Source organism: Mustela nivalis, assembly GCF_964662115.1.
Source record: "Mustela nivalis genome assembly, chromosome: 13".
In the NCBI taxonomy this organism is placed as follows: domain Eukaryota; kingdom Metazoa; phylum Chordata; class Mammalia; order Carnivora; family Mustelidae; genus Mustela; species Mustela nivalis.
Genome location: NC_139032.1, coordinates 64,304,735 through 64,593,092, shown reverse-complemented (window position 1 = coordinate 64,593,092; position 288,358 = coordinate 64,304,735). Strand labels below are relative to the sequence as shown.

At 40.1% G+C, this 288,358-nt stretch overlaps 3 protein-coding genes and 1 long non-coding RNA gene across 5 annotated transcripts; 2 read left to right on the top strand and 2 right to left on the bottom strand.

Annotated features, from left to right (window-relative positions):
• Positions 1-6,565: 6,565 nt before the first annotated feature.
• On the bottom strand, positions 6,566-9,508 carry LOC309846866. Its single transcript, XR_014302169.1, has 3 exons — positions 9,424-9,508; positions 8,735-8,902; positions 6,566-6,731 (listed from the first exon to the last, which is right to left on the bottom strand). It is a non-coding gene; the product is annotated as an uncharacterized lncRNA (long non-coding RNA).
• An 87,957-nt stretch (positions 9,509-97,465) lies between these two features.
• Positions 97,466-254,499, top strand: GRIN3A (glutamate ionotropic receptor NMDA type subunit 3A). The gene is made up of 10 exons (XM_082696808.1): positions 97,466-100,288; positions 145,292-145,896; positions 161,440-162,487; positions 203,638-203,783; positions 207,673-207,788; positions 216,005-216,156; positions 244,166-244,330; positions 245,752-245,828; positions 250,482-250,810; positions 252,696-254,499. The coding sequence occupies exons 1-10, from the start codon at positions 99,590-99,592 to the stop codon at positions 252,764-252,766; spliced, it is 3,408 nt and encodes a 1,135-aa protein (XP_082552934.1). The 5' UTR covers positions 97,466-99,589; the 3' UTR covers positions 252,767-254,499.
• PPP3R2 (protein phosphatase 3 regulatory subunit B, beta) lies at positions 230,086-231,007 on the top strand. Its single transcript, XM_082696809.1, has one exon. It carries the CDS (start codon positions 230,101-230,103, stop codon positions 230,857-230,859), a length of 759 nt encoding a protein of 252 aa, XP_082552935.1. The 5' UTR covers positions 230,086-230,100; the 3' UTR covers positions 230,860-231,007.
• Positions 254,500-260,393: 5,894 nt separating the features above from the next.
• On the bottom strand, positions 260,394-287,162 carry RNF20 (ring finger protein 20). 2 transcript variants are annotated; one of them, XM_082696806.1, is made up of 20 exons: positions 286,783-287,162; positions 285,537-285,691; positions 280,530-280,697; positions 280,262-280,409; positions 279,926-280,108; positions 275,478-275,596; positions 273,622-273,768; positions 273,370-273,447; positions 273,060-273,179; positions 271,555-271,734; positions 270,653-270,788; positions 270,201-270,322; positions 269,712-270,082; positions 268,396-268,513; positions 267,637-267,786; positions 264,043-264,255; positions 262,809-262,934; positions 262,511-262,651; positions 261,742-261,843; positions 260,394-261,499 (listed from the first exon to the last, which is right to left on the bottom strand). In XM_082696806.1, the coding sequence occupies exons 2-20, from the start codon at positions 285,663-285,665 to the stop codon at positions 261,323-261,325; spliced, it is 2,928 nt and encodes a 975-aa protein (XP_082552932.1). In that variant the 5' UTR covers positions 285,666-285,691; positions 286,783-287,162; the 3' UTR covers positions 260,394-261,322. The 2 variants fall into 2 exon arrangements, with proteins under 2 accessions (XP_082552932.1, XP_082552933.1); XM_082696807.1 differs by having other exon boundaries at positions 286,836-287,134.
• Between the last annotated feature and the right edge of the window lie 1,196 nt (positions 287,163-288,358).

Sequence of the window (288,358 nt, the reverse complement as noted above, 5' to 3'; positions counted from 1 at the left end):
TGCTCAGTAGAATTCCGCTGGGAAGCCGTCTGACCCTGGGCTTTTGTTTCTTGAGACATTTTTGATGACTACTTCAATTTCCTTACTGGCTGTGGGTCTTTCAGGTTTTCTATTTCTTCCTGGTTCAATTTTGGTAGTTCATATATCTCTAGGAATGCATCCATTTCTTCCAGATTGTCAAATTTGCTGGCATATAGTTGCTCATAATGTGTGCTTATAATTGTTTGTATTTCTTTGGTGTTGGTTGTGATCCCTCCTCTTTCATTCATGATTTTATTTTTGGGGGTCCTTTCTCCTTTCTTTTTGATAAATCTGGCCAGGAGTTTATCAATCTTATTAATTCTTTCAAAGAACCATCTCCTAGTTTTGGTGATCTGTTCTAGTGTTCTTTTGGTTTCTACTTCATTGATTTCTGCTCTGATCTTTATGATTTCTCTTCTCCTGCTAGGTGTAGGCTTTCTTTGCTGTTCTTTCTACAGCTCCTTTAGGTGTAGGGTTAGGTTGTGTACTTGAGACCATTCTTGTTTCTTGAGAAAGGCTTGTATCGCTATATATTTTACGCTCAGGACTGCCTTTACTGTGTCCCACAGATTTTTGAACAGTTGTGTTTTCATTATCATTTGTTTCCATGAATTTTTTCAATTCTTCTTTAATTTCCTGGTTGACCCATTCATTCTTTAGTAGGATGCTCTTTCGCCTCCATGTATTTGGGTTCTTTCCAAATTTCCTCCTGTGATTGAGTTCTAGCTTCAGAGCATTGTGGTCTGAAAATACGCAGGGAATGATCCCAGCCTTTTGGTACTGGTTGAGACCTGATTTGTGACCCAGGATGTGATCTATTATGTAGAATGTTCGATGTGCACTAAAGAAGAATGTGTATTCTGTTGCTTTGGGATGGAATGTTCTGAATATATCTGATGTCCATCTGGTCCAGTATGTCATGTCAAAATCCTGCTTTCAGGATTTTCTCTTTGTCACTAAGACTTGTAAGCTTTACTATAAGATTATGGGGTGTGGACCTCTTCTTATTGATTTTGAGGGGTTCTCTCCTCCTGGATTTTGTTGCTTATTCCTTTTGCCTATTAGGGAAGTTCTCTACAATGATTTACTCCAATATACCTTCTCCGCCTCTCTCTCTTCCTTCTTCTGTAACCCTAATTATTCTAATACTGTTTCATCTTATGGTATCACTTATCTCTCAATATTCTCCCTTTGTGATCCAGTAGTCGTTTGTCTCTCTTTTGCTCAGCTTCTTTATTCTCTGTCATTTGGTCTTCTCTATCACTAATTCTCTCTTCTGCCTCATTTGTCCTAGTATTAAGAGCCTTCTTTTTTGATTGCACCTCATTAATAGCTTTTTTTTCATTTCAGATTGACTAGATTTTAGTTCTTTTATTTCTCCAGACAGGGTTTCTCTAATATCCTCCATGCCTTTTTTGAGCTCAGCTAGCACCTTGTCATTTTATCCAGATAAAAATATATGAACAAGAGAATAAAATACTAAAAGGGTGGGAAGGACCCCAGAAAAAATATGCATTAACCAAATCAGAAGAGACCCCAAATTGGGGGGAGAAGGTAAGGGGTAAAAAGAAGTTCTAATTTAAAAAAATTTTTAATCTAAATAATTAAAATTAATTAATTTAAATAATCAAAATAATTAAATTTTTAAATTATTTTGAATTAAAATAATTTAAATAATAATTACATTAAATAATTAAAATAATTTTTTGATTTAAAATTTTTTTAATTATATATATATATATATATATATATACAATAACAATAATAAGGGTAAACATGATGAGATGATGGAATATGACTGTAAAGATGATAATTTTTTAAAAATTCTAACAAAGGAGTTGATAAGGTAAGTTGGTTGGGAAAAGAAAGTGGAGAGAATTTACTCAGGCTGGAGACTAGAACCAAGCCCTGTGCTAGATTTAGGGTGTACTTTGATCTATTAGAAGTTGTATCCCAAAATTATTTAGAAGAAATAGCCCCATATGTATACAAAAAATAAAGTTAGATACAATGAAGGGTAAAATATGACTATAATAAAGGTTTAAAAAGATTTTTTTTTAAGAAAGGTATGTTAAGATAAACTAGTTTAAAAAAACGTTAAAAGAGGAAAGAGTAAAAGTTAAAAAAATAGAATAAGGAAAAAAATGAAATTAAAAAAATTAACTTTGCAAGACTGAAGAATCAAGGGGAGAAAGCCATGAATTCCATGCTTTGCTTTCCCCTCCTCTGGAATTCCATTCTTCTCCTTGATCAGTGAGCTTGGTCTTGGCTGGATGTTCTTGATGATCTTCTGGGGAAGGGGCCTATTGTAGTGATTCTCAAGTGTCTTTGCCTGAGGCAAAATTGCACCACCCTTGCCAGGGTCCAGGCTAAGTAATCTATTTGGGTTCGCTCTAGGGAGCTTTTGTTCCCTAAATGCTTTCTGTAGAGCTCTGGAGGACGGGAATGAAAATGGCAGCCTCCCAATCTACTGCCCAGAGGATCCAAGAGCTCAGGGACTCACACCTCAGTGTTACATCAGAGAAAAGTGTTCAATCACTACCAGGTCCCTGGTTCTGGCCACACTCTGAGCTATCCCAGCCTGTGACCGAGCATTTCTGTCACTAGCACACAGCTTCATTTGGAGTCTCCAAATCCAGCAGATCCTGCTGCTCTGCTCTTCTGGTGGATGAAGGTTGGTCTCCCCAGATCTGCCACTTGTGGGGTCCCTGCTCAAAGAGCAGTGGTTTGACTGTGCTGCAGATCAGTTTAAGGTAACCCCAAGCTGGGAGTTCACTCCTTGGTTCTGTCTCTGTAGTTGGCTTCCCTGCTCCAATACCTGCAAACTCTGCTATACTCAGACACCCTCGATCCTTCTGTGACCCCGTAGGACCTGAGACCATACTGTCCCCGTGAGGCCTCCACTCTTGCTTAGCCTCAGGAGTGATGTCTTTGAGTGGAGCGACTTTTAAAAGTTCTGATTTGGGGGACACCCATGTGGCTCAGTGGGTTAAAGCCTCTTCCTTTAGATCAGGTCATGATCCTAAGGTCCTGGGATTGAGCCCCACTTCCTCTCTCTCTCTCTGCCTGCCTCTCTGCCTACTTGTGATGTCTGTCAAATAAATAAATAAAATCCTTTAAAAAAATAAAATAAAAGTTCCGATTTTGTGTTCCATTGCTCTGCTGCTTGCCAGGAGCTGCCCCTCCCTCCTCGCAGTCTATCTTCCTGTCACTTCGGATTCACTTGTCCACAAGTCCTACCTTTCAGAAAGTGGTCAATTTCCTGTTTCTAGAATTGCTGCTCTTCTTCTCTTCAATCTCCTGTTGGATTTGTAGGTATTCAGAATGGTTTGATAACTATCTAACTGAACTCCTGCGACCTGGTGTCATCTCAGTCTTAAATCTGAATTTCTATCAGGGAACTAAAACTACATATAAATTACTCTGACCTATCTTTCATATATAAGTAATGAGTTATCTACTAGTTAATTTCTTTCTAATTGAATGATCTTTCAAATTATTCTCACTCTTAAAGTTAGAATTTCTAAATCTATGTTATTTCAAGTAGAATACAATATAGAATATATTATCACTTTTATCTAGGAAGGCTTGTATTAGCTAATCAAACTGAATGAAACTCTCTGCCAGATTTATACCATATTGACATATATATATATATGAAAGTCCTCATCTGTATACATATAGTGTCTTCTCAACTTGAAAAATAACTCTGGATGATAATTTTTGTACTAAATGATGAATCAATAGAGATACTTTTTAATTTCCCCATTTACCTTCTTTGGGGTATTAACTCTTTAGATGTTTGGTAGAATTCACCTATGAAGCCATCTGCTCCTAGCCTTCTGTTTGTTGGGAGTTTTTTGATTACTACGTGTTTCATTGCTGGTTATCAGTCTGTTTGAATTTTCTATTTCTTCTTTGTTTGGTTTTGGGAGATTATACGTTTCTAGAAATTTATCCCTTCCTTCCAGGTTGTCTAATTTGTTGGCAAATAATCTTTTGTAATATTCTCTTATAATTCTTCACATTTCTATGGTGTTGTTTATTATTTCTCTTTTCTCACTTATGATTTTATTTGAGTCCTCTTTTTTTCCCTCAAGGAATCTGGCTAAGGGTTTACCACTTTTGTTGATCTTTTTAGAGGGGCTTGGGTGGCTCAGTCAGTTAAGTATCCAACTCTTGATTTTGGCTCAGGTCATGAGATCAAGCCCCCACCAGGCTCCCCACTCAGCAGGAAGTCTTCTTGAGATTCTCTCTGTCTTCCTCTGGTCCTCCCCCTGCTCTCATATGCTTGCTCTTTCTCTTTCTCTCTCTCTCTATCTCTCTCTCTCTCTCTCTCTCTCTCGCCTAAATAAATAAATAAATCTTTAAAAAAGATTGTTGATCTTTTCAGTGAACCAGCTCCTGGATTCATTGATCTATTCTACTGGGGTTTTTTTTGGTTTTTGGTTTTTGGTGTTTTGTTTGTTGGTTGGTTGGTTTTTTGTTTTTTGTTTTTTTAGTTTCTATTTCATTTATTTCTGCTCTAATCTTTAAAATTTCCTTCTTTCACTGATTTGGGGTTTTGTTTTGTTTTTATTTTTCAAGCTTCTTTAGGTATAAGGTTAGGTTGTTTATTAGGGATTTTTCTTGCTTCTTGAAGTAGGTCAGTATTGCTGTAAATGTCTCTCTTAGAACTGATTTTGTTGCATCCCAAAGATTTTGGACTAGATGTGTCTTCATTTTGACTTGTCTCCATGTATTTTTTGATTTCCAATTTTATTTCTTGGTTAACCCATTAATTGTTTAATTGGATTAGTTGGATTGTTTAGTTGGATGTTATTTAACCTCCATGAATTTGTGCTCATTCTGGATTTTTTTCTCATGGTTGATTTCTAGTTTCACACTGTTGTGATCAAAAAAGATGCACGGTATGACTTCAGTTTTATTGCACTTGTTGAAACTTGTTTTGTGACCTAAGATGTGATCTATTCTGAAGAATGTTCTGTGTACACTTGGAAAGAATGAATATCTGCTGTGTTTGCATATGCACTGCTGTTGTGACTAAGCTGTGTTTGCCCTCAGTCCAGTTGTCTGCAATGGCTATCTACCTGTTGTGGGCAGAGGTTGGTCCCTGTTAGTGGGCCAGTCTGGGACCACCTTGGGCTTGAGTTGAGTCAGACCAATTGTTTCCCAGAGATGTAGTAGCACCAAAGTGCAGGGTACTTTCCCTGTGTTGTCCCTGGAGAAGCTTTCATTGGTGAGCAAGGCTTGCAGTCAGACAAGGTGACTAGACCCAGCAGTGTGTGTGGTTGCCTTCCCTTCTCCCTAGAGCAGAAATCACTCAGAGTGTTCTGGCCCCTGCCAAGATGGTTTTACTGCTATGCCTGTGGCATCACTTTGGATGTGCTCAGGCCAAGGGTCTATTAGAGGAGGTGAGTCCTCAGGAGGACATAGTGGGAAGCACTGGTCTGCTGTGGGAAGGGAGCTGCAGGCACCCAGGAAAACTCCTTTCCAGGCTGAGATGCAGGGTGCATTTCTGCAGGAGAACACAAGGGCAAGGTGTGTGGTGCCAGCAAGGTCTACATCAGTCCTCTGCTGAAGGAGACCTGCAGCTGGCAAGGAAAACTCCTACTGAAAGGGGCATTTTTAGAGAAGAATGTAGGCTCAGGCATGCAGCTATAGCAATGTTTGCACAGGCCTGTTGTAGGAGGAGACTTGACACCAAGGCCATGATGGAAAGAGCAATCGGAAGAAGTGCAAGGAGGTAAGGCACGCTCTTACCAAGTTAGCTGGTAAGTGTGGGTGCAGCACTGCTTCCCACATGTGGCCATGTGTACATTCTGGGGGTAGATCATGTCCAGCAGCTCCTTTGTTCCTGGAGAAGTCTCCCAATGACCCCTGCCCCTTGAACACATGCTCTAAGATTAGTCAACAAATCTCCCTTCCACATATCCTAAGTGTTTTTCAAACTGCCATTTTTATGCTGTATCTTCAAGGGGCTCTTTGTTCTGTGTCTTTAAGGGCCGGTTTCCTATCATTGTCTCAGCTCTCCCAGAGCCAAAAATCCTGATTTTTAAAGTTCCTGATGTTAAGCCCCACTGATTGTTGGGCTTCTCTGGTTTTGAAAGGCAAGTGTTATGGGCAATCGTCTTACCCAAGCAGGATCCCCTTGCCTAGGGTGCCTGGCTTGAGGATCTGTTCCTCTCCTTTCTCTATACTCACTGTGTCCGTCCCTTCCTTGGACTGCCCCTCAGGTCTCTTTGTCTTTCAACCCCATCTCTGCCTTTCCTACCCTCTTTAGTGTGCCTCTCTCTCTACATTTAGCTGTGGAGAGTTTGTTCTGGCAGTCCTCGGGTCATTTTCTGGTTTACTTACACTGATGTAAGTGCTGTCTAGTTATATCCTTGAAAAGAGGTGAGTTCAGGATCCTCTTACTCTGCATCTTCCCACTTGCTCACCATCTTAGGGTATTAATCCCAGAGATTATATTCAGTTTCTTAAATTAAATAAATTTGAGTCACTAACTCCAGTTTCAAAAATACGTGTCCAAAAATATGCCAAAATAATTTTAATATTTATGAAGGAGTGTTTGACAAGAGATACAATATGTTTTTTATAATATATACTATTTTAATTAAAATATCCTGTGGGCTCCAACACAATTTCCTTTCCTTTTAAGATCTGTGGGTCCCAGCCGTTGTGCAGTACCTTTTCTGGGGTACTTGGATCTGAGAAATCAACATGGAGAAGTCAAATCAGGCAATAAATTCATTTTGCAGGTCTAGGAAACCCATGGGTGACAGTTTAATGTTTACCTAAATTACTGTTATAAGGAGATATCAGAAGCTGAATGTGGTTCTTTGTGGGAAAGAAGATGGCTAAAAATAGTATGTCAGGAAAAATAACTGATCTTTTGAGTCAGGAAAGTTGAAAGAATCAGGGTGTGGCTAGGAGGTAGTTTCCACAAAAATGGCAAGTAGCAAAGGCAGTAATCTTTGGTCAGAAGAAGCAGATGTACTCTGAAGCTAATGCAGTCTCGGGACTCTTCTTTGTACAAATACCATCAAAAGCCCGGACAAGGCCCCAGCATTGTATTCACACACTCCTCTAGTTCTATAAAATTTTCCAAAGTTAGGCATTTTATTTTTTTTTAAAGATTTTATTTATTTATTCGACAGAGAGAGATGACAAGCAGGCAGAGAGGCAGGAAGAGAGAGAGGAGGAAGCAGGCTCTCCGCTGAGCAGAGAGCCCGATGCGGGGCTCGATCCCAGGACCCTGAGATCATGACCTGAGCTGAAGGCAGCGGCTTAACCCACTGAGCCACTCAGGCACCCCCAAAGTTAGGCATTTTAAAAGTAATCAGCTGAGACCCTGTTTCTCTGCTCTGACATTCCCCCCCCCCCCGCAGGCCCCCACTTCAAACTTTGCCTTTTATCAGTGATGTTAGATCAGCTGTGGCCACTTTGGCAATTTAGCTAAGGGGATATTCAGAGGTTACATTTGGCTCACATATGAAGGAGACTTGATATAGAGTTTCCCAGATAACTGCATGGCTCAGTTGGTTAAGCAACTGCCTTTTGGCTCAGGTCATGATCCTGGAGTCCCAGGATCAAGTCCTGCATCAGACTCCCTGTTTCTCCCTTTGACCCTACCCTCCCCCACCATGTTCTCTCTTTCTCAAATAAAATTTTTTTATAAAAGAGAATTTCCCAAATTTCACAGCTACTAAAAATGTATGTGACACAACCAATAATAAGTTGTGAAACTATACTATCCATAAAAACAAAAACACAAAATTCTGTACTTCTGGCCATGGCAAAGTAACAGACTACAGACTTACCCTGCCACAAAGACAACCATATCACTGGACAAACACATGACAGAACTACTTTCAGGCATCAGACTACCAATAGGATTGTAATCCTTGAGAGAGAAGGAAAGCTCTAAGGGTGAGTTCCCCCTTTTGCCCTGGCTTCCTATCAGAGAGCATTGTCCCTTCCTGAAGCAGGGAGTTGAAGCAAGCATTAAAAAATGGTCTTGTTGAGCCTTGGCAAATTGACTGAAATTTGCTGAGCAGGATATCAGAAGGGCAGGAGCTAGAAGCAGGAGATATGGCATCCCCCTGGGCTTTTGGAGGGGACTGGGCTGCACATGGGCTGAACAAAATTCTTCAAGTCCTAACAGAAAGGAGTGACTCTGGAGTCAAAAACTGAACTGAGAGGTCGCATGTTGTACAGTGCTGGGAAATGTTGAGTTCTCACCCAGGGTGGACAGACCTTGCTAAGCCTCAAGGTCATTCAGTGGAGACCCAAAAAAGTTGCACATAAGAGCCATGTTATAGGACAAAGAATTACTCAAAAAGAGCAAAGGAAGTGATAATGTCAGAGCCTAATCCATATGAATATTAAATTTAAAAGCTTCAAAGTGAAGAAGCAGTGTATCTCTGTAGGTTGGCAACTCACAGAGGCAGAGATTCCTGGGACATCTGTCATCATTTAGTATCGGGAAAGTCAGGGTTCGCCCACCAGCAGAATAGGGTTTAGGACAGGGCTCTAGCCCTGAGAACAGCCTGAGAGAGAGCATGCTAGCATTCAGGACATGAGGAATATGACATCAAAACAGAATCCCAACCATGACAATAGGACCCCAGGTAAGAGAACTTAGGTACATATCAGGATCAGACCAACAGCAAGTGGGACACTTTTGGAGAGAGAATTATTTTATACTTACTGTGTCCAAGCTGGGTTAGCTAGATTGGAAGCTAAGAGGTCCCAAACACGAGGCTCTAAATGGTGGGAGAAGATGAGGAGATCCTGTAATCGATGAAGGGAGGAAGCTTGGTGACCATAAGTCTAGGTTTGGAGAAGACAACAATGGCCATACCTGGACAGGAGAGACCTAAGTGGCACAAAGGAAGAAGAAATGCATGGTAAGCCCAGGGGGCCAGAGGCTGTGAGATCCTCTGATTAGAGAGGACAGGCTAGAACTAGAAAGGCAGCTTGCATCCAATGCAAAATTGCCTTGGGGGAACCATCCTGAGTATTCTTTCTGCTGTTTTGAATGCACAGTCTGCTTCCTAATTAGGACCATGTGTCACTCACAGACCAGGATAACAGTGACCATCAGATGCCTCTAAAATTACCAACAAGTGTGAATGTGAAAGAATAGAGTTGCATTCCCGAGATGACATTGACACTCACCAGACTGACATTGTTAATACAGATCAAAGATCTAATTAATAAAGGGAATATTTTTGCCACACAGAGCCGTCTAAAGCTGACTGCATCTGAACACTTTGGCAGTACTAGGAAATCAATCATTTAGAATCTGCTCTGGATCCTTCAGGCCTGACACAGCCTTGCCAGTGATAATTGCAAGAGACTGACTGGGCTGAACAAAAAAGGAAAGAATAAGCCAACCTCAGTGACTGGGAGTTCTGGAATGCCAGCCTCACTGGTTGTTGGTGGTGGCAGCAGAGGGTTTTCGTGTCAACTTCTGCAAAACCTGTGCAGAAATAAAAAGCAGAAAACAGACAAAACTGCTGTAAAGGAATAGGTTTCTTATGGTCAATTATAGAGGAAATGATTGTGTATGTAAAAACACAAGTAGATGACCTTTCTGAGATCATCGTCAAGATGGTTAGCTACAAAAATGCATGCAGAGGTCAATACCCTTCTAATGTTAATGCTTTTGTTTCTACCAACCTCCCTCACTCACTGCCCAGTCTAGAATTTTATACCCAGGTTTTTGTTATTACATTTTAATAACCTATATTATTAATCTGCTCTTTAAAGTTTGTTTTGAAGTTTACATTTGATTATGATTGTAATCATAATTACTTGCATTATTTGTTTAATTGATTTAACTACTCAGTGCCAGATCTCCTATAATATAACTTCACCAGTCTCAGTGACTCTTCATTATGATTCTTCCTTTTGCCGGTTCAAGAATATCTCTGAGTGACACCATCCAGGAGGGAATTTGTGTGCTACATCTCTTGATTTGTGCATATTACATGACATCTTCTTGCTACCACTGCACAAAAAAGGCAATATCGCTGCATGTGGCATCTTTAGTCATAATGTTGTCATTGTCTCCCTCACCACTTTAAATACTGCTGCTAGCATTGCCATCTAGCAGTGGAGACATCCTAGACCCACTTCAATTTTTTCAGCACCAATAATCTGCTTTTTCATACTTGGATGGGTTCGTAAGATTTTTTTTTCTTTATCCTTTGAAATTCAGATATTTCAGCAGGACGCACCTAAATTCTGGCTTCATTTCATTAATGCTGCCTGCATCTCAGTGAGACTCTTCATTCTGCAAACTCAGCACTTTCTTCAGTTTAGGAAAGTTTTTTACAGTCACAACTTTGATGACTGAGTTTTTACCATTGGCTCTGATAGCTCTTTCGTTTATCTGTTATGTTGGTTCTCCTGAAGCTTTCATGTGTTGTCTTTGCTGTCATCATCTTCATATCTTAATTCTTTCCCTCTGTATCCTGGAGCAGTTTTCTCAAATGTGCGTCTCACATCGCTGATTCCCTTTTCTGCGGTGTCAGTTTTTATCTTTATTATATCCGATGCATCTTGAGCTTCTCATATGGCCATTTTTGTATCACACTAATATTTCATTACCTTGTCTGGCTCTGGTCTTATCTCAGCCTTTTGCCTTATTTCCTCTTTGTTCTTTTTGTTTCATAGTGCTCATGCTTGGGATTATTGAAACTATGGAACAACAGCTTTAAAATGTACCTTCGTGTATTACAGTGTGTTATTGTCGTATTGGCACTGGCATCTTAAATGTTCTTTTCCTTCTATGCCACAAAATCTGTTCATAGACCTCATGTCAGTATACAGTATTTTCCTATATACTCATCTTTGAAATCAGACATAATATTTGCCCACAATGGGAGAGAGGACAGGGATTCTTCATGATCTCCTACTATCCATCTGTATCCTCTTAAAATCTCCATTGCAGGTGTTCATCTTTCCAGATCCTGCTGATCAGCACATCTCCTTGGCATTGTTCCCAGCACTTAACAATCCCTCATCGAGTGTCTTTGCTGGAAGAAGCAGGGGGTGGCTATCATTCCTGTACCTGGTTAGCCAAAGGTGTAGGTGGACACATTTTGTTTCACAATCAGTGGGGGGAGGGGAGGGAGGATCCAGAGCTAACATAGACCAATTTGCCCATGGTTGCCCTTTCTAATGAAAAACATTTTTTACACTTTTTTTGCCCCAACCAGTGTTCAATTACTAGGAATTTTAGACCCTCAATGAATGTAAAAAGAGAAGCTCACTGGAAAGATCAATATAATAATAAGGTAAACTGGCCCCAGCTATGTCTGACATTTGGTCGACTAAGATCTTATGTCTTTGTGATAAATGTATTCAGTGAGGAGGATGGAAATCTCTCTTGCTTTTCCTGTCTGCCTTCTATGGTGCCCTAGATCTCCATGATGCCAACGTAACTAGAAATCATTCCTGGGATCTGGCAGAGAATTGCTACATATTCCTAACTCTGCATGTTGTTATGAATGCCTGCATTTCTAAGGATATAGCAATATTTCATTGGAATTTATGATTATATTTCATCAAGGTTGATCTGTAAGTATTTGTTGTTAATCAAAAACTGTAAGCCACTGACAATGAGACATGCTCGGGGTTCCTGGCTGGCTTAGTTGGTTAAGCGTCCAACTCTTGCTTTCAGCTCAGGTTATGATTTCAGGGTTTGTGAGATCAGGTCCTGTGTTGGACTCCCTGTTCAGGGGAAGTCCGCTTGAGATTCTCTTTCTCTCCCTGTGCCCTTCCCCCCACCACTCATGCGCATGTGCGCTCTATAAATACATAAATAAATAAATAAATAAGGCAAGACTCCTTCCTTCCTTTGTTACGTTCTTTCTCCTTCTTGCTCCATCCTACACATGTTGGAAAGGATCTGACTGACTGATCAGGGGCACCTGGGTGGCTCAGTCAGTTAAGCGACTGCCTTTGGCTCAGCACCAAGTCATGATCCTAGGGTCCTGGGATTGAGTCCCATATCAGGTTCCTGCTCAGAGGGGAGCCTGCTTCTCTCTTTCCCTCTGCTACCCCCCCCCCCCCGGCTTGTGCTCTCTCACTCTCTCTCTGTGTCAAATAAATAAATAAAATCTTTTTTTTTAAAGAAGGAAGAATCTGACTGATCAGATTCAAAGGGAATGATCAGACCACCATTGCTAGTAGAAATAACTAGATAATAAAAGGTCTGAGGCACAGTTAAATCCCCTTTCTCTCACTGCTGAGAAAGCAAGGTTCCCTAGCGTCTGCCTTTCCTGAACCCATCCTGTCACCTTTCTCTTTCTCCTGTCCTCTCTCCAACTAGTGGGAGGGTAGTAAGATACAAAATGCTTTGGACTAGGGAGAGGTATTATAAGCAGGAAGCTGAGAAGTCAGGCTCTAGTCCAGTTTTCCACATTAGTAGATTTGGGACACAAACCCAACTGATAGTGAAGTAGCAGTTCCTTATGTCTTTATTGCTTTTTAGAACTATACAAAGAGGAGAAGCAGTGATTTGAAGCAGGATAGAGATGTTCCTTGGCTTTTGGCCTAATTTTATCAAATATATCTTACTCCATTACAAATTCACTGGAGAGGAAGCAAATAGTCATTTGTCAGTTGCTTAACCTGGCTTGTATTTGTACTAATTTAACTCATATTTGAAATATTGAAAGGAAGTTTATAATATAAAATGTGATCAAGAGGGGCACCTGGGTGGCTCAGTGGGTTAAGCCTCTGTCTTCGGCTCAGGTCATGATCTCGGGGTCCTGGGATTGAGTCCCACATCGGGCTCTCTGCTCAGTGGAGAGCCTGCTTCCCCCTCTCTCTCTGCCTGCCTCTCTGCCTACTCATGATTTCTCTCTCTGTGTGTCACACAAATAAATAAAATCTTTAAAAAAATGTGATCAAGATAACTTCTATAAGGAGCACACTATGGAAGGCAACCAAAAACAAGCAAACAAACAAAAGAAGCTTGTATTAATTAGTTTTTCATTGCTTGAGTCTTTAAAAAAACTAATTTTTTATTGACCAAGTGGTACTAAATCCTTCAAATCCCATCTCCGTCCTCTACTAGTATAGTAACAGTTTTGTCTTAGCTCTTCAAATTTATATATATTTATATAAGCTCTTCAAATATATAAGCTCTTCAAATTTTATATATATGCATTTTTTATCTTTCCTCACAAGATTTTTTGAGAATTTTTTAAATTGAAGTATAATTAATATACAATGTTACATTGGTTTCAGGTGTAGAATATAGTGATTCAACATTTTTATACATTATAACTCAGAGCTTATCATGATAAGCGTACTCTTAATCCCTTCTATCTATTTCACCAATTTCCCTCCACCCACATCCTTCCCTCTGGCAATCACCAGTTTGTTCTCTATAGGTAAGAATTTGGATTTTTGTTTCTCTCTTTTTTTCTTTATTTATTTCTTCAGTTTCTTAAATTCCACATATGAGTGAAATATGATATTTGTTTTCCTCTGACTCACTTAGTTCACTTAGCATTATATCCTCTAGATCTACCCATGTTGTCACAGATGGCAAGATCTCATTCTTTTTCATGGTTGGACAATATTCATTGTATGGATACACCACACCATCTTTTTCCATTCATCTATTGATGGATACCTGGGTAGCTTCCATATCTTGGCTACTGTAAATAACACTGAAATAAACATGAGAGTGCATATTTCTTTCAAATTACTGTTTTGTGTTCTTTGGATAAATATCCACAGTAGAAGTCCTGGATAATATGCTAATTCTATTTTTAATTTTTTTTTTCTATTTTTAATTTTTTGAGGAACTTCCATACTATTTCCCATGGTAGCAGCACCGGTTTGCATTCCCACCAACAGTGAAAAAGGGTTCCATTATTTCCACATCCTCACCAACACTTGCTATTTCTTGACTTTTTGATTCTAGCCATTCTAACAGGTGTGAGGTAATATCTCATTGTGGTTTTCATTCCCATTTCCCTGATTATTAGTGATGTTGAGCATCTTTTCTCATGTCTGTTGGCCATTTCTATGTCTTCTTTGGGAAAATATCTATTCAGGTCCTCTGCCTGGAATCTGCTAATGGGATTCTGCGGGGATTTGGGTGTTGAGTTGTATAAGTTCTTTATGTATTTTGGGTACTAACACTTTATGGATATATCATTTACAAATATCTTCTCCCATTCAGTAGGTTGCTTTTTTTTGTTTTGTTGACAGTTTCCTTCACTGTGCAGTAGCTTTTTATTTTGTTGTAGTCCCAATAGTTTATTTCTGCTTTTGTTTCCTTTGCCTGAGAAAACATACCTAGAAAATTGTTTCTACAGCCAAAGTCAAAGAAATTACTACCTATTTTTTCTTCTAGGAGTTTTATGGTTTCAGGTCTTACATTTAGGTCTTTAATCTGTTTTTATTTTTGTGTATGGTGTGAGAAAGTGGTCCAGTTTCATTCTTTTGCATGCAGCTGTCCAGTTTTCCCAACATTTTGTTGTAAAAACTCTTTTCCCCATTGTATATTCTTGCCTCCTTTGTCATAGATTCATTGGCCATATAGAAGTGGGCTTATTTCTGGGCTCTCTATTCTGTTCCATTGATTTATGTGTCTATTTTTATGCTGGTAACATACTGTGCTTATTTATTTATTTATTTATTTATTTATTTATTTGACAGACAGAGATCACAAGTAGGCAGAGAGGCAGGCAGAGAGAGAGAGAGGAAGAAGCAAGCTCCCCGCTGAGCAGAGAGCCTGATGCGGGACTTGATCCCAGGACCCTGAGATCATGACCTGAGTCGAAGGCAGAGGCTTAACCCACTGAGCCACCCAGGGGCCCCTAACATACTGTTTTAATTAGTACAGCTTTGTACTATATCTTGACATTTGGGGCTGTGATACCTCCAGCTTTGTTCTTCTTTCTCAACATTTCTTTGCATGTTTGGAATCCTTTGTGGTTATATAAATTTTATTGTTCCAGTTCTGTGAACTCAGATGATCATTTTTAATAGGTATAGCCCTTCCTACTCAAAGTTCCAATTATATCAGTTATATATATGATATACAATTACATATAAGAATAGCATAATCATAATTATATCTAATATTATATGCACAAACACACCACCAGTTATATTAAAAGATATTAACAGAGTTATATGCAGTGCTTATATATATAGTTTCAGGTGTGTCTAATACATACAAACATTAAAAATTCCTAATCAATTTCAGTTTGCTGTCATCAAATTCCTTTACTTACACTAATTCAAAAAATATTTTCTGTCTGACTCTTAGACACTTAGAGTATAAACAAGAATAATAAGACAGAAACAATTCCTAGCACATGACCATTGATTTAATTCCTTTTTCTTAATAGGCAAGCAAAGCTTCAGTTACACTTGCTTGTTTGTCTAACCTTACAATAATTTAGAATTGTTCCACATGGACAGAATTTAAAAGGACCACAAAGCTTATCTCAGCTTGATGTCAGATGGATTATCAGCTCCTATTTCTGCAACACTGGAGCCCCCTTCTTTGTTACTCAGGGGTTGTGATACGTTCATATCTGGAAAGCACAGGCCACACCTAAATTACTTTAGATGATCACTATGGCGTTCTTCTTTCCTTGCTAGTTTTTCCTGACTCCCAGAGTCCTTTCTTAGTGCCAGCTGGATTTGTCCAAGTGTCCTTCAGCTTCCCATTCTGCACTTCAATTTATCCCTTATTGTTGCCTTACTATTTCTGCCACAGTAGAATTGAGGCATGCTTTCATTTCATATAGTGGGTCTGCATTTAACTGGCTAGAATTTGTGGGTTAGCAAAGTTGTCAAGCTGTCACAATTATACTTCATCACCCTTAAGGCTCCCATCGGTTAAAATATTGTGTTAGTTATAGGTGTCGAAATGTTCAGTAAGTTTTTGTTCCTTTTGACTTTCTGCAATCATTTCCTACAGTGATTTAGGGTGAAGTTAGCCTAGGGTAGGTATTTGTAGCAATAAAGCACTGTCTTCTGGAAGACTTGCTGGTTCTTGCCTGTTTATTCCTGTTCTCACATTGAGTACTGAAATGTAATCACCCTTTATCAGAACACTTGTTCCCATTTATGATGAGCTAGTCTTTTACAGGGTATGACAGAGCCTATGTGAAAATTCCTTGTAGGCAGAGTTTTAGACAACTACAATCTTAAAAGATTTTCCAAACAGAGTTCCAAGAAAACCCGTTGTTTTTGGCTGTAATGTTTGTACTTTTGAACTTTGCAGTATTTGTACAGTCACAGTAAGTGACATATAGTGATATCTGTCTTTTCCGTGAAGGGTAGAACATGCTAGACTAATTCAAGAATCATATTTTAGGGTTTACATGTATTATATTCTATGCTTTTCCCTTATACCTGAAACCTAATCACCAGGAACTGCCAATATTCCAGACTAAGAGAAAATGAGTATGTTATTAGAGAGATCAAGGTAAAATCTGTGATCAGATAGATGTCCTGGGGGATATTCGCCAATAACGAATTGTGGATGTGTGCTCTCTTATGCCTACTTCTTTGGGATGTGTGTTGCCTTTTTGCTTCTTCAAAAAGAAGGTAGTCAAATCTAGACTGTCCAATATGTCTGTTTCACCCAACACCTAACTTTATCACCCCCTTCTCATATATTCTGTGATTAAAGACTTGACCCTATCTCAACCTTATCCTAACAGTTTTAAAAGGTAAAAAAAAAAAAAAGGTAGCTCCCAAATTTGCAGGACTATGAAACTGGATCTAGTAAAATCCTTTTAATGAATGAGAGAAATAAGATCCATATCTCAGCCAACCATCAAAGATCCATCTTCTGACCTTTTATCTGACTGCACTTTGTGAAATGGACCAGACTGACCTATGCACCCAGGCACTGTTGGATTTCAGGGACAGATAAGGAAAAGTCAAAGAGTGTAACCAACCCAAAATGTCTCTTCTGATAAATCTCCTAAACTTCTTCCTCTTTCAGTAGTAAATATGGAGTTTGTTACTTTGTTTTTTGGGGTAGGAAGAAGAAAAGTGTCATATTATTGTTTTCAATGGCCCCGTCCTGCCACATATGCTTACTAGATAGTGAAAGGTTTAACTCTGTTTCCTCTCTACACTTGTAGATACTGTACCTTAAATTTACAAAATACCAATGCAACCGATTGGAAAGTAAAAAAGAGAGATGATCATAAATTCTCTTCTCTTCACAAAGCTTTGAAAGAAGTAGTTCCGTAATGGATATATGGGGGTTTGATCTTCAGTGATTTAGACATCAGGCAGTGTGGTATAGTAGCAAGAGCTTTGTTAGAAAAATGACTCTAGAATCTGGGCTTCACACACTGTTACATTCCCATCTAATAATTTGGTGGCCTCATCGTGACATCTCTCTGAGTTCCAGATTCTCCTTTCTAAAAATGAGGAGATGTAGCTAATTGTCCTTTTGCATTCTTTGGTTTTTGTTTTAATGGAAATACTTTTGTTGACAGAGGGGAGGAGACAGAGCAACTGAACATGATCTAGAGTTTAGTCTGTACAGCCATGCCTGATTTGTAAATTTATTTTGGGGGGTTTTTCTCTTTCTTTCTCTTTTAACTTTTACTTTCTTTTTCTTTCTTTCATTCTTTCTTTCTCCCTTCCTTCCTTTCTTCCTTTCTTTCTTTCTTTTGATAAAATGGGCCATTTGGGGGATATCTGTGTGGCTCAGTCAGTTAAGCATCTGATGCTTGGTTTCAGCTCAGGTCATGATCTCAGGGTCTTGGGATCAAGCCCATCAGGCTCCCTGCTCACTAGAGAATTTGCTTGAGGATTCTCTCTTCCTCTCTCTTTGCCCCTCTGCCCAAGTATGCACGCACATTCTCTCTCTTTCTAGAATGAGTAAATCTTTTTTAAAAATGAACTATTTGGATGAATTTCCTATATGGTTTTTATGTATAAACTCAGTCCAATTGCCTGCCATGTTTACGGAAAAGCCTAATACTGAAAAATAGCGAAACAATGAAGACTCAACAGAAGTCTTATAGAACAAGGAAGAAAACAGTCTAAATATTGTTCATCTCAGTTTACCCACAAGGTGGAATGTAATTTAACAATGAATTAGCAAAATTTGGATGGCAGACAAGGATATAGAAAGCGACTGTTAGATGAAGAGACTAGTTAGCAAAAACACAAAAATGGCATAGTGGAGAATCTCCAAAGTGGAGAATGGTTTAATGGGAATGAAAGTTTGGAAATAGATAGTTTCAAGGGATCAGGCATAGAAAGAGACCATAGATATTTATATCTAATTAGTAAATAATATAAATAAATACAAATAAATAAATTTACATCATATCTTTACATGATACACGGAATGATGGCTTCCCTAAAGTCCATGTCCTAATCTCTGGAACCTGTGAATATGCTAGGTTATATGGCAAAGGGGGGTTTGCAGCTGTGATTAAATTAAGCATTTTTATATGGAGAGATTATCCTGGATTATAAAGCTGTGTCTAATGTAATCACAGGAGTCCTTATAAGAGGCAGATAGGTCACAGAGAAAATGTGCTGATGGAAGCAGAGGTTCATAGTCAGAGAAAGATTTGACAATATTATCCTACTAGCTTTGAAGATGGATGGATATTGTCATTATCTGGCCATCTCCATTGTGAGCCTTCTACAGAACTCTGTCAGATTCCCTAGTGCAACCTACCTTCCTTTCCTCTACTATAGACCCATGCTTCTAAACTGCATGGCAAGGGCTGTCCTATTGCTGAAATGTCCTCTACAGAGGAAAAAAAAAGCAATAAATTATCTCTTTACTTGACTCAGTATCAAAACTATGAACCCTAAAATTATTTTTTTCTGAAAAAAATATTACTTTTCAAAGAAAAGGAAATTTAGTCAAACATTGAATATTCACTGTACTTGCACAAATAGAAGATAAAATTACAAAGGCTCAAGTTTCCAATAAAGAGAAAAAGGATCCCTCAGCCCAATGAAGTTTGCAATATGTGGTGTAAGTTCCAAAATTAAGGCTCAATAGTATGTGCTACCTAGACATCTGGTAAAATCAAAAGGGCCAGGAATGGTCTAACTGCAAAGTCCCCTCCCAACTCTGTTCCCTGAGATAAGGTTCCCTAGCCAAACAGTTCCTCTTGTCAAGGGGACCAACACAGTTCCTGGTCACCCCTGAGTAGGGAGTTTTAGTTTCCTGCCGACCTGCAGAATGATTCAAACAGGCCAGCCACATCCTCCCAAAGGAACCAAGGAGTATCTCGCCCTCTTACTACTACAAAGCCTATTTCCCCTGTGTGGTTTGTATGGCTTTCAGTGTCCTCCTCCCCAGAACACAGGTATTTATGATTAGTAAACTACTGTCAAACTCATTTCTCCAGCGTCAAGTGCCATGTGTTTGGCTAGTCCATTACCCTAGAATAGGAACCTTTCCCTCACCAACAAAGTAAATAGAAGGCAATTAAAACATATCAAGAAAGGAGCTTCTTGAAAATGTTTACCATTCTCACGTATGTGACTTTTGTTCTGTTATTTTTTTCCCCCTCAGACTAGAGTTCTTGGGAGGATGTAGTTTCTTATGAAATCCTCACAATTGGAAGTGGCTGAGTGGTGGGCTGGATCAACACCCATAAACTCAGGGCTCCTCTCAGTTTGTTTCTCTCCAGTACACCAATATCCAGAGCTCCTGATCTCTGTTTTCTTCCCCTAAAACCTTGAAACAAAACACATAGAAAATATTATCATGGTTTTAATCAACAACCAAGTCCAAGTCAAGGATTTCTGGGAAGGTAGGGCCAGAGGATGCAGATCTCTGAGTACACCGATGAAAGAAATTTTTTCCTGGCAGGTGTTTTCCAAAGTTCCTAAGCCAGAATTAAAGTACCTTCAAATGATAACTTGAATGGGCATCTGTTCCATCTGTTTCTTTATGGGGGATAAATTAAAGGGTGGTGTGGCAGGGTGCAAGTTGTCTCCAGCAGCCAGTCTTTAGCCATCACCTTGATTATGGGATAGAAATATAGCCTCTCAGTTTACAAACTAAATTTTCCAGGTTCCCTTGCTTTTCACAGTGAGTCTTCAAGGAAGTCTTTTTAAAAAACAAAACAAAACAAAAAAATCCTACCTTTCTTCCCTCCATTTTCCTATATTTCTGCTGGCTGGAATATGGCATGATGACTGGAGCTTGAGCAGCTCTTTTGAGCCATGAGACAGAATGCCAAGTATAACAGAGCACCAAAAGAAAGAGAAGGTACATAGATTCCTGAAGACTATTAAGCCACCATATCAACCCTGAACTGCTATCATAGGAAAGAAAAATAAACTTCTCTCTTGTTTAAGCTACCTGTTATATGCAACTGAACTTAGTGCTAACTGATACAGGTGGTAGAGCTAGGACTGCTTTTCAGCCAGTTTATATGAGTATAGCCATGTTAAGTATTAAGTCAAGAAATTCTTTTATTTGGGTTACGGGGACAAACTTCACCTAAAAATGTTGCTCAGCAACAGCAGGGGCAGGAAATTGAACCTGTGAATCTTGCTAGTCCAAACACAGACAACCCCTGGTGAGTTGTTGAGTGAACAAAGCTGATAGAAGTAAGAGTGCAATGTCATGGTCTTAGGCCCACCTGCTGTTTTGGAGGAGCCCAGAACTTACAGGAGCAAGATGGCAGAGCAGATGGCAAGAACAGGAGCACCCGTGACAACATTATCATGAGTGGTTGAAATTCAGGCTCTCTGCACATACAAGTAGAATAGTCAGCTACCCTCAAAATGCTCAAAGTACAAGTACTAGGAATGTATTCACTATTCATTTAATGAAGAAGTCACTGAAATCATGTATGCCCTTTCCAAAATCAAATCTTGACTCAGACAGCAACATTTAATCAGTAAAAGCCATGGCAGATAAAAGATCATGCTGTTAACTTCTAAACAAATCCACACCTGATTTGTAAATTATTAAATTGGATGAGTGATTTATGTAAACAGTTGTATGGTTTGGTACATATACATATATATTTAACTTGAAGAATAAAAGGAATTTTAGATACATTTTCACTTATACATTAATTCATATTACCATGACAGTTGTTGCATATTTTGAATACCATCCCTGATCATTCTCAGCTAGAAGCAAGTCTTACTAAATTAGAGTTTTACACGAAGAGATACTTTTCTGCTTTTCACACTCTAGACATCCAATTCCTGATGCCATTGAAGACCTACCTAGTGATGATTTGTCTATGTGTAAAAATAGCTGAGGGATATATTACATTTGGACTTCATTTAAAAAAAAAAAATGATGAAATGACATCATTAAGTAAGAACAATAAAACACCTGCAATAAAAAAAGAGCTATAAAGATATCACAATAAACATAAACTAGAAAACACTGTGATCTAACATTAACTCACAATCCATCTCTAGTAGGAACTGGTAAAACCATCAGCTAGGTGTTGGTAATGGAAATGTGTCTCTTCTACTTTATCTTCTGTCTTGATTTCACCATAATCATTTTCCAGTTTTCTTTTTCCATGTTTTAAACTCTAACAATTTTAGAGATTGTTCAACTTGTTGTATCCAGAACTTTAATAAAAACTGCAGAGAATTCTATCTCCTCTAAGTTGCTCTTTCCTCATACTTAATTAAGATATAGAGTACCAACTGTATTTGTTAAGATTTTTCTTTCTCTCAGTTATGATATTCAGAATTGTTATCCCTAGTTACTAAAAACAGTGGTTTTCAAATACTAATCTTTTGGCCCAATGCATCAGAATCAATTTGAAACTTTGTTAAGTATTCGGATTTCCAGACCATGCTCCCATAAAATATTCTAGGTGAGCCTAAGAAATTGTACTTGAACAAGATCTCCAGCCCTAAAATCAAAATCACAGCCATATTTAAGAAACTGATATTCAGAGAAAGGCTGCCCTTGCTACTTGGTGAGACTGAAGGACTGCCCTGATTGTTTGCCGTCTCCAATCAAGTTCTTTAGGCTCTTCCCCTTACTACAACTATTGGGTCTGGAATGGGAAAGGGTTTTAAACTTCAGTCTGAATTTTGTTAAGTAGATGTACTTTCCAGATTCAAACACAGTATGAACTCAATGTGGAAAAGTCTCCCTAAGAGGCAGAAACTTGTATTGTGTATTTCTTCCTCAGAAACAACATCCCATACCTCCTGTGGTTGCAGTCACCTCGGGGCTCACGGTGTATTGCACATTTTCAGGTAACCAAGTTAGATAACTCTGGAAGAGAACAGTGAAGAATTATTAGGAAAACTGTAGAATAACCAAATGAAAACAGAAAGAATCGTGACCAAGCATTGAAGAGGGCAGCAATCAGACAAAGGAAAATGAAACATTTTGAATTCCAGTCAGATGTGAGCAGACAGGAATCTGAAGTCAGAGGAGCCAATGAGTCAGGAATTCAACAGGTCCTACAAACTGAGACTCCTAAAACAGAAGTCTGAAGTCAGCAGAGAGCAGGAAACAGTTAAGTCCATGGTTTTAGGCAAGGCTGGAGAGATCAATAGAATCTTAAAGGTCATGGCAGGTTCAGAAACCAACAGCTTCAAGAATTTGAAGTCGTGGCATTCATGAGTAGAAACACTAAAGAAGCTCTGAGCCCAAGGCAGTGAGTGGTTTTCTTTGTTCACGTTGTTCTCTACCTCCTGTTGTAGGCACATGGCCCGAGACCACAGGTGTGTAATCACTGACAGGATGATTAGAGATTGAAAGGTACACTGTGTACCTGACTGAAGTAAGGACAGAAGTGTGACAATTACTGGAAGCTCTTCAACATTAAAAGTGCCCAGCAGGCAATTCATTCCTCTGGGTTTATTAATCCCTCCCTTATACCTCACAATGTACAAAGGCAAGCTCTGGTCCCTGCCTGCTATATGTTTACAAAGTATAAAAGACCTTGGAAAATCTTGAGTCTCTCAAGCAACTTAATTCTTCATTAGCTTTCCAAAAGGCCTGTTCAGGAGGTCGGACTCAGTTCTGTTCTAGAAATTAAAATATTCTAACTAGTGAAAGATTTTTAGCATCCACGTGAATAAGAAAATGGAAGATCTTAGTGGGAAGCATGGAGTGCTCAGCCTTCACCATAATGTGGGATAAAATAATAAATAAACTGTGACCTGAATAAGTCATTTAACATCTTTAAACATCAGTGTCCTCCATTATAAAATCTAAAGGATAACATTTGCCTCGAATACTTCGTGAGATTGTGATGTAGTCAAAATAAGTTAACATATAACAAAGCATTTGAGAAGAAAAATCACTATAATATCATTATTAATTATATTTATTATATCTCTTTGGCCAGTATTTTAATTAGATATATTTACGTAAGTATGTTATTACAAGTAATCACATCTTAATAACACTCAGAGAACAAAAACATTCATAAAATGGACCCAAAAGCCCAACAGTTACATATTTTTTTAAAAAGATTACAGTAAGAAAATCCCACACCAGAGAAGGAGAAAATATAATCAGAATTTAACACTGTTTCTTATTGTCATATGTATTTCCCTCTTCCTTTTAATTACACAAAAACATCAGACAAAATTATAAGTAGTGTTAATGAGGTGCCAGTGGATATTTACAACCAAATAGTTGGTCAGTTCTGCTTTTGACAAGCAAATTCCCAAGAAATATATGGACATAGAAGCAGTAGAGCATCTCAAAGAAACATACCATCTCTGGCTAGCTTTCTTTTCTGCACTCCAACAGAGGACTCTATTGGACTACTATAATCATGAGAAGAACCTCTAGTCTTCCTACCCAAATGATTCTGAGAGACTTGGAACAAAGTAGAGTAGAAAGTCTTTGCTTATTTCTATAAGCAATTGTCAAGTGCAAGTTTCTATACTCTTACCTTCTTGCCTCCTTACCCCTCCAATGCAAGTAAAGACCAATAAGTAGCTTATGAACTAATGAAAATTAAAAGAGGAGCTAAAGAACTTATGACAGTGCCTAGAATATAGCTGGCATAGTCTTCATACCCCGACATGCTCTCAGTGCTTTCACGACAGAAATGTAGCTCACATGTGGGAAATGAAAAATTGTACTGAAAAATGACAGCCAAAAGTACTTCATTCTTAGCCCTCTAAAAACTACTTGCTGGACATTTTGCCCTGTAAAGTATCTCAGAATAGCTGTTGGTGATATAGTCAACAAATTTATGCCCAATTAATAATACTTTACATCAAATTCTTACTGTTGAAATGATAGGTGTGAGTTCTGTATCCTGATGGGACCCTGACTCATAGAAATATAGATGGTATTTAAGCCATGAGGCAAAATGACATCACCAAATAGTGAATATAGATAAAGAAGGCAAGAGTTCAAAGAAGTGAGCTTTGGAGCGCTCCAGCTAATTTAGAGTTTCAGAGCATAAGAAGAAAACAGCAAGAAAGGACAGAAAAGAATTAGCAACTAGTGAGTTAGAAGAAAAGTTACATGATATGATACTCTAGAAGACAAGTAAAAATGGTCTTTCAAGGAAGAGGGTCATCGGTTACCTTTTACGGGTAGGGGAAAATGCTGATTGGTATGTGTTTTAAAGATATCAGAAATGGTTATCTTGATGTCAGGTAAAGTTGAATTCAAGGGAGAATGCATAAATTATAAAACTAGGGTACTTTGGGGGTGCCTGGCTGGCTCAGTTGAAAGAGCACATGCTCTCAAATTTGGGGTCATATGTTTGAGCCCCAAATTGAGTGTAGAGATCAATGAAAACAATAAACTTTAAAAAAATAAGGTGTTTTCCAATTATAAGATCCACAATTTATATTGAAAGAGCAACATATGCACCAAATAACATTTATAAAGCAAAAATCACAAAAGATACAAAGATCAATAGATCAGTATTCAAAATAATGGGTTTCCATTTTTTCTCTTAGCTTATGACAGATCAAATGGACAAGTACACACTTATTAAAAACTATCAAAAGTGAAAAATGTGTGTAATTGATATAAATATAAAATTCTATAGTTTGAATATAAGTAATAGACCTTCTTTAAGTGTTAATGCAACAGTCACAAAAACTGATTATAGAGACAACCACTAAGCAAACTTTAATAAATTCCAAAATTTAGGAGAAATACAGGCAACATTCCCTGATCATAACAAAACCAAGAACAAAAATTCCTCCAGTGAGGGTGTTACACTAGTGTTTCTCATCCATATTTCTAGTATCTCTACTTTTGTCATTCTAGAACACAGTAGGATCGTGTTCCCCTACACCCCTGAATTTAGATATGGTGATGTGACTTGAATTAGACAATAAAAGGTGAGCAGGCATTTTTAAGGTGCTGTTCTCCATTCCTCTCAACCTATGCTGCAGTGACTGGCAACATTTCAGATGGTTCTGGGTAAGCATTGACTGAGCACAGTCTTCAGGTGGCCAAGCAGTAAAATATAATAAAATAATCTTCAGTTGACCCTAATGAACATGAAGTTAGTGTTAACCTATTCTATATCGACTGATACAAACACTTGACTAAAAAAATACTAATTAAAATTATAGAACATCTATAAAAAAGATAATAAAAACATTATATCAAAGCCTATAAAAATGTACTTCTTTAAAAGCTATGATTTAAGTAAACATTAAAATATATAAGAAAGGCCTTCCTTCTAGAACACTGACATTAATATGACCCACTTTTAAAACTTGCAGTCTCTCTTCCTCCCTCTTCCAAAATTCACAATTCCAGGAAAAGAAACCCAATTGGCCCAGCTTGAGTGAGTTATATAACAAAAAGTGAGGATTCAACAGCACAGCCATGGCCTCTTAGGCTTTTGATGCCCTCCATTGTGTTTTGAGGCTATTTCCAGATGGGAAAAATTATTTTATTACATTTTACTGCTTGGCCACCTGCTGCCTACAATGGCTCAACTCTGTAGATCCTGAACTTTGTTTTATTTTTGTTTTAAGATTTTATTTATATATTTGACACAAGGAGAGAGAGTACAAGCAGGGGGAGCTGCAGGCAGAGGGAGAGGGAGAAGCACTAAGCAAAGAGCCCATGTGAGGCTCAATCCCAGACCTGAGCAGAAGACAGACGTTTAACCAACTGAGCCAGCCAGGTGCCCCAGATCCTGGACTTTGTAAAAAATGACACCAAGATATGGTTTCTAGTTGGAAGATTAGTACATGATGTTCTACTATCTCTAACTGAGGAAGTACTTGGCATTAGTGATACATGTCCAGTGCACAGTACTATCACTTGAATAAGGAAGTTAATAATATACATTGAAAACTATATGTTTTCGGGGCACCTGGGTGGCTCAGTGGGTTAAAGCCTCTGCCTTCAGCTCAGGTCATGATCCCAGGGTCCTGGGATCAAGCCCCGTATCGGGCTCTCTGCTCCGAAGGGAGCCTGCTTCCTCCTCTCTCTCTGCCTGCCTCTCTGCCTACTTGTAATCTCTGCCTGTCAAATAAATAAAATCTTTAAAAAAAAAAAAAGAAAACTATATGTTTTCTATCAGAATTGTCATTAATTCTGAACCAAGAATCTAGAAATGTATAAAGTTTTATAATGATGCTGATGTGTTGTATATATACCATACAAAGAGAAATAGTGTTTATGGAGAAAAATATGAGGAGAAGTGACATATATTTCTTTGAATTAATCAGTTGAGGTATTTTGGTCCAACTTCTTTTGGCATGGTTGTTTGTATGTCCTGACTTCTAGAGCCACCACAAATGTCTGGTGCAGGTTTCCTTGTCTACTCCATCCAAACAGAGGATTTTCATCCAACTTGACTCTTGCCTTTGAGGGGACAAAAGCCAATTTAATTGAGTAAGACCCACTCTTTAAGCAGCTTCCAGAAGCAGAATTATGTACTCCATGAGGAGTCATGGACATCACTAAAGCCTCTTCAATGGCAAGAACAAGGGAAAAAAAGAACATCCAGATGGTTATCCTGGAAGTCTTTTCTCTCTTCTGGATCTACCCAGGGATGGATTCTGATCAGCTGAATGCTACTGGACTCCTTTCAAGGCATTAAATGTAATTAGCTGTTAATTGTTATCGTTAAAGGACTCTGCTGAGTGGCTATCAGGGCACCATCTGGACAGCTCATCACATTCACTGGGGAAACCCTGAAATCTCCATCCAAAAATGTCTGTGTCACTTGAAGACATTTACAATACCTGTCAAAAACCTTTGTACCCAGTGGGAAACTTGTTCACAGATGGTTGATATTAAAGACAGAAATGCTCTTTTGTGGGTCAAAATTTCACTTTATTTGCTCTTTAAAGCAGTCAGATTTGAGTGAGGATAAAGAGTAGTATGTTTTCCTACATCTTTAACAATGCCACCTATATCATCTGGGCATTTGGTTGCAAACAACAGAAAATGACACAGTCTAAAGTACAAAGAGAATTTATTGGAAAGATATTGCAAGACTGAAGGACCAGGCTTGTAAATTTGACAGGTACCAAGTGAGTTCTGGAGAGCTATGCAGAAAGTAACCAGGGAAGGTCACACAACTCCAATAGCCATTGAACTGTGTCATCACTTGCTCAAGATTTGGAGTCCTACAAGATAACACCTGTTGGCCAAACCCATGTCTTATTTTACTGGGATAAAGAGAGAAAGGGGACATACCTCCTTCACTTCATACAGTAGAAGTGGTAGCTACTGCCTTCAAGTAAATGTTCTCTTTTGCATACAAGAATGCATCCAAGAATATAACTAAGAAGCATGCCTGGAAGCCAAACATCTCCCACATGGCAAATGTTTACGTTACTTTAACCACAAATCAAATGTGGCATATATGACACCTGGAAAAAAACTCTAGTCCAGTTATATTTGGAAAATCATTCCTAACCCAATCATTAACCAAATCTAAATGCACATGTTATTAAGAAGGTATTACGGGGGATGGGGGTGCCTGGGTGGCTCAGTTGGTTAAGTGTTGCCTTTGGCTCAGGTCATGATCCCAGAGTCCTGGGATCAAGACCCATAATGGGCCGACCCCCCTACCTAGTATGCTCCCTGCTTTTCCCTCTTCCTCTGCTCCCCCTTCTTTTGCTTTCTCTCTCTGTCAAGTAAAAAAGAATTAAATCTTAAAGGAAAAAAAAGGAGATATTAGAGGGAAATCCTGGCAATTGTGGAGGAGTCAGTTCACTCCTTCCCTTTGAGATCAATATCATAAATCATCATCAATATCATCAATATCAATATCATTCTGTGCTCCAGGATTAGCGACTGGTCTCAGTAGACATTTTTATGATATATAATGTTATTTTTAAAGTTTCATTAATTTTTTTCACTTATTCAGTCCATATGCATCTTTTAAATTTTTTATGTGTCCCGGTGTATGGTGATGGTGGATGGACACGAAATAGTATTTAGTACTGTCTCTACCTCATCTAATTGGGAAAACAACATATATTTACCCAAATAACTAGTGAATAATATAATATAAAGTATATACTTTGATTAAGTCCATTAAAATTCTGAAGATCCTAATGCTTTCTTAATATTCAGTTCCCAACATGTCTTTCCAGACTTGGAAAATAGCTATGGCAGAAAAGCTAGTTTTATTTTCTACTTCCCATCTGCTACATAATAATATGCCAAAATGATACCAATTTGCTCCTTTTACCCAGATATTTAGGATCATCCCATCTAGTTCTAGCAACCGACCTGCTCCTCCCTTTTCATCCAGTTCACTCCAGCTCATCCTTCAAGAGTCACTTTTTTTTTTTTAAGAGTTTATTTATTTATTTGACAGAGAGAGATCACAGTAGGAGAGAGGAAGGGAAGAGATCACAGAGAGAGAGGAAGGGAAGCAGGCCCCCTGCTGAGCAGAGAGCCCGATGCGGGACTCGATCCCAGGACCCTGAGATCATGACCCGAGCCGAAGGCAGCGGCTCAACCCACTGAGCCACCCAGGCACCCCCCCAAGAGTCACTTCTGATGCACCTCCCACTGGAAGAATTTCCTGATACACACTCTATGGATTAAGTATCTTTAATCTGTGTCCAGGATACTTTTCATATCCTAATCCCCCAGAAAATTCATCCCCAATCCTTTTCCCCTACTTCACTTCACCCACCTCTCAAAAAGAAGGAAGAATACCAATGAGGGTAAAAGACAAAATGGAATTCTCAGGGATGTACATGTAAACCAGAATATCATGGGATGACATTTACCGTTGGGGGTGGGGGTGATGGATGACAGGATAATAAAGAGAATTTGAGGAGAGAAAATGCTGGCCCTTCGAAATTTGGCAGGGTCCAGAAGTTCTAAACAAGTTAAATAATGACCTCTCTGCAGAATCCAATGTGTCTCTCTTCTTTAGCATGCTTAGCTGATTGTCGGCTGCCCTGTGGCAAGACCTGTGTCTCAGTGTCTTTATTGCATCCCCGGGTGGAATAGATCAGAGAGGTGCGGGCTGTACGCTTCTGTGGTGAAATCAAAGTGGCACTGGGGCTACTGGAAACTTCCTACAAAGTAGATGTATCAGTCGCAGTCACACTTATATGTGATTTAATATAAAGAATTAATAAATAGGATAAAAGGAGTAAAAAGGCAAAAAAAAAAAAAGTGAGGTATTACAGAAATGGTAAATGCAAGAAGCAGCTACTGGCCTAGAGAACTAAGAACTTAGAAGCTTAGAAGGAAGGTCCTAAAGAACCGGGCATTCACCTCCAAAGGGGGCCCTGCTAGCTGGCACTGGTACCTCAGGGTTCACAAGAAGATCCCTGCAGAGCTGGGACTCGGACTTTTGGGGAGGGACACAGCTGGTGAGTGTTAGTAATCTGGAAAGATTCAGTGAGGCTGGTATAGGAAATACAAAAAAGGAAATGAAACCTGGAAGCCACCTGCTACTACTAGAACCAATGGCTGTGTTTAAATGAAGCACCACTGGGGTACCCGGGTGGCTCCGTCAGGGAAGCATCTGCCTTTGGCTCAGGTTATGATCCCAGGGTCCTGGAACAAAGCCCTGCAACAGGCTCCTTGCTCAGCGGGGATCCTGCTTCTCTACCTGCCCCTCCCCACTCTGATGTGCCCTCTCTCTTTCTCAAACAAATAAAATCTTAAAAAAAAAAAAAAAAAGCACCATTGCTAGAGTGGCCCTGATGAGATTAGGAGACCAAAAAGGAGCAGTCTCCTCTTCCATGTTCGGGCTTCTCATTCCTCTCTCGTTCCCTATCTTAATAGTGTCTACCAGGATCCAGCTGGCAGAAGGGAACTATGTAGCTTGCCCAATCCCAACTGCCAAAGCTGGGAGTTAAGCACTTCATAGTCAGTAGGAAAGGCCAGTGGGCAGGGAAGGGATCTCTATAGCTAAAGTTAGGTGTCAATTCTTCTCCTTTGTAAATTTCAGACTCTCTCGAGTTTACGTTTTCAACACTTCTGAGGCCATCCTAGACACAACCATAAACCTCACAATTATACTTTTCATCAGACCTCTGACATGAACCACCTCATCCATCCATCATTCTGATTTTTTTTGAAGTTTCTAGAAAGTAATTTCTTGCTGCTTCTTTCATCACTGTAATTACTGATCCAATTACAAACAGTTCTTAAAAATGCAAATTTCCCAGGATCAAGGAATTCTTGATCTTGTCTGCAAAGGTAGGGACCCATTTCAACTCTGAAAACTTCTGACCTTTAGATAAAGAATTACAACACTGTAGAGGGAGTAATGAATCTGATCCATGGCAGTCACGAGCTGTCGTCACATTTTGTTTTCATCACATTTATCAACTTCTGTTCTTAAAAAAAAAAAAAAAAAAAATTGTAATCTCTGCTTGCCCTTCTCTAAGCACGGTTAACCAATACAGACAAAAATGAAAGGTAAATTCTCCAGGAGCCTCATAAGACTATATTCCAGCTGAGCACAGTTTTATCAGTGAAATAAAGATAAATGGTATTTTTCATACCTAAGCACAACATTGACTTAAAATCAACACTGCATGACTCTCTTTTAAAACTCTCCTGACAGTTCAACCCTGTAGCTTGGCCTTAAGCCTGTCTTGTCTTTATGGGCTATCAGATTTGTTCAGGAATCTCCAGCAAGCGGGAGCCCTCAGTACCTGCAGCTTAGTGATCCACAATGGAGGAAACATTCTTTCCTGGCTTTGAATGTACTAAGCAATTTCTCCCCCTCTGATTTTACAGCTGGTGTCCAGTTGGTCAGGGAAGCATATCTGCAATGAAAGGAAAATAGCCCTGGGGAAGTAACACGCACTGCTTAGAGTAAAACAACCAACAAAGGAGAGGTCCTCTGTAGTTTATTCTTTCTCAATTTTTGGAAAATGTCTTTCACACATCCCCTCAAAAATTAGGCAATATAAAATCATTGTTCAATTCAAGAAATTAACTTTTACAATAACAGCCTTAGCCCTGTATTAGAAACAGTAAACCTGAGTCTTAAAATTCAAAGTTGTTTTTTTTTTTTTTTGCAATCTAGTAGGAATACATATTTTTTTTTTCATTCAACATTTTAATTTAACCATGGAGATAGGAGGGTCTATGCCCCTTTCCCCTGAATTCTTGTGCACTCTGTGATTGCTTTAATGAACTCAAAATACTGCAGAACATAGGAAATGGACAGACTTCCTCACTTTCTGTCTTCTGGAACACTCCCTCTTTTTTAAAAACACATAGCAATGTATAAGTTTAAAGTGTACAACATGCTGATTTGATACATTTCTGTATTGCAATATGATTACCACCAAAGTATTAGCTACCATCTCCATCACATCACATACATATCATTTCTTATTTGTGGTAAGAACATTTAACTGTCAGCAGGCATCCACTGTACAGGGTTCTGTCATCTTGTAGAAGATAGCATCCTTAAGACATGTTGAGGTTTTTAGTCGAGCACACTAGTAACCCCCTCTTTATTTTTGCCCCCCTCTCTGCACACACATATTTCCTGCTGTATACTCTGAAAGAGGGAAACAACGTTGACATACAAGAGTACATGGTAAAGTAGAGAATTCCAAGTTCCATGTCCTACGATTTACTCTGACCCGAGCAGCATCTCGGGAAGGAGAAGTAGTAAGCTTTGCCTCTGATTTCCCTCCCATCTTTCTTTTGCTTCTCCTTCAGCCATAATGTCTTCCTCACTCATTCCCACCTCATCTCTGTATTAGACCTCAACGAATCCAGAATAAAGACTCTGGCCACAGAGAGAGAGAATAGAGCAGGAAAAGAAGTGTCAACCCCCCAGAAATAATCCTTCATCAGCTGCAAAGCTTTGTTTTTTGTTTGTTTGTTTGTTTGTTTGTTTTGCAGTGGCAGGGGTGGGTGAAGGGTGTTGTTTGTATTCATAGCTCCTGGAGCATTTATTCAGCTGCTGCACTGAAAACCACCTATTAAAAGTACAATCCTGGGGCTCCTGGGTGGCTCGGTCATTGAGTGTCTGAGTCTTGATTTCAGCTTAGGTCATGATCTCACAGTTGTGATATTGAACCTCATGTGGGCTCTGTGCTGGACTGGGCATGGAGTCTGTTTAAGATTCTCTCTTCCCTCTTTCTCTGCCCCTCCCCTCCCACTCACATTCTCTTCTCCCCTCACTCTCTTAAAAAAAAAAAATTACAACCCTACTGATATATTCCACATTCCTCTCCTGATTTTTCTCCATGGAACTTATTGCCAGATGCTGTACCACATATTTACTTATGTGTCTTGCTTGTTTTTGTCTCCCCAGTAGAATGTAAGTTCGAAGAAAGCAGGAATATTTGTCTGTTTTATACCCTAATATAGCTCTGTCCCTTAGAATAGAGCCAGGCGTGTGTAAGATTCCCAGTGAATATTTGTTATATTATCACTGTTAAATGAGCTTGTATAGGTAACCCTCAGAACATATCATTGTTGATATTAGAAAAATGTGCTCCAAAATCCAAAGGGCCTACTTTTGAATATTAGCCTTTAAAGCAGTCTACTCAGAAATAGAGGGTTTCATTTTTTATTTATCTTTACAGCATCTAATTATTTAAAAAACTCAGCAGTGTAAAAATATTCCATAAATTAGTGTTAAATAATATAAAATGCATAATTTTCTTCTTGGATTTTTCTCAAACTTGACTTTGGTCAAACCAAACTATAAATAACTTGCTAAAGAAGAAAATTTTATCTCTTGCTAATGAAAATTTTCTATTCTTAAATGTGTTCATTTCAGTGAACACAATCTGGTGACCTTCTTCCATATCTAGTTTTTAGCACTGGGCTTTTCTCTACTGTTTCCTTTTTTAAATAATTACTTATAAGTGTTAAGAATTTCTAAGCCATTTGTACAAATAATAGGTGATCACAATAAATATTTATCACTTTAAACTAAAAAAAAACCACATTGACATAATAACTTGAATGCTTGGGTAACTGCTAGAAATAACTAAAATTAAAATAACTAAAATCTTTGTCTTGTCACTCTTCTGTGTCTTCCTCTCCAGTAAACCACAGTTTAAGGATTTTCTAACTCATATGTGTATATTACTTCACAGTTTGCAAAACTCTTTCATGGACATGGTCTTACTCGATTCCCACAGTAACAATGAATTATTGTTATCAGTTAGCCACTGCTGTATAACAAACCATCACAAAACCTCAGTGGCATAAATCTCTTATCTTTGCTCATGAGTTGGCGGCATTGGCTGCACCCTTCAGCTGAGTTCAGAGGGGCTCATTCATGCATCTGCGATTAGTTGCACAGCACCTTGATGGCTTTGACAATCTTACCTGGGTTCTGTCACATGCCCTGGGCCTTAGCTGGTCAAAGTGGGCTGTCTTGACTGCTTCACATTCCTCACCCCCTAGTTTGGGCATGTTTTCATGACAAAAGGTAGAGGAGCAAGAGAAAAAGCCAAGCCTCAAATTGCATTATTGGCCAAAGCAAATCTCATGCTTGACCCCAGAGTAATAATCAGAGGGAAAAAAAATATTGCTACAGGAATGCTACAGGAATACAGGAATGCCAGGACTAATTAAGTTCATGAATGAGATCAACCTATAGCAAGGACTATTATTTTCATTATTTTATATACAAGGAAATAAGACTTGAGGAGGTTAGACAATTGCGCAAGGGAAATCAGCCATGTGAATGAGCCAGAAGCTCAGATCGTCCGACTCCAAATGTGTTTTTTCCTCTCATGTGTCTGACCTATTCATTTATACTTAGAGAAGCTGAAACCCTACCCACCCACCCCCACCCACATTCTGGAAAGATAGAACCATTTCAAATTACTCTGATACTTCAGGTATTCCAAAAACAACAGTTAGAATGTCAGTAAGATTACTTACCCTTTTGTTTAGTGGATAAATGCAAATCCTATTAGTTCACACTAATCTCTATTGTTTTTAATTATCAAATTGTTATTAAACCTTTGATGTGCATTGTTTGTCCTTCCAACTAAATTTCCACCTTCTCCTAGACAGACTCCACGTTCTATATGTTCTATGTCTTTGTATTTCTCCTAGTGCCTGACATAGGGCTGTTGCAGATAGTAGCTGTACCATGTGATTGATAAAGTTAAAATAAAATGAGGTCAGCTTAATAGAGTTTTCTGTTGAAGAAATTAAGATTAAAAGGAGAAATCAAAATTGATCTGGGATTAAGTGAACAGCAAGAGATGATTTCCAACTGTACTTCCCTAAGAAAATAAAAAAGGAATATATTTTTTATTTTCCAAACCCTTCATTCCAGCTAATATATATGAATATTTTCCTTATATTTATTTGCTCCACTCTCACAGTTGGAAATCAGCTAAGGTGAACTGCCAAGGGCTAATTGGTGAACTAATTCTTTTATTCAGTGTAATAGCCATCACAAATGTTGGGTTCAATGAGGTAATCACTTTTCCATTACAAAAATCGAATCCAGATTTTCTTTACTACACTCAGAGATAACTGGGTTAATGTCATTCTCTATCCTCTATAGCTTTTTAATTCAATACTTTTATCAGACTTGGAAAGGGTAGCTGTTGAAAGGCATATAAGGTTCTGTACCTTATATTCTTTCCTTCCTTTCTTTCTTTATATATATATATATATATATATATATATATATATATATATATAATTTTTGTGTATGGGTAAGTCAGTTTTCGCCCTTCCCCATGTCTGAGTCACCCTCTGGAAATGGAAGAAAGAAACAAAAAAGTAATGTAATAATTTTCTGTGAAAACTCTGAACATGCCATTCTCTTTTAGCAGTGTTTGAGTTTTAGAAGAAAGGACAGATGATGCATGTTGTTTAGTTCCCATTGACAAGACTCTCTATAGAGAAAGGTAATTGAAAAACTCGGTGCTAAAATATATGGCATCGAGTTCCACATTTCAGTTAAAACTGAAATTCTTTCTTTAATGTTGAGTTTTAGATCTTCGGTTGGGAGCAACTCAAAGCCACGTCAAAGTATATTGGCACCTCAGAATCCTTGAAAAGGGGAACTTATCTTCCTCATAAATAAACCTCTCAAAAGGATCCAGTTCATAGTCAAGGCTAGTTTCACTATTAAAGCAACAATTAAGTGGCTATAAACATGAAGAATGCTTCACATCACCTATAAATAGATCTATACGTTTTGAGGCACATTGAAGTTATGCCTGAGGATAATACTATTTCCTTCTGACTTAGAATGACATTGGCTGAATTGTTACAGATATGGAAACATTGATTGATAGTGACAGGCAAACCAAACTGCTATACAAAATTTGAGATAAGGGTGGATTCAATGGTAGATTATTTTTCAACAATAGGACCACATAGACACTGGAATTTTGAGTTCAGAGTTAGACTCAATCAATGTCAGTTTCTGAGAATAAAAAAAATAACCCCTATGATGGTTGATTTTATGTGTCAACTTGACTGGGCTAAGATATGCCCAGATAGCTGATAAAACATTGTTCCTGGGTATGTCTCTGAGGGTATTTCTGGAAAGATTAGCATTTGAATCAGTAGACCCAGTAAGTAGATCTGCCCTCACCATTGTGGGCAGGCATCATCCAGTCCGCTGAGGAAAGAAATAAAACAAAAAGGCAGAGGAAAGGTGAATTCCCTTTTCTTGAACTGGGATGTCCAACTTCTCTTGCTCTTGGACATCAGAGCTCCTGGTTCTTGGCCTTTGGTTGCCAGGAATGAATTATACCACTGGCTTCCCTAGTTCTCCAGCATGCAGATGGCCAATCATGGGACCTCCCAGCTTCCTCTAATTCTGACTTTATTTTTTAAAAATGACAATCATTATCTAACAGTATTTGAAGTATAAAACATCCGTTTTAATTGGTAATTAATTGGTCATTGGTAATGTGAACAATTACCATAATAAATCTCCTCTTTAATCTTTTTTTATTTTTTATTTATTTTCAGCATAACAGTATTCATTGTTTTTGTACCACACCCAGTGCTCCATGCAATCCGTGCCCTCTCTAATACCCACCACCTGGTTCCCCCAACCTCCCACCCCCCACCACCACTTAAAACCCCTCAGATTGTTTTTCAGAGTCTATAGTCTCTCATGGTTCACCTCCCCTTCCAATTTCCCCCAACCCCCTTCTCCTAACTCCCCATGTCCACCATGCTATTTGTTATACTCTACAAATAAGTGAAACCATATGATAATTGACTGTCTCTGCTTGACTTATTTCACTCAGCATAATCTCCTCCAGTCCCATCCATGTTGCTACAAAAGTTGGGTATTCATCCTTTCTGATGGAGGCATAATACTCCATAGTGTATATGAACCACCTCTTCCTTATCCATTCATCCGCTGAAGGGCATCTTGGTTCTTGGTTCTTTATATGTATCCTATTGGTTCTGTGTCTCTGGAGAACCCTGATTAAGACTGTACTAAGTAGAATCTTTTCCTATGTGCAGATTGACAATAAACAACTCATCCCTCTCTTCAAAAACAGCATTCACATAAAACGCATCATCAGCAGTGGCTTCACTGTGGAATAACATGGGCAACAGCGTGGTCCTAAAATGTTTTCTTTCTAAGACTCTTTATAAGTTGTAATAACAACAACAATTTGTGTATGTGAAGATCAGACAAGGCCTAAAGAAAATAAGATTTCCTAATAAGAAATGTTTAATTTATAAAAGTATCTTTTTAAGGGACAGCAGTTCATAATCATCAGATATATTTCATGGTAATAATGATGAGGCTGAAGAAGATGCTAAAAAATCAGGGGATAATGATTACAACCAGCATGATTACAACAGTTAATAAGCTATTTTAAGACTGATGTTCGAAGAAATAGGTGCTGCACCCCTATATGGCACCAACAAGCCTTGGGAAAGTCATGTAAACTCTCTTTATGGTTTTCTCTCCAACACAGTGGACTATATGATCCCTTCTGCCATTGAGACTCATTGACCTTTCTCTCTCTGGACTTTGGGAACCCATACAGTTAACCTCATTCTTACCTTTTCTAATTTTCATTGTGCTTTAATTTATTCTCTATGATAATTTGCAAAAGTTATTTGATACCAGGGAATAGTAGCTCTTACTTGATTCACAATGATGGTGTGGTTGTCAAGTCTCTAGCATTTATTTTAATTTCTTGGAAGAAAGCAATAGAAAAAGGACATTTTGTACTTCAAATACTGTTATATAATGATTGTCATTTTTTTTAAAGATTTTGTTTATTTATTTGACAGACAGAGATCACAAGTAGGCAAAGAGGCAAGGCAGAGAGAGAGGAGGAAGCAGGCTCCCTGCTAAGCAAAGAGCCCGATTTGGGGCTCGATCCCAGGACCCCGAGATCATGACCTGAGCCAAAGGCAGAGGCTTTAACCCACTGTGCCACCCAGGCACCCAATGATTGTCATTTTTTATAAAGTCACAATTCTTATAAAGAAAAAGGGGAACCTTATTAATAATGAAATATTAAAATACCCTTCAAAAGATATTTTATTACTTAAGATTATGTAACAAAAGTTGTACTTTCATAAATTGTTATTGAGTGATATAGATTAGTACAAGCCTAGTAGAATGAACTTTGATAACCTGATCAAGAGGGAGGAAAATGTTCAGTATTTTATTTCAATGTTGGCTGTAGAATTCAAGTAGCTCAGTCCTAAGAAAAAAGCACCTTAGAGCTCAACCTTATATCATTATATCATATTTTTAAAATGCATTCAGGAGATAGAAAACGGGATCAAGAAGGAAATCACAAAATCAGCACTTACGCTTGTGGGTCTTAAAAGATGTTTCCCAGAATTTCAGACCCAGAAGTTTGGGTTGTTTCAACCAAACTTTCATCAAGAAGGAAATCAAAAAATCAGCACTTAAGCTTGTGGATCTTAAAAGATGTTTCCCAGAATTTCAGACCCAGAAGTTTGGGTTGTTTCAACCAAACTTTTATTTTGAATAGAAATGAAAGTCACTATTCCTGAAGCCAATTTTCAGAAGTAGGAAGAAAAGGAAGAGGCAAGAATAAATCAGTACAGGAAAAGCATGTCTATTACTGCCTAAGTCTAATGAAGTAAGATACCAATTTATCAACAGTAAAACTCATTTGATTGCGTCAAAAAAAAATAATGGCTTCCATCCTTACGTTTTTGTTCTCATCATCGTTGTTTTTGTTGATGTCCAGGGGAGAGTTTGAAAAATAATAAATCATTGCATCTGGTAGTAGGAAGGCAATGTGCTGTGAGTTGCCCAATGCTTGGAAATAAGATATCAGGTGTCCGTGCATCTAGCTCACCAGGTGCTATCTCTGGATGAAGGACTAGGCCTATAGGTACTTTTATATCTTATATCTTCTTCCCATGTGTTTTATATCTTCTTCCCATGTGTTGCTTTTTTACTTTCTCTTTTTCTGGACAATCACCAGCTAAGGCATTAAAATCAGCCATGTCTAGTTGCCATCTGGGTGTGTGACAGGAAAGTCAGTTGAGTAGAGAGGATTACTGGGAAGGCGAGGGAGATCATTCCACTTCACAGCCGTATCCTGGGGGAGCACATGCCCAGGATAAACCAGCTGATGATAAACCAACTGCAAAGAAAAAAAGGAGATACAGTCCAAATCTGAAAAGTGGGATTTAGCTGGAGAAAAGTTGGGAGAAGGGGATGTACAAGGGAGCTCGGGCAGCCTAGAAATGACCGTGGCAATTTCAGAAATTGATTTGAGATGAGTCCAGAAAATCAGTTTGCGAGAAAAGTGAAGTAGTTGTTTTTCTGCCAAGGTTTATGACTCTATTATTTTCATGCATCTATATTAAAATCCTTACATTGCCATGTTCCCTCCAGGGATTCCCCCATTGTTTCACACCTTTAGCACACACTGCCGAAAGCTGACTCTGGATTTCATCTCAAATGAAAATGTTCACAGTTTGAATTTGCAAAGAGTGATACTCATTCCCTCTAAAGCACCAACAACCTATAGAGAGGTGAGAAGCTTCATATTTTTAAATTTCTGGAATCTGTACAGCAAATATGGCATATGTACATACATATGCATATATACATGCATACATGTTTACACCATATGCATATGTATACAGATGCATATATATACAAAATATACAGACATACATCCTAGGAAATGTTAAGGAACTGACAGAATCAAGAAGTTTGTTGTATTTTCCTAGGACATTTATCCTATTTCTTTGTAGGATTAGATCCAAAGAACTCCATTTTATAGGGAACTGCAAGCTAGGAAGAAATCATGCAGAAGCTCCATTCCAGTTGGTTTTCAGGGGAAAACAATTAATTTAAACATGGAAAAGCAATATTGTCTAGGAATACTATTGCACTGAGATCAGGCGTTGCTGACTTCGTGTGATCATAGTTTCTTGGATGTAGTTGATAAGCATACTCCAAGGTGAAAGAGAGAGGAAATCACAGTTATGAAAATAGAGCTTAAATAGAGCTTGAAATGTTATAAGATGGTATTCTCTGAGTAAGTCCTCCTGGTCTGATTCACTTAGGAGTGGGAACCACTAGATTAATATAACATAAACTAGAAAACCAGCACTAATCTAATCTACTTGTAACATTAAAAACCCACTTCCTGGGGTACCTGGGTGGCTCGGTTGATTAAGCATCTGAATCTTGATTTCCATTCAGGTCACAATCTCAGGGTCATGAGATCAAGCCCTGCATCAGACTCTGTGCTCAGTCAGCACAGAGTCTGTATGAGATTCTCTTCTTCTCCCTCTGCCTCTCCCCCTGTTCTCACTCTCGCTCTCAAATAAATAAATAAATAAAAATCTTTAAAAATCCACTTCCCTTCTTTTCTTTCTTTTTTTTTTTTTTTAAACTGGCACCTTGGAAGAATTTCTTGCTACTAGACAAATAACTTAGTGATAAGCACCAAAAAAAGTCTAAATTCTTGAGAACATCCAGTTTCCCTTAATTACATCATTTTTCAATATTCTTATTAAATGTCATTAGTTCTTTAACGATTGTGTAATTTGTGCCCTGCATAAATGTACTCGGCTGCGGGATGCGATGACAAAAAAAAAAAAAAAAAAAGAATCCAGCCCTGGATCTCTTTAAGTCACGTGCCCTGGGGAAGGGCTGCCTCTGCCAGGAAGGAGAGAGGACCTTTTCCTGATTCACTTCTACTGGCATCCTTGAGCTAACATCAGATCTGCTCTAGCTTCCTACAGTGATAACTGAAACTTCCATTCTGTCTTCTCTTCTCTTTTCTCTGTTCACTTTCAAAATCCTCTTCTTAGGGAGCCAGGGTGGCTCAGTTGATTAAGCGTCTGAATGCGGCTCAAGTCATGATCCCAGGATTCTGGGATCAAGCCCCATATCAGGCTCCCTGCTCAGTAGGGACCCTGCTTCTCCCTCTCCCTCTACCATTCCCCCTGCTTTCTCTCTGCATCAAACAAATAAAATCTTTAAAAAAAAAAATCCTCTTTTCTAAGGCAAACTCTTTTGGTTGTCACCTAATTCTCTTCACCTCTGATGACCCATTTTCTCGAGGTCTGACTTTACCCAGATGTTTCTTATTTTGGTGTTGACCGTGATCACAATCTATTTAACCTCGTGATTTTTGTTCTTGCTTCTGCAACAATGCAGCTTATCAGCCATAGCTCTTGTAGCAACGGAGCACAGTGCTGCGGGCAATGTAGGCTAATGCATGCAGCAGACAGAAGATTGCTTTCTCAGGGCAGGAATCTGAGCCAAGGAGATCAGGCAGGGGTAACTACAGTTCCCACACTGATGGACATGCCCAGAAGTGCCACACTTCCTTCATGGGCCTCAGCAGCCCTGGGAGCACAACACCCACCAAGGACTTCCAGAAATTGTTGCAAGGAAACTTAAAGTCAGAATGGAAAACTCACACAGTGATGTGCAAGTCAACCTAAAACTATAGATACAACCACATTTCAGAATCTGGTTTGGTATAGAGAACATAATTTGTTTATGTAAAGTATATAGTGGACTATCTCATAAGATTAAGTTCAAAACATTTACTTAGGCAATAATTATACAGTTGTGACCTGTGTTGAAGTGAGCCTGTAGAAATATATCTAGTGTTAGAGTATGGAACACAAAGTTTAAAAAATATAATATGGAGGACTGCCTGGGTGGTTCAGTCAGTTAAACATCTGCCTTTGGCTCAGGTTATCATCCCAGGGTCCTGGGATCAAGCCCCAAATTAGGGTTCCCTGCTCAGTGAGGAGTCTACTTCTCCCTATCCCTCTGCTGCCACCTCCCCATTTATGCTTTCTCTCTCTTTCTGTCAAACAAAATCTTTAAAATATATATACATACATATGTGTGTGTGTGTGTGTGTGTATATATATATAATGTGTACTTATATATATATAAAATATGGAATATAGAAAGTAGACATGATAGCCTACAGAAATAAAGGAACTAGTTATAAAACACAGTGATTGCTTATTCAGGGTTGGAAATTTTAGACCGGTAGATTCAATAGGTATCCATCCTTTAAGGGGTAAAACTATCTTTATAGTCTTAATTTAGTCTCTCCTTAATTTAGGAGAGGCATTCCCTAAAATTAAACAAATCTATTTTCATCAAATGAGACTTCTGATTAAATGTTGTAGCCTTTGTCTATTGCCTACAGGGGAAAAAATGCTGATCTGCTAACAAGAGTAATTCAATCCTAGCTACAGTTATATTTTTCATTACAAGTGAGTAAATTGATATTCTGGTTTATACATCTCTCTCTGTCTTTATTGAAATGAAGCAATTTCCTAGGGTCTAATTGTCTCAGAGTTGTGATAAGATCAAATTTCTGGCCTTGCAAAGCTGAAGACTAGACCCTGGAAAGTGATGAGTCAACCACTGGACCATATCTCTAATTGGCTCTCCTAAGCTTAGTAGCCACAATCCCCAGTGGACATCACAACATCATGAACCTAGGAAATCAACACACCTTGCTTTCTGAATTTTATATGAATTTCATTTATTTGCTTTCTTAATACTTTCATTTAGTATATTTACTGAGAGATGTTCAGCACATTAGCAGTTAAGGGACATATGTAGTTTATACATAGTGAATAATTTAAATTTAATAACTTAATTTGAGTCATTTTTAACACATGCATAATTTAAGTTAAATTCCAGTATTTCTAAGGCTGAGGGTGATATTTAATAACATAAAATTGGAAGGAATATGAAGCCAATATCTTTTGCATCAGATGCAAACCATTTTCCAGTTCTCAACCTAGAGGCCATTGTCATTTGATCAAAAGCTAGCACAGCCCATGTGGTCCTGTTAAACCACAAGAGAAGAGACAGAAACTATTTTGGGCCAAAGGTAACTTCAGCCAGAATGTTTCAAAGTTTATATCACAGGAAAATTAAACTCCTCACTTTCTAATTAAAAGAGCTAAGGGGTTAAATAAAGAATTGATGAGAACTGCACTTAAAATTTTATAGTTGAGAAATTGCACTAAAGACTGGGAATTTTCTGCAATTTGTACAGTATTAAAGATCTAATATTCCTCCCCATTCCTGTGCCACAAATAAATGCCTATTGTAATACTGTGATTTTTAATGGAAATATATATTTGGTCTTCATCTCTGTCTCTAGCACAAAACTCCAAAACTGTTGGAATTTCCCAAGTGATTAGAGTGATAAAGATGTCTTTTGTTGTATTACTGAAGTGACTTTTGGAAAGCACCTAGGCTGGAGGCAAGCTGCCAAGGGACCCAACCAGGTGGATCAGTCATTAATGGCCAGTGATCAGTTATGCCTATGTAAGACACCTCCATAAATACCCAAAAGGACTGAGTTCAGAGAGCGTCTGGGTTGGTGAACACATGAAGATTTGGAGAGAATGGTGCTCTTCGAGAGCTGCACATATTTTCCCCATACATCTCCCCATATTTGCCCTATACATCTCTTCCACCTGGGTGTTCCTGAGCTATAGTTTTGTAATAAACTGGTGATCCAGTAAGTCAAATATTTCTCTGAGTTCTGTGAGCCTCTCTATTAAATGAATCAAACCCACGGAAGGGGTCATGGAAACCTTTGATTTATAGCCAGTGGGTCAGACATACAGTGGCTGTGTAACAATCTAGGCTTGCAGCTGGCATCTAAAGTGAATGTGGGAGGAGGAGGGGAGACTTGTGGGACTGAATCCTTAACTTGTGGGGTCTGATGCTATCTCTAGGTAGGTAGTGTCGCAATTGAGCTACATATTCTGTGGTCTGTACCTAGATTCATTTGGATCCATTGACCTATCTGATTATCCTCAGGCCAATACCATACTTTTTATATCATTATAGCTTTGAATGTCACTTAAAGAATTTCTCTGCAACTATTCTTACTGTAAGTAGTCTTCAGCCATCACTTGACTTCAATTCTGGTCCAATGCTTATTGAGAATGTCTTTTTGTTTTTTTCCAATTCCCACATAGATAGGTTTGAGTTTGCATGGGGGGTATATTAATGGACTAATTTTACATTTTAGCCCATTTTATTCAAAGAACATGACCTTTCATTCCCTGGTTTGGAGAATTAACTGATGCTTTTATAGCCTAATTTAAGGAAAGGTTTGCACATGTTCTATGGAATTTTAAAAAGAAAACATACTCTCTGTGGTACACAAAGTTTTCTAGTTGTCTATTAAATGAGAAATGCTTTTCTTTAATAATTTTCAAATAACTAGTTTGTTTAAGTTATTCCATTTTCTTCAACAAATAATTATTTGAATTCTGCAGGGGCACTGGGTAAAAAGTGAGCAGAAAGCTACATGGTTCATATCTTCAAATATGAAAGTTGGATATGTTGATGTTTATCTGAATGATTTACATATTCCAATTTGAACTTTGTTTCCACTCCTCTCCACTCATTGAATGTCATCGCTGTTAACTCTTTCTTCACATCTGCCTTCACATAGAGTGTCTCAGTTTTACCCACCCATGACTGATATGATTTCTTCATATTGTTCATCTTGCTTGTTTTGGCCAATAATCCATTTTAGTTTGTTTTGTTTTTAAGTAATGCATGAGTTTTAAATACTATATAAAAAAATTCCTTATTTCCTCAATCTCTATTTTTATCTAAACATATTTACCATTTATGACTTCCTTTTTTCTTGGCCATACATTCTTGCATCATACTGGAAACACCAATCATCTGTATCCCACAGTACAAATTTTCAGAAGTATACCTTTTGTCTGAGTCTTCAGGATGTTGTTCCCTTTGTTTTTGTTCTGCTTTATTCATTCATAGATTCATATTTTTCTCTTTAATCATCTTTACACAAGATAAGGTTGAATTTAATTCTTACCATTAGAGAAAGTTTGCATTTTGCCTTCGGGTTCAATGATCTTATTATTTACTGACAGTTGAGTTCTAGTCTCAAAATCTATAGCTGGAAAACAGACAAGCAATTTTCAACCTAATTTCCTAGAAAATATGTACTTATAATCAGGTTATCTGATTTTTTTTTTTTTTTTTTTGCTTTTATGGTATAAGAGTTCTTAGTGTTTTGGGATATTAACTTCTTATCAGATATATAATATGAAAATATTTTCTCCCATTCTGTAGGTTGCTTTTTCACTCTGTTGATGTGTCCTCTGATGCACAAAAGTTTTTAAATTTGATATAGTCTCATTTGTCTACTTTGGCTTTTTGCTACCAGTGGTGATATTTTTAATAGTATTCCCAGACACTTAGTCAACAACAAACCTTATAATTTTCAAATGGCCAGAGCTTAATTTGTTTGTTTATGAAGTATGTTATTAGAGATACAAATCCTAGAGGGTCATTGTGAAGGGCTAAGCATTCTGTATGAAGTTTCCAAATTTTCTCAATTCACAACATCCTTAGTGTCTTATGAAAAAATGTCACCCCCTGAGTCTAAAGAAACACCAAACATTACTGTTTATTAAGTAGTTTGGTTCCAATAGGCCCTAGAGCAAGTCTCCCTGGAAGATGGCATCTCATATACTGTAGCAATCACAGGAGAGACATCCCATAACATTTGTCCTATTCTATCAGTTAGAAGCAAGTCACAGATTCCACCCACACTCAAGGGGAATGGATCCCACAAGTATATGAACACCAAAAGTTGGAGGTCATGGAGGCTACCTTAAAGTCTGTCCACCACAATAGTTAATCTGAAAATAAGTATATGTTTAATCAGTATTAATATTTGATATTCGGAGATGTAAGTGTGCTAAAAAAAAACTTGAAGAAAATTTAATTATCCAAATCATGTCTACTACCTTAATGAGAATTAGTTGTTATTGCATTTATTTTTAAATGTCAATTTTGACAAAAACATAACAGCACCTCACAGGCAATTTCAGAAGACGGGAAGTATTTTTAGTCATAATTTGGTCCTACATCAACACTCAGCAGTGAGGAACGTGACTATCTTCATGGAAGCATCATTTTTTAGTTATTTAATGATATGTCATTTGTATATTACCTGTTGGAAGGTGTTAAGGTGTAAATGGGCAAATCATACCAAATAAGGAATGATCTGATACAGACTGTACAGCTTTATGAAAGGGTACTGTGGTCTGGTTTCTGAAAGTTCCCTTATTTATTTATTCAGCAAATATTTTCTGTTCCTTTACCATATGCCCTATACTGTGTTAGTTATTAAAGACACAAAGAAAATAGGTGAGTAGTTACAATAGATTGGTCTTTGTGTTAGTTCCTAAATATTTCCCTAGGAACTTGTCCCATTCTGACTTCCTGAAGGTCCAGATTTCTTATGAGTTACATTTTTATTAATTGTTTGGCAAGATCTTCATTACTCTCTAATCAGCTACATTTATTTTCTTTCCTTTTCATATTGATGAGCAATGGGCTCATTATTGCATTCATTTTAGAATCATTAATTTTACACTCTTCATTTCTTGGAATAATAGAATAGAATGACAGAAAGGAACTTCGAATGTCATTTTTTATAAAAATCCATCTGATCCTGGACTCCTGTGTACAACATCTCGGCCAACAGTATGTCCAATTCATTTCTACTTTCCATGATGGGCAACTGCCTCCCTCCAAAGGCAACCTATTCAGTGTATGTCCACCCAATGTTCATTAAACTACTGCCCAACAGTTGGGTATTATTGGAGGTGCTGGTTATACAATGTGGGAGTCAAACACTCACGGCCCTCACCCCTCAGGTGAAGACAGACAATAAGCAAGAGAGGAATTAATGAATGTGTACTGATAAGTAATAATGGGTTCAACAGGGAGGGAGCACGATGCTGTGATAGAGAAGAGCAGAGGATAGTCAGAGAGGGACTTTCTTGGAAATAAAAGTTAAGTCAAGATTTTAGGGATGATGAAAATACAGCTGTGTTGGTAGTGAGATGGCCCGAAACATCTGGGGTGTGCTTAAGGAACTGAAACAGAGCCACCGTAGCTCTGGCCTGGCAGACAAGGAGGAAGAGTGGCATGCGAGAAGGCTAAAAATGAAAGTTCTCATTTTAAATGGAAATCAGTCTCCCTTTCATTCCTACTCATTAGTCCCAGTTTTTCTCCCTCTGGACCACTCAGAACAGATGGACCTGATCTGCCTCTAAGAGCATTTACTTGAAGCATCTCTCTTGGACATCCATGGCTTCCCTTCTCTCAGTGGAGCCTCTCCATCCCTTCACTCCTTCCTAGGACTGACGGGCCTCACTTCCAGAGAGAGTCTGGTCTGAGTTCCAAAGAATGTTCTTAGCAGTAAAAACACAATTATTACAAATTACCTTTTGGCCAAGAAGGAAATACCTCACTATTGCCACTCAAAAAAGTGTAGAGTCTTTTCACATATCCTCTTTAGACCTGGGAATTTGCCAGCTCTCTCGCTACTAAATCTCCCCTAGTTGTTCTAACTTCTGTAAAGAGCACCACCTTAACCCTGGCATCCCAAACTCTCCTGATTTTGTGCTCTCTCACACCCTTCTAAGCACCACGTTAAATCACCTCTGGTCTGTGACTCTCTGCTGCCCTCTTTTGGCTGTAATCAGGGTGAGCCGATGACAAGCCCTCTGTTGTCGCATCTCCCTTTACACTGAAGGCAGAAAAGCTCCATCCTAAAACAGAGCACCTCCCCTGAATTAAGTACATACCATTACCCAGACAGAAGGTACAAAACCCCCAGGATAGACCAGCCCTACCCATACATTGTATCTGTGCGTGTAGGTAAATATTTCACTCACCCAGCTAAGTTTCTGGAAATACAGTAGATCAGAAATTTCTTGCCCTTTAAAGAGTATAGCCTAATAGTGGATCTAGCTATATAAAATGGCAATATTGTACTTTAGCTAGCACTACTATCAGGAAATTATATAATGTATAGGAGCATTTAAAAGGAGGAATATAGGGGCACCTGGGTGGCTCAGTGGGTTAAGCCTCTGTTCAGCTCAGGTCATGATCTCAGAGTCCTGGGATCAAGCCCCACATCGGGCTCTCTGCTCTGCAGGGAGCCTACTTTCCCCTCCCCCTCTGCCTACCTCTCTGCCTACTTGTGATCTCTCTCTGTCAAATAAATGAATAAAATCTTTTAAAAGATAAAAAATAAAAGGAGGAATATAACCAAGACTTGGGGACAAAAGAGGCTTCAGGTCTCAAATTGTGATCTGAAAATGGGAGTAAAGACTGTTTCATACAGAACAAAGTTCAGCACATAGAGCCCAATATGCTTGGCCACTCTGCAGAAAATTGGGTCACTCACATAGCACTTGTCATCAATTCAGACCTTGGATCATTTATTCTGCTTCAAGATCTATTCATCCATCAAAAACTGAGGCCATCTTTTGGCCAAAGATGACTTCTAAGAAACCTAACACCCACCCACCTCAAATCTCTGCTGTCGTTCTGAGCACCCAAGGAAAACCTTCTTATTTGCTATCTTTAACCATATCATCAGCCCATAATACTCTGTGCTGCTTTCCCCTAACACAGCCACCATTGCCCCTCTCTGTCCCAAACTTTTCCACTGTGCCCTCTAGAATCCTCAGCTGAGTTATAAAATCCCTCTATATCCGCAGGCTTTTCACCATTTCCTTTATCCCTCTCATGCCATAAGTTAAACTTGTTTCAGCCATTTCAGGCTGCTTGAGTACTACAGACTGGATGGCTTGTAAACAACAGGAATCTATTTCTCACCATTTTGGAGGCTAAATCCAAGATCGAAGTGTTCGCAGTTCTTGGGTAAGGACCAGCTTTCTGATTCATAGATGGTGTCTTGCTGTGTGTTAGCAGAAGTAAGGGAACCCTCTGGTGTGTCCTTTATACTGGGCCTGATTGCACTCATGAGGCTGGAGCCTCAATCACAGCCCCAAGGCCCTACCTCCTAACATAGTCACACTGGGGATTAGGTTTCAGCATTTAAATTCCAGGGAAAACACAAACATCCAGTCTGTAGCACTCCTCTCAAAATCTTGTTTTTGCTGCAACCTTCTCAAAGGAAGGTTTCTCATTCTCTCCCATCCCAAATTCTGTTCTTATCACTGTGAAAGATGTCACATCCTGTTACCAGTCACACTCTCACCTCCTAGTCACCATCTGTCACGTCATCTACTGTCACCTGATCATTAAAGACCTGAGCAGTAACTGTCTTCATCCCCCTCTGCTCTTGCCCTGGGGAGCTTCAGGATCCACACAGATGATGGAAGCTACCGTGGGTTCATCACTTGAATGTGGATTTCCTCTTCCTCTCTGGCATCTCCATCTTGGTGTCATTTACAGGATCTTATTCTCTGAATATCCCTGTAGTCATAAGCCACCGTATCCTCTCTCTTTTCTCCTCATTCCACAGCTTCTCCCTGGTAAATCTTATTTACAATTACAGTGCTAATTTACACCTACATGCTAATAAATGCCAGATCTTTGCCTCCATTCTAGCATCTCTCTTGAGCCTCAGTTCAACAAGTAATGTTTGCAGTGGCCCACAGGCAGCAAAACTCAGTCTGTCCACAGATGAATTCATCCTCTCTTTCCCAAACGAGGTGCTTGTCCTCAGAGTGACACATAAGTAGGTAAGCCAGAAATATGGGTTTCCTCTCTTTTTGTTCCCTCTCCAGATCCTCTGCCCACCCCACCTCAAGGTCATTTTGGTACTTCCTTTCCATTGCCATTTGTCTAATTCCAGGTCTCCATCGGCACTCAAATACATTGTCCTGGACCTCACCCTGCCATTCTGCCAGTCCTCTCTTCATACTGCATCTGTAGTGATTCTCCACATGTGCCAATCTGATACCATTCCCCTGATTTAAAAATAAATAAAACACTTCAATGGAACCCTTCTGCCCTCAGGATGAAGTTCAGACTTCCCAATGTAGACTAACCTTCCCGTCTGATCTGGCCCCTTGTCACCATGCCAGCCTTGTCTTTTATTCCTGTAGTACTGTGCACCCCCAGGTGCCCCAACTACGCTGAACCACCAAACGTAAAAAGCTTCTCGAAACAGTGACAACTCTACTTGCATCTAAGACTAGAAGACTTCCTTATTAATTATCTGAGGGTGGAGGACAGAGGTTCTAATGAAACCCATCACCATGAACTCCCAGATATGTGAATAAAGATAGCTAGTTACACAAAAATTTAGTTTCTACAGAGAATTCTGCTAAGTCCTGAGGGGGTTACTAGAAAAAGATGGGTGGGGGACACCATTAACAAGAAAATTTTAGCTCCACCAGGCTCCTTAAATTATGACAACACTTACGCATGATTGGCCCAGAATTTAGACTGCAGTGAACCATCTCTAATGACTCAATTCCAAGGCTAATAGAGCCAAGCAACTCCTTGAAGAGCCTCTATGTCCCCTCATTTTTAAATCTCCAGATGCTGGCACATAATCAATGCCTCACTGTATGCTGGAAATCCCTTGCAGGGATTGTAGCCATGTTACCTGGATTCTCCGGGACGATTATCATCTCAACTCTTCTTCTCTGTAAACCATGGAAATGTTGTGTAAATTACAGTTTTGTGAAAATAATCGTGGAGAGGATCAAGTTAGTAAACACTGCAATAAAATGATACATGTTTAAAGGCAAAGAACAGAAATCAGAAGCCAAGGAAGTACTGTGATACATCATGAAAACAACGCAGGCTAATCCATGTCACACATGTCTAGGTTTATAATGCTAAGTGTGCATACGAATAGATCAGGTAAAAATAAGCCACGTTAAGGCAACATTCTGCAAGGATGTCGCTCTCCTGGTTGGCTCAATCGGAGTATCAGAATTGAAATGAAGATCAAGAGGACTTGCCACCTTCTTGTTTTCTTTCTTTCCTTTCAGTAAATCTTGGGACTTCATGAATTATTTGAGAAAGCAGAAAAATCTGAGTCAATTATATGAAAACAATATACATTTAACATGGATTTAAGTCCATTATAGCAACTTACAACCACACTAACCACTGTTTTGATAGATGCTCATAGTCTCATTTATTTACTTAGTTAATACTGAGCACCCCCTATGTGTCAGATACTGTTCTAGGCACTTGGGATATAAATAAAACAAACAGAGGTCCCTGCTTTTAAGAAATGTATATTCTAGCCATAGAGAGACAGTATCAATAAATGTGTAAATTAGGGCGCCTGGGTGGCTCAGTGGGTTAAGCCACTGCCTTTGGCTCGGGTCATGATCTCAGGGTCCTGGGATCGAGTCCCGCATCGGGCTCTTTGCTCAGCGGGGAGCCTGCTTCCTCCTCTCTCTCTGCCTGCCTCTCTGCCTACTTGTGATCTCTCTGTCAAATAAATAAATAAAATCTTTTTTTAAAAATAAATAAATGTGTAAATTAGTATGTTAAGAGATGATAAATTCTATGGAGAAAAAGGTGTAGGGCAAAGGGATTGGGAGTGCCAGTGAAGGCCATTAGGTGGCATCTGTAATAGGAACAGGGTGATCAGGGAGGGCTTTATTTGGAAGTAAGAGCAGCCACTCGAAAAGGGTGAAAGAGAGAACATGTTTTCAGGCAGACGGGCTAGCAGGACTGAATGTCCTATGACGGGAGGACTTTTCAGTGTGATTTCATATTATATCTTGATTATTTCCTTAATCTGCCCCCTTCATTGGACTATAATCTGCAAAAGAGCAAAGACTATATCAATTTTGTTCCATTTCTCTCCAGCATGATGTCTAGGGTTGGCACAGAGTAGGTGCTCAAAAAATATTTGGTGAATGATTAAATACATGAAGGTTAACTTGTACATTTTACCTAATGAACTAGAAAAACTCTTAATCTGCTGTGACTAAGACAACATTGTCTGTTCTAGCTTACTCTGGATTTTGCTCCTTCATTCACTTTTGGCTGATTCTGGCCTTACCCCGTTACTGACCCAACTGAATCTGGAATGGGATGATTGCTTCCTTGCATCAGATATCCATTGTTAATTGCAGAAAATCTTCAGCCTCATTCTCTATCTGCTAACTTTAAGTATGAGAATTCTCATAAACTTCCCTATACCTTCTAATAAATTTCTGCAACCAATTACTTTTCTACACAGGAATTATTTCTGTTTTCTCTTGCATAGCTGAATAGGTCCTTTTCTCTTTATTCTCTGGCTAGCTGCCTATGTTCTGCAGAATCAGTATTCTGCTCTACTGTGTGATGGGCAGGGGGGTATCCCACTTCTTTTTGGCAGGAAAAAGATCTTCAAATTTGGCTCTGAACTGAAAATGGGTAATACATTAAGAGATAAGGTCACAACTATTCTTCCTGTATAACTTGCTATTAAACATTTTTTTGCATGAATTAACTCAGGAATCTTGCTGTTTAACTATTTGGGGCTCAACATGATAAAATATATAAAGATAGAATAAACTGGTTGAGCTCCACACACACACACATTTGAAAACCTGCACAACTGTGGTTGAGAGAAAAACAAAATGACATTCTTGTAGTTCAAATTTGCATGAAGTAAGGTTGAAAATATTTCATTATTTTACTGTTCAAATAAACACAAAGAAAATCAAACAGAATGCACAAGGAAGTATCCATCAACAGATAAAAGGATGAATAAATTATGCATTATATTATATATAGAATTATATATAGAGAGAATATTCTATATAAAATTATATTATATATAATATTATATATTCTAATATAATATATTAGAATATTATTCAGCCTTCTAAAAAAGAAAAGAGATCCTGCCATTTACAGCAACATGGATGAACATGAAGGATATTATGCTAAATGAAATAAACCAGACACAAAAAGAAAATAATAGAATGATCTCACATACGTGAAATCTTAAAGAAGTGAAATATATAAAAGCAGAGAATTGAATGGTGGTAACTAGAGGTGGGGAGGTGGGAAAAATAAGGACATGCTCTTTAAAGGGTACAGAGTTGCAGTTATATAGGAAGAATACAATCTAGTGTAACCTAGAGATTTAATGTACCACATATTGACTATAGTTAATAATGTTACATTGAATACTAGAAATTTGCTAAGAGAGTAGATTCCAGATGCTCTCAGCACCAAGAAAAGAAAAAAAAAAGGTACCTGTGTGAGAAGATACATTAATAGGCTTGGCTGTAGTAATCATTTCAGTATGTTTATATCTATCAAATCATCATGTTGTACACATCAAGCATATATAATTTTTATGAATGAAATTAAATACACAAGAGAAATCTTTCAGTACAATATGTAGAAAGGAATACTTTTCCTAAATGAACCATTTACTCATAACATTTGGTGTTGTAATGGAAATAAAGTTATGTTCTAAGATTGAATAATACAATACATGTAAAATGTACTTGTTCATAATAGACACATAATGAATGTAAGATATTTTTTGTAATATCTCACATTTTTCAACATGAGTTCACCTTTATGCTTCATTCATCGATGGGCTAAAATACAGGATAATCTGGAAATAAACTTTATAGTAGAAGAATCTGATCCCACTTAACAAATTTAATCTAAGAAATACCAGTGAGCCCTCACCTGTGTAATCTATAGAGATTCAACAATGGTGCCAAATAGAGTTTGTGTCCAAGGAGGAGATAATTCCATATTGTAATATTAACATTTATCAGTTTATCATATTGATTAAGAATATGCTTTCTAGGGGCAGCCTTCCTGAGTTGAATCTATTCTGCTGCTTATTAGCCATGTGTCCATGAGCAAGTTATCTCATCTTAAAGCTGTAGCTTTTTTCATTAATAAAATGAGGCTAAATTCCACATGAAGTCATACGGTATTTGCCTTTTTTTGACTAACTTGTTTCACCTAGCACAATACCCTCTAGGTTCATCCATGTCGTCACAAATGGCAAGATCTCATTTTTTTATGGTTGATTAATATTCCACTGTGTATATATACCACATATATATTCCAGATGCTCTCAGCACCAAGAAAAGAAAAAAAAAGGTACCTATGTGAGAAGATACATTAATGGACTTGACTGTAGTAATAATTTCAATGTTTATATCTATCAAATCATCATGTTATACACATCAAGCATATATAATTTTTCTTTATCTTCTTTATCTGCTCATCTATCATAGGACACTTGGATTGCTAGGGAATATAGTCAATAAGATTATAATAATGTTTGGTGACAGATGACAACCACGCTTACCATGATGAGTACTGTGTAATGTATAGAATTATTGAATCAATTGTTGTATACTGGAAGCTAGTATAACACTGTATGTTAATTATACTTCAGTTTAAAAAATTAGGCTAGAAATACAACCTAGATGTGATGGTTAATAGTATGTGTCAACTTGGCTAGGTTGTGGTATCCAGTAGTTTGTTCATTTACCAGTTGAGATATTGCTGGGAAAAAATTTTAAGAAATGATTAACATTTAAGCTTTGAGTCAAGCACGTTACCCTTCATAATATAGGTGGACCCCATCCAATCAGTTGAAAGCCTTAAAAGAAAAGACAGATCCCCCAAGATGGAAGAAATTCAGCCTCCTGACTACCTTCACTTTCAAGACCACAGCACCATTTTTTCCCCTGGGTCTTCGGCTTACCAGCCTGCCAGCAAATTTTGAGTTGGAGCCCTCACATTCTTGTCAGCCAATTAATAAGTACGAATCTCTCTTAAGGTGATGACAGATAGATAGATAGATAGATAGATAGATAGATAGATAGATTTCACATCCTATTGGTACTGTTTATCTGGAGAACCCTAATACACTACCCTCCCTCATAGCAGTATTGTAAAAATCTTGCTCTAAAATTTACTTTGACTTGACATTAATATAGTCACTTCAGTTTCCTTGTGATTATTGCTAGTGTGTCTCTTATTTTCCATCCTCTTACTTTTAATAAATTTAATGGATTAAAATTTAATGTAGGTAACATATAGTTGAGTTTTGCTTTTTTTCCTGACAATTTCTGCCTCTAACTAGACTGTTTAAAATATTCCTTATTTAGCTCCATACTTACATTGATATTATTTTGCTTCTACCTAAAAGGCTCCTTTCATAGTAGTACAATAGTCTTTTTTATTTATGAATGAGATTTATACTGGGTATAGAATTCTAGGTTAAGAGGGTTGCTGGGTTTTTTTTTTTTTAAGATGTTACTCCACTGTCTTCTCATTTGTATTACTTTAATGTGAAAGCTCCCAAAATCCTTATTTGTGTTCCTCAGTACATAATGTATCTTGTTCTCTGGCAGCTCTTAAGATTTTTCTCTGTCACTGGTTTTGAGAAATTTATTTATGATGTATTTTGGTATAATTCATATTTCTTATGCTTGAAGTTCATTGAGCTTCTTGCATCTTTGGTATCATCCAATTGGAAATTCTTCACCTTTTGTTTTTTTCAAATATTTTTCTGCTTCTCCCTTTTTAGGAACTCTAATTGCACACATCATAGGTCACTCAAAGTAATCACTCAGCTCACTAATGCACTCAGTTTATTATTATTATTATTATTTATTCCTTTTCCCCTCTGTGTTTCATTTTAGAAGTTTTGTACTTCTATGTCTTAAAATTCACTAATCTTTTTATTTGCTGTGTCCAATATGTCATTAACCCTATCCAGGATACTTTTCATCTCAGTCATTGTAGTTTCCATCAATAGAAGTTCAATTTGGATCTTTAAAAATATATTTAATGTCTCTGATTAACATATTCAATCCTTCCTTTAGTTTCTGAACATATAAAGTACAGTTACAATAACTGTGCCAATGTCAAGATCTGCTAATTCTAATACCTAGGTCAGTTCCTAGACAGTTTTAATACAGGGTTTTTTCTCCTTTTTATGAATTGTACTTTCTTGTTATGTGACTGATAATTTGTTATTGGATGCCAGACTTTGTGAATTTTATCTCATCTGGTGCTAGATTTCTTTTTTTTAATAAATAAAAATTTATAAAAATAAATTTATAAAATAAATTTATAAAAATAAATTTTTATTTATTTATTAGAGAGAGAGAGCACACATGAGAGGGGGAGGATCAGAGGGAGAAGCAGACTCGCTGCTGAGGAAGGAGCCTGATGCAGGACTCGATCCCAGGACTCTAGAATCATGACCTGAACTGAAGGCAGTCACTTAACTGACTGAGCCACCCAGGGCGCCCCCTAGATTTCTTTTTTATGCTTTTTTCTTCCATTTTCTTTTACACACTTTTTCTTTTTCTTTTTCTTTTTTTAATTTCTTATTTCTTATTAACATATAATGTACTATTAGCCCCAAGGGTACAGGTCTGTGAATCACCAGGTTTACACACTTCACAGTACTCACCATAGCAGATCCAAAATTTCTTTTTTATGTCAATAAATACTCTTAAATTTTGTTCCAGAATGCACAGTTTGTTCTTTTTCCATCTTGCTTTTAACATTTGTTGAGGAGAACCAGAGCAGCATTTAGCCTAGAGTTAATGATTCCCCACTACTGGGGAAAGACCTTTCTGAATGTTTTCCAATGCTCATGAATTATGAGGTTTACAGTCAGGCTAATGGGAACAAGCACTATTTCTGGCCCTGTGTGATAGCCAGCTACTATTCCCTCCAATCCATTCAGATTTTTCTTTCTCCTGTGCTCAGTGGTTTCTTCATATGCATATGTTAATTGCATAACTGCTAAATACCCATGGGCGAATCTCTGCAGATCTCCAGAGTTCTCTGTGCCTTCGCCTCCTCTCTAATACTCTGTCCCATGAATTCCAGCTACCTTGATCTCTCCAGACTCTTAACTTTGTCTTCTGGACTCAAGAAGTTTCCTGGGGGTAGGGGCACCTGGGTGGCTCTGTTGCTTAAGCATCATCAGACTTGGTTTTGGCTCAGGTCAGGATTTCATGGGTCATGAGATCAACCCCACATCAAGCCCTGCCTTGGGCTCTGCACTTAGCAGGTAGTCTGCTTGAGATTCTCTCCCTCTGCCCCTCCCCCCACTTGCACTTGCTGTCTCTCTCACTCTCAAATAAATAAATAAATAAATCTTAAAAAAAAAAAAAAGTTCTCCTGAGGTAGACCTAGATTTCCCCCTCCCTATATCATGACATGGAAATGTTCTCAAGTCAGTAAAGTAGAAAATTGTAGAGCTCAATTCAATTGTTTCCCATCTCTCAGAGATATCTCTCCTCCTTTGCTTCCTGTACAATGTCTTGAGACCTGTTCATATGCTGTGGTATTTTTTAATTCTTTCAGAGAGAGGGTAAGTCATGTCCTTGCCAGTCCATCTCAGCCAGAAGAAGTCTTGTGTTATGGGAAATTTAATAAGATAATGAAAGAAGAGTGCTTGGAAAGAATTCAATGAATGTTAGCTACTGTTATTATTATTATTAGCATTAGAGTTTTCAGCCATTTAGATTTTTAGGCACTTTTAAGCAATTCTCATTGTATGAAGTAAGTTTTCATAAATATGAGGAAAGTGTGGAACAATGAAAATATTAACAGCAATAATAATTGAGCACTAAGTACTTTAAATTAATTGTCCATTTAATTTCAGTTCAACACTATAAAGTAAGGTAATATTATCAGCATTTTATAGATGAAGAATCTCAGGTCCAGAGAGGTTAAATATATTGTTCAAGGTTAAATAGCTCCCAAGTGGTAAGTAGAGAACAGAGCCAAGGTGTGTCTAACCCCAGAGCCCAAACTCTTAACCATCATATGTCACTACCAGATCACTTCTAAGCAACTGTGAAAAAATCCTTGTTTCATAGACCCAAAGACTTTGCAAAAGAATTGATAAAACTATCTCTTAATGTTTTCTGTTAATATCAGAAAGTCATTTCCACAGATAGACAGTAACTTACAAAAGCATGGGTTCCAGTGTGACATACTTGAGCTTAAATTCCTGCCACAAAATATAAGATAGTAAGAATGATTTAATTAAGCTGTCAGTTAACTGCAAAAGAACAAGACTAGGACAAAGGGGCAAAGGCCAGGTGTGCAATCATTGTGCCAGATAAGTCATCAGATGTTTCTCCAGTTGATATAATAGTTATTATAAAATATTCTATTGTTTCCATAGATACATCATACAAAAAATTAAACTTAAGACATTCTATGAATTTATCTAAATTCAGACAGATTTTGTCACATGCAAATGTAAGATTTTTTTAAGCCTATGCTTAATCGTAAAATAATATCAATATTTAATAGTTATTTTAATAGAGAAATTTTTAAAGAAAAAGAGGTCACCATAATTTTGTCCTTAAAAAAAAAAACTAATCCAGATATGTAGGCAAAATATTCAAGCAATAAAGAAAAGGTTTTAAAAATTAAGCAGGGGCACCTGGGTGGCTCAGTCACTTGAGCATCTGGCTCTAGATTTCAACTCAAGTCATGATCTCAGGTCCTGGGATTGAGCCCCACACTGGGCTCCAAGTTTGGTGGGAGTCTGCCTGAATATTCTCTCTCCTTCTGCCCCTCCCCCTGCTCCTACTTACACTCTCTATCTCTCTCTTTAATTTTTTTAAAAATTTAGTATTTCTCCTCTGTTCTTCTCATGCTTTCACCCCTACCTCTTTGGTTCTTCCCAAAGGTAATTATAATTAATTCTTGTGATGTTCTCCTTCTGAAAAAAGAGAAATATACACAGATATATAGAAATTTTTTTTTTAAAAACATATTGAAATTACTGTCATTATTTTTAAGAGATATACCACCACATAAACTCTAGTTGCTATCACTAATTGAATCTATTTCAATTATTTTCCATGGTATTATTTTCAAAATGGGCAGGCAGAATATATCAGCTCAGAATGTCTCAAACCAAAAACAAACACCTGAGCTTACAATCCAAAAACAAACACCTGAGCTTACACTGAAAGTTAAACTGCTAGTAAAAGTGAGAAAACTGAGCATACCCAGGTGCAGCGGTAATCACTATAGCTAGACCAAGTGAAGGAGGTACAGGGAAGTTCTATGGTAATTGAATGGATTCTCCAGATCACTGAAAAGAAATACTGCACCAGCTTATCAGTTTTCTTGATTTTAGCTGATAAAACAATCTATAAAAACCCAGCATTTTTTATCTTTTCTCTTTATATTTTTTAATCTACTTGCTTCTTTGTAGTTTCTGACAAATTGTTGTCATGTAGGGTTTTGGGGGGATTTTTGTGACACTCTTTAGCTATCTTGCCTTTTGTTTTATGATACCCAATTAATAAACTCTAATCAGGGTGAGATATGATTATCTATTTGGGAGTCACTGTCTTTACACAGCATCTTGACTTATTCTCAGGACTTTGATTAATTGGATCAGTGATCTGAAACTTAGGCTCCCACCTGAATTAAGTCTATCTTTTGCAAAAATTAAGAAAAAGTAGGACTTCAATTGGGCATGGATTCTGTTCTTAATTGCTGTGATTTCATACTTATTCTCTCCTTTGAGAGCTAGCAAGAAATTTTATGGAAATGAAAAATGGGGGGAAATTGAGTTCTTCCCACCCTTACCCAGAAAAAAAGTTATAAGACTGTGGATCTGGGGCACTTGGGACACTCAGTCAGCTGAGCGTCCAGATCTTAGTTTCATCTCGGGGTTGTGGGATCCAGCCCCTCATCAGGCTCCACACTCAGCAGAAAGTCTGCTAGAGATTCTCTACATCTTCTCCCTCTGCCCCTCCTCCCCATTCACATGTTTATTCGCGCTCTCTCTCTCCTCCTAAAATAAATAAATCTTAAAAACAAAACAAAAAAAAAAGAATATAGATCTAGAGGATTTCCACTGACTAAACTACAAACGAAGTAAAAAAAAGAGACTATGAAAAACTCAGTTCTGGTAATAATTTACATCTATAACTGATTAAAGGATCTAATTTTGAAATGTTGTTAATTCCCATATATATTTCCAGTTTTCTCTGCATAGTATCTTGTCGTGATCAGCAGCACAACATCCAAACAATAAGTATCCAAATGCCTGTTTAAAGGGGACTTAGGAATACAACTTAATAGGCAAAGAGTTTTCTAACTCAAGTTCTCTCACTTTGGTGTTTCCCTATGTTCAAATTCTGACTCTGTATTTTAGCACTCATCTTCAGACAAGTTATTAAATTCCTCTAAGCCTTGGTTTTCTTGAGTGTAAAATAAAGTAGTAATTGTTAATCCTGCCAACTGTTGTAAAGACTAAATGAGGAAAATGCCCCAGAACCATCAGTACTTAGTAAAAACGACAAAGAGGGAAAGAAAACTAATGTGGTATTTTATGTCAACACGTGCCACACATTTACACAACTTACTGCATGATTTCTAATTCTCACACATAGTAGCCATGATGTTTTATCTCAAAAATAAGGAAACAGAGGCTCAAATATTTCCTTTTATATAAACCTTTTTAAATGTTTCTTTTTATTTGAGACTTTTTTAAAAATAAGGCTCAGAATGAATAACCAACCCAAGGATCAACAGTTAACAATTGGTGTAGTTGAGAATCAAATCCAAGTCTTTTTAGCTTAAAAGATTTCCTTCCCATTATACCACAGCACCTTGCAAGCAGAGCAAACTAGTTGTGAATACAGACATAGTTCTTACCAAGAGATGATATTAATCTTCATAGGATTACTTGTGAATGTTTTATTTATTTTCCCAAAAGATTTTTATTTATTTAAGAGACAGAGAGCACAAGCAGGGGGAGCAGCAGGCAGAGGACAAGGGAGAAGCAGGCTCCCTGCTGAGCGAGAAGCCTGATTCGGGACTCAATCCCAGGACCCCAGGATCATGACCTGAGCCAAAAGCAGACACCTAACTGACTGAGCCACCCAGGCACCCCATAAATGTTTTTAAAAGATAAAATGTATTAAGGGTTTAAGCCAGTATTTGACATATATCTTCATCATTATCATGATGTCCCATTTTGATTCCTAAAACCCTTGTAGAGTGGGATTCCGTCTTCTATCCACATATTTGTCAATCTCTGCTGCACTTTCTTTTTAACATATATCAGAGTTGATTACTTGATTCATGGGTTAGATAACTAGACATTCTTGTTCTGTATAATATCAGACACATGTATAACACTATAAATAAAATGCATGATGTTAATTTTAATATTAATTTTTTCCCAAATGCACACTTGGGGTATGTACCCCAAGCTACCTTGTTATCTCAAATAAGTCAAGCCTAAAGGGATATCTTTAAGTCAAGGAGCCATATTTGTGTGTACAGATTCATGTAAAAATATGAGAAAATACAGAGTCCATATTACTCATACTATTTAATATATCTGAATATTCTAAAATTTTTTCCATCTTTGTTGAGGTATAATTGACATATAACATTATATAAATTTAAAGCATACAATGCGTTGAATTGATACACTTATATATTGCAAAATGATTACCACAATATGGTTAGTTAACATTTCTATCATTTCACATAATTGCCATTTGTGTGTGTGTGTTGTGTGTGTGATGTGCTGAGAACATTTAAGATATACTCTGCAACTTTCAAGTATGTAATATAGTATTATTAACTATAGTCACCATGCTGTATATTAGATCCCCAGAAATTACTCATCTTATAACTGGAAGTTTGTACCCTTCGAACAACATCTCCACATTTCCCCCCTCCACCAACCACTGGAAACCACTATTTTACTCTCTGTTTCTGTGAGTTTAGCTTTTCTTAGATATCACATATAAGTGAAATCATATGGTCTTTGTATTTCTTTAACTTATTTCACTTAGCAAAATGCCCTCGAAGTCCATTCATGTTGTTGCCATAATGGCAGGATTTTTTTTCTTTCTTGTGACAGAATAATATTCCACCATACAGATACCACATTTCCTTTATCCATTCATCCACTCGTGGATACTTAGGTTGTTTCCATGTCTTGGCTGTTGTGAATGTGCCACAGTGAGCATAAGAGTGCAGATATCTCTTCTAGATCTTGATTCATCTCCTTTGTATAATATAGCCAAAATGGAATTGCTGGATCATATGTAGATCTATTTTTTGTTTTTGAGGAACCTCCATACTGTTTTCCATGGTGGCCGCACCAATTTTCAATGTAACTGGATTTATTCATTTATTTTATTTAAGGTATCATCTCTTCCACAAAGGAACTGGAAGGAAGCTCAGAACATCTATCTGATTGTTCCTGGTTTTATTTGGTCTAGATCAGTGACTCTCAATTGGAGACAATTTTGCCCCCAGGGGAATCTACCAATGCTTAGAGAAATTTTTAGTTGCCACAACTTGTTGGGCAGAAAAGTGCTCTTGGGTACCTAGTAGATACAAGCCAGGGATGCTGCTAAACATCCTGAGATGCACAGGACAGCCCCCGTGACAAAGAATTACGAGCCCAAAATGAATAGTACTGAGATCAAAAAGGTCTTGCTTAGACCAGTGGTTCTCAACCCTAGATGCACATTAGAATTATCTAGAGAAATTTTTAATATGGCAATATTGCCTGGACCTCTCCCCAACCAAAACTTTGGACCTGAGTGGCCTGGGGTAGATGTTGGCATATGGGTGTGTGTGTGTGTGTGTGTGTGTGTGTGTGTGTGTGTATGTGTGTGTGTGTGTGTTTATTCATTTATTTATCAGTTCCATAGGTGATGTGAGTGTTGCTACACAATCAGAATTGTGAACCACTGGTCTAGATGAAGCTAACGAGTTTACATAAAGAAATGGAAAAGAGGGGCACCTGGGTGGCTCTGTCATTAAGCGTTTGCCTTCAGCTCAGGTGGTGATCCCAGGATCCTGGGACTGAGGCCCACATCTGGCTCCCTGCTCAGTGGGGAGTCTGCTTCACCCTCTCCCACTCCCCCTACTTATGTTCCCTCGCTTGCTGTCTCTCTCTCTCTCTCTCTCTCTCTGTCAAATAAATAAATAAATAATCTAAAAAAGAAAGAAAGATAGAAATGAAAAAGATAGTTACAGTGAGAGGAAATCCTTATTGGGACTTTTGCCAGAAGAATCCCTGTGCTCCCTCCTTCCTCTCCAGTTGTGCCAGGAGAGTCTTTTGCCAGAGATCTCATTAGAATTCGCTCTTTGTTATAGCATTTCCCCAAATGGTGTGTTTACTAATGGGAATAAATCTCCTTTAAATTAGACTCAAAAAACTCAAAATATTCACCCCTCACAAGCTTTTACCTAAACTCCTTCCTATGAAAAGCCATACGGTTATTTTTTTTTTCTCTGTCCCCAAAATGCCTTTATTTACCTCTCTTGCCTTGCATCTGCAGTGTTACTCTCCTTCCTGCAAATTCATCCTGCCCTTGGCTCCTTCTTCATATGCTCTCTTTGGTCCACTGCTTAATTACTTCTAACTCAGCCCAGAAACGAACCTCTTTCAGCCAGATTCTCTCACGTGATCCTAAGTCAAAGTGCAGGAAAATGTGGAGTCCTCAGAAACATCCGTGGTTCAGAATCCCTCCTGGCCCTGTTCTCTGTGCCAGAAGTAGTTTATTAAATTACTGCTGTTATTGTTTAATGGGAAGTCAAAATAAGTGAGGGGGTGGAGAGGTTATTTAATTTCTCGAATTTAAGTTTCTCCATACAGATTAACTTAGAAAGCTCAATAGGCTGAGTGAAAGATTTAAAAATATAGTATGGAAAATGATTTGGGGCACATTTGCAACAGGGCTGATGATTGTGAATGTTGTACAATAAATGTACAGATCATTCCCTCCTCCAGATAACAGTTTTACCATCAGCTGCTGGAAGTCCAATTTCTGCCAAAGGAGCAAGGTTATTTTAAGTTATTTGACAAAATGGTTTTAACTCCCAGAAATAAAGCAAGTTGCTTTAATGCATATCAGCTGTAGGCTTTATTTCCTCCTCATGGAACATGCTTTTACAGAGTAAATGGAAAACTCCTACAGACTATGGAAGTTGGACATTTTCTATTTTTTAAAAAAATGACAAATGAAAATAGTGGAAGCAACATAGTTAGAGATTTCAGAACTCTGATGGCTGCCATATGGCAAAGGTAATCCTGTAACACAGACGAAGGAGAGCAGAGCATTAAACATAATGTGATTTGTACCATGCAAGTATTTATCATCAGTGCCAAAGAGAATCTGAGGAGTGTCTGAACAAGAAATAACTTGGTGCAGCCATAAAAAAAAAAAAAAGAAAAAGGATGCGATCTTGCTGTTTGCAACATGGGTGGACCTGGAGGGTACTATGTTTAGGGAAACAAGTCAGAGTAAGAAAGACAAATACTGTATGCTTTCACTCATATGTGGAATCAAAAAACAAAGCAAATAAAACCAAGAATAACAAATAAACAACAACAACAACAACAAAACAGAACAAGACCTAGAAATACAGAGAACTAATTGATGGTTGCCCAAGGGAATGGGGGGGGGGGTGAAATGGGCAAAATTGGTGAAGAGGAGGGGGAGATACAGGCTTCCAGTTATGGACTGAATTAAGTCCCGGGAATATAAGGCACAGGATAGGGAATAGAGTCAATGATATTGTAATAGCATTGTACAGTGACAGATGGTAGTTACGCTTAACGATGGCAGAGCATAGTGTAGAGAGAAGTTAAATCACTGTGTTGTATACCTGAAACTAATGTAACATTGCATATCAACTATATTCAAATTAAAAATTATTAAAAAGGAAATAACTTGGAAAAAATAAACACCCGTGCTCATGAATTACAAAGGAACTATTCCTTTCTTAGCCATTTTACCTTTTAACTCCCTGTATTGGGTAAACCTGTTACAGCTGAGGTTTATAATTTTTTTTTTTCATAAAAGACCAAATAGTAAATACTTCAGGCTTTTGGGACCATACTGTGTTTGTCTCAACATCTCAGCTGTGCCTTTTAAGGCAGTTATAGACAACATATAAACAAAAGGTGCACACTAATAAAAAACATATAAACAAATGGTGTACAACTAATAAAACTTTGCTGATGGTTGCTGGAATTTGAATTTCATATAATTTTCACTGTCACAAAATAATATACTTCCTTATTTTTCAGCCTTCTAAAATATTAAAATTGTTCTTAGTTCATAGGCCATATGAAAGGGGCAGCCTCAATTTGGCCCACGGGCCCTAGTGTGCAGGGCCTTACAGTATTAGTTATTTCTTTTCTTTTGTTGAAATTCAAGGAATTGAGAGGCCAAGAACATTGGAAGGATTTTCTATATGGATATTGAAATCAGTACCAATTATGGGAATTGTTGGACTGAGTGACAGTGAACCAAGAGTTAAAATTTTCTAAAAAGGAAGGGTTGGGGTGCCTGGGTTGCTCAGCAGGTTAAAGCCTCTGCCTTCAGCTCAGGTCATGATCCCAGGGTCCTGGGATCGAGCCCCGCTTCAGCCTCTCTGCTCAGCAGGGAGCCTGTTTCCTCCTATCTCTCTGCCTGCTTCTCTGCCTACTTGTGATCTCTGTCTGTCAAATAAATAAATAAATAAAATCTTAAAAAAAAAAAAAAAGTAAGGGTAATGCCCTAGAGGGGTTTAGATGACTGCCTCATAAAGATAGAGAGGGTGTTAGAGAGAACTAGCAATAGTTTCAAAGCCAAGTTTTAGTGAAGAAGCCTGGAGAATGGTCTGGATGCACTGGTGAAGGCTGTCCTGTGCATTGTAAGACATTTGGAGCACTCTTGTCCTCTGTCACCTGGTTGCCAGTAGTGTCCCTGGCCCCAGTTCTGACAATTGAAAATATCTCCAGACATTACCAAATTCCCCCTCAGAAGAATTGCCTCAATTGATAACCATTTCTCTACCGCAACACCTCACACCAAATTCTCCATTTTATTCCATCCCTCTCCTCCTGCTTTTTCACAGCTTTCTTATCTGGCATTCCGTTCCACCACTCCACTAAATGTGCATTTATTAAGATCACTAATAACCTCCGCATTGCTAAATTCAGTGTTCAATGTTTGGGCTCCCTATGTTCCTCTCAGCATTTGACAGAGTTGATCATTTCCCTCTCCCCTTGAAACACTTCATTTGGATAACAAGACCCTTCACTCGCCTGATTTTCACATTCTCTCACCACCTGCTCCTACTTGCTTTCTTTCCAATCTCTGATAACAGTGAAGTGGCCCAAGATTCATTTTTTTTAAGATTTTATTTATTTATTTGAGAGAGAGAGAGACAGTGAGAAAGAGCATGAGCGAGGAGAAGGTCAGAGGGAGAAGCAGACTCCCCATGGAGCTGGGAGCCTGATGCGGGACTCGATCCCAGGACTCCGGGATCATGACCTGAGCCGAAGGCAGTCGTCCAACCAACTGAGCCCCCCAGGCGTCCCCAAAATTCAGTTTTTGAGTCTCTTTTCTATCCTCACTTTTTCCATTGGAGCTCATCTAATCCTACAGATTTAAATACCGTGTATGTATCAATGACTCTTAGTCTCGTGCCTCCACTCCATCTTCATTGCACTGAGGCTTATATAGCCAGTTACCGTATGACATTTTTACTTCCATATTTAATTGATATCTGAAATTATATTTTAAAAATGAATCATTCAATATTTCTCGTTAACCTGTCCTGCCCGTGGCCTTTCTCATTTTGGTTGATGGCAACTTCTTTTTTCAGTGGCTGAGGTCAAAAATCTTAAATAATCTTTACCCCTCTCTGTCTTTATCTCCAATGCCACCTCCAGTCCATCTAAATATCCTGTTGTCTCTACCTTTAAAACATCCAGAATATAATCTCTTTTCATTCCCTTGGTCCTACTCAAATCCAAAATATCATCTTCTGGCACCTTAATTATTTTAGTAATAGTAGGAGGCAGTGGTTTCCCAGCTAGTTCCCCATACTACCCCGCTCACCCCTTCCCCCTACAGTCCATTCTGAATGCAGCAACCAGAGCAATCCTTTCAAAGTTTAAAGTTGGATCATGTCCCTCCTTGGCTCAAAACCTTCCTATGGCTTCCCATCTTCCTCAGAGAAAAAGTCAGATACATAACTATTACTATAGCCTACAGAGACCTAAATGATTTTGCTCATTGTTATTTCTCATATTGGATTATACAGTAATCCCCCCAAATTCATTGTCTACCTGGAACCTCAGAATCTGAGGTTCCACATCTTATTTGGTAATAGTCTTTGCAGATATTAATTAGGACAGGATCAGACTGGATTGGGGAGGGGGGGCGGTGGCTAATCAGTGACTGATGTCCTCATAGGAAGAGAATCAGAGATAGAGACACACAAGGGCTGGGGTAGGGCCAGGAAGAGAGAAAGACATGGGAGGCAGAGACTGGAGTGATGTATATACAAACCAAGGAATGTCAAGAATTTCAGGCAACCGACAGAAGCTCCAGAATTAACCAACCTGCCAACCCCTATAATCCAGACTTCTAGCCTCCAGCACCACAAGAGAACACATGTTTGTTGTTTTAAGCCACCCTTCAAACAACTTTGTGATACTCTGTTATGGCAGCCTTAGGAAATTACACTTCTTTCACCTTCTTCTCGTTCCCTTGCTCCGTCTCCTCCAGCTACAACCTACTTGCTGTCCTCCTCAAAATTATCCAATGCCTTCTGCTCTTTCAGAATAAAGTTTAAAGTCCCTAACACAGCATATCGCCCTAATTACCCAGTATCTGTCTATCTCTCAAGCTTTATTTTTCCAACACTCTCACTATTTTTCAACTTTACAAAAAATCTGTTTCTTCATTATTTTTATTCAGCCATTTGCTAAGCATTTGTGGAGTACAAACCCATGTATGACAATTCTGTTTTAACAACAAGAAATATAATAAGGCAAGATGATGTCCCTATTCTCGTGGTGCTTATCATATTCTCTTTATTGAGATAATAGATAGTAAAATTAATACATTCAAAAAAGGAATAAAATGAATCAGAAAAATGTTGTGGAGTAACTAGGCAGGAAAAGTGGTCAGAAAAAACCTGAAACCAAGAAGAAAACCTTTGAAAATCTGGAGAGAACTTCCTAGGAAAGGGAACAAGGGTAAAAACTGAAGAGAAAGGAGGTCCTCAGGTTCAAGAAACAGAAAGAAGGTCGGTGTGTTTGAAGAGCCACTGGCAGGGAAAGAGTGGACTGGGAGAAATAAGGGATTTGGCATTATGAAGGCAAAAGAGGGTATAGCAGGGGAGTGATATAACAGATTTTTGTTTTAAAAGGAGCACTTTGGCTGCTGGGTAAAGAGTGGATTATAAAGAACAAAGGTAGGAGCAGAATTTGTAGGTTCCTGAGCACACCATGCTTGCCCACACTTCTTTATTTTACAACTTCAGCAAACTTTTGCTCATCCTTTAGATCTCAGCCAAAATACTGGCACCTCTCTGAAGCCTCCTGTCATTTACTAAGGAAGATCTGAGCACTTTTTCCTCCAGAAATCCGATTGCATCTGAGGGAATCAGAGCACATTGTTAGAGTCTACAGTCCTTTGGAAGGATCAGAGAATATGTATGTTTCTGGTGTCTGTGTTATTTCTCTTTATATGCTAGAGAAAATGTTGCTGCTGTCACTCCATCTCAATTTACTCCAGCTCCCCAAGTTGAAGGTGGATGAAAGAATCAGTTGCACTTTTAAGGAGGTCATAGACATTTTTATATAAAGCCAACATTCTAGAGCATATCTTATCCTAAATTCAGTACATAAAGTTACATAAAGAAGAGCTTTAAGGGGCGCCTGGGTGGCTCAGTGGGTTAAGCCGCTGCCTTCAGCTCAGGTCATGATCTCAGGGTCCTGGGATCGAGTCCCGCATCAGCCTCTCTGCTCAGCAGGGAGCCTGCTTCCTCCTCTCTCTCTGCCTGCCTCTCTGCCTACTTGTGATCTCTCTCTGTCAAATAAATAAATAAAATATTTAAAAAAAGAAGAGCTTTAAAATATAAAGTGCTAGAAGAGATGGCTAAGATAATAAACATTTTTATGTTTGGTTTTTGTTTGTTGCTTCTAATGTTGATCTCAGCACTATGGAACAGACCCTACCCTGGACAGCTTCCGATAGCTTATTAAACCCTCCCCATGCTCCTGAGAGAGAAGTCTCCTTCCCCACTATAATCATAACCATGTGGATTTCTTTCAAGGACATCAGAATCTTGCATATTTATAAAGTTCATGTGGCTCAACTTTCAAATTCAGTCTTCATTCAGCAAGAAGTGAAGTATACATTTGATGGTTTCTTGCAGAAGAAATACATTTTTTTTCCATTTCCTAACAAGTTTTGATTTTTCTCTTTTGTCCCCAGAATACTCCCCTAGGGATTTTCTCATCCTCTAGCCATTGTCAAATCCTAATCCTTCTTACAGGCATCCACACCTAGATGCCAAACCCACAGATGAAAAGCAATTTCCTCCTGAAGTTTCCTGATGGGAATCGCAGTAGACTCTCAAGAACCCACGTTAGGAAATATTATGGAAATTTAGAAGGAATTACACCCTTTCCCCCAAGCCTTCAGACTGTCTGAAAACAACTCAACACATGTTGAGTGCCTAAGTGCCCTTCTGCTAGCTAGTTTCAGTGAGGTTAAAGTGATGCTGCAACCTCTCCTGTAAAAACCAAGTGAAAAGCTGCCCTGAAACTCGGCACGTCTAATTTAGAAAGGTGTTGCAGTAGAACCCAAGGTTCCTTGATTAATATAATGCTTCCCTTTCACATGTTTTCCTAATGAATGGGCCCTCCATTGCCTCATTGTCCAATCAGTGCAACTTTGAGTTGCCAAAAATGAGAAGGCCTTTGCATGAACACAGTTGCCTACATGGAAAAAAGCGGCACACTCACGAAGTTGTTCAGGGCCAGCTGTCAAATCAGAGATGAAAGGACTGATTTTTTTAGGAGTTCGTAGAACAGATGAGGAAAACACTTTTAAAGTGCTGTCAAGGTGCGGCTGTCCTTGAAGAAATGGCTTCCTGACAGCAGCTGCTACATTCCTTCCTGCCAATGTTTAATTTCTCTCAGAGAGTCAGGGCTTTAATTAGGTTCCTAGGGCAGCTAGCTCTGTATCTTTGACCTTATCAAGGATGCAGGATTTCAAAGCACAAGCTTAGATAGTTCTCCCTTCATTACTGATCAAAACTCTCCCCAGAAACACTCCTGGGCTCAGACTTCAGTTCCTCAAAAACCAAAGCTGCCTTTTCATGCTTCCTTCTAATGGGTAGTCTCATACTAGCATCCCTATCATTGCCAGGTTCTTCAAGGGAGCAGGGAGTGTTCAGGAGACAGAAATCAGATGCAATTCGCATAAGAAAAGGTTCGTGTCTGGTGCTACTTACATGCTCCACTGTAAAGGCCTTCTAATATTGGAAGAGGTTTGCATCTGGTTTATTGACTTGATTTTCAAATGTATGACACTCTGAGTGAGAGAAAAAAATTTCTGTAATTGAATACTGGGACTTAGTTTCAACCTGCTTGAGAGTGAGTAATTCCTCTAAAAAGACAGATGTTGAATTTTAATAATAGAATTTTTTTGGCATGTAGAATTAAGCATAGAGCATCTGCTTTTACAATGCCAACATCTGTTTCTTTGACATCCCTGCCTTCCCTTCTGCTAGATCCAACTGTGAATTTACTATAGAATCTGATATGGAAAACAGATGAAATTGCTCTTGACATGTTGAATTCTACAGGGCCAGCATAAACCAGACTATCAGGATTAAACTCACATTCTAAAAGGAGAAAAACTTCTGAGTCACTCCTGCTCATGATACTCAGCTTTCCAGCTGAAATCAGGAAATGCAGAATGTTTCAAGGGAAGGGCCATATCAATTACAAATGACATTGCATGTTATAGGAAAGATTTTGAAAAATTATTTTAAAAGCAACCATTGGGATGCCTGGGTGGTGGCTTGGTCAGTTAAGCAGCTACCTTCAGCTCAGCTCATGATCTCAGGGTCCTGAGATTAAGCCCTGAATGGGGCTCTCTGTCCTGGAGGGAACCTGCTTTTCCTTTTCCCTTGCCTGCCGCTCCCCGGGCTTGGGCTCACCCTCTCTCTCTCTCCCTCTCTCTCAAATAAATAAATAAACTCTTACTAAAAAATAAATAAAAGGCAACTAAGTACATCATTAATAGAATCATGTAGTAGATGTCAGTCACTGAGAAAATTCACCCAAGAAAAGACATTTCCTTGATTATGAGCTTTAAAAAAAAGGCATTCAGAAAGATTAAAATCACTAAAAATGCAATACAGTTTTACAGTAAGAAGAAAATTATCATTAGGTGACCATAATGATAATGGACTGTTCAACTCTCTATTCCTATATCACTTTAATTCCCATGTATTTATTTACTCATTCATCAGATATCATTACAGGTTAATTCTGTACCAGTAGAATTCTGTGCCCATGGTCACAAGTTCAACGTTATATCCCAATCTGAGTAATGGCTCACCTGTTATTTTTACTCCTTGGAGACTTACACTGAGGACTTCCACCAGTTTTCCCAGTTCTGCTGGGCCTGAGGTGAGGCTGGTGTTGGCAGTGACCCTGCGCTAATCATTAAATCCTTGCACCATGGTTGAGGATTCTTGTACTATACTTGAGGGTTGCAAAACAAAACAAAACACAACAGTTCACCCAAGTGCCTGCAGGCAATAGGAGTGGATTTTACAACCTGGACATCCAGGCCTCAGGAACAGTAGAAACTAGAGACTTGTGTTGGGTCCTTGGTAGCTCTACGGACTCTATGCCTCTTCCCTCAAATGCTTTCCCATTTATATAACTCTCCCCCGCCTATGTCTCCTGGCTTCTCTACCAGTTTTGCCACCACCTTTGTGTCGATTACCCATGGCTCCTTCCTTGTAACTTTCATTCTATATGATTCTGCCACGTTTTCTCAGTTTTCTCCAGAGATATAATCTGATAGAGTCAATTTGTCTTATTGCATCAGCCCAGCTTACTGATTACTTGAACTTGGATCAGCATCATCCCTTAATCCCATCAGCTGTGTCCAGAGGACATAGAGCCTGATATAAAAAAACAATGCTGCCCTTCTTGCTTTCAAACAATACTGCAGGGCCATGGTAATCAAAATAATATTGTGCCATCATGAAAGTAGACATATAGGCCAATGGAACAAAATCAGGAGTCCAGAAGTCAGCCTTCTCATGTACAATCAACCAATATTTAACAAGGAAGCCAAGAATACTCAATGGGAAAAGGATATTTTCTTCAATAACTAACATTCAGGAAACTGGATAATCACATGCAGAATGAAATTGCACCTTTATTTTACTCCACTCCCAAAAACGAACTCAAAATGGAATAAGGACTTAAACATAGGTCCTAAAACATGAAAACTTCTAGAATACTAGAGAGGGAAAGATCCTTGGCCTTGGTCTTGGCAATCAATGATTTTTAAAATATGACACCCAAAGCACCAGCAATAAATGCAAAAATAAACCAAGAAGCTTCTACACAGCACAAGAAAGAGTCAACAAAACAGAAAGGTAACCTACAGAATGGGAGAAAATATTTGCAAATCATATATCACATAAGGAGTCAAAATTATCACCTCATACCTGTCAGAATAATCCTCATCAAAAATACAGGAGAAAACAAAAGTTGGCCAGGATGTGGAGAAAAATGAACCCTTATGCTCTACTGGTAGGAATGTAAATTGGTATAATCACTAGGGAAAATAGTATGGAGATTTCTCAAAAAATAAAAATAGAGCTACCCTATGACTCAGCTATCCCATTTTCTGCATATATCCAAAGGAAATGAAATCAGGATCTCAAAAGAGATACCTGAACATCAAAGAGATGTTCGTTGAAACATTATTCACAATAGCCAAGATAAAGAAATAACCTAAATGTCCATTTACAGCTGAATGGATGAAGAAAATGTGTGAGATATACGTATATATAAATTCTGTATACATACATACATAGTAGAATATTATTCAGTCATGAGAAGGAAAAAAAGTCCTTCCATGTGGGACAACAAAGATAGACCCTGAGGGCATTATGCTAAGTGAAGTAAGTCGGACACAGAAAAATAAATGCTGCACTACCTCACTTATATGTAGAATGTAAAAAAGCCAAACTCAGAAACAGAATAGAATGGAAGTTACTAGAGGCTGGGGGAGAGGGAAGATGTTGGTCGAAAGGCATAAACTTACAGTTAAGATGGCTAAGTTCTGCAAATACAATGTACTGCATTGTAACTACAGTTAACAATACTGCATTATATACTCAAAAGTACCTGAGACAGTAGATCTTAAACTTTCTCACCACCAAAAAAAGAAATGGTAATTATGTGAAGTAAAAAAAAGGTATTCACTTTTCCTACTGTGGTAATCATTTCACAATATATAAATTTATTAAATCAACACATTGTATTAAGACATTGGATGTCTTAAACTTACATAATGTTATATGTCAATAGTATCTAAATAAAGCTGGAAAAAAATAAACAAAATAAAAATGAAATAACATTGCTGCCAAAGTATTATCTATTTAGCCCAGATTGGATTCATAGCATGGCTGCTCAGAAAAAAACTGCATTAGTTGTTAAAACTTGTTTACCTCAATTTTCTCATTTACAAATGATGGCAAGGCCACCTTTACCTCTTTCAAAGAGATATTATGGTTATAATATGAGATGTGGGTTTTAAAATCACCTAAAAAAGTTAAAAGTCACAAGAACTGTGGTTCTGGTATTAGTATACCTAAAATATTTTTATCATCATCACATTAAAGATACAACAATAGAAGTCTACCCTATGGCTACCATACTGAAGGGAAAAGGATAATACCTATGATCTTTGAATATCATCTTTCAGCATCATTTCTCCTTCTTGTTCCTATACCATTTATTATATGTTTATATCTCTATTTTCTCCACTAGACCATTAACTCACCAAATATTTTCTGAGCCGGTCACTATGCTAGGAATCTGATATGCAACACTGGGCAACATATTTCTCTGAACCCAAGGATTTTATTGTCCAACCCAAAAGACAGACAACTAAAAATCTGTACCTACAAGCAGTGATAAGCATACAATAGCTTTGTATGTCCAACTTAGTATCCAACATCTAAGAAAGTATTCACAAGGCCGTGACCATGTGTAACTGCTACCATCGTGCCTCCCAGTAGATAACGGGAGTGTTCGCTGAAGGATGAGTGCACTGTAACAAGTTCAACCTTCTGGGACCCATCCAGGAAAAGGATATAGTCTAGTCTGAAACTTAGAGAAGGAATTCCCAGGAAGAGAGTCTTTCTTAGGTTAGAGAAGCCATTATCAAAAAGTCAGTTGCCGAAATACGTGTGAAAGTAAATAGGCACATGGTAAGCACTCAATAAATTTTAGCTGCTATTATTTTTTTTTTTCATTTTTATTGTCTCTGGACTACAAATACACCACTATAATGAAGAATCAAGCCAAGCCTTTAGAGGCTTTTCATAATATATTTAAAAAGCTGCAACATAAACTATGTACATAGAGCAAATTATTTGACTCACGTTATAATTGAATCCGGGCTAAAATTAGTTGTCTCCTAGTGGGGGCTTCAAAATCATTTTTATTTCCTTGATTGTCTTTGAAAATGATCCTGTAAACACATGATAGAAACAATAGAACAAAGAGGGAATGATCAAACCAGGTACAGTTTGTGAGAACAATGGCTATTTGTTGTGTTTAAATTTCTAGGAACGTGATACACTCCATAACTGTGGCTTCACTCTCACTGCATTCCATTAAATGTGGGAGATTGTTGGTTGGTTATGCTGAGTGCTTCTTTTCATTATCCTTACAGCACAAATAATAAGTTGATTTTCAAAGTGCAAATGCTTTCTTTTTAATCAAGCTTTTGCCAGAGTGGAACTTAAGTTCAAGAGTTGTTATTACTTTAAAAATCTGTCTTAACAACACAAATCACTATGGTTTCTAAGCACTCTATTGCCTCCAAATCGTGTTAACATGTGCACCCAGAGACTTGGGTGTTGGGCCAAATCTTATAAATCTAAATGAGAAAGAAAACAAAGTTCAATGACTATAGATAGAAAAACAAGTACTGTGAATGAACTGGTTTTAAACACTTTGGGTTATTTTAAATATCATACAGAATAAGGATGTGAAAATATTGTCTACCTACTTGTTCTCAAATTACTAATTCTGAAAAGTACAAAGAATATCTTTATTAGGTACCTGCTCTTATACCAATTTAAAGAAAAAAATCTTTTACAACAAAAGGATCTTCACATTTGGGAAGATGCCCTATGAATAAACACTTCTGTTTAATTTATTTGGAAGCATTTAAGGTAACAGTCCAGTCAATTAAATAATAAGCTCAGGGTCCATTACCCAAATTAATGGTAGAATATCTATTGTACTGCTTTTCCCAAAAATTCAAAACATACTACACTGTATTTCATAACTCCATATAATGTTTGACTAACACTGAGAATTTGATTGTTCTAAATCCTGGGATTGTAGGGTTCCTTATGGTATCATCCCCCTATCATTTAAGTCTACTTGCCTTGAAGGTAATGTACAATCACCAGGAAGCCTTTGACGTTAATCTGCCTTGATGATAGAATAGCCTTTTCTCAGCAGATAGAAAAGGATCAAAGAACAGCCCTCGTCTGCAGTCCTCTTTTAAAAAGCAAATAAAACAGGGAGGGATAGCATGAAAGACACAAATTCTCTATAAAAGGACATATTATACATTTATTTGATTTTTTAAATTTACACACACAGAAAGCCATGAATGTTTTTGTATTTATATGTATAAAAACTTCAAACAATAGTGTCACTACTTCCCAGATGCTTTCCCCAAGACAGCTGCTACTCTATTTGGTTTAAAGCATATGGCACACATGTTCATATAGATATGTAATTTTGTATTTCCTTTTTAGGTTAATCGGTGCCTTTATTTATTTTCCTGAAAGTTTCTTCTGGGGCACCTGAGTAGCTCACTAGATTGGATGTCTGCCTTCAGCTCAGGTCACGATCTCAGGGTCATGGGATGGAGTCCTGTATCAGGCTCCCTGCTCAGCAGAGAGTGTACTTCTCCCTCTCCCTCTGCCCCACCCCTGCTTCTACACTCTCTCTCTCAAATAAATAAGTAGAATCTTCAAAGAAAGAAATAAGAGGTAAGTTTCTTTTTTGCCTAAAAATTTATCCTGGAGTTTTTCAAATGTCAGTACATGTATATATAGCTACCTGATTCTTTGGAACTGCTACAGACTCGGTATTCTATGAATGTGAGCACCACAGTTTATTCAACTAATTGCCAATTGATGGATTTTGTTCTTACAAATAATGTTGTGGTAAACATACTTCTACTTATTATATCCACATCTGAATACTTCCCTAAGATAGATACCTGAAAGTGGGATTGCTACCTTGATGATTATATATATTTAAATACTTATGAGCTGCTGCCAAATTTGACCATCCAAAAGGTTATACCAATTTATACATCCAGCAGCAGAGCATAAATAGGACTTCCCAGTTCCCTATACTCTCATGATTATCGAGATTAAAATTTGCCAATGTGTTAGGTGAAAATATCTTACTATTTTTTTTGCATTTTCTTGATTTTTAGTAAGGTTGAGTATCCTTACATATGTTTATGGGGCATTTGTATTTCTTCTTCTGAATTCTGTTATTATTTACTATACATCTTCTGTTAGGATTGCATTTCGCCTTATAAGACAACTCAAAGAATTGGACTTTGAGGGGAAGGATGGTACTTCAATGGGAAAATGAGAAACACTGTAGACAAATATATCCTCCATTATTACTGAATATTGTAAACCACAACAATGACTGAGTAGTAATTGAATAGATTTAATGTACTACCATAAGATAATATGAATTCTAGGATTCGGAATGCTGTGTAAGTTTCACTTAATAGTATTTCAGAAAACTTTTGACAGCTTACTTAACTCCTCTGCTGCTTAGTCACCTCATCTGTAAAATGGAGATACTCTTACCTACCTGATAGAGTTGTTTTGGGGATTAAATGAGTTTGATGTATGTGTGTATATGTATATATATATATATACATATATATATATATAGTGCTTGGAATAGTGCCTGGCCTAGAGTAATTGCTATACTGATATTAATTATTATTACAATTTCCAGTAGGAATGTTGTGTAAATAACTCATTGTACCTCATTTTACATGTGTGGATGAATAGAATGTATGTGAAAAATGGTGATATAAAGAGCAACACAAGAATTACTTCAAATAAATTCTCCATATATATATAGTGATATATATGTAGTGATAATTTCTCATTATGTGAATGGGGAATGATGGGGTATGATGAACAATAATTGTGAAATCTCCCAAGAGAAGAACAGGTATCTGAGAAACCTATCTGTTGTTGCCAACCAGTTGTTTTGGTTCTATTTCTCTTCCTGGAGTGCAAGTAGGTGAGTGTGTGAGGGGCAGGAAAGCCAACTAGGGCAGGAAATCCTACCAGAAAACATTCAAAGCAGAGGGGACTAGTAAAACATCCAAGTCAAAATCTTTGAGGGCAACATGAATGTTAGGAGCTCCTCAGACACAATGTGAAGAGCGGGAGGGACTCAGCCCAGTCCCAGAAACAGGACAGAAGTTGAGTCAGAATGAGAACAGTCAGGAATCAAAGAACAGGAAGTGAGACAATTGCATCACTCTTGCTTGAACTGTATGACTCACTTTTATGAGTCACTGGGTATTAGGCAGGCTTACACACAAAGGACAAAAAGATTCAATACTGAAATCAAATGGACAATTACCATGATCTAGATTGACTAGACTAAAATGACCATGATCTCGAGTGTGTGTATAGCTGCTTTGTGCCATGGACGTGATATGCAGCAAGTACTCTGAATTCAGGATTCTAAGGACTCTGAATATGACACTAAGGATCTGCTCATCACACTGCAGTCCAGGACTCAAAGACATGGACCGACTGTATATAGGTATCTAACCAATGTGCTTCCAACATTAACTCTACTCCCCATTGATAAAATTTGAACATTAAAATGGATTTTTTTAAAAGATTTTATTTATTTATTTGACAGATAGAGATCACAGAGAAGCAGGCAGAGAGAGAGAGAGGAAGGGAAACAGGCTCCCTGCTGAGCAGAGAGCCCGATGCGGGGCTCGATCCCAGGACCCTGAGACCATGACCTGAGCCGAAGGCAGAGGCTTATCCCACTGAGCCACCCAGGCACCCCAACATTAAAATGGATTTTAAAGGTGTAAAGAGGCTTCTGTACTAGCAAAACAAAAACAAACAAACAAACAAAAACAAACAAACAAGAAGAACATAAATGAGAGAACAAGAGATTATATTTGCTTTCCTAAACCCCAAAGTTAAAATCATGGTGAATTCTTCCTAAACTAAGACAACTGCAATGAAGACTTTACTTCCATGCCTTCTCTTCAAGATCTTAGTCTCTGCTTTGTATTTGCAGAAAGGTATCTTTCATTTTCTTTTTAAGATTCTGAATATTTAAGGTTAACATATCCTCTATTTCTGGAGACTCATTCTGGTATTAGGACCATTGACTGTTTGACATATTTGTATGTTAGTGAAATTTTGCAGAGATTTTTCAGTGAGGAATTTTAGTGATAGTATTAATTTTGAGTATCACACGTGCTATTATAAAATCATATGCACAGCATAAATTACAACAGCGTCTTGCCCATATTTTGTTTGAGAGGGGAGGGTGAAGTATGAGGGGGTAGTGGGAGGGAGAGCTTGAGGAGGGAAGCAGGTTGTGGAAAAGGCCCTGTATTGTGGTCAAAATCCGTGATTGAGATAAGTATCACCACTTACCAGCTAGACAAATCACTGAGCTTCCTTTCTTATATTTGTAAAATAAATAACTGTGGGGATTAAAAATCTAATGTGTGAAATTTCTCCATAATAATAATAATAGCTGACACTTTGGAATGCATACCATGTGCCAAGAACTCAGCTAAGTGCATTATATGGATCATTTCATTAAATCCTCACAACAACCCTGTGAGTTAAGAATTAGTTACATCATTTTACAGATGAACAGCTTGGAGAAGTCAAATAACTTGCCCAAAGCTACAGTGCTTGTAAACGTAGTAAGTGGGGTTCAAAATCAGCATTAACTCCAAAATTAAACTTAATCACTGTTTTATATACTACTTCCTTCCATCTTTTATTGGCTCCTAATACACATATCAGCACAAAGTAACTTCCAGCTGTTGTGCCAACTCTGACTCTCAAGAATTCTACGTTTGACAATGATTTTTCTTACTAGACCATTATTGCTCAATAAACCATTGTGCTAAGTGTTTCATCTAAAAATTTCATTTCATTTAATTCTCATAATAATCCTATGTTGTAGAGTTATCCCATTTTACAGAGGAGGAAAAGTTAATCAGACTCTGCAATATCACACAGTTAGGTATATGGGAACCATGATTTGAACCCAAATTCACCTGGCTCCAGGGTCCACTTTCTTAAAGGCAATACTATATAAAGTCCCTTCTTATTCAGGGATAAGTTCTAAAGTCATTATATAAGGATAAGGCAAGAATCATATTTAATCAAAGCAACCACTAAAAATCCCTTTAATCACAGATCGAGTACCATATGTGGACATATTCTAGACCACAATGGGAACCCATTCATGCAACACCAGAAATTTTTCCTCCAGGACTAGAACAGATTGTTGTTCCTTCAATTGAGCACAGATGAAATAGTTAATGTTTAGAGGCCATGTTTTTGAAAAAAAAGTGTCTTTAACATAAGAATCATGCCCAGCTCTTTTTATAAGTAAATGGGGGGGGGGGGTGGCGGTGGGGGAGAAGTAAATGGAAACTGAAGCCAACTGACTGAATAGCGAAGTAATGTTTCCCATTTCGTGCTCTCTCCGGGGCATATAGCCATTGAATGAAAGGCTCACCTGTACTACTAACTTCTCACTTTTTTTTTTCCTTTTGAACACATGTAATGTGCTGCCACAACTGTGATGTAAGGCTACATCAAGGGTCAGGGGGAAATAGCTTCATCACAAATGATTCATGTAGGTGATAAGAGTGGCAGTTCCTGCTTAAGTATTGGCTAAATCTGAAGCTCACTTTTCCTCTCATCTTCACATAGTTTATGCTTCTCTTTTGTAATATTTAACATGCTTTTCTTATTTGACTGCAAGTCCAGAAGGGCAGGAATGATGATTGTCCTCCTAATCACTTTATCCCAGAATGGGGATAGGTGGAATAATGGTCCAACTCAAAAAAAATGTTGTTGGGTAATGAATGAGGAGACAAATAAATGATTGTGTTCTCTTTAAAATTAGAATTTTGCTGCAATGTCAGAAGAACCCATCTAACTAGAAAAAAAAAGAAGAACCCATATTATTTTATGGTGTTAACCTTCACTCGGTTTGACCCTCTCATGCAGAAGGCAATCTGTTAGATTTCTGGGACTTCTACCTATCACATGTGCTGAGCACTTTATTACACAAAATGTTGAGTGAGGATAAGAGAATGGACTCAGCAGTCCAATTGCCTGAGTTCATGGGCCCAGGCATTTACCTAACCACTCTAAGCCTCAGTTTCTTCCTCTATAAAATGGGTGAGATAAAAAATTATAACTAACCTTTCTTAAGTATAAATTATAGGACTGGCACTGTTCTAAATGCTTCATACAGTGAAGTTCATTTAACATTCCCAGACCCCCTACAATATGACATCTATAAATTTAAGCATCTTATTCTGGTTTTGCGGCCAAGAAGCCAACCTGGCATTTTACTGGATCATTTCAACTCCAAATGCTGTGTCTGTAGCCTGTGCTGTCACAGTGTGGCCACGCTTAAGGTGGCCAGCCTCAAAAAGCATTAGGCACAGTGTCCAATACATAAATAAGTCTCAATAAGGTCTGATCACTAATAATAAAAATAACAATATAATAATTGCATGCTCTGCATTCAAGAGGGCATAGTAACCACAGGGAATGCTGTGGTCAGGCTTCCCTAATCCCCCATCAAAACAAAGACTTCATTATCCCAACTACCAGGAATATTGATGGTTGACAACTCATGACCAAGTCCCAAGTCTTTGGGAATGGCCCTCAGATAAATGCACCTAGATTCACACCCTTTCGAGACAGTTTTCTTCCAATATCTGGTTGATGAGACAAGGATGGGGAGTGGGAGCAAAAGTCCTGTCCCCTTGTCTAAATTTGGAACAACCCTGAGAGACCAGCCCTCTCCAGAGGCTTCCTGTGGGGTCTGCTGAGATTTCTACTCCAACTACATCACCTCCTCCCTCTGCACAATCTTGCTTCCCTCACCCTCTATGGTGCTGTTCCCAAGCACATTCTCCAATAAATTTCTTGCATTCAAATCTTCATGGGAGAGTCTGTTTCCAGAAGAACTGGCCTAAGACAGTAAAAAGACTACACAGTGTCTCACAGCTTCCTGAAGAATCAGGATGCTCTACGAGAGCTTGGTTTCTCAAAGAGAATTGACTCCCAGATCTCTGACAGACCTGGGAGAGCAGTCCTCTCCCATCATGGGCACATTCTTTCTGGAATCCTCTTTCTTTCTTTCTTTCTTTGTTACATTCCTACCTAAATGCTTTTCCTGATACACACCCTTCTCTACCCACCTATTTCCATATTGAATTTGTCATCGACTTTTTCACTGACAAACTGATAACAAAGGTCTATGAAATTACTTAACAAGGTTGGAGTCAATTTATCAATTATAATAAAAACATTAAAAGTGTCAAAACTAGACTTTCCAAGGAAATATAAAATCGAATCCAATTTAAAATGTCCTGACATTCATCTTTTAATTTTGATGCCTAAATAGGAACACCATCCTCAAAATAATCTTGATTTGACTTAGGCACAAATATTGACTCTTACATTTATATCTTAAAAACTCAAGTTATTAATACAGAGTTGGTGATAATCTTGCAACTTCCCTAAATTGTACTGTAAAAACAGAGTCTCCATCTCAGATTACTCCTTGATAGAGCCCAAATGAACCTGCAAATTTATATTCTCTGTATTGGCTGGGTTGAGCTTTCCTGACCTGTGCCCAATAGTCTCCAACCTTGATAGATTGTGCAAAGAGTTATGTATAAGTTCACAAATTTAACCAGGAAAAAAAAATTGTTCATGAATCTTCAATGCCTGAGCCTAATAACACAATATTTCACTCCTGATTCTTGCAAAAGAATTCTGAGGTTCACTTGCCATACTCCAGTAAGTGAGGGTGTTTCACCTAACAATTGGTCAAGTCTGCCTGGAATATTAACTTTTGAGTGATCTTGGATTGACATTATTCTGAAAAATAAAAAGCCTGTGAATTTTATTTATATCCAAACACTTGCTCATAGCACAATAAAGTAATTTTACACTAATTGGCTAACAGAGCATGTGATACACTGGAGTGATACTAACAAAGCAGAAACATAAGAGAAAGAGAAGAGCAAACACAAGCTGTCATTCCAAGACTGCAATCCTCAGAGGAAATGCGGCAGGCATTTGCCCATGAAGAAATGCCCATGGTCTTCCATATGGGGGCATCCCTCAGCCTATTTTTGGTAGTGGTATAAATTAAAATTTGAGGGACACAAGTAACATTTTGCAGAGAGTTTGTTATGGTTGAAGGTGTGTGCACCAGCTCCCCCCAAATTCATATGTTAAAATCCTAACTCCCAAAGGTGATGGTATTAGGAGGAGGAACTTTTGGGAGGTGATTAGGTCAAGAGGGTAGAGCTCTCACGAATGGGATTGGTGTCCTTATAAACGAAACCCCATGGGGTTCCTTAGACTCTTCCGCCATGTAAAGATACAAGGAAAAATCTGCCACCCAGAAGAGGGCTCTCACCTAACCAGGAGGCACTCTGATGGCAAACTTCCAGCCTCCAGAACCATGAGAAATAAATTTCTGTTGTATACAAACCACCCAGTCTGTGGTGTTTGGTTCTAGCAGCCTATCGGACTAAGACAGGGTTCTCACATCTCAAGATGACTTCTCTAAGCATCCACAGAAGCTCTCCCCCATAGAAGGAGTACTTGAAGTTTACCCAAAATAAATAACTGAAGCTTTTTTCCCTTTCCTTGTCAGAGAAAGGAGGGGTCACAACCATCTACACGTGACTCAGCGTCTCTTAGGAGGAAGTGAGGCTCATTGAATCTGGAAAGTAGAGGATCCAAAGTTCAGAATTCTACCTCGGCAACTTAGAGAAACCTCTTCTGTCAACATAGTCCAGCAGCCCCCGCTGTGATGACTGCCCATTCCTCCACAGAAGCAGCCGTAACTGGCGGTTTTATTTTCACTGGCAGTTCCTTTTATGATTCAGATGTTCCCAGTTTCCTCAGTTAGTTTTTCCAGAGCTACTAAACCATCTTTCCATATTATGTGCAAATTGACAAGGTGTCAGGGAGGTGGGATGTAGTTAACTGACTGTATTCTTTTCAGCTTTTATTATTTTACAGCTAAGGGTAAAGAGGCCCCTGTGTTGGGGATTAACTGTTTACCCAGTTTCTAAGTTTTTAAATATACTACATTTTAAGCTCAAGCCCCAATTTGAATAATGACAAAATAAATTGCTTTAGCTTTTTTTTTTTCCCGAATCCTAGAAAAGTTTACAAAGACACAGCTTAGATGTTGTTTTTAAATAGCACATAACTCTTACCTCCCAGCATTCAGATGCAGAGAAGTAATTCAGAACAAGTGGTTTGAATGAACCTTAGGATATTTATGAATATATAAATTATAAGGAAAATAAAAGAGATCAAAATATGTTTTCTTTTAGTTAAAATTATTTGATGTGCTGCAATGTACATTACCATCATTGAGCATTCCTACCTTAATTTAAATGAGTGTGTTTTTTAAAAATGCATGTTAATCACAAGATTTTAACGTGGAAGAATTATACACTAAGCTTTAAAAAAATCTTCAGAAGCAAACCAAGAAACAACTCTTACCTGTAGAAAACAAACTGCTGCTTACCAGAGGGGAGGTGGGTGGAAGGTTGGGGGAAATAGGTGATGGGGATTAAGGAGTACATTTGTCATGATGAGCACTGAGTGATGTATGAAATGGTTGAATTACTATATTGTACACCTGAAACTAATATATCAGTGTATGTTAACTACACTGGGCTTAAAATGAAAACGTACTAAAAATAAGCAAATAAAAATTAAAACACCAAAAAAAAAATCTTTAGAAAATCTGATGTCAAGAAGAATGCAAAAACTGAGATGAAAGCTATTAAGTAGGTGACTGCTAAAGTCCTTTCATTTATAAGAGGCTGACATCTAGAAGTTCTTTGTTTGCAGTTGGGTTGAGTATTCCCCTTATCAAATTTAATAAATTTAGATAAATGCATTATGTGTCATTTGCACACTTCTCTCTTAATTCAAACCAAATACACAGAACATGGTGGGCTTGATTGGATGGTTGGATTTTGATCTATTATTTCACACAAAGAATTTGAGACAACTGGCAAACAAAAACCAAGAAATGCAATAGTGGGATATAAATGCATGTAAAACACAAAATCAAAAAATTAAAATAAAAAAAGCAAAAACAAACAAAAAAAATGTCATTATACTTGTTTTACCTGAATCTCCAAGTTGGTACTGAACTTTCTGGTAAAGACAGTTAAAGGGGTAATTAGGACCAATTATATTTCTTATTTCTAGAAAGGAGGGAATATGATGGTTCTTAAAAGGAAACAAGATTTTTCTATAAATTATTTCTAAAAGAGTTGCTCACTGATAATTTTATGTTAATACAACTAAGATAGAAGAGAAAATCTTCAACTTTATTTCCAGCAAATGCTTTAGCAAATTTTGTTGTAACAAGTAAAATAAAAGACAAGTGCATAATGTGAAGTCTAATTTATTATGTGCAATGCTTCAATTAAAAGGAAATAACTAATGCAATCTGAATGTACAGGTTTAGTGGTGGTTAAATCCAGTTAAGAGGGAGAATAAATTGATCTATGCCTTCCGTTACACTCTATTGAAATGTAAAAAGGCTTTCAAAGACTTTGGAGTTAAGTAATACAGTTTACCTATATACTGAAGCCCTGTATTTTTCATACTTGTGGTGGTGGTGGTGGTGGTTTTTTATGGTATATAGAGTTTGTGTTTTGTCAGTGATAATAGCTAATATTGAGTACTTGCTATGTGCCATTGTGATAACTCAGGAATTCAGAAAGTTTACTCCATCAAAATTTGCACCTTCTTTTCTACTCAGATGTTGGATCTTGGGCTTGATGACTGACCCATTCTTTCCATGCTATACACCACTTGGCTTAACTTTCTCTTTATGAATTTTCCAAAACCACCAGTAACACTTCTCATCACATCCCAACACTTATGCCACTTTAACACAAAGAAATACGTATTAGAACATTTCAACCTAAGATTTGTTCCCAGCTGTGGCTGAGTCTATTTGGCCATAATTGTAAACTCATATGTATATAAGGATTGGCATTTTAAAGAGATTTAAAGAGGTTCTGCTCCCAGCAGCTTCCATCAGGTGCTTTATTGTCTTGTCTGTTTATGGGTGAAGACTTTTGTTTCAATGTTTTCTACTTTTTTTTTCCTCTATGAATCACTTTTATACTCTTTCAGACCAGAGGAAGAGGGTGGGAGGGAGGGCCAAAGCTGAAACCTCTAGTGACCCCTACCATGCATACCCCCATACATGTGATACATCTATTCTTCGGATTCTTCTGATTGCTAAATAGCAAGTAAAATATGGTTAATACAGCTAGTACCTAATCTGCTGGAAGTAGGAAAGTCTGCCTCCTATTATTGCACATTTATTTGGTATCATGAACAATTTGGGGGAGGTACAAAAGAGTTAAGTTCATATATATATATATATATATATATATATATATATATATAATTGCAGGAAGGGTGGATCTCAATATCTCCTTGTACAATCGAACCTATTTTCCTTGGTTCAAAGGTTCACTTATTAAAACAAAGACATGAAAGAAATACAAACAATGCATTTAAGACTATAAATGTCAATGCTATGTGGTGTGTGTGTGTGTGTGTGTGTGTGTGTGTGTCTGCATGTCTGACTGTTGTAAAATTATCAGCACCAAAGATGTTTCTCCAAGCAGTACTTTCATGGGCTCAAGAGAATCTAGAATATATCAATTCATCTGGCTGAAAGGACTTTAAAAAATATTAACTAATCCTTAAGCCTAAAAGACAACATGAGAAAAGATAACATGATGCTTCAAGCTCACTTCAAAGGAGTATCGTTTGACTCAGATTTCTATAGATCACAGAAGTCTTTGTTCATGAGGTTCATGATGGAAGCTTTTAATGTCCATTTATTCAGGGCCTTGTCTTCTAAAATCCATGATACAAAGGAGCACCAAGTAGAATTCTACATAATTCCATTCATTAAGATATTCTAGAATGAAAATTGGCACCTGTATATGAAAAACGCTCAGTGTTCCTAATTTTGTATTCCACAATTAGAATGAACGCCATGGAGGTTAAGAGAAGGGGGAAGATTCAGAATTTGTAAAGATTTTCTACAAGAAAAGAAACCAACATCTGTACAATTATATGTCCACTGAAGATATTTCACCTTAAAATAATGTCAAATCCTAAAGGGACAGAGAGTAGTCTGTCTAGTCAGTTTATTCTGTAGAGTGTCCGAACTTTAAGTACATGTTTACTGTAAGCATTTAAAATTTTCCATACTACTAACTAGATACTCTGCCAAGCTCCTCGCCTGCATCTTTTCATTTCATCATCACAAAAGCCCTATATGTGCTTTCCCCATTTTATAAATGAAGAAACCAGCATTTAGAATGGTCACAAAAGAGATAAATCAGGAGGCAGACTTCAGTCTGACTGATCAGGAACCTACTATGTTGACAGTCCAAGCTGGCAAACAATCAGATGTCACTTTTCATTACTATAAGACAGAGGATGCACTGAAGGTAAAAAGATTTAGGAATTTGAATTTAGGACATCTGAGTTTAAGTTACGTGATCTTGGTCGGTCACTTAACCGCTGAGGTCTCCATGTCCTCTTCTATAAAAGTGACACAAAATGAAAAAATAGTGTCTGAAAGTTTTTGTATAAATCAATTGAAATAATGCATACTATTTTATCAATAGTATGAAGTTTTGTATAGATATTATTACTATCATTAATTTCCTGAGGTTTGATCCCTCTCTTCTGATTATCTCTTCAAATCTGCACTGGTATGGGACTCAGGCTCATTAGAATGCTCCAAGTAAAAACTGGAAGTGTTTCTCTATAAATAAAATGTGTGAAATTCAGAGCATAGACACTGCAATGTTTTTTGGATTTTGTTTTTTGGCTCCTCAGAAATGTACTTGCTTATTTCCTGGCTCCTAAATGTTTCAAATATGAAAGGTAACTGGGTTATTACTTGCTAAATTTCTTATAACTTTAATTTGCATATCACTTTTTTACATTGAAGTGTGTAAAAGAGGTGCTGCTAATTTGAAAAAAATGATAACCATTATTTTCTACTAATATTTTTTTATCATCTCCAATGTGTAAATGAAGACTTTACAGACAGAATTGAAATCAAATTGAATGTAGTCCATACTTTTTTTTTCATATTTATAGGTAATTTACCAAATGCTAAAAGTTCCCTATTCATCATTTTTACTGTCTGAATGAAATGATGTAGAATTAACATGCCATAAAAAACTTAATCATGGCCCCATTGTTTGTTAATTATTTTTGTTGTTTTGCAGATTTCCATAATGTTTCAGCTGTGCTGCAAAATATCTTTCTACCTCTACTTCTTGGTTTTTCTTTCTTTCTTCCTTTTGTTCTTTTTCTCTTCTTTGTTTTCTGGTATTAATTTCTATGAAGGAGATCATTTTATCAGAAAGGATGAACAATTGTGCACCCTTCCATAGATGTCGATAGCTTAATTTTATAATCAGCATAGAAATATTCCTACTCTTTTAGAGCATCAACAGTGTAAGTACTTCCATCTCGGTATTTTAATTTTCCTATGTAATTACATGTGGCTCTTTAATCTCACTGAAGTATATTAGGTAAAGAGTGAGTTTTCTCAGTGTTGATATGCAAGCTTCCAAGGAGCAGTCACTTAATAATAGCATCCCCCACTGCTTTTACACCTATGGACAAGAATTATATTTTGATGTATTTTTCCTTCTTGACAATCAATTATCCTTAAATTGGCCAATTTAAGTTTTTCACCCTCAGAAATGTATATTTGAAAGCTAAATTAAACTTCAGTTATGCAGAAGTGACATTTTGTATAACCCAAGTTGCCATATAGTTGAAGACAATAAAATTTGGAAACCCCTATGGTTACTATGACAAAAACAAAATATATGTTTATATGTCTTTGTATATATGTGTGTGTGTATATACACACACATATATATGGTTATATATATATTTAGGTTTTATTTTATCCTATTAGCCCCACATTATGATTTCTGGCATATGTTGTATTTTCTTTTATCTGTCATTCTTCTGTTGATTCCTTTATGTTTGGTATCCTTACAAAGAACCCGATTGCAATTCAGAAGTATCTTCCATTTCAAGCTTTATTCATCATATCTTCTTTTTTTTTCATCATATCTTCTTAATGCTTTGTTAGAATGACAAAATTCTCCAAAGTTAGTGAGATCCCAAAGCACGGAACTTTTCATTTGTTTCTGCATTCTACACTAATATGTCCCTAACAGAGAGCCATAACATGTGATGTGTCAATAGTTACTAACTTATGAGTATTCCCAGCCTTTATTTAACTCTGGAAACTGAGGAAGATTCTGCCTTGAGGCCCTCAGTCACCTGACAACTGGATTGAGCCTAGTTTATTTTTTGTTTTTTTTGTTTTGTTCTTTTTTAAATTTAATTTTATTTTTTTTCAGTGTTCCAAAATTCATTGTTTATGCACCATTCCCAGTGCTCCATTGCCCTCCATAATACCTACCACCAGGCTGACCCTACCCCCCAACCCCCCTTCAAAACCTTCAGTTTGTATTTCAGAGTCTATAGTTTCTCATGGTTTATCTCCCACCCAATTTCCCCCAACTCATTTCTCCTCTCCATCTCCCAATGTCCTCCATGTTATTCCTTCTGCTCCACAAGTAAGTGAAACCATATGATAACTGACTCTTTCCACTTGACTTATTTCACTCAGCATAATCTCTTCCAGTCCTGTCCATGTTGATACAAAAGTTGGATATTTATCCTTTCTGATGGAGGCATAATATTCCATTGTATATATGGACTATATCTTCTTTATCCACTCATCTGTTGAAGGGCATCTTAGTTCTTTTTCCACAGTTTGGTGACTGTGGCCGTTGCTGCTACGAACATTGGGGTACAGGTGGCCCTTCTTTTCACTACATCTGTATCTTTGGGGGAAACACCCAGTAGTGCATTTGCAGGGTCATAGGGGAGCTCTATTTTTAATTTCGTAAGGAATCTCCACACTGTTTTCCAAAGTGGCTGTACCAACTTGCATTCCCACTAACAGTGTAAGAAGGTTCCCCTTTCTCCACATCCTCTCCAACACTTGTTGTTTACTGTCTTGTTGATTTTGGCCATTCTAACTCATGTAAGGTGGTATCTTAATGTGGTTTTGATTTCACTCTCCCTGATAGCTGATGATGATGAACATTTTTTCATGTGTCTGCTAGCCATTTGTATGTCTTCTTTGGAGAAGTGTCTGTTCATGTTTTCTGCCCATTTTTTGACTTGGTTATCTGTTTTGTGTGTGTTGAGTTTGAGGAGTTCTTTATAGATCTTGGATATCAGCCCTTGGTCTGTAGTGTCATTTGCGAATATCTTCTCCCATTCTGTGGGTTGCCTCTGTTTTGTTGACTGTTTCCTTTGCTGTGCAGAAGCTTTTGATCTTGATGAAGTCCCAAAAGTTCATTTTCGCTTTTGTTTCCTTTGACTTTGAAGACATGTCTTGAAAGAAGTTGCTGTGGCTGATGTTGAAGAGGTTACTGCCTATGTTCTCCTTTAGGATTTGATAGATTCCTGCCTCATGTTGAGGTCTTTTATCCATTTTGAGTTTATCTTTGTGTTTGGTGTAAGAGAATGGTCAAGTTTCATTCTTCTACACATAGCTGTCCAATTTTTCAAGCACAATTTACTGAAGAGACTGTCTTTATTCCACTGGATACTTTTTCCTGTTTATCGAAGATTATTTGACCATAGAGTTGAGGGTCCATATCTGGGCTCTTCACTCTGTTCCACTGCTCTATGTGTCTATTTTTGTGCCAGTACCATGCTGTCTTGGTGATCATAGCTTTGTAGTAAAGCTTGAAATCAGGCAACATGATGCCCCCAGTTTTGTTATGCAGAACCAGGAAGAAAGCTAGAGGCTGAGAAAAGACTGGGAGAAAACAGGCTAATACTGAGGAAATCTTCAAACAAGGATAGGCTGGCAGATTTTAGGGACAATTTAGGATGAAAGAAATGTGAAAGCACTTTCAGTCTAGAAAGAAAATGAATGGGAAAGATGAAAATTTTAAAATATTACTATTTATGTAATAGTATGTATGTAGATCTCTTCATGCTATTTGAAAAACACAAGTAAATTATTTGCTATTTTAAGATGACTTTGTGACAGGATGTGAGCATTTTAACCTTTATACCATTTATACCAGGCACTGTGTGAATACATGGAATGTTTTTTTCATAAGTACATGCTGAGTATATTCAATTTCAAGATGGTTGAAGGTCTTTATTGTGTTGGGTCACGCAAAGAGTGTGAATCTTCACTATGCAAGGACATTGAAGTAAATGTAAGTGCTTAGACTGAATATAAAGTTTCCTGGAATATACTATGGAGACATTTGAGGTTTTTTTTCTTAACCCGTAAATCTCTGCCTTATCTTCGGAATATTTCTCCTAAAAGTGAACAAGATACATCTAATTAAATTTTTTCCCACAGATTTATACATGTGTCTCAATCACTTTGCTGCAAAATGGATACCAAGGAAACCTTAGCAACATAAAATACAAGATTTATTTGTCACTCACCAGAATATAGTTTACTGGGGCTCAGCTGATCAAAGCTGAGGTCAGTTGGACTCAGCTACCACCTGCAGTTGGGTCCAGGTCTGTTTTACAAACCTCTCATGGTCCTTGAACCAGCAGCCATTCAAAGAACGTTCTTCAGTGGGTGAAAGGTAGGAACTCAAGAAAAGAAGCTAGAAAGAAAGAAAGGGAGAGAGAGAGAGAGAGAACAAGCTCAACTGTGCAAGCACCTTGCAAGCCTTCATTTACATCATGCCCACTGAAAATCCCATTGATCAAAGCAGTGATTTAGTCAAGCCCCAAGTCAAAGACTAGGTAAATACATGCTACCCTAGCATGAGATCATAGTACTACTATAGGGGAATGCAGAATTGAGATGGATTTAACTTATACATATTGCTAAATTATATTTTTGTTATACATATATTACATTTTACATCATATCATATGCAAATGCAAAACTAAAGCCTTTTCTGCTACACTCGTACTCTACCATATTTTTCTGATCTGGTGAAAAATAGTCAAAGATTGTGTTGGCTAGTTTCATTTCATTAAGCCATATCCCTCAACTAGGAAGCAAAGAAGACTCACTGGTATGAGCAGAATCAGAATGAAATAATGCCCAGGTAACCTACAGACATTGTAGTCACTTGAAAACTGTGGATGCCAAAGCAAACAAACAATAGGGAATCTCCCCTAGCCACCCCACCCACACACACACAGATGCCCGCACGATGAACTGTGGATCCTGCCAGGAAGAGGTTCCTAGCCACTCACTTCTGGAATGAAGATTATGTATTTTGGGACGGGGAAGATACCAGTTTAAAAAAAAAAAAAAATCCATAATAGAAAATTTAAACCTCATGATGGAGAGGCTGATAAACCAGGAAAATCACAGCTTGATTTAGAAAGCAGCAGGGGGCTAGTAGGGAGGCTTAAAGAGGAAGATTGAATAGCTCGTACAATGGAAAAGAAGATTGCTTTTGCTGAAGACCATTTCGAAACTCCACAGAAACATGGCTGTGCCGCCAACCAGAGGAAGAACTTCAGGAAAGAGCCATACCAAGATGGGAGGAAACTCTGTATCTCCCAGTTAAAAAATAGGAATGAGGATTAAAACAGATATGGTCAATAGAAACAAGTGGGCTGCAAGTGTTTTCATTATCAGAAAAGCTCAGCCCTTACCTTAACAGCATCAAATGTCAGAACTAAACAGGGGTCTTTTTGCCTGAGCACATCAGAGAAGAAACACCAGCCTCCACGCCACCAGCTCCACAAGATGCAGTCATCGTAGTAGATGTGGTCTCCCCACTTTGATGGCTATAGGAGAAATGAGGGTGTAGTTCTGTGCCTGCCTTAAGCTGTGGAACTGTGAGCTATCATTTATTGACTCTCTGCCTCGGGCATCAGCTATTCATTACTGATTTAAAACTAGATAAATATATTAATATGTCTACTCTCTTTGACATGAGAGAGAATGAAAAAAATTCTGCGGGAAAGCATAAAGGTCTTCAGAGAGGTGTCATCCCATTCCGGACTATAGTACTTACTGTTTTCAACCTGCCTCATCTTAATCATTAGACGAGCATTCTTGATGGATGAAATGTTTTCCCATTGAGTTCTTTGTAGAGTTCCATGTGATCACAAGCTAATCATTGCTGCTCTGCCTCAGTCTTGCTCAGTTTACTTTCCCTGCAGTGATAGTACTATTGGAGGTAGGGGCCAACTGAATTTTTTTTTTAAAGCATTATGTATTTACTTGAGAGAGAGAGAGAGAGAGAAGGCACATGTGTGCACGTGAGTGGGTGGGAGGGGCAGTAGAGGAGGAAGAGAATCCTCAAGCAGACTCTCCGTTGAGCACAATGCCCCATGCAAGGCTCGATCCCATGATCCTGAGATCATGACTTGAGTTGAAATCAAGAGACAGGTGCTTAACCCACTGAGCCACCCAGGCACCTCCAAATGATTTTTCTAACCCTGTGATGGCATACCAAAAGAAAAGGGACAGTGTATTTTTGAGGGGATTTCAAATTCTGGAAGAGGTCATTTCTATTTTGGTAACAACTTCTAGATGACTAACCCTTATTTCAAAGAGAGGTGCAGTTCTCAGAAGGTTCTCCTTCAGCATAATCATGAGTTTATTTTTTTTTTCCTGTCTGCATCAATGGTAGCACCTAGAAATGGCATGGAGGAAAACTCTGCTCAGCAGAAGTTCACACATGAAAATATGACATATATATCCAAACCCATCTTTGAGTGATCTAGCTTATATCACCCAAACTCTTCAATATTTTGATCAAGATAGAAGTCTTCGGGTACCTGGTGGCTCAGTCATTGAGCTTCTGCCTTGGGCTTGGGTCATGATCCCAGGGTTCTGGGATTGAGCCCTACATTGGGCTCCCTGCTTGGCAGGAAGCCTGCTACTTCCTCTCCCCTTTCCCTACCTATGTTCTCTCTCTTGTTGTGTCTCTGTCAAATAAATAAAATCTTTCGAAAACTGTATTAAAATGTCTAGAGTTGGTATTTACATACTCTGACAGTGGTAATCAAGTAACTTTATGATTATGTTTATCCCTGTACATTAGTGGTTCTAGTGCCAGTCAGGCTTGACTATCATGCTTCCATTCAAACTCGGAAGTGGAAATGAAAAGAGTTTGGACTTTGGATTCAGAGGATCAAATCTGTTTTTCTTCCCTATTCTTAGCAAATGACTCAACCTCACCAAGCATGAGTTTCATCATCTATAAAATAAGGATAACACAGTCTATTGAATCATAAAATTAAAAGATCATGCATGTAAACTGTCCCACATGTAGAAGTCATTCAAGATAATAAGCTCTAGAATGATAAAGATTTCATATTTCTTGTCTTCTAATGAAAAAAAAAATCCCTTCCTTAGAACCTCCTTCTAAAGAAACAAAAATTGTTTTTCTTAAAAAAATTAAAAAATGCTTTTCCGGATGTAAGGCCTGAGAACCATGAAGGCAAATAGCCTTTGCAAAAGTTCCCAATTCTTTGGCTACAGCTCTAAAATTTGTGCTACAAACTGGGCACCAAAAAAAGTCCTTTAAAAATGTTGTGGTCTGTGATGGGCCAAGTTTTATTCCAAAACTCATTTGGATAAACACTAAATTGGAATGATGATTACCAAAGGGGAAAAAAAGAGAGCGAGAGAGAGAGAGAGAGAGACTGAGAGAGACTGCCACATTGGCCTTTCCAAGTCCTATCTGAGTTTCCTGTAGTGTGTGGTTTAGGAGAAGAATTAGGAAATCCAAACACTCAGCCAATAATCCTGGTAGATGCTGAAAAGGCCACGCACTTGTCACAACTGATAACATACTCCCCTGACAATAACTAGACCCAGGACACCACAGTGTTCTTTCTCAGAGCTGAAAGGCAAACAAGTATTGGTAGTTCCTAATTTGTTGATAGGTAATAGTCTTGGCCTGAATTTGGTTTCCTGGGTGTAGATCATATGGTGCAAAGTAGGAAACATTTCCCTTTATATTTTCCAGTGTCACAGCAAAGACTGGGCATTATTTGAAATAGATAAGACATCTCATTTTTTTTGCTTCCCTTTCTTTGCACCATTTTCCAAGCTCCCAATGCTCCTTTTCCCTTATTCCAGTCCCTTGGGTTGCCTAAAATTCCTTTGGTGAAATTCTACCTAGTCTTTTCTCACGTCCCTAAATCCCCTTATAAGGCAAAATGAATGCCTTCCCCCATCAAAAAGAAATTCCCAACAGGATATTCATTTTATAATAATCAGGATTAAATAATGTATCCGAATAATCCCATAATCACAAAAGTTACTTGTATTTTTTGAAGAGAATGACTAGTGACAAAATTAATGCCTAATAAGTAGACTATCAGAACAGTGTTACAAGGTATCAAGTGAATATAGACTTTTTTTAAATTGGGGGAATAAAAAAGGATAATTAGGCTTTAGATAGATTGGCCCTTAGGGTCTGCTCCTCAAAATTGACCTGATTTTTCTGTGATTCATTTTATCCTCAAATTCTGCTACCACCGCTTCTCTACCAACTCCACATATTTTTTAAAATGTTTATTATTTAAGTATAGTTGATATACAATGTTCTATTAGCTTAAGGAGCACAACACGATGATTCCACAATTCTATATGTTACACAGTGTTCACCACAAGGGTAATTACCATCTGTCACCACACAATGTTATTATGGTATTATTGACTATATTCCCTATGCTGTACTTTTCATCTCCGTGACTTATTTATTTTGTAACTGGAAGTTTGTGCCTCTTTGTCCCCTTCACCTACTTCACTCATCGCCCCTCCAACCTCCTGCCTTGTGACAATCACCACTTTGTTCTCTATATTTATGATTATGATTCTGTTTCTGTTTTTTCTTTGTTTGTTTCTTTGTTTTGTTTGCTTGTTTTTACCCAGGAGGATTCCCATAACAACAGGGTCTCTGGCAATAGAGACAAGAATTGATGTGGGAGAGGGCACAATTTGGGCTTAGGGAATTATTAGGCAGAGGTGAGCACTTTTTTCATCTGAATATTGATAAAAACAGCAACAACAACCACCTCCATCGCTAATATCGCATAAAAGGCTGACCCAGAGATAGGAACATGGCATTTAATATTCTTGCCCATCTACACAAACAAAGCTAAATATGGGTAGAACTTGAAATCCGTCAGGCAAAAAAGGAAGAAAGAAGGTAATTTCCCAAGCCTTTATAAATATGTGACTGAACGGAAAGGCCTACAGAAAGCCTCCCACTCCCATGGAACTTGAAAAGGGTTCACAGGAGTCCACACACTGCCGTGTAGACAACTGCCAAGAGCTGTCACCACAATCCCAGTACAAAGAAGGAATCTGTGCTTCGGGAGGTTAAATGTTGCACCCATAGGGAAACGGTGCTGAAAATAGAATCCAAGTTTCTGACTCCCACAGCATCCTTCGTGGCAGCCTTTCCTGGGCTACCTCCAGAATATCTCAGCTTTTAGTTTACTGGTTACTGGTACCAGAAAGCACAGATGTGCACAAAAGCACATTTTAAATTGTGAGCATTTGGATTTGTTTTTGTTTATTTGACTCTCCAACATGGGTTCTTAGATCAGTAGTTCTCATTTAGAATTTGGTAATAAAAAGAGCTTCATCTTCTCTGGGTGAGCCAATTTTGAGATTTGGCTGATTCTTGCTACCAAGAATGCAGCTGGGATGAACTTAGAATCTCAAATTCATGCTGCCACTCACTATGCAATGACTTTGGGCAAATAACTCAACTTTTCTCAAATATAATATCCTAGCCTATAGAATGGGAATAATTAACACTAATCTGATAAAGTGGTTTTATGATTTGACATAAATGTCCTCTCTCCCATGGATTATTGCCAACAGCCTCATATCTGGTCTCCTGACTCCTACCCTTGCCTACCTTTCATCTATTATCAATAGAGCAGCTACAGTAGTCCTGTCAAAACATAAATCCCGTCACTCTTCTGCTTAACACCTGCCCCCATACCTTCTCATTCCCTTCAGAGTAGAAACCAAAATTCTTCATTGGCTTATATTATCTGTCATCTCCTCATTGCTTCTCTGGCTTGACCTGTCACTGCACTTACCCTAGAGCATTTTGCTCCAGCAACCCTCGACCCCTCACTATTTTATTTTAAGATTTTTATTTATTTATTTGAGAGAGATCACAGAGTGAGAGGGGAGGGGGAGAAGCAGATTTGCCACTGAGCAGAGAGCCCTAAAAGAGGCTCAATCCCAGGACCCTGAGATTATGACCTGAGCAAAAGGCAGACACTTAACCTACTGAGCCACCCACGTACCCTTGGACCCCTCACTATTCCTCAAATATGCCAGAAACACCCTGCCTCAGGGCCTTTGCACTTGCTATTTCCTCTACTTGGAAATTCTTGTCTTGAATGTTTATATAATTACCCCCTCACCTCTGTTTAACTCTTTATTGAAAAGTTGTCTCAGTTTACACTGGCTCTGCTATCTAAAATCAACCTACTCTCCTAATGCTTCCCCTTTGCTGATCTACTTTTTTTCTTAGCATCAACTAATATCTCCTACATTTACTTCTTTGTATGCTTTATTGTCTTTCTCTCCCACTGGAATGTAAGCTCAATGTCAGCATTTTGTTCACTCATTAAATATGTGGTTTGTGGAGGGAAAAACTCTCAACTTCTCTGATCTGGAATTTATCTATCCCCAGGACAGTTCTGCGGCAATGCCTGGCATAGAATAGGAGCTTAATAAATGGTTGTTGAACTGATGACTGAATCTAAAAGAGCTCTCAACATTATGTCCATTGAAACATGGAAAAGGAGGAGAAGAAGGAAGGGAAAAGAGAAAGGGAGATAAGAGAAAAGGAGAGAAAAGAATCATGTCAGAGACACTCAGATGACAGTGATATGGATAAACAGAACCTATCAGCAAAAGAAAATGGAAAGGGAGACAGTAGATCATCATCAAAAAACCCAGGAAAGAAACAAAAGATGAAGTACAGGAAGGAAGGGCTGTTCGTCACTGTGAACACTCAGTATTTGCAAGAGTTAGCTATGGTTTTACCATGAGCTGGTGGAACATGATCCTTAGAACCTTGGGAATCATCCCCTCCTGTGAACAGGCAGTTCAGCTGGTCCCTCAAGGTGGTCATGGACTTGAGAGGCCTAAAGAATGTAGGATCAAATTAACCCACAGACCCATCTATTCTTTGTCACCATCTATTTTATTGAGAACCTGATTTGAACATGTATGTAATGCCAAGTACTAAGATAACCACTCTAGGGCACGGTCATCGTCTGGAATGTCACACTCCTTAATGCACACACACACACACACACACACACAGAAGCATATCTTCTTATTATACAATTAACAGATTCCCAGTTTTCCTGCAATGCAAGGACCACGAAATTCTATACTTTTCTTATTCAGTCCCCAATGAGTGGAATCCTCTGAAGCCTGCAAGAATTTCCAGCATCCATGCTTGGTGTGCTCTCTAGGGTCTCAGGAGGGACCCCTTCCCTTGCGGTTCATCCTTTATTATGATTTTCACTCCTTTTCTTTTCTGGCACCCCAGGCTTGCAGCAGCTATTCTGGTTGTCAGAAAAGTTTTGTTCTGAGATGCCTTTAAAGGTCTGTTTTGAGGAAAACAGCATTCACTTTGCAACCTTCTTGGGAATTTTATTTAGAGAGCTTCTTCATCCCAAAGATTTAAAGCATGATGGAAACTTTAGCTCATGAATCAAAACAGCCCTCCAGAGTTAAAAGCTAGCTGTATTTGCATAACAATTTAGCTGCTCCAAACAGCAGGGCAAGGTCAGGTGAAATAAATCGCCAAGGTCACGGTTCTCTTGAAGTGGTACTGAAATTCAGAACAGCAGGTCCCCAGTCTTGCTTACCCCAAGGATGTGTCTCTAATCTCCTTCTAAAGGATACCAAGGCATAAAATAAATCTATTGCTCGCGTGGAAACCACAGGCCTGCCCTTAACCCTCTCTTTGGCTTCTAATTTCAGATTCAGGTCCTGGAGGAAGAGACCAAATCCTAAACCACTGACTTCACTGCATTACCATACAAATGAGAGAACTTACTAGAAATAGTGATCTGGAGGGCTCTCGGTCTAAACTAGAAACTGCTGTTGACGGTGCTTGAAACTCCAAAAGTATTTTGAAGCTCTTTAATTTCTTGGTCAAATAATTGCTTCAAATTCACTTATCTACTTCCGAGAATCTAAAGACATGAGGAATCCTTAAAAACCGCAAAGGCCCACGTGCCCGAGAGAAGGAAGCCGAGATGAAATGTGTAAGTGACTCTGGCTTTGGTGCCCTTAGCGAGAAAAACCTTTAAAGCGCCACATGGAAAAGAAGCTCGTTACTCGTTCAAGTCCCCAGTTTCTTAGAACCCAGCCCGGCGAAGCACTGGATTTCAGATTCCTCGGGTACATCCGCATTCGGAATTCTCTGCGGCTCAGCGTCCTCGCCCTCGCCCTCGCCCTCGCGGGTCTCCCGGAATTTCGCAAACCAAGCCCCGGCGCCTTTGGGGAGCAGACTTTCCAGGGGCGCGGGAAGCGCCACCCGGGAATCTCACCATCAGTGGGCGTTTAGCGCAGCCAAGCGACAGGCTGGCGCCAGGGCTCAGCAACAGGGAGGCGCCGGCTGAGGCGGGGAGAACTTTGCGCTCCGAGCAGAACCACCCTTTGCTGGCCAGTCGCGTTGCTCCTCCGAGGAAGCAGGCGGCGGCGGCGACTGGGCGGAAAGAGGAGCGAAGCAAGGAAAAGAGGAAGTAGCGAGACAGGAAGAAAGATGAAGCCAGTACCGGGGGGGCCCGCCAGAGGGTGGCGGACGGTGGAGCAAGGAGGATTTGGCTTCTTTTTCGCACTCTGGGCGTGAACGCTGCCTCCTGCGCGACCCCAAGGAAATAAGTGGGTCTCGCCTGGGCAGAAAAGGAAAAGAAAAGAATCCAAGTGAGCGCGTGGCCTCCTGGGTCGCGTTGCCCCCCTAGGAACTCCGGTGGCTTTCCAGCCCAGCCGCGGGACCGGACGCAGTGCCCCAGCCGCCCTGCAGATGGGGAGAGCAAGGAACCGGCGCCCAAGCCGCGGGTGACCCGCGCCGGCCCGCCCGCCTGCACGTCTCCGCGCAGGGACCGGGCGGGCGGAGGATGAGAGGCGGAGGGACCCGGGTGCGCTAGGCTCCAACTTGGATGGCCCGGAGACCGCTTCGGCTCCTGGGAGCGCTCCGCGGCGTAGAGTGAGCTGCCCGCGGGACCTGGGGGCGGAGACCTTAGGCAGCGGCTGGAGGGGGGGGCGAGCCAGGCGCAGGAGGGGGCGCGCTTTCTCCCTGCGGGTCTCAGTAATGAGGAGATTGAGTTTGTGGTGGCTGCTGAGCAGGGTCTGTCTGCTGCTGCCGCCGCCCTGCGCTCTGGTGCTGGCCGGGGTGCCCGGCTCCTCCTCGCACCCGCAGCCCTGCCAGATCCTCAAGCGCATCGGGCACGCGGTGAGGGTGGGCGCGGTGCACTTGCAGCCCTGGACCACGGCCCCCCGCGTCGCCAGCCGCGCTCCGGACGGCAGCCGGGCGGGCGCCCAGAGGGATGAGCCCGAACCAGGGACTTGGCGACCCCCGGCGCCCTCGCCGGGCGCACGTTGGTTGGGGAGCGCCCTGCATGGCCGGGGCCCGCCGCGCGCCCGGAAGCCCGGAGAGGGCGCCGGGGCCGAGACCCTGTGGCCTCGGGACGCCCTCCTCTTCGCCGTGGACAACCTGAACCGCGTGGAAGGTCTGCTGCCCTACAACCTGTCTTTGGAAGTCGTGATGGCCATCGAGGCGGGCCTGGGCGATCTGCCGCTCCTGCCCTTCTCCTCCCCAAGCTCGCCGTGGAGCAGTGACCCTTTCTCCTTTCTGCAGAGCGTGTGCCACACCGTGGTGGTGCAAGGGGTGTCGGCGCTGCTCGCCTTCCCCCAGAGCCAGGGTGAGATGATGGAGCTCGACTTGGTCAGCTCCGTCCTCCACATTCCGGTGATCAGCATCGTGCGCCACGAGTTTCCGCGGGAGAGTCAGGTGAGAAGAGTGGGGCGCCGCTTGGGGGCCGGGACCTTTATGGAGGGGAGGAGGGGAGAAAGAGGAAGGCTGAAGTCTGGAGGGACTTGGGGCTTTACAACTTTGATTACTGTTTAAGGATCGGACCATGTCCATGGATGGTTGTTTGAAGAGCCTCAGTAAAAGTTAAATAAGACAGTGTAAGTGCGGACAGAAATAAGAGGTAGGGGTAGCAGATAAAGAAAGGAAGTGGGGGAAAATAAGCGGGGGAAAAAAAAAAACCCTAATGTTTTGACGAGCTGGGAAAACCTAGTGGATGCTGGACGGAAGTAGAAGTCAAAGTTCAGGAGCGTGGAGAGCAATCGATTTTCTAAAGATGAGCTCGGGGGATGCGGATGTGAGATTCCTGACGAAGCTAGAGTCTTCAACTCCCGAGAGGAAGTGAGCATGAGGCAAGAAGAGCTGCATCTGCTCTGACTTCTTTAGAAGGTGTGCCTGAGGCTTGGGCGGTGGTGTACGGAGAAAAAAATCCCTCTGAATTCCTATGAGTAAACAGGGAATCTGCAATAGTACGGAAGCCATAGGTAAAGAAGGGCGGTTAATTACCCTTGGGCATTGACATGCATTAGAATTAATATCTGGTAGCGAAAAAATCGATGGGAGGACTCATTTGGGGTTGGGTTTTTTTTGGTCCCTACCTACTATCTGCGTGATGTGGGCTCAGAGACTGGCTGTATGCAGTAGCTGTGTTCAGCCCATTTCTGTCTCAATGATTTAGGACTAAAAACAGAAGAATCCAATGCTTTTGTTTATATAGGTTAAAAAATTGAATGTATTTTCAATAAAATAAGCTATTTGTGAACTTACTATTGACAATAATGTACATATTTAAAGAGAGGGCGGGATCCTCTCAACAATGGGAGTTTAATGCATTTTGTGCATTTTTAAAATCAAAATATCAGGCTTCATTAAGCCTTGCACAAATATTTATGACACAAATAGGTAATCTGTGTTGGCCCCATGGTAAAGATTGAGGAACTAAGGAAAGTTTTGGTCAGTGTACTAATAAGAGTCCAGACACTGGAGAATTTCTAACTCTACATATCATTTCGCTATCCCTTTAGCAGGAAAAAAAAAATCTAATCTCTTTTCTTCCACTTTTGATATATATACATAGACCAAAGCTAAAATGAGTAAGGCCAAATACAAGTGAAAAGTTTGATAGAATCTATGCATAAAATATCGCGAGAGTACCAACGATTTCTTTTTCTAGAAAAATGAATCTTACACTTTTAATCTTAGGAAGGCTGGACACCCGCTACTTTCAGCAGTTGCCCAGAAGATTGCAATTTAATGCTGAACTATAGAGATTTGATCTGCAGAGTGCAGGCTAATTAACTTTTATCTAAAACATTTCCGTCACCTGAATCTGAATGACTGTAGGCAGCAGATGGGAAGGCAGGGAAAACACAGGTGCACAATGCTGCCAATGGTCAAAGTGTTATAAACATGAAATTGCATCCATAGGGTGCATCATTATTAATATATATGCAGAATCAGATTGAACAAAATGCAAGAGTCAGCATCACGTGCTTCTCATCATTGCTTCTCTATTACCTAATACTTCATAAGTTGCCAATAGTGTTCACAGTCTCCAGACTCCTTTCCATTTGTAGATTGTTTGGCAGGTCTTAAATAGCAAGAATTTCCCCCAAATTAGTGTGCCTTAGAAAGGAAATTGTGTTCCATGATGGATTTGTGCAGTATCCAACACATTACAACTAGGGGACCAGAGAAACCGTGAAGCAGCGTCTAGAATCAGACAACTTCACAGCTTTACGACCACTGTGGGAACAGTCTTCCGGCGACAACCCTTACAAGTTGCCAATAAAATGAACACGCCGCCAAGCACATCTACTTCTGTACTTCAATTCAGAAATGTATTTTAAATCACTGTTGTCACTGTTATTTTCATGACACTCATCTTGAAAGGGAGAGATTATTATATTAACTCAGTTCTTGCTTGCCCAACTGACATGGTCTCTCATTTATCTTTGTATTTTAAATTCCAACATATCAAACTTTTTACTTTTAGTATATCATTTACATGTCATTCTGTAAGGTTGTATATTAAGAATGTCCAACTCAATGTCAAGTCACCATAATATATAATTTTAGGATATGACCATAATCTGCTTTCAGCAAAAATAATAACTGATCTTTCCCTTGTGTCTGCTAAAAAGCAGACCTTTCTCCCATACCCTGATGTGATTTAAAAAAAAAAAAAAAAACCTTTCAAAATATAAAAGAATGTCAGAGTCATTTTATACATTAAATAAAAGTGGTTTAATTTAGCCACTGTTCTCATTGGATTCTACAGCCCAGTGACCCAATACATTGATTGGGTCAGTGCCTGAAAAAGGGATTCTAGAGGAAAGTGGACTTGTCCACACAAAGAAGTGAAATAAAATTGTATCTCTTATTCAGAAAAATAAAAATTGCTTGGGGCAGTAGTATCAACAGTGTTTTCTCTCACTTTCTTTTGGGCGATTTATTTCCTTCATCTGAAACTTTTAATTATTAAATAGTGGTTTTGATAGTGTTCTGCCATAGCTCGTGAATGGAAAGAGATACGAGTGAAATGATCAAAACCCTGAGGAAAGCATTATAGTTTTATTTCACTAGGCTATTTATTGGAAACAAAGACATAAGGCCATCAGTTTGTAAGGTAGTAAACTACCCACTTTCAGAAATCATATATAATAAAAAATTCAGAAATCATACATAATAAAAGTTCATTCAACATCACTACATAGGAGAGGATCAAAGCACCTTTCCATCTAAAAAATTCTGACTTGACTTTACACTCAAACCTCCACTTGAGGCTAACTCATTCTATTAAAATGATAATTTCTTACTTCTAAATTCTGTTCCCATGACCTTCAAGTAATGATGCTGCATATGGATCCAGTTACATTTAAGTTATATTAAGTTCTTATAATTGTTCTTTCTCGTCCATCCCATACTACCTTCTCTTCTAGGGATTTTGTATAGTTTCTCCAAAGTTAACTCCTTGAAATTTACCTGCTCAGTTAGTGACAGATACAGGTTTCTTTCTAAAATGTGCATTTCAAGTTAATTCCATATTGGTGCCCTTAAGCAGTAAGTTAATGGAGTAATATAATTAGCTTAGATCCAAACCCAGGTGATCAAAAACGGACTCAGGGCCCCTCCCTGGGTGGCACAGTTGGTTGAGCAGTGGACTCTTGATTCCGGCTCAAGTCTTGATCTTAGGGTACTGAGGTTGAGTCACACTTGGGCTCCCCTCTCACCGGGGAGTCTGCTTCTCTACTTCTCCATCTCCCTCTACCCCTCCTGCTACTTATGCATGCGCGCACGCACGCACACACACACACACACTCTCTCTCTCTCTCTCTCTCTCCCCGTCCTCTCTCCCTTTTTTTCAAATAAATAAATAAATAAATAAATATTTTAAAAAATAAAAAACAAAAAGTGACTGTATTACATTTTTTTGTTCTGTTGTTTTTTTTTTAAATGTGTATTACTGTTTTTAACTTCAGTTGAACGTACCAACCACAGTTCTCCAAACTCATGAGCCGTATATGCTAATTAATATGTTTATTCCCATGGAAACACAGTGTTCTTAGATGGTCCCTTTTCTCTGACAACACAGTACTAAATACCCGAGCCTATTTATTAGTTTGGCTGTTTATTAGCCCAGTGCCACTTCTGATACAGGGACCACAACACTAATCCCACTAAGGAAACAGGTTCCCCCCACTATCTGAAAGTAAAGCAGTCCTATAAAATCTTTCATAAGCCGAAGTAGCAGAAAGTAAAGCATATTTTCCGCTTTCCGAAAGTTTGTGTAATACCAATTCACGTTGAGGAAAGACTTACATTAGCACCTGCTTTCCCTAATGGGAAAAGTTCAGAAGGGGATTTTCGTTCTTATGAAAGCAAAGTGGAATAATGTGGAGGTTCAAAAAGTTGGGGAAGCTGGTAGTGCCGCTTTAGCCAAGGTTTTGCCCGCAATCGTGGTCCCGGAAATAGATGATTTCTCCTCCCCTGACGTAGGGTCAAAGGTCAGTAGTAGCTTCTGGTAGCGTCAAAGGTCGGCAGTAGCTTCCCGCCGGATCAGAATGCGCTCGGCTTTCTCCTCACTTCATTTTATCACATAGGTATTTTCACCAGAGGAAGGTGAGTGCTGTCAATAAGATATTTTGGTAAACGGACCATAGTCACATAATTTTTATTACAATAGATTGTTATATTGTTTTATTTGGTTATTATTGTTGTTAATCTCTTACTGTCCCTAATTTATAAATTAAACTTCATCGTATGTGTGTATAGGAAAAACACAGTATTTATAGTATAGGTACTATTCATGATTTCAGGCATTCACTGTGGGTCTTGGAATGTGTCCCCCACAGATAAGGGGGGACTAATGTCTTAGGTCCGTCGTTAGGGGACAAGTAAAGGACATTTATTTTTAAAAGACCTACTCTCAACTGTATTGGTTTTCCTTGACTTGCTCCGTACAAAACACTGCTTTCTGTCCTCTGGGGGAAATATATTCTTCTGTTAATTCATGATGAATGGCTGATAGTAGCACCTAATTGTTGCTGACCTGAAGATAAATGATTTCAAATTAAATGTCAAGTGATACAAAACTTTTCTCAGAGATGGGATTAATTTGTAAGTTTTTTTTTTTTAATTTGGGGATTTTTTTTGTTTTGTTTTTATAATACTTAAATTTTTTCCCCAAATCAGAAGAGGTTAGCAGATACATTCACTGGGCAATTAATCTGTCTCACCCACTTTTCTTGTGCCTGCCACAGTGTAATCTTAGAGAACATTGGTCTTAACCTTCTTTGACTATTCCATCTTGGAGTTAATTTATGATCAAATCAACTGAATTAAGTATCTGCATCATCTGAAGACCAGTTTCATTGTTAATTCCTTAATACTTTATCTTTGGGTGTTGCAGGATCCACCATGGATTTTGTGCTGTTAGACTTTATTTCATGAATACCAGTCACGCTGGTTAAAAGGGCACAATATAATGGGAGGCACATCAAGTAACAGTCAAAAGGTTCTCAGCCTTCCTCTGCCTCTTACTGGCCATGTAATCTTGGGCAAGTGCCTCCATCTCTGAACATCTGTGCTTATCTGTCAAAAGAAGGTACTTACCAATCTGACAGAGTTGTTTTGTGAATCAGATAAAAAAATGAAGTACTTTTGGGAAAATTTATAGTGTTAGCCAAACAACTGGTAGACAAGTGTTGGTCCGATAAGAATCATCCAAGTCTTAATTTTTCACTAATTCTCAGTAGTAGTTACCAAATTGGGATGTGATTTACAGTGTATCATGTCTTCATCCTCTACCTTACCCTCCAATCCCTCATTTTCTTCTCTTCAGGGGGAAAAAAAAGTAGGTTTAACCCTCCATCAAAAAAGGAAAAAAAAAAAAAGAACTAGACTTCTAAATATAGAAGTCTATATTGTGCAACAATATGTTGCACATTTGCCCCAAAATAGAAGATGTGCCATAGGTACTATTTCTATACAGAGGGCAAATTTCCACCTATGACACATCTAACAGTTTCTAGATCCTTAGGTATTGCCATCGAAGCCGCAGTAAGATGCCCAAGGTTTTTCAGAAATGTTGGTCTCTTACATTGGTTAGAATTTTTTCCTGTAAGGAAATTTCACAATAATAGAGTGTTCATTGAGAGTATGGCCTCTCCATCTGGCTCTTCTGATATTTTCACGGAAGTTTTTCTTGATGAAAAAAGCAGGGTGTTGGTTCATACTGGGCAAAAGCTCCTTCCCAGCTCTGCAGGAAGCCTGCTTCTCCCTCTTCCACTCCCCCTGCTATGTTTCCTCTCTCGCTTTCTCTCTCTCTCTGTCAAATAAGTAAATAATCTTTAGGGGCTGGGGGAAGCTCCTTAATCTCATCTTGGACAGATAATAAGAGTTTGCAAACCAGCTACTCTGAGAACCATTGTCCTAGGCAACTACAGGGGGCGGGGGGGCTTTCATAGCAAGATATTGTTCATTTTGTTGATATCACTAAATGTAGAGATGAGACTCTCATTGTCTCTTGTTCTGCCAACTCTAGCTACTGCCACTCACATACACAGAAAAGCAGAAGAAGTGTACGACACCGGAAATGTGATGCTGAGTCTATAAAACTAGGCAAGAAGGAAGAAAGAACGCTCAGCATCTGCCACATTGCTTTTTCAGTGAATGCATGAATAACAAACTAATGGGAATCATTAAGCTATTCATTAGTCTCTCTCAGATCTTTTCTTTATGGGATAGTGGGAGAAAAGAGCAATGGGGAAAAGGTGAACTAGGAATAAGCCAGCTGCCTGTCCCTGCTCTCACTTTCTCCCTTCCCTTAACCCAACCTAACACCTCAGCTAGATTTTCAGTTCTCCTTCTGAGTGTATAAGATTCAGTCACTCTCGGGGGACACTGGGATCTCCTGCATTGAGGGAGCAGGCTGACCATACAGACCTGGACTTGTATTGTGTCAGTCAGGGTAAATACTGACACGGAAAGTCTAGTATCTGGCTGGCCAGGGATGGTCTCCTGTAGAGATGAGCCTTTAAGGATTCAAGTGGTAAAGAAACAGGATGACTTATTTTTTCAGCCAGGCTGAATTATGCCCCATTGTTTTTCATTTGAGTCACAGATTTAGGAAAAAACTCAATCATAAATATTTTTTGTAGCATTTATGCTTTTCAGGTCTTCAAAAATGTGCTCACAGAATCCTTCTAGCAGTCTTGTGAGGTAGGAAACAATATATACAACAGACAGAGTACATGAGGAGCTATGCATTCTAGGAAAATAGAAGTCACCAAGAAGAAAAACAGACTAATAGCTCCTTCTAAATTCAGTGAATTTGTTAGCCTACAATCCAAGAACAGACTGGATCCATCACCGCCTTTGAATTAACTCAGAAAAGAGCATAAAAGAGAGACTCTCCTTCAAGTTTGATTGTTAAAAGCATATTTCATGCTAAATAACCAGTAATGGGAATTGACTTAAATGAATCATGATATATCTTTACAGTGGAGTTCTATATACCCATTCGAATGAAAATATGTTGACACAGAGATAGAAATAAGATTTATATAATTTGTATAAAGTATGACCTTGATCCCGGAAACTATGAGTCCAGAATTTTATTTATAAAAATGGAAATAGAAGTCCATTTTTTCCCTATCCACACTTCTATTTATTTTTTTTTCACACTTCTATTAAAAAAAAAAAGTATGTATTGCCTTTGTGATTAAAAATATTAAGAGAGGTGGGGCACCTGGGTGGCTCAGATGGTTAAGTGTCTGTCTGCCTTTGGCCTGGGTCATGATCTCAGGGTCCTGGGATCGAGCCCAGCTTCAGGCTCCCTGGTCGGCGGGAAGCCTGCTTCCCTCTCACTCTCTGCCTGCCTCTGCCTACTTGTGATTTTTCTCTCTCTCTCTCTCCCTCTCAAATAAATAAAATATTTTTAAAATATTTTTAAGAGGAAAAAAAAAAGTCACCTTTACATTTCCTCACCAATGCTTTTGATACTTCAATATGAAAATACAAATTTTAGGAAAAAATAAATCGTAGAGTATGTTTAGATTTATCAGAGTCCTTTCACATCTGTTTTTCATTTTATCCTCACAATTACTTTCTGAGGTGAGCAAGACAATTAGTATTTATTACCTTTGCTTTGCAAATGAGACAAGAGTAACATAAATAAAAGAAATACAAAGCTGGAATGAAGAGAAGAGGCTTTTGCGAGGCACAGACTTAGGTTTGATTCTTAGCTTTACAACTCTCTAGACCTCTTCCCTTGGGAAATATGTCTAATTTCTTGATCCATAAAATATGACTATCTCCTAAGGTTGTGGTAAGGATGACACCATGTATGCAAAGTTCTAAGCACAGCACCTGGAGCACTCTGTGTTCTTATTATGATAATGCTCATTCTTTTGATGTAAAGTGTTGACATGGCAAGATTAATAAAAACTGAAATTATCAGGGACGCCTGGGTGGCTCAGTTGGTTAAGCAGCTGCCTTCGGCTCAGGTCATGATCCCGGTGTCCTGGGATCGAGTCCCACATCGGGCTCCTTGCTCAGCAGGGAGCCTGCTTCTTCCTCTGACTCTGCCTGCCACTCTGTCTGCCTGTGCTCGCTCTCCACCCCCCCCCCGATAAATAAATAAAATCTTTAAAAAAAAAAAACAAATTATCAGAGTAAGAACTCACATATTCCGGGTTGCTCTCCAGAGTATTTCTATATGCATTTTTTCTTAATTTTTTAAAAAAGATTTATTTATTTATTCCAGAGAGAGAGAGAAAGGGAGGGTTTGAGCGGGTGTAGGGAAGGGGTGGGGTGCAGAGGAAAAGGGAGAGAATCTCAAGCAGGCTTCTGCTGAGCTCGGAGCTGGCCCTGAGATCATGATCTGAGTCAAAACCAAGGGTCCGATGCTCAACTGCCTGAGGCACCCAGGCACCCCTCTATATGCATTTTCAAGATGCACACTGTATTCAAGCTTGGGAGATCCAATTCCCTTGCCCCAACCCTTAGAAAAACAAAGAAAACTGCTGTTTTGAAACCACACTTAGAGTTCCATTTTACTGAATCGCACCCTCAGCTTAGGTGTATGTAAACTCCGTTAGCAAAAAAGTGAACTTTGAGGTCCAGTTTCAACTAGTTGCTCTTTTGTATTGGTCGTGAATGACTGGCTCTTTGGATCAGGGGTAAAAAAAAAATAATGTTTTATTTCTATTCGTTGGTATGAGGAACTCATTATTCTTGCTTTATCTACTATGCTAATTTCTCATTGGAGGCTCCCAGGAATTAAACTTAAGGAACAGTAGAACCATGAGCCAGCTGACCTTTTAGACTTCTTGGGGGAAATGAGGTTGTTAGGGCAAACTAATTTGACATGGATTGAAGGTTCAAAAGTTTCTGCTGTTTCATACAGGCCTTATCTGTACTAATGTAACTGACTTGTGGCATATGTTAGCTCAAAAATGTAGAGACAATAGCACTATTATATACCGAGGTTTACAGAAAATGGATACCCATAAGGCAAACTGTGTTTTACTAAATGCTGACTATACCAAAACTGTTTGATGCATACAACTTTGACGGACTTTTTACATGCCTTTGGTATGGACTACTCCCCATGGGTGTCCACAGATAACCTTGAGTAACATTTTGATATATTTTATTTTCTCAAAGTTAATGGTTAAAAATTTTTGGAAACCACAGGGTACAATTTAAGAAAGCCCTACTGTCAGTCCACCTAGGTGTTGACATCAAAGGACAGGAGAGAGGAAAATCTTTTTTTTTTTTTAATTTTCTAAAAACTCAGAGTTGGCAGGGCTTTTGGAAACTTGGGCACTCTGAGTTGATGGTATTTCTGTATTAAAAAGTGGTGTTTTCCTTTGTATTTGCAATATAGCTTTATATTTCCAACATTCTGCCAATGGCTGCGTCTGTATAGTTCCAAACAATGCCTCAGTCTGGATCTTTCAGTACTATTCCTAAGAATGGCTTGGAAATGTGTTGTCACTACTCTCTTCTCAGCTAGGGGTGGTCATTAGCAGAACTTTTCGTGTTAAAGACCTTGATGGCTGCAAAGCCTGCATATAACCTATTGGTATTTTTTGTATTGAAAACCTCAACTCAAAGCCAAGTCAAACAAAAGTTGGGTTAATACTCTCCAGATTAAAAATAAAAAATGTTGGGACGCCTGGGTGGCTCAGTTGGTTAAGCAGCTGCCTTCGGCTCAGGTCATGATCCCAGCGTCCTGGGATCGAGTCCCACATCGGGCTCCTTGCTCCGCAGGGAGCCTGCTTCTCCCTCTGACTCTGCCTTCCACTCTGTCTGCCTGTGCTCGCTCTCACTCTCTCTCTCTTACAAATAAATAAATAAAATCTTTAAAAAAAAAAAAATGTTTTTTAAAAATAATAAAATTAAAAATTAAAATAAAAAATGTTTTATTTCCATAATCAAAGTGAAATGCCCAGCATGTCTTCATCTAACAGAATCACAGTCTGGCAGATTGCAGAATTCTGTCTGTTCAGTCGCAGCCAGAGGTACTTAAACAGGGATTCCATTAAACAAAGAATTTGCTTGTGTATGTTGTGAATTTAATAGGTTCAGATGGAGAGCTGTTCTTGTTTTGATGCTGTATAAGGAATTAATTTGAGTCACCTCATACAGTGTTTCACACATAAGGAAATGCTTCAGTGTATACCTGAAAATGAATGATAAATCCATGCCTGAGTTAATCCAGTGTATCTTCACCCAGTGGGAGGCACAGAGAGCCATCTAGTGGTCCCTAAAAGACCGCTTTAAATTAAAGCATCCTAGAAATCCAGCCTGACAAAGCAGGAGGGTTCCAAACAGCTTTTAAACGTGTCCCATGTTTGACTGTGGGAAATCTAGGTTAATCCATCACAGAACAGACCTTCCTCTGGCTCTAAGAAGACCCAGCAGACTGCTGTTTGGCCACCATATCTATAATTGCAGTTATAAACCTTAAAGATATCTGAAAATGTGTGCCTCAAAGGGAGGAGAGGCAAATGCGAATGACTTCAGCAAGGCAGAGTGGCTAATTATTGTAATATTTACTATCACTTTAGTTTATAATGCAGCTTGAAAAGATGTAGCCATTTTATTGTGTTAAGCATATCCTTTGCTCCTTTATTTATAATTATTAGAAATGTATGTTCTTTGTGGATAATTCCAATAATTTAAAAAATGCCAAAGGATAAAATAAAAATCACCCATGAACCCAAAATCTGGAGATCTAGGCATATATATATATTATAAAATTGGGAACCATGCTATTTTATGATTTTTAACTTTTATATTATAAACATCTTCTCATGTCGTTAATCTTTCTTCCATTATTTTAGTAGCTAGAAAATTTGCCTTTGAATAGAGTATTTAATTTGTTTAACCCCTATTGCTTGAATCCAGGTATTTTGCACAGAAAAATCCATAACACTTTAACCAATTGGACTTTACCAGACTCATCCTCCTTAACATTCCTTAATTTTTGGTGCTATGCAATATGCTCTGCTTGAGTTCTGGGACATCATCATGGTTGTTTGGGGTTTGGGTTTTTTTTTTTTCCCCCAGCTCTTTCATTATCTTGTACTGATTGTGCTTTTTGTCTTTGACCCTTTGTGGTAATAATCATAGAGCTGTGCTGTCCAATATGACAGCTTCCTGCCCTATATGAATACTGTTTTTAATTAAAATGATGTAAAATGTAGAAGTCAGTGTCTCAGGTGCTCTGACTGCTCAGTGGCCATATGTGGGTAGCGGCTACTGTATTTGACAGCACGGATACACAACGTTTTCTATACTCATTGAAAGTTCGGTTGGACATTCTGTTGCTGTCAGAGGGCATGCAGTTGTAAGGAACAGAAACTCACTCCGTGGAGCTCAAAGTGAGGGGTTTGTGCTGGAAACTACAGGAACCCGACCAGGAGCTGAGTTGCAGGAGGTACAGCTGGCCCACGCTGCTGGAAAGTGCTGGGGCAGCTATTCCATTCCCTTCCTCTGGGGCCCAAAAGCTCTTTCTGGGCTCCTCTCTTCACAGCGGCTCCATCCTTCTCTCCCGATACCAGCTTCTCCCTCTCTGTGCCATAACTTCTGCATGGATGGGGTTCTGATGTACTGGGACAGGTTGTAGCCTGAACCTGGTAGGACTTCCAGCTCTAATCATCTGTGTGTTTTATATCTCTTAACTCTCATTCTGCAGTTATCTAATGGGCTCAGACTATATGGATTGCTTCCCCATCCTTCTCCTGCTCTACGCCCTCCCTTAGTCCAATCAGCAAAGGCCAGATTTCTGAGTTAAGTGTTCAGTAGAAGCTTTAGAATACAGCAGTAAATAAAACAGCAAAACTCCTCCTCTCAAAGAATTTACATTCCAGTAGGGGAAATAGACAATAAGATATGCAAACATAAATATAATATTTTTAAGTAGAGGCAAGTGCAATGTAGAAAAATAAAGCAGGGTCAAGGATTAGAGAATGACTATGATTAGTCACTAAGGCCTGTCTGAAGAGGTGACACCCAAACAGAGAATGAAGATGTGAATCATGCAGATTTCTAAGGGAAGAGCATTAGGAGCAGAGAGAACAAAAGTACAAAACCCTTGAGGTAGGAATGAGCATAGCAATAAATATTTACTGAATAAATGAATAAATAGACTATCCTGAGGTACTAGCCATTATAACATTTTTCAGTGGACACATCTTCAAAGAAGGCACGAATAGTGAGACAATAACCAGATCTAGCAAGGTGTAGACTCCCGAATTTGTTCCTTGTGTATGGCAATACCAGGAATTTCTAACTGGAATTCCCTGTTATATCTCATTCTCACCTTAAATTCAAAATATGTAAAGATACCCTAAGGTGGCATCCCCTCTCACCTGTAACAAGAATTCTCATGCCATCTTGGACCTCTCTCTTTTCATCAGGTTCTGTTGGCTTCCTTAGTATACTTCCTCTGTCTTCTTCCTTCCTTCTTTTCACACAGCATTAGCTCCTTCCGCCAATACTCTTGAATAGCCTCTATAGCTCTCCTTTCTTTCCTGCAAACCACTCTGCACCCTGCTGCTAGATGAATCTTCTGAAAGCAAAGCAACTTTCATTCATTTATTCGTTCTTCATTTTTTATTCAGCAAATACTTAGCAAGTATAATGCACTAAGCTTCATACCACCTCCCTGCTCAAAAGCCATTTTACTGTGGCAGTATTACCATTTGTTTTCCATGCCCCAGTACTCCTGAGGGATGAAACACATGTTAAATAACAATAATTCACTACGGGAGTAGTTTCCAGAATTGGAGCAGGGTAAACCATGCTTAAGAGAATTTATCAGATTCTCCAAGTTTTCTGATTATATTTCAAAAAAGCCTTCCATCCCCCACTCTCAAGATTGTGACATGCCTCTCCTGAAGCTAGAGAAACACAGGTTAATAATTAGCAAACTTACAGAAACTGGTTCTCACGACCTTTCACGAACATGTGCAAATAACTCTTTCCAGTTCATGACATTCTTCTGAGATACAGGTGTCCAGAAAGCATAAGATCTCTAGGAATAGAAATGTGTGTGTGTTTGATTTAAAAAAAAAATCAATAAATGTAAGTTATTATATTAAAAAGCATTTCTCTATTATATATCTATATAGAAAGACAGATATATACCCAAGTTCTCCTGATTTGCTGATGAATTAAGCTCCTATTCAAAATTGATTTTTCCATTGAAACAATATTATCTGTGGCTGTTAAGACCGCAGGCCAGGCCACAAAATGCTGGTTAGCCCATGATGTGACAGAATTCTGGTATTAGTTCTGTAGACACTGAACACTATCTGTTACAGGCTCTTTCGGTTTCAGACCAAGGGGATATAGAGTGAGAAGGAAAACCAGAAGAAAACCTAGCTTTTGCTTATAATTCCAGAGTCATCTGTATAGTCATGGAAAACCTCTCTGAGTCTCCGTTTTTTCTGTTACAAATTATAAATAGTTGCTCATTAAGCAGGTATTGGTGGAGGACTTACTGTGCTGTTTTAAAGAATCGATATGGGTTCCAGGAAGATAATATCCATAAAAACACTTTGTAGGGGTACCTGGGAGACAGACTCAGTGGGTTAAAGCCTCTGCTTTCGGCTCAGAGCATGGTCTCAGGATCCTGGCATCGAGCCCCACATCAGGCTCTCTGCTTAGCCGGGAGCCTGCTTCCTCCTCTCTCTCTCTCTCCTCTGCCTGCCTCTCTGCTTACTTGTAATCTTGTCAAATAAATAAAATCTTAAAAAAAAAAAAACACTTTGTAAATTCATGTTTAAAAAACAAATGAGGGGTGCCTGGTGGCTCAGCAGGTTCAGCATCCTACTCTTGATTTTGGCTCAGGTCGTGATCTCAGGGTGGTGAGGTCAAGCCCTGCATCCGGCTCCCTGCTCAGTGGGGAGTCTGCTTGAGATCCTCTTTCTCTAAAATAAATAAACAAATCTTTAAAAGGAAAGAAAAACAGATGAGAAGCATTTTTCTTGATCCAGGTAAACACTTCTCGTTCCACTTTTGGAAATCCAGGACTTACCTTCCCCAGTACTGATTTGGCGGTGGGACTAGCCCACCCGTGTCCTGTCCTCCTGAACCAGAGTGCTCAGACTATAACTCCAAAATGGTCAGCAGCAGCTGGGAGGGGAGGAAGGGAGAACAGGGCAGTTTCATGTTTCCAGAAAAGTGCTTCTCCTGAATTCCCCTAGAGTCCAGTACTCCATCCTAGGCCTAAAGAGGAGAGGAAGGGGCTTTGAAGAGCTGACAGGATAGGAAAGCTATAGCCAGGTAGCTTTCTAATGCAGGTTAGAATGAGAGACACTTTGGAAATCAAATATGGAAGCTCATATTGCCCACTAATATCCATAAAAAACACCTTAGTTCAGAATTAAGATTTTGTCTGTTTCTAAATAATATTTTGTAATGGACTAGGATCCTGGAAAATAATCAAATCTCATTCTCACCTTCATTCCAAGTCCGCCTTTAATTAACACTAGCTGGGTAGCAGCCACTTAAAAATCTTTCAATTTCCATATTTCAGAATTACTTCTGGGTTCACCACCACCACCACCCCAGGCCAGGAGAACCCTGAGGATCCCCTTTGTGCAGAGCAACACAGGGAAAGATCAGGAATAAACCAGCAGGTTTAACCTTGGCCACACCATCTATGCCTCCACTACCTGACTGTCCTAGCCGACTTCTCTGTCTCTGTCCATGGCTCTTCCCTGCCAGTCTCCAAGCTGCTGTCAGAAAGAGAAGCAGTCACTGACCACCTCAATCCTTCCCCTCCCCTAAAATGGCAGCAGAGTCATTGCCTGGTTCAGGCCCGTGTGTACTGCCTTTGTAACTTTGGTGGTATCTCAGCATCACCTATCGCTACTGATTTTTTTTTATTTATTTATTTATTTTAAAGATTTTATTTATTTATTTGACAGAGAGAGATCACAAGTAGGCAGAGAGGCAGGCAGAGAGAGAGAGAGAGGAGGAAGCAGGCTCCCTGCTGAGCAGAAAGCCCGATGCGGGACTTGATCCCAGGACCCTGAGATCATGACCTGAGCCGAAGGCAGTGGCTTAACCCACTGAGCCACCCAGGCACCCCCTCGCTACTGATTTTTAAAATTACTGTTTTACTTAAATAAATTCATTTAAGAAAAAAAAAAAACCACAACCTTTTTATGGTGACATCAGTGAAGAACCAATCCCCCTTGCTGTAAATAGGAAAAAGGTACGCCATAAAATAAGTACACCGTGAAAACGAAATCATTCTAGCATGGTAGCTTTTCCTGAGCTCTTTGAAACGGGAACATTTCGAGGTGAGAGGGAAGTGTTAAAAGGCATAGCGACACCAAACGGAGGCTTTCTCCTAAATTTAGCAGAAGGATTAAACACTAATTGAAAAGGGATTAACTTTCTTACGGTGTGATTCAGTGTTATTTAATGTCAAGTCCCTGATCAACGTAAGATTCTCTCATGAACCACCTCCCCTCTGCCAGCTTCTAACCTGTAGACTGAATTCTGAGTAGCCTGGTGCGGCAATCAGGACTGTCCATTATCTGAGCTTTGCTTAACTCTTCTCATTTCGTCCTGATACTATCCCTCAGCCCTTGCACTCTGCTCAGCAATGCCTCAACGCACAGTGCTGTTCCAAGCCTTGGCATGGGCTGTTCTCACTGCCTAGAATGCTCTTCCCCCTCATGTCTGCCTGAAACTCCTGTTTGGCCTTCAGACCTTTGCGCAGATAGCACCTGTGCCCGTTCTGTCTGCCGCAGTCCACCACTTCCACTTCTTTGTGACCTTTCTACTTGTACATTCTTCTTTACTAGATTTATCGGACAGGAGTATTAATTATTTATTTATGTGTGTGTCTCTCTCCTCCGCTAAATTAAACCCCAAACTTCTAGCACGGTGCATGGATTATGGTAGATGCTCAGTGACTCTTGTTTCAACTGAATGAATGGCCACTTCCCTCCCTTTCCGTGGAACAGAACTAAGCATAACGCCAGTGGAAAAGCCACTGACTGCTCAGGTGGGGTCATATGAATCTGAGAAGGTGTACCACCTTGTGAAAAAGGATCCTCATTCACTGTGGCAGATAGAGTTCACGACCACCCAGAATTTACTGTTAGGTAGAACAAAGCTGGTAGAGTCAGGCCTTGAAGAAATTGATTTTGCAAGAAGTAGAAAACCTGTTTCTACTACCCTCTTAAGATTTTTGTACATCTTTCATTGTCCACAAATCAGTTTTCAATTTCCTGGAGACCACAAGTGACAGAAAAGTGACATTGTTCTCAGATCTTTAAGTCACTGCTTTCCCGAATCTTAATCCCCCACTCAGCCAATTTTGCTATATTGTATAGCCAAAGATTCTCGACATGTAAAATTAAGGAAAATCAGAGTGGATGAGAAGTAAAGTTACTGGAATAATCACCACTTAAGAAGAGAAAAAGCCTGGAATTGTATTTTATCCTGTCATCCCTTGTCAAACAAAATAATCAGAAAATCAGACAAGAGTTCAGATCCAGCCAAGACTAACCAGTTCTATTCCTGGCTCCTTTTCTTCCATGAAGTATAATTCCTTAGGCTTTCCAATCTCTGGAGCAGTGGCCATCTCTGTGTTAGTAATACAGAGGTAACTATTCAAAATATGATTCCCAAACTTATCAAATCAGAACCCCTGAGATTGGAGCACCGAAATCTGTCTAAAAGCAAACAGCCTCACAGGTGATTGTGTCCAAAGGTGATCGAGAATATCATATTTTGGGATCACACCCTAAGAGTCTCCCCTAGTGTGATTTTCAAACTGTGACAAGGCATCACCTTGGGGGGAAAAAAAAAGCCTAAGGTAATGTTTAAAGTGCAGATCCTTTCGAACTCACTGAGTTCCACTAAATTATATGCTATAGCTCTTCAGATATCTTTTTTTTTTTTTTTAAAGAAACTCCCCCAGATGGTTCATATATGCACAGTATAGTTTGAGATCAATGACCTGGGGCAGAGGTTTCAAGCTCAGATGCCTTCTAGGGGCCAAGAAGGTAATGGAAATGTGAAAAACGGTCCCAGATAATGCAGTAGGGAGTAGTAAAAACTGTAGACAACTGGAGAGTGCCTGACCTTTCTAAAGGAGGCAGCCAGCCACCACTCAGCTGCAACCAGCTGTCCACCCATGGGGGTATTGCCAGATACTTTGAATTTCCTAAGGAAGCCAGGCTGAGGATTTTTTTTTTTTAAATGTAAACATTTCCTTAAATGTTGACAATGAACTCATTTTTGGGGGGGCGCTTTACTGAGGTGTAATTGACAAATGAAACTGTAAGTTATTGAAAGCATACAACATGATGATTTGATACACATACACACACACACACACACACACACACACACACACACACTGTGAAAGGATTCCTCCCATTGAATTAATTAAGTAACTTGCATTTTAAAATGCAATCTGCAGGCTCGCTAGGTCTGTAAGGTCATCAGTGTGACACGTCTGGACTGAGAAGTGTCAAGGCATTTGTCATAGACAAGTATTAACCAGAAATGCCTCAGTGACTGGCCAAGCAATCAGAGATGTCTGATCACCTGACCTGATCACAGACTTAGGCCTGTCACCCTAAGTACCGTAGCTTTAAGGAGCAGCAGGAAAGAGCAAGTAAGTATGTATTGTAAAGGACAGGTAGCCACCCTCATTTGAAAGAAAAGGAACAACAGGAAAAAAGGCACTAGAAGATAATGAGTGTAATCAATTCCAGGTGTGCTTATAAATGGACTCTTAGAAATGTTACTCATAGACTAGAGATAATGAGTTAATGATAACTACTCGTGGTGTTGAAGTATTGATTATACTATATCACGTGGTTTAGCAACATCATCTGACATACAGCAAGTACTCAATTTAAAAAAAAAAAATATATATATATATGCTGCTACTCTTATTCCCCCTTTCCTTGAGCCTCTCTTCCCTCACATTAAAATTCAACAGGCACTGAAGAAAAGTAAGCTCATGGCAAAAAGCTGACGGATTCCCTTGATATTCTTGTTTTTGTTTTCAGGAAAGCTGATAATACTTCTATAATGAGATCATTAGCAAGGTAGTGATGACAAAGTGATTTGAGTCCCTCTTAAGAATGTCATTTCAGAATACAGAAATGTCCTTGAATCTCATCATTGGATTTCCTTTCTCTACCATGAGTTCAGCGTTTCTAAATCCTGTGTAAAGGAATTTGCTAAACAAATGTTTTGAAGAATTCTGGATAATTCTGGAAAAGCAGGCTGATAATACTCTGGTGTAGGAATGTTGTCCTCACTTTTTAGCACTTTGTTATTCATTGACTTTAAAAAAATAACAATTTTTAAATACTTTTATGTAACAATAATCTAATGGTGATGTTAAAAAATGTATTTACAGTTTTAAAGACTAATAATTTCGGGGCATCTGGGTGGGTTAGTTGGTTAAGCATCTGATTTTTGATTTTGGCTCAGGTCATCATCTCGGGGTTGTGAGCTCGAGTCCCACATGGGACTCCATGTTCATTGGGAGTCTGCTTCTCTCCCTCTCCTTTTGCCCCTCTGCTCCCTTTCTCTCTCGAATAAATAATTTTTTTTTTTTGTAAGACTAAGAGTTATATCACCTTCACATCTATTTCCTTCCAACTTTTATTCTCTTGTATACGTTTTTGTCTGTGTGAGATCAGTGTTTTCTGTTTTACTTGCCATTACAATCCAAGGACCTATTAAAAGTCCTTTGCACATTATAATCACTTAAATTCTTATTTAAGGAATGAATGAATGCACTTCTGAAATGAAGTTTTGAATTCTGCTTTGCTCTCACTCGCATTAGGTCATCAATCTTATCTGCATAAACCTCAAACAAATCATATCTCTCTGTCTTGTTGACCCGCTTCTAATTATAAAATCGGGAAATTTGAAAACCTTGAAAAATTCCCTTAATCCTGTCTAGAAATACTCACTGTTATTTTGCTGAGATATTTCTCCTAGTGTTTTTACATAAAACTTTTTCTTTAACTGTGGAGAGTTTCTATCAGTCTTTTTTTTTTAAAGATTTTATGTATTTATTTGACAGAGTTCACAAGTAGGCAGAGAGGCAGGTAGAGAGAGAGGGGGAAGCAGGCTTCCTACCGAGGAAGGAAGGCCTCGATCCCAGGACCCTGAGATCATGACCTGAGCTGAAGGCAAAGGCTCAACTCACTTGAGCCACCTAGGTGCTCCTCTGTCAGACTTTCATTTAATGTGGCATTGCTAGTGTTTCCATGTCATGGGAAACCCATTGTCACTATTATTTTATTAATTCTGTATTCTAAGCTTTGGGATAAGCTTTTTACAATTTTTGTCATAACATTTTCTACAATGAAGATCTTGGTTCATATACTTTTTGTCTACCTTATAGATTATTTCCTCAGCATCAATTCCTGGAAAAAGAAAATAAATGCTGGGCGCCTGGGTGGCTCAGTGGTTTAGGCTGCTGCCTTCGGCTCAGGTCATGATCTCAGGGTCCTGGGATCGAGTCCCGCATCGGGCTCTCTGCTCAGCAGGGAGCCTGCTTCCCTCTCTCTCTCTCTGCCTGCCTCTCCATCTACTTGTGATTTCTCTCTGTCAAATAAATGAATAAAATCTTTAAAAAAAAAAAAAAAAAGAAAAAAGAAAATAAATGCTGTTTAGTTGGGGCGTATGAAAGGCATATTTTCTATACCGTTAGGTATTTTACATGTCTTTGTCATTTTTCTCACAAATAATAGACAGATTAACAAGGCATAAAATTCCCAAATAAATTCACTTTGAGTATATAATGTAGCAGAAATGAGAAATCCATGATATTTATAATTATCCTTTGGAAGGTTACTTTTTTCCCTTTTCTTTACTCCTAAGCGCTTGATAGTTTTTTTAATTAAAACACTGCCAGATATGTCTAAGTGCAATTCATCTCTATTGAGATTATGCCAAGGATGAACTAAATCCATGAAATTGAGGTTTTTGTTAGTATGTTTGTTTGTTTGAAGAGAACATTTTTCTTCAGAGATGTCTTCGATCAGTCCTTCTGGTCCTGTGGTTATGGTTCCCTTCTTAGATAAACCATAATTCTTAGGTTCATTCCCCCATATTCAGGTGACCAAAGAGTTTATATCCAAACGAGGGCAATTTTGAAAGTGAAAGGGGTTAATAATTACATAGGACAATAGGCATGAAACAGGAACTGTGTGAGCACAAACTGAGACACATAACTTCCCTGCCATTCTTTTTCATTATTTACAGTTCTTGATGCTTTTGTTCTGTATCCTGAAAGATTTTCTATATTGTGTCTTCCATATCACTTATTCAGTCCTTTGCAATATCTATTATGCCTTTTATGCCTCCAAAGCATATTAGAAATCTGTTACTGGATTTTTCATTTCCAAGTTTCTTTCCATATAACACTGTTCTTTTTCATTCCATCCTGTTATTCATCTCAACATGTTCTCTTGTGAATTACTTGTGTTTCATAAAAGTCATATTATCCTGCTATTGATTAAATATCAGGGGCTTTGTGGTGTTTGTTTTTCTGGTTTTTCTTTGGCTTCTAAAATTACTAATTTTCCTTTTCTTTGCCTTTTCTTCAGCATTCACCTAGGGTCCATGTTGTTTTGTCCTTTTCTTGGGTGAGGGGAGTTCTTATTATGGAACAATAAGAAATCTATCTCTATCTTGTTTGCCAACAGACTGGTTGCTTAGATTGCTAATTGACTTATTTTAAATCCACTTATGTTCTGGCTAAATCTCCATCTAATAAAAACAGGTGGACACAAAGTTGCTGTGTCTATCACCTAAGCCAGCTCCCAGTCTTCAGCAGCCATCAAGCCTGTGGTATGACTCTGCTGAACCAAGCTGAAATCTACTTCTACTCTGCTGAGTTGCTTTTTGATGATATGAACCAGTGGCTCTTAATCAATTCCTTGACCTAGGGAATTCACACTCAGGCTCCATCCTAGTTCTCCTGGCTCAAGGGGAATGTGGAAATGGGAATGTAAAAAAAAAAAAAAAAAAATTCCCAGGTGTCTCAACCAACCCATTCCATTTGGTTGAGAATCACTTATCTATCTGAACCTCTTATCTGAACCACTTATCTGAAAAGAACACCACCACCATACCACTACGACACCACACAACATATATACATGCATACACACACACAAACACACAGACACACAGTTCTTGGTTTACATGTCTATCAGGATGATTTCTGATTCTGCTACTTTCTGTGGTGCTTTTCTTTTGGGAATTAAACCTCTCCCATTCACTCTTCCCTTGGAGATGCGTTCCATTAGATTCAGGAATAAAAAATACTAAGCAGAGGAAGGAAATGATTGAATGTCATTCTGACTACCTCAAGAAGGAGGATCCATACAGGAGAGGAGCCATGGTGACTCTTTCATTGAACTAAGGGGTAGAAGGAAAGATACTGTTGTCAGTATAGGAACTAAGAGCTAGAGGACCCAGGTTACCTGACTTGAGTCCCACCCTACAACTTACATTAGCTAAGTGCAACTAGGCAAATCACTTACCCTGTCTATGCTTCAGTTTCCTTGTCTATGAGACAGGGATAATAGGATCTGTTCCACTGAATTTTTAAAAAGAATAAATGAAATAACCTATAGAAACTGTTAAGAAAGACCCGATACATAGGAAATGTTCAAGAAATATTAGCTACTGTTATTTTCAGATACAATATTAATTTTGTATTTTTTCTCATTATGCCAGTTTGCAGTTTGTGCAACATCCCTGATTGTTAATAGGACTTTTTAGAGTTGTGAGTTTATGTATTTTTATGTCTCATTTGATAGTTTAGTGGAAAGTTGAGGAATGTTGCATCAGATCAGTTTGTACATTTTATTGGAATTTTATGAGTAAGTTCTAGAATGGTTATCCATCACTGTGGGTTTAGCTTGAACAGAGATTCAATCATTTCATTTCTGTCCATGCCTTCGTGCCATTTCCCACTGGCTGCCTTGTCTACCTCATTTCTTCTTCCACCTAGTTCTCTGACTTCATAGCAGTAACCTGGTCTGAAACATGCCAATACTGGACAAGCTAGTGACATTTAGGAAGAACATCATTCTGTGTGGTTCAAAAGGACCCCATGGATGCTGGTCACTTGGAGGCAAGTTTAGCTCAAAACCAAGATCTTTCAAAGCTGCCCAAGTGATTAAATAAACTGTCATAGATATTGAGTGTATCCGTGAAGGCTGCTGAGGACCTAGAAACCACACCAATTATTTAAACAATGACATCTTAAGATAATGGTACAAAGTTGTTAAGTAGCTGGAAGTGTAAGAAGAAAACTTCCTGGTATGAAGAGAGCAAATCCTGGAAGCAGTTACTTTCCTGGAGCTGAGGACAAAAGGAAGAGGCTGCAAATGTTGACATTTTGAAGCTTAGAAGAAGAGCTTGTGGAGCTGAAACTCAGGTATTTGAGAAAAGTAGTGCTATTCTGCTGGTAGCTGAGTTCTGAGGAGGGATCCTGAGGGTCTCAGATCCAGACCGTAAACTGGCGAGTTGGTGTTGGTATCTCTGAAGTTGTAGGATAAAGTGGTTCTGCAAGTGTTAGAAAGGCTGCCTTAGATTTAATCTGCCCTGGGAAGGAACCGCTGAAGGGATGCAAACCCACTGCTGGGTGATGCTTATAGGAACTGGAAGCAGACACAAAACCCACCAGAAGCCAAGAGAAGACAAGAAGCAAGTCCCTACTCTTCCTCCCACCTTGCAGCTTCCGTCTGGTTGCCTCTGTTGGCAGAGCCTACCAGGATCCTCCTGGCAAAGCAGAATGTGACATGTACTATAGTACTAGCGCTTGCATCCTAAAGCAGAGAAGGGAAGAGCCAAGAGACAACAGCCATATCCACACAGTGAGTCACTCTAAGTATCAAAGAAATAGTAGTGTAGATTGCTAGCACTCATTGCACTATGACTATGTGCTAGGCACAATGCATTTTCATATTTAATTCTTACTAAATCTTCTCAGGTTAATAATTTTTACCTACATATTATTGGTGAAGAGATTAGGAGTTACTTGGTTAAGGTCACTTATTTAAGGACCTTACTTGCTCAAGGTCACTCAACTACAAAAAGAGGTAGCTAGGAGTCACATTCACTCTTTGTGGCTCCAGAGTCTCTATGTAGCTCTACCTTCTATCGTGTCCGGCATTGATGCTATGATTTCTTCTAACTCTGAGATGTGTTTGTGAGTAATTAATGTCTGTTTGCTCACCATTGTTTGATTTTGTTTTATTCTCGATAAAATTATTATTTCACAACATTTAACTTATTATGTTAGGCATTTGTGCCTAACTGCTGAGAGCAGTGGAGACTGGGCAGTTTTCCAATTCATCTGAACTAAACAGATAGTTGAATCAGACAATACGAAGTTTAGGAAAATATATTAATGTGAATTATTTGCTTTGGCCATGTACTTTGTCTTTCAGATCGCCTGGAACAACGCCTGGTTGCCAATTGACTTTATACTTTGTAATGTCACTGTAATTGTTTGGCAAAATTCCTCCCTTGGGTAGCTCCTCACCAGAGGTTGACCGTTCTAAGTAACCTCTCCATTAGAAAAACAACTTGGGTAAACTGATTATACATTTTTGCCATAAATAGAAATCTCTAGCTTATAATATGGATCTGTGGAATAGGGTAGAAATTGGAAAGAATTAATCTATTCCAGATCTCTAAACTAGTAGAGACCTCTCTTTAGATAATAAATTGCTGCTCTTGAGAATAGACATAGGACATCCGTCACCTTCAAACATAAATATATCCATTAATGTCTGCAAAAGATTACTAATATTTGCACATACTTTGGCATTCTCCATGCAACAATAAGTGAATGTTTATCTTAATTGGTATTTCTGTTTGAGACTCAGAGACATAAGAGAATTCTCTGACATAGAGAATGTGGTTGGAATGCAATATCACTATTATCTATTACTCAGGATGTTTTGATAGTTGAGATTTAGATCCTTACCTGTGTTAGTTCCCTAGTTTCCACCCACCCACCCCTGCTTTTCCCAGGCTGCCAGTTATCATTTACCTATAAATCCTTACCCAGTTTTTAAAAACTGGGCTGATACCACCAGTACTTCAGATCTCTTTATAGCTCTTCTTCTGGCCTCCTAAATACTGGGATTCACTCGGAATTCTCTAAAACAAAGGACTTCCATGAAAAACAGTTCAGAGGAATAATAGAAAGATTGTATATAGAATAAATTTAGGTTTGGGATATCCAAATAACACTTTCTGAAAGGCTCTTTCTTTACACCATCATTCTGAGAGAGTATAGAAACACCATTTCTGTATTTTCTAACAGACTCTGTCATAACCAAAAGAGGAATAAGTCCAGTGTGAATTTAGGGTAGAGTGTCTAATTCCCTTTAGGTTTCGGGTACAGGGCATGGGCCTTTTTCGTATGTGTATAATAAAGCAATCACTCTCCTTTGATGAGGATCTTACAATTTACAAAGTAACTTCAGTTCACATAAGCTACGTACACATAACTACCTCCAACAACTCTAGGAGGAAGGTGTTACTCCCCCAAATTCCAAACGAAGTTATAAAGAAACTGAGCCTCAGGTAGACTATTTTACCAAGCAAGTATTAAAATGAAATTTGCTGATTTTAAGTGCAGTGCTCTATCCTCTAAATCACTGTGGATTCAGAGAGTCCGGTTTGGAAAGCTTTGTAGTGAATGTATGAGCTGCTACTTCAAAACCCAACTTCAAAACCCAAAGGTCCTGACTCCTCTCTTGAGACTTTAATCCCCAGGCTCTGCTGCCTCAACAAAAACAGGGTATTCCACTAAAGATCTCACAAGCAGAAATCTTATGAAATCTATTTCAATAAATGATGTATTCTTCAAAACTGCCTTTAAATTACCGTTTGGCATCTTAAAACATTATTATCATTCTGAAGATGCAGAGATGGATAAATAATCTTATTTCTTTCTGGAAAAGATTTGTTTGAATTTTCTGAAACCTATTTGACCTTGAGTACATATTAACATTTTTGTCATTAGCTGCCCTTATTCATGTCCAACTTCTAGAAATTTTAAGCACCCCATCGTCTCAGGAAAAATCAGTTTCAAAAGAGAAAAAAGTACTTAGAGAATGGAAATAAAGGTTATGGCTGGGAAAATCGGAACATGCAGTTAAAAGAGAAGGTCCGTTGCCAAGGTCATTGGAGCATTTTGGAATTGCTTGTGTGTTATGGTCATTTTGAATCTTTTTCAAAGGTTTATGAAAACATTTACAACAGTTACAATTTTAATCCTGAGCTTTTGACTATTATATGGGATTCATAAAATATGTCCTCTGACATATTCATATGTTGGGGATTTACTGCAAAATTTTATGTGAAAGTCTGCAAAGTTACTTTGAGGACTTTTAATAAACATAGTGTAGACCTTACAATTTTCGAGCTGGATGCCCAGTCATCTGGTATAAAAATGTCAGGCTAGCCATAGAAATGCATAAGAGATAATTCTTGATCTCTAAATCAAAATGACTTGTTCATTATTAATTATAATTATATAAATGGAACCCTATCATGGTAGGTATCATATAGGTAATTCCTAGGCCATGTTCATGTCCATGACCTTGAGCTCATTGTGGGTATAACTCACAGTACCTCATCTCTTCTTTCATACAGAGCATTCTTTTCACACACCGTGGCTTAGCATTACTAGCACATAGTTCCCCAGTGTCAGTGGAGCAAAATATGCTTTAATTGGTTCTATCTGTAAGGTCATCTCAAAAACCACATTGTCTTGTTGGAAAAGAAATTTAGAAGACACATGATGCTAGTCTCCCCCACCACTGGACAAACCCATTGCCCATAACAAGTAATGTTAAATCCCTGAAAATCATGAAATTTGCTACTCAAGTCCTCAAATGTGGTTGCATTTGTCACTTTGTGATCTATTGAATACTCTTAGCACTTTACCAGTGACATGGCTTCAGGATCCTTTAGAATATGAAGTATTTTACCCTCCTCAGCTAACTCATTTTATACCCTTCATCCAAATGGTAGATTTGTTCTCATTCCCTTTTTATCTAATTCTGTTACATAATGAGTACGTCTAAGCACCACCCCACTCTAACCTTTGCATTGATGAACTCCCTCTTTTCTTCACCTGATACTCAGGAAGATACAACGGGTTAACTTTAAGGAGAAAGTCTTGCCAAAGAACTATCAAAAGAGAAGTGATCTGCTTCTGACTTCATGCTCCCTTCCACTGTCCTTCTGTGCAGAAACATTACATGTGAAGAATAGCAGAACATTACCCTGCCTGGAGGTACCTAGCTTTCCAAGAGGGGAGTAAAAGTTCACTGTCTACTAATCCCAAATCCTTAGGATAGATCGTCTGCCAGAGTTAAGAATGAAAACAGTTGCACTGATATTATCTTAAAACTGTAGGCATATTATGCAGTGTTCAAAATGTTTCTGTTAGTACCGGGAGCAATTGTAAAAATCTAAAACGAAACAAAAACAGTGCTTACTTAAACTAGAGAGAAATGTGTATTAATAATGAGTCTATGCTTAAAATACTATGAGCCCCATCTTTATCCATATCTTATATGAGGAGCTACCAACCTGGAATATTTTATTTTATTTTATTTTTTTAAGATTTTATTTATTTATTTCACAGAGATCACAAGTAGGCACAGAGGCAGGCAGAGAGAGAGAGAGAGAGGAGGAATCAGGCTCCCTGCTGATGTGGGGCTCGATCCCAGGACTCTGGGATCATGATCTGAGCCAAGGGCAGAGGCTTTAACCCACTGAGCCACCCAGGCGCCCCACCTGGAATATTTTAAAACACAGAAGGCATCACAAGGGCAACCAAAAGGGAGGCCTTCCTGCTGTGTCAAAGATACGCAGGATCAAACAATAAACTAGCCATAAAGAAGACCAATCAAGTGGGGGATTTGCATTAAATGCTATTGTTTAACCTTATTAGACATAAATAATTATTGGTGATAATAAATTAAGCCAGCCAGTATATCCCCAGTTCAGTTCATTAACTATTACCGTAGATAGAGAAGTAGAGATTTCTGCTGAGGTAGCTACAGCCCTGGGGCTACTTATGGACTATTGTGCATGATGCTACACTCCATAAGACAAAATATACTGTTGGGAAATTTTGCTCTGCACTTTTAACATACTATTTCCACAGTTGACATTTCAACATCATGATTGTTTGCTCTCCTGGGAGATACTGGCATCTTTTGCAAATTTCAGTGGTTGTTGAATAATTGCTGTTGAGATGTATTTTGCTTCTCATTGGCTGACTTAGTCTCACCACCTCATTATAAGTCTATGATTTCTTCCCTGAAATCTGTTAAGTTTCATCTGCAAGTGAACAACAAAAACAAAAACAAAAAAAGGCAATCAATCCTCTTGGACGTGAGAGACTATAAAATTTGATCATTTGGCAACACATTCATTCTCGTTCTTTCTCTTGATCTTCCTGTGTGCAGCGTTCCTACATTTTTAGTTAAGTGTTGGGGTGAAGAATGAAATCTGTGTCCAAAGAACAAATTGACGCTTCCTGGCCTCTCTGGGAATTGAATGAGCTGTTGCTTAAAAAGAACCTATGATGACCTCCTCTGGCAGCACGTTGTAGTGTTCCGCCACATGGACAGTGAGGAGTGTTTTCCTAATGACCTGCATTAAAAGGAGAGGCTCCATTTCCCTGAAATGGTTTACTCTATAATGTGTCATGAATTAAATGCAATAATGTCAGTCCTTCCAGCTCCCTGATTGCATAATCTGATTATGTTGTTCTTAAATAATTCCTCTCCAAACTATAGCTTTATCTACAAGTGGCTAGAATGGGTCACGAAAGAACCATAGGTAATCTTGTTTACTTCTTAGGGTTATTACTGCAGGCATCACATTCATCCTGAATTCACATTCATCCTGAGACAGACCATGGCCACTCAGGGAGTTTTTACGTGCATCTGAACCATTTTCATTTGTTCTGACTTTGCATTATGTTAATCAACAGTAGTGATTGATTATTTTGCAGGAAGTGGAAAGGTCAGAAGGATGAATTAACTACCAAATCGTCAATGAGGAGCCTCTGTATTCCTTTGAAAAGAAGGTTCTAGTAGTATTAGGTAGGGCAGAACTAAGTTGGGGGAAATGAAATAGAACTTAATTAAATCCTTCCCATCTGAATTTTAACACCTTTTCTGTAAGAAAATCTTGCCTGATTCCCCTTACTAGGTCTTTCTGGAATATACTCTCTATACCCTTTACTTTAGGTTCACAGAACTTACTGTTATAATTACAAATTTACTTGGAATGAATCTCACCTCTCATTTTTCTTTTTTTTCAAACAAGTCTCACCAGAGAGTGAAATGTGGTCTATAAAAGGATGGATTCTAGAGACTCATTTTTAATTCCATCTTGGCTTCTTACTAGTTGTGTGACCTTAGTTTTATCCTCTGTAAAATGGGCACATTAGTAGTTCCTACATCATAGAATTGTTGTAAGGATTGAATGAATTAATCATTATAAAACACTTAGAACACTACCTGGCACAGAGTGAACATTCATCCAATAAGTGTTACCTAGTATCATTCTTTATTTTATTAATGTTCTATTTTATTAATATCTGCCTCTCCCCTAAACCCTAAGCTCCGTGAAGACAGAGGACCCGTCTGTTTTGTTCATTCCCATTACATTCCCAGTATATGTTACAGTGCCTGGCGTATACAGCAATTCAGCAAATGTTTTCTATATAAAAAAATATCTAAAATATATTGCCTAGAAACATGAGATACTCTGGAAGTGAATATGAAGTCAAACACCAAAGGATTAAATTTTGCCTCTCTAAGCATTATATTAAGGTATTGAATGAATGAGCCCTATTCTATCAGAAAATACTATATGAGAATATCTTAGGAAATATGATTTGATCCACAGATATCCAGTTTTGCAGTAAAGAGCCATGCCATGATGAGTTTTTTCAAATACTCTCTATAGTGTATGATCTTTTTAGGGCAAGAGCAAAGCAGCCAGCTGTTTGAATACAATGATAGTTCTTTCTAATGCTCAGTAAATATAGTCACTTGGCATTAGTATGCTCCTTTTAAAGAAAGCCCTTTCTCTGTATTTACACAAGAGAGAAAACTAGATATACAGCCACAAAGGAGGTACATGTTGAGATAAAGAAGCTTTGCGCAGTGGCAGTATCGTAGCCAATGAGGTTTATCCGAGGCGCGATTATTGTTAATTGAAACATGTTGAGATAAAGAAATTTGGAGAAATTTAGAGACCAAGATAGAGATCAAGACAGAGACAAGGATGAAGGTGGAAATGGAGGCAAAGAGAACACCAGATGGGCTTGGATGGAGACAGAGGTGGCCAAGAAAGACAAATTTCTATAGATCAAGCATCCCAAACTAATTCTATAGGGACGGTTTCTGGGATATGTCTTATCAGTCAAAAAAATGAGCTTTTGGAAGTTTTTAGAGGAAAGATGAGTTTTAATTTGTAATATAGAAGATACCTTGAGTCAGTCAACCAACAGATGCCATTAAATAGTATTCTAGGCCTTGAGGATGTAGTATCTGGGCCCTCCAAAAACTTTCAGCTTCACGGTGAGAGAGAGTTGAACAGACCCATCAACAAATAAGTAAGTTCATTTCCATTACTGACCAGTGCTCAAGAAGATGATGATGTATTCCATAAAGGTGATGGGTTTGATGGTGAGTGGTTCATCGGGCAGGATGCTAATTGTGAAATAGAAATTCCAGAAATAAACTGGGAAGAAATCAGAGAGGGAGACAAACCATGAGACACTCTGGACTCTGGGGAAACAAACTGAGGGTCACAGAAGGGAGGGGGCTGAAGGGATGGGGTAACGGGGTAAAGGGTATTAAGGAGGGCATGTGTTATGATGAGCGCTGGGTGTTACATGCACCTAATGAATTGTTGAACACTACATCAGAAACTAATGATGTACTATATGCTGGCTAACTGAACATAAAAAAGAAAAGAAAAGCCCAGAAATTTGAGCTGAGACCTGAATGTTGAGAAGGAATCAGCCATCTGGGGAACTGTTCTCATTTTGCATAAAAAAGCAGCAAGAATTGTGCTTGAATTCTGTTGTCCAAGATTTCTGCCCCCACTTCCTCCAGAGCCATGTATATCTGTGTCTCTGAATTCAAGTAAATAGTACCCTGATTACTTGCTTTTTATGCTAAATGCTGAGATATTTTCAGTTGTGCATAATAATAATAGGTGTGTTCTTTTTAAGTCTCAATATCCTGATAAAACTTCTATCATCTTCCTTTATCTGTCCTCTTCTTTCTCTTAACATAGTCTTTTTTATTTACTGTCATTTCCATGTGCTTTGTTAGAATACCATTCTTGGTTGGTCACTGGGATTCCACAGTTATTTCTCTGGTGCTGTTATGGTACTTCGCTTGAAATAACAGATGAGCATCTGAACGGTTGCCTTAACATTGATACCTCCATATATTCAATTATGTTTTAAATGCATCGGTGTGGAACATTTAAACAAAGTTGACTATGAATAATTTATAAAGCACAATAAATATTTTCCCACAGCCGTCTTTAGTGTAAAGGAAATGAATGACACTGAGTTTTCACATGTCATGATTCAGTTGTATTTCTAAACAGTGCCTCGGGCACGGTGCAGTTGAGCAATTCTGTCAATCTTCTCAGCATTCAGGTGTCACTTTCCTGATTGACATCAGAGAATCTTTGTGTCATCTGGAAGAAAATTTTATGGGAAAGCAGATAATAATTACTCTTGCCTCTAGAGAGAAACCCTATTAGTCAAATAGGAAGGTAAATGACTCATCAAAAATAGACCCACATCTCAGCTTAAAGGTCAGACTTCTCTGTCTAAACTACACATCAGCGTTTGTTCACTCAGGCAACAAATCTTTGCCGTGTGTTTCTTCTTTTCTGGGCACTGTTACTCGGGATTTTACTCTAAAATACAATATATCTGGCCCCCAGATGATCCAGGGAAGGAGATGAGGGAAGGAGTAATGACTGTGTAATGTTATAAATGGTTGGGGGATCCTCAGAGTGTGGAAGGGCAGCAGATAAAAGGGAGGGATTAATACAACTCAGGGGTGAGGCAAGTCAGCTGTGTGTAACTGGCGGGAAGCTGTCTGGAAGTCTGTGGCGCCAAAAGAGAGGTAAAGAGTGTTCTGGGCAGAGAAAGTGACCTACCCAGGCATGTGGTGGTGACACAGCTGGGGCACTAGCAGAAGTCCACGTTTGGGCAGACGGCTTCCAAGATGAAAGGAAACTGATATATTTAGGCAATTGAATAAACAGGACAAGATGCCATTACTTCTGTGCTTTAGAGGAGGTAAGTGTGAGGGCTAGAGTACTTAGAGATGTCACGGGCTGCTCTGATGTCCTGTGTAATCTGGAAAGGCAGGCGAGAGGTAGGATAACAGGGTTCTCCAGGACACAGAAACGGGAGAGGATCATCAACATTGTGAATTTAGCATTTCGAGTGCTGGTCTGTATTATAAAGACAGTTATCAATTTCCCCACCCTCCCTTTTTTTTTCTGGAAATGATAAAGACCTCTCAAGGTCCCTGTTTTCTTTTTGGGTCTGTGCTCCATGACTGACTTAAAAAACATAGTGATGGTCTTTGGAGGTTCTTCCCATTTTTTTTTTTTAAGGATTTTATTTATTTTTTTGACAGAGAGAGGTCACAAGTAAGCAGAGAGGCAGGCAGAGAGAGAGAAAGGGAAGCAGGGCCCCTGCTGAGCAGAGAGCCCAATTCGGGACTCAATCCCAGGACCCTGAGATCATGACCTGAGCCGAAGGCAGCGGCTTAACCCACTGAGCCACCCAGGTGCCCGGTTGTTCCCATTTTAAAGCCTAAAATCTTTTGGCAAGCATTTCAAAGAAAATAATGCCAACAGAGGCTAAAAAAGTTAACAGAATGACTGTATAAGGACAGTTAATAGTTCCAGAAAGACATAATTCCAGGACTTATACAGTAAATCAGATGGAAACCCAGAAAACTTATTGTATTTTATTTCTTTTTAGCACTAAATATATTAGTAATTAATTTTTCTGTGCTCTCAGAATATGATGTAATTATATATGTTTGTCACAGTGAGGAAGAAAAATTACTGAATGCATAAATCAATGCACTCTTTCTACCTCTCCTATAAAGAGCAGTTATTTGTGGCTTAAGGAGTACAGAGAGATTAGAGTGTGCAAGTTTGGGCTGAGCCCGAATTTTTCCTTTAAAATTCAGGAGATAAAATTCAACATAAGCAGATACTAATAAATATTAAAATGCAGTCATATTCAATAAAGATCATTAGGAAGACAGACCACCTCAAAAAAACAACTAGTAACCTTCCTAACTTGAGTAATGCCTTTACATCGTTCTTGCCCTTTAAATCATAGCCTTCCTTAAATGGTACAAGAGTTTGTGTTAGGTGAAATTGAAGGTGAACTTCCAAACCAAATGATAAAATCATAAGTACACTAATTGGCTTTTGGTAGATCATTTAAACTTAATCATTCTGCCCTATCTGATTATTACTGGGCTTGAATGGATACAGGCAATGATTTGACAAGTGAGTTCACAACAGGGCAGCTGCAATCCAAATCTTAAATTTGGTAACTAGCCAACTAGGTTTTTTTTCATTTCATATTCAGTGACGACACTCACACGGACCCTCCTGGAAGAACATAGACCTGTTCGTTCAGGATTCATTGTCCTAGACCTGAGGTCACCACAACTGCTTAAAGAGCCTCTGAGTTTGATAACTAATTCATGAGAAAGAACTCCCTCTGTGACTAGAGACTTTAAGAACTAAATTCAACATTTCCAGTGCCTTCTTACTGTGAGCCAGGATTTGAAAGGTAAAAGAATTAATTATGCTAATGCCTAGTAATGCAAATGAAATAAAATGTCATTGCAGCAAAGCTTAATCGTAATTAGTGGATCACAAGTTTTGAAATAAGGTGCTAAAATGGAAATTTACTGAGATACTGTTTAGTGGCATACTAATACTCTTAATGGTGTTAATCTGGTCAATGTCAGGTAGCAAGCAATGAATGTGAGACTATACAAAATTTTTAATTTCCAAATGAAATAAGCTCTTATGCAATTAAACTGACTTTATAATTTTGAACTTAATCTAGGGTGCTAAATATATATATATATATATGTGTGTGTATGCCATATTACATCACAATTAACTGAACCATGGTTTAAATGTACAAAACCTGTACTTGTATCAGTTAAAAAAAAAATGGCTCAAGGAATTGAGAAAAAAGCTTATGTCAACTGTGGTGTCAATCCTAGAGGGTATTTAAAAATAGAAATAATCAGCATTTAGCTGAGTTTTCATTCTCTCTGTAATAAAGCAAATTAGCATGTGACATAAGCCATCTCTTAATAATAGTTTCAAGCCGCATTGACATAAAGTAATCAAATTTCCATAGGAAATTTAACTTGCATGCTAGACAGTTTAATTATCTGGTGCACATTTCAATAGTTCCCATTATAAGAAAATATGCCAGAGTTTGTCACCGAGAGTGTCTATAACAATAGTTTGAACACTTCGATAAATTTTAATTATCTTATAAATCATCTGCCTGCTGATACATACAAATGTGTATATTCATTCAAATATTACTTCATTTGACCAAAACCTGGGTGGTGAATTAGTAACTAAAATCACTCGTAAACTAAAAACTTTATTCCAGAAGTTCTTAAAATGTAACCAGTAATCTTGTCTTCTTGTAATATGAACATTAAAAAAATGGGCATAGAATTTGACCATTAAATCTAGCTTTAATATCCTACTCCAGAATGCCTCCTTTACCTCTCTGTAGGTTATTGATCCTGCCATCCCTTGTGTCCAGAAAATAGATATGCAAACGGATCGTATCATCTGTTTTTATAGTGCTCCACAGAGTGCTTCGTACAGCACCTTCACAGGCATAGCATCACATGGTCTCCCATGCCCTGAAGTAGTTGGTGGGCTCTTGGTAATTTTTCTCTCGTCACAGTTGAAGAAATGGAAACCACAATCCCCACAGAACAGTTCTGATCTCAAAAGCAGTCCACAGCCTCCTCAGTACTGCTGAAGCTGGCCCATTTTTGCTTATAGGATGGTCTTGATGTTTGTTACTCTTATTTCAGAGAAAATTGTGACATGAGACTTAGGCTCTTTTTCGAGGTCAAAGTATCTTAAAGGGAGGGGGTCCAAGAAGTTGGTGAAGGTAGGCACACTGACACAATGAGAGGGATGGGGAAAGCCTGGCAGGAAAGAGAGAAAATACGCTTTCTAAAGAGTCTCAAGAGTTCCAGCATCACCAGAAGCTCGGCTCCGGGAGTTCAGTCAGCAGGGATACCTGCTGGCTCCATGGCCCAGCGGTCAGGTACAAAGACCACTGCAGACATCAAAATGCTGTGAGTCATCAGAGAAGAATCAACTGTGTCAGCCCAAGGAAGTGTGCTGGTTTTATTCATAACACTAATAATAATAATAATAATAATAATAATAATAATAATAACAAGGAGCCTGATATTTACCAAGTATTTACTACACATTAGGCATGTGATATAGCCTCCCTAATCATCTTACTCTCATTCCATCAAGCCTCCTCTTCCCTCCCATTCACCTGTGGTCTCTTGACCTCCACCTGTAGACTCAGACTTGCACCAGTGTCCAGGGCTTGTCCAAAATGTAAGCAAGAACATTGTGATGATATTTGCCTCATAATCTAAAACTCAAAAACCAAGTCACCATTCCTTTTAGTCTGGCTTAAACTTTGGGTCGTTTCTTGTCGCTGGGCACCTGCTTTAGTTCTAAACTATCATTTTGTGTCCCGGTGGTGATGATAGTGCCGTATAGACTTTAAAATCCATGAAAGAAAAGACAGTATTGGTCCTACTACTGTAACTCAGTAATTAGCATCCAACGACGGGCATAAAATAGGTGCTCAAAATACATATTCAACTCTTCATTAAATCAACCAAATGGACCACCAGTTTAGCCCTTATACTTAGATTCTCTTGGTGTAACATTCCTAATCTCAGCAGCAGCAGAATTATTATAAACTACCACTTACTATTTACCATTTGCTGATGCTTTAAATGTATTATGTTATTTAATCCTTGCAAGGTAGGTATTTTCATGGCACAGAAAAGGAATATGAAGCTCCATGAGGCTAAATGATTTTCACAGTCTGTTACACACAGCTGGTAAAAGAAATGCAGTTCAAACAGAGATCTGAGATACTCCATGTAGAGCCACCATGTTCTCCTCTGGACTCTCCTGAGGAATTGCCATGACTTTCTGAACCCCAGACCAAGGTTTTGGACCTTCTTGCTTGCTGATAGTCTTTCCTGCTATCACATGCCTCGCTGTCCTTGGTTCACCCTTTCCTTTGTTGGGACATTTTGCCTGAGCTGACCGCTCTCCTAAGCACCACATAACTATGTGTCTTCAATAGTCCTATCCTTTTGATCAATGACAGTTTTAAGCACCAGAGGTTGCACCTGGGTAGGATATATCTAAATATGAATGGTCTGAGAGAGCAGGGCTCAGAGAGTGAGTGGCAGCCAAAGGCTTTAAAGACTATAAAGGGTGAGGTGAGAGAAACAAAGTATAGCCATCTAGAACAAGAGGCGGAAATGAGGTGGAACATGGATGAACAAATTGGATATCAGTAATTCATTGGAAATCTAATGAGAAAAATACGTGATCACAAGCAGAGTGTGGATAACTTGAGTAATCACCACAAACTAGTTAACTTGCTTTGCTCCTGACTTCCCTTTTTGGAAATCAGCCTGGAATGAAGGACTGAGTTGATTCAAAGGGTAAAGCATGCATGCTTCCAGTGTTTCTCTTGCCTGAAGACCTGCATTGCTCTAACCGTGGCCTGGCATGTCATAGGCTCTCAACACGTTTTGTTGGATGAATAAATCAGCCAGTTGAAGACAATGTTATGCATGCCAGCATTTCCTCCTAAGACCAGGTTGGTCTACCAGTGTCCTCTCTATTCCAGAAGGTGAATTCCAGTCTTCTCCATATCGCTGTAGTGACATAGACTACACCCAGCCTGACTGGCAATATTATGCCGGCTACACCGTGCATCCGTATTTCTGCCTTCCAAAGTGTTCATTGTGCTCTACTACTTGGTTATGTTTTGTTTTATATATCACTCAAAAATCCCGAGGGATATGCCCTAAGATCTTTGCTGTCACCACCATACATTGTGGTGGAATGCCATTACAGATGAGAGTTTCAACCGTGAAATTCAGTAAAATCTAAATGAAAAATTTAAGTGTGCCTTTCCAAACTTTCTTCTTCTACCAAGTACAAAATGTATGTCTTTCATTATACAACTGTCTTTCTTTGATGCTGTTAATGAAGAAATACAAGTTTTGTCGTTTTACAAGAGTTGCTATAAATGGAAGGATGAGTGAGGAAAACTGCTGGGAAGCCAGGTACCTGCTGGACAGCAGGCTCACTCCCTCCCCAGGGCCCAGAAACCAGCCGCGGGGAGCACGTCATGCTAACCCATGCCGTTACACATTAAAAGTGACTGGATTTCATGAGCCTTTAGGATTACTTGCAAATAATCGGACTACAAATATTAAGTCTGTAAAAGTCACCACTCTACCTCACGTGTTCTTAACCAACTGAAAGGAATGGTTTAGAGTACTAGCCAAAAGCACAGGCTTTCAAGTCCTACAAAAGCTGGGTTTTAGGATCCAGGCTCTTATTTCTTAGTAGCCATGCAACCTTGGAAAAACAATTTTTTTTTTTCAGTTTTTGTCACTTATTTAAAAATTTCATAAAAATTTAAAAATTTCAGTTTTTGTCATTTATTTAAAAAAGCTAATCATTGTTGTCGCCTCATGAGGCCATTGTGAGGATAAAATAAGACAGTATGCATAAAGCACTAGGGCCATTGGTAGATATTAGCTCTTCATTTATATTATTATTATTAGATTACAATTTCTGGGCATGGACTCTGCCTTCTGTTTGCCTGAATCCCTAATGCAATGGTAAAAAAAAAAAAAACAAAAAAAAAAACAGTTCGTTTATTTAAAAGCCTGGGCTTCTAAAGGAATAAGCTTTAATTTTTAGAAAAAAAAAAGTCTTCTGTGTAATATAGGTCAAATGAGGTGTGAGATAATGAGAAGCCACAAACCTCCTGCAGCCTCTTGGCTGAAGAGAAGCGATAGCAGGGGAGAGCACGAGTTCTGAGCCCCTTGAACACTTTCAGTAATCAGACTCATGAAAGGGAGGGAATTTCATCTCTGTTAAAAGTAGTGGAAATATTATACTCATTTGAGCTTTCTGAGCTTTTGGTCTAGAAGGCAAAACCAAATGGTTTGTTTGCCCAGGAAAGAGCTGAGAGAATTTCATTTCTTTCTTCACTCTCCAAGCAAACCTGGCTTCACTACCTCCTTTCTTCTGTCAGGGAACGTCTCAAAGCATCTGGCAAGCTCTTGACCGCAGCCAGTCCTGTTTCTGAAACTTTTACTGATCCAGAAAATAGCTGAATCTGTGCTCTTGGGAAAAACAAAGATTGATGGGGGATTTCAAGCAGTTGGCGCCAAAAATTCCTTAATTGTAAAGTGACACTAGAATCAGTACCAAAGAGAGAATGGGTTTGGGTTTGATTTTTTTTTTTTCTTTGTGTGTATGGAGGTGGAGACAGTGGGAGACAGATACTCTGCAGTGAACATAGTGTCTCCCAAATAAATAGCCTCCCCCAGCCTGAGACAGAGTTGCTGTTTTCCTGTTAGGGAGCTGGTATAATTGGTATTAGTAAAAGACACGTATTGCAGGGACTGTTGTGTGAAAATAAATTAAAAAAGAACAATAACAAAGAAAAAAAGTACACTGCAGTCACTTTAAAAGCACTTCTTTTTTTTTTTATTAAGATTTTATTTATTTATTTGACAGAGATCACAAGTAGGCAGAGAGGCAGGCAGAGAGAAAGAGAGAGAGAGAGAGAGGAGGAAGCAGGCTCCCCGCTGAGCAGAGTGCCCGATGCAGGGCTTGATCCCAGAACCCTGAGATCATGACCTGAGCCGAAGGCAAAGGCTTTAACCACTGAGCCACCCAGGCATCCCAAAAGCACTTCTAACACAATGACTTAACTCTAAGCAAATTGTAAGAGCTGTCTAGCTTCCTAGGCTTTCCCTGTGCACTGGGCACTTCCCAGGCATTATGATGTTCTCATGTTTAATTCTCACAATGAATCTGTAAGGAAGGAGGTAGCATTAGCCCTGTTTTAGAGATAAGGAATTTATGACTCGGAGACACTAAGTGACTTATAGAAGGTCACTCAGTTTATAAATGATGGAGCCAGAATTTAAGAGATTACCAGGATTACTGTCCCTAGCCATTCTGCTTACTGCCCCAGAAAATGAGAGACAAGTTCAGCTGACTGAAGAAGACTATGGCCAAGCCAGCATAGAGTGTTTGGGACTTAAGGAAACATTTGCAGACTCTGCAGAAGAGGAGAGTGAAGCATCAGAGAATACAGAAGAAGGTGGTGGTTCCAACCATTACCTGGGACTAGAAATACAGTATCTAGTTGAAAGAGAATGGATGGTCAGAATGAGACCACAATATTCATTAAATGTGTATGTTTTTGTGAATGGTTACGTACGTTTACCTATATGTAGTACTTAATCATTTTATATACATTTTCTATTTTTGTGAAAGTCCCAACTGCAAGTGCTTGTCTAGTACAAATGTTTGCATCCACCTTCCATACTAATCATAAGTATTAAACTTTTCCTGGCACCCTCTTCCCCCTTTCCTACTCTTACCACACCCTGTTAGTTTCATTTACAGTAATTTTTATAATTTATAATTAGTGTTTTTTTTGTCTGCATACCTGTGTATTGTCTAGCTCTCACTCCTCTTACAGGAAATTTCTACCAGAGGCATGGCTCACAGTAGAAGCCTAACGTATTTTTTCTACCAGAGGCATGGCTCACAGTAGAAGCCTAACGTATTTTTCTTGATTGAATGAGTGATCAGTTGAGGATTCTGTTTCCTGACTGATTGGTAAACGTCCTTCATAGTTGGTGAACATTAGTTCTTTGTCTGTCAAATTTGTTGCAAGTATTCTCGTTTCTCATGTTCCCTTTGTTTTTTATTGTTTATGATAGGTGTTTAATCTAGAAATAAGGTATATTATAATACTCAGTTTAATGTATTTCTCTTTATTGTTTATGATAGGTGTTTAATCTAGAAATAAGGTATATTGTAATACTCAGTTTAATGTATTTCTCTTCACCGTGATTTCTGAAACATTTGTACCTATTAGGTCTTTTTTTTTTTTTAAAGATTTTATTTATTTATTTGGCAGAGAGAGACACAGTGAGAGAAGGAACACAGGCTGGGGTAGTGGAAGAGGGAGAAGCAGGCTTCATGCTGAGCAGGGAGCCCAGTGCAGGCCAATCCCAGGACCCTGGGATCATGACCTGAGCTGAAGGTAGATGCTTAACAACTGAGCCACCCAGGCGCCCCTTTATTAGGTCTATCTTTTAATGATTTGCTGTTCTACTTTTAACTCTTAAATGATCTGGAATTACTTTTTAACGTATGGTGGAATTGGGAATTTAAATGAAATTATCTTCACAAACGATTATTTTCTCAACCCCTAATATCATGTGTATTTCTTCCATATTCCTTTATGATTTGCAACATATGATATATCAATATAGCCTATTAAATCAATGTACTTCTTTACATACATTAGCATATCTGTTCTATTCATTTACCTGCTAATTCTTTTGCTACTACTTCCCTGTTTTAATTATTGTTTTATTAAAAATTGGGTTTTCTGATGTATTCTACTATCTCTTCAGACAAGGCCCCTCTATCATTTTTCCGTTTCCAGATTCTCTTACCATTCTTGCCTGACTTGACTTTCTGTGGAATTTTAATATTTTACTAGTTGTCAATCCAGTGTGATCATAGCAGGTGAAGCAATCTTTTTTTGCACCACTGACTGATCCTCCGACACTGGCAACTTCATTGCCATCCTGGCAGCTCCTCTCTCCCTCCAGCTCTGCACTTGACTTGTTGAGATTCCATGCACGCATTTCAGCATGACCATTCTTGCCCTGTACTTTTTGGAATTTTAGCCTCCGAACCAGTGTAGGAGCAGATTATGATGGGAATCAAACCTTACACATCAGTGGAGCAGAGCGGCATGTCATCTTAGGTAGAAATAAAGATTAAGTTCAACATGTAGGAAAATTATTTGAAAGCCCCTTATATTATCTATTTAGTTTGGCATGTATGGTTTTTGTGTACAGAAAACTATGTGCAATAATACACATATATTATAATACACAATAATGCATATAACATGTCATATATTATACTCATTTAGGGGAGATTTAATGATATATTTTCTTTCTCCCTACATCCCTCTACTGAGTTTGTCTATTTTAATTTATGTAAATTGAATCCACTTATGAGGCAGTTTTACTCTGTCTGCATGGTTGAGAGATGCCTCCTGATTCTTAGGTTATTTTGTTACTGAATCTCTGATTTAGGAGATAGCAAAATTTATTTTTTATTATTAATTAATTTATTTATTTAATTTTTTAATAAAAGATTTTATTTATTTATTTGACAGAGATCGCAAGTAGGCAGAGAGGTAGGCGGGGGTGGGGGCTGGGGGAATGCAGGCTCCCTGCTGAGAGAGAGCCTGATGTGGGGCTTGATCCCAGGACCTGGAGTTCATGACCTGAGCCAAAGGCAGAGGCTTTAACCCACTGAGCCACCCAGGCGACCCCAAAATGTATTTTTTAATAATTACATTTTGGGGCGCCTGGGTGGCTCAGTGGGTTAAGCCGCTGCCTTCGGCTCAGGTCATGATCTCAGGGTCCTGGGATCGAGTCCCACATCAGGCTCTCTGCTCAGCCTGCTTCCTCCTCTCCTCTCTCTGCCTGCCTCTCTGCCTACTTGTGATCTCTCTCTGTCAAATAAATAAATAAATAAATAATCTTTTAAAAAAAAAAAAGATAAAAAAATAATAAAAATTACATCTTTAAGGCCATGGGTTAGCTCTTTTGCAGACAGCAAACTGTATGTAAGACGTATATTTTGATTCTCAATTTGGTTTTATGAGTCCTGTTTAAGTTTTGCCCCAGATTTGTATGGAAGTTTACTATTATGCTTGAATTTCAGTGTTACAAGTTTTCATATATTTGTGTGTGTGTGTGTGTGTGTGTGTGCAGGCACATGTGCACACCTGTGCTTTTATTATTATATGGAGAAAAACTGGAATATGCTGCATCTGAGGCTACTAGATAAATACAATATCACTAGATGCTTCCAAACTATTATTTAATAATTGTTTGAAGAATGATGTTAAAGGATAAATCTGTTAAAGGATTAGCTTCAACTGGAATTTCTTAATAAAATTGCTTATAGTGATGACTGTAATTATATGGATTAATAATTACCCCTGACAGGAGAGGGAAGGTTGTCCTTCATGTCACTCTAATGCCAAATGCAGTTGTTTCTGCCTGGTGCTAAATGCTCAAAATAATTAGCTAATTTCACTTCCCTATTTAGCAAGAGGAGAATATTTTCATCCCTGCTTCCTTGTTCCTCACATACCAATTTATTCCACCCCCAGCACAAGTTTATGGGTGACCCTTTCTTCCAACTAGAGGCAAAATATTGGGTCTTGAAGCTCTGTTGGAATTGTCCTTAGTCTTTCAGTGCAGAGATTATGATCATAGCCTAGGACTTAGGGTAAGCAAAAGAAAACTGTGTTTGACAAATACTATCTCTGATTAACTAAGAACCGTGTGATAAGAGATGGCTGAGATACGGTCTTTAACCTAAGGAAACTTCCAGTCTAGCATGAAAGATAAACACTTAATCGAATAGCTACATTATGAAGAGTTCTATATTAAAGGAATGACCAAAATGAGACCATGACACAGACGTGAGATGGTTAATTCTGCTTGGTCAGGAGTCAGAGGAACAATCAAATCAACAAAAACCCAGTTCACCATTCCAGGAAATCAAGAGGGCAAAAATACTGTGAGAAAAAAAGATCAGCAATTCTGTCAACTGTAGTTCAATTTAAAAAAAATTTTTTTAAAGGTTAACAGCAGCAGAAATGGTAGTAAATAGTACATGAGTTAGTTTCGGGAAATCTGCATGAAGAGCTGAGTTTGGGAGGATAAATATGAGCCTCCTGGAGATGTTGAGAGAGTAACACACCCCATTTGTGTAGGTGTAAAAATGCTCACTCTGCTACAAGAAAAATAAATTGTCCACTATGACTCATCTTGGTGTATATGTTTGGAGTGTTGGAGGTGAAGTTAAAGACTAGGAACGGCCTCCTCAGCCCTACTATTGATTCTGAAATTTGTTCTATGGGTGACTCAGAGGTTAGGGTGCAGAAGAATGTTATGCTCATATTTATGTTTTAGAAGGAAAGCTGGCAACAGAGTAGGGAGCTGAGGCCAAGAAGATAGTTGGGAATAATTTGTTCCCGCCAGCTAAATGTAGAGCTTGCCCTCCGTTCCTTTTTGCTTCTGGAAGAGGGTTAAAGCAGAGGAGGAAATAGAAAGGAAGAAAAAGCTAAAAGAGGACAAGAATGTTCTGGAGGAATTTATATTGATCAGTCGCAGGAGTGAAGAAGGGAAGCTTCCATTCCTCTCACCTCAAGATCACTTTTATGGCATCTTGGGCCTGGAAACCAGGAACTACCTATTGGATGCTGTCTCCTGTTAGAAACTTTTTTTTGCCTCTCATGTCTGATCTTGTTATTAAATTTTAATTAAAAAAAACAAAAAACAAAAACAACTTTCATCATTTTGTTCCTAACATGACAATGCTGACTTGCAGTTTAAACACTTAACACCTTATCAAGATCCTTATTTTCCCTCTTCCTGTTAAATGCTGCCCGGAGATGATTCTCCAAAAGTTCTGCTTTTATCGTTACAAATCCTGCTCAGAAGCTTAATTTGAAGGACAAAAGTTAAGTTCTGAGGATAAATTTTAAAACTCCATCCTTCACAGGGGCCTGGGTGGCTCTGACGATTAGGTTAAGTATCTGCCTTTGGCTGGGTTCATGATCTCAGAATCTTGGGATCCAGTCCAGTATCCTGCTCCCTGCTCATGGGGAGCCTGCTTCTCCCTCTCCCTCTGCCTGCTGCCCCCCCTGCTGGTGTGTGGGTTCTCTTTCTAATAAATTAATAAAATCTTTAAAAACAAAAACAAAAACATCCATCCTTCCTACCAGCATGATAGCTCTCATTTACTGTGGCCTTTTGCCATAGTCTTTCTCCCATAAATCCCTTCTGAATCTTCACTCCTTAGTCTGCCCCTATTAAAATTCTTTTGGTCCTTCAGAGAATTAAAAGTTCAGCTCAAATCCTATTTCTCGTTACACATTTTTAGGTGAGTAACGGGAGGCGACACTTACATTATGTTAAGCACTTGAAACTTTATTTAGAAATCCTTCCTCATTTCTCTACATATATTATTTGTCTGAACGTTTGGAAGTTCTCAAAAATATCTGATAGCCTAGTTTCCAGTGGGAACATGTTTCATTCCATTCAGCCAGTATTTATTCTGCTCCTAATATGTGGAAGGTATCATGCTAAACATTCTCAGGATGCCAGTGTTAAGGGATAAGTAAGTCAAATGTCTGCTCTCAGAAAGAACAGCTAACAAATTTATTAATTGGAGAGTTGTTTCTACTTGACCTGCATGATTAATGATTTGTGACTTTTCAAATAAGAAATGATAATAAGAAAAAGTACTCTTCCTTCATTGATTTGGTGAATTCCATAAGTAGATGAAATTGTGATGGAAGTTCCATAAATGTATTTAAATGGCACACATTTCACTTTTCACAGCAAAAATCCCTTCTCAGTAGACACAAATACAATCAAGCCTTCAGTACTGAAATATACACTTTATCCTACTGTATATATTGCTAATTAGAGCATAGGTCTTCATTCATTTGGGCTGTTATAACAAAATATCACAGACTGGGTGGCCTATAAACAACAGAAATTGATTTCTCACAGTCGTAGAGGTTGGAAGTCAGAGATCAGGGTGCCAGTTTAATTGAGTAAGGGCTCCCTGCTGGGTCACAGCCTGCCAACTTCTCACTGGGCACTCACACAATAGTAGGGGCTGGCTCTAGGGCATTGATCTCATTCATGAGGATTCTGCCCTCATGACTTCATCACTTCCCAAAGGCCTCACCTCCTAATGCCATCATATTGAGCATTAGGATTTCAGCATGCATTTTGGAGAAACACAAGCATTCCGATAGTAGCGCCATGTGTGTATAAAATGCCTTCCTCAGAGACTAAAAGTTTAGGAAACTGATGTATCCATTTTCCACACCATCCTTATATAAGTGCCTGCACTGTTTTAGACTTCTCTGCTATTCATTTTAAAGGAAAGCAAACATAATTTATTTTAATTATTTTACCTGAGAGGAGAATTTAACAAATGAGTTACTATCAGCCATAGTTAGAAATGGAATATATGAAGGGGACAAGCTATAAGGAGGTAGACAAGCCTGATAAAAATTTAAGACCAGCTGGGTCAGCCCTGACATTTACTCCAAAACCCATTTGCCCTCTGGTACTCTTAGTAAGGAAGATCAGTTGTCAGGATTCAGTAATCCCATTAGATAGGAAATATAGTTTTCCAGATGATGGGAATTTTATCCCAGAGGGATTTGAATATTGCAGGGAAAAATGAAGGATTAAGTAAGTCTCAGAAGAAAGCAAACATACCCTATGTTACCATCTTTGGCCAATGCTTTCTAATTCTTCTTTTTCGTATCTTTAAATACAGAATCCCCTTCACCTACAACTGAGTTTAGAAAATTCATTAAGTTCTGATGCTGATGTCACTGTCTCAATCCTGACCATGAACAACTGGTACAATTTTAGCTTGTTGCTGTGCCAGGAAGACTGGAACATCACCGACTTCCTCCTCCTTACCCAGAAAAATTCCAAGTTCTACCTTGGGTCTATCATCAACATCACCACCAACCTCTCCTCCACCGACGACCTCTTAAGCTTCCTGCAGGTCCAGCTTGAGAGTATTAAGAACAGTACGCCCACCATGGTGATGTTTGGCTGTGACATGGAGAGTATCCGGCGGATATTCGAAGTTACCACCCAGCTTGGAGTAACCCCCACTGAGCTTCACTGGGTGCTGGGGGATTCTCAGAACGTCGAGGAACTGAGGACAGAAGGTTTGCCCCTTGGGCTCATTGCTCATGGAAAAACAACTCAGTCCATCTTCGAGTACTATGTACAAGATGCCATGGAACTGGTCGCAAGAGCTGTAGCCACGGCCACCATGATCCAGCCAGAACTTGCGCTCATCCCCAGCACCATGAACTGCATGGAGGTGGAAGCCACAAATCTCACTTCAGGACAATATTTATCAAGGTAAGATGCAAGGCCTGTGTTACATCCCCACTCACATGGTTTTGACTCAAAGCAAAATTTCCCTCTTTCCCCTTTGCAGAAATCTTGACTTTGAGTAGCTTTTGGCTCTAGTAATATTTTTGAGAGGCTTTTGGTTACATAAGTGAGTATTTCATGATGTCATCTGGAATTTGATCTACAGATTTGAAAGCGCATGGTGTGTCATAGGGAACACCCAGTCCTGCTTTTAAACCCTGGCTTAGCCCCTTACAAGCTATTTGTTCTTGGCAAGTTGTTCAAAAACTCTGACCCTCAGTTTTCTAATTAATAAGCTAGGATTACATTGAATAGCTTAATAGATGATAATTAAGATGAAGTTATATATGAAAAGTACCTAAGACCGTGCTCTGGCTTCATAGTAGATACATAACAAATGTTTCTCTCCCTGCCCACTCTTATATCAACGGACTTAGACAAATCTTTCAAAATCTATACAGAGAAAAACATTAGTTGAGCAAGAAATGGATTTTTCTCTCTCCTCCTAGGCCGTGATGCTTAAAACATTATAGAGTCATAGTAGAAGATATAGACCCTGGAGTTAGACTCTTTGAGCTTGAATTTTAGCTGTGCCACTTACTGCCTGTGTAACTTGGTCAAGTTACTTAACTTCTCTGAGCTTTGTTTCCTGTGTCCTCTATCCATTTATGTAAAAAGGACATAACAAGGGGCGCGTGGGTGGTTCAGTGGGTTAAAGCCTCTGCCTTCAGCTCAGGTCATGATCCCAGGGTCCTGGGATCGAGCCCCCGCATCAGGCTCTCGGCTCAGCAGGGAGCCTGCTTCCTCCTCTCTCTCTCTGCCTGCTTCTCTGCCTACTTGTGATCTCTGTCTGTCAAATAAACTAATAAAATTTTTTAAAAAAAGGACATAACAATAGATCCTACTATTCACGGGGTCCTTGTAATAGATGGGTGATAGCTAGTTAGCTAGCTAGCTAGCTGGCCAGGTGATAGATAGGTAATAGATAGCTAGCTGGACAGAATTGAGAGTTCCACAAGAGTTTTACTGCCAGAAACTTGGAGTTTTACATGTATATACATATCCGTGTGTGTGTGTGTGTGTGTGTGTGTAGGCATCTCTAATTACATACTATTTTATTTAAATGTACCTTTCTTCTCCAGTTTCTCAGTCTGGTACAGAAGGTAGAATGAAAAAGCCCATTTAATTTAAAGAATAACCCATAATATGGAAATAGTTTTCATGATCCCTGGGAAAAAGAGACTGTTGTTAAAAGATACTCTATAGGAGCCTAGTTTTGTTTTTTTGTTTTGTTTTGTTTTGTTTTTTCATGAAAAGGACCACCAGTGATCAGAGAGACCAGATAAATTTTTGCCCTTTTAGAGGAGAGGGCTTAAGCTCCAGCCTGGTCCCATTTTTAAAGTTTATTTACTTATTTTTAGTAATCTCTAGACCCAACTTGGGGCTCAGGCTCACAAACGTAGATCAAGAGTCTCGTGCTCTTCTGAGCAGGCAGCCCTCTTGGAGCAAGGACATCTTACTGAGAAACAAAAAACAACTCAAGTGGGCGCCTGGGTGGCTCAGTGGGTTGGGCCGCTGCCTTCGGCTCAGGTCATGATCTCAGGGTCCTGGGATCGAGTCCCGCATCGGGCTCTCTGCTCAGCAGGGAGCCTGCTTCCCTCTCTCTCTCTCTCTGCCTGCCTCTCTGTCTGCTTGTGATCTCTGTCTGTCAAATCAACAAATAAAATCTTTAAAAAAAAAAAAAACAACTCAAGTGTCTTGCATTATAGAAAGACATGATGACTATATAATGAAATGTCAGGTGGTCATAATCATTTTATATTTAATCTGTATATGTATATAAATTAATCTAATATGTATATTGATTGAGCAACTACTATGTGCAGGGTGACATGCTAAATGCCATATATTGGCAGAGTTTACTCACAGCCTATACACTCCCTAAAGAAAGTTATTATAATTCAAAATTCACTTATCAGGAATCTACTGATAATAAAATTAGATATTCTGTCATCATCTGAACTTTCCATTTTCCCCGTATTGTATTTGAATTTCCACAAGATTAAAGTCTTTGCATATTTTATTTTATAGATGCTATCAAGATTTAATCTTCTGTTTTTGAACTAGTGCATAATTGTGGCTCAGGATTTTATCTGGAATAAGAAAATTCTCCTTCATAACAAAAATATAAGCAAAACTTTTATGTGTAATTTTGAATAGTCATTATTTTGGAAGGACAGTCATAAATAGCAAATAGGAAAAAGCCCTTATGAAAGCTACATTAAGCTATTTAGCATCTTTCTGCCTCATGTAAAATGGAAAGCACAAGAAAAATGATTCTGTTTGGATCCTAAAAATGTTTAGAAACTACAGGGAGAACTATTTATTGACTTGGGTTGTATATACCCTAGGGGTTCATTTTATCAAGATCAAACTGATCTTTCTGGCTCCTCAAGGTTTAATTTATGTTAAAGCTATGTGCCTCCTTTCACAAGGATCCCATGGTACTTTGTACATGAAATTATATGGTGGTACTTAGTCCATTCCATCATCATTATTTGTCTGTGTGTCTGACTTCTGAGCTAAAGTATAAATTTTATTAAGTAGAGGCACTATTATTCAGCCCAGTTTAATGCCTAGCACATAGCAGCCACTTAATAGACATTTATTGAAATAGAAGGAAGGAAAGGAAATTTTATATTATATTTACATCCTATATTATCTGTGGCCAGAGAAGAAAAATAGGTGGTTGATAGGTAAATAAAATTTTGTCTAAATTAAAAACATAGTCTTTTTAAACTTAGGTGCTTAGTGTCTTTGTTCTTTTCCTTTTTTCCTTTTTTTTTTTTTAACGGAATATTGGTTTTGTGGATAACCTTTGCCCTTGAGGCTGTTTCCACATGTTCATCTCACAAAGTTTGAAAGTTTAAAAGAGTGTAAGATTTGGAGCCCAGCAGCAATTCACTCTGTAAAAGGATCAGTGACAGTGTGTTCATCTCCATGGATGTGTTTGAGAGTGAATTCCAAGAACTTCAGGAAACTTGCCTAGGACTTCTTAGGCTCCCTGAGGAATATGGTCAAAGAGAAAGTTTCAAAGGGAAGTGGGCTAAAGCCTGGAAGGAGTCTTTATAATGAATAACTGAAAAGCTGCCTTAAGCCATAAAACATCTGTGGAATTTCCATCAGTCTTATTTATTTTGTTGAATACAGTCTTTTAGGAAGTTCATTATTCTCAGTCCATAAGTCACATCTGCATACAGTAATTTTCTTAATTGTTCCTAAATTTTGTGAGGCTGACCCCACGCCTTCACTGCGTAATGGAAGACATGAGGATAATGAGCCATGAATAGCGGATGTCAGTTATGCAAGCTTTCATTTCTCACACTGTCATTTTCAGTTTGGCCTGACAGAATTGTTAACATTTTAAAATGTTAATGAAATCACCAAAAACATGGATTTTTCAGCATAGGCTTTAGACTTGAAAAATGATTTCTCATGACAGACTACATAGATGTCATTAAAAATATAAGGGATTTTATTCTTCCAGGGTCCCCACTTACCAGAGCTAATGTCTATCAAAAGTATATGTAGGTAAAACCAGTTGGGAGCTAAGTTCATAGTGTGATCTTTAGCAGTTTATTTGTAAGTTGTTTTATAAAATGTCAATTATTTGAAGTGATGATATCTGGGTTGTTATTCAGTAACATGAGTGTTTTTGTCCAGCCAATGGCTATTTGTTGGACTAGGATGAGGTAGACAGAATGAAGACATGCATCCTACCGTTTTCAACCTGACAGCCTATTGCCTGAGGTTGAAAAGTGAGGAAATGATGATAAAATAAAAAATACGTGATTCTTAAATAGAGATATGTTCCTATAGACAGAGGAGGAAATAATTAACTGTTCTCAGAGACTGAGGAAGAAACACTGGAATTGAATCTTGCCAAACAAGTCATTTTCTAGTTTGGAGCGAATCCAGAGTCATAGGAAATGGCAAAACCCTAAAGAGAAATTTGGTATAGTTGGAGCATACATTGCATGTGAAGAGGATTTGACATGATTCTGGAAAAGTAGTTAATTTGATAGCATGCCACACAGGGCTTTTATGCCAAGCTAAGGAGTAGTGTGCATTTTGTATGCATACTGGATGTCACGTGAATGGCCGAACATTAGCCATGACGTTTTCATAAAGTCATAGTCCTGTAACGAATTCATCAGATAAAGTAATACAGCATAAAAACCTTGAAAGTAATTTTTTTAAACCATTACAATAGAAAAATCGTTTTTATTTCTCAAAATTAGTTTTAGCCTTGCCCTCATTTTCTCCCTTGAGTTATAAATGCCAGACTCTGGTGAAAGTAACTAGGAGTTTGACCAACCGTTTCTAGCGTTAGGATTTGTCCATGCTTACTTTAGGCCTTAGATGTTAATGAATCCACTGTTCCTATAGAAAGAGCTCCCTAGGATTAGTCATAGCATGTTCAAAGACTGTTATCCTTTCTTTAAGGGTACCAAGAGTCTAGACACTTACAGACCCTTGTTCCCGTGGCATAAGAAGTCCCTGAGCCTTTAGCTCACTAATTATAGTCCTGATAGTTATTCTAGCTTCTTAGTTGGCCATAAAATCTTGCCTTCATTTTTTGAACAGCTTCTACAGGTCAGTTCTGTATCAGGTAGGCAGTGATTAGTTCACTTATTCATTCGCAACCATTTGTTGAAACTTAACTCGTATGAGGTGATCACTTTGGCTAATGCTGGAGGCACAAAGAGTAGAAAATAGGGGCCCTGCTCTCAGGAAGCTTATAATCCCCTTCTTTTGTTCCCTCACTAAGCAAGATATGCTTCTCAAAATATCCATATTTTTTTATCCGCTTTCTTTGACTTAGCTGTTTATCACTCTTTGACGGGATAACACCCATTCTGCCATTATTTTCTGGCATCAGCTGGCATAGTTAGGCCCCCTCCTCATTTGTCCGTGAACAATGGTCCAACATACTAGACTCTTTCTCCTCCTTCAAGCTATGGTCATCTTCGTGCTTGCATGGTCAAGCAATACCAAGATTCACAGGCCTTTCACTCACAGTAAATGTTGCTTTATTTTACTGATTCTGGACATATTGTTTACAACCTACTATGTGCCAGATATTGTGAGGCACTAGGAAACTTCAGGAAAAAAGACCAAAACAAATATCTATTTAAAAATCCTAAGATGTAAATCGATGGACCCCATTTTATTCATGGATATTAAAGGAGTTCCAGAAGAACTTGAGGCTGCATGATATAATTCTAATTTTGGATGTTCTTGCCCACCTTTACAATAATTTGCTGGCACTGTGATTATAGCAAAGTTATTTAATCTTTGGAAACTATAAATCCCTTGACTGTAAGGATTCCCACCTTGAAAACTCAAGTGGTGTGCCTAGGGTTGTTTGGCTAGTACTTTATAGGGGAAGACTGTAACCACTTCATCTAAATCCAAATTCCCAATTGAGCAGTAATATAAATCTTCCTTAATTGGGATCCCATTACTTTGTAATTCATATTCTTTTAGTCAAAGCTATATAAATCAGCAGGCATGATGAACCATGTATAAGCATTCTTGTCCTGAGGACCCTACCGAGTCAAACTAGTTAGCCTATAGGATTCATCAGTTACTTAGAAGAGAGGCAGTTGCACTGAACATGGGAGTCAGGGATTGGAGGCTGGTAACACCGGTTCCTCGTATTCCCAAGGAGAACCCATTGCTGTGAGGTAACCTACTGTGTCCTGCTGTTACTCCTAAGTTAACACTCTCAGCTAGGGTGTCCAAGGTGTCAGTACTTCTAGAAAGCACATGCCTTGGTGTCATGAATCTCAGGGACCAACATTTAAGTTCTGTTTCTAGATGTTTCCAGTAGGAGCCCCTTTCACTGGCCTAACTTGACTGAAAACCTTTGATCTTCCCACTCTCTGTCACTCAAGTCATGCCAGGAGCTGCGTCTGAAATTTCCACTAAGTCATGGAAGCCTCAAATAAGGAACATTAGAAAATAGGTATTCCCTCAGTACTCTGTTTTGATGAAAACAGGTCAAATTTGCTTAGTCCAGCATCCAGCAAAGTTTACACTGTGGAATTTTTCCAGATTAGGAGAGCTTCCAAGCTTTTTATTTACCAGAGAGGAAATTGTGCTCTTTGTTGACTTTTTTCTTTGTATTTATCTATTATAAAATTTGGAAATGTGTCAGAAAGAGGTAGCAAAGTGCAGAGGGTAACACTGCAGCTCCACACTGAATTCCAGGTCTATCTCTCAGGCCACATTCATCACCAGTCCCTATAACCCTTTGGATGGATGATTGACTGGTAAACGCCACATGATGCACCAATGCCAGGGCCGTGCTGCTGGAAGGCACAGCAGCACCTGGGTCAGTGCCAGAGCCAGATCCAAAGAGCTGGCTAGAACGGAGGAAGGGGGGGTATTCCACAAAGCAGCCAGGAGCAGTCAGGGGTTGGGCACAGACCGTAGTTGTGGAGAAGGGTCAAGGTACCTACCAAAAAGCAAAGGGAAAAGAAAACAACTTAAGGGAATGGAACAGATCTAACCATAATGAGAGAGAAAAACAACAGAAAGGAAAAAGTGCCAGCTTGTCACTCGTGGCACACAAAAGCAGGAAAAAGAGTGTTCTACCCATGTGTCCAATTTTTTAATGTGTCCTATTCACACTGATACTAACACAGCCTGAAAAGCATATTAACACAATCACATAGGCTACTATTTTTCTCCTCTTGGGAAGAAAGCCAAGAAGGACAGGAACTGCCCTTCCACCGTACAGTTTCACTTGTAAGTAACTGAGTTTTGCTGATGTTGGCAAAGCATAGACTCAAATGATTCGTGTGTTTGTACATATGTACATTTAACATGTTAGTAAATTGCTCTTATCTTATCTATCTTAATTGATAGAAATTTATTTTAAAAGCTGAGCTTTGTAAGTTGATGTGACCAATGATTAAAATACATTGGGGGGACCCTCTGCTCTGAGGGTTGAAATTTAGCAATTTCTAATTCCCTTTAAATTCCTTATCATCAGAGATTTCTGTTTTGGCTTTTTTTTTTTTTTGAGATTTCTGTTTTTTATATGATCCGTTATTTGGGGGAAAATGTATGAGAATTTCAATGCTTTGAACAATTTGCGAACTGCAGATGCAGATACTCCCTGGCTGTCTGAGCCCTATTCTTCTGGCAAAGTGATGAAGAGCTCTTTAAGAGATACGTGTCTAAGCTGAACAGATGACATGTGTTTAATTGTATTTACCCCATAGACCTCACTGAGTGGTAACTCTGTTGTGCCTGATATTCAGAGATGGCTCAGAACTCTCTAGGTGCTTAGATGCACGCTCAAGTCTCTTTCAGCTTGACAGCCTGCAGAGTCACGAAGCAGAGCAGTGGGAAGGCCGGGTTTGTTTATTCCTCCTAGCCACTCTGTGGAAGAGATTGCTCTTGGAATATGGAGAATGTCAAAATCTACACCCTCACTGATTTATGGCCCACAGAGCCAAAGATGGAGGTGATCATCTGCCAAATACTTGAGCTTCAGGATTACTACAAAGGATTAGAGAGAACAGTGAAGGCGTCATTTCACATGGAGCTTAAGAAATCATCTATATTTAACATTTAATTTGGAGAGCTGTCCCATACACAGAGAACAAAATCAAAGAAAGCAACGTCCTCTGATAGAATTGGACCATGGGTAAGCTCTGTGGCTGCGGTGGCGAATTCGGGTCACCGGGCAGGGGTCTGCTGCGATGAAAGAGGCCACAGAATGAAAGCTGAACTAGGAACAGCTGGCCATACAAATAGGCAAAAGGTCTCCAGGGCCATTTAAAAAAAAAGGGAGATGGTAAGAGAGGCATGAACAGAGTAAAGGGAGATACGTAAATGGACTTCGCAAGAGGGGAGCAGGCCTAGGGTGACGACAACAAAAATCATAAAATTAACTGGGGGTGGCAAGAGCTGATTCAAGACAAGAATTCCTTTTAACAGGACAGAGCATTGGTGATTCTCTTCTACGAAGTTCACTGACAGGAAAAGAGGGGAAGAGAGGAAGAAGAGAAAATTCAGAAAAAATCAGAGAAAGAGCAAAAAGAAATAATGAGAATACCATGGATTATCCCCTATATCAGAAACTGTAAGAAACCTAAGGGAAGTAATCTAGAGCCTGGGGAAGCGACACGAAATGGGGGTAATTTAGAAAACACGGGGCATTAGGGAAAAGTTTTGAAGAATTAAGAAAAATCACACACATGGATTAAAATACAAACATAAAATATGAATAGCTAATAATTCAGACAACTGGATATAAGTGGTTGTAAAAGATCAGAACTGGGTGTGAGTTCTCTAAATGATGTAGGACTGTCCAAAGGCAGAATAGTTTGGGGCTCTCCAATGATAAAGAGTTGGGGAAAAAAACCTGTGGGTATGAGCTTGTGACAGATGTGAAAGTGTAGAACTTTGAAGGATGTGAGTTTTGTCTGGCAGATTTATTACATGATTGTAGATAATGAATCATGTCAAGAAAAGAGGGCATTTCTGAGCATTAGTAGATCTCTTCCCAACTCTCCTCGCTCCCCACAACTCCTGCTCTAAGCAAAGGAAAATGGGCAACTTTAAGGATATTCCTTTGTCTCATACTAAAAGGGCTTTATTGAGCTTCTGCTTTAGTCAGGAGCTCTACAACTAAATTAAAAGTGACCAAGAAATGAATATTTAGATTCACTGCACAGGAGCAAGTCGACCTGACAAGAATTAGGTGGTGCTGCTGGGAGGGAAGTTGGAGAGAATGTCCCCAACAGTGATGGAGGCACAGGCAAAAATTGAAAATTAAGTTCTCACAGTCTAAAAAATGTTATAGAGCTTTATAGAGGATGAACAAGTCTCTCATTCCTCAGGGTGGGGGAGAATATTAAATATGATGAGATGATCATGGGACAAGAAATTCGGCTCATTTTTCAAGATATAAGAGAATGAGGATACAGATTCTTTTAATGATACAAAAGCAAGTTCCCAGAGGGGAAAATAAATCTTATGGCTTTACAGAGCAAAATAGATTTGCCCGTGTACAAATAAGATTAATGGAAGGCAATGGTAAGGGGGGAAAAAAAGATAAGAGGGCAATTTAAAAAGAAATAAAAAAACAAATGAGAGAAGTAGATATACAAAGATAAGCTGAGTTAAACTGCTGGGCACCGGAGAAGGCATGGGAGGAGGATGATGTATTTAAACAATGATTTGGTTCCTACGTGATCAAAAGGAAGACTGGAAACAGTGGGGTTATTACAGAACTGGTTCAAAAGCAAGAAAGGTACAGATTTATAACAAATATAAAAAAACATAATGCTAGTAAGACTATATAGTGAATAAGAAAAATCTTAACAGGTATTAAAATCTCTTAAGAGCATGGCAACATTATTTGCAGCAGGAGGTTTTTATGTAGATTTTAGGCCAAGTTTTTACAAAGTAAAAGTATGATAATGTATAATGAATAATAAAATTAGATAAATTAAGATAAACACTGCAGTCAACATTCTGTTATTAAGGAATATAGAAATATTTGACACAGTTGATCACTGCCCCTCCTTGAAACATCTCTTTTACTTGGCTTCTAGAACCCAGTGATGCCTGCTCTGCTCTTAGCTCTCTAGATAACTTCTCAGGTCCCTTTGCTAGTTCTTCCTTAGCAGCGCCACCTTCAGGTGTCCAGTGCCCCAGATTTACTCCTGGGTCTTCTCTATAATTACTCATCTTGTAATCTCATTGGGTCTCCTTAAATACCATGTCTAGAGGGATGGCTTCCAGTTTTGTAACTCCTGTCTGCACCTCATTCCTGGGCTCCACACGATCTCCAACTACCTACTTGACATTTTTCTTTCAATTTCTAGAAGTTACCTCCAACTTAACCTGAACAAATTGAACTGGTAGTTCTTTTTTTTAAATTTATTTTAATTAATTTATTTTTTATTATGTTATGTTAGTCACCATACAGTACATCATTAGTTTTTGATGTAGTGTTCCATGATTCATTGTTTGCATACACTACCCAGTGCTCCATGCAATACGTGCCCTCTTTAATACCCATCACTGGGCTCACTCATCCCCCAACCCCCTCCCCTCTGAAACCCTCAGCTTGTTTCCTGTAGTCCATCGTCTCTCACAGTTCTCACCTACGTTAAACCTGATTCTTTACCTTGGTGGCAACTCCATGCCTCCCCTTGCCAGGGCACAGATTTTGATGTTATCTTTGCTTCTCCTGGCAACCATATCTGAGCCATCAGTGGATCCTGCCATTCCCAGCTTCAAAACAGATCAGGATCCGACCTTCACTGCTACCAGCTCCGGCTAAACCATCATCACCTTTTGTCTGGGTGCTGGAAATAGCCCCCTAACTGGTCTTTCTGCTGCTGTTCTCCAGTTCATTCTCAACACAGCACTGGGGTGATCCTGTTAAAATCTAAATCATGTCATACTGCTTTTCTGCTCAAACCCACCGATGGATTTCTATCTCATGCAGAGAAGAAATGAAGTCCTTTCAGTGACCCACAACATGCTATTTTCCCAACTCCACTACCCACACATTTTCTCTATCTTAAACTCATGCCCCTCCCTCCTATATGTGTTCCTCAAGCAGTAGACAGGACCCCGCTTTCCGAAAGCTGGATTCGGTACTCCCTCTACAGGGAAGGTTCCATCCAGATTTCCTCCTTCTGGTTAGCTCCTCCCCTTTCTTCTGCTCTTTATTCAAATACCTCTTCCTCGCCGGCCTCTATAATTTAAAATTTCACGCCACTACCACCAGCCCAGACACATCTCACCTCTTTACTCTGCTTTATTTTTCTTCCTTTGCACTTAGGAGCTCTAATATCCCATACAAGTACCTATTTATCACATGTTTTCTGTCTCCTTTGGTAGAATATAAGCTGTATAGATTTGTGCTCTTTTGTTCACTGCTATAGCCCCTAGCCCCTAGCACAGTGCCCGGCACACAGTACTACTGAATGAATCAATGATTGAATGGGTGACGTGTTGTTTTTTTTCACATCTTTGTTCATTTATTTTAATGAATAAGAAAATCCTTTAATTAGCGTGTCAAGTTTTGTGTGCAAATGTGGCTTCCAAAATATATCTTAAATGTATTAAACACTGTTCTTGCTTATACTGTGAACTGTCTCAAAAACAGTTTTAACATAATTTGCCAAGTACACATTTTATCTTGGATCCTATACAAATCAACACATATTCTTAATTAGTGAGATAATTGGGAGCTTTTACTAAAGTGATAAGTTACCTCAATGCAAATTAACTAATGAGCTTCATTCGTTGAGCAGAGTGGTATCTTGGGAGGTATGCTGATAAAAAACGTAGATACCTGACTGCTTTGTTAAACACTGGACAGGAAAGGCATGGTGCTAAACTAGGCTCTTAACTCAGCGCCAGATTCGAGCCTTTATCACACATGACAAAGCTATGGTAATGTTCTTCTAAGTGGTCTCCTGGTCACCATCTCTTCCTTCCTGTGTACACAGCGTACCTGTTTCCAGATCAGTATTACTAATGCAGACCTCTGCTTTTATCATTTCTCTGCTCAGAAATCTTCACGACTCCCCTTTTCCTATTAAATGAAATCCAGTCTCATAAAATGAACATGCAAAGCCTCTATAGTCTCGTTGCAATCTGCTTTTCCTATATTATTTTCTCCTATTTTTCTACCCCACTCTCCAATTGGATTTTTGTGCTTTCTACCCCTTGTTATATTTTCCACCTCCTTAGCTTTCCTCATAACATTCTTGAAGCTGGAAGGTTTATTTAGAATTCATTTCTAGGCTAGAGCAGTAGTGTGATCAACACAGAGTGTGGTGATATTATTGGTCCCTGTGACCCAGGCTCTAAATTTCTATTAAAAGACTCTAAGATCGCTTTTCTCCTTTTTTTATACCCACATTGCTGTATGGGCTTACACTGAGCTGATACTCGACTAAATACTCCAGGACTTATTTATGTGACCTTCCATCAAGCTGAGTTTCACACATCTTTAGTGTGGTTTGTGGATGGAATGCAACCTTGTGCATTTGGTGCCTTAAAATCAGTACTTTACTTTTTTTTTTTAAAAGATTTTATTTATTTATTTGATAGAAGACTCAGTGAAAGGGAACACAAGCAGGGGGAGTGGGAGAGGGAGAAGCAGGCTTCCCGCTGAGCAGGAAGCCCGATGCAGGGCTCTATCCTAGGACCCTGGGATCATGACCTGAGCCGAAGGCAGACGCTTAATGACTGAGCCACCCAGGTGCCCCCAAATCACTACTTTTCTTTTCAAAGACTATATATCTCCTGATAATGCCGTTGTTTCTCCACTTACATGGCTATTACCTTAGCTCTTGCCACCCTAAGCCCCTTATGAAACAAGAAGAGGAGGAAAGAAACGTTATTCTTCACGTATGAAAGTGTGCTCAGCTCCTTCCTCCTCCCATGCCATTTTCTATATAGCTAATTTGGGGGTCGGGGCTTTTTAAAATCAAACCTGATGGTCATGTCCTTCCCCCAATAGAATCCCCTCAATGGCTCCACATTACCTTCATCATAATCTCAGACCTTTTGAAATTCGTTTCCCACCTTTATCTGCAGCCTTATTTCTCACCGCATGTCATCCTGCACTTCATCTCCAGCTTTTGCATGCACATCTCCCCGGGTGATGGTATCAGTCGCCAGCTTCTCTCCCTGGCTCTTCTTTTATACACACTCAGTTCTGGCACCTTCTCCTCTAAGAGGCTTCCCTGTCATGTCTGCAGTAGAATGTGCAGGAGTCCTTGGCCTCTGTCCCAGTGGCACCCATATTTACCTCTGTCATGACCCTGGAATTGTGTCTTTGCTTTTCTTTCTCTGCATTCGAAGACTTTCATATGCTTGAGAACAATGAGTGTGTCTTTCATCTCTGTATCTCTAATGTTAAGAACAGTATTTGCATCAGTTTTTCCTGTCAATAAATTTATTCCTGATCTTTTGTTTTCTTGTTCATCCAAGAAGAATCCAGGCATAATAAAAAGGAACATGGTAGAAACTGATTAGAGCAAAAGTGAGATTTCAATCACTTAATCAGTGGGCATTTAAACTTTGCTTATGCATTACCATCACATTGCAAAGAATACGTAGTGAAGGGGAAAATAACTGAAAGCTGTCAATAGATTATTTTAATTTACCCTCTCTGTAAAACTGAAAAAACAGACTGAAATCATCTGTCATAAATGAGGATTCTCCGAGACCCAATTTCTTGGTGCCAATTGCGTAATGAAACAAGCACTGGGCTTTCTGGTCTGAGAACACTGAAGACATTTAGATCCTGATCGATTTGCATTTCTGTGACAGATGCATGCCTCAGAGACAACTGAGCATTGTCCTTCAGTCACCATCTTAGACGTTACTGACCATCAATGATGAGGAACAAGTTTTACTGGAATGAAGGAGTTATGTAATTTCTGAAAGATATCGGAAATGATAAAAGCGGTAATCCTTGAAGGGTCCATCCAGCTAGAAATCTACAATAATTAAGTCCCAAATATTCTTAAAATAGTGAATGCCTTCTCTTTCTACAACTCCAACTTAACTTTACTGTTCAACAAATTGACCAAATGAAATTGACCTATTTACTACAAACCTTTTTGTTCCTTAGGCTATATCAGTGTGTGTGTGTGTGTGTGTGTGAGAGAGAGAGAGAGAGAGAGAACACACATGTAATAGTAGATTGCTCTTTAGAAACACAATTGTAGTCACCCTTCCTTTATCTAAGTAATTATCAACTGATTAATTTGTATATTTTAATGATTTGGTTCCCTATTTCTCTAAAGAAGCATAAAACTATTTTAAAGTCTAAGATAACTGAGGCTTCATTACTTGTTGCAAAATAGAATTCATTTTAAGCAGTAGAGAGTCCCACTGGGGAGTGCTAACATGAATAATTACCATTACATGCAATCTACCAAAATGAGCAGTTTCATTGCATTTAGTGGTAGGATCGTCTTCAGATGTGATTTACATTTATATCTCTAATGAAAATTAGTACATTCTTCACACATTTTGATTTTTCTATGTCCCTTCTGTGGCAGCATAACCTCTTACTACTTGTATTTGCCTTTGTAAATTACTGAGTAATGTTGGTGGCAGGCAATGGGTGAACATGTTTTGCTGAGAGTGTAGACTTGTATCACCTGATTGCTCAAAAAAACCTCTGTTACATTCTACATTTCATTGTAACTCCTTGTAATTTAAAATGTGTCTTGAGTACCCTCTATGAGTTTCTCATAATGCAATACTTTGTGTTTCCAACTAGAGGAGTTCTGTTAGAGATTAGGGAAAAGTGACCTGGGGACAGCCTTGATTGAAAAAACTTGAATGACACTGAATAATAGGTACCATATGTGAAACATCTGTTCTAGGTCAAAAGGTAGGGTGTATACTGTATATGCAGTATTTCCGGCCCTTGTAATGGAGGCAGTATTATCTTTCCCATTTTGCTGACAACAAAACCAAGGACAATGCTAGAAGGTAGCTGAGCCAAAATCCAAACAGGGGTGTGTCTGATGTCAAAATGTAGGCTTTCCTTTGGACAGAGGCCATAATTAAGAATAAGAAAGTACCACAAGTTTATTACTTCATATTGCCTTATCTTCCCAGACACTGACCAAGCATTTTCCTGCCTGGCCCTTATCAGAACATATATTTGACAATGCCTGGTTCCTTGGGTTAGGAATCAGTACATCATTCAGTTGGTAATTTTCCTTTCTTTGACTTGGGCAGAGAAGCTCTTTCCAGAGCGAGAGCCAATTGTTTTTCTCTAATAACTTAGAGTTAGGGTACCCTGAGGCTATCCTGAGATCTGGAAGTCTATTTCTCATCTTTTCCTTTGTTGCATGGATGATATCCAACAGTCTGCTTTGACTGGACTTATGGGGACAGATGTGTTGATTGTTTCCACTGTGAAAAAGAGAAACATTGAAAGTAAGATTAGGCTATTTTCTGGAATTATGAATGCAATTTTAAGCATTTATAAAAGAATAGGCGTACATACTAAAACTCATTCCTTGCACCAAAACCAATATTTATTGAGCTAATTTCATTGCAGTTGAATAGAGTGAACAGTAGAAATGAAACACTAAGGATGCCGAGAACCTCCAAAGCTTGGAAAGTTGTGAGAATGTACAATTAACGGTTTACAATAGGAGACAATTAGCACATCTCTTAACTAGGAATAAAGAGATTTGGAATAAGACCATGAGTCACACACCTAGCCCAGATGTTAGAACCTAAGGGTGTGATCTCATTTGCTTAATGAAATAAGACTCATTTCTTAGAAAAAGTCCAATTATTAATTCCTGAGGAATTTATAGGCAACGACTTTTAAAAAAAAATAGACTTTCTTCTTATTAAGGCAAAGAAGCAAAGATGAGCACTCCTCCCTATCTTGGGCCTCACCTCTTTTCCTTACTTTTTGCCTTTGCTCCTCTTTGCCAGGTTTCTAGCCAACACCACTTTCAGAGGCCTCAGTGGTTCCATCAAGGTAAAAGGTTCCACTATCATCAGCTCAGAAAACAACTTTTTCATCTGGAATCTGCAACATGACCCCATGGGAAAGCCAATGTGGACACGTTTGGGCAGATGGCAAGGGGGCAAGATTGTCATGGACTATGGAATATGGCCAGAGCAGGCCCAGAGGCACAAAACCCACTTCCAATACCCAAGTAGACTACATTTGAGAGTGGTTACCCTGATTGAACATCCATTTGTCTTCACGCGGGAGGTAGATGATGAAGGCTTATGCCCTGCTGGCCAACTCTGTCTAAACCCCATGACTAATGACTCCTCTGTCTTGGACAGCCTTTTTAACAGCCTCCATAGCAGTAATGATACAGTGCCCATCAAATTCAAGAAGTGCTGCTATGGATATTGCATTGATCTGCTGGAAAAGCTAGCAGAAGACATGAACTTTGACTTTGACCTCTATATTGTTGGGGATGGCAAGTACGGAGCCTGGAAAAATGGGCATTGGACTGGGCTGGTGGGTGATCTCCTGAGTGGGTCAGCCCACCTGGCAGTCACTTCCTTCAGCATCAATACTGCTCGAAGCCAAGTGATAGATTTCACCAGTCCTTTCTTTTCCACCAGCTTGGGCATCTTAGTGAGGACCCGAGACACAGCAGCTCCCATTGGAGCCTTCATGTGGCCACTCCACTGGACGATGTGGCTGGGGATTTTTGTGGCTCTGCACATCACTGCCATCTTCCTCACTCTGTATGAATGGAAGAGCCCCTTTGGTATGACTCCCAAGGGGCGAAATAGAAGTAAAGTCTTCTCCTTCTCTTCAGCCTTGAATGTCTGTTATGCCCTGTTGTTTGGTAGAACAGCAGCCATCAAACCCCCCAAATGCTGGACTGGCAGGTTTCTAATGAACCTTTGGGCCATTTTCTGTATGTTTTGCCTTTCTACATACACGGCGAACTTGGCTGCTGTCATGGTTGGTGAGAAGATCTATGAAGAGCTCTCTGGAATACATGATCCTAAGGTAATGTTTCTTTTTTACTCTGGCTTTCTTTATAGTCCATTATAACTCCATATATTGTGCCTTATGCTGTAGTATGTTGATGTTCTTTCATCTAATGCAATATTCTCTCAGCCATCGCTAGAGACCAGGAGCTAAATTAAATATTTTGTTGTTCTATTGAATGAAACAGAATGAGGGGCTTTTGAGGAGTGTTTGTTCTAGAGAACGTCTTTCTGCTGGGAATTCTATTAGCAAGTTTTTCCTGTGTTATTTGTGCGTCTCACAGAATGACCATCAAAGAATAGACTTACAAAGTATTTTCACCCACAGCAGACTTCAAAAACTGACTAATTGCTTCTCCTGGGAATTAATGGAAATACATAGTAGGATCCAAATTTAAATTGTAAAGAATCCTTTTTTTTTTTGCCATGAAAAAATAGTAAAATGGAAAGAACTAACATTTTATCATAAACACCCAAAGCGAGATGCTAGAGAGCTCAATGGGTATAGAACAAGGAGTACTGAACAAATTGAGATGGCAGGATTACCTAAAAAACAGGGTGTCTTTATACAGTAAGGAAATCCATAAAGCTGGCCAACTTGGCTGAGGTTATGGTGCCAACAGTCACATAACAATGTCCAAGGACATTCAAAAAAAGGATACCTATTCTAGGCTGCCTTTGATATCCTGGACATCTGACCCTAAGGGGAAAAGGGAGGAGTCGGATGGAGTTCAGGTATACAGACAGGTAAAGCAGTGGTGATCCTCAAGTAAGGAGAGCCGTGTCTGTGTTCTGTCTGGATTAAAACAGGACCCCTTTTTGTGACTAGGGGCATGGAGAACCTATTCCAACCTAGTGGGAGGAGTGAGGAGGTGGTGGTTGAGGCTCAAGAAAATTGGAATAAGGCCCAAGAGAGTACTATAGTCCTGATGGGGAACAGAATTCAGATCCAGAGCAGAAGTATGTTCCAAGGCATACGACCCACCTAGGAGAGATTAGAGTAAGTCGCAATTGAGTGGGCATACCTGGGACATGCTGTGTTTAAAGCAACTTGAGCTCAGCTGAGCATTTCAAATTGGGAAACACTCATCATGCCTTTTCAAATACCCCTTTCCACACCAAGCCTCAAGGTATTAAAACTTTACTATAAATTCGAATTAAACATTTAAAATCAGTTTCATAGAGTATCAACATATAGGATGTTTGCAACTATCTTTATCAAATGATGAAGTGGCCCAGAGGGCAGGCAGCAGCCTTAGACGTCTCATAAATGGTTTGGATTAAGATATAAGGTCTGTTCTGCAAACAAATGAACATGAGCAACTTGACCCATAACTGCAGACCTCCTGGTAAGTGACACGAACCTCATGAAAAGGTTCAACAAACAGTGGCTTACTGATTAGGCAAGGATTGCATTGTCTTCTAATGAACACTCAGGGCTTCAGGTTATGAGCTGGAATCCCACGAACAGCAATAAGTCTGTAGCATAAATAGATGTGTCACCCTAAAGAGAGATTTTCATGATGCTTCTGCATTCATGCTTTACAGTGGGATTAGCAACTGCTGTTTATTCTTTGCCCTAGTCGGCCTATAGACCTCCCAAAGTTTCACTGTCTTCTTAGAGGCCTACCCAGATTTTTTACATGAATCTTGCTAATGTGATGCTTAAATTAGAAACTGGGAACGGAAACCATTCAATCCAGTGTAGTACAAAAGACAATCTAATATATGCCTATTGTGAAGATTCTGGACTATTATCTCATGTAAAAAGGTGAACGCAATACTGACTAAAGAGGTTCATTAATCAAAGCTGAAGATTGTCAGAATTAAGTCATGGATGCTATGTGTGAGAAACCTGTAGCAATGATTATTTTAGGGGATTAAATGGAAAATCATAAAGAAAAACTACACAGCAGTAAAACAGTCTCTTTAAACAAAAAGAGACGTTCAGTCCTTGACTCCACCAGAATAAAAGGTGAACTTTTGGGCACATGGGTGGCTCAGATGAGCTCAGTGGGCTCATCTGCCTTGGGCTCAGGTCATGATTCCAGGATCCTGGGATCGAGCCCCACATTGGATTCTGCTCAGTGAGGAGCCTGCTTCTCCCTCTCCTTCTGTCTGCCTTCCTGCCTTCTTGTGCATGCTCTCTCTCTCTCTCTCTCTGTCAAATAAATAAATAAAATCTTTTAAATAAATAAATAAATAAATAAAAGATGAAGTTTTTATAAATTTACTCCCACCCACAAGACAAAATGAGCAGAACTAAACAAAGTCAACTTTGTGTTATAGCTGGTAAGTTCTTAATGAAGTGGGACAATTATCTAAAATATTTCCAGTTTGGGGCATCTGGGTAGCTTAGTCAGTTAAGTGTCTGCCTTCAGCTAGGTTGAAGGCAGGTGATCAGGTCCTGCTTCGTGCTCCCTGCTCATCAGGGAGCCTGCTTCTCCCTTGCCCTCTGCCACTCCCCCTGCTTGTGCTCTCTCGCACGCTCGCTCTCATAAATAAGTAAAATCTTTAAAAAATTTTTAAAAATAAAGTACTTTCAATTTGAGATAATAAACTAATTTCTACTAAATTTCGCCCCCAAAATGTATATTTCTCCCCCATGTCATTTCTGTGGTGAAGTCTTTCACTTACAGGTTTTTGTCATATAAAGATACCCAGATCATTTGACTAAGCAGTTCTTGACATCTGGACTTCGGGCGAATACTGTTGGTGACAAAATTGTTCCATTTTCATCCAGATTTGTGGTATTATGCAAATGACAGTGTCTTCACCCTCCCACAGAGAGAGATGATTAAAATAATTTTCATAACCTTTCAGTCCCTCAGCGTTCATCCTTCAGTGTAGTGCAGTTAACTCACATGAGTGCTTTTCGGTCCTACCTTTTAAGGGACTGTATCTTTTTTCTTACTCTGAATGATGTAGAGAAATTAGGAGTAAATAAGTCGAGGAGAGGAGAAAACAACTTAGAAAGTTGTAAACATGGTGAAGTTCAGAAACAGGAAATAGTGTCAAAGTTCAAGGAAAGGGCGGTTACCTTCTACTTAGTACATCAGGGGAAGGCTTAATTAACAAGATAAAAATATGTGCTTATTCTTGAAGAACACTTGGAAACTGGACATGTGTGTCAAGGGAGAAATGGTCATTCCAAGCAAAGCAACAGAATGAACTGCTTTCAGGTGGAAGGTGTAAGGCATAGTCAGGAGGAGTTGAATTGAGGAGTTCAATTTAGCCATGGCATATGTTCCATGAAAGGAAGGAGGTGGGATCCATGTCTAAAAATTAAGTTCAGTTGAGATAACAGAAGATCTTAGACATCAGGCTGAGACTCGTGAACTTCATCTGACAGTAGAATTTCTCTGACAGTTCTTGAACAATGGAATAGCAGATCGGAAGAGTACCCATTTAGGATGGTTTCTGAAGTAGCACGTAAACCAGATTAGAAGAGAAGGACAATGAACAGAAGTTGTAGTTATAGTCACTGATAGAAAGAAGACAAATGCAAGAAATCAGGTGGTGATCAAGTCCATTGGACTTGGCGATTAACTGAGTGTGAGAGGCAACAAAGAGTCACCTTTACAGTTACCGGACTCGGTGTCTGAGATGCTGGTACCGTTCAGGAAAGCAGAGACGGCACTTTATGGACTAGAAAATCCAGTCGATCAGTTCCGTTTTACACGTGGCATTTTAAAATCTGTTTTGGACATCCAGGGGAGATCCAGCAGGCATTTGGAAATGAGAGTTCAGGAATGGGAGTGAAGCTGGTGGGAATTCTGGCCAGAGAGGTGATCCTGTGTATTAAAGCTTTCGGAGAGTATGAGATCCCCAAGGGAGAAGGTGGTAGGAAGAAAAATTGATGTTTGAAAGAAAGCAGCAGGCATGAGGAAGTCTCATGGTGTTGGAGAACAGGATCTGTGGAGAGACAAGATAGAGAATAAAGAGTAAAGATGCCCTGTAACAAAGTCACACAGACCCTTGAGTGTCCCTCTCTCTCTCTAGCTTGGGGTTGTACTTTTTGAGGTGAAGATTGTTATTAGCCTGCTGCCTTGCCTAGCTTCTTGCCAGCGGTTATCAGAGGACAAAGGCCAATCAGGGCCCAGTCCAAATTGAGAATTGTTTGTGTGCCAGTGTGCCTGTGTGTTTGTGTGTTTGTGTTTTTGTGTGTTTGTGTTTTTTGTCTGATGAAGCTGGGTTTATGTGGTTTGCTTTTTCCTCGTTTTTTTTTTTTTCCAAACTCCATTCAAATTCACTTGATGGTATTTTTGTTCAAATAAATGAAAACACATCATTTATGTAGAAGTCATGGATCTCTCTAGTTTTCTTCGGACATTTGTTTGTCTGCTGTAAGGTGAAAGATCCCCTCCATCTGAAAGAAAGGTGACATGATGGAATATTGGTCACACTCTGAAGATTCTTCCACCCCCGACTCACTATCTGATTTGTTTTCCTCTCCTTTCGTGCTCCTCACTTGCTAGATATTAGGACAGCCCCCAGGATACCATACAGCCATTCTCAACCCAGTTCCAGTCCTCACAGCTCAGTTAATTCACCTCAGGCAAATTTCCTGTGCCTCCACACTAATGTTCTTCACACCTGCCTTCTCTAACTCTTTTTTAGTTACCTCCGGATAATCTCCCTGTGCCTCCCTGTTATGTTTGTCTTCCTAAAAACTTTGAGCATCACACTTCTCAGACTTTTCTAGAAGCACCTTATGAAGAAACAGTCTTTTAGGAATAGATGTCTTCAGCTCTTAGAGACCATCTAAGCCCCCAGATCTGAGAAGGGGACTCCCCAAAGTTCCTCTCCTCCTTCCTTAAAACTACTCTTTTGCTGCATATAACATTTTTAATTATAATCATAGTGGGGTTTTTTGGAAATGGTTTCTATTTCTAGCCCAAAATTTGGGCTGTAGCTTTTTTTTTTTTTTAATATGAGTCTTAGAATCCAAACACCACCCATAAAATATTCCTACAGGAAAAATGTTTGGATGAAAACCTATTGACTTAAAAATTGAGATTTGTGATCTGTATTTTATACACAACCCATCAGTAAATTGAGTCCTGGCCACATAAGTATCTGTAACCATGATATTAGATAGAGTGAATGTAATAGCACCATATTTTTTCTCGATCATGGCTATACATTTATCACAATTAATAAACCTGTTAAGAGCATGAGTATTTTATCACCATTTCAGAGTTGAGATTCACTGGCTTCTACCAACTACTTTGAATCAAATAAAATTAGAAACAGAATGCTGTGCAGGGCAGACCAGTTTATGATTCACTACATGTTGCAGGAGCCAAGGCAGGTTAGAATACTTCTTTTACTGACGGGGATCAGAGGGAAGAAATCATCTTGTTGCTGGCTGCTCCTATAGCTAACCCCAAGAAAGAGAGACTGGAGGGCTGTGCAAATGAAATTCAAGAGGATGGTTCTATCCTCACTTAACTATTTTTGCCAGAATAATTCATTTTACACTAACAGTAATGTATGTAGCTTCTCCCAGCCTCCCACCGACGCTTCTAGGAAGCAAGCTCCATGCTTCAAAGCGGGTGGGCTCTTGAAGCATGAGACCATGAAAGCAAGAATTTATGAGTGATATATTTAATAGGGCTTATGTGGATATTTGTCTGACATACAACTAGCACTATTTATTATAGGCAATGTAGAAAATAGAGTAAGATAGACAGATGGAAGCAAGCACCCATTGCCTCATCATCCAAAGCCATTTCCTCTTAGCATTTTGGGATGATTGACAGGTGAATAGAAACTGCAGTATTATTTTGTCCAGCGAAGTCTGGGTGTGTGATCTAAGGTGTAGACCTGGGCATTTTAGAACCTCCCGCCACTGACATTTGATCTGCAGACATAGAAGATGAGATGAGAAAATCCCTTCATAAAGCACAAAGTACACCAAGAAATAAAGCTCCACCTCCTGGCACAGAGCTGACTTGGCGCAGCAGATAGGATACATGAGCATTCAAAATGAGCTACTTGCTGATTTTAATGGACCTTCTAGTTCTTTTCCAGCATCTCACCTAAGATGCCCCCTTTAGCTCTTTGTGTCTAATTAAAAAAAAAAAAAAAAAAAAAAGCTCCTTAGAGCAAATATGAGACTAGTGTCATTTTTGTACAGGCAAATAATGGTGCTGCTTTAGAAAAACAATCCTGGTGAACATTCAAGTAAATATTAAAATTTAAATAGACCTGCTGTGGAGTCAAGAGCAAACTTTACCAGAAATCTTAAAGGAAAGGACACTCTTGTAGCCCTAGTAGGAAATGATAAGCATTTCCCAAAATAATAAAACCCACCTTTACTGATCATCATATAACAGCATGTGGCTGCCCAATAAAACATATGAATTCATGCAGTAAAGGCTGGCCTTGAACAAGGGAGGGATGCCAGAACTCCAAGGCAGACAGGACTGAACATGGAGGGGAAAGAAAGCGGAGGCTGCACCGTACCATTCACTCATTCTTTCTTTACATCCAGTAACAGTAGCTTCTGTTCCAGGCACATGCTCAGTGGATGAGAATTTAGCAGTGAGAAAACAGACACTGCCCTTGTAACAATGGAGTTTCGTTGGGAAGAAAGACACTCATCAAGGGAGCACATAAATCAGCTAATGATGTAAAACTCTGCTAAGTTCCTGTAGAAAAAAAATACACCAGAATCTGAGATCCTCACAGGAGACCTGATCTGTTGTAGAATTAGAGAAGGCCCCCAGCCTGGCTGAGATCTGAAGAATGGACAAGAGCCAAAAGGAGTTGTGTGAGATGGGGAGCGGGGTTGTTAAGAGCATGTGTAGAAGCCCCGAGATGGAGACCATAGGGAGGGAACTGGGGTCAAGGCCACTCCATCATGAGCTACGAGAGACTGGAAGGCCAGAGAAAGGGGGACAAGAGTAGGACAAGTAATAAGGTAAAGGACAGACGTTTTTGAGAGAACATTTCTCAAAAGATGAAAAAATCCAAGAAGTGTTGTAGTCTGAGAAGAGCCGCCCTTCCCATGGGCTCCATGTACTTCCAGCTAGAAAACTTTTTCTTTTTTAAGGTTTTATTTTATTTTATTTTTTTATTTGACAGAGAGATGGAGAAACAGAGAGATCACAAGTAGGCAGAGTGCCAGGCACGGGGGAGAAGGAGAAGCAGGCTCTCCACTGAGCAGGGAGCCCAACATGGGGGCTCAATCCCAGGACCCTGGGATCATGACCTAAGCCAAAGGCAGCCACGCCCACCGACTGCCAGCTAGAAAACGTAATAGGAGGCACATTCCATTCACTTGGCAGCAAAAACTCCAATAGATCAGGAAGTGTTCTCCATGAGAATTGCATTAAAACACTTATTAAATGTACAAATCAAAATAGTTTGGATAAAAAATTGAGTGTACTGGGGTTCTGTGTATCTTGCACATACTAAAAACTATTGAATTACACACTTTAAATGAATGAACTGTCTGGTATGTGAATTACAGCTCAGTGAGACTTTTCATCAATTCTAAATAAACAAGCAAACTGCCATATTACTGAATTGGAAGACTGAATTTTTAAAGATGGTAAATTTCCCCTTGGTTAGTTAATAGGTGTGAAGTAATTCCAATGAAAATACCGAAGGACTTTTTTGTTGATTTGGGTGATTGTTACTGAATCATCTTCTTCTTCTTCTTCTTCTTCTTTTTTTTTTTGAAGATTTTATTTATTTATTTGTCAGAGAGATCACAAGTAGGCAGAGAGGCAGGCAGAGAGCCCAACGCGGGGCTCGATCCCAGGACCCCAGAATCATGACCTGAGCCAAAGGCAGAGGCTTTAACCCACTGAGCCACCCAGGCGCCCCTGTTACTGAATCTTCTAAATTTAATCTAAAAAAGAAGATTCAAGGGATTTGTTCTTCTAGATATTGAGATACTTAATATTAGTAATAGTAACAGAAAATCTAATACTTATTGACGACTCCCATATGACAGACACTGTTGTAAATGACTTTAATACATTACCTGCTCCCACTGAGTGGTCATGGAAATTAAAATAATCCAAATAAAGCAACTCACATTGTATCTAGTAACTAGAGGGCACAAAATAAGAATAGTTAAAAGTCTTGTCAGATTTTAATATCAATATTAATTATATGTATCTCGAACGATTAGTTCTGTCTCTCTTGTCACTGTGAAGTGGGTGAAAAGGAAATTCTCTTTCTGAGCTAACTTCTAGAGAGCTTGGAGGCGAATTTCTTGCCCATTAACAGCAGATCTCTTTTCGTTGCAGTATGCATTTAAAAAAATATCATTCCTGGCTTCGTTTTGTTTTTTTTTTTCTGCTTCATCCTTTTTTAATGTATGCTGTCTTGTATTTTGTGTGACCTTTAAGCTGCCACCTTAAATCTTTTCAGGAAGAGAACAAGGTATACAGTAAGTAATGTCAAAATCGGATAATAAATAAGGAATATTAACAGCAATTCAAAAAAGAAATAAAATTGGGCAACAGATATAAAAAGTTAAATCTTACTTGTAATCAAAGAAATGCCAATTTAAACAGCAATGAGATGATATTTTTACCTGTCATGTTCAGAATTTTTTACTGGTAGTTCTCAGTCTTGGTTGAAGCAGCATTCTCTGCTATTGGGAAGGTAGGCTGGTGCAATAGTTCATAAATCAATTTGGCCATTTCTATCAAGAGCTTTAAAAGGGTTTGTTTATGCCCTTTTACCCTTGACTACCATTTCTAGGAATCTCTCCAAAGAAAGTAACTTAATATATGGGCAATAATTTATTATAAAGATCATTGCAGTGTTACTCAAAATAACAAAAACTTGGGAACCATGTAAATGTCCAACAATAACACAGTTAATGCATTATAATATTCCTGTGTGCTATAACTATATAACCAGTAGATATAATTTTGAAGAACTTTTAGAATATGAAAAAATTTTAATTAAATATCAAAAAATCAAAATAAAAGTATAAGTGAAAAATTGGGATATAAAGCCATAGACAGTGTTTCCATTTTTGTAATGTGCATGCATACAACTATAAAGAGAAGGGACAAGAAGGAAATAAAATACAATATTAACAGCACTGATACTTGAGCAGTGTGATTACAGGAAATATTATTTCCACTCCATATTTTCTGCAGTGTTCATGGATTATTTATGTTATGAAGAAGGATATAATAAGCTAAGTAAGAATGAGAACAACACAGACACAAGAGGGTAGTCACATCAGCAGTGTTTTCTCCACATGCTCTGCTGCTCTCTGTAGGCTTTTGCATCTAAGCAGCTTGAGTTTCTCAATGAATAGCCCTTCTGTAGTAAACTGTTTACATTGTAAAGATGCTGAGGTTTCCACAAAGACTTTCAGAAGTAAATTTTCATTCCCACTCAGTTTATTCACAGGACTTAGCACAGTCTGATATTATCACATCATTTATTTGTTTACTTGTTAATTGTCCCACTATATCTTGCTCACCACTAGATCACAGTGTTGGGTGAATATCCAGTAAATGTTCAATTAGTAAATAAATGAGCCAGGCGTAGCTGGCTCAGTGGGTTAAGTGTCTGCCTTTGGCTCAGATCATGATTTCAGGGTCCTGGGACTGAGTTCCACATCGGGCTCTCTGCTCAGTGGGGAGTCTGCTTCTCCCTCTCCCTCTCTGCTCTCTCCCTCTGTTTTCTCTCTCACTCTCTCTCAGTTAAATAAGTAAAATATTTTAAAAATAAATAAATAAAATGAATGAAGGAAAATGGCAGCATCATCGGAATAGGGCTATAGTTTTCTGTGGGGATTACTTTGAGATCAGTGCTTTTGATTCAAAAGCATCCTTGCAAAAGACTGTTTAAAACCATGCTCCTACTAGATGCTGTGGAACAAATAGAAGGAAAGCCACAGTAAGGGGCAATGCACTACTATATGATATAAAGGGCAAAATTCTAGTGTTGGCAGATCTAAGTGTGATGTATGCCCCAATCGTAGTGAGTTTGGCGTTACTTGCCGTGGCGTCTGTGACCTCATCTGGAGGATAACGGGGGAAAATGGATATGAAATATCTGGCTGAAGTTCTGATTCCATCTGCCACTAAATTATAAACTCTATGAGCGTAGAGACCAGAGCTATATAAAATAAAGCACCTATCCCTAGAAACTAAGTATATAGCAACCACTTGTTTAGATAACTGTTGGGTAAATAATGGTCTTGTCACAAGGCCAAGCAGAGGTGATCAACATGCGTTCAGTGGAAGAGAGGTAGACGATAGGAACACCTTTCACTTGAAGTTGGAGAGTATACCCAGATGAGTTCCGAATTATGTCCAAAGAGTGACCTGGGGTGTACGAGTTTGGTACCATTAGAGGATCAGAGCAAAGAAAACCTATGACTGTGATGTCCATAGTGGTGCCAAGGATCGAGTTGTAGGTTTCCATGACTGAGAGCATGAGACAGGTAATGCTGCCCCAGCCTGGGTGGTCCCGGGTCTGGCAGCAGATTGTGGAGCTGGGTTAGAAACATGTAGTGCTCCAGTAAAGATCAGATACATGGTACCTGGCACCTATTAGGAGCTGAAAAACTGGGCATTCCCCTTCCCTTCCTGACTGTTCTTCAATTTAAAAAACTTTGGAAAACCCAAAAGATTTTGCTAATTCTCATTGATAAATGGAAAACTGAACAGATGAACATGTGATCTGTTTACTTCCTCATCTACTTCCAAAATATTTTTGAGATGGCATCTTTATAGAACTTTTTGAATAACTGCAGCTTTATGACTTTCAAATAGATATACTAACAGCAGCAAAGTGTTTTCAATTAGACACCCTGCTGGGTTTGCATTAATGAATGTCTAAGATCACTTCCTTCATTTGAATACAGAGAATGTGCCAAATTTTTGCAAACCTTTCTCTTAAATTAGGGGAAAATTGGCTTCTAACTTTGTTTACATTATTAACCTGCTTAGCAAGCACTGTCTTTATGCATACTTTTGTACCAATAAATATATCATAGGATATCTATAAATATTCAAATCTTATATAATATAAACATTAGTACCCATGTCTATCAACTCTGTGTTCATACACAGACATATTATTTTAAAAGTAAGCACATCTTCATTAGACATATACACATTTGTAATTCGGGAGAGCTAAGTCACTCTAAGTCATTCTTGGACATAATGTGGAAATCTCATGGCTATACCTTCCAATTGCAAGTGAGAGGGGCTCCTACCCTCTGCCTCTGTCCTGCTGGACACATCTTGGCCACTTCTGCCTGATTTCACAAGCATTCACACCACACTTATATCTGATGCTATGGAATGAATACAAGGACCGCCCCAGTAGGAGACAGCATAGGGTGATTCAAAGGACAAAGTCCTGGTGTTGGATAGATAAAAAGTTTGATGCAACTTAGGTTTGAGAGCTTGCTCTGTGGTGAACCTCATTTTCACATTCAATAAATCTCTTTGTCTAAAAAAGTTGCAGGCAATGCCTAACGGGGCTTCTTTTATGTCTAAAATACGTATTTTAGCTCCACAAAGTGTGCGAATTAATGAGTGTTGGAGTCTTGTGATTTAGCCTCAGCTTCACATTTTGATCCTCAATCAGCTCAGAAGGTGGCATGACCTAACCACCCTGTGCCTCCATCCGGTGGCATGTCAGGAAGCTTAACTGTGAGCTCAGCTCCTTCATGGACTCGGTCTGGGAGATTCAGCCAAGTTTCCCTACCGCAACTGCATACAAGACTGCTCCAGCCAACTCCACAGATACATCTCTATGAAAATATATATGTATCTATATAATACATAGTATATATATTGTTTATATAATATACAATATATCGTGTATGTATTGTGTGTGTGTATTATATAAGTATATAGGCATAATGTATACATAATACATAATGTATATATCTGATGTTATTTATAGCTTAAATTCAGAAAGATATTTTGTCAGAACCATTAATGTCTTTCTAACTCAAGACTGCACTTATGGCATTTTATTAGGAAGCCACTACCTAAAAAAATGCCAAATGACAGAAAATTCAAGCAGTGCCACCAAAACAAGACCTTAAATGTTTCCTTAAATTATATTTGAACTGGAATTTATTTTCTATGCATGATTTGAAGATATAAAATCGATGGAGGTAACTTTATTGGCAAAAAAGAATATAAGTGAATGTAGGCATATTAAATGTGTATCTCCTGTGATTTACACGTTTAAAATGATGATCAGTCCCGAGGATCATACATGTGAACCTTCATCGGCATGTATGTATTAGCTTTATAATAAGACCCCTTATATAGTGTCAGGGACAGGAACTGAGAACAACATAAATAAATAATAATGATAATAACATTTGTTGGATACCAACCATGTTCCAGGGATTGTGCTAACTGCTCTACATGGATTTTTCTCATTTAAATTTTACTGCATCCATATGGATGAGGAAATGGGGCTAAAAGAAGTTGGGCAACTTGTCCAAGGCATATAACTAATAAATGGTAGAGGCAGGATTCGTAACCAACAAAATCTGACTTATTATTCTTACTCAGTGTTGTCATATGCAGTAAGAATGTTTTTTCCCAACCTGATGTGTTTTTTAAAATATTTTATTTATTTATTAGAGAGAGAGCACAAGCCAGGGGTGGGGGAGGAGAGTGGGAGGAGAGAAGCAGACTCCCCACTGAGCAGGGAGCCTGACCCCGGTGTGGGGGGGCGGTGATCCCAGAACCCTGAGAGCATGACCTGAGCCAAAGTGAGACACCCGGAATGACTGAGCCACCCACACGCCCCCCAAACCTGATGTATTCTAAGTAGTCCTTTCCCCACCATTGGACTTAGCCTGGGAAAGCTGTTCACACACAAAGGTGACTCGGACAGAGACTGCTGCTGAGGCTGGGGCATATGAAATTGTGCAGTGGGTTTGTATGGGATGAAGAAATGAGAGACACACAGATCAGGAAGGATTTTCTCCCACTCTACCCTCACCACCATCATCACTAACGCCCTACCCAGAGAAGTGTTGCCTCAGGATATGCCCTTCTGGGCACTTCGTAAACTGAGAGTGAGTTATTTATCCACAGTGTCTCCCCCTGAGCACCACCGTGGCGCTGCCGTCACAGCCTAGGAAATGGCCACTGCTGTGACATGGCAGCTTCTCTTGGCTGCAGTCAGGGGTTTCCAGAGGATGCTGTTGTGCTCAGGTGTGAGCCCTGGTGCTAATTAATCTCTGGGAAATCCCTCAAACTGCTACTCAACTCTGCCTTCAGCACCACTGTACTCCCATCAGTTTTACTCAGAGAGAAGAGAGACTAAATCAGTCTCTGTTCTTCAAGATATTGTTTATACTGTTGAGAGTCTAGAAATAATCTCTGGTCCTTAAGAGGAGATTGGCTCAAGTAGGGGGCACATTCTTGCACTGAAATACAATGTTCCTTTTAGAAAAATGAGCTATTTAGTCAAGTTTTTAAAAAGTAGATTATACAAAATAAGCATATAAAATAAAACAGTCTGTAAAAACATGTTGCATTAGCATTTTTAGTTTTCCTGAATTGACACCATTGTGTAAGGGTTGCTCACCACTAGAAAACAGTAATATCAGGAGCATCTCAGTTCTTTCTTCCTGGCACAGGTCCTGAAATTCTCCCAACAGCCATTGCTTTGTATTAGGAAATTTTCCTCCAGGTGGCTCCTATATAATACTGCATGTATTTCAAGATAAGATAAATGTTCCCTGAAAGAGGAGATACTTCTGTTAATATCCTATATTTTTATTAATCCTATAAATTTACTAATCTATTAAATTAATTTTTATTAATTATCTTATTAACTTAGACTAGATAATTCTACTTACATAGAGAGCAAGGAAAATATGTAACATTGGACCATTTGATGAATTTTAGGGAGAAGACACCAACCATCAAATCTGTTGAAATATTCAGAGGAGGAGGCAGCCAGCCTAGCTTGCTGCCAGGACTCACTTTCCCCTCACTCTTGACTTCTGAGACCTTAGGCCACTTTGACCTCATGTCCAGACACACACCTCTTCCTTACCTTTCCCCCACACAGGCTCAGAAACCAATCACATTCTCATTCAGGGAGAATTCAATATGTCCTGTATAGATCCTTTTCCCTCTGAAGTGAGATCCAAGGATGAGCAATGTTAGCATCTCCAGCGTATTAGAAATGCAGATTCTCAGGCCCTGCTCCAGTCCTGCTGAACCAGAATCTGCATTTTTATGAGATCCCTGGATGTTTCATTTCTGTAGTACAGTTGGGGAAGCAGCACTGTTGGTCAATTCCCGCATGACTCAACATCTGGTCACTTTGCTGCTGACCCTACTCGTACCTTTCACCTCCAGTCAGGCACGTGTTCCAGGACTAAATCTTAGAATTAGTGTCATGTTAATTTCAAGGTTCTAGTAACGTCTAGCCTTGGTCCTCTCTCGACATCTGGGAGATGCTTTGGCTCCAAGCCCCAGCTGGCCAGTTAAAATTTTAGCCCAGCTGGTAAACATCTTGGATAATGGACCTATGCAGTTTTGTTCTTTATAGTCCACCTGGCTCACCATCACTCTGATCTGTACTATTTTGTGCCTTCTCGCCAAACCAGCAACGCACCAGTCCATCATCTAAACGATTTCAGGGAAGACTCCCTGGTCTCGGTTACCAGTCCGCTGTCGGCGCAAAGAAGCTCTTCTTTGTGCTGCTTCTGCTTCTTAAGCCTTTTTTATTCTTGTTCTTTCCTCCGTGCAGAGAGTAACCAGTTTATCAGCTTCTTTGAACCACGATTAACCCATTTCTCACATCTTGTGAATCACTTGACAAACCATTGTTTCCAGCTCATCCAGAGGAATGAAAGGTGCTGCCCCTGATTCACATCACGTCACCACAGACATGCTCCTGCACAAGTTCTTAGCTGCAACGGAGTACGGAAAGAAGGAAAGGTATTACATAGAGGAAACTCAAGCTTTTATCCTGACCCACCGATTTTCTTTTCACTCTTACATGCTTGTAGAAAATGACCATTTTGCTTCTCCGATATGACGAATGAGAGAGAGACAAACCATGTGTAAAGCACTCCATTGTCTCCAGCTGTCAGGCCGGCACCTCAGTGTACCCCCTGCATCTCTGCAGCAGGAAAGGTATTTAAACAGCAGAGAAGACAGAGGCTAAGAAGAGTTAAGCCATTTTCCCCCACAAAGTTCAGACTGCTACTTAAACCTCACGCTTCCTAATTTCAGATCCATCACGATTTCAGTACAACGTGCTGCCCCATATGAACCGTATTCAAAAATGTATTTAGCGGACAAGGGTAGGGATACCCGTGGCTCCCAAAACTTTGCTCAGCATTTCAGGAATGTAATTTGAGGAAAGTAGCTATCAGAACAAATAAGAAGTTCATAATACATCTATTTAGGGCTTAATGTAGATCTGGTATTTGTGAATTATCTTAGATTTTTGGATGGTTTGAGCTTCCAGAAAGCTGAGTATTTTGCAGGTCACATAATGAAATCAAGCAGCCAGTTTACTGAGAGCCAATCTGAAGTCCAGGAATGCACAATATATTTTGCTTTATGTCATGTACCAAATGACTAATAGGCAGCAGGGGCTTTCAGGGTTATAATTTTAGCCCAAGGTTCTGGTAACTACATGAAGTCCTTGAGTGGTTTATGATATCATAAGCTGAAATTATAGCTCCCTAGGGGCAAGAGTTGTTGAAATGCTTTCAGCCACTGAGTACCATAACTAGCCTGTTCTCTATAGCAATTATAGGAAAAACTATATTAAATGCCTAGTCATATTGACTAATGACTTTAAATATAGAAATTATTTTTTTAAATGAGAATGGCAGGCAGGCAATTCATTCATCCATCCATTCCACAAATATGTACAAGTCACCATATGTCTACCACTAGGACAAAGGCTGGGGTTACAGCAGCAGGCCAGGCCAGTCCCTAACACTGCCCTCAGAGAACTTTCATTTTAGGAGAGGAATCTGACATTAAACAACTGTAACTGTAAGATAAATGTTATGATGATGAATAGAATATTAAATATACCATTGTATTAACAGGAACCTGACCACCTGGGAAAGGAGGGACACAATCAGAGAAGGCCTCCTTGAGGAAGTAAACAGAATTAAACTCTGTATGATGAGTCAGAATTATAAAGGATTGGAAGAGCTTAACAAGCTTATGCAAGCTTAACAAGCACATACTGAGAGTAAGATACTGAGACCTTGAAAGGAAGGCACAGAAATCTAACCTCCCTCCAAATGGTTGGAACAGCTGTGTGTGTATGCTTGAGGAAAAAGTGAGAGAGAATCGTAAAATAATGACCTTGAGCACATTGTGCTAATTTAGATAAGTCAGACAGAGGAAGACAAGTACTGAATGATAACACGTGTGGTATATCTAAAAAAATCAAACTGACAGAAAGCAGTAAAATGGTGGTTACCAGGGGTGGGGGTTGGGGAGTAAAATTGAAGCTTTTAAAGGGTACAGACTTCTAACAAGCATTAAATAAGCCATGGAGATCTAATGCACAGATGATACAGATAACAATATTGTGCTGTAACTGTAAAATATAAATATCACTGCAGTTGCAATCATTATAACATGTAAATGTATCAGAGTAACACATTGTACACCTTAAACTTAAACTATCTTACATGTCAAGTATATTTGCTTAAAAAAAGAATGCAGTATACTAAAATGTATATACATATTTCTCATTATATATATACAAATATGTGCATATATATTCTATATAAATAATATAGGTATGTGTGATATATGTGTATGAGAAATTGTGTGTGTGTGTGTATGTGTGTGTGTACAATGTATATTTGCTGTGTGTATAGAGATGTATACATGTGCATGTTTGTGCACCAGAGCAGAATTTTCTTTTTTTTTTTTTTTTTTTTAAAGATTTTATTTATTTGACAGAGAGAGATCACAAGTAGGCAGAGAGGCAGGCAGAGAGAGAGAGGAGGAAGCAGGCTCCCTGCTGAGGGCTGAGCAGAGAGCCCGATGCGGGACTCGATCCCAGGACTCTGAGATCATGACCTGAGCCGAAGGCAGCGGCTTAACCCACTGAGCCACCCAGGCGCCCCAGAGAGCAGAATTTTCAATGAGAAAACACCAGGCCATTTTTTATAAAATGCTTCATCTCCAGTTGCAAAAGAAAAGAATAAGATTCAAGGACTATAGAGATAATATTCAAGGAGTAACTAATTAGGATGACAAAATCAGATAAGATCATAAAATACTGTGTTGCCTGAAACTAATAGAACACTATATGTTAACTATATTGGAATTAAAATTAAAATATTGTGTTGAATGGAACAATAGGTACAAGATACTAAAAGAGATGACCAAGAGGTTGTTTATTTATTTATTCATTTATAATTAACATATAATGTATTATTTGTTTTAGGGGTACAGGTCTGTGAGTCATAAGTCTTACATTATTTACAGCACTTACCATAGCACATACCATCCCCGATGTCTATAACCCAGCCACCCTATCCCTCCCACCCCATTCCCCTCCAGCAACCCTCAGTTTGTTTCCTGAGTATCTTATGGTTTGTCTCCATCCCTGGTCCCTTCTTTCATTTTTCCCTCCCTTCCCCTCACGACCTCCCACCCTCCCTCTCAAATTCCTTATATCAGACAGATTGTATGATAATTGTCTTTATCTGATTGACTTATTTCGCTATGCATAATACCCTCTAGTTCCATCCATGTCATCGCAAATGGCAAGATTTGGGGGGGGGGTGGGGGGGTTGATGGCTGCATATTATTCCAGTGTGTGTGTGTGTGTGTGTGTGTGTGTGTGTGTGTATCTATATCCATCTCTTCTTTATCCATTCCTCTGTTGGTGGACATCTAGGCTCTTTCCCTAGTTTGGCTATTGTGGACATTGCTGCTATAAACATTCAGGTGCATGTGCCCCTTCAGATCACTACATTTATATCTTTAGGGTATATACTCAGTAGTGCAATTGCTGGGTCCTAGGGTAGCTTTATTTTCAACTTTTTGAGGAACCTCCATACTGTTTTCCAGAGTGGCTGAACCAGCTTGCATTCCCACCAACAGTATAGGAGGGTACCCCTTTCTCCACATCCTCTCCAACATCTGTCATTTCCTGAATGGTTAATTTTAGCCATTCTGCCTGGTGTGAGGTAGGATCTCACTATGGTTTTAAATTGTATTTCCCTGAAACTGAGTGATGTGGAGCACTTTTTCACGTGTCTGTTTTCTTTGCAGAAATGTCTGTTCAGGGATGCCTGGGTGGCTCAGTTGGTTAGGCAGCTGCCTTCAGCTCAGATCATGATCCCAGAGTTCTGGGATCGGGTCCCACATTGGGCTCCTTGCTCAGCGGGGAGCCTGCTTCTCCCTCTGCCTCTGCCTGCCATTCTGTCTGCCTGTGCTCGCTCTCCCCCCCCCCTCTGATAAATAAATAAAATATTTAAAAAAAAAAGAAATTTCTATTCATATCTTCTGCCCATTTCTTGATTGGATTATTTGTTCTTTGGTGTTGAGCTTGATAAGTTCTTTATAGATGTTGGATACTAGCCCTTTATCTGATATGTCATTTGCAAATATCTTCTCCCATTCTGTCGGTTGTCTTTTGGTTTTGTTGACTGTTTCCTTTGCTGTACAAAAGCTTTTTATCCTGATGAAGTCCCAAGAGTTCATTTTTGCCCTTGCTTCCCTTGCCTTTGGCAGTGTTTCTAGGAAAAGGTTGCTCTGGCTGAGGTTGAAGAGGTTGCTGCCTGTGTTCTTCTCAAGGATTTTGATGGATCCCTGCCTCACATTGAGGTCTTTCATCCATTTTGAGTCTATTTTTGTGTAAGGAAATGGTCCAGTTTCATTCATCTGCATGTGACTGATTTTCCCAACACCATTTGTTGAAGAGATCATCTTTTTTCCATTGAACATTCTTTCCTGCTTTTCGAAGGTTACTTGACCATAGAGGTGAGGGTCCATTTCTGGGCTCTCTATTCTGTTCCGTTGATCTGTGTGTCTGTTTTGTATAAGTACCATACTATCTTGATGACGACAGCTTCGTAATAGAGCTTGAAGTCCAGAATTGTGATGGCACCAACTTTGGCTTTCTTTTTCAGCATACCTCTGGCTATTTGGGGTTTTTCTGGTTCCATATGAACTTTAGGATTATTTGTCCCATTTCTTTGAAAAAAATTGATGGTATTTTGATAGGGATTGCATTAAATGTTTAGATTGCTTTGGGAAGCATAGGCATTTCCCCAGTATTTGTTCTTCCAATCCATGAGCATGGAACACTTTTCCATTTCTTTGTGTCTTCCTCCATTTCTTTTATGAGTACTTTATAGTTTTCTGAGTACAGATTCTTTGCCTCTTTGGTTAGGTTTATTCCTACGTATCTTATGGTTTTGGGTGCAGTTGTAAATGGGATCAACTCCTTAATTTCTCTTTCTTCTGTCTTGCTGTTGGTATATAGAAATGCAACTAATTTCTGTGCATTGATTTTATATCCTGACACTTTACTGAATTCCTATATGAGTTCTAGCAGTTTTGGAGTGGAGTCTTTTGGGTTTTCTCTCATAAAGTGTCATATCATCTGCAAAGAATAAGAGTTGACTTCTTCCTCACTGATTCAGATACATTTTGTTTCTTTTCGTACTCTGATTGCTGAGGCTAGGACTTCTATTACTATGTTGAGTGGCAGTGGTGACAGTGGATATCCCTGTGTGTTCCTGTCCTTAGGGGAAAAGCTCTCAGTTTTTCCCTATTGAGAATGATATTTGCTGTGGGTTTTTCATAGATGGCTTATATGGTATTGAGGTATGTTCCCTCTGTCCCATACTGTGAAGAATTTTGATCAAGAAAGGATGCTGTACTTTGTCAAATGCTTTTTCAGCATCTATTGCGAGTATCATATGGTTCTTGTTCTTTCTTTTACTAATGTATTGTATCACATTGATTGATTTGCAGATGTTGAACTAACCTTGCAGCCCAGGAATAAATCCCACTTGGTCGTGGTGATTAATCCTTTTAATGTACTGTTGGATCCTATTGGCTAGTATTTTGGTGAGAATTTCTGCATCTGTGTTCATCAAGGATATTGGTCTGTAATTATCCTTTTGATGAGGTCTTTGTCTGGTTTTGGGATCAAGGTAATGCTGGCCTTATAAAATGAGTTTGGAAGTTTTTCTTTCTTTTCTATTTTTTGGAACAGTTTCAGGAGAATAGGAATTAATTCTTCTTAAAGTGTTTGGTAGAAATTCCTGGGAAGCCATCTGGCCCAGAGCTCTTGTTTGTTGCAAGATTTTTGATGACTGCTTCAATCTCCTTACTGTTTATGGGTATGTTCAGTTTTTCTGTTTCTTTCTGGTTCAGTTTTGGTAGTTTATACGTCTCTAGGAATGCATCTATTTCTTCCAGATTGTCAGATTTGCTGGTGTATTGTTGCTCATAATATGTTCTTATAATTATTTGTATTTCTTTGGAGTTGGTTGTGATCTCTCTTCCTTCATTCATGATTTTATTAATTTGGGTCCTTTCTCTTTTCTTTTTGGTAAGTCTGGTCAGGGGTTTAACAATCTTATTAATTTTTCAAAGAACTAACCCCTAGTTTTGTTGATCTGTTCTACTGTTCTTTTGCTTTCTATTTCATTGGTTTCTGCAGTGACTTCTTATTTCTCTTCTCTTACTAGGTTTAGCCTTCATTTGCTGTTCTTTCTCCAGCTCCCTTAGGTGGAGGTTTAGGTTGTGTATTTGAGACCTTTCTTGTTTCTTGAGAAAGGCTTGGATTGCTATACACTTTACTCTAAGGACTGCCTTTGCTGTATCCCAAAGATTTTGAAAAGTTTTGTTTTCATTTTCATTTGTTTCATTGTTTCCTCTTGTGGTTGAGTTCTAGTTTGAAAGCACTGTGGTCTGAAAATATGCAGGGAATGATCAGAGTCTTTTAGTATGAATTTAGACCTGATTTGTGACCCAGGATGTGATCTATTCTGGAGAATGTTCCATGTGCACTAGAGAAGAATGTGTATTCTGTTGATTTGGGATGGAATGTTCTGAATGTGTCTGTGATGTCCATCTGGCCCAGTGTGTCACTTAAAGCCTTTATTTCCTTGTTGTTATTTTGCTTAGATGATCTGTCCATTTCACTGAGGGGGATGTTAAAGTCCCCTATTATTGTTGTATTATTGTCAATGTGTTTCTTTGATTTAGTTATTAGTTGGTTTATGTAATTGGCTGCTCCCATGTTAGGGGCAAAGGTATTTATAAATGTTAGATCTTCTTGTTGGACAGACCCTTTAAGTATGATAGAGTGTCCTTCCTCATCTCTTATTACAGCCTTTGGCTTAAAATCTAACTTATCTGATACAGAATTGCCATCCCAACTTTCTTTTGATGTCTGTTAGCATGGTAAATTGTTTTCCACCTCCTCACTTTAAATCTGGAGGTATCTTTGGGTCTAAAATGAGTTTATTGCAGACAGCAAATTTTTTTAATCCATTCTGATACCCTGCTTCTTTTGATTGGGGCATTTAGCCCATTTACATTCAGGATAACTACTGAAAGATAAGAATTTAGTGCCATTTTATTGCCTGTAAGGTGACTATTACTGTATATTGTCTCTGTTCCTTACTGGTCTGTCACTTTTAGGCTCTCTCTTTACGTAGAGGGACCCTTTCAATATTTCCTGTAGGGTAGATTTGGTATTTGAAAATTCTTCTAGTTTTTGTTTGTCCTGGAAGCTTTTTATCTCTCCTTCTATTTTCAATGACAGCCTAGCTGGATGTAGTATTCTTGGCTGCATATTTTTCTTGTTTAATGCTCTGAATATATCATGCCAGTCCTTTCTGGCCTGCCAGATCTCTGTAGAGAGGTCTGCTGCCAATCTAATGTTTCCACCATTGTATGTTACAGACCTCTTGTCCTGAGCTGCTTTCAGGATTTTCTCTGTCACTGAGACTTAAGTTTTACTATTAGATGACAGGGTGTTGACCTATTTTTATTGATTTTAAGGAACTTTTCTGAGCCTCCTGGATTTTGATGCTTGTTCCCTTCCCCAAATTAGGGAAATTCTCTGTTCTGATTTGCTCCAGTATGCCTTATGACTCCTCCCCTTCTTTTTCTGGGATCCCAATTATTCTAATATTGTTTCATCTTGTGATATCACTTGTCTCTCGAATTTTCCTCTTGTGGTCCAGTAGTTGATATTGCTCTTTTTCTCAGATTCTTTATTCTCCATCATTTGGTCTTCTCTATTACTAATTCTGTCTTCTGCCTCATTTATCCTAATGGTAAGAGCCTCTATCTTTGATTGCACCTCATTAATAGTTTTTTTTTTTATTTCAACTTGGTTAGATTTTAGTTCTTCTATTTCTCCAGAAAGAGATTTTATTTCTCCAGAAAGAGATTCTCTAGTATTTTCTATGCTTTTTTCAAGCCCAGCTAGCATCTTTATAATCATCATTCTGAACTCTAGTTCTGACATCTTACTAATGTCCATGTTGCTAGGTCCCTAGCCATCAGTACTGCCTCTTGTTCTTTTTTTTTTAGGTGAGTTTTTCCATCTTTTTATTTTTATCCAGAGAAGAATAGATGAATGAGAGAACAAAATACTGAAAGGGCAGCAACAACCCCCCAAGAGGTTATTTAATGTGAAATAGTCATCTAGTGAAGATGTCCTAGAGAATATAAAGTTCACCACCAAATGGAAAAGGCAGGGAAGAGTTACTGACTGTACAATAATATTTCAATATCATTTCAACCAATTAAATTATATTATTATTTTCAGTGATAATATAACTTTCATTCGCGTCACACTTTATATATATGTATTTTCTCATCTTGCGAGGGGGTATAATGACAGTGTTTTAGCATAGTTAAATATAAATAAATCCTCTAAAGTCATATATACTAAATGAAAGTTGGATACAATAAAGATTGTATTTCAGAATATCAAATAATAGGTGGGAGGAAAAAGCAAATTCGAGACACAAACCAATAGGACAAAATACTTAATCACATGCCCCAAATTCTAAGTAGAAATCCTTAAGTATAGGAAGTACTGCTTTTGGTTTAATGGTAGTTATTAGTAATACCACTCCCTTAGAGTTGGTTTCACTAAGAAAGTGACATTTTTACAAAAATCTCAACAATGTGCCATTTACAAGAGACATTTAAGCTAGACCTGACCTGGGGCATCTGGGTGGCTCAGGCAGTTAAGTGCCCAACTCTTGATTCCCTCTCAGGTCATGATCTCAGGGTTGTGAGATCAAACATCACATTGAGCTCCACACTGGGCATGGAGCCTGCTTAAGAATCTCTCTCTCCCAGGTGCCTGGGTGGCTCAGTTGGTTAGGCAACTGCCTTTGGCTTAGTTCACGGTCCCGGAGTCCCAGGATCGAGTCCTGCATCGGGCTCCCAGCTCCATGGGGAGTCTGCTTCTCCCTCTGATGCTCTCATGCTCTCGCCTCTCATGCTCTGTCTCTCTCTCAAATAAATAAATAAAATCTTTAAAAAAAAAAAAAAAAAGCAATCTCTCTCTCCCTCTCCCTCTGCCCCTTCTTTCTCTGAAAAAAAAAAAAAAAGACCTGAACTAAGCTAAAAAATTAAAAGCTTGACTAATATATTTTAAAAAGCATAGAAATTTTTTTAAATGTGTTTTGCTACTTTAGAATTCATCATAAATTTTAAAATAGTAAAAGTAACCCAAATATTTATTGCCTCTCTGAAAAGCTGTGGGCCAATCAAGCATTACAATGAAACTCTGAAAACAAATATTTTAACCATTTTTCAGTAAATGCTATAATATAGTTATATAAAGAAAAAATCTAGCTGACCTCTGAGACAAGTATCATATAATGACTAAAGTGTTAATAGCCATTCTTACTTGGAATTTTTTGTGCATTAATAATACTTGGAGTTAAAATGAACAGCATTTTCCAAATACAATAACTCAAGAATAAATGGAAACATTTGTGCAAGTGTTTCATTTTTTAAAATCACCTTGGGCTGAGTCAAACCATGGAAAATTTTAGCTCAAAAGAAAAATTCTTCCTCCCCCCATCCCCCCCTAAAAAAATCACAAGGATGTGAAAACAGGATTATAATGGAAGCCGTCTTGCAACATTAACTGCAGTGTTCATTCCCTTAAAAGCCATAATTCATGGCTGTTCTATAGCCTTTTTCTTTCAGCAATTATGCAGATTAGAGGAAAGTTTGAATACATAAAAACTAAATACTGATAGAAAACCAAGTCTCATAAAAAGACATGTTTACTTGACTAGTTTGCAGTGAAGAAAAATGAGAGCTCACCAGCCTGCCCCAGCCCCAGGTGTCTCTGGTCCAGGGAAGTTGGGAAAAGTATAAAAACTCCAGCCATAGGGCATTGCACAGAATTTCCTGCCTGACGCCCATAATCACCTGGTGGTCAGTTGCATCCCGAGGGGACTGTGCCTTCGATGGGAGGAGGGTGTTGGCAACTACTGGCTCTGTGGGGAATTCAGTGCAAAAATTCCTCTTCTAAATAGACAAACCGCTACAGAGACAACCTCAAGCCTTGTCCTCCTCCTTTCAATTTATCTTCTCTGTCTCTTCTTCTGAGGTTTATGGGTCACATGAAAGCATCTTATGAGAATTGTGCAATGCCATTATGATTCTGTATTTCCAGAGCCTAGTGCAGAGCCTGGCTCTTGATAAACATTTGTCAAAAACCGGTGAAAATTCTTTAAATTCTGTTTCAGTCAGAAAGTTTGCCTTTGAGTCTTGTCTCTGCTATATAACTGGACTTTGAGATCCTGGGCAAGGTGCTTAAACTGTAAACCTCAAGTCCTCACCTAAGTAATAGAAGTGAAAATAATACATACTCCTAGCACTGTCCATAGGCAGCTATGATATAATGAATATAAAATCCCTGAGCAGAGTGCTAGCCTCTGACAATGTTGTGTGATTATTTGTTAAATCTAAATTCCCCAGGGTTGTAAGTGACCAGAGGAATGAAGAAGGACAAATTATATCTAATGCAAGGACTGAGGATGTGTGCTAGTTACTTTTCTTAGACCTCTAACAGTAGGCCAAGACCAAATGCATCCTTGACTTCTCCAGGAAGAATTACAGCCAACATTCATGGCTCTCAGGATTTATGCTTTGACATATATCTTTAAAATAAAGCCTGTGACCATTTTTAAATGGGAAATCTCAGAAGAAGCCCAGAAGTATTACCAAGGAATATGAGATTTATTTGTAGGATTTACAGACATGATAACCCTCCAAACAAGTCGCATAAATTTTAAAATCTGAAAGGAACACACACACACACACACACACAATGAATATATTGTGCCCCCTCATTATCAGATTAATAAATCAGCCAGCAAGTTATTCTCCATGCTTAGAGTCTGTGGAAGATATAAAGAAGAATGCACATATTTTTTGTCCTTAGAAAATGTGTAATCAAGTTGGGATTAAAAGACCACAGTAACATAGGAAAGGAGATATGTTCACCAATAAGTATCCAGTGAGAATATTAGTATCCCTGACCACCCTATCAGAAGTGGCCTCCCCGGGGCGCCTGGGTGGCTCAGTGGGTTAAAGCCTCTGCCTGGCTCGGGTCATGATCACAGGGAGCCTGTTTCTCCCCCTCCCCCACTCCCCGCCTGCCTCTCTGCCTACTTGTGATCTCTGTCTGTCAAATAAATAAAATCTTAAAAAAAAATAATAATAATTAAAGAAGTGGCCTCCCCACCTGACTTTCTGTCTCATCATACCATCTTCTCTCTTTTCTTCCTTTTGTCACTAATCTGTAATTATCTGGTTTGGTTTTTTTGTTTTTTTGTTTTTAAGATTTTATTTATTTGTTTGAGAGAGATTGCGAGCACAAGCCAGGGAGGGGCAGAAGCAGGAGAAGCAGGCTTCTTGCTGAGCAGGAAGACATCATGATGCAGGGTTCGATCACAAGACCCTAAGACCATGACCTGAGCCAAAGGCAGACACTGAGTGGACTGAGCCACCCAGGCAACCCCTCTGGTTTGCTTTTTGTTAATTATTTTTCTCTATAGGAATAGAGACCTATATTAGTCCTAGTGACCATCAACGAAGACACAGTGTATATGCGCTCAATCAGTGAATTCTTTGTTATTCCTATCATCTGACCCAGAGACCCTAACTGAGATGGCAGTCAAGACTAAATCAGAAATAAGCTTGAAAACTTTTAGCAAGAAATCATTCATTTATTCTTCTGTGTTCTTTCCACCAACTCCTATGATTCTAAAACTGATGATGAGGCATTGTGGTAGGTTCTAAAACAGTTAAAGGAAACTCATATTCCTTTAAGAAATGCATTCAAGTAAAAAACTAATCGTGCCACACAGTGATTAGTGAAATAATAAAAATATGTAAAAGGGAGAAGTAGCCCCCATGAGAATAGTTAAGTCTTTCTTGGAAGACCAGAGAGCCTTCTAAAAGGATCTGTGTGTCTAACCTGGATTTTCTAGGCAGACTGGGAGGAGGGGAGTTGGAAACTCCAGACAGAGGTAATGTGTGCAAAGGCAAAAAGGCAAAATTGGGCCAGATGACATGAACACTAGGCTCAGAGACAGAAGATCTCAGTTAAATTTCTGGATCCTCATTTATAATTGTTTCCACTCTGTCAGTTACCTCTTACTACAATAATACCATTGAACAAACCACACAACATCAGTGGCATACAACAGAAAACATTTATATGGCTCTCAAATTTACGAGGTCCAGCAGACTGGGTCTAGGTTCACTTGTATATTCAGGGGCCAGCTTTCTGTTGTCTGATCTGGGGTTGCTTCAATACTTGGTGAGGTTACTTGGCTCTCTTCAGCCTATCTCCTCCTCCAGCAGGTTAATCCAGGTATGTCCTTCTCAAAGTGATAACAGAGAAGTACCAACATTTCCCCCAAGACTGTGCTTAGGTCATTTTTGCTTACATTCCAGTGACTAAAGTCAATCATCTGGCCAGAATTAGAGTCAAAGAGGGAGGGTACTCAGAGTGATATGGCAAAGGGAAGAATTGGAGCCATGAATGAAAATAATAGACTGTACACACTTAATGTCTCTGGAGTTTGGTTTTCTATTCAATAAATGGAGAACACAACAGTTCCTCCCTCTTGACATCCCAAGGTTTGGGAGAGGATATATATAGAAGGTGTCATTGAAGTTCTTTAGCTGAGAATAAATAGAGAAATTACAAAGAAAGTTACTATGGAAATGAAAGAGATTGGTGTCTCTCTATGGTTTACACACCAGCTAACTACATATTTAAACTTAACTTTTATTTCATGTTCCTTAAACAAAACAATCATCTCAAACAAGGCTAGTGCATTTTCTAGGCTGTAATCAAAAAAGGACTTCAGAATATCAAAGTCAGCCCCTTCGAGCTCAAGGTAAACACAAGAATATTTATGATAACAACTAAAATATCAGCAACGGCTACTTCTAGAGGAGGCAATAGAATCAGGGAGGAAAAAGAGATACTATAATGGTTTATGCCATGAAACTTCTGTTTGCATCTTACGGTGAGAATAGATTCATGTGTTAATTATAACATTAAATAAATGAGTATGTTTTGGAAATTTTTTTATAAAGTTACACTGGTTAAGTTTTTCCATAATTACGATTTCAATAGTTTAAACATTAATCCAGATATTCAGGGTTGTTTCTGTTCACTTTTCATTCTTAAGTATCTGTGTATTCACTGAACATTATTTTAATTTGCATGATTTATATATTCTCAAGAGTCCAGGAAACTAGGTTCTTCTCTCAACTTTGCCATAGTCAAGTCTTTGGTCTCGGGTTATTCATTTAACCTTGGTCAACTCTAGTTTCTTCATCTGCAAATTAAGGGTTATTAATTAAATGGTTCTAACATCACCTTAAGGTCTAACATGCTATAATTCTGGCAAGAAATGGTTCATTTGCAAATGAACCTGCCTATCTGACTATTACCAGTCAGAATATGAACCCAAAAAGTTTTAAAAAGAGGAAGGAAGTATTAATTCAGGGTTTAGTAAGTAAACAAGATTTTTTAAATCAATATTTTTAGTTAAAAATAGTTCATTATTTTTTATATATATTGATATAACTGATGATGATTTTAAAACAAATAGCTTCCACTTATAATTACTTTTTTAAACTGATGAAGTACATTTAACCTGTTTTAGAACATATGCTTTTTAAATTCGATAGAGATGAACATCATGAATTTTGCAGGTTCTGAGTCAGCTTTTGTGTTTTTCTTCTCTACACTAGGGGCATATTCATTCATCAAACACTAAGCGTTTACTTCTACCATCGAATCACTAGAGACAGGTCATGGATCTATTCTAGTTTGCACCAAGTCAGTTTCTGCATATGAGCTATTAATTCATTTCATTCTCCTAATTCGTTTGTTGTGAGGATGACTCGAGACTGGGGTGAGAACTCACATTCAGGTTAAGTGCCAGGGGCAGCCGACACGTTCCGTATGTTCAATGTGGGTATGACATAGCTCCACTTAGTGGTTTATAATTGTGGCTAAAGTGCTTAATCTCGCTGATTCTCATTTTTCTCAACTGCAAACTTTATGAATCATTGCATGCTTTTTTTTTTTTTAACTGCTACATGAAAATTTTCTCAAATTTGCAAAAGAAGGAGAACAAAAATGCGTTTTTAACTCCGCTGACTGCTGCCCTCTGATGCTTAGCTCACAAAGCAAAATGCTACTCTGGTTGTGCTGCTCTTGGAATTCATTTAACGGGAGCAAATGTGCTGAACAGAAAAGAAAGATAAGCAAACACCAGCTCAGTCATAAACTGGGAGATGGTCTCCAGTGGAAAACTGGGAGCGATGGTACAGGCAGGATGCCCTGGTGGGGGGAGAGGCATCTTCTCTTGGGTACATGGATGCAGAATAGATGCTTGAATCTTTGAGAACCCTGCCACCATCAGGGCTCAGTCACTGATTTCCCTGAGCTCCAGAGCAAAGACAGACTGCCTATTCGGCCATGGCAAATAAAATTATTGGATACAGCCCAAGTCACCCTCAAAGGGCTAGCCTGAGAGAAAAATAAAACAGAAGGAAAAGATTTCTCTTCTTACTGTTATTCAGTAGCTTGTCTTTCTGTTTGATGTTTTGCTTTAGCATCTCCTCCAAGAAGCCGGTTTCCAGGGACCTTTGCTGCAGAATTACTGACCTTTGGGCTAAACCTCCTGTGGTACTTCTGCACCCAATCCCCACCCTGAATGAAGACCAAATTGGACATGCTCTAATAGTTAATTCTTCTGAGTTATAAAATTAAATAAAAGCTGACATTAAAACAAGTTCCTGTGCCACAAGGGTTTGGGTAGAGTTGTGCCAAAAAGCTTACATCACTCGACTGGAGATAAATTTATAGCTGTTTTCGTTCATTTGCATTTAATCAGCCCCGAATTGCTGACTCTAGGTTTAGCAAGGACCTCACTGCCCGTTCAGTCTGCAGGGTACAGTACTGCTGGTGATGGGCAATGACTCAAGTGAAAGGTTTGAGTTCCACAGTCCACAGGTCATTTTTCACCTTGAAGTTTGGCTGGATAGCTGGTCAATTATAGAAACAAAAAGCCAGGGTTATTCTGATGCCGTAGGCTTAAAGCAATCCTCCCCCTTTCCGTAAAAGGTGTTGGTTCTGACCTCAGCTGACCTGGTTCGCCCCCAGTTCTGCCACTTACAGTGGAATCACATCTTTGGAGGAATTATGGTTCTAAACAATTGCATTATGATCATAATTACCTTTGAAATTCCCAGTTAGATAGTATCTTACATGTAGTTTGGTTCTAGAGTCAGCTGATAAGTATGTATAACAATGGACTCCAAAAGCATGGGTTGAAGAGCCCGGGGAAAGTTATTTCACGTCACTGAACTTCATTTTTCACCAATGACTGGGGTTATTAACAGAACCTACCTCATAGGGGTATAGGAGGGCTGGAATGAGATGATGAATGTGGGGGGCCCATATATATAATCAGCACAATAAATGACAACTGTGGGTATTAAGAGATTGTTAAAAGCTAATTAAGCTTCTGTAATCAGCTCTTGGGTTCATGCACAATGGCTGAACTCTTTCAGTTAACCATTTTGCAGATAATGGATCACAGCAGTTAAGGGGATAGACGGTAAAACCATAGTGGTTGAGAGCAAAACCAGTAGAGCTACACAGACTTCCCAGTTCTGTCATTTATGGGCTCCCCCTTAGACAAGTTAGCTGCTCTGTGCATCAGGATTCTCATCTATAAAATGGATAAAATGAGAGAATCAGTCTCGTTAGGACTGTTGTAAGGATTTGGAAAGTTCATATGTCTAAAGCATTTAAACAGTGCATGGCAGGTGGTGAGCTCCATCATCGTCATCACCGCCAGCACCGTTGTGATTATGATTATTCTGTGCTGCTTCATTTGGAAAGACCTGTAATGTGGGTAGCATTCCTAGTGAAATAATTCGTCTGACCCAGAAGGGAGAAGTCGATTTTGCTCCATAAGATCACTGAACAGAAAATGGGATTAAAAGGGGATTTTGAAGGGGTGTCTGGGTGGCTCAGTCAGTTAAGCCTAACCCTTCAGCCCAGGTCATGATCTCAGGGTCCTGGGATCAAGCCCCTCTGCTCAGCAGAGAGTCTGCTTCTCCCTCTCTCTCTCAAACAAATAAATAAAATCTTTAAAAAAAAAAAGGGGGGGTGGGTGGGCAGAGTGGATTTTGAATAAGACAGTTGGAAGGGTCTCAGTGAACTGAGTAGGAGAGGCGGTTCCAGATGACTAGAATAAGACATTGAGACCAGGGCCAGAGCAGAAGCCAAAGAGACTTCCATGAGAGAAAGGAAATAGGAAATAAAGATATAGGTAGAGCATTTGTAGTAGAAGAGCTACAAATTCCCCTGTAGAAATCCTGTAATTCTAAAGGCTAGATACTATAAAAACCATGATAATAGGGAAAAACAAAATAACAACCACAAAAACCCATAATAGGCTTTCCCCTTGTATGAATACATGATACAGAAATACACCGTGGACTTCCAGAAGCCTAGTAAAGAGTACTATGCAGTGCCATTCCATGCATGTTGCTGAACAAATTTAATTGTTTAAAGAAGGAAATAAAGACCAGAAACTGCCTGGGGCACCTGGCTGGCTCAGTTGGTGGAGGATGTGTCTTGATCTCAGGGTTGTGAGTTCAAGCCCCCGTGTTGGGTACAGAGATTGCTTAAAAATAAAATCTTAAAAAAAAAAAAAAAAAAAAAACTGGAATTTATGATCTTACAGTTTTATAAACAAATGGGCAAATGTTGTTGAACATAGCATACTAAAAAGAAGAAATAATTATTTTTATAAGCCATACTCATTTGAGGAGGGGATTATTCATTCAACAGGATTATATTTGAGCCTGATGTTAGGACTTTTTAAGCTCACCTTTGCCTTATTTGTGGGACCTGGACCAAGGCCCTTCTTCACTCTTCTCATTATAGATCTAAATCTCTATACAGTATCAAACAGGAAGTACTGCAGGGGAATGTTTAGATGTAAAGACTCTGGAGTCCGACTAAGTTCAGAACCCTCTTCTGTGCTTATTGGCTGAATGATCTTGGACAGTTTATTTCAACGCAAGTCTTAGTTTCTTGTGTGAAAGTTGGAGAGGATGGCAAATCCCTCATAAGGTTGTTTTGAGGCTTTATATAATCCGAGTTAAGGTTTTAGCACAATGCCTGACATGCAAAGAGTGCTTTAATAAATGGAAGCTACCTGTACTATTAGCGATAAAAATAAATAAATGGACTAAATGATCTGTAGCATGTCCTCCAGCCTAGACTCTATATTTTTATAGCCTCCCCGACTTTGGCATCTCTTTTCAAGTTCACTAGGCCCCACCAGTAGCTTCCGTGGAGTGGGGAGAGGAGAGCATTAAGATAGCCAGTGTGGCAGCACAGCCTTGAAGATGTGGGAATACTGGTAAGAGGGGAAGGAGCAGGGTTCAGTCCTCCCACAGACACCCCAAGACTGCGAGATACTGAGCACAAGCATTTGCCCCCCAAGGGATACAGGATGAATGTGCTTGTTTTCGGGAGCTTAGCCAATCCATCTAGCTTGTTTTTTTACCTTTTATGAATAGAACACAGAAACATCAGACAGCTTGTGCCTTGTGAATGGAATAATATGCATGAATGAGTTTTGTAAACAGCACAGTTCAAGTGTTGCTGTTTTTGCTGCTCTTGCTGTAACTGTGATAAATACCTTGTTCAAAACCCCGACAGGTATAAGCACTCTGTCTTATTTCTTTAGGCTGGCACTTGTTTGCCTTAAATTGACCATTAGTCTTGAGGAATGCCTATCATATCTATGGTTTTTTGAGAGAAAGAGGAATCTTTTCCTGAAGGCAGTATAAACTAGAGATTAATGGTACAAGTTCTCCGGATTCAGTTCCTGGGTCTGCCATTTTCCGGTTGTATGGCCTTGGGCAAGTTGCTAAACCGCTCTAAGCTTCAGTTCCCCCGGCTTTAAAATGGGGATAATGATTATACGTACCCAAAAAGGATGCTGTAAGGAGTAAATGAAGTGATGAATGTAAGACCTTGGCATGGTGCCTGGAATGAAGGAAACATCCCATAAGGGTTAGCTATTATCATTATTAAGATAATGAGAGAAATTCCATAGGAATCATAAATAACTCCAGCTTTGATGAGATGACAGATACACAAAGGCTGCATCTGAAGGGTGAGGAATGGGGGAAAGTGACAAAGAAGAGAACAAAACAAAGGGGAAACAGCTAGAATGAGTGGATGTGTCCCTGGCCAGTTCTCGTAACTTCAGGTCTGTGGACACTACTCTGGTAGCACCTGCCCTTGGATTTAAAATTTAATTCCAAATTAGTCCAAGCATCATACTAATGCTTCAATTTGAAATTTTGTGACCAGGGTTTTTCCATTACTGATCTAGAAACAAAGGACTGTAGTAGTCGGGACCCTCTTGGAATACGGATACTCCACGCAGTAGATGTGAGTTAGGCCATCATTCTAGAGCTGAAATCTGTGCAGTGCCATGAAGCCTGCTGGGATTTATCAGACCTACCTCTGTCCATTCACCTGCAGAGGTGGCATCCCATAAGTGGTGGATGGGTTTTTGAAATAGTCAAATTTCAAATATGGGAATCAATGAAATTGTTAAGGTCAAGATTGTCTATACCATGGGCTGGCAGACGTTTTCTCTGTGGGCCAGATAGGAATATTTTAGGCTTTGTGAAACCATATAGTTTCTTTCACACCTACTCAGCTCTACTGTTATAGGACAAGAGCGGCCACGCCATGGACGAGAGGTAAATCAATGGCCATGGCTGTGTTCCAATAAACCTTGATTTACAAAAGCAAGTGACCAGCCGGAATTGGCCCATGTGACCTAGTTTGCTAATAACCTCTAGTCTATACAAGGGTTTTGAGGTAATGACTCAAGTTGTCAGAAGCACCCGGACTAAAGGTCATATAAATTAAACATGATGTCAGAGAATGTTGTTGATAGAGATTAGCTGACCTAACATAGAGGTCTTCAGAATAAAAATGAAAAGAGGAAGTAAAATGCTTGACTATAAATGGAGAGCCTAGCTTTTGTAGAAGAAAATAGAAGTAACGCACACACACAGAGAGAAGAATTACAACATAAAATGTACTCAGTAATTCACATTAGAGAAAGACTGAGCGGGGCTCAGGAACATTGTTTCCAGTCTCCTTTCTCTCTATTCCAGTCTTCAGGGTGTGAGTACTTACTCAGTGAACGCACATCCCTGTTTGCTGGGAGCATCTTAGTGTGCCTGTTGCCTCTGTAATAATCAGTAGTGACCCCTTTTGGAGAAGTGTCCTCATTTGCAATATAAATTATATGACCGCAACTCTAAGAACCAAAAAGGTTTTGAAATTGTAGCACAGACAGGTGTGCTTATTTAAAGTTAAAACTTGGACAATAACACGTCTGTAAAGGCAGAATGTAGTGCTGGATAGGGTGAGGGCTTCAGAGTCAGAGTCAAAGCCTCATTTAGCACTTTCTGCTGATCTTACAGAATGTGCTGAAGCTCCCTGAATCTTAACCCTTCATATATAATCATAATAAGAGTTGTAATCCCACTCAATGTATAACATGTAGTAAATATACAAAAATATTCAGTTATTTCATTCTTATTATATATTTAAATGGATGGATTGATTAGGTGGGACATAGAGTCATCTTTCCTTTACAGAAGATAGGCTTTAAGAATAGTGACTTCCTTTTCTCTGAAGACATTCAATCAAAGATTTAACAGGCACTTAATACTGATGTTATAAATAAGCCTTGCTACTCAAAGTCTGGTCCACGAACCGAGTGTCAGGATCACCTGGCAGCTTGTCAGAAATGCACACTCTCAGGCTCCAACCTAGACCTAATGAATCAGAATCTACATTTTAAACGCCAGGTGGTATGTTTAGCTTTGCCATAAAGGATTCAGAAATCAGTGGATGATTATAGTAGATGATTTTTGAAGCCCTTCTGAACTCCGAGACCACTCCATATTATCGAATACAGATGTTTTAAGTGGATAAAATAATGGCATGGGGAGATCTGTGGTCTCAATAACTAGTATATCCCATTCCAGAGCAGGTTAAGAATGGCCATGTCCACCGAATTCCAAAGAACATTAAACATTCCATTCCATTTATTAAAGTACAATCTCAGATAAATACAAATGTGGACCAACATTGGGCGCCTGGGTGGCTCAGTGGGTTAAGCCGCTGCCTTCGGCTCAGGTCATGATCTCAGGGTCCTGGGATCGAGTCCCGCATCAGGTTCTCTGCTCAACAGGGTGCCTGCTTCCCTCTCTCTCTCTCTGCCTGCCTCTCTGTCTATTTGAGATCTCTGTCAAATAAACAAATAAAATCTTTAAAAAAAAAAAAAAGAAAAGAAAAGAAAATACCCAACATTTAGACTGTTTTTTAATCTAAAGCATTATATCTCTTTGAACATAGCCCCTTGATCATTCCTTGGGTCCGTTTTGTTTTGAGCCACTTCTCTGCTTTCTGCGGAATGCATGTCTGATTATTCTCCATGCAGGTGCTCTAGGTAGAGTATTCCATTAATACTGAACAGCTCACATACAAATATATAGTTCAACCTTAGCTATCTCCCCAAGGCCTAAAGAGGTTGAAACAAATGTAAACAGAACTAGAAAAGCTGGAGAAACACTTAGCTGAAACTTTAAAGGAATTTTTCTCTCCCTGGGACTTCCTGGTGATGGTTGCAAAAGCAGCGCAACTGCTTTAGTCCCTTGTAAACTTTTATCCACCCTCCTTGATGCAAGCTTTCTGACATCCCTGGCTGTTTGAGTTACACACCACGTGGACACACAGGATGGACTTTGCTGGTCCATTGGGTCATGTCAGTTGCTTCGTAGATCCCTTTTCTATTTCCATTATTCAGTGACTGCCTGAGTAGCCCATTATTTTTTTCCATTACAATCTCAGAAATAAAAAGGAATATATTGCTTCAAAAGAATTAAGATAAAGGGAAAAAACTAATTTTTAAAGGGAAATAAAGACAACAGGAAATGTGACAAAAGTATCAAGTTTGTAACGTGTCTAATCTAAGAGAATTTTATGTTAATAGTGATGACTTACTATGCCAATGTCTATTGGGCATCAGCTGTATGCCAAGCACTGTATTTGTTCCATGATGATGATGATAGTAATAGTAGCTGACATTTGCTGATGACTTATGAACACTCAAATGAAGTAGGCATGTGTCCTGCCATCATGGAACTTACAAGCTAATAGCAAAAGCAGACATTGCACCAATAATTCCAAGTTTTGTCAATACTATGGCAGAGGATAATGGAAGAGTGTGTCAGGTGGCCTAATCTAGTCTAAGGGGCAGTGAAGGCTTCTCTGGGGAAGCAATATACAAAGGAAAGGTATGGTTGAGGAAAAAGAGCATTCTAGGCAGAGTGAAGACTGTGGGCAAGAGCTCTGATCAAGCAAAAAGTTTATGCTGGAAGAACAGAGAGAACGGCTAAAGCTTAGAGGACCAGGAGGAGAATGGGGAGATGGGGCTGGAGAGGAAAAAACAGAGCAAGGTCATGCTGAATCTTGGAGTTCCCATGAGAAGACCACGTTTATTCCAAGGCCAGTGGGGGAGCCACTGACAGGTGTTAAGCAACTGACAGGTGATCAGCTTTGGGCTCCAAGAAGATAACTCTGACTGGACTGGAGGGGAAGAGAGGTAGTATGCAGAGGGCAGAAATGGTGGTGGCTTGGACCAAAGAGGTTGGCAGTGTTTGTAAAACATCTTCAAGGTAGAGTGGGGTCCCTGTCAGGCTAATAAAATACTACTCCCATTGGAGCCTGGTTATTTGTGTTAGTTGTTTGTTGTTGTTGTTGTTGTTTTTAAGATTTTATTTATCTATTATTTGAGAGAGAGAGTGCATGAGAGGAGAAGGGCCATCAGGAGAAGCAGACTCTGTGTCAAGCAGGGAGCCCGATGTGGAACTCGATGCCAGAACTCCAGGATCATGATCTGAGCCTAAGGCAGTTACTTAACCAAGTGAGCCACCTAGTGCCCATATTTGTGTTAGTTTTGAAGAAACTTTCCCTTTTCAGAACCTCAAAACTCTTCCTTTATATGGGAGCCCATAAGCAAAAGGCAACTGAAAGGCATGGAAAAGAAGAAAAAGGGCTAGTACTCCACTGGAATGTGAGCCTGAATCTGCTGGTTCACTGATCCTGCGACATAGGAAGAAATGAAGTACTAATGCACTCAGCAGAGAAAAGAGGGTCAGGGTTTGCCTAGACATAGTTTGTAGCTTGTAAAAGTATTGTACAGAATAATGTGATAAAATGGACTTTTTTTCCCCAAGATTTATTTATTTGAGAGAGAGAGAGAACACGGACAGGGGGAAGGAGAGGCAGAGAGGATCCTCAAGCAAGCTCCCTGATGAGCCTGATGAGAGGCTCAATCCCAGGACCCTGAGATCATAACCTGAGCTGAAATCAAAAGCCAGCCACTCAACCAACTGAGCCAGCCAGGTGCCCTAAGAAAATGGACTTCTAAAGGGCATTCTTTTCATACATAAGACAAAAGTCTTTTAATTACTGGCCTAAGATCCCTTTACCATAAAAGGAGGGTTCATTTAGAAAGCTGGAGCTCTAATTGTTAGCCCCTTTTGCACTAAGTGGGATGACAAAGTTCTCACTTCCCTCTGGGTTCAAAGAGTGGTTATTGTCAAGCATTTTAATTGAACAACTACATGATAAAAGGCATTGGACTACAGTGGCTCATCACACACTGCTTCCAGTCCAGTGAAAAAGCTGAAAGTCTAGACATTAAGCTATTACACAATTAAATTTAAGAAGTGCAGGGGTATCTGGGTGGCTCAGTCAGTTAAGTGCATCTGACTCTTGATTTCGGCTCACATCATGATCCAGGGTCATGAGACTGAGCCCTGCATTGGGCTCCATGCTAGACGTAGAACCTGCTTGAGATTCTCTTTCTCCCCCTGTCCATCTGACCCTCCCACCCAAATCATGCAGGTGCTCTCCCTCTCTCTCTTAGAAAAATGCAGCTGTGATAGGTTCTGGCAAAGAAAATGTGTATACTGGGAGGGCTCATGGAAGGAGGGTGCCACACAGACAGCAAGTTAGGGAAGGGCTGAATGAACTGAGAGAAGGCAGATGGGGAGAGACAGAGTAAGACAAGTGGTAAAGTGAGTTAATTTGGCAAACACTTATAGCACACCTGTCAGGTGCCAAGTGTCCTATAGGTCTCTGTGATACTCAAATAAATAAAACTCAGTCTCCTTGCTGTGGAAAAGAACATGGGCTGAGTCTTGCTAATTGCTGATTGTGAGAATTTGATTGTCGCTTTAACTATCCAAACCTCAGCATCTTAATCTGTAGAACACAAAAATGTCTACCTTGCAGGATTACTGTAAGAATTAAAAATATTTAAGGCCCTTAGCTCACTGCCAGACACAAAAGTAGCAAGTTTTGTAATGGTCACACCGAGAGTGAGTATGACATAGTATCAGAAGCAATGTTCACAGTGTTGGAAAACACTCTTTTCCATCAGACTGCATGGGTTCAAATCCCAGGTCCACCATTTACTAGCTCTCTGATTTGGGGGCAAATGACAAACTTTCTGATCTTCAGTTTTCTTCATCTATAAAGGGAAGATAATAGAAATACCTCCTAAGTTTCTTGGGAGGATCAAAGAAAGTAATGCTTAAGTGTGAAATATGGTTAAATAAGTTGCTAGACTATGTATTAGGTTCATGCAAGGTGCTGTACCAGCACAGATAGATAGAAAGTAAGTTGTTTCGGTTTTTGTTCTAGATAGGAGGGTGAAGTGAAATAAGACCATGTCTTGATATTGGCCTTAAAAATGAGTAGGTGATAGGCAGACAGAATGCTGTTAGATTTGCCTTACTTAAGCCACACGTAAGCCACAATTCACTAACGTGAGAATACAAGTGGGCCGAAGGCTAAAAGAGAATATTTTAAAAGACGAGTGAGTTTATTCTAATAGGCATCTTCTCTCCAGTTCCTGCCATCAGCTGCAAGGCAGACTGATGTGGTTGATAATCAGGCAGACCTGGGTTCTAATTCAGTTCCTACTACTTCTATGTCATCTTATGCCAGTTACTTTACCTCTCTGAGCTTCATTCAGTCCACTAATCTTTAAAAAGGAAGTAATAACAGTGCCTTTTTCATGAAGTTGTTACAAGGAATAAACAAGGTAATGCACGTAAAGAACAAAATACCATGTCTGGCACATAATAAAGATTTGGTAAATGTTAGCTATTGTTATTATTGTTGATACCTCAGAACATTTTTGCTGTCACAGAACATTAGAATTTGTTCAGTATATGGCACAATTGCATTAAACACAAGAGTATTACCTAATCACCTACTCAACAGTGGGATCTCCAAAATAGATAAAAAAACAAGCAGATGGTGAGTTCCCGCGTGGCAGTGATTGCAGGAACTTGCCTTTGTGGCCCCAGTAACTTTGAAAGTTGTGCAAAGTAGGCCTTCAGTAAATATTGAATAAGTTAGTGAGGGATTTGCTTTGCTGATCATAAAATAAACTTTTTCTACTTATAAACATGAAGCATGTTTCCATAAATCTGTAAATAAATAAGTACACTTGTCATTTCACCACCAGTGGGACAATCACTGTTAATATCTCAATACATTTTCTTCGAAGGCGTGTGTGTATGTGTGTGTGTGTGTGTGTGTGTGTGAGAGAGAGAGAGAGAGAGAGAGAGAGAGAAATATCTGTGTTGGGGGTCATAACATTTAAAGTAACTATATAGATAATTTAATTTGATCATAACATACAAAAGCTTTTTCTCCCATTTGTCATATGAGCATTTTACCTTGTTTCATTAAATATGCTTCAAAACACGATTTAGACATTGTATAATATTCTATAAGGTTGTGCCATGAAATGTATTAATTATTGTTTATTTTATTTTTTAATTTTTTATTTTTTTATTTTTTATTTTTTATAAACATATTTTTTTTAAAGATTTTATTTATTTATTTGACAGAGAGAGATCACAAGCTGGCAGAGAGGCAGGCAGAGAGAGAGGAGGAAGCAGGCTCCCTGCTGAGCAGAGAGCCCGATGCGGGGCTCGATCCCAGGACCCTGGGATCATGACCTGAGCCGAAGGCAGCGGCTTAACCCACTGAGCCACCCAGGCGCCCCAATAAACATATATTTTCATCCCCAGGGGTACAGGTCTGTGAATCGCCAGGTTTACACACTTCACAGCACTCACCAAAGCACATACCCTCCCCAATGTCCATAACCCCACCCCCCTAATTATTGTTAATTTTATTAACAAAATTTTATTTTATATTTTTAGCATAAGCATGTTATATTTTTACCATATTGTTATATTTTTAGCATGTGACAAAGCTAATTCATCTTAAATATAAGTTGCCATATGCAGCAAGTTCTTTACCTTTCAGGGTTATAAACAAACCCTTCACCTTTCAGGGTTAATAATAAAATTATTAAAACATGAAACTGTACTATTTTTCTCATAGAAGAAAATTACAAACATAGGTAAAACGCTGCCTACAATTTCAGGAGCTTTATAAACTTCACAAAGCCCCTCCATGGATTCCTGTTCTAGGACTTTAGGTCAGAAGCAATGACATCAAATATGTCAACATGAAGCAGAACAAAAAAGTGCAAGAAATCTAATGTGACAGTTGTGGAGAAGTATCCTCTCTGAAATACTCCCGACTATAGGGTATTCAACTCTCTTTATAACATGGCCCAATCCCAGTTCATTCTTATATTGGAAATAATCCTAAATCTAGATGCTACATTAACACTTCTGTACAGCTTTCACAACAGTAATTTTGCATGTGCTGTATATTTATTGTTCTTGGTGACAGAAAGCCTCTGCAGAGCTCCTGTGCTACTTCTCACTGCAAGGTCCCACACCCTGCAGAACTGTAGTAGTGGGTCTACCCCAGATACCCTTCTCCTCTGTGTCTCCTAACTGCCTTATTACATCCCATTCCATTTGAGCAAAGGTATAGCATGACTCAGCACTGGAAAATACAGTTAGATTTATCTAAAGAAAAGAGATCATTTCATAATTATACCAAAAGTAAATTTAACAAATTTAAAATGTAGTACAAAATGGAGAGTCCCCAAAAAAAAAGATATATTCACTACTTTAGGTAAGGTATAGTTCAGTCTCAGGACACAGAGTTTTAACTTATTCTTTATGTAGTTCCAACCAAGGAGAAGCACAACCTTTAATTTATTATCTTTATACTTTCTCCAGTATGCAATTTATGATAATGAGGCTGGTTCTGCATGCCAATTTATACAGTGTCTAAAGAAGTCTGATAAGTTCTCAGCATAAAGCAGAAACCTGTTTTATGTTTTCTGTTTGTTGTTTCCATACATTTGCTTCTGAAGATGAAACAATTACTTCTGTGAAAACTGGGGTATGAAAGGGCATGTCCATGTCTGCACATTTCTGTGTAGGTGTTTATGACATGTGTGTTTGAAAAATTCTAAATCACTATTCAATTCCAAAGAGTTATGGAAGAGGAAATTTTTGAAAACAATCCTAAGAATAATTTATATTAAAGACATTTCTTTCTCCCTCATAGCTGCATCATCCCTCTCAAGGCTTCCGCTTTGGAACTGTCCGGGAAAGCAGTGCTGAAGATTATGTGAGGCAAAGCTTCCCAGAGATGCATGAGTATATGAGAAGGTACAATGTACCAGCCACCCCTGACGGAGTGGAGTATCTGAAGTGAGTGTCAACCTCAAGTCTAGAAAGTTCTCAATGAAAGAGAAGTCTTAGCTACAGATATATATGTAGTATCTGTTGGGTTTTTTTTTTTTTAATGACAGCTAAATATACCCACTGTGTATTCAGTAATACCTCACACTGTGTGAGATGGAGAAAGCATTATGGAATAGTGTGCATTTAATTATGTGGCCTAGATTACCAGGTACCTGCATCATCCCCAGTTGGCAGTAGCTTTGCTCGAAGTGCCAGTGGGGTCATTAGTGTAGCAGATGGTGGGGGAAGTAAATGTGGGCCTGACATCACTTCAGAAAACAACAGTGCTGAAATGATCAAACCCTCAGGGAATGTGGCCAGAGGATAAAGTGTCCCAAAGCAGCCCTTGCCTTCACAGTGAAGCTCTAAGCCCATGGACCGTCTCCTCTTGCCACAAGGAAATGGAATTTATCTCGGAGATTTCCTGTAGAAAGGAAATAAGATAAAAGGCAATGATTCCCATGCCTGCATCCTTCCCATCAGAATTTATGAGAAGCAATCAAGAGCAATCACATCGCCATGGCAGATTATCAGAGCCTGTAATTCAGCGAAGCTCAATGCAAAGGAGGGCAGTGCAGTTACCGATCTGCTCCTCTGGTCTGCCTGGGAGAAGGGAATGAATAGCTCCTGATAAGTTCCACGGTGTAAGCGTGAGCAGTCCTCTCCCTTGTGCCTGATAGTCTCAGGACAGTGACATACATTCAAGCCTCCACTCCCTACAATCATGCAGCCTCAGGAAACAGGTTTACCTATGGTCAACCACAGTAATCTTCCCAGTGGACAGAGGACTTGCCACCTCAAATTCTCTTAGGGAAGAAGGAAAACAAACGAATAATTGCATGAGACATAAGAGCTAATGTGTTTCTGAAGAGCTCGATAGGACCCTAAAACTCCTTATGGACTTTTATAGAGAGGAAGGCTTGTGCTCTCAGATTTGCCAAGTTGTGTAGGATGAAATGCTACTTTTGCATTATGAAATGACACTTTTGGTTTTGCAAGAACATTAGAATGTTCACTCCCTCTCTAACACAGAGTTGAGTGCTCCTTTGTTTGCCAGCTCCTCTTCTCTCTGCTCCCGGCAGGCAAATTCATGACTAAGAGAGAGAAGATGTCGGGGTCATGGCAGTGGCTCCCCACTAGACAGTAATCGCTGACAAACTGGGCTCTTCTGGCCGTGTGAAAAGAGTGAGATGTGCCAGTCCTGTGACAGTCCCCAGTTCCACTCAGGGTACTCATTTATTCTGGAGGCTGCACCTGAGAAGGCCCTGAGTTGTCCCCACTCTAGCTTGGAGAAATGAAATCATTAGAGAAGCAGGCACCAGTGCAGAAGCTGAGACCTTAAAGAAGCAACTTGTTCGTAGTAATTTAGTCAGCAAGTAGCAGAGTTGGGACTAGAACCAGGTCCCTAGAATCCAGTCGCTGCTGCAGCCCACTCTAGGAACCATAAGAGAAAAGAGGTCCTTGATGTTCAAAGAATAGTCCATGTTCCAGCAGCATCCCTGATCCTGTTAGCCTTGGGAGTTTGTGAAAAATGCTGACTGCCAGCCCCACCCCCACTCCCCACCCCCACACCCCGCCGAAACTGCATATTAACAAGCTCCCCAGGTGATTTGCTGGTGGAGGTGACATTGGAATATAGGCAGATACATAAGTCACTTCCAGTGCTCTTAGCCACCACTCCCAAGAAACCACAGTCCTCATACTAACCCCCTGGCATCCCAGAGCCCTGGCCTGCAGAACACACTTCCAGAGTCCTCTGTGAGTATATGTTATTGTGGTATATATATTATTTTGTGGCATATGTATAATTAAATGAATTCTCAAAAAAGCAGAGCATGATTCTGTAATGGGAGAAACAATTGGGGGCCCTGCCAAGTGTAAGGATGATTCAGCCAGTCATTTTACCTGGATCACACACAACCACTTGCTCACCAGTGACTCAGGACCCCAAGGGAGTCTGTGAGCTAATTACTTCTTGCCTTCCTGTGCAGTAGAGACCTGTCATAACTAATGTCACTTTGCAGTCCAGAATCAGGAGTGATTATTTAAGGATACCACTGAGACCAGACCTCAGTAATTACTGCTTAGAAAAACTGAACCCCAATATTTTTTCTATTGCTATTGCTACCTCATATATTTGCAGAGTACTGGTAAATGGTGACTAGTTGCTATGTAGCTCCCAAGGCACATTTTGTTATTGTGACAGTAAAACTTTTATTGGAAAAACATCTTTCAGCTTGATTTTTATTTTATTGCCAAGATTCCATTAAGGTTCCTCATCATCAGCTCCTAGGAGACAGTTCACATCCCCAACCCTTTCTGAAGCTTCCCACAGCTGTGGAACTGGGAGATGTGTTTTATTTTGGTTAGAGTTAAACACAGGTCTCCTTATGACTTCAATCCAATGCTCCTGGAAAAGGGAGTACATTTTCAATAGGCTGGAAGAGTAGAAAGAGGAAGCAATGGTCAATGGCATCAAGAAAAGGGAAGTTGACCTATTTACTCTGTGTCCGTGTATGGCCCAGACAAAGCCATCCATGCCAATATGTACTTCCTTCCCACTGATGAATCTTAGAGGTGTCTAAGGGTGTCTTTTTTTTTTTTTTTTTTTTTTCAGATTTTCGATGGGCCCTAGCCTTGCTCTGTTTGGAGTTTAACACCACCCCACTCTATTGAATTCCAGTAGACTCATTTTTGGCTCTGAGAGGGGAATGATTGAGTCTAGATGGAATAGAGAAGAGTTTTTCTCTTTGCCAGGACGTTTGGACAGCCCTGAGGGCCTTTCTTAAATGGCTGTATGTCCTACCCCCTTTCAAAAAGGATTTGAGGTGGCTGAAAACAAGAATCATTGCATACACCCTAAACAGTCCTTTTTAAGATTCCCCCTTCCTTGCCTCCTTTGTAATTGAGAACCCAGCCAGTGCTGAGACATACCTTCCTCTGGACCATTCCTGTGCCTACATTTAAAAAATGGGGAGAACACATGAAGGACGCACAAGGCACCTGTTGGCACCTTGAGCCCAGTTCACATCTGATTCTCTGATACAAACCAAGAACACCTACCTTAAATGATTCCTGCCTGAATCACCCCCTAGGTTGGGAGTGAAACATGAATCTCTGGAGATATATTAATAAAGCAGACCACTAAGATCTATTACCTATAGATCACTTCACCCTCCAGTTAATGAATGCTGGCCCATGGACTTTAAAGAGATCTTTTATCTCCCTTTTCCCCAGGACTGCTAGATATAGATAGATTTGTATTTCCTTAGTATGTATTCCTAAATATGAATTGATTCCTGATCTCTGGAGAACATGATAGTGATCATGACAGAAATAAATAAAAATTTCCACACATTGATTAATGAAACCACCTGACCCACAACACTGTCTAGCTATGTAACCTGGATCAGATTACTTTGACTCTCTGAGCCTCAGTTACCTCATCTGCTAAAATGGGGTAATACCACCGACCCCCCCAGCCATGGTGAGTGATCCTGTGTGTGGAGAACAGTCAGTTTGTGCCTCACACAAACGAGTCTCTCAGTTTATATAAGAGAATTGAACCTTCCCATTCAATTCAGTCACTCTGGCTTTATTGTTGGATTTAGAAGTAAGAAAAGGAACGGGTAGATAAACCATTGGAAAGATGTCATGCTCTCTTAGAAGAGTATCTGTTTCCCCGGGTCTGTTCTCCACGGGTCAGTGAGACGTCAACAAGGCTGAGTCAGCAGCTACCTGGCTTGGGCCGCCCTTTCTTTCCAGATTTCTGTCCCCTAAACAAAAGCCAGTTGTCAACCTTTTCTGTCTACTAATGAATCATTTTTCTCTTTTCCTCTCTTGGTCTTATATATAGGAATGATCCAGAGAAACTAGACGCCTTCATCATGGACAAGGCCCTCCTGGATTATGAAGTATCAATAGATGCTGACTGCAAACTTCTAACCGTGGGGAAGCCATTTGCTATAGAAGGTCTGAGCCAGTCACTCTCAGTTTGCTCTGACTCAGGATATGCTCACTTTGCCAACCTAGCAAGTCACAAATGCCAGAGTCAGAGGCAAAAAGCTATTCATCTTCCCTTGTTTTTATTTTCAGCTCATAAGCACTTAGCTCTTAAGTTGCTGAAGCTAGGAATTTATTTTTCACCTACTCCATAAAAATTAATTTATCCAATTGTTCAAACAACAACAACAACAATTGTTGTTACCCAGATGATGTTGCTTCAGATATCTGAGAATGGGGGCATAGTGTAACAAATGGGGAGTCCAATTTTGATTTTATCTGGATTTTCTAATTCCTGTAATGAATCTGATGCAAAAACTAGAATGATCGCATTCTACAACTGGAAGGACCTCAGTGTTGATCTAATCCAATCTACTCCTGTTGTCCACAAGAAAGCCCAGGGACATTACATCAGTTTTTCATAATCACACAATTAAATGATAATACTGGAATTAGAATCCAAATCTCATGGTTCCTAAATAAATGTTTTGTTTTGCTTTTTTTCCACGAGGTGGGAAAACAATAGAAAAAGAACTTTTTTTCTATACCTAAGTAACCTTTAAGAGTCCTAAACAAAACCTTTTTTGGGACCTCAGGTTTGCCTTTCTCCCCCACTGGCAGCACATTTTTGCTCCCAACTTGATCAACCAATCCATCAAACTTCAGGGGCAAAGAAGGATTGCTTTGTCAGTTGCTCCTTTCATTCTGGACAACTGTTGATATATGGAACTGATCGTTTGAACCAGCAAATTTCACATCTACCAATTCCCAGCTTCCCTTCTCTGACAGTACATGCTGGATCTCAAGACAGCCATGCTTACTTGTCAAAAAACACTTTGACTTCAGACAATCCTGTGAGGGTACCCAAGTTCTATTTGCAGAAAACTCTGCTTTTCTGTATGTTAACTAGCGTATCAAAACTATTCTGATTCCATTTTCCCAGCCACAGTTGATCTCTGTCTCTCCTAAACATATCACCAAATTTTCTACTTTGGTCTTTGTTTTTGTGATGAATGAGAGTGTAAGAGCTGATGTTGTTTCTCTGAGCCTTCTCCTAAGAGAAATCAATCTTTTCTCCAGGCAAAGTGACCTCCACCTGAACCAGGGATAGAACTCAGGAACAGAGAGATTTAATGGTAGTTGTCTTCTATTAAAACTACAATTTGAGATAGAAAAGTCTAAAAAGAAAAAAGTCAAGAAAAACCAAAAGAACATTTATTATATAACCCCATTTTGGTGTAACAATGGAAAAATCCCTTTTTTTTCTTTTTTTTTTTTTGTGGCATCTGGGGATATGCAAAGGATGTTACATTTCTTTTCTGTCCTAGATATACTGGGTAATTGAGGTCCCTCTTGCCTTTAGCAACTACTAACAATGAATCATTTGCAGCGGGCATAAGAATGAGGGACTCCATTCTCCACCTTTGTCTTCAGGGGGCAAACCTAGCTTGTCAAAAGACAGTGGTGAGATGGCTTGTTTGCCTCTGCTAGACCCCAGTGCCAGATGCCACACAATTAACTCCCCACTGGTTCCCTGTTTACATTTCCGTCTGTGCTGCTGAGCCTTAGCTCTTAAAGTTCCCATCTTCTCCACACACCACATTGTTTTCAAAGGGGATGAGCACAAAATGGCGCATGAAAGAACTCTCTCTGCAAGAGAACAGAAAAACCACAGATCTGAATAGAAAGCATTCCCCTCATTGTTGGTTTATTCTTAAAAAAAAAAAAAAAAAAACACTGCTGGTTTATTCTGGGTGAGGTGAAAATCAGAAAATTTAATTCAGTACTGTCCCTGCCACCAAGTTCACAGCCTAAAAACAGAACTTGGTGACACACAAAGGGAGGATACTTACATTTGTTACAATGTGATAGAGATACTAGTAAAAGTCTTGATCCCTGCTTTCTTTTTTTTTTTAAGGATTTTTTAAATTTATTTGACAGCAAGAGAGCACGAGCATGTGCAGGGGGAAGGGCCAACGGAGAGGGAGGAGCAGACTCCCTGCTGAGCAAGGAGCCCTGATATAGGGATATGTGGGGCTTGATCCCCGGACCCTGGGGTCATGAACTGAGCCAAAAGCAGACGCTTAATGACTGAGCCACCAAGGCACCCCTTGAGCTCTGCTTTAAAAAAAAAAAAAAAAAAAAAAAAAAAGTTAATCTCATAAATTTTTAGGGAATATTTCTCTTGAAGACATTTTTTAAAATATTATATGCTTTGACAACATTTATGTTTCTTGAACTTACAAAAATGCAGACTTATTAATTAATTCAACTTTAAAGGCATAAAAATGTGATGAAAGCAATTTATGAACAAGTCTTAACCCTTTTAGCTTACAGGAATGTTTTATATATGTATCTGTGTCTGCTGCATAACAGTTATGTAATAGGTGATGTATAACCTTAGGTAACTCAGAAGGTTAAATTTGAAATAAGTATCTAATTCAACGACTGTTGCAGTTCATCAAGGGACCCTGATATCTGTATATACTTTCCCAGGTGCTCACATGGCTTTGTGAACTTAGGAGGGAAGAGTGGTCCATTGACTGCTTCATGTTGAATGTTCATTCACTTTATATAGTACTGATATCACACCAGCTCCTGGTACCAACTGCCCTCCCCTCCCCACTCCAGCAGTCTGCATTTATTTAGGCTTAAAAGATAAAGGTGAGGCCAGTGTGAGCCGGTGGCTCCACTTTGAGTTTAAAACCTTTTCCTGAGGACTCAGCACAGCAAACCGAAACTCTTTAGAATTCGTCATATTAAATACCGTACACCCAGGGACACAAAGACGTATAGTGTGCTCTGGAAAAAAAAAGAAAGTGTTAAGATAAATGAATACATGTCCCAAATTTATGCATTGGAGTTAGCTGACAATAAAGGTCAAGTAGGAAGAAAGAGTAATGGAACTGCACAGTAATGATTTGTGACCTTTCTGCCGAAGACCTTTGCCTGTTTTTTGAGTTTATTCTTTTACTTTCTTAACACTAAGTATTTAATACAGTGTTTTGGAGCACTGGCTCTGGAGTCTGAGTGCTTGGGTTGCTGTTAACTCACTGTACCCCACGGAGCAAGTCATTTCCTTTGTTCTTCAGGCCCCTCATCTGCATAATGGGTCTGTGAATACCACAGCTAGCATGGAGTTGTGAAGGTCAAGTGAAATAATCCATGTGAAGCATGGACAAGCATGGAGTGCCCAGCAAATTATTATTATTCAGTATATTGAATTAATAGACTGAGAGTGATTCTCCAGAAAATTATCCCAGGAGAGATAACCCTCACACATCTCAGCTTCTTCCACATACTTCTTTCTCCACTCTCATGTGCTGGGGGTAAGGGAAACTCATATTTAAAGTCTACTTTATAGCTGGGGCTATTATAATATGTTCTCAACCATTGCCCCAGAGTAGCTAAATGTGGTATTCCAAGGACAGACAGCAAAAATGAATTAATCTCTCTTTCCTGAAGCCTTTTTAACCCTATCTAAGATCTCATTTTCAAAATATCTATTACCAACTACATTTCAGGAAGATTCTTCTAGTCTATGAATTTCTAACTATACATTTGCTAGCCAAAATATATTTCCCCCACTCTTAGCTGAGTAAAGCTGATTTATCCATGGGGAAAAGATCAGGATTCTGTTCTGAAAATTGTTCTCTTGGGCTATTAAGCTGTATCCAATTTCCAGGGTGCCTGATGCCTTCATCTTTAGGGTTGAAGGATTCCATTTTGCTTCATCCATCAACCACAAAATAGTCAACCTCGTCTTTATTGCAAAGCCACGTTTCTAATGATAATGAAAGCAACTCAGGCTGCTAGGTTGAGTCAGCAATTTAAAAATAAGAATTCTTTGACCAATGAACACAATCAAATTTGAAAAGCAACTGATAAAGAGAAGGACAGAAATGAAACCTTCAAGGTTTTACTATTTTAGGTTTCTGAATAAAATGGATTTTTATGTCTTTTAACAAATACCTCTCCTAGTCACCAGATAACTTTTTTCCTGTGAGAAATGTCTCCCCTTGTTCTATATTCCTAGTGTGTTTTACTTAGCTCATAATTATTATTGATGCTAATAATCATCTAAATGTCAATAATAGATGTATTAAAATAGAAAATTTAGAAGGACAGTCATCTATTTTTAGCAGTCAATTGGAAATTAACCTTGACGTGATGGAGTAGAGTGATTTAATATTTATTATTTCCTATGTAGCAATTTTTTATAAATGTCCCTGTAACTTCAACATAGCTTTTTCCCTAAGGCATTTTTAGTACTTTTGTTGTAGTGCCAAAATTCTATTCTTAGAATATATAGATTTATCATAAGTATTAATTTCAGCTTTTTAAACTTTACACCACGTATTTCTGTCTCATCTACCCCAAAATGCCACTATCAAGAATCAGTCTACGATGCCTCTTCTCATCCTCCCATCAGGTAGAAAGTTCTCATTCCTCTGAAATCCGTAGAGTTTTATCTATCCTCCTCATTGTGTCCAGTTTTCATATTTGACCTTTATTGAATTTATGCATCATCTATCTTGTTTTCCAGAAAGGTCCTGTAACTTCCTCCCATGTTGTGTAGTTATTTATGTCTGGCCCATTGCCCTCATGCCCCCGTAGCTTCATAAGGATAGAGCTGCGTCTGAGTTAACTTGGAAACCTCTGTAGCCCTTGGCAGGGTATCTGGCACAGAATAAACATTCAACACATGTTTGTGGAATTAATGAATAGATGAATAGGTATGGAATAAGCGCATATCAGATGAAAACATTCCTGCCATTATTACACTAAGCTGGACCGGAATTGTTGGCTTTGAGGTGATTTTTAGAAGAAACAATATAGTCAGGGGGGTGTCCTTGCTAGTTAATATCCTCATCTTGTATATAATCATGGACCAGGTAGGGCTATATTTACAGTATATTTCTACAACTTAAGGAAAAGTTTATAAACAAAATATGCCCATGAATAATATATATTTTGTCTGCTGGAAACAAACCTTCAGTTTAGATGATTGTGGTTTTTTCCTGCATTGCCCGGTTTGGGGAGATTACATAAATATGATTGTAGTGATAGAGCTTGTGTTGAAGAGGAGGAGATAGGCCAAGTATTCCTTTAGCCTGGTCGCATGTTATGCTGGACACCTTGGGAAGAACATTGGCTTTAGACTCAAACAGAGCTACTTTCAGATGCTAGCTTTGCCAATTACGAGCTGTGTGACCTTGGGCAGTTTACTTATTCCTAAAGAATTACATATTATGCATAAGTTCTTATAGCAGTTAGACCCATGTGGTATATTATCTGGTACACAGTAGAACTCAGTACATTCTAGTTATTAAATTCCAGCATGATTTAACTCAACTATAGACCACAGTATAGTATACAGCCTTAGTCTAGTGCATGGTCTACAAGATGGGGTAAGGTACATATAAAGTTTATTATAGTGTATAGTATATAGTAATCTCTTAATACATATCAGAAATGGTTGAAAATTATTGCCCCAAGGGAAGAAATATGGTAATATTCAGCAAACCTGGTATAACTGTGCTGACAATCAACCCACTTCCACCAGACAGTTCCAAGTTCTCCCACTCTGTGTTATATATGCCCCAGTTCTCTCTCGTGGCATTTATCTTACTTGTAACGAAATAATCATTACATGGTGCACTAATAATAATGGCAGGGACTGCCTCTGCCTTGCTGATTACTAAATCCTGATCAGTTAACACAGTGCCTAGTCACTCAGTAAGTAATTGTTGAATGAGTGAATAATGAATGCGTGAGTCAGTAAGTCATTGCGTATTATTATACACATGACTAGTGTTGTGCCTGACATGTAAATAAGTCCTGAAAGAATGAACTTGCAACTGAGTTGTAAATAGCATTCATTATAATAAAAGTTTCTAAAGAAAACTGGTTACTTCGTTATGGTTAGTTGCCCATTATAAAAAATGTTATTTAATGATAACATCAGCAGAAGAACAGGCTGCCTATGTAAAGTCTTTCATTGTCGGTCTTGCTTTTCAAGCCAAAACTACTGGGCACAAAGTAGGCAGTCAAAATAGCCCTTTGGATGGAAAATTCTAATCATGCTCTTGACATTGTCATCACTTCCCTGACTGGCCATTGTTAGGGAACAAACAAAATTATCAGGGAAAAAACCATACAGCTCTTAAAAACTCAAAAACGTTTTCTGCCTTATTTATTTCTTCTCTTTTGTTGCTTATAAACACATCTCAAGTCTCATTTTTTTAAAAAAAGGATTTGTGTATACACAATAAAAACAAAAGCAAAAACTAATGTCCTCGGAAATAAATTGCAAGATAGAAATAATTATAGCAAGTATTTGTTTTCATGAAGTATCTTTGAATTCTTCACAGCCTTTTAGTCTTTATCAGTGAAAAAAGAACGAGCTATACTTTTAGTTTATCTTCTTCAATCATCCTGAGGGCAAAATATCTTTTTTTGACTATGCTGTCCAATAGCTAAAGACAAAGTGTAATTAATTAGCTCTTTCCCATGCCTCATCAGAGAGCTTACTAGTGAATTAACAGTTTGGAAAGGAAGTAAAGCCATACAGAGCAAGGATACGCAGTCCAAGCTGGTTATTAAAAAACTCTGACAACACTTTGCATCCCTCTTTGTGCTACTCCTTCGTCCTTTCCCTTTCCTCTCTTGCCTTAAGTAACCGCTATCCTGGATGTTGGGCTTACTAGTTCCTTGATTTTCTTCTAACTGTACTTTTGCCACATACATACGAATTCCTAAAAATACACTATTTCATTTTGAATGTGTTTGCATTTATGCAATAGATTCATGCTGTAATCTTCTGGGGTGGATCTTTTGTACTCCGTATGGCTTGGAGTCATCCATATTATCCCATGTAGTTCTACTTCATATGTTTCACACTATATACAATATGCCAAGGATGTAATATTCCACAATTTATTTACCCATTCTCTTGTCAAAGAACATTTGGGTTGTTTCCAAATTTTTACTATTATGAACAGTGCCTCTAAGAACATTCTGATACATATCTCCTGGTGTGGTTGTAGTGGAGCTCTTTAGAAATGTACTTAAAATTACTGGTCTTAGAGCATATAGATGTTCAACTATACAAAATAATAGCAAACTATTTTAGGGCACCTGGGTGGCTCAGATGGTTAAGCATCTGCCTTCGGCTCAGGTCATGATCCCAGGGTCCTGAGATTGAGCCCACTTCCAGCTCCTTGCTCAGCAGGGAGCCTGTTTCTCCCTTGCCTTCTACCTGCTGTTCCCCCTGTTTATGCTCTCTCTCTCTCTCCTAATCTCGCTCTCTGTCAAATAAAGAAATAAAATCTTAAGAAAAAATAGCAAACTATTTTCCACAATGGTTATATCAATTTGTATTTGCAGATGCAACATATGTGATCTTATGGACCTACATCTTCTCCAACACTTGGGTTTTGTGTTTTTTTTTTTTAAGATTTTATTCATTTATTTGACAGAGAGAGATCACAAGCAAACAGAGAGGCAGGCAGAGAGAGCGGGGGAAGCAGGCTCCCCACCAAGCAGAGAGCCTGACATGGGGCTCAATTCCAGGACCCTGAGATCACAACTCGAGCCGAAGGCAGAGGCTTAACCCACTGAGCCACCCAGTCACCCCCCAACACTTGGTTTTATCTGACTCTTTTTTTGGGGTGGGGGGATAAGTTTTTGTGGATGTTTAAATTCTCATGTTATACTGAGGCATGGTCTCATTATTAAAAATTGACAAAAGTAAAAGAGGGTCCTGCATGACCAATGATGAGAGAACGTCATAAACCCAAGATTATAATTAATCCAATTTTGTGTGTTTAAGGTTCAGAGGAGGGACTTTAGGAGAGGTGAATAGAAAATCCTAGTCCTGGTAAAGGCCTCAAAGGTATCTTCTCAAAATTATCTTGAAGGGAAGGGCAGAAGGCCTTGGAATATAATGAGTTCCTGGAACATGGTGCACAGCCCATTCCTCTCCAGATTCATCTCTTCTACTCAGAAAGGCAGCAGATGTGTAATAATCATACCTTGGACCTCTCTGTGACCTTTGAAGGAAAGATGATAAAAGCTCACCCTGCCCTTGGTACCAGAACTGATGGCAATATCACACAAGCGTGCTGGCACCTCTTCAGATGCTCTCAGGTGAAAAGCTGACCTGAGGTTGTATTCTCTTCTAGGGTATGGCATTGGTCTCCCGCCCAACTCTCCACTGACCTCCAATATATCCGAGCTCATCAGTCAGTACAAGTCCCATGGGTTTATGGATGTGTTGCATGACAAGTGGTACAAGATGGTTCCCTGTGGAAAGAGAAGCTTTGCTGTCACGGAGGTAAGGAAAAGTGCTGATTGTGTTGATGCTTTGTATAGCTTTACCTTGAAGAACATGAAAAAACGCTGTTACATGTGTCCTTTGGTCAATAATCCAGGCTTTTTACATCTCATAGAATTCACTGTAATATATGCAGAAGTTCACTTGAAGAGTGCCCATTCTGGTAGGAATTTGCAGTAAGACAGGTTTGTCTTGGATTCAAACGTGATGTACTTTGATGAGTAAATGTCTGAATTTCCACTTCTTTTCTGTATGCTATATCCACAAGTGCAGAAGAAACACTGGTCAAATTACAGCAATAGTATCAATATCTGAGATTGTCATTAACAGTACTTGGTTTAACTGTTAATTGCTGGACATGATGTGGACTTCAGAATATCCTTCAAGATCTGATCTAAGCTAATTTCCCAGTGGTCCAACTATGAATCCTTTATGGGCTTAAAAAGGTAGATACACCTTAATGGGTAATTCTTAGATTAGTGAATCATAGATTTTTTAAAACTGGAAACAACCAATACCTTTCTTTTACAGATGAGAAACTAATACCTGGAGATCCTAAGTGATTTTCCCAAGGCACACAAATAGTCAGAATCTCCATCTTTCTGTTGCAGTGCTCTGCCTTTACAATGTAATTAGAAAGAAACCATCAAAGGAGATAATTAAGATAAGAGACTAAAAGATATAACAACAACCATAGGTTCGGGTATTCAAAAGAGAAGCCAAATAAACCAGTACAAAGTCAGCCAGACATTTAAAACAAACAAACAACAACAACAACAAAAATAGCACTACAGCCAGCAATAACAGTGGCTTCAAATAGCCTGTATTTTGGCAAATTTGTATTTCTACACAGACTCTCCTGAGCTCCAGAGCCATATATCTACCTTCCCATTAGACATCCCCACTTGAATATCCTGCAGGCATCTCACAATTTAACTTGTCAGAAACGGAACCTTTGATCTTCTCTCCTAAATCTGCTTTTCCTCCTGAGCTTCCCGTCTCGGGTAATGACGCCTCTGTCCATTCAGTTACTCATTCCAGAAACTGCCAAGGCTCCTTCATGCCTCCCACATCTCACCTCCTGCAGCATTCTATCAACAAGCCATATTTTTTTTCTTCTATAAAATATGTCTCAAGTAAGCCCCTTTATCGCCATCTTCACTGTCACCACTCTAGTCCAAGTTCTCATCCCTCACCTGCACCACGGCAGAAGTCTCCTAACTGCTCTCTGTTTTCCTGCCTGCCTTTCTCCGATTTGTTTTCCATGTGGCAGATCACTGTTTTGCTTAGAAGACTGCGTTGGGCTGCCGTGTTAATTAGGGAACAATCTGAAATGCAAAACTTGCATTTTAGCAAGCCCTGTGGGACTCGATCCTGCCTATATCTTCAGCCTCATCTCAAGCCACTTTCGTCCTGGCTTATTACAGCCCTACTACTTTGGTCATTTAATTTACTTTTTCAAAGATTGATTGATTGATTGATTGAGTTGAGAGAGAGAGAAAGCATGTGTGCACAAGTTGGGGGAAGAGCAGAAGGAAAGAAATGTCAAGCAGACTCCTCACTGAGCCTGGAGCCTGATGTGGGGTCCATCTCATGACCCTGAGATCATGACCTGAGCCAAAACCAAAAGTTCCTGGGTTGCTCAACCATCTGAGCAACCCAGGAACCCCCACAGGGGTCATTTTAGATAGAGATATGCCAGTGGCTTCCCTGTCTTAGGATCTTGGCACATGCTATTACATCCATCTTCCCAAATACTCTTACCCCTGACATTTACCAGCTAATACATCTCATTATAAACTCCAGCTGAAATCTCACTTCTCCAGAGCCTGCCCATAATCCCTGTTCCAATCTGAATCATATCTTCCTTTTTAACCTTATATTATATCTCATTGAGAAGACGGTCATAGAGCAAAGATTTAAAGGAAGCAAAGAGGAAAATGGGGAATTAGGAAAGTAGCCTGTTCTGTTTCTTACCATGTGACAAAAGCTGTATTAGGGAAATTAACTCATTGGTTCATACCACGACCCTATTAGGCAGGCATTTTTATCTTTCTTTGGAGAGGTTTGCATGGCTTTTTCTAAAAGAAGTAAAATTGCTCTTATACCGTTCAGCTGAATTAAGTCAGCCAAGAATGCAAACAAACCAGTTGCTTCACTTGTGCCATTTGCTGTGACCATGGTTAACTCATGCCAAAGTCTCCAAGTGATTCAAAGTTGACGGCAAGACATTAGACAAAAGGAGCCTCCCAGTCATGTCCCCAAAGCCAGCTATATGGAATGATTTGCACCTCCTTGATCACACTTATCTGTCTAGGCTGTTGCCATTTCGGAGCACCATCAGCAGGAGGGACCAACCGACTCCACTGGACAAGCCTCTGAGGGTTCAGGGCTCTTCAGACTCAGAACCGAACTCCACTGGGCACATAGAGGGAAATGTCCTTTTGGAGACTAACATAAATTATTTATTCAATATGAAAAGAGCTACTACAAAGCATGATAAATTTGAAGCCGTACATTTCTAGACTTGTATCCTGAAGCTACCGGTTAACCACTGAATGACTTAACTGCTATTAGGTCTGAGTTTCCTCATCCATGAATAAATATGATAAAACTTGTCTTGCTATTTTGTCTGAGAAGAGGAGATCACTTATGGAAAGACCTAGTAAGAAAACTGACACAGTAAGTAGTAAATAATGGAAGTGTTCATAGCTCCTCTCCCTCCATCAGGAGAATTTCCTGAGGTTCATAGATATCTTCAGGTGTCTTCCTGCAGCTCTTTTTTAGAAGTGAGGAAACAAAAAAAAAGAAGAAGAGGAAGAAGAAGGAGGAAGGGAACCTTCCCCAAAGACGTGCAGTGAATTTCCTCATATGTCATTGGGCCAAAAGAGTGTCATTTGCCCTGCATGATCCAATCAGTGTGAGGGGAATGAGATCATCATGATGGATTAAACCAGTCATGACTCATCCCCTTGGACTGAAGATGGGCCAGCTTCCCTTGAAATGCATGATCACATAGCGAAGACCTGACAAAAGCAGGATCCCCTTAGGAGGAAGGAGACGGGAGAATGGGTGCTGAATAAACAGTCACCCACCTCTTCTGTACTCACTCTATCCTCGGAAAAAGTTGCGGCCTCTCATCCCACTGACTTCCATTCATCTATACAATAAGGTATTCGAATTTCATCATTTGCAGGAGCCCTCCCAGCTTTGACCCAGTGAAGATGGTTTCCCTTTATATTATCCTGAGATAAGAATATTGATACTCTTTACAGTATAACATCATGGTGGAAAACGGGCTTTGGAGACAGTTCTGGATTTGAACCTTTCAGCTCTTATGATATAGGCCAAGTTACTTGACTATTCTGAGCCTCATCTTCAGCAAATTAGGGGACTTCATAGGATTGGGGTAAAAATTAAGTCAGATAATGCTATAAAATATTGAGCTTATTATCCTGAATATGCTAAGCACAAGGTCACTTACATTGTTAAGGATTTTGAAGTTTCACCATAGATGTTCCAGGACTTTGTTGACTCATTAGTAATTTCAAACAAAACCAAACTAAGTGTGGGCAAATAAGATAAATTTTGAGTAACAAATAATCAGGAGAAGCCAAATTCAGGGGAGGGAGATTGGGGGACATTCTGGATGTAGTGAGCTGGAAGCAGCTGCATAAGAGACTGACATCAGGATCAAGTTACGGTTGTTAAGACAAGCCCAGGCCCACAGATCAGCTGAGTTTGGAAGGGAAAGACAGGTAGGAGTTAAGAGAGTGGAAGAGAGGGGTGCCTGGGTAGCTCAGTGGGTTAAACCCTCTGCCTTCGGCTCAGGTCAAGATCCCAGGGTCCTGGGATCTAAGCCCTGCATAGGGCTCTCTGATTAGCAGGGAGCCTAATTCCTCCTCTCTCTCTCTGCCTGCCTCTCTGCCTACTTGTGATCTCTGTCTGCCAAATAAATAAAATCTTTAAAAGAGGGAGTAGAAGAGATGCATAATCTTAATTAGAACCTTGGGGACTGAAATGAAAGAAGAGTGTGTGTGTGTGGTGGTGGTAAGAGAGCCACCCTCCAGCCTCAGGAAATGTTCTGAGCACACACAGAGCTCTTCTTTCTGAGGAATGCTGCTCTACACCATGGCAGCTCCTGATCTAGTGATAACTGCTCTGCGATGCGGCTCACCTGTGTGCATTTACACAGCAGTGCATATCCGTGTGCACCGGCTGGCACATTTGTCTCGTACAACCGAAGAGAGAATTTCAGGGTGTCACCCTCACAAAACCTACAGGTAGAATGTGATTAAATGAAGCCAACCTTCAGGCTGAGCTCGGTCTCCTCTGTGAAGGCCGTCTGCCCACTGGATTTCCCTTGGCTCCGATCTTTGAGTGTCCACCTGCTTTTTTTGGTAAGCCGTCTCTCAGGAAAGTTCAGAAAAAAAGAAGTATACTTGTTAGCACCTTGCTCGCCATCCCTTTTGCCTCACATGCCATCCATTGCTGGGCTGTGGTAGTGAAGGCAAGGGTTGGCTCTGAAATCAGACAAGCCGCAATCCTAGGAAGCCTCCTCCACCATCAGCTTGCCTTGGGTATGTCACTGACTCACTTCAATCTTGGCTTTTTCATCTCTTCCATGGCTTCTTGTGAGGAGTAAATAAAATAGTAGTTTAATGAACATGGCCCACCTCCTTCACCCACCCAGGGGGAGGCGATGCAGGGCACAGTACAGCAGAAGCAGGTGTGTCCTGGAAGGCACCTCTCCCAACAGGGGCTCTTGAGGAAGACATTCCTCTGTTTATTTCTGACCCAACATCCCACTTGCCAGGTCCAGTCTGGTCTGTATATGCTGCACAGAGGAATTGAACACCCTTCCTCTCTGAAAAAATATCGTAGTTTGGCTAATGAGTAATCTGGTCACATAGTAACAGGATATGGAAGATGCTTTTTCTTCCTATTTCTGGTAATTGGGCATTAATACTTTGTCCCCCGTGAAAACCTTGATCTCTTCACCTCCCATCCTTTGGCAACCCCAAAGCTGTCCAGAGGATAAATTCATTTTTTTTAAAGATTTTATTTATTTACCACCCAAGCACCCCAGTAAATTCATTGTTTTGAATTCCAGGGCTTTAACCCATCCCCAGAGTCACTTAGAAAATTGCAGGTCCAGTTCTGCTGACCAGACTCTGGCAATTCTCAGAGAGGAATTTTAAATTGACCTTAGATATTTCTTCGTGGTCCTCCTAGCACAACTCTGCCTGTGCCCACAGCAGATCCATTGTCACTTAGTTCCACTGGGGAAAACGTATGGCTGACTTGAAGTTCCTCCATTGTCTTCTGACTCAGCAAAAAATGTCTTTTTTTTTTTTTTTATAAAGTCACTGAATAAATTTAGAGTTCCAGTAAATTTAGAGTCTCACTGTTTTGTGAAATCTGTTATTTTCAAACCAGGAAAAGGAAGGTGGCAGATCACAGTTTAGCAAACTCCCAAAATTCTCTAAGAAATTGTTAAGATCTATGATATCTTTTTTTGAAAGCTACTTTTAAATAATAATGGATCAAATAAATAATTGGTTGAGCCTTTTAACCACCTGGAAATAGTAAAGAAGGAAAAAGAAATAGTCTTGGCAGAGAATGATAGCACACGAGAGTCCGGGGAATTTCCAAGAAACCATTTGCAAAAGTATGGTTTAAGGAAACCAACAGAAAGAGTACATTCTCCCAGGGCAAGTGAAGTGGAGGAGGCATTACCACATCTAGACTCAAGAGGAAAAAGGGAAAGAGCCATTTCTAAAACCTGAGGGAGGGGATAGCAGAGGGCTTTCTAATGGGATCTGTGTCCTTTGACGAGGAACATAGCCAACCCACATGATGGCCATATGATGGCCAGAATAAATACTTGACCTCAGCTCCTTGAACCTCTTTGTCTCCCACCACGGCCTTAGGTCAAGGGAGCCTGTCGGTGTGGTCCATAGAGGACCTCCACAGGGCACAAAGCTGGATGGAGAAAGGTGGGTCTGGAAGGGCAAAAGAATGTCCAGCACAGACCCTCATGGAAGATGAAGATGGGGATGGGACAGCTAGAGGAAAGTGCCCACAGCCTGACCATCTGAGGATGTGCAGTTTCTGTTCCCAAACCCAGGTCCAGCCTGCAGGGAGATAGCTCATGCCTTGCCTTGGTCAGAAAGAGAAGACAAATACAACCATTCGGACAGTGCTGGTCTTGGGACCCAGGCCGCCTTGGCTCTACCATGACCATGAGGAGACAGCTTTATGTCCTTGGAAAAGTTACGTAACCTCTCTCAACTTCATTGGAATCCATATCTTGCTGTATTGTTACAAGGTTTTGTGCCTCTGAATCCAAGGGTCTCCTTGTTGAGTGCCAAGGGAAACAAATACGTACTAAGCAGGAGGTTGAACATTGCCATGAAGGAGTTCCATCTCGAATTCAGAGACCTTGATTGCAAGATGTAAGGAAAAGGAGAAGTAAATTTCGGGACAATCTAAAAGTAAATCAAGGTACTTTTAGGTGTTTCTTAATATCAAGGAAAGTGCACAATAGGAAACTTTGCGCCATTTCATCTCTGAGCTCATCCTCAACTTGACCTTCACTCCATCCCTGAAATTACTCCATCCGTGGCCTCCCCAGTCCTGAATTTCATCTAATAAGGAATGGGACCTCCGGACAGGGATGAAGTGAGATGTCTGCTGAGCTCATTATTAGTTTGTTTTTTAAAGCTGAAGTTAAATGGTTTATTTTCAAGAACACTGTAGAGGTGCAAATGTAAAAATGACCAGTTTCAAAATATCTACATCACAAAGGAACATCAAAACATCACCAACACAAACTACCTAACCTCTCTGAATTTACTCTCCTAGATGGAGAGAACAATATTTATTTGATGCTCCTGGCTTGGTGTAAGGAACAGAGTAATGAACGTAAAAGTGCCTGACATCTACGAACATAGGTGTTGAATGAATGGGAGTTGTCATATTTGTCTTGACTCTGCCATGAACCAACTGAGTGACCTTCAGCACATCACTAAAGTTCTCTTCAAGCTTGTTTTGTCACCATAAGATTGAGCTGTGTAGCATGGCCAGGTTAGAGAAGGCTGTAGTTCCCAGGCTGATATGATAGGTTTAGAAGGATCCTGACCTAAATGATATAGTTCCTGGGCCACAGAGAAGGACAGTGAACTGGCTGGCCTCCAGTCTGGCTCTCCCATCTCTAACCAGTGCCCCAGACCTCCAAATGTTCATCCCATATGAAACTTCCTAATATTTGTTCACCAAGAAAATGGAATTTTCTTGAAGTAAATCCATTCTTCCCTCCATTACTTTTTTGTTGGGGAGAGGAGGAAAGCATTAGTCAGCTCTACATTGAAAGCCAAATAGATCACACAAGTCTCATCAAGAAGCTTCTATGCTGGTCAGTTTTAGTTTCAGTTTGTCTTTAAAAACACAAAGGGAATGGCATAGGGGTGAGGGAGGGATGAGTTTTAATGCAGTCTTTTCTGCTCTTGACAACTGGGTCACATCTCAGCACCCCCCTGCCCCTCTCATCCCTACCCCTTCCTTTTTCAATTTAAAATGTCACCGCTATTCACCCTGATGAAAGTTATGGCGAGGCAAGGAAAGTTAATGACCGCAGATTGCTTTAAATTGAAACCCCGCGTATGTTGGTAGCCACCTTGACAGCTGACTGCTTCCCTTGGAATAGCCTAAGTAATTAAGTTTAATATTTAAGCCAAGCATAAGGTCAGATGGATCCTATCCAGGTAGTGCTTTCTGGAAACCTGAAGAAGCACAAAGCCTTACACGTGTCCTTTTATGACATGGAATGGAATTGTGAAGAAAGGGAGGCCAATCTCCAAAAGGCCTCACCTTCTTGTTCTGCTACTAGAACAAATTCATTCATTCCTCCATCCGTGCGTCCATCCATCAGCAGACATGTGTTGAACGCCTGGTGCTGGCCCTGCACCAGGGGCAGAGATGAGTACAGAACTCACAAGCAGGGAGACAGACTTGTGAACAAACCCCGACACCATGCCATCACAGGGGCAGCAGCAGAAGATGCAAGGTAGAGCAGTGACAGGGGCAAGCCTGTGAATGACCCATGGAAGAACAAGAGTGAGTCAGAGAGGGCTTCCTAGAGGAGGTGTCCCCTGTTGGGGGAAGAGCCCTCCAGTCAGAGCATGAGCAGGACACTGAGGCATGGAATTACAAGCAATGCAGTTTGGCCCCACCCTCCAGAGACACTGCACCCAGTGATGCTGGGTGAACAGGATTTTATGCCCCATTAGTGGGCCCCTCCTTAGGGATGCTGGCCACCTTCCCTTGTGTCCTGCCTTACAGTTCCCCTATGACCATCAGAAGAGCGGGGACATCTTTTTAAATCTTCATATGGAAGGCAGTCTGAGATAATTTTAAAAATTTCAACTCCAAATTAGATATACTGAGGTTTGACACCCCGCTCCATTCTGTGTGTCTATATAAGCCACACAGATTTTATTCATTTGACATAGACACAGTGAGAGAGGGAACACAAGCAGGATGAGTGGGAGAGGGAGATGCAGGCTTCCCACCAAGCAGGAAGCCCAATGTGGGCCCCAATCCCAGGACCCTGGGATCATGACCTGAGCAGAAGGCAGACACCCAACAACTGAGCCACCCAGGCGCCCCAAACCATGCAACTTCTGAAATATCAGATCCTTACCCCCAAACCGGGGGTGATAATAGAATCTTCCTGTAAGTAGTGAAATATATTTAATGAGCTATTTTAGGAAGAATATTTAGCTTAATAAATGTTTCCTCTTCTCTTTTGAGTATAGATTTATGTGTGCAGAAGAAAAAAATATTTGGTAAACAAGAAGCACATGTAGGAAATTACAGTTGTTGCACCTTCCCTTTTGGACCCATCTCCAAAAAAGCAGGAGCATCTTAAAATTATAAGCATCTAACAATTCCAGCGTAAAGATTTTCTTATGTGTTACTTAGATATGTTATAAAACTGGAGACTTTTTTACTGGAGGACTTGAGAAATACCTGATTCTGGAATTTTCTACCTTGCAAAGTGCTGTACTAGCCAGCTATTATGATTATCATCTGATTTCTTTCTTCCAACTCAGCTTCTAGGTTTGAGTGGGGAAACATGGTTTATGCAGACCGTTAGGATGCACTTAAATCAGATTTTTAAAGTATTTTCTTTACATGTAATCAGTGGTATTTCAAAGTCAGGCTACTGGGTGGGCCGGCTGGAGCACTACAATTCTCCATGTTGCTTTCCTCTCTCGTGGCATCATCACAAAGGTGGGGCTGTTACTCTGTTGCTCTCTGCTTACAGTGGATGACAGAAGATGAAATTTTCCAGCCGTGCCCTCTTCACCCTTGCTAATGACCAAGTAAACAGAGCACATGGAGTAAGGGTCTCTTCCTTTATATACCAGAGATGTTTGGGCATAAATTATGCTCAAGACCGAATACTGTTCATAGTTTTTGCTTTTTATCCGGGTTACATTCAGTGGACTCATGAATATTTATGAATATAGTTATTTACTCTGCAACTAAAAGGTGTGAACAGTGCTCAGACTGATTAAGACTATTGTGAGAGACGGTCTTTTTTCCACTTTTTGAGTTTTCCATACACTGAAATCTATAGGGGAATCACGGGAAACAGGACTCCTCCCTAATTATTTCCTGTGCTAATAAATAGTTGCTTCCAGGCTTTCAAGATTGTGGCTTGGAAATGTGTGATGATTGCCATCTAGTGGCTGTGGTGTGAAGTGTCACGGACTATCAGAAAAGCCTTTTTTGCTCCTCACAAGCATCATTAACCCGGTCTAAGAAGGTGAGAAATTGCCCTCACATTCCCTGTATCGTAACTCTGAAGACACTTTCTCGTGATGCAGCTGTGGGAGTTGGTGGAATTTCAGGACATGTTAAATGAGAAGACAGCATCGTGGGGGAGCCCACGGACCTGTAAAGGGTGCCTCTCTCATCACACATTATAGGTGGCCTCCTGCCACATCCAGGCAAAGGGCTGGTCAGCCAGAGAAGCTAGTGCAGTGCCATGTGGAGCCTCATCTCTGCTCTCTCCCTCTATGCTTCTGTCCAGTAAGACGTCAGGCCTGGTTGGAATGGGTTGAATTGTGTCCCCCAAAAAGACATGTTGAGGTTCTACTGAACTAACCCCCTGGTACCTCAGAACAAGGCCCACTTTGGAAATAGGGTCACTGCAGACATGATCCATTAAGTTGAGGCTGTGGTCACACAGTGTAAGGGTGGGTCCCTAATCCAATATGCCCAGTGTCCTTGTAAGAGGACAGATACAGGGAGAACGCCATGACCATGAGGCAGAGATTGGATTGATTGATGCAGCTGCACCCAAGGGATGCCAGAGACTGCCAGCAAACCATCAGATGCTCAGAATAAGCGAGGAAGGACTCCTCTAAGGTTTCAAAGGGAACATGGCCCTGCTGTCATCTGGAGTTCAGACTTCTAGTCTCCAGAACTGGGAGACAATCAGCTTCTCTTTAAGCCCCTAGTTTGTGGTTCTTTGCTATGACAGCTAAGCAGACCTGGCCTTCCACTTCCAGTGCCTCTCTCAGCATACGGCACGCGCTCATTCTGCAGACAAGCACGTGTGGTCATCCCCGGTGGCTAGCTGCTCTCCCAGCTGCCAGTCTCTCCCCTGTTCAATTCACCCTTCACAATGCCAGAGTCATCTTTCTAGAATAGAATCCTGATTTAGTCATTCTTGTGTGCATTCGGTCACTCTTTCTCTGTTGTATAGAAACCAGATGTCTTGGCCAAACATTCAGAAGTCCCATTGATCTGGTTCCTTCCATTTCACTTTGGTATTTTACTCAGTACTTAAGCCACATTGTACCAGATTCTGCCATCCCCACCTGCTCCCTTTCCCACTTCTGTGGTTAGAGTACCTGTTCCCTTTGTCTTTGTCAGAATGAAACTGTACTTCTTGCAAAATGTCTTCCTCCATTTGTTCCCAGCAAGAATTCTAGGTATTTTCCAACCACCTCTCAGTTCTCTGAATGCTTACAGCTCTTAACCTTTACACTTTTGATGACATCTTTCCTTTTCCAGCTTGTGTTATAATTAATTACAATTTTCTACTGCCTCAAGTCACTCAGTGGTCAGTAAGCTTTCTGAGTAGGGACCATCCTTGAATGCCCTCAGTGCTCTACCTGTTGAAGAAATCCATTTGTTAAATGGATTTAAACTTGAAATAAAGTATATCACATCCAAGAAAAACAAGACACATATAGCCAAAGCCAAATATCTGCCTTAGCGAAAACAAAGGAGTAAGAAAGAGAGTAGAAAGAAGATAGGGTACAAAAGGTATTGAGCACCTACTGTGCACCGACATGCTATTTTAGATGGCTTTGGATTATTTGAGATGTTCTCTCACTTAAACCTAAAATAACACTGATTTGCAGTGAGAAATCTGATGCTCAGGTTTAAACTCAGGGCCATGTGTTTCCACAATCTATAAGATGGCTAACCTCAACACAGATTGATGTTAAATATGGTGATGGACAGCATCACAGATACATGAGGGCTTCCAGGTCAAGGTCAATGACCCACTGCGTGGGTCGCTCCCAGAATGCGTGATACTACTCAGAAACCCATATTCCTGACTAACTTGGAAGATGATGCCTTACATGAACTACAGGACTCATCGCTTATGTTTGGCTTTATTTTCTAATGCCAGTTACTTTTGCATGTGACCATCTTACAGTTCTTTCCCTAAAAACTTGCTGAAATGGAAGTGCCATCAGGCTCCTGATTTCTTCTGGAACAGTCAACCCTTTCCATTTACTTACTGCAATGAATATCTGATGGTCCGGATCCCTCCACAGTGATAAAACCAGAAAGAATAACAGTGAAAATAACTAAGAATAACAACCAGAGAAAATTGAAACAATGGCATTGAGCCCCATAACAATACTTACCTACAAAGTTTATGAAATGTGGAGCAATGGGGAACTCAACTTCACATTGACTAGAACTTAAGGTCCAGCGTGACGTTGCATCCTCTGCAGGGAAGGAGTAAAGCAATTCTTGGTTGCACACTGAATTATTTTAGTGAAGTGGTGCCATCTTCCTGATAGTGTCTGTTCCACGTGAGTTGACTCTTGTGACAGTACTTCTCTTACATAACATTTCTATGTGCACTCCCGCATCTCGCTCTCAGAACTACATGCAGTGGAGAAGGCAGTTATAATTACTATCCCCATTTTACAGATGAGTACACTGAGGCTGGGACAGGAATGGCTCCTCTAAGGGCTCATTGTTAATCTGGGCAGAGCAAGGATTGGAACCTGGTCTACTGAATTCTTCTGCTCTCTCCACTACCCTTTACTACCTCCTAAAAATAACCCATAGAGGAACAGAAGAATACATTTACTGAAAGTTTCCACACTAATATCTCCTTTCCAAATGACAACTATCATGGGTAAGACAGTGTGGACTCCAGAAACATGCTTGATGGGCCAGTGCGGTCAGTCCTCAAGGAGTGTGCTGGGGGAGCCAGAGCTAATGCTGAGGAAGTGCTTAGAGCAGTGAGTGGCACACTGTCGGTGGTACCAAGGAATGCTCAGTAAATGACATAGCTGCATGTAAGGACCCAGGCTGCCAACTGTTCATTCTTTAAGACTTCATCTCCACCCACAGGGGAAATAGTAAGGATAATGATGATGTGACAGTGATTTCTCATATTGGCTAATACCAGCTTTAATCCTCACACAGCTGTACAAAATGTATTATTAGCTCCATTTTACAGATGGAAAAACTGATGTTAAGCAAGTTGTTGAGGCCTTACTCAATGGTCACTTCAGAGTTGGATTATTCTGTTTTGGAATCTTTCCACGCTGTCATGTTTCTTTCAGATCTAATTCATTCAATCAGTTGGGATAATAATTCAGTTATTAAATATTGTCGCCTACAAAACTTCCCTTTTCCCTTAAACTGCCTGGTTCTTGGGTTAGGTACCCCTTAGCCGTCATGGCAGTTTCAGTAGTTGCCTTTAGAGTGCTATTTTGGCTTAACTTAAAACACAAAGAATGTAGTAGCATTTTTTAAGTTAGTGTTGGCCCCTTTCAGTTTGATTTAGTGGCCTGGGGTTCTCCTGGTGAACTACATTGCCCTTGAGTCAGTTTATTTCTTATGCATTTGGAGTAAATGATGTGCTTCTAAAGGAAGAAGGGATGTGGGGGTGGGGCGGACACAAGAGATTCATGTTTATCAAAAAGGACAAATCCAGGTTAAGCAAAGAGGAAAGCATGAGACAGTGGAAGGACCATTGTCGCTCTCAAAACATGCAAAAGGCATCTCTGGGCACATTACAGCCATTCCCAGCATGGTCCTTAGGACAGCCACCAGGCTCCAGTTGGAAAAAGATAAAGACCAGTCTATAAGATGATGGATGCCAAGTAACAGGGCAACCAAGGCCATAGTCTTGGGAACTGTGTCTTCTTGAAAGAATGCCCTGGATTCAGCGCTGTTATATTCCTCAGGAATATGTTACCGCCTATCAGTGATCATGTGAGAAATTCTGTGCGACATCTGAGTGGTCCCGTACTAAGACCCGGAACCCCAGGTCTTGAAAAGGGTCAGTGACCACTGCACCTGAAGGATGTCAATCGCGGCAGAGAATTTAGGAAATATGTATAAGATCCGCGCTTTGATGTATTACCTCTTTTAGCCCACCACAAGGCCCGCATAAGCATAAAGAGCACAGGACTGCAGTGCGCTCTGTCATTCTGAGCATATTGATGAAACATACTGCGCTTCAGGCACTGTGCTGGGGACACTGCCCCTTTGGAGCTTACTAAGGACAAGGGAGGAAGCGAGAAGATGAAACACCAGCAGCAGAACTAGAAGAAAACCGCCAGCGGCCAAGTGGGCAAGAAAAGGAAAGAGGGCGGAGCAACCTATATGCCTATCCACTCCTGGGCGTCCGTTACCCCAGCCCCTCCCCCGCCGCACTCTCCTACCTTCTCCCACTTCCCTCTCTGCCCGCCTCCCCGCTCCTTCCCTGACGCCTGGTGGGGGAGGGGAGAGGTCCTCCAGCCTTCCAAGCCTGCCCCGCCCCCCCCCCCCATCCTCCCGCCGCAGCCGCGCAACCGCTGGGCTTGGACCCGCCCGCGCCTACAGCCCTTGCGAGGGGTGTCCGCGTCCACAATGGGAAATGAAGCCAGTTACCCGGAGGAGATATGCTCCCACTTCAGCTCCGATGAAATTAAAAGGCTGAGCAAGAGGTTTAAGAAGCTGGACTTGGACCGTTCAGGCTCTCTGAGCGTGGAGGAGTTCGTGTCCCTGCCCGAGCTGCACCAGAACCCGTTGGTGCAGCGAGTGATCGACGTCTTCGACACCGACGGCAATGGAGAAGTGGACTTCAAGGAGTTCATCCTGGGGACCTCCCAGTTCAGCGTCAGGGGGGACGAGGAGGAGAAGTTGAGGTTTGCCTTCAGCATCTATGACATTGATAAAGATGGCTACATTTCCAACGGGGAGCTCTTCCAGGTGCTGAAGCTGATGGTGGGCGACAACCTGGAGGACTGGCAGTTACAGCAGTTAGTGGACAAAACCATCATCGTCCTGGATCGGGATGGAGACGGGAAAATATCCTTTGAGGAGTTCAGCGCTGTGGTTAGAGGCCTGGATGTCCACAAGAAGTTGGTGGTGATTGTGTGAGCTTTTAAGAGCTCCACCCACCAACTCTTACTTCCCTTTCTGTCTCTTTTAAGATCTGCTCAAGGCAGCCCAGGAGCTGGGTCTCAGATTTATTTGGAAGTGTTTCTCTTTGTGAAGCCACATTTTCTAACATGAACCTCATAACCAACTCGGTGTTGTGAATTCTTTTTATCTCAGTGATTCAGGGGAACACCCAGACTGGGGGAGACCAAGATGAAGAAGCATGGTGGGAAAAGAAAATCAAAAGGTCTTTCTAAACATCTTTTTCTTTGTTTTGATTCAGGATCCAAACTATAAAGTGTCAAAAACTTAAAAAATTCCAAAATAAGAAAATATACATATCTTTGCCTTTACTTCTCATAGTTTTATAGATGGGAGGGAATTGCACAATTTAAATCAGGTGTTAGGTGAACTGTTTTCATTTCCTTGTGTCCAGGTTCTCTCGACAGATTGCTAACTTCCTGTTGTGGCAGCAGGAACAGATCTATTTCTCTTGGCTGAGCACCTTTTAATCAGCTCTCTCTGGGCGGTGAAAGCCCACCTTTCCCTTTCCTAGGCTGTAGCCCACTCCCCATCTTGCATCTAGATATCCCTGAGCCCATCTGGAGGTCTCCTCCTGTCCCGTCATTCCAGCTCCTGACCAAGAAGTGGTCTCAGGGCTCTTATAAGAAATGTTAATAAGCCTGGACTAAGTGCCTAGCCCAACTCTCAGACTTAGTGGCAGTTTTTCCAGGTGAGCCAGCCATCCCAGTAGGAAGTACAGTTAAGATTGCTTCCAGTTGGGATGCCTGGGTGGCTCAGTGGGTTAAAGCTTCTGCCTTCCACTCAGGTCATGATCTCAGGATCTTAGGATCGAGCCCCGCATCGGGCTCTCTGCTCAGAAGGGAGCCTGCTTTCTTCTCTCTCTCTGTCTGTCTGTCTCTCTCTCTCTCTGCCTGCCTCTGTGCCTACTTGTGATCTCTGTCAAATAAATAAAATCTTAAAAAAAAAAAAAAAAAAAGATTGCTTCCAGTCCAAATAGGGCAGGGACCTTCCCAGAAAGCTCTTCCCTCCAAAACTCAGCCCCTGCCCCCACCCCACCCCACCCCCAGTTAGAGGGAAATAAACAGATTCAGAATTGTTCTGACAGAACAGAGGCAGATACATTCAAAAGATTCAGAGATGGGCAAACACATCTCTGCTGCAGGGCGGCAATGCTGTCTATACTAGCTAAACTCAGTTCTGAACATCAGACCTGAGGCCTGGCAGGGAAGCTGAGAGCTCTTTCACCCCAGGAAGCCTTTTTTCTAATGGAATTCAGCCCCAAATTCCTAACAGGCTAATACACCTGCAGCCAAGGTGTGTATTAGAGCCTACTCATCCTGGACAAGGGCAGTGTGTGTGCCTTCTTTCTAGCTCTGTGTTTAGGGATGTCATGTCATTAGATTGAAATTAGCCATGGGAGGGACACCTGCATGGCTCAGTTCATTAAGCATCTGCCTTTGGCTCAGGTCATAATCCCAGGGTTCTGGGATTGAGTCCTGCATCAGGTTCCCTGTTCAGTAGGGAGCCTGCATCTCCTTCTGCCTGCTGCCCCCCTGCTTGTGTGCGGTCTCTCTCTCTCTGACAAAATCTTAAAAAAAAAGAGAGAGAGAATTTGGCCATGATAGAACTAGTACATCATGGAAAGAAGCAAAAACATTTCATGTTTTGTTTGGAGAACTTGTGTGCCAGTAAGTATACCACTGCCTATATCCAGATATTACCAGCTCTCTGAGGCCCCACTTGCGATCAGTTCTCAGAAAACCAACTGTCTTTGGTCCCAGCTTTTGCCACTTCATGCCAGTCCTCTTGCTTACCATGGACCACTCCCCACAGAAGGGCTGAAGGCTCCAAACCTTAGGACAATGAAACCTACTCTCCCTACACAGGACAAAACTCAGGTGATTTTTCTCAGGATGAGGAAGATCTGTTTGAAAGAAATTATCCTTCTAGTTTGAAGAAGCCAGTTGCTATTCTTGAAAAAACAGAAGTAGGAAAAATAAGTCCACAAATTTCATTACTGTCAGGGCACCCATCTACCAAGCCCTCCTGCCATACTTTTTAATTTAGTAGATTATTTAGGAACCACAAAAAATAGGAATCTCTGTTCCTTTCATTTCTGTGCAGTCCTAAAAAAAAAAAAAAATCTGTTAATAATAAATGGTCCCAACCATGTAGTGATCTGAGTCATAGCTCAGGATGACATCATTGAAAGAATCAGGCACACCTGGGTTTGGAGTCATTTACAAGCAGGTTCTTAACGATGGGGCATTTATTAGCTGTGTGAGCATAAGCCAAGTTTCCCAACCTCTCACTATCAGTTCTCCTAATTAAAACAAGGATCCATTGGTTATTTTGAGGATTCAAAAATATAAAACATGTAAGGGTGGCCGACTGTCTTGGTAGAGCATGCAACTCTTGATCTCTGGGTTGTGACTTTGAGCCCCATGTTGGGTGTAGAACCTACTAAAAAATAAGACAAGGGCTTAGAGCACAGTGGGTTCATTCTAACTCCCTTCCACCCCCTTCTCCACTTTTACTAGATCAAGATACATAAGGGAAACAGGATGCTTATTTCTCCCTTTTGAACCCTTTCTTAGTACTTAGCTACACCACTCTAAAATTAAACTGGATATTTGTGTAATCCTAATCCAGAAAACAAACAGTGTCCTAGTCTTCCCCACCCCCTCATTTGCAGAAAAAAATGGACTTCTTGACTAGAGAAAGTTTAAAAGAAAGACTCTCTGGCCACCTGGGTGGCTCAGGGTTAAGCATCTGCCTTCAGCACAGGTCATGATCCTGGAATCCTGGGGTCCTAGGATGGAGCCCCACATCAGGCTCCTTGCTCAGTGGGGAGCTTGCTTCTCCCTCTGCCTGCTGCTTCCCTGTTTGTGTGTGCTCTCACTCTCTCTGACAAATTCTTTTAAAAATCTTTTAAAAAAATAAAAGGAAGACTCTGATTCTAGCCCAACCTATTTGACTTTGTGGAGGAAACTGCATGAGGAAAGTGAGCATGTGCAGTACTAGCCAAGAAGGCCTCATAGACATTTTTTATATACCCTGCAATGTACCTTGTAAATTTAAATATGGAAATTTAAAAATTACAACGAAGGGTTTGAAACATGTTGAATTACATGTTTTAATTTAACAAGAGGAAAATATTTCAGCCTCTGGAATGGCTGGAATTAACAGGCTAATTGTTTGATCAGTCTACTTAATGTAGTTACCCAGAGTTTTATGGCAATGACCTTGAACTGAGAGCCTGTTTCCAGTTTCAGAAACTGGAAAGATCTGACTATATGGGTATTTGGGAAGAAACATCACATTTACTTCCAAGTTAGAATGCTCTGATTTTTCTGTTAGTTGCCAGTTGCCAACAAATGTAGTTCTGTGCAACTCCTTGGGTGATACCCATTTACTGAACCACTGTTCCAGATACTGTTGAAGTTGTTACATCATTTAATCGTAATAACACTGTGAAGTAGGTGCCATCATTCAGTTTAATACATGATGCTATAGAGAGATCCAGAATCTTCTCCGAGATCTCCCAGCTGGGAAGTGGCAAAGCAAGAACTTGAATCAAGCTCCTCCTCCTCCTCCTCCCCCTCCCCTTCCTTTTTTTTTTTTTTTTTTTTTTTAAGATTTATTCATTCAGGGGCGCCTGGGTGGCTCAGTGGGTTAAGCCTCTGCCTTCGGCTCAGGTCATGATCCCAGGGTCCTGGGATGGAGCCCCGCATCGGACTCTCTGCTCAGCGGGAAGCCTGCTTCCTCCTCTCTCTCTCTGCCTGCCTCTCTGCCTACTGCCTACTTGTGATCTCTCTCTGTCAAATAAATAAATAAAATCTTTAAAAAAAAAAAGATTTATTCATTCATTTGAGAGAGAGTGCATGCCAGTGTGGGGAGGGACAGAGGGAGAGAATCTTCAAGCAGATCCACCCATCAAGTGCAGAGCCTGTGGGGCTCACTCCCACCACCCATGTGATCACAACTGGAGCCAAAACCACGAGTCAGATGCTTAACCTGCTAAGCCACCCAGGCACCCCTGAACCAGGCTTTCTTCTGATCCCAAACGCTGAACTCACTGCATTACCTCTTACTTTTATGGTTCTTATCTGCTTCAAAATATTTCTGATAGTGTTATTAATATAATCAAATCAAACCTCAGTTTTCACAAAAGGAGTGAATTACTCGTAAAGGACCAATTAGCTGCCTCCTCTTTGGTTCTACATATTGGGGAAAAAAAAAAAAAGGCAAGGCAATCATAAGTCATCTTCCATCTTCGTCTCATTTTGAAAAATGAGTGATTTGTTTAGATTAAACTGATAATAGCAACCATACATGTCTAAGCTATAGAGATCAGTAACAATATGTTGTTATGAATTCTATGTTAATGGATTGTATCTGCTTTCTAATGTATGTTGCAATCCCAAACCACTTTTTTTTTTAAATGTAGGAGAAAATGGCTTTAGCATTGTTGGTTTATCCTCTAGGTCTATCATGCTTTAGAGACATTCTCTGGGAAAAACCTCTCAGGAAACTTTTTTATTTTGTTACAAGCTGTTCTGCATTTATGCTGCTGATTCTCTTTGTTAGCATGGAGGAGGTCATTGATCTGGCTACTGTATTTTATCTGTTTTTCTTGCCTTGAAAAGGGAAAGGTTTGGATGTTTTTAAAGACAAGGTTGCACCGTAATAGGCCACTAGACTGAGAATCAGAACTGGACCCCTCTCCTTTCATATTGGCTACCATAGCTCTCTCAAAGGCTGGTGACTGTGTGAGTAAGTAGCAAAGCATGTGTCAGCTTTAAAGGCATTAACTGATTCACAATGAAAAACCACAACACTGAAAGGGACACTAGCAGCAAGACAGCTGTGTACATCAAAGGATATAGTCTGACAGCTCATAGGCTTAATCTGACCCACAAATACACTTTTTGTTGTTAGTTTTACATGATGTTTGTCCTCACAATTTTCTTATTTGCCAATATTTTTAAAATCTGAAGATCTTAAAATGAGCATAAAGGAGTGCATGCCACCCTAAGAAGAGAGTGTCATTTTACTGGCTAATGTATCTCTGAAGCATGTGGTTAAAATGGAAAGTCTCAATGAAGAGAAAATAACGTGCTCCACCCTTTAGTATAAAAGCTCAAGAACAAAATGACAAAATCCCTGGTCTCTTGGAGCTTATATTCTACATGAGAAGGGAAATAGGCAATCAACTCATATTTATTATGACAGGAGAAAAATTAAAACAGAGTAAGGGTATAGGCTGTGTCCAGGAAAGGAAGGGCAGGGGGGCAGGTTTTGCCTTTTGATTTTTTTCAAAAATAAAGCAACTGGTCATAAAACACTTATCCCAACAATGTGGATATTTTCTAACAGCTAAAACAATAGATGGGTTTACAGTAGTCAAAACAAATAACAGCCATATAAAATTTCAAACTTCCATATAATAAAATCCAACAAAAGCTAACGGTAAAACCTGAAGTTAGAGAAACATAAATAATATGTAGGAAAGAGGTTAATAGCTTTTTTAAATAAAAAGCCTGGCCCTGTCTGAAATGTATAATTGGCAAAGGTTATAAATATATGATTCATACAAAAGGGGATGGGAAAATCAGAAAATGGCCTCACTAAGGAAATACAAATCAGAGTGTTTAAAACAGGAAGAAGCGATTACGTACAAAACAGGCTTGGCAAGGCTGTGAGTGTGCTGTGCATTGGGGCAACACTAGCAGCAATGTTCACATTTTCTGAGAGCTGCTTCACATGTCGCCAGGCATCAAAACAGTTACATCAGCTGACCTGTTAATCCCACTCACTGCATATATTTATCTCGGGAAGTCAAAGCCAATTTTTTAAATGCTATACGTAGATTTTTTGTTGCAGCAATATTTATCATATATATATACAATTAATAATATTAAAATTAAATACCTGAAAGTTTGAGATTAGCTAGGTCAATTATGGTAAATAATAGGTGACAACATAAGGCCATTAAAATTAATGAAGTGACTGTAAATGCAAACATTTTTAGAAAATAGTGGTTTTTTTAAAGCATAATTGTATGTTTACATAACTCTGGAAAATACATATGCATATGTTTCATATGCAGTTCAGGAGAGAAAATGGAAGAACTGAAAGCATTTTGTAGGGACACCTGGCTGACTCAGTTGATTAAAGCCTGTGACTCTTGATCTCAGGGTTGTGAGTTTGAGTCCCACAAACTCAAATAGACACTTAAAAATAGAACTTGTTTTTGTTGGATGTTGACACTTAAAAATAGAACTTGTTTTTAAAAAGAAAGTATTTGTATAGTCTAAGGATTATGGCTAATTATCTCTAAGTTTTAGAAATATTTTTCTGAGCCGCCTTAATAATAAATTAAGATTTCCAAAAGGCCACACAATGAAACTAATGTAGCAAACTGAGCACCAGGTCCACGGCTAAACAATGGTTGCCAAAGCCTAGAAGGAGCAGGGGGTTGTGGAACGCAAGGAACAGAGAGGGTGCATTTCCTCAGCACTATAGGCAGGAAATGTTGATGAGCCAGCCATTAAGCAGATTCCAGATTAAAGAAGACAAAGGTGTACCCCGGCTGCCAGGGCCTGGGAAGTGGTGGGACATTCCCACAGACACTGATAGCTTTCCATCTAGATTATTTTCCTCATCCAAATATGTGAGCACTGTTAACTTTGCTTATGCATTGTCCTATTGGATTTTACAAATCATCTCTTTTGTTTCTTTTGTTAACTGTGATCTTCCAGTCTGCCCTTCATAGATGAGAAAATTCCAGATCCTCTGAGTGAACACCTTCTTTCTCCCTTTTCTTGATTTTGTTAATTTTTTAGAAATCCCAAATGATTACTTTTCACCCTTACGGTACTCCCTAGCCAGGCCGACTGTCTCCCCTAGGAGCTGTCCTTGGTACCTTCCAGGCCATGCCTCAGGCAGGTCTCCATCTTCTGTCCGTCCCCCTCAGAGGGTCATGTATGTAGAAACAATGAATCTGCCAGATTTGTGGAGCTGCTGCTGCTCTTCTGGTCAAAGTAGTTGGTGGCAAAAAAAAAAAAAAAGTGTATAAATCAGGTCTTCTAAATTTGAAACATCATTTGCTTCCTACATGTTCTGCTTCTAAGTATCTAGGAGTCATCCATATTTCAGAAGATCCATAGCCTTTCTTCTCTTTACCTCTTGCTAAAACTATTATTCCTCCCCTACTCCTATTCTTACTAAAGGAAAAGAAAATTTGTTTGAACACCAGGATTGGGCTTTACAGACTCAGACAGGAGATAATGCAAAGTTTAATGCATCAGATCACTAAAGTATAAAATGATTTCCTATGGTTCTTGTAGTTATTTTGCTCTGGGGGAAACCTACTTTAATAGGTACTAGAAATCTTGAGATTAATTATAACTAAGATTCTTGTCAGATGTATACTTTGATAAGCATTTATTGAGCACCTACTATATACCAAGCTTTTGGAGGCATGCAAAGAAAGGCAGAGCCTCACTGTGTCAAAGAAATCTTCCTAGAACAGACTCACACATTCACTTCAGTGTTCTGCATGAGAAATAAAGTCTGTCTCAAGATCGATTCTTTTTATACCTTGGAGCTAAGGGAGCTTAGTCCTTTAAGCAGTCGATCAGGTCAGGTTCTTTGGTTGCAAGCAACAGATTAATTTAAACAAGAAAAAGGGGGATTATTGAAAGAATAGTGGGGAGCTCAGTATTTTTGAAGTGAGGAGAATGAATGACTGATGATGCCTCAGGAATGACAGGACTTCAGGGATGGTAGTGGCAGGAAATAGGGAAAATAGTGTCTTTGAGGCACTGGCACAGGAACTCAGCCTCAGTCACTTTCAGTGACAATGTCTCTGCCCAAATGCAAACTGACCTACCTTGGGCCCCATGCTTGGCTCCAGGGAACTAAAGACCTGGGAGTCTGTGACTGGTAGACACACCAAAACTATATGAAGTGGGCGAGGGCAGTCCCCCAAGAAAAGGGTCCTCAGCAAATAAAATCAGTACAATACACTCCCAACACAAGCCAGCTGAAATTACTGCATTCAGTCTCTAACATTTTATTTTATTAATTGTAAATATATTTCCCCCCAGTTATGTCCTCAGAGTGATGAACACTGGCATTACGAAGTCAGGATGGCAAGTTTTCTGAGCTCTCTCAGTTCTCTCTTCTATCAATTGAGAATATGCATCTTTGTCTTTCTCCCTCACAGAATTATTCTAGAACTCTCCTGAGAGAAACAGAGTGGTTTTTTTTGGGGGGGGGGGATCTGTATACATTTACATTATACAAAAAAGATACTAGCTTTCATATGCTTTCATCCATTCATTCAAAAATATTAATTGAACATGTAGTAAATGCTAGGCACTATTGTAGGCAATCAGGGTCCACTCTGAACAAAATGGCAAAACCCCTGGTCTCTTGGAGCTTATATTCTACATGAGAAGGGAAATAAGCAATAAAATCATATTTATTATGACAGGAGAAAAATAAAACAGTGAGGGTCTAGGTTGTGTCCAGGAAAGGAAGGGGAGCAGGGCAGGTTTTGCCTTTTTAACCATATGGTTAGGCTAGACTTTACTGATTAGTGACATTTGAGTAGAGACTTTGAGTACCCTTTTCTGCAAGTAGAGACTTGCAGAAAATGAGGGGAAGGAGCAATATTGATGCCTGGCAGAAGAGTTACAGGCAGAGAGAACAGATGAAGATCCTCAACTGCTCCGTAGACTTAAAGAAGTGAGAGAAAGCCCAAGTAGCTGAACAGAATGAACAAGTGAGAGAAGGATGTGAAGTTAGGAGGTGTGGGACTAACTCATGGAACTTCTTGTAGGACATTGTAAGAACTCTGGCATTTACTCTAGATGAGATGGAAAACCATCACTGGGCATTGCATGACATGATATGTTGAGGGAGCCAAGCCGGATGCCATGCAGAAGACAAACTGAGGGGGTCAGGGAACCAAAGAGAAGGCTATTTCAGTAGTCTAGGTGAGCAGTGATGGTGGCATAGACCAGAGTGGTTGGTGGAGGTGGTGGGAAGTCATCAGATTCTGTGTGTACTACGAAGGTGGGGTCTGCCATATTTGCAGACACACTATGTATGGAATGCTAAAGAAAGAGAGCAGTCAAAGATAACTCTAAGGTTTCTGACCTAAGCAATAGCAAGGATGGAGATCCTCTAATGAGAAAGACTATATGAGGAGCTATTCTCAGGGAAAATTTATTTATTTCAGTGTGTTAAGTCTGGGATGTCTGTTAGATAACCAAGTAGAGAGACTGAATAAGAGTTGGGGAAGATATACGTTTAGAAGTCATTGGCAGATAGATGGGATTTAAAGCCATGAGTCTGGATAAGAAAGTGAATGTAGCTAAAAATCAAAGTCATACCAATATTTACTAACAGAAAGATGAGGAGAAACCAATAAAGCAGTAAAGACTGAAGTAGAACAAAGAGAGAGGTATCCCAGAAACAGTGAAGAAAATATATCAAAGAGGATGAAATAATAGTGTCCAACCTGATACATGAATAAGGTGAAAACTGATTGTTGGATTTAGCAATGTGGAGGTCATTGATGGCTTTAACAGGAGTCGTGTAGGTTATAGGTTGGGACAAAAAGCCTGATTGGAATGAGTCCAAAAGAGAATGGGGACAGAGGAATTGAAAACAGGTATAGCCAAGTCCTTCAAGGACGAGAGAAAGTGTGTAGGTGGTATGTATGTAGAGATGTGCACTGGGGGCTAGGGAGGCTTAGCTCTTTGGACTCAGTACCATCTAAGGCATGATACATGAAATAGTCCAACTGCATTTCTTGCTCGAGGTTTCAGAATTAATCAGTTATCTCACCAGCTGTCAGATGTTTCAAATGTCCACATCTGAGCAAGATGCCAAGCACAGTTTAGGCAGCAACGAAATTGGTGGTCTTGGCCTCTGTGTGTCACTGGGAGCACTCATGGATCTGGGCAGAGACCACTCAGAACATTTGCCAGAACAGGCATCTCTCTTTATCTGAATTGAGTCCACTCCTGGAAATACATTGGCTAGTGAATTTCCAGAAGGTAGAAGCCCTTCCCATTGTTTTAAATGGTGGTGGGGAAACACCAGAGCATTCCCACTCATCTAAAAATCCCAATGAGTTTCTTTAAGTATCACTACAACACTCTTAGACACATGGGCACCTGGGGGACTCAGTCGGTTCAGCGTCTGCATTCAGCTCAGGCCATGATCCTGGGGTCCAGGCGGCAAGGAGTACCCATAAATGGTATTCACTTGAGAGGCAGTGTAGGCTTTAGCGTTAGACTGTCCTGGATCCACAGCCTGACTCTCCCATTTATTAGCTTGTAAGATCTTGTGGAAGGTGGTTAATGTCTATGAGACTCAGCTTCCTTGAATGGGAGATGGAGATAATAATACTTAAAGGGTTATTATAAGATCATAATATGCATAAGGATGCCTGGCACACATCTTAGATACCTAATTTAAAAGAAACAGTAACTGTATCTATTAGTCCATTGGTATGTGGGTATAAACAACAGAACTTTAAAGAAAAAAATGAGGGGGTGCCTGGGTGGCTCAGTTGGTTAAGTGTCCCACCCTTGGTTTCAGCTCAGGTCAGGATCTCAAGTTCGTGAGATTGAGCCCCACATCAAGCCCAGCATGGAGTTTGCTCAAGATTTTCTCTCCCCCTCTCCCTCTGCCTCTCTCCCTGCCCAGGCTCTCTCTCTCTCAAATAAATAAAATCTTTAAAGAAAAATGTGTAAAATAAACTGAGTACAGCCTATTTGTTATTGAGGTACGAAGAGGAAAATGAGACTAGTTATTATCATGCACAAAAAAAGGAAGGGGAAGCCAGGTGTTTAAAAGGCAAGATGTTTCACTGTAGGTTACATTTTTCTCCTTCATCTTGGCAGCACCTTATAAGAAAGCATTGCCAGTCTGTTAAGTGTTTTGCTGATTGTTTGATGATGTTAAAATCAAAAATGAATTCCATTTTATTCATCCATAGCAGTAATAACTCATAAAATCCTTATATAGTAGCTATATCCTATACACAGAGAGGGCCAGCCCAGTGGCTATTTTCAGCCATATTTGTAATCTGCTTTCTGGAGGTCAGCATCACACAGTTGGTCACCATTTGTCCCAGGAGAAGCCCTAGTGCTTTCGTGGCTCTCAGGGCCCGATCCATCTCTTGCCTTTCCTAGACCAGCATTCCTTATTCCCTAGGACTGGGCTTCTGCCTCATCCTCAGGTGGTCTGCCTTGTGCTCAGTCACCTAGACCAGGCCATGCTCTATGTCTCTGCTCACCTCCAGTCATTAGTTGTCCAGGCGGTATCTGTCATGGATACTGAGCCACTGCTGGAGGTACCGTCATGGGGGAAAAGAGATTTCATGGCCCAGGCTCCACCAGAGTCCGCAGTCCCCAAGTTCAGTGCCTGAACCATGTCTGGCTAGCTTCAGGATTCAGGTCTTCAGGATTCGGGTGGGAAGAATGAAAGGAAGACCCCTTCAGAGAATGGGGGACACTGACATCAGTCAAGGGAGAGTGAGTAAAAGTATAGGCTCTGGAGTCAGACTGCCAGCTTTACCTTCGCTAGTTTTGTGACCTTGGACAAGTTGCCAAGCTACTTTGTTCCTAAGTTTCCTCACCTGTAGAATGGAAGTGATGACAGTACCTACCTCATGTGTTGTTGTGAATAGTAAGCAGGTTCCTACAGTGACAAAGTGCTCAGAGCTGTGCCTTCCACATATTAAGTGCTAAGTAATTATTGATGATGACGATGATCAGTGAAAGCCTCAAGAAGAGGGATGACAGGCTCCTTAGCCCTGGCATCTGAGGGCTTTTAGTGTGGCCCTGCTTCTCCCTCATGGTCCATGCCTTCTGCCCAGACCTACATCTCAGCCATCATTGTCTGCTTCACAGCGCCCTACATCACTCTGCCAGATGTCACTTCTTTCCCTCTGTTTCCACAGCCTTCAGAGTGCTTACTTTCCCACCCACATTCCACATTTCCACATTCTACTTCTCTTGTGAGCCAGCTTCTCCCTAAAACTGAGAAGACACGGATCTGTGCCTGTATCATGGCCTGTGAATGTTTGCTTCCTCCCTAGACTCAAGTTGATTAAAGGCAGAGACATAATCCTCCTGTCTTCATCCCATGGTACCTCAGAGACTGCCTAAAGTAGGCACTCAGTGTGTGCAGTCTTTCTTTCTGCAGGATTGGCTCGTCATTGATGTCTGTGATTGAATAATACCTGTTTCATAGAGAACTCATGAGGATTCTCTTAGATCTCATATGTAAGTCACATAGCAAAGTACCTGCCACATAAAATTGTTGTAACTATAGTTGTTGTAACTGCTGGTGGGTTTTTTTGGAGGGAAGGATGTGGGGAGGGGCAACGGGAGAGAGAGAATCCCACGCATATTCCACGCTCAGGCTAGAACCTGATGTGGGACTTGATCTCATGACCATGAGATCATGACCTGAGCCAAAATCAAGAGTCTTACAGTTAACTGACTGAGCCACCCAGGTGCCCCAGCTGCTGTTTTGTTGGATAACAGAAAGACCCCAGGTTTCCCAGCTAAACAAACATGGACTTACAGACCTGCTTGGTCACTTAAAAGCTGCAAGGACTGTGAATTGTGGTTTTCAACTGTAAATTGTGGTTTTAATACCTGTCTCAGTGCAAAAAGGTAAGCAATCAATAAATATTAGATTCCCCCCCCCTTTTTTTTTTACCCCTCTGTGGCTGTCTAATTTTGTGAACTGCCTGAATTTACTTCACTTCCCTGGTCCCAGGTTCCTCATCTGTAAAATGAGAACATTGAAGTAGATGATCTCCATGTTCCTGCCAGATCTAAATGTCAAAATTACTGAATTCAACGTCTCTTCCCCTTAAACCTACTCATTCTGCATCCCTAAGAAAGGTTCTTTCCTTGATAACTGTTCAGTGCTTTAATATGTTAAATTGTTTCAACCCTTGGTCTCTCTCCTCTGTCTCAGTCTCTAGAGCCTATAGGGTGGCCCAGACCCTGAGACCCTTCAGACAGTAGGACTGTATGTGCTCTGTTCCCCAGGAAGCATGCTGCGCCCTCGGTTCTGGCTGGGCCCCTCTCCCAGCGTGGTCTAGTGAAGCGTGCCAAGCGCTCAGGGAGGGGTAGTCTCCAGCTCTCCTGGGGGGCAGAAAAGGATGTGCATCTAAAAACAAGCGTGGGGCCAGGTGGAGCCTCGCATTCATGGCCTTTCTTTTCCTGTTCTGCCACAGACTTTGCAAATGGGCATCAAACATTTCTCCGGACTCTTCGTGCTTCTGTGCGTGGGCTTCGGTCTGTCCATGCTGACCGCCATCGGGGAGCACATCGTGTACAGACTGCTGCTCCCGCGAATCAAGAACAGGTCCCGGCTGCACTACTGGCTCCACACCAGCCAGGTGAGTGCCGGCCGCCTCGGGATGAACCCTCAGCGTTGCCGCCGCCGAGGCCGCAGGCCAGAGCCCCGCGGCAGACAGGTGGCCAGTTCCCAAGAGAACCGGGCGGCCTAGAGCGCTCTGTGCAGAAAGTGGAGTTCCCTTTAGCCCATCAATCCGCTTTCCCAGTGAAGTAGCCTGTCCTGTCATACCCCCGCCTGTCTCATCACCTGCACTGCACCTCCCACAGAGGCGATGGCATTGTTTTTAACCTGGTTTCACTTAACAGTGACAACTTGAGGGGATGGTGTGAGAGATTTATTTCCAACACTCTCTTCCAGCCAAAATGGAAACTCGTTCAATGAGTGTGAAGTCCCTATTTTTCCCTTTAGATGAACCTAGTGGCCCCTGTTCTGTCCCCATTTTCAAAGGCCGCGAGGGAGGAGGTCAGCCGGTGCCCAGCCCCAGCTGCGCAGGATGGACGTTCAGTCCCCAGACTTGGGTGTGCTCAGGCCCCGGGACCCCAGAGAGCATCCAGCCAGCACCCTGTTCAGATGCGCTCCCTGTCAGCGGTGAGCAGATGCGCTCCCTGTCAGCGGTGAGCCAGAGAAGAACAGAAGGGACTCTGGCAGCAGGAGCAGCTGCCCCCAGGGAAGGGGAGGCCGCAGGTGCCAGCCTCATCTCCCCACCAGCGGCTCCCTCCTGCCTCCGGGAGCCGTGCTTCTGGCCCCTAAGGCCGCCCCTGCTGCCTCGGCTACAGGTGACCTCCATCGGGTGCTAACATAACTAGCAGAATTCTCTGGTTCTTCTCTTCTTTGTTTTGGCTGCTGAGACATTCAGACCTAAGTTTTTGACTCTCCTTTAGCAATGCTGCAAGGCCCTTTGCCACACAGTAGTTGTGACGATTCTTCTTTATATCACATGCCTTTTTTTTTTAATTTCTTATTTATTTTCAGCATAACAGTATCATTATTTTTGCACCACACCCAGTGCTCCATTGCAATCCGTACCCTCCATAATACCCACCACCTGGTACCCCGACCTCCCACCCACCCCCTTCAAAACCCTCAGATTGTTTTTCAGAGTCCATAGTCTCTCATGGCTCACCTCCCCTTCCAATTTCCCCCAACTCCCTTCTCCTCTCTATCTCCCCATGTCCTCCATGCTATTTGTTATGCTATCACATGCCTTTTTACGTCCCAGAGCATTTCTAAAGCTTCCTTCAAATTACTGGTTTTCCCTCTAGATGGAATAATAGCTTAGAATTAAAATTTGGTTCTCCTGAGATTTAGGACTAGAGGTTGATGTTTTCAGGCATCCCTAGAAATGTGTTTAAAGAGGCCCAGATTTGTAACAGTGAGATACACTATTAAATTCAGGTGGTACTTGTCCCCAGACTGTGTGTCTCTAATGACCTCTACCTGTGAATCTGTTTTTTCTGCCAGAGGTTACATAGAGCACTAAACACATCGTTTGTAGAGGAAAAGCAGCAGCGTTTCAGGACTAAACGTATGGAAAAGAGGTAAGAAGGTGGCCAGCACCAGGTGTCTTTATGTTTGTAAAAATAAAAGTGGAGATCTAACTGGGACTCCCTACTCAAAGGGGAAATTATGTATCAATAATTCAGATCAAATCAGGACCAAGTTGTTGATAATACAGTCAGCAAAAATACATGTGGTTTCAAAGAGAAATAGAACAGAGAAGGAAAAAAATGTATCTACATCTGTGGACAGGGAACTGCAGTACAAGCCCAGGCCATGGTCTTGAGAGTCCCGCATCCAGATCCTAACCTGTCACATACCCTTGTCATACGTGTGCCATAGCAAGTTATTTCTTTAACCTCTGTGTCTCCATGTCCTCATTTGTGAAATTGAGATTAAAAACAGAATCCACATCCTAGAGATGCTGCAAGGATTAAATGAGATAATACATGCAAAGTCCCGGGAACAAAGCCATTTTAGCTCTTGTTACTGTGCACAGAGTACACGCAAGCCTGAATTCACAAGGACTGCAGGCAGTTTCGTCTCATGCTGTATTGCCTTTCTGGCATGGGTCTGCTCCCCACTGCTTTCCAGCACTCCTAGGAATATTTGAAATATGCAGCGGATGTGTTCTGCTTAATCCATTTCCTGGCGCTCTTACTACAGACTCTCCAGAAAAGCATCTCATTGATAGGGAGTAACAAGCATTAAATGCCTAGTGAACACCTTCCCCACATGCAGCCTGTGGGTGGCTGTTGTGGCTAAAGAGGCCGGCAGAGTTCAGTCCGGCCTCTGTTGCCTCCTGCCTGGGGCGGCCCTCCTCCTTCTGTCTCATGCCCAGAATCCTCCGTTCAGGGTACCCCCCTGAGCAATTCTGCCATCGGTGGCAGATCTTCAGCTCAAAGCTTGGCTTCCTGGGTAATTCTGAAATCTGCCACACACACTCCTCACTCATAATAGAGGAAGAAGGAGTAAAAAGCATCATTCTTCTTCATTGTTTATACCTCCTCTGGACCTGCTGTCCCCTTGTCTCCAGTTTGCATGTCAGAATCGTTTCCGTTCTCGCTCAAAGCCTCTCTTTCCAGTCAGTGAGCACCCCGGCCCTCACAGTCTGTGGTATTCCTGGATTGTGTTGCAGCCCTGTCAGCGACAAGCTGGAGACTAATCAGGTCACAGCTGTTCTATGTCATGTTTCGTATATTTTTTTCTGTAATTATTTTTTAACACAAATTTTGAGCCAGAGGAACACAAGAAGACATCTCAGTGAAGACATCATCATCTCATGAAAAACCATTTGTTTACCAGCCGTAATAGAAACAGGAAGCCCAGTGTCCCGTTTCCAACCGTGATGGGATTGCCAGTCACATTTCTCTCACCTCAGCTGAGAACCAAATGTGTCTATCACTCGATGTACCCACTTTTCTTGGCAGATTCCCTTCTCGAGTGCCTTATTTTGAGAAGGAGCTAAGGCAGAACATGCCCTCCTGGCCTATGTTGGGCCCACACTTCCTGGGCCATGTCCCTTCTGCCCACCACCCAGCTGTAACCTTTCAAATGCAGTGAGAATTTGAGGCCCCACAGCTGTCATGTCTCTTCTGAAGATTCCAATAGAGTATTGAACTCCAAGGTTACAGAATTGGTCTGTGGAAGCTCATTTTGCTCATTTTTAGTGCCAAACGCAGTTCACCCACTGGTCACCTTACACACTAAGGCTGAGGAAGGTTCGATAGAAAACAGAACAGAACACTGAAGAGGCCTCCAATTAGACACCAAATCTGACATCACTGTCATCTTCTATTCACAGGTGGCCCAGAGCCACATGTTGATTACCAGGGCACTTGTTATGCTAGCAACTTGAGTCTGTCATGGAATCCAGCTTCTGCTTATTCTTCTATATTCTATTCCCAGATATTTGTACAAAGCTGTGGAGGAAACCAGACTTGCTAGCTCTACTTACCTAATTCCTGTGGTTGCCTGGATACCAGGAAAATGTGCAGATGCCCTATTCCCAGGTTCACCCTGTGAATCATCCTGTGCTACTAGAGTTAGGTCTCCTGGTTGAAAACTCTTTTCCTCTTTTTTTGGAAAAGTATCTATGCAAATGCCTATGTCTGCTACAATTCGGCATTCCTCCAGCGTGCTCCGTATTTATAGAATGAATAAAACAATAGATAAGTGGGTGAATGCAGATGAGTGTGGCCCTGAGGACCAGCGATGGTGGTTGTGTGTGCACCTGCTGGAGAATAAAGATTTCTTTGAGCTTAAAAAAAAAAGAGAGAGAGATGAAAAATTATAAACATGTGGATTTGAGGAAAGGCTTAAAGTTCTGGGCCATGATACAAAAGGAGATGTTGCTCTTTTTCTATTTAAAGCAGAGGAAGAAAGTAGATATTACAAGACACTAAGCATAGTCTTTGGTTTATTCAACCTGGGATTTCATGTAAGGTTTGGTCTATACTTTACCCCACTGGGTTTCCAATACACCCCCATTTTCCCTTGCCCTAAGATACACAAAAATTGTAAATCATGTAACACACACAAATAAGACTATCAAAATTTTTCAACCTCAGTTGGAAGAGATTTGAGGAAAAAATTAAAAAGAACTGTACAGCTTGAAGTAAAATTATAACTGCACCCGACCCACGTTTGAAGCCAGCAGAGCTATAAGTGGGTTCTCTATAGACTCTTACTGAGCCCAGGACACAGGAAAGCTGTGCTCTGGTGCGCCACCTTCCCCCAGCCCTCCACCCCTGGCCACTCATTATATGCCACTTAAACTCTGAGAAGTGTAAAGGAGCTGCAGGGGAGTTGGGAACATGTGTTTTAATGGCTTGCAGCATGTATCTTCGTTTTTTCCATGTGAGAAAATTATCTCAATAACTTAATTTTCTAAATTAAGAACTGTTTTCTAAACAACAGCAAGTGCCGTTTACTGGCCTGGGCCGGACTCAGCTGGTCTTGGCTAGATTTGCTCATATGTCTGCAGCCAACTTGTGGGGAAGGGGAAGGCAGCTAAGGGCTGGCTGGTCTATGGCTTAAGCTGGGTCCACTGGGAAGACTGGGAACTCTGCCTACCCTGTTACCATCAGCACTCGTTTATATTGCAGCAGCAGAAGCAGGGTTCTGAGAGGGACCCTCAGGAAGTGCACGAGGCTTCTCTAAAGATGGGCGTGGAACGCCCACCTGCCATTGCTGCTGGTTGGGCCAAAATAAGTCAGGAAACCAGACTAAATTCCAAGGGGAGGGAAAGCCAGACTTTCTCCCCTTGACACCTCCTTGATAAAGGTGAGCTGCAAAGTCGTATTATCAAGGGACATGGGTGGAAAGGAGGAACAAAGGATTATGGCCATTTCTGCAGACACCCACAGGACAAAATGCAACAGAATCATCCTGTCAAGTCCTTGTGTTTCTGTTCTCAGCCATATAACTGAACCAAGATTTTATTAGTCCTCCCTTCGCGCCTTCCCTTCTCCTAGAAAGAAAGAGTCCAGAAATAAAGTCTTGAGTCAGTTACATGGGTGGGAACAGAAACACAAGGACTTAATATATGGAGTGTTTCTACGTAGGTTTGCCCTGTGGTGGATTGAAGAAGTGGTAATAACCCTGCTCCTCTCCCAACAAGGCTAGAAGAAATCCGCAGCTATGGCTAGGGCTGGGCTAGAGCTAGGGCTCTTTTCTGTTCTTGTAGCAAGAAACTCTTCTCACTGCATCTGACTGTCCAAGCTTCTTTAAGGCACCTGAACGATCCCCCTTCTCTTGGGCCTGTCCAGCGGTAACTGCAGCCGTCTGCCAGCCATCGCTCGGAAATGGGGGCAGTTGGTTTGATGCTGGCCTGAGAAGAGGATGTGAATATGTTTCTATTGACCTTCATTATTCCAGCAAGAATTTGAGGCTCTCCTGGGGTTTCGTTTAAAGCTCCAGACCTGAGCTGTCATTCTCGACCCACATAAAATCATCCCTATAATGGAAAACTTTTTGCTGAACCCTGCAGCTTGTGTTTTTATTCTCCTCAAACTCAAGTAGTGAACTTCAGGGCAGTCCTGTGGGACCGAGGATGAGCCATTTTATAGCATCAGCCGGCTTCTGCGTAGAGCCCAACAGGTGAATAAATAGGTTCTCACTTTTACTAAAGCACCATTTTGTAGCCAGAGAATGTTTCAAGGCAGCGCTGTGCTCTGAGCCTCACTGGCAGGAAGGGAGTGGAAAGACATCCAGGGTTCTTCAGAAAAGAATATGCCGGGGTGCCTGGGTGGCTCAGTGGATTAAGCCACTGCCTTCAGCTCAGGTCATGATCCCAGGGTCCTGGGATCGAGCCCTGCATCGGGCTCTCTGTTCAGCGGGGAGCCTGCTTCCTCCTCTCTCTCTGCCTGCCTCTCACCAACTTGTGATCTCTGTCTGTCAAATAAATAAATAAAATAAATCTTAAAAAAAAAAAAAAAAGAATATGCCACACTCTGGCCCAACAGCCCTCCAGATGATACATCCATTCCAATTTCAGGGCGGCAGAAGACTTGGTAAGACCTTGAACTTCAGTTGAAAAGAATTTTAATGGCTCTTTCTGTCTCTGTGCCACTCCAGCAGGCAGTCTGTCCTCTGAATGCATATCCCGCTCTGTATTCACAGTTTGAAACAGCCCACAGCAGCACTTGGAGAGCCACAGAATGGAAGGTAGATCTAGTGTCTTTGTTTCCTAGGTCCAGTGTGGGACCCCGTCAGCTCACGGTGTGGAATACTTCCAGTCTGAGTCAGGATAACCGACGAAAATACATCTTTAGTGATGAGGGAGGACAAAACCAGCTGAGCATCCGGACCGACCAGGACATTCCGCTCCCTCCAAGGAGAAGAGAGCTCCCTGCCTCGCTGGCCACCAATGGGAAGGCGGACTCCCTAAATGGAGCTCGGAACTCAGTGATGCAGGAACTCTCGGAGCTCGAGAAGCAGATTCAGGTGATCCGGCAGGAGCTGCAGCTGGCTGTGAGCAGGAAGACGGAGCTGGAAGAGTATCAAAGGACGAACCGGACTTGTGAGTCCTAGCTGACCGTGCTGCTCCCCTTCCCGGTTCCCAGCATTCCTCTGAGCCCTTGAGACACTCTGTACTGCTCTTTTGTAATTGCTGACAAAAGTGTAGGGAAGCAGAGGTCTAGGTCTCTCTTAGAGGTCAAGTCTGCCAGTCCTAGACTAAAAATCAGCCATAGCTCTTCCCAAGCAGACTCCCTAGCTCTGCAGGGTGGGGGTCTTTCAGAGCAGGAATGTAAGTTAGTCAGGAGTGAACTCCGTGGCAACGATCTATGAATGGCCCAGCAAAGCTGGCTCCTCACGGGGTGCCCTGCTAGTAGTTCTGGGTCTCAGCCCTTTCTCTGCACTCTCACCAACGAGAGAGAAAAATGTTACTCAAACCTGGTTTTAATCTTAGGATAGAACAGGATTATCCAGGGTTGTAGCTTTTGAAACAACTCCCACAACTAGATTGTTCCTACGTTCTGAACCAGGAGCCAGATAAGAGCCAGAGGTGTGGGTACCTAAACAACCAAGCCAACTCATTAGCATACAGTGGACCAGCGATTGACTGGATCATGCATGAGGGTCCCGTGTCTCCGACACCACCCTGACCAACATTTAGTAGGAAGGGCTTACGTGCCACTGTGAAAGGGAACAGGGATGTGGTGAGCGAGAACAGAGGACAGGCAGAAGAGGCATTAAAAATGTCCACCATCTTGAAGGACAAAAGCTCTGGGCCAGAAAAACAATTTGGCTAAGGAAGGAATAGGACTATACCTCTAGTCTAACTAAGCTTCTCACCTACAGAGTGTGCCTTTTGTAAAGGAAAGCAAAGTAGAGCAAGGACGCGGCCTTAGAGGACACTGGACTACCCCTGCTCATTGCCCGTCCAGGGCTCACGAGCTGGCACTGTGGGTTAAGTGAAAAGGCTCTACAGACCACATGCTAGCCCCTTTTCAGATCAGCAGTTACCTCTTAGCTTTGGGAATCCCTGAAGCAGACCTCCCCTGCAAACACCACAAGCTTTAACGTTTGAGATAGTGCCCTGTGCAGCCCATCTCTGTACAGCTAACTACACACCAGCCTCCTGTCCCCACACCTACTCCTTCCCAAGGGGCTGTGACCAGGTGGGGTCCCCTCCCATTCTCTCCCAGGTGTCCCTGTCCTTGCGCAATGGTGTGGACATGCATGCAGGAGAGAAAAGTCCCAGGGAACTATGGAACAGCAGTTCCCAGGGCTAGTGTAGATGGGAAGCATCTAGAAACCCATTAGAATGCTGACTGTCAGGGCCTTTTTCCCCAGAGGATGGCATGAGGTGGGATATCTGGCCCAGAAGCCTGTTAACCAGCTACCCCAGATGGCGGACATGTGTGATCCAAAAATTACTCTTCAAGAAACACTGCTCTAGAAGAATGGCTGCTCCAGGCCTGGGGAGAAGTTACGAGCTTTTTGATAAGTTTTAACATGTTAGCACACATCTGCTAATTCACCTTCCGTACAGCCACTCCCACCCCTGAAAACCACTGAGGACAAGACTTCCTCAATTATCACTTACTCTGCTCTGGCTTCATCCCTTGGGATGCCCGCCATGAATCCACGGCACTGTCCCAACCACTGTGTTCTGTGACGGCTGCTCCGCAGTCACAAAATTTCCCTTACATTTCCACCAGGAGCTACCCAGTCCCCCAGGGAAAGACAACACCTTCAGCTGAATTAGCTCACACTTTGGTTTAATTGTCTGAGACCCCTGGGGTGGATGGAGGCCCAGAGAAACTGATGGGGGAGGCGAGAAGCTTCTAGTTAGACTTCTTCAACCTTGCAGATGGAACAGTGAGGGAACAGGGGGCGCCCTGGAAACAGAAAGGACAATCCTGCTTTGAAATGCCCTGTCCTCCCCTGTTCTCCCCCAGGCCCCGACCTAGATCTGCAGCTGCCTTTGGAAGACGATGCCTCGCAGCCACGTCCCCTCTGCAGCCGCTGAGTGCTCTGCCGGCCTGCTCTGCGCGGCCTGAGGTACTGAGGTACGGGCGAAGCCCTCGACCGGACAGCCAGGCTCCTAACGTACACGGGCACTTTTCTAACGCAGCTCCTCCTGACTGTACTCGAGAAGCTGGCTATTTAAAGGAACCCAGAGGTGAATTCTTTTGTAAAGTAAAGAATCCTTTTGTAATGCAATTAACTACCCCTTAATGTATCTGTTTTGTAAGTTTGGATTTTTGTATATCGGGTTTACCTTAAGCTTCTCTCCTGAGGCGTGCTGAGCAGGGGTGACCCGCCAGGCAGCCCTGCCTGCCCTGGAAGCAGCCGGCCCGTGCACGGCTGCGCCGGGATCTTCCGAGGAGCTCCTCCGCCAAATTCGTGGCCAGGGTGTGGCCCGCAGCAGCAGGAGCTGAAGCAGGCTTGCTGCCGGCAGCATCGCTTGAAATGCCTCCGTTTTCTGGATGAAGAGAAACCACCGAGTTGCTTGTGGTGGAACGAAGCAGTCTCAGGTGGCGGTGGTTGTCGTTACTGGTAGTAACTGAACAGTGTTTTGCAGTGTGTGAAACAGTGTGTTGTGTTTTATAAAGAGTTCATGAAATGGTGGGTCCTTCGAAAACTCTTTCTGTTCTGCTCCACTTGTCCTTTCAGCTCCCCTCGGGCTCAGAAACCAGAGGTCCAAGTCTTCGGGTGGAGGGTGGTGGTTTAGTGAGGAACAAAGAGGGAAGGGCCGCTCCCTCGCCGCCTCTTCTGGGCTCCTCTCTCAGGAGATCAGGAAGGCCCATTCTTTTCCAAGCTCCGGTGCTGGGCAGCTGGACAACCCGATTGTGTCGCACACCCCACCCCGTTTTCCAGGGGGACGTTCCCGGCACAGGAAGCACATAATAAAATATGGCGGGGTGAGCAGAAACAGGCTACGTGCGTCTTGTACATAATAGTAAGGGCCCCAGAGTACGGACGCCTCAAGGTAGAGGAGCAGCAAGGGGATCCCTCCAACAATTAAAGAGTTGGAAAAACGGGACAGACAAGTGAGGTGGCCACAGGGACACAATCAGTTGAGGTCTTTAATGTGCCTGGAGGTGACTCCATTTCTCATGGATCTTGCTGTTGCACAAACCCCATGCAGGAGCTGCTGCTTCCGTGCTGACCAGAGAAGTGGTCAGTGAAGCATCTGCCTAGTAAAACCCAGCGACATCGGGGCAGTGGGCTTCTCAGTGTTGGCCCTGGGCCTAGTAGGGCCTTGGAGCTAATCCTTGGTGTGGTAAAAGAATGAAGGGGAAAGAAACTGCTTTAGAGCCTCTCTTCCTCCCACTCATTTTTGATAAGTAAAACCAGAAAATCCAACCAGTCATGGAAAGAACTTGTGTTTTTGTCATCAAAACCACCCCACTAGCTACACCGTTGAGTTATTCCTTTCTTCACCCACCTATGCCACCCACCTAATGCAGGAGTCCCTCACTCTTTTTAGTTTAGTTCCCAATCGTTTTATGAAAACAATGTACTTAGAAGTATTTTCTTAAGGTTTGTAGAGTGTTTGCTTTGTGTCTTCATTTTAACGTGTGTGCAATCGCTCCAGTCCAGGAAGAGCGGAAATGCTGTCTCGTGAGCATGAAGTGAACAGGCTGTTTTGCTCCAGCCACTTTTCTCGTACAACCATGTGGATGGACTAGATGTTCTCAGGTCTTTTCCATCTTCAGTTTCTATGACTGTGGAATAAATGTTCAGATAGAAACTTCATTTTCTGATGTATTGCTGGCATTGTCTTGGGGGATTCAGATGTGGACATGGTACCAGCCCCTTCCTCACAGGAGACCCACTAGGACTTACACTGTTTCCTTAGTAGAGTTGATGTGGCACAAAACATGCTGAGAAAACTCAGAGCCCAGGCATCACCAAGTGCAATCGAAATGGCCTTGTCTAAAAGATATTCTAGGAAAAGCCACAATACTGAGAGATCTCTAAAAAATTCTGCCCTGACCACCCTCATTTAGTAATTCAACAACCATCTGCTACACAGCCTGTGTTTACGTGCCAAGTGCTGGAGACACAACAGTGAGTAAGATGGGCATGGTCTCTGAGCTCAGGGACCTTCTCACAATCTGTCCTGTTCACAGCCTGTCAACAGACAATACTATAGTAGCTAACACTTATTTCAACTTCATTAAAACCCCTCGACACAGGTTCTCTAGACCTAGTCTGCAGTAGATGAACTAGACCTCCAGTTTACAGATGGAAAAACTAAGGCTCAGGGAATTATGGAAGTTGTCCAAAGTCACACAGCTGGTAAGAGGAGTAGCAGAGACAGATTCACACACAGGCAGTTAAATTCCAGGAGACTGATTTTACACTGTCAGGATTCTGATTGCTGCCTTACAACCCCTCTTCTTCTTCCAATGCCCCCTTCAGTCTTTCCACTATAGCGCATCCAGCCCATGCCTCAGCTTGGCCCCCAGCTCCGCAGAAAAGGAAGCCGATACACAAACTGTACCTGCATTGTCACGTCCACTGAACTCAACACCGTGGCCCCCAAGTCTCACAGAAACAGCTGTTATAGGCGTCTCTTTCGGCTTTCCGGCCCAACCAAGAACTGGTACAGATCAAGCTGGGAATCCCAGAGTGCTCCCGCGGTCTCTGGCTCACTGCGGTTTCTGACGCACCTGCAGTTTAGCGGCTGGCCGCCTTGCCAGCGTGAACCTGCTAGCAGGATGCATTCTTCACACATGTTCTTTGGATTATACCGAAGTCAGATCTCATACAAATATAAACCCACTGTAACCTGATTCAACCACCAACTTACCGAAGGTGGTTTTGCATCATTCAGTCACTCCTTGTTTGGATGCTCATTCTGCGCCTGGCATTGGGCTAGCTGCTGGCAAGAGAAAGAAAGTTTCTGACCCCATGGAGCTCAGTCTAGCAGGGAGACACAAACTGGCAAAACTGCGGTGTATACTCTGATAAATGCACATCAGGTATTGTGGAGACAAAAAAGACACTTACCGTGTTTGCGTGTGTGTGTGTGTGTGCATGCGCGCACATACACGTAGCGGGGAAATTGAGAGAAGGGTAACAAGCACCCCAGGTAAAAGAAACAGAATGTGCTAAGTTCCAGAGTTGGGAAGCTGTGACAAGAACTGTAGGAACATTGACAGAAACATAAAGCACAGGCGGGTAACAAGCTGTAAGGACTGCAGAAAGAAAAGCAGAGGCAAGATCCCTGTGCTAAATTGGACTTCTATCCCAAAGACCACAGGAATCTTTGAAGATTTTAGGCTAAAGAGGGTTATAGTAAAAGATCAAGGTCCTCACTGCTGGGTGGAACTGGCTGTCATTCACATGCATTCAATTTGTTTGTAGGATACTGAGCAAATGAAGTTAACTTTTGATGCCTGGGCATGACTTGGCCATGACATCATTTTAACCAGGACAGGTAGACTTAGGAATAAATAAACACATACGATCTAAAGTCTAAATATGTTGATCTCATTTTTTCCTAGAAATAAGGAGAAAATGTAGAAGAAAACTTCCTCTCTCAATTTATATGCAATAATACAAGTTAATATTTTGAGCATTTACTAGTTGCCAGGCACCCTGCTAAATGTTTTGTATATATCGACTCATTTCATCCTCAGTACAATTCTATAACATAATTATTATTATTTTATAGATTAAGAAACTGAAACAGAGAGCTGAAGTAACCTTCTAGTAAGAGGCAGGGCCAGACTCATCCTAAGTCTGACTTCACAAGAAACAGATTTAGCACGGCGCCTGCCATCATGACAAATACCAAATGTATGAATGGGCTGGGCTGCGTGCGCAAGGAGAAATCTAAGATCCTCTTGGTTCAGTTCTACTCTGGAACAAAGTGCTATAGGAACTCTCAATCAGGATGATTGAGATGATCTCAATCAGAAGAAAATGCAGTCCTAATCTAGGGCCTGGCAGAGAGCCTACTTAAATTAGAAACCTTCAGAAAGACTTAAAATTTGACTCAAGGTATTTTCATTTATTATCTTCCTGATGACGTGCGTTCTATAGGTACATGTCTCCACTTACGGTCAAAGAAAAACAGAGGTCTGATTGCAACATTATGATTCTGCTGCTAAACTGAGTGACCCTGGGACTTGTTTCCTCATCTCTAAAATAAGGGGAATAATGGGGAATACAAGCTGGTATAGCTACTCTGGAAAACGGGATGGAGGTTCCTCAAGAAGTTAAAAATAGAGCTACCCTACGACCCAGCATTTGCATTACCAGGTATTTGCCCCCGAGAGAGATGTAGTGAATAAAAGGGACACCTGCACCCCAATGTTCATAGCAGCAATGTCCACAATAGCCAAACTGTGGAAGGAGCCGAGATGCCCTTCAACAGATGAATGAATACAGAAGATGTGGTTCATATATACAGTGGAATATTACTCAGCCATCAGAAGGGCTGAATACTCACATTTACATTGCTGTGGAATGAACTAAAGAGGATTATGCTAAGTGAAATAAGTCAGAGACAGACAATTATCACATGGTTTCACTCATATGTGGAATATAAGATATAGCACAGAGGAACATAGGGGAAGGGAGAAAAAACTGAATGGGAAGAAACCAGAGAGGGAGACAAACCATAATGGACCCTTGACTCCAGGAAATAAACGGTTGGTGAGGGGGAGGTGGGTGGGGAAATGGGGTAAGTGGGTGATGGACATTAAGGAGGGCACGTTTTGTGATGAGCACTGGGTGTTACATGCAACTAATGAATCACCAAACACTACATCAAACACTAATGATGTACTATATGTTGGCTAATTGAATTAAAATAAAATCTTAAAAATAAACTAGTACACGGTTTGAGGTCCCTTTTAACTCCCACATCCTAGCTTTCAATTCATTCCACTCTGTAGATTTTAGTAACCTGAAATCCTCAGAGCATAGTGTTACTCTATTAATGCAAATATACTATGCTTCCAATTTTGTCTACGATTTTCCTCAAAAAAAAGACTAAACCATATAAAAGAAGGCATAACTATCACAGATTGCCTAGAACAGAGCTATCAGTTTCAGAATTTGTAATTTCTTTTGTTATCACCAAGAAAGGAAATTTAAAATAAGGTTATATATTTCAGGATAATCCAAATTGGAAGAGTTACTTCAATACATAAGGAAAAATTGTTTCCACTTAGGGGGTGAAAAAAAAGTCAGGTTTGAATATACACTGGTCCAATAAAACGGACTCCTGGGGATGCCTGGGTGGCTCAGTGGGTTAAAGCCTCTGCCTTCGGCTCAGGTCATGATCCCTGGGTCCTGGGATCAAGCCCCACATTGGGCTCTCTGCTCAGCAGGGAGCCTGCTTCCCCCCTCCTCTCTTTGCCTGCCTCTCTGTCTACTTGTGAACTGTCAAATAAATAAATAAAAATCTTAAAAACAAAAAAACAAGACTTCTGAGAAACTGTTAGCAGAAGCAAGTAGCTGAATCAACTTAACCATGTGGACCTTCCCTGAGTGCTGTGGGCCAGGCCTGCTTCTGGATACTGTGGACTACACCGTTAAGACACTGCTCTTTCTATATTCCTAATTTTAGGACCTATGAAATATGCTACAAATACCACCTTAATATTTAACATTAGGAAGAAACCAAACTTGGCAAGAAATCCCCAGAAAGTCAACCTCAATTTTTCTGTGTGATGGGATAATTATGGATCTAGGAAATGTTTGGTTATTTCCATACCATAGACTTCCTATTATGTAAACCCAGTCTAACATGTACACAACCCATCAGTTTCTACTTACTCTTAATGGAGTGGTCTTATCACATTGAATCAGGTAGACTTTTGCGGTTAAGAAATAGTTGAAACTTTTCTGCATACTCATTGGTCCTTGGGTTTATCTATCAATTGATACTCCTCAGCAAAAACCTTAAAGACCAAAATTTAAAGGCATGCCACACCAACAAATGATCATGGAAAGTGATGAGAGCAGAATACACCTTCCTTCAAGAGGCGAGCATCACCATCCCAGTAGGTCTAAAAGAAGACAAGTGATCACTTCCCTATTCTCCAGAATCTTCCCACAAATCCCCATAATATCAAACTTCAGAATGCAGACCAATATACCGTGGGGCCCACTTGAATCCTCACAATATCAAATCACATTCATCATTCAAGAGGCATGCACATAGTACTATACGCACAGAATTCCTGCCCTCAAAGAACAAAGATGCTTCGTGGATCTGGACAGAGATTTAAAAAACTTTTCCAATGGAAAGTCATACAAGAATGCAACAGCTAGCAGAAATAGCTGAGCACCTTTGAAAAAGATCCCTACAGAGGTAAGAATTTAAAAGCCAACCATGTAGTTAAGACATATGCCTTAGAGCATTATCAAGACTGATTTTGGTCCAAATTGCCAAGACAATTTCCAAGGCAACAACAAAATAAAAAAGAGCATTCCCACAAGACCTGAAAAAGGAAAGGGAAGATTCTAGTACTTTTCCAATAATCCTTGAAGTTGGCATTCTACATAAGCATTAAAGAAATTTTCTAAATAAGTTCCTTATGTATCTAGAGCAGTGATTTTTTTTTTTTAAAAGACTTATTTATTTTAGGAGTGCCTAAAGGGCTCAGTTGGTTAAGCGTCTGCCTTCAGCTCAGGTCACAATCCCAGTATCCTGGGATCAAGCCCCACATCAGATTCCCTGCTCAGTGGACAGTCTGCTTCTCCCTCTCTCTCTGCCCCTCCCCCCTGCTCATGCTCAGTCTCTCTCTCAAATAAATAAATAAACCTTTAAAAAATTATTTATTTTAGCGAGAGACAGACAGAGTGTGTGGGGGGAGCAAAGGGAAAGGGAGAGAGAATCCTCAAGTAGACTCCCCACTGAGCAAGGAACCTGATGCTCCATCCCAGGACCCTGAGATCATGACCTGAGCCGAAATCAAGAGTCAGATGCTTAACCAACTGAGTCACTCAGGTGCTGTGAGGCTGATTTTTTTTTTTTTTGGAGGACCGTGTGGTTTCAGAATTCCTTTCAGAATCTGAAAAAAGCTATGAATAACGTACATACAACACAAACAAAATTTTGTATACAATCTGTGGCTATTCCTGAAACCCATTCATTGGCCTCTTCTGTACTAAGAAGCCAGACTGTCCAAAAATCATCACCCTTTTTGGTAATTATCTCAAAATGTCTCTAAATGCTCTTTATGTTGCTGGGACTTCAGACTAGTTGGGACTAGAGGCTCCCTGCTCTTCCCAACTAGAGGAACTTCCCCTAAATCCAACTTCCCATGGGACTAGTGGTTTTCTGCCACAATATTCCACAGGCTGGGGTGCCTGAGTGGCTCAGTGGGTTAAAGCCTCTGCCTTCAACTCGGGTCATGATCCCAGGGTCCTAGGACCAAGCCCTGAGTCAGGCTCTCTTCTCGGCGGGGAGCCTGCTTCCCTTCCTCTGTCTGCCTGCCTCCTTGTGATCTCTGTCAAATAAACAAATTAAATCTATAAAATAACATACATATATGTGTGTGTGTGTATATATATTCCACAGGCTGCAGTCCCCCAACGCTAGACAGCTAACTTCCCTAGCCAAGTGTCATGAATAGTAAATAACCAAACCCAAACCACCTACTGCCCAAGAAAAACACAAACACTAAAGCAAACTGAATCCTGCTTTAATTGAAGCTTAGGGAGTATAAAGTCCTACAGAAACATTACAGAGAATCTTCCAGAAAAAAGGGATCACAGCAATCCCTGTGGAGAGGCAGATGAGAGTTAATTCATAGCTCACTAAGGCCTCCCTGTGTCAAGTTTCCAAAGTACCCAGAAGATCTCTTCATCTCAGTCCTGTTCCCCATCCTCTCCAAGCTTGATTTCATTGTAAGATAAAAAGGGCTAATGACTTTGAAATTATTCTGGTCTCAAGAAGTAAGATTTTTTTAATGAGTAGGACATTTCAAAACTTAAATAACTTCAACATGGAACCCAGCTGACCTTAACAAGTTACTTAGTGAATAGGAAATGAATCATCCTGGACATAATTTCATTAAGGCTTCAAACCATCCAGGAAAAAATAGCACAATTATACCATTTTATAATCCAACTTTACAAAAAGTTTACTACACAAATCAAGAAATATTTGTGCCCACAGAGAGCTTATTTCTAAAAGATCTCCCTCACCCCCCAAAATAGTCATATGTCTCCACTCTTCTTTATTCCCTTCTCTGTGTCGAAAATACCAATTTATTTCTTCAGGAAGAATGGAAATCCAAAATTATACAGTAAGCCTGAAGAAGAAAATGCTGAGAAATCTAAAAGCAGGAAAGAAAGAAGCTGGTGGGGAAGACAAATGAGGGTGGTTTGTTTCTAATTCATTCCAAAACCCAAGACCTGCCTTTACCAGTCCTTTTCCCTGAAGTCATCTAGCTATTAGAGAGGAGAACCTGGACGTAAAGTCTGTGAAGGAAAGGTTGTTGACAGACAAACTGCCCTTAGGTGACAGTCAAAGAGAGAAGAGGTAGAGGTTTGGTGGTTAATGAAGAAGTGCCTGTCTAGCCATTCCCTCTTCTTCTCTTGGCTTGGCTCAACCAATGTAGATGCGATGGAAATCATTAGCACCAAACGCGGCGTTACACTTGGGACATTTGCGCTGACGGGTGTCATAGCGTGTCTTCACACACTCGAAGCAGAAAACATGGAAACACTTGGTCAGTACAGCATCCTTTTTACGCATGTTGCAACATGGACAGGTTAGGCGTGCCTTAAAAAAAAGAGAGAAGTCAGAGTCTGATCGACCATAAGGGTTTAAATGGCTATCATATGGAGGCAAATAAGCAGAAAACCCGCTAAGCACGAAGACAAGAGTGTCCCTCCCCACCAAAAGAAACCATCCTCTGGTTCCCTTCATGTAAAGAACTTGAGTATTTATTCTCCCAGGCTATTAGCAGGCCACTTCAGTCCCGAACAAAAAGGACAGGAAGAAATCACTGCAGTTTTCCTAACCTTGTAATCCTTAATCTCCTCCATCAGGATCTCATCACATTTGGGCACATTGTCTGGTTTCTTTGTGGTCTCCAGCTTCCTTCGAAGTCGAGAGATGTCCTCCTGTGGTAAGACCGCAAACCCATTAGACATACACACTCCCCCAGACCTGCCATTTCTGAAGAAAAAAAAATTGCTCCAACTTGAACTTTCTACTCGGCAAAGAAAGGACTTTCTGTCCTTACCTGGCCCATTATCTCTTAGGAATGCAGAGAACTGGAAAGGCAAATACCTTCTTTGTTCCTAAGCACAAAACCATAATCCTATCACCAAACTCTAGTTGCACCTAACTATTGTCAATGCAGTTCTGTAAAAATACAGTCAAAGAATTAAACAACAACAACAAAAAGATGAAAAACTTGATAAACTATTTTAAGGTAATTACTCTCAAGCTGAAGGTAAGAGTAGGTTAAAATAACGTACAGATGTATGGATAAGGCTAGAAAGTCATCATGAGAAACATATGACATGCCCAAAATAGAAAAATTACAGAACTTTAAAATCCTCTAATTTGATAGTGTTGCTGTATTCCATGCCCACCAGGTGGTAGGCACTATGACAGGCTTTTTGAGGGGAAAGGCAGTGAGGAAAACAGACTTGGTCTCGTCACACAAAGAACTTATAATCAAGGAGGAGATGACATACATTAGACCAATGATTCCTTCATAACATTTCAGAGCTCAAAAAATACCTGAAAGGTGAAACATAAAGAAAACACAATTGCTCTTGCCTGGGCTCTTTTGAAATTGAACATGTCCTTTTCTTTGGTGACACTGTTCTCCACAATCTCATCCTGAAAATCATGGAGCTTCTTCTGAGCCAACTCCAGTTGCGCTTTGAGGTCATCTGCCAGCTGGGCTGCCTCCATCGCCTAGACGAGGTGGACAAATAGCGTCAGCTTATCTCTAGGGAGGCAAGACGTTAATCCGGGCCAAGGTAGAAAGGGAACCTATCATGTCATCAGTGTCCTCCGTATTTGCTGCTCTGAGACTAGCCGTCACTTCAGATGACAGGGTAAGCAATCCTACCTTGCGTTTATTCATCTCTAAGGCCTGAGTCCTAAGACCCAGCTCCTTCTCCCCCGTGCCGATGTTGCTTTGTAATAGATGCTCCTTCTCTTCCAATTTCCTTACTACCTGTAACTGGGCATCAACCTTTGAAAAAGAAAAATCAGATTTTAACACAAACAGGAAAGAAAAAAACTATTAACTGACTAGGCACTGTTAATCCCTAGGCCCACAAAGACTCTGTTAGAAATCTCAAATCATCACTGTCTTTACCGAGGAACCCTTCAAAATATATGCAAGATCACAATACTTAAAAGCTTCCCTTTTCATACCAAAAAAAAAAAAAAAAAAAAAAGTCATGGTTGATGGCTCAATCAAGAGTTTTAAGAAACCACTGAAAATTATTTTCCAAGTTGCCAAGAGCAAAAGGAATTACATTTACAGATACTCACCTTCTTCAGCAGTACTAATTTTCAAAGGTTGGCAATTCACACTAGATTAAATTGTAAATTATAGCTCAAACAAAGGCCATTTCTCTCAGAATGGCTAGAAGTTCTAAACAGTCTTTTTCTTAAAATTCACACACAGGGACACCTAGGTGGCTCAGTTGGTTAGGCAACTGCCTTCCGCTCAGGTCGTGATCCTGAAGTCCCAGGATTGAGTCCCATATCAGGCTCACTGCTCAGCGGGGAGCCTGCTTCTCCCTTTGACCCTCCTCCCCCTCTCATGCTCTCTCCCATTCTTTCTCTCTCAAATAAATAAATAAAATTAAAAAAAAAAAAAAAAAGAAAGAAAGAAAGAAAAAGGGAATTCATGCACAAAGTGGAGTCAAGAGTCAACATGAAAGGGTACAAAATAAAGTCATACACCCACAGACTCTCATCCCAGCATCCAGAGGTAATCAGGTAATCACTCTGTTTCTCATACAGCCTTCCAGAAATTTGTAAAATACACAGCACACACAAAGATGTACACGTTTTTAACATAAAAGGGATAATAAAATCACTTAATAACATTTTCCATACTAGCAGATCCTTATTTGTTTTAACAGCTAAAGTGTACTTCTTTGCAGGGATGTATAATTTATACAATTATTATATATAATAATTATAATTTATTATGCCAAAAATATAATTTACTTTTCAGGGTTTTTTTCTTATTTTAAAAAATGCCACAATAATCATTCTTTAATGCAGAGTTTCATGTAGAAAGTACCCTACTTCAACAGAATTCTGGCAAGCTCTATTCAAATTACCTGAGTCTTTAGAGTCAAAACCTGGTCAGCCAGCTCCTCCTTCTCTTCTTTAAGTAGCTTGTGGATCTGATTCGACTTGATACGCTCCGACATGAGTTTGAAATTTGCATCATCCTTCTCCCGCAACTGCTGCATTAAACGGATATTCTGCTCCTGCATGTCTTCAAAGGCCTGGCCTGTAACATCCATCTCTGAGAGGAGAGCCTCTTCCTCCTAAAATATGGAGAAAGAACCCTCATTTTAATAGGATCTTCTAACTCCAAATGAGCACTGGAAACTAAATAGGATCTTCTAACTCCAAATGAGCACTGGAAACTAAATTTTCCCAGTGTTAATTCAGAAATAAAGTAACCTGCCGACAGAGACTCGGTTTTAAGCAGCTTAGTTTTGTCACTTAGGTTAGCCCAAGGAATACTAAAGAAGCCCTTATTATCTGAAGACACTGGCACCGATGGTCTGATGCTCAGCTGATCTGTATTCAGGGCTGGTTAGAATAGACAAATCTACACACCAATGTAGCAAACTGCTCAAGTAGCCCTTGATGAAGAGAATTTCTATCACAAAACCTCACATTTTCTCACACTTTTCCACAACTGTAATTACCAAATTTCACTACAGACTTTGCAGCTGTACTGTACAACAATCTGATGAGTGAAGAATAGTACCTAAAAATATTTTTGACTTCTATTTTGTGTTATGAGGAGACTGAACATCTTTTCAGATGTGTAAGAGCCATTGGTATCCTTTTCTGTGAACGAGTCACATCTTTTGCCTATTCCTCTACTAAGGTGTTGGGTTTTCCTTTCTGTCATTTCTGGGGAGTTTTTAAATAATAGCAAGATAAGCTCTTTTGTGCTAAGAGTTAGAAATATTTTCTCCCTGCTTGTCATTTGTCTTTCAGCTTTGCGAATAGTTGTTTCTGCCAGATAGAAGTTTTGTGGGTTTTAAGTTGAAATTATCAATTCTTTTCATATTTTTTAAACTTTTATTAATAGTTAAAAAGGTCTCCAACAGGGCGCATCTGGGTGGCTCAGTCGTTAAGCGTCTGCCTTCAGCTCAGGTCATGACCCCAGGGTCCTGGGATCGAGCCCCGCATCGGGCTCCCTGCTCAGTGGGAAGCCTGCTTCTTCCTCTCCCATTCCCCTTGCTTGTGTTCCCTCTCTTGCTGTCACTCTCTGTCAAATAAATAAATAGAATCTTTAAAAGAAAATAAAAAAGGTCTCCATCATTCCGACTTATAAAGGAATTTGTTTTCTTCTAATGGATTAAAATTTTTTTTAAATATTTTATTTATTTATTTTATAGAGAGACAGGGAGAGAGGGAACACAAGCAGGGGGAGTGGGAGAGGGAGAAGCAGGCTGCCCGCTGAGCAGAGAGTCCCTAGCAGGGCTCTATCCCAGGACCCTAGGATCATGACCTGAGCTGAAGGCAGATGCTTAACGAATGAGCCACACAGGCACCTCAAATGGATTAGCTTCTTTAATATTACAGCTATAATCCATTTGCAAATTATCCTTGTGCAGAGTGTCTGAGTATATATGCAACTTTTTTCCAATATTAGTATTTCTTTTTGCCCTTCCACATTTAATACTTTTCCTTTTCCCCACTGACTTCAAACTGTACCTTTGGTACATACTAAATACACATGTGGGGCGCCTGGGTGGCTCAGTGGTTAAGCCGCTGCCTTCGGCTCAGGTCATGATCTCAGGGTCCTGGGATCGAGTCCCGCATCGGGCTCTCTGCTCAGCGGGGAGCCTGCTTCCTCCTCTCTCTCGCTCTGCCTGCCTCTCTGCCTACTTGTGATTTCTCTCTGTCAAATAAATAAATATAATCTTTAAAAATAAATAAATAAATAAATACACATGTGTACTCTGGTCTATTTCTGGACTTCCTATTCAGAACTAGCAGTCTATTAGTCTCAAGCTATCTTACCTCCTGAAACTTCCTGTTTTTATACCTGGTTGAGATAGGAACTGCCATTGCTCTTCTTGTTCGGTTTTACTGGCTATTCTTGTGTGCTTTTCCATATGTACTGTAAAACTGGTCTTAGTGGGCGCCTGGGTGGCTCAGTGGGTTAAGCTGCTGCCTTCGGCTCAGGTCATGATCCCAGGGTCCTGGGATCGAGCCCCGCATCGGGCTCTCTGCTCAGCAGGGAGTCTGCTTCCTCCTCACTCTCTGCCTGCCTCTCTGCCTGCTTGTGATCTCTCTCTGTCAAATAAATAAATAAAATCTTTTTTAAAATAAATAAATAAATAAATAGAATTGGTCTTAGTGCCAAAATCAACAAAACCAAAAATCAGTATTTGTATTGGGATAATACTAAATTTATAATGTCGCTCCACTTCTTACTAGAACCTATAGTAGGACAATTTCCTGATAATTTTTATTTTTTTATTTTTCTTAAAGATTTTATTTACTCATGCAGGAGGAGAGTGCACACGTGCACAAGAGGGGGGCAGGACAAAGGCAGAGGGACAAGCAGACTCCCCACAGTGAGAGGAGCCCAATTCGGGGCTTGATCCCATGACCATGGGATCAGGCCCTGAGTCGAAGTCAGATGCTTAACCAACTGAGCCACCCAAACACCCCAATAATTATTACATTTTTTAAAAAGAGCAAGAGGAGTGCCTGGGTGGCTCAGTCGTCTGCCTTTCGCTCAGGCCATGATCCCAGAGTTCTGGGATCGAGTCCCACATCGGGCTCCCTCCTCAGCAGAAGCCTGCTTCTCCCTCTCCCACTCCCCCTGCTTGTATTCCATCTCTCGCTGTCTCTCTCTGTGTCAAATAAATAAGTAATATCTTAAAAAATGAAAAAAAGAAAGAGCAAGAAAGAGAAAATTGGAAACCACCAGATTTAAGAAAAGCCAAAATCCCACTTTTTTATCAAAGAAATGTATATAGGTTCTAATAAAGTTCCTCTTTTCAAGGTACTTAATCTAAAACTCCTTCACTTTGCCATTTTGTTATTTCTTAGATACAGTGAACATATATAGTTTTTCCATTTCTGGTATCTTTATTATTGAACATTCAAAGTTAATAAAACACACCGGGACTTAAAAATAAAGAAATATATGTTCGTTGTGAGAAGAAAAAATCTCTACAGTTACGTGACCTCAAAACAGCCACAGTTAACATACTAGTTATTTATTTATAACCTGTTTGGGGGCACGTTATTTGTGATCATAATGCATATAAAACCATACACACACACACGTATATATGTGTGTGTGTGTATATATGTATATATGTATGTATATATGTAAAGACACACACATTTTTTTTTCATTTAGACTCACTATATCCCTGATTCCAGATCAGCAGAGGAAGGGTAGACACCTCAATAAACAACAACTGGCTACCCTTTTGAAAAAAAAAGGAAGAAGTAAAAATTTAAAAATTTGCCTCACAAATACGTTAAACAAAATAATAAAGAATGAAAGATTTCAGTATAGAAACAAACGTACATATAGGAGTAAAACATATTCACAGAAAGAAAAAGACTGGACTAAAAGAGCATACTGCACTGTCAATAACTTACTTGTCAAGTAACATGTACTTTTTAAAAACCTAGCTACGCAAAGAGAGTGTGCCCACCTGCTTGGCCATGGCCAGCTTCTTCTGCAGGTACTCTATCTGCTCCTCAACGGCCCGGATCTTCCTCAAGGCATCCTCATCAGCCATTTTCTTGTTCTCCTTTTTCTCCTTATCCTCTAGATCCTTGAGTCTTTGCCTTAGATCTTCCAACTAGAGAAGGTAAGGAATCACACACACAAGAAGAAGAAGATATAATACAATTTCAAGAATCAACTGATCCTGCACAGATGGAGGGCCCACAACACCAAAGCACCCTGACAGAATTCGAAAGGGAGAGAACGCTATACTGGCAGGGCACATCACAACACTGCTGTCACTTCCCTCCATTCCCACATGACACACTCGTATGAGGAACGCTGGTGACGAGTGCACACGCACCTCTCCTTAGGATAGTGGTTCTTACCCTTGTTTTTAAGGCCCCCAAATTTTAAGAGAATAAGACATTCTTCCCAAAAGTAATCTGAAACGTAACTCACTGTGTAACAGTGATTTATGGGAAAAGCATTAATAGAAAAGAGAGAAGAAAAAGTCTGAAAAGGTTACTCCGATTCCCAGAAATTGTGATATACCTTACCACATAGTACAGAATACAGAAATCTGTTTTATTTTAGATGGTCTCTGAAAGGGATGAAAGTGCTGCTAAGTTTTAAATGCTAACTTTAACGATGAAGAAAGAAACTACATTCTTCAGAAATGTGAAGGAAAATCCCACAAATGCAGACTATAACCAGAATGACAGGTAATGGCAGACTAGATTACCTCTGCCTTAGACTTCTTCTCAGCTGCCATCAGCTGAACTTTGTCTCTCTGTTCCTTCGGGGCAGAGCGGTACATATCTAGCAATAGTTTCATCTCCTTTTGGCTCTCTTGTGCCTTCCTATGATGAGGATGGTAGAGGGAAGTGAAGGTGTAATGAGAAAACACAGGACATCAGAGCAAGGGAATTTAGAATTGAGCAAAATAATTTACAACCGTTCCATGTACACCTTACATCACAGCTCTGAAAGATAATACTTCTCACGGACCATCAGGAAACTTGTGGATACACTCGGAAACTACAGAAAAGCAAGCTCACTAATGGAATCATTTCTCCCTTCAGACTAAGTTCTCCAACATAAAGTTCTAAAATAAACACCTGTGGCCCTACTTAAAGAGGCAAAATTCTAGGGCCCCACTCTTAGAAACCGAGATAGGTCTGTAATGGGGTCCAGGAATGTATTTTAAATAAGTCACCCAGATAATTCTGGTACTATACTTGAAAAAAGTATTTGCCTTAAAGAGATCAAGAGGAAGGAATAGAAAAAAAGGGAGAAAACTAGAATCGATAGTGGAGTGATGAGCCATCAGCTGCAGACTGAAACTTCACCTCCTCCCAAATTATCCAACCTCTTAACTATACTTTTATATACCAAAGAAACTCAAATGTTTTGAGCATAGTTGTCCTTCAAATCCAAGTATCAATAAAGGCACAACCACAACCAATGGTAAGCAAGTTGTAACCAGTTCTACTGGTTATGCAGAAAGACAAGGGGCAGAAATGTGATGTTATGTTGGTGTTTCATTTAGGACAGGTCTGTCTTACCATGTCAATGCCTGCAGGAATAAACCTAAGACATCTCTTAACATGATCTGATACATACACAAACTAGTTAACTGTCGGGTAAATAGACCAACATTGTTCAAGTTAGAGTGATACGAACTCTATCCATTATGATTTAAATTACAGTTGATGCCAGCAATCTGCCCGCAGTTAATTTCAATAATTCTCATGAGTATCGCTTAAGTCATAACACCATGTCCTGTAATTTGGATTCATGAAGAATAAGGCTGTAAGTGCAGGGCTCACCGAGCCCTGACCACCGAGCCAGATGCCACACTAGTCCACGCAAGCCATTTTGACTGCACACTTGATTAAGAATTGAGAGCACAATTAATTGTACATTTAGATACACCTGAGATACCATGACAGCCTGTAAGTCACGCCATCCACCAAACATTGCACGCATGATGTCCTAACCTCAGCTTGAGTCAGAAGCAGTTACTCTAGAAACAGTTACTCTAAAGTCTGCTCTTACTTCAGTTCAATCTTCAACTGTTTGATAACTTCTGCTTCCTTTTTCCTCCCATCGTCATGTTTCCCTTTCTCTTTATCCTTAGCAGAGTCTCTTTCCTTCTCTGACTCTTTCAGTTTCTGCTTCTCTCGTTCCCTTTCCTTTTCCTTCTCCCGCTCTCTTTCTCGCTCCCTCTCTTTCTCCCTCCTTTCTCGCTCTCGTTCTTCCTCGTCCCGTTTGGACTTGATTTCACTGGCTTCCTCCTGAGATGCCTTTGCTGCGGAGGACTGGGCAGCTAAGTCCTCGGAATCTTGCTTCAGCTCCACGGGCTCGTCCTTCGGGTCCTCAGTACTGGACTGAGACTGCAGGAGGGCGGTGCCGCTGCGCAGACGTGTCTGGGGGACGAAGAGGGAAGCAAGCGTGTGACTGACGGCAACCAGCCCACTCGGCTCCCTCAAAACCAGCCGTGCACACAGAACAGCTGTTCGCACTTATCTGACCCCTCCTGGTTACCTTGTTCAGGTCAGACTGGGCTTCTCTCAGTTTCCGCTTGTACCTCAGGACCTCGCCTTTCAGCTGGTGGTTGTGATTCTGGAGGCTGCTGATGAGGTGGCGCATCTCCCGGTTGATGGGGCCTGAAATACAGCAGCAGCAATGTTAGGAAGAACTGTGACAAGGGCAAAGGCACAAGAAGACAAAGTGCAGAACACATCAGGGCCCTCTGAGAAACAGGGGAAATTACCAGAGGACCTCCTCCTAAGAAGAAAACAAAACTGGCCAATCTGAATTGAAAAACAAACACCCAGGCTGTGAGCCAGAATGAATCCCAGGGTTTGATTAAGGGTCTTTAAGACATCTGAGCTCCACTTAACACTGTCAGATCCAGATAGACTACACTATGTTGCTGAAGGAACTTTAAGGAAGCTTGCCTTGCAAGCTGTGAGGCGGAGTGAGAATACTCATACCTGCTTGTTCATTGGCGGCCAGCGTCTGCTCAAATTCTATCCTCAGCATCTCGTACTCCTTGCGGACCTGGGCCAGCGTATCTTCCAGCTGGATCACTTCAGTCCGCAGCTTCTTATGAAGACTAACCTCATCTCTCTACACACAAAAAAGGGAACCAATCAAAAACTCTTATCCAAATGTGGAAACATCATCATGTTCTATTAATATGTTTCCTAATTTTGACCTGTAAGGATCTAAGAAGAAAAAAAAGTGAAACACTAAGAGGGATTACTCTGAAAAGTTCCCACTCAATCGATATTTAATGAGCACCAGGCAGCTACAAACACTGATCTGAGAACTGGAAGGCTATTACAGAAATGAGGGAAATAGCCCCTACCTGCGAGAATGTTATAATTTACAAGGAATACCAAACAATAAAACAGAAGGTAAATGTATGTATGTACGTAAGGTAAGACATATTAAATTCAATTCATTTGTCAGACATACAGTAAAAGACCAACTATGACAACAAATATTATCTTAAGGACTATGGAAGGTATGGAGTTGAACACATGAATGCAAGTTTTTGCCTTTAAAAAACGTATTTACATTTGCCCCAACACGCTATAATGGCTTATAAATGGCACTATTCTTGCCACAGAAAATCAGGTGCTCTGTCTCCTTTATCACTGTCTCTTTTGGGTACGTGTCTGTTGTCCCATACCACAATCTAATGGTCACTACTCACCCCGCCAGACTCTCTGATCCCAAATGGCGGGATGCCCGCCATCCAGCAGAATAAAGACCTACGGCCACTCCATACATACTTGCTGAACGAGCAATAATCACTCACGAGAGGGTAAAATTATAAAATTTATGAGGCAGAAAAGCTTATATACAGAAGACAAAGTGAGGCTATTACCTCAATGAGTTCAACTTGGCGCTGGTGGGTCCCCCTGGTGCCATGAAGCAGCGTCCGAGCCTCATCCAAATGCGCTTTCAACTGCAGACTCTCGTTGTACAGGACGGAGAACTGCGACTGCATACAGCGGTACTCTGGGGTCTCCTTAACCGCCTCCTCCACCGCGCTCCGCAGTTCCACCTGAGGAGGGCCCAAAAGCCAGTCAGAAGCAGAAGCTAGCGTCTGCGCCCTGGATGCCAGATAGGAAATAAAATCTTAAACTCAATGATGTCCTGTGCAGTTGAGACAAGTTTTTTGCTTGATTTTTGTTTTTTAAGATTTTATTTGTCAGAGAGAGAACATGCAAGAACACACATTCAGCGGTAGCAGCAGGCAGAGGGAGAAGCCGGCTCCCCAGTGAACAGGGAGCCAGATGAGGGACTTGATCCCAGGACCCTGGGATCATGATCTGAGCCAAAGGCAGGCACTTAACCGACTAAGCCACCCATCTTCCTTACAAAGATTATGAATTGTATTTGCCCACTCTTCTAGTTCTGTAAACTCTCTATCAAATTAAATCTGACCAGCCAAGAGGTGACAGCAGGTACCTGTGTTCTCCACCCAAGAACTGTTTTAATTGACATGTATTTTACATTATATATCAACCTACACCAATGACACTAGAAGATGCCTATGAAATTTGTCAGACCTGGGAACACAGAAGAACCCTATGAAATTTGTCAGGATGTTTAATTCTTAAAACACAGTTGAGGAACCCCATCACTAACTTGTTCTTTTTGTTAACAGTCACAGAGAAATAGATTTTCAATACTGGATTAAAAACAGTTATGCTTCTCTTAAGCAATGGCTTGCTTTAATTATCCACTTTAACTGATTTAACTCAGGTTGGTTTTGTTTTGTTTTGTTTTTCAGTTTGAACATCTTTATTTACCTAGAAACATGAAATTATAAAAGACATGCAGCTATGACTGAAAAAGCGGCAGGAAGCCTTTCAGGATCTATTTTCTTCCCGGCCCCCAAGAACGTGGGGAGAGAAAAATTCTAACAGGCAGGTTTGAAAACCAACAGGAACCATCACTGATCATGTTTCTTTCTCCGATCTGGCAGCTAGGAACAGAAGAGCCAAATTCCGTGACCCACATTTGGCAATTATGGACACTAAGTAGCCTGCCTGCTACAAGATGTATGTGCTCCTTGCACAGAACTTGTACACGAGCCCCGTTTTTTTTTTAATCCATTTTGGATCATCACCCCAGTTTACCCTACTCATTTTTCTCAACAATTCCTAAGTTAGAGCACCTTGATTCAGTCTACGTATTTCTTTATAGGTTGTCTTAGATACTTTTCAGAACAAGGTACAGTATAACTAACAAATAAATAAATAGACATACCAACAAAACCCACATTTTTCTTTTCCCTCGTAAGTTCTGAGGGCCAATCAGTATGTATGTGAATTGATCAGCGAAAAGTTTCATTTTACGGCCCTTCAGAAAGGTGACTCCTACCTTCAGCTTCTCATTTTGGGTGGTGACCTCCTCCAGGTCTTGCCGAAGTTTCTCCAGCTCACAGTGACGGTTCTGAGCCAGCTCTTTGTTCTCCTCAAGCTCTGCATTCATTTCCTCAAACTGGAGAGAAAAAGGAAAATAGCAAAATGAGCAAAAAGAATTTTTATATCATTCCCAGTCCTAAGCTTCCACCTTCACCTTCCCATTCTTCTAGCCCAACCCCACTCTGCCACTTGTGAACTCCTAAGTACCAAGCACGACAGCTGACACGAGGTCACAAACGTGTCCCGAGTTGAGTCGCGCATCTTACCTTCCGGGCATTGATAGTGATCGTGCCGCCATAGAGACTGCTCCCTGCTCCGTATACCTTATAGCCTTTCGAATTCACCTATAGGAAGGACAAAGATTTTAGTGAGAGGAGACCCTAAAATTTTATTCTGATAACCAAAGTACTTTCAAGAGTCCATTTTGTTCCCAGGTACTACTACCTGGGTCCATCCTTTCTGAGTAGACTCTTTAAAAATGAATCTAGTCTCTAAACTGTAAATGAAAAAGCACTTGCCCGCTCCAGAACTTCTGCTAAGTGGCGGTTGAGTCGCTGTTCCCTCTTTCGAATTTTGTCAATATCCCACTGCAGGTCATCAATCATGGACTCAAGGACAGACACTCGTGACTCAGCTGTCTCCACTTTACTCTGCAACTTAGAGAACTACAACCCAAAGACAGGTATCCAGAAAAAGAAAGCCAAAAAAAAACCCAAGTTAGAAAAGCAATACCTCCCATCACTACCTTACATCCCAAATCTCACAAAATTAACCCCTGCTTATGCAACATTATAGGCAAAATTAAATTGGAGCTGCTTCACCTTCTTCCCAATGCATGAATATAAAAATGAAATCATGAAAACTCTAATTACAAAACTGTTAAATGTTCACATTAATATATACCCTTTGTGTTGGTTTTAAAAAATGGTCCCCAAAGTCTTTGGCAGTGGTGGCACTGGCTCTCCTCTTGAACCTGGGTTAAGTTCAGTGACCCGGTGGAAATGATGCTACGTAACTTTGAGGCTAGGTCTGAAAGGCCATGCAGGTTCTGCCTGCTGTTCCTGGAGCATTCGTTCTCTGGAAGAAGCCAGGTGGCATGTAAGAAGCCCATCCCTGACACTGCCACGTTGGCGCAGCAACATGCAGGCTTTCCAGGGGACGACCCACCACTGTGAGCTCCCCACCAGCTGACAGATAACATCAATCGTCAGCCACGAGAGCCACGGTGGACGTCAGTTCAGCTGAGCAAAGCAATGTCTCTCTCCAGCTTAGTAATGCTACACGAGATTTGGGAAAGGGCCAGAAGACGTGAACCTTCTCATCTTTGTCACACCTAATTTATGTCTCAAACATTAAAAAAAGTTATTTTATTTTTCTACTATACCCCAATCGATTCAGAAGCACTGCTATACTCTACTATGCATATATTTTAAGGCTAATGAGAATCCACATGTATTAACAAACTTCCCAGATGATTCTCATGCAAACAGCCAGCACGGACCTTGGCACTTGAGTTTACAAAGTAAGAGCATAAAGAAGAACATGGGCTTTAAAGTAAAACACACCTACATCCAAATTACAGTTCAATCACTTGCTGGCTCTATGTTCAGACCAGTTACTAACCTCTTTGAATTTGTTCCCTTAGCAGTAAGATGGCAACTGCTTGACCATCAGAGAGGATACTAAAGTACTGAAGTGCTACGCACTAAGGAGATGGTAACTACTAACTTACCAATAAGCACAGGGTATGGGCGGCCAAACTAAAATACATCAAATTTCAACACAATATCCTTTCAACTAAACTGAAATGATAATCAGGGGTGTCAGAAAAAATCTTAAGGGCCTATTATCATTTTATCTCAATCACTGTATATAAATAAATGATTACCCAAATCCTGATGCGGTTTGGTCACAGCACTATTGATGCCCAAATCTGGACGGAAAACACACATTCCTCAAGTTCCCAGCCCATCATCGATACAGTAGTTCCTACTGACCCATTCTCAGATGAATTTCTACCAACCCATCCCTCAGTAACATAGTACGTGATATTTTATATCTGGGGTATTATTTGATTGCTGTGTTGTTGCACAAAACCCCACATGATGGTATTTCTTCCTAAAAACTAACATCGTAAAGTTGTCTATTCAACAGAGGCACAAGTCTAGGAAAAGCATTCGATTTTTTTTTTCCCTTAATCTTTCCTCAGATTTCAATTTCTCAGATCTGGCTGTTCACACCCACCCTGCATGCTCTTTAATATTAAAACAGGCTTTCAAAATACAGCCAGATGATCCTCAAAGCACTCAAAATGCTAAATCAATGTCTGCCACAGGCCACAAGAAAGTACCATCTCTTCTTTCAGGTCAAGTACCTCCTGAGACATGGTGCGATGCTTCTCCTGAAGTAGGTCTGTCAGTTCCTGTAGCCTCATGTTCTCCTGGGCGAGAAAGGAATTCAGCTCCTGCACCGCCTCCTCCACGATCAGATTATCTGAGGGAGCAGAACCGCACTTCAGTTTAGTATCTATAGTTTCATATTTTAAAAGTGCGCCTCCCACCAAATATTAACATGCATGTCACTTTATTTTCCTGAAAACCTTCAAGAAGTAGGTTGGTTTTTATTATCTTCACATGACTGATTAAGTACCCAGCCCTTAGATGACCTGCTTAAAGAAATGAGCCAAATTTGTGCTTCAGTAGAGGATGACACAGAGCCAAAGTCACCTAACTCTCATCCCTTTCTACAAAGTCAAAATGCTGTGAGAAAAGAAATGGAGGTTCTGTTACTTTATTCGGATAAGACACAATCACCTAAAAAACTGCATTTTAGAATTGTAGACAAGATAGAGGTATCTCTCATCAGTGACAGTCTTCATAGCAATAAAATTCTATTTCATAAGGCTATCACAAATTCCTACTATTCACTAACACCAACATGCAGCATCTCTCTGTTGAGAGCAGGGGGAGCAGAGGGCAGAAATTTCCTGACTCAAATGAGCACCCATAAAATCACAAAGAATAAAGGTAAGAGCCTTGAATCACTTAACATAGTCCAGAATACGATGCTAGGGGCACTCCTGAAGCGCAAAAGCCAAAATGTACACTACAATTTACAAAGAAGGTAGATAAATATACAGAACTTATTACACCAAGTAAATATGTTTAAAATTAGAGTCACAAATATAAATGCTCAAATCCAAATGTTAGCAAGTGAAATCAGATACTCTTCAGGATATACAGTGCCCTGTAGAGACAGTTACCAGAAGGGAAAACTGTCGGCTTTCCTCCTACCCTCTGGCATGTGGTGGAGAAACACCATACACAACAGGCTGGCCATGTGGTGGGTTTTGTGGTTTTCAACCAGGTTTGCCTGTAGAATTACTTGTGGGACTTTTAAGATTAGACAATTCCCTAGGACCCATCCCACACCTACTAAAGAAGAATACCCACAGGTAGGGCCAAAAAACATATGCTCCAAAAGCTCTTAAAGTGATTCATAACCCAAGTTAAGAACTGGGAGCTGAATTTTAGTCCTTTTAATATCCTGAGATACTCAGAATGAGTCCTACAATATATTAAGAGCTCAATAAATACTTACTGAATTAATAAACAAGCTGATAAATCCAATTCTTTTGAATCCAAGGATAAAATAAACATGGGGGGGGGGAGTGAACTGCCAAAAAGGTATAGTTGATGCTATAATTCATTCTTTATAGATCTTTATCTTTTAGCAAGTTCAGCTTATCTACAGCAATTGCCTTTTATGCTATAAAAAATAACTCAGTGATTTGTAACATAATTAACGTTTTTATTTGAACTTAAACTCTAACTTTAAAGTGCATGCCATCAAAAATAATTTTAAAATACTGTTCAGTATACTACCCATTTCAGTTCATTTTTAAAGGTACCAATTACTATTACTTGATATTCATTTATAAAATCAAGTTTAACACTGGCATAATCTCTGCAATGGCATATTACCTGCATATAATATGCATACCAGTATGTACCATGATACACACGGTTCATCCATGTGGCATATTATAGGATTTAACCACACCATCCAACTGTTCTAGTACAGTCAATGGAGAAAGTATTAACACCCAGCTCAGTTTACATTAGGTGACAGGGAGGATTTATAGCCACTCATTCATCATAACTAAGCACGCACTAGATAGCAGATACAGTGCTAGACACTGGAGAAACAAAGAGTGAGCCAAGGCACTGCACCAGGAGACAGAACCCACAAGAGGACATAACATATGAATAAAAAAGCCTGGGAGGACATGAACCACACTCTTCTTACAAAATGATCATTTTAGAGAAGTAGGAGGGGAGGACTGCTAGAGTCCACTTGTACGTATTTCTGATTAGTGTATTCCAAAACTGGTATCTAAATAATAAAGTACACTAATATGCAAAGACATTATTGGAAAAGCAAAAGAAACCCTTTCCCATCAAATTTTCACAAGGTATTTTAAATCCCTCACCTTTTAATTCTGTTGACAATTTAGCCAAGTAGCCTTAAAAAAAAATTAAGAGTAGGGGCGCCTGAGGGGCTTAGTTGGTTAAGCGTCTGCCTTAGGCTCAGATTCCTGGGACTGAGCACTGCATCAGGATCCCTGTTCAGTGGGTAACCTGATTCTCCTCTCCCTCCCACTCTGCTTATGCTTGCTCTCTTGATCTCTCTTGCTCACTCGCCCTTTCTCTCAAATATATCTTTTTTTTTTTTTAAGATTTTATTTATTTATTTATTTGACAGGCAGAGATCACAAGTAGGCAGAGAGGCAGGCAGAGAGAGAGAAGAAGCAGGCTCCCTGCTGAGCAGAGAGCCTGATGCGGGGCTCGATCCCAGGACCCTGGGATCACGACCTGAGCCGAAGGCAAAGGCTTTAACCTGCTGAGCCATCCAGGCGCCCCTCAAATAAATCTTAAAAAAAAAAATTACAGAGGGCACCTGGGTGGCTCAGTTAAGCATCTGCCTTTTGCTCAAGGTCATGATTCTGGAGTCCCCAGATCAAGTCCTGTATTGGGCTCCCAACTCAGCAGGGAGTCTGCTTCTCCTTCTGACCCTTCCCCCTCTCTTGTTCTCTCTCACTCTCTCTCAAATAAATAAAATCTTAAAATAATAATAATAATAATTTAAAAATTCTTATTTGCCTGCCCAATGGTTCATTACATTCAACATATTACTATCAGAAACAAAAGGTTAAACATCTTTTTTTTTTTTTTTTAAAGTAGTCTCCGGGATGAATGTGGGTCTTGAACTCACAACCCTGAGATCAAGAGTCACATGCTCTAAGCCAGCCAGGCACCCCAAAAGGTTAAACATCTTAACAATCACAAAAATTATGCTATTACAATTAGAGCATGATTATTAAAAATGTGAATTCAGGGCATTTAAGAAGATGCAACCTGGCTACACAAATACTTTACTATATAACGTACAATTTTAAGTTTCTCCATTAACACTGACTAGTAATATAATTATTTCAAATAGACACTTCTCCATTCATATATTTTCTTTTATCTTTTTATTTTTTTTGAGGGGGGAGGGGGGAAGAGAGGGAGCAAAAGAATCTTAAGCACATGGAGCCCATTGCAGGGCTCAGTCTCATGACCCTAAGATCAATACCTGAGCCAGAATCAAGATTTGGGATGCTTACCAACTGAGCTGCCCAGCCACCCCTCTTTTATCTTTTTAAACACAGAGACCATCTAACAACTCTAAAACCTGAGCCAACTCTTTTCGAAAATATTAGAGATGGGGTGCCTGGGTAGCTCAGTGGTTTCAAGCCTCTGCCTTCCGCTCAGGTCATGATCCCAGGGTCCTGGGATCGAGCCCCACATCGGGCTCTCTGCTCAGGAGGGAGCCTGCTTCCTCCTCTCTCTCTGCCTCCCTCTCTGCCTACTTGTGATCTCTGTCAAATAAGTAAATAAAATCTTTTTTAAAAAAATATTAGAGATAAAAATAAATAAAAAACAAGAACATATCAAAACTGACTCTTTGGGGGCATGCCTGGGTGGTCATTCAGTTAAGTGTCTGACTCCTGATTTTGGCTCAGGTTATTATCTCAGGGTCGTGACATTGAGCCCTGGGTTGGGTTCCACGCTGGGCATGGAGCCTGCTTAAGATTCTCTCCCTCTCCCTCTGCCCATCCCACCCCCCTGCCCCACTCTCTCTCTCTCTCTCTCTCTCAAATAAATAATTATCTTTCCGGGCACCTGGGTGGCTCAGTTGGTGAAGCATCTACCTTTGACTCAGGTCATGATCCCAGGGTCCTGGGATCGAGTCCGGAGTTGGGCTCCCTGCTCAGCAGGGAGCCTGCTTCTCCCTCTGCCCCTCCCCAGCTCATGCTCTCTCTCATTCATGCTCTCTCAATCTCCAATAAATAAATCTTTAAAAATAAATAAATAAATCTTAAAAAAAAAAAAACCCTGACTCTTGAAGTCAAAGTTCAACATCTTATAAACAAAAAAATTTTTAAGTGTAATTACCAATATTTAAAATATCCAAAAACACAGCCATTCCTTAAACAGTAAAATTAATTTTGCTACCTATAAAAGTGTTTAATTAACAGAGCGTATCAGAATGGAGCTTTCCTCAGCTACTTACAGGACCGTTAGTGGCTCAAAATATGAAGAACTTGGAAAATACTAACATGCCATAGCAACGACATTACTGTTATTACTGGTAATACTGGAGACTGTATCCCAAGGAATGGAATAAAAAATAAATACATTAAGTCTGCAACTACAAATCAGCATGCAAAGAGAGCTCTTATTCCTCCCGCTTCTTCTCCCAGTCTCCCAGCCTCACCTCCACTGTTCAGCTTCCGCGATAAGAGCTCCACTTTTTCTTGTAATTTATCATAGACCGTCACAATCTGGGACACAGCTCGGCGGGAGGACTCCACACGCTCCTGCAGCTGAGATTCCATTTCCTCGCTGGAACTGCTGGCCAGAGTAGCAAGGAAAGAGAAAGCTGGCTCTTGCCCTTCCCCTGTGGACACAGGGGAGAAAAAGAAGCCGTCAACATTATAAAACTGGCAATATCAAAATCTTCTTTCTTTCCTCAAGTGGAAATCCCGAAAGTAGAGCTCTACTTCGGAAACCCACACGGCACGTGGTGGTAGCAGGCACCACAAATACTCACCTCTGTCTCGGTCATCCTTCCGCTCCTGATTGCTATCAGAGTCCGGTTCTGGTTCCGGCACGACAAGGGCTTTTCTCTCCGTGAGGAGATCTCCCAAGCCCTGCTCCAGATCGTAGCGTTTAAGGATGATACGGATGTTTTCATCGAACTGGAGGAGGGTGGGCACCGTTATGAAAAAACAAAAGAACACAACTTGGGAAATGAAGAGAGTGCTAACAAAGGCGAACAAAAATATTTAAAAATCTGAGCAAATAAACAAGTGAGCTACCTGACTCCAGTACCGGTTGACAATCAGCAGTGAGGCATCATCGGTGGCCTGTCTTCGTTCCAGTTTTTCGATGTGCTCACGGAGTTCATCTTCAATGGCCTGCCGTTGATCCAGCATTTCTGCCAGCTTGCGATTTTTGGTTTGCAGTGTACGAATGTCTAGCTCCTCCTGCTCCAGGAAACCAATCTTATTAGTCTCCACAAAGAAATTGGGCAAATCTGCTTTTAAATTCAACAGGGTCATATTAATTAGTAATTTCCAATGACTAAAGCTATTTATCTTTAAATGTCTTACAACAAATAACTGGGTAAGTAGGAACAGAGGAAGGAAAGAATGTGCGATGATGGGAAGTAAGAATGACGCTAATATACCAAATTTGGACCGCACCCATCTCACGGTTCTCTTCTCATGAACACTCTCAAAGTCCCATGAGGCTCCACTGTCCAGCTAGACCACCTTCTACCCTGATGACCGCTGCCATCTATCTCCTCAGCACCGCCCCCCACTCATTTAGGAACCTCAGCACCTAATACCCATGCGGAGAGGTGCACATGTGGTCAAATGATCGAATCCTCTAGCTGTCTAGGCTGCATTCTGAATTCCTTAACTCCGGGGAGTATCTCCCCCATACTATGCTTCAGCCATACACTTCAAAAACCACATCTTGGACTTCTGTCATTATCTGGAACTGTGCCATAAATGAAATCTTAAAATTCTGTGAACAGAATTTCTGTTCCTTTTCCAGGTACCTTGTGCCCTTACCCCCATATACCAGTCCTCATCTAGATCTCCCAGAACCTTGAATTCTCTCCTTTTTCCTTCAGTCCATCTGTCTCCACTATCTTCCATACCTTGACCTCAGCTTTTATTCAGGATCTCATTCTCCTCTGTTTCTGCAAAAATATCACTCCATCAGTAATTCCACACCTCTCTCAGTATCTTTCACTTTTCTCCCTAATTCCTTTCCCAGGACAAGGTGGGGACTAGGGGTGGGAAAGATGGGGTGAGTAACCCAGGCAAAGAAAAGGATTGAAAATGATTACATTTTTACTTTACCTAGGAATTCATGAATATTTTAAAGTAAGAACTGTTTATTAGAGCACCAATTTCTTGTAATGCTTCCATTTTCTTTCTTCCATTTTGGTTAAAAAATTCTTGATATGTCAAATTAGTCAAGAGCTTCCCAAACATACAGCTAGTAAGACTATTAATCGTATTAATAAATGAAATCCTCAACCTCTTCTCTGAGCCCTCCTTTCCCCCTTCTTGTTCTAACTGAAACCTGGATGAGAATCCTGTTGCCCCTTAAGTTTCTCCAGCACTGGGCCTGGGGGCAGGCAGCCATCCTCCTTGTTCTGTAATAGCCTGCCATTCCAGGCCATTAGCCCACCTGCCTCCCCCAAACCTCCTAGCTTTGCAGCTCATGCACTGGTCTGCACCACCTGCTACACTGCCTTCCTGCGCTACTCTATGAATGCCCAGATCACCTCCCCACGTTTCCTAAAGATTTAGCACCTAGCTTATTATACTCTCAAATGCTACTCCTATCACAGTTCTTACTGATTTCAATCCCCATATAGATTATCTTTCCTGTATCTCAAATCATCAAGTTGTCCACCTTCTTTCCTTCAATGATCTTGTCCTCTGCCTCTCTCAGCCACCAAATTCCCAGTTATTCTTAGACTTAGCTATACGTATATGCTCTTCATAAGCTCAACTTCAAACACCTCATTCTCCACAAACACCATGTACTTTTCCAGCTCACTCTCTTTAGTGTCCTGACTCCCAAAGCTCTGCACCTCCTCCAAGATCTATAATCCATTGGTTCTGTATCTTTCCCATCCTTCACTCCTCTCACTTCCTCAGTCCCTTCTTTATTGAACTTAAATTCTGCAGTAAGTCGCAATCTTGACCTTTTGTAACCTCCTCCTCCCCTGCTTCTTCTTCACACCTACTTGGTAAGAACCCCACCCCTCATAACATCCAACTCTCCACTCCTACAGGCCTACAACCATGCAGCTGAACGTGACCACAAAACATAAAGTATCATGCTGCCTGGGCTCACTTTAAACTCATGATCACAGAGTCAAGTAGGTCCTCAGTGCTGGCCAGCAAAAATAGCCTAGTCCGTTCCCTCATCAAGATGACTACTTCATACCTTCTCCTGTCTCTTCAACCTCCAACACTTCCTCCCCCATCCTCACTCTCAGATGAGTCGCCTCTGATTTCACTGAAAAAAAAATAGAAGCAATCAGAAGAGAATGTCCATAGCTATCGCTCATAACTGCAGCTACGGACCTACCTACAGCTGAACTTACACCCACAGCCTTCCTCTTTGTTGCTACAGATCAACTGCCCCTGCTCCTAGTTAAGGCCAGTTCCCCACCTGTGCGTTATATCACATGCTCTCTCCCCTATTCATGGAAATCACACCAACAACCATCTCCTCTTTCTGCTACCCCATCAACTTGATCATCTTTACCAATTCATTTCAATCAACATGCTATAATAGCTCCTACTTTGAAAACAAAACAAATCCTCCCTCAACCCCATATTTTCCTCTGGCTAATGCCCCATTTTCTGTGTCTTGCTTTGTATTAGTACTCTTGCCAGGCATGGTCTCTCCCCTCTTTTCCCTAATTCCTCTCCTCTTCTCTTCAGCTCACTGCAATCAGGCTTCTAGAACCACCACTCCATGAACATAGGTCTCACTAAGGCTCTACTGCTAAACCTAATGTCTCAGTGCTCCCCTTACTCAAACCATCAGCAGCACCTGAACAACTCCTTCCTTAAACACTCTCGTTATTTGGTTTCTGGGCCCCCATGGTCTCTTGTTCTCCGCCTACTTCATTTTCTGTCTCTTTGGTCAGTCTCTTCTCATAACCTTGACATGAAAATATCAGTCAATATCAGTGCTTCAGAGCTCTGCTGTCAAACCCTTTCCTTATCTACACTCAGTTAGAGCCTCTAGTCTCATGGATTTAAATACCTCCTACAAAATGATGACTCCCAAATGCACAGCATTAGCCCAGACCTCTTTTCAGAGAGCAGATTGTGGTATCCAGCCACCTACCCCCTCAGATGTCTAGAAACTTTCCCACACTTGAATGTCCAAAATCAAACTCCTCCCTCATCCTCCACAGCTTCCAAAAAAATCTGCTCCTCTCACACTCTTCCCTAGCTCAGTAAGTGGACAGTCCATACTTCCAAAATTCTGGGATCTCATAAACTTCATCCAATCCATCAGCAAATCTGTCAATACTACCACCACAGTGACCCAGGTCACCATGATCCCTCATCAAGATTACCGCAACAGCTACTTGCTGTGGACACTTTTGTGCCCCATGCCATGTCCCATCAGCCTGCCAGACTTCAACACAGCCATGGTGGAGAGCTCCATCCACACCCCCAGTGTTCTTACCTCAAGCCGCCCAGTCTTTTCATTTTTTGTTCCACAACTCAGCTGGCTCACTAGAGCAACCTCGAAGTGCAGAGGAAAAGCTATTGCCTGTAAGAGCAACCTTCAACCAACTGTAGCAGGAATTAGTGGATATATGCCCCAGCTCCCTACCCTTAGAAAGATGAAGTGGAAAGGAAAAGAGGGAGTAGGAATGAGGGAACAACTCTGCTAACTGAACCGATGCTCCTCTACCACCTATTCACCAAGCATAAGTGACAACATGTTACTCTCCTGCTTAAGACCTTACAATGGCTCCTCACTACTTTGAGGATAAGATCCAAACAGCGATGTATCCTTTCTGCTTCTCTTAGATCACGGGGCTATTCATCCTATTCATCCCTATGAACAACATATCCTATCATCCCTATGAACAACATATCCCCCACTCATAAACATTAGAACAATCTGCTCTGTTGGCAATGTCACCTGGCAGCCTGAAGTCCAGGGACTGTCTTTAGTGTAAAGCATAGTTCTGGCAAACAGCAGATGCTCAACAAATATTTATATCTATTGAGTTAGCAAATCCTTGGGATGCAGAATATGATTCAGTGTTAAGACAAAATCATCTCCTGGCCAAGTATGGAGCAGCTAAACCCCAGAGAGACTAAGGACACTTCATCAACAATTTACTCTGAATGTTCCCATTATTCTCCCTGATCCTAAGTCTAATTCAAATAAGTAAGAGATGGGGTTTTATAAGCTATACAAATGTAAAGCATTTTAACACCATATCCCCATGGCTGAGTTCCAGAACACAGACTCCTGATCTAAATCCAAACCAATTACAGTGAGCTTCTGATGTCTAATGGACATATAACATTACTCTAAGCTTCTGGTATGAAACAGTCTAAAGAAACTGTCAACTCCATAACAGCAAGGGCAGAGTCTACTTTATTCACCATTACATTCATAATATCTAGCCCCGTAATAATTATCAATAGCTCAAACATATTGCATACTTACCATATTAAAGCTAATGTTTTAAGCCTGTTTATCAGGGCCTCTTTCATTTTATCCTCTCAACAACACAATGAGGTAGGTACAATAAAACATTTTATACACAAGGAGAAGAGGCACAGGGAAGAAAAGAAAAAAGTGAGCAACGAAGAAGTGGTAGCACTGAGGGGAAACTCCAGGTCGTCTGAACTCAGACTCTGACTCTTCACCATTCTCTCAGTGATTTTGCTACACTGTCTCTTAGTACCTAGCATCTAACTTTTCAGTGAATGAAAAATGAACGTACAGTTTCCCACTGCTAATGCCTATAATCAAGGTGTATCAGGCACCCCACTCACCAGAGATGAGAAGCACACCTTTGAAAATAAAGACCAAATGTCAATATACTCTTTTCAGAACTGACCACATCATTTCACCTACTTCTGGCTATTTCCCTCTTCTTGTCAAATAAATTTCTCTTACACCAGAAGGCTTCCATAATCTCTTACTTTCAGGGTGCAATTGACAAAAACAAAACAAAACACACACACACACACACACACACACACACACATACACACACACACTCTCACAGCACTGTTTCCACATACCGTTGAAGAGACACCCCCGAGCTTAATCGTCTCCACGGTGGTCCCTGAATCTTCAACAGCTGTCTTCTTCTCCGGAGGCATGGATGTGCCAGACTCTCCAGCCGCTCTTTTATTTCCAATTCCTGACATCTTGGCACCGGATGACAGCAGTCTTCCTGGTGGGGAAAAAACCCTCAGAAATTTAGGTAAGATATGCAAGAGCAACAATAAAGAAACCACCCACAGTGTAAAAACTAGCAACTTTTCTAGCCAGCCTTTTAACCAAAATCCATTAACTTCATACCAAGTGACACAATCTCCAAACTCCTCTTGGAAAGAAAAAAGTAACCTGTGGAGTAAGAGTCAGGGCTGAATTTACACAACCACCAATTTCTAAATAGAGTGCTGATAAGAAATAAGACAACGGGCAAAAGATGAAGACCCCAAGAAAAATGTCAGAGAAATCTCACTTCCTGAAATGTCAGAATCAGAAAAAGAGTTTGATTAGGAAAGGAACTAATTCTATTGTGTTGGAAAAATCACAGAGCTGAAAGAGATCTCAGAAATGTCTATTAAATCATTAATATTGAGCAAACAGTGTATCACCAATGAGGCTCAATTTCCCAAGCCAGGAATACGAGTATATAATAATCACCGTGCCCCTTTCAAGGAATGAATAAGTATAGAAAGAACGTAGCACAATGCCTAACACGAAGAATGCACTCAGAAAAACTAGCTCCCTTTCTTCGATTTGCAGTTCCTCTCCTACTCCCAAACGTTCTCCTCATGATGTCGCACAACCCTAAGGAGAGCCTAGACCTGACAGTGAATCACCCTTCTACCTCTCAGGGAGCCGGGTTGCCTTGAAGGAGTTCTCCCAAGGGCTTCGGTCTCCCCCTACGTACAGTAGAGGCGAACAAACATTCTGGCTACCTAAACTGCCTCCCAGGGTTTCGGAGCTCAAAGGAGGAGAAATGGATGCTAAAGCACTTGCTGCTTCAGAAAGCAGCCCTGCCATCACCGAGACTACACACCACCCTGCTTCCGATTCAAGCTCCAGAAGGGGGTTACTGGCGGCAGTAACCGAAGTGGGAGCTTGCCTGGACACAGGACACAGAGGGGCTAGACAGGGGCCGCAACACGACTCGCGAGGAGGCAACGACCCCAGCCTCCCGCGCCGCCAAACGCAGGGAAGCCCCGGAGCCCGAGAGGGTGGAGATACCCCAGGGCCCGCACAGTCCCGCAGCGCCCTCGCCCGTGGTCTCACCTGGGTTCTAGCAACTCGCGCGGCTGGGCAGCGGAACTCAGGCAGTTACGCACCAAGGTCCGCTCAGCGCCCCCACGGCTCACCCCTGACCCTCAGGCGAGGACCCATCGAAGCTTCCGGGAAACGGGGCCAAGGAAAGGAAGAAGGGAAAGAAGAAAAGAAGGCGCTTCAGCGCCGCCGGGCGGAAGTGACGTCCCGCGAGGGCGCCGAGCGCCCGGAAGCAGGTGCCGTCTCCGTAGCAACGCGAGGGAGCCGACCTCAACCTGCGCCGTGTCCCCGCTGGCGTGGGCGAGAGGGCCCCTGACTTTTTCGGCTTGTTGGCCTGTGTTACTGCGACCTCGTTTTTGCTACTGAAATAAAGTGCCTTGTTCTGTTGCCTCTTACTGGTGCTATGGAGACTCGTTCGGACTGCCGATTGGCCGACGGGCCTGTCAATCTCTGGGCGGAGAGACCTAGCCTCAGGCACCTCAGGAAGTTGTTACTGCCCGGCCCCTTTGTGCTGAAATCGTCCTGGAGAAAATCTAAAGGATTTGAGGGGTTTCGGGGCTTGTAGGTTCTTACAGGGAAGTATATACGGTCCTGCCAACACATTAGAATTATTTGGGGAGTTTTGGTCCTTCTAGGGTAGGGGCTGCCATGGGCCTTTTTTTTTTTTTTTTTTGACAGAGATCAAATGTAGGCAGAGAGGCAAGCGGCGGGGGGGGGGGGGGGAGGAGGGAGGAGGCTCCCCGCTGAGCAGAGAGCCCAATGGGGCGCTGGAGCCCAGGACCCCGAGTCCATGACCTGAGCCAAAGGCAGAGGCTTAACCCACCGAGACACCCAGGCGCCCAGCATGGGCCTTTTTTTTTTTTTTTTTTAAGATTTTAATTTATTTATTTGACAGATCACAAGTAGGCAGAGAGGCAGAGAGAGGAGGAAGCAGGCTCCCCACTGAGCTGGGAGCCCAAAGCGGGGCTCGATCCCAGTACCCTGGGATGATGACCCCAGTGGAAGACAGAGGCCTTAACCCACTGAACCACGCAGGCGCTCCTGGCATGGGCATTTTTTAAAAGCGGTCCTCCAGGGACGCCTGGGTGGCTCGGTTGGTTAAGCAGCTGCCTTTGGCTCAGGTCATGATCCCAGCGTCCCACATTGGGCTTCTTGCTCAGCAGGGAGCCTGCTTCTCTTTCTGCCTCTGCCTGTGCTCGCCCTCTCCCCCTCTCTCTCTGATAATTAAATAAAATCTTTAAAAAAAAAAAAGAAAAGAAAAGAAAGGCAGTCCTCCATCGCACTTAAACCCCCAAGACGCTAAAGTGCATACAGTTACTGCTTTTTGCTTCTTTGGAACAGAAAAGTGACCAGGGAGAAGATAAGAAACATAAATCAAAGTAGTTTCTGATCTGAACATTAGTTTATTTTAAGCTAATTAGGGATTAATAGTAACAAACTATTTCCCATTCAATTAAGCTAAATGCCTATGTTTTAATGATAGGAAGGTAATCAATCTAACTCATCAATTTAAAAAAAACTGTATGCCTCACAGAACTATGAGAAACTACCTAATGACATCAGATAGGGGCTCAGAAATGCAAGAAAG

Excerpts from the sequence above, each read along its gene's own strand:
- GRIN3A (XM_082696808.1), top strand. The coding sequence starts at position 99,590 with ATGAGGAGATTGAGTTTGTGGTGGCTGCTGAGCAGGGTCTGTCTGCTG. Across the intron at positions 162,488-203,637 it reads CTGGAATACATGATCCTAAG|CTGCATCATCCCTCTCAAGG; the intron begins GTAATGTTTCTT and ends TCTCCCTCATAG. Across the intron at positions 207,789-216,004 it reads GAAGCCATTTGCTATAGAAG|GGTATGGCATTGGTCTCCCG; the intron begins GTCTGAGCCAGT and ends ATTCTCTTCTAG.
- PPP3R2 (XM_082696809.1), top strand. The coding sequence starts at position 230,101 with ATGCCTATCCACTCCTGGGCGTCCGTTACCCCAGCCCCTCCCCCGCCG.
- RNF20 (XM_082696806.1), bottom strand. The coding sequence starts at position 285,665 with ATGTCAGGAATTGGAAATAAAAGAGCGGCTGGAGAGTCTGGCACATCC. Across the intron at positions 273,448-273,621 it reads TAGCAGAAGTTCTGGAGCGG|GTGAATTCGAAAGGCTATAA; the intron begins GCAAGTGCTTTT and ends TCCTTCCTATAG. Across the intron at positions 270,083-270,200 it reads CCCAGTCTGACCTGAACAAG|ACACGTCTGCGCAGCGGCAC; the intron begins GTAACCAGGAGG and ends TTCGTCCCCCAG.